Source organism: Lithobates pipiens, unplaced genomic scaffold (genome assembly GCF_037356315.1).
Source record: "Lithobates pipiens isolate NorthernLeopardFrog02 unplaced genomic scaffold, aLitPip1_a1.2 Scaffold_18, whole genome shotgun sequence".
Taxonomy (NCBI): Eukaryota; Metazoa; Chordata; class Amphibia; order Anura; family Ranidae; genus Lithobates; species Lithobates pipiens.
Window position 1 is genome coordinate 618,774,329 of NW_027507758.1, and position 261,864 is coordinate 619,036,192.

At 46.3% G+C, this 261,864-nt stretch overlaps 5 protein-coding genes across 6 annotated transcripts in view; all 5 read right to left on the reverse strand.

The window, feature by feature from the left end:
* The window catches only part of LOC143986846 (uncharacterized), a 124,695-nt gene extending 81,004 nt beyond the window's left edge, over positions 1-43,691 (reverse strand). The window contains exons 1-9 of the mRNA XM_077485255.1: positions 43,606-43,691; positions 42,303-42,431; positions 40,634-40,768; positions 40,424-40,547; positions 29,992-30,089; positions 29,717-29,911; positions 29,478-29,619; positions 24,815-25,636; positions 19,774-19,955 (exon numbers count right to left, since the gene is read on the reverse strand). Coding sequence (XP_077341381.1) covers positions 19,774-19,955; positions 24,815-25,636; positions 29,478-29,619; positions 29,717-29,911; positions 29,992-30,089; positions 40,424-40,547; positions 40,634-40,768; positions 42,303-42,398 — 1,794 coding nt within the window. The 5' untranslated portion in view covers positions 42,399-42,431; positions 43,606-43,691. The remainder of the gene's footprint in view (positions 1-19,773; positions 19,956-24,814; positions 25,637-29,477; positions 29,620-29,716; positions 29,912-29,991; positions 30,090-40,423; positions 40,548-40,633; positions 40,769-42,302; positions 42,432-43,605) is intronic.
* A 23,679-nt stretch (positions 43,692-67,370) lies between these two features.
* Positions 67,371-75,114, reverse strand: LOC143989432 (uncharacterized). 2 transcript variants are annotated; one of them, XM_077489558.1, is made up of 7 exons: positions 74,961-75,114; positions 73,675-73,798; positions 73,461-73,558; positions 73,143-73,370; positions 72,851-73,057; positions 72,577-72,721; positions 67,371-68,831 (listed from the first exon to the last, which is right to left on the reverse strand). In XM_077489558.1, exons 1-7 carry the CDS (start codon positions 75,087-75,089, stop codon positions 67,669-67,671), a joined length of 2,094 nt encoding a protein of 697 aa, XP_077345684.1. In that variant the 5' UTR covers positions 75,090-75,114; the 3' UTR covers positions 67,371-67,668. The 2 variants fall into 2 exon arrangements, with proteins under 2 accessions (XP_077345684.1, XP_077345685.1); XM_077489559.1 differs by lacking the exon at positions 74,961-75,114 and adding an exon at positions 73,887-74,954.
* A 9,780-nt stretch (positions 75,115-84,894) lies between these two features.
* Positions 84,895-132,633, reverse strand: LOC143989521 (uncharacterized). The gene is made up of 8 exons (XM_077489656.1): positions 132,561-132,633; positions 131,847-131,960; positions 131,593-131,727; positions 131,039-131,245; positions 130,731-130,949; positions 130,466-130,607; positions 114,688-115,613; positions 84,895-86,833 (listed from the first exon to the last, which is right to left on the reverse strand). The coding sequence occupies exons 2-8, from the start codon at positions 131,940-131,942 to the stop codon at positions 85,670-85,672; spliced, it is 2,889 nt and encodes a 962-aa protein (XP_077345782.1). The 5' UTR covers positions 131,943-131,960; positions 132,561-132,633; the 3' UTR covers positions 84,895-85,669.
* A 7,625-nt stretch (positions 132,634-140,258) lies between these two features.
* On the reverse strand, positions 140,259-157,328 carry LOC143989431 (uncharacterized). The gene is made up of 6 exons (XM_077489557.1): positions 157,119-157,328; positions 146,185-146,317; positions 145,778-145,912; positions 143,427-143,648; positions 143,170-143,311; positions 140,259-142,055 (listed from the first exon to the last, which is right to left on the reverse strand). Exons 2-6 carry the CDS (start codon positions 146,278-146,280, stop codon positions 140,554-140,556), a joined length of 2,097 nt encoding a protein of 698 aa, XP_077345683.1. The 5' UTR covers positions 146,281-146,317; positions 157,119-157,328; the 3' UTR covers positions 140,259-140,553.
* Positions 157,329-160,309: 2,981 nt separating this feature from the next.
* On the reverse strand, positions 160,310-220,356 carry LOC143986847 (uncharacterized). Its single transcript, XM_077485256.1, is given in 15 exon segments — positions 160,310-168,621; positions 180,316-180,454; positions 180,544-180,641; positions 180,758-180,881; positions 180,970-181,104; positions 181,232-181,345; positions 194,078-194,116; positions 207,381-207,425; positions 207,427-209,063; positions 218,409-218,562; positions 218,652-218,749; positions 218,864-218,987; positions 219,074-219,208; positions 219,332-219,445; positions 219,978-220,356. Coding segments are annotated over 15 exon segments (4,836 nt in total). The 5' UTR covers positions 220,191-220,356; the 3' UTR covers positions 160,310-166,954.
* Between the last annotated feature and the right edge of the window lie 41,508 nt (positions 220,357-261,864).

The window sequence follows — 261,864 nt, forward strand, 5'->3', positions numbered from 1 at the left end:
AAAACTAACATTTACCTCCAGCAGGGCTTTTAGTTAGTTTTGCATGTATGCGCTGTAATATTTTTGTACTGATGTAAGGGGGAGGCTCTCTGAGGACCCTGATGCAAGGGGGAGGCTCTCTGGGGACCCTGATCCAAGGGGGAGGCTCTCTGGGGACCCTGATCCAAGGGGGAGGCTCTCTGGGGACCCTGATCCAAGGGGGAGGCTCTCTGAGGACCCTGATGTAAGGGGGAGGCTCTCTGGGGACCCTGATGCAAGGGGGAGGCTCTCTGGGGACCCTGATGCAAGGGGGAGGCTCTCTGGGGACACTGATGCATGGGGGAGGCTCTCTGTGGACCCTGATGCAAGGGGGAGGCTCTCTCTGGACCCTGATGCAAGGGGGAGGCTCTCTCTGGACCCTGATGCAAGGGGGAGGCTCTCTCTGGACCCTGATGCAAGGGGGAGGCTCTCTCTGGACCCTGATGCAAGGGGGAGGCTCTCTCTGGACCCTGATGCAAGGGGGAGGTTCTCTGGGGACCCTGATGTAAGGGGGGGCTCTCTGGGGACCCTGATGTAAGGGGGAGGCTCTCTCTGGACCCTGATGCAAGGGGGAGGTTCTCTGGGGACTCTGATGTAAGGGGGGGCCTTGATGTAAGTGGGGGGCTCTCTGGGGACCCTGATGTAAGTGGGGGCCTCTCTGGGGATATATACACACACACACACACATGTATATTACTGTATATACATGTATATGCCCGCCCAAGCGCATGCCTTTCTTTACTATGCTGCTATGGGCTCTAGCCCCAGATCTTTCTGAAGACCTAGCAACGCCCCTGCTCCTGACCCCTGCGCTCCATCATTGTGTTGGCTGCATATTGTCATAATTGCCCATTGTAAGCCAAGTGTGGTCAGGATGGTCATTGTCTTGTCTATTTATTGTCAGTGCTGTTTGTCTAGAGGAATATATTACTAGAATTTAACTCCAAAATGAAGAAAATATTACAGCCTCATAAGTGGGGAAATGTTCTGACCCTGAAGGGGTTAATACATGAAAAATAACTGTTTGGGCAGGGCTTGCACTATGGACAAAATATCTGAATTCACAACATGATAATTCCAATAAAACTTTCTCCTAACAGTGTCAGACAACTCCTGGCAGCGCTAAACTTAGAAAAACACAGACTGTAAATGACTAGATGTGCTGGGCCCTATAGTTCCACAGAGCTCATGGTGCCTGTGAAGCAATAGATGCCTCTACAGCAGTAAATGGGGAACACTGGCAGAAGGAGCCGGGATGCTAATCCACCGCCAGAGTCCTGGCCGCAGATACTCCGGTGGAATGCAGGCTGGACATCGCTTAGATGTAAACAGTGTTTCGATTGGAAAACACTAATATACTGTATGTCCAGGAGGGCTATTGGCAGATGAAGAAGTCCTAAAAAATGCCCCTATTCCTGCTCAGAATTCCTTACCCATTTACAGCGCAGAATAACAGGTACGTCGGTTCACACAGGAGAGCAGACCTGCCACAGTATATCTACGTGAGCTGGTCGGCTCTCCTGCACGAACCGAGGTACCTGTATGTCCTACAGGTGGGGCGCGGGAGCGTGGCCGGTGACCGGCGGGGCGCGGGAGCGTGGCCGCGGACTTTATGTCCACCGGCGACCCACGATTATGGTGAGGAGAGGCAGAACGAGGAACTGCCCATGTAAACAAGGCGATTCCCCGTTCTGCCTAGTGACATGACAGAGCTACTGTTTTCAGTGATCGGGAGCTGTGATCTCTCATGTCCCAGTGAGCCTATCCCCTCTACAGTTAGAACACACCCAGGGAACACAGTTAATCCCTTGATCACCACCTAGTGTTAACCCCTTCCTTGCCAGTGTCATTTTTACATTGATCAGTGCATTTTTATAGCACTGATCAATGTAATAATTTCACTGGTCCCCAAAAAGTGTTATTTGGGGTCAGATTTGTGCGCTGCAATGTCACAGTCCTACAAAAAAATAAATACACATAAATACAAATACCACTAAAAGAAAGCTCTATTTGTGGGGGAAAAAAAAGACATCAATTTTGTTTGGGTAGAACGTTGCACGACCGCATAATTGTCAGTTAAAGCGACGCAGTGCCGTACCGCAAAAAATGGCCTGGTCATTAAAGCAGAGTTCCAGGCTTTTTTCCGTTTATTAAAAGTCAGGAGCTACAAAAAGTGTAGCTCCTGACTTCTAATAAACAGACGCTCACCCATCCCATGGTCCAGCTGCACGGAGCCTCGCTCCTCTCCCCCTCCTCTCCGCGTCGCCTCCTTTGAAACAGTGGGCATCCTGCCGTGACAGCTTGCGGCTTCACGGCCGGGTGCGCACTGCCCATGCACGAGTTGCGATGCGTTCTCAGAGTGGACAGGCAATCTTCTGGGACATGTGAGGTGTCCCAGAAGATTGCAGAGAGGGATGGGCCACCTAGGCAGCCCGTAGTCAGAAGCGGGACAGGAAGCCCCACTCACAACTACCCCCCCCCCCCCCGAAAAAAAATGACATGCCAAATGTGGCACGTAAGGGGGTGAAGAGTGCTTAAAGCGGAAGTTCCACTTTTGGGTGCAAGGGGGCAAATCCTTCTGGGGCTGAAGTGGTTAAAAAATAGGATTTTTATAACAGCTTACCTGTAAAATCCTTTTCCTGGAGTATATCATGGGACACAGAGCCTTAAGTAATAACTTAATGGGTTATAGGCCACCTTCAGGTGATGGACACTGGTATACCCAATCCAGGAAGTTCACTCTCTATATATCCCCTCCTTTTTCCAGGAGCACATCAGTTTTTGTAGCAAAGCAATATACGTAAACCCCAAAAAGAGGGGAGGGACCTCTGTGTCCATGATGTACTTCAAGAAAAGGATTTTACAGGTAAGCTGTTATCAAAATCCTATTTTCTTTATTGTACATCATGGGACTCAGAGCCTTAAGTAATAACTTAATGTGACGTCCCAAAGCAATGCCACTTGAGGGGAGGGAGACACAACCCAGGGGGGTACCCCCAGACCTGAGGACCTAATACTGCTGCCTGCAGCACACTGCCCCCAAAGGCAATATCCTCATACCTCCTTATATCCACTTGCTAAAACCTAGTGAATGTATGCACTGAAGACCAAGTTGCGGCCTTACAGATCTGAGCCATGGAGGCCTGGTGACGCACTGCCCAAGAAGCACTAACCGCCCTGGTAGAGTGTGCCTTAACTTGAATAGGTGGAATCTTACCCCTTAAATTATAAGTTTGAATTATAACTTGCCGAATCCACTTCTCAACAGTGGATTTTGACGCTGCCTGTCCTTTCTTAGGACCCTCTGGCAGAATAAATAAGACATCAGTCTTACGAATCTGAGCAGTTGTCTTTAAATAGATTTTCACTGCTCTCACCACATCAAGACAATGTAGTCACTTTTCTTCCCTGGAACATGGTTTTGGAAAAAACTATGGCAGGACAATATCTTGGTTCAGGTGAAAACCAGAAATCACTTTTCGCAAAAAGTCTGGACGAGGGCGTAACACCACTCTGTCCTCATGAATAATCAAATATGGCTCTTTACAAGAAAGAGCAGCCAATTCTGAAACCCTCCTTGCTGAGGATATAGCAACCAAAAATACCAAATTCCTTGTCAGAAGGACTAAGGGAATATGTTGTATCGGTTCAAATGACTGTTTTTGTAACACGGACAAAACTAAGTTCAAATCTCCAGGGTTCAAAGGAGGTGTGACTGGTAGATTAAGCCGCATCACCCCTTGCATAAAACCACGGACTAAACAAAGTGAGGCAAGCGGTCTTTGAAATAAGACCGATAAAGCTGAGACTTGACCTTTAATAGTACTCAAGGCCAATTTCATCTCTACCCCTAATTGTAGAAAGGCAAGAATTCTGCCTATGATATATCTCCGAGGGTGTCAACACTTGGATTCACACCAGGAAACATAAGCCCTCCAGACTCTATAATATATAGTTCTGGAAGCTGGCTTCCTTGCATTAATCAGGGTAGAGATAACTGACCCGGAAAGCCCACGTTTCTTCAGAACGTGGGTTACAATAGCCAAGCCATTAAATGTAGAGACCGTAAGGTAGGATGGAATATCGGTCCCCGTGATCTGGCCATAGTGGGAGGGACCACGGAACCTCCACTGCCATCTTTATGATTTCTGCATACCATGATCTTCTGGGCCATGTTGGTGCTACCAAAATTACCAGCTTTCTTTCCAGATTGATCCTGCAAAGAAGTCGAGGCAGCAACTGAATAGGGGGAAATGCATAGATCAGTGAGACCGGATCCCATGGGGTCACCAACGCATCCGTTCTGCATGCGAGTGGATGCCTTATTCTGGCCACAAAGTTGACTAACTTCATGTTGAACTTGGACGATAGAAGATCTACATCCGGAGTCCCCCATCTTTGGCAAATAGTCCAAAAAATGGCAGGATGAAGACTAGACCATTCCCCCTGGAATAACTGCTGGTGACTCAAGTAGTCCGCCTGCCAATTCTCTACTCCCGGGAATGAAGACTGCCCATTGGCACGGAACATTCCTTTCTGCCCACGTTTAATATGGTTCCCCTCTCTCTGCGCTAAGAGACTCTTGGTGATGGAAATAGAACACAGCTGTGGCACTGTCGGTTTAGATCCTGACAGGACAATCCCATAACCTGAAAGTCCAGGCCTTCAGAGTCAAACACACTGCCCGAATCTCTAGGATATCGATGGGCAAGGTTCTTTCAGCTCTTGACCACTGTCCCTGGACAGTTGACTTTTCTAGTACTGCTCCCCAGCCTGAAAGGCTGGCATCTGTCGTTACCACTTTCCAGATAACTGGTCTGAAGGATTTTCCTTTCAGCAGATTCTGGGTTAGTAACCACCAACTGAGTCTTTGGGACAGACTTGGGGACAGCTGCATTGGCAAGTCTAAAGCTTGAATTGTTTTGTTCCAAGTAGACAGTATACTGTTTTGCAACAGTCTTGAATGGAATTGGGCATAGGGAACGGCTTCAAATGAAGCCACCATGTTTCCTAGCAACCTCATTCAAAGGCGAATGGAGGGATCGCCTTTTGACCTGACCATCCGCACCAGCTCTCTTATGGAGTTGATCTTTGCCTGAGGCAAGAACACCTTTTCCTGGACTGTGTCTATGATCAGACCCAAGTACTCCAGCCTTTTTAGCAGTACCAAGGAAGATTTCTCTAGGTTGAGAATCCAACCCAACTTTCCAGGTAACTGGTTGTAATGCGTACGCTTTGCTCCAAACGAGCCTCCAACTGGTCTATTAGCAATAGATCGTCTAGGTACGCCAAGACTATTATGCCCTGTGCCCTTAACCACGCTAGAGGTGTGGCCAGCACTTTTGTGAACACCCGGGGTGCTGTGGCTAGCCCGAAGGGCAGGGCTACAAACTGGAAATGCTGCTGTTCTAACTTGAACCACAGAAACCTTTGGTGAGCAGGAAATATAGGAACATGCAGATATGTATCCCTGATGTCGATAAATGCCAGAAGTTCTCCTCCTAGAAGGATAGAAACTACTAACCTCATTGTCTCCATGTGAAAGGAGTGGATCTTCAGGAATTGATTTAGATTTTTTAGATCTACCATGGGTCTCACATCTCCATTTGGTTTTGGTACCATAAAAAGATTTGAATAAAATCCCAAACCTTGCTCTTTTGTGGGGATCTGTATGATCACCCCCTGAGCCAGTAATCTGTCTAGTGCCTGAAACAGAGATTGTCTTTTCTGGATCTTTGGGTTGCCTCTTCATGATGAGGCTTTAGGATTCTGCTTTGCAGATTTCTGGCCCCAGGACTTCTTTTGAGCCTGGGTCTGACCCTGGGGTTTTCCTCTAGAGTCTGACGGTGGAGGCAGAAGCCCCTGGCGCAGGGGAAATAGCTCGTTTAAATGAAGGGCATTTATTCTTTCTTTTGACTGGCAAAAGAGTACTTTTCCCACTAGAAATTGTTTGGATATATTTATCCAAATCTTCCCCAAACAGCCGCTCCCCATGAAAAGGGAACCCAGTTAGGAGGTTTTTACATGGTGCGTTGGCTGACCAATTTTTTAACCACAGGATTCTATGCAAATGTACTAGCATAAGCATGGTGAATAGAATCTTTAATGGCATCTATGGCAAAGCATAATGCTTTTGCTCGTTCGGCCAATTCCTGGGCTTGTTGTGCAGGAACCTCTTTAAGGGTAGTGATGGACGAACTTCCGACGGGACGTTTCGCGAACGCGAAACGCGAACGGACACAAACGTTCGCGAAAACGACCGTTCGCCGCGGGCTCCATTGACTTCAATGGGAGGCGAATTTCGCAAACCTTTAGGTCGAATTTGCGGCCACGGGGTAATTATTAGGGGGTAGCACGTAGTCCCACCACCTGGACAATAGCATAATACATGTATGAGGTGAATTTGGGATCGATAACTACAAGCATTTTTTTTTTATTTGGGAAATTGTTCTGACAATTCAGGACTATGGAGCTAATGAAGGCAATGGAGGAGAGGGAAGGTCAGGGACCAGGGTAGGCAAACAAGAGGGTGCAGGAGATACAGAGCACTGACAGCAGCACCGTAATACAGAGCACTGACATCAGCACCGTGACATACAGCGCTGACAGCAGCTCCGTGACATACAGCGCTGACAGCAGCTCCGTGACATACAGCGCTGACAGCAGCTCCGTGACATACAGCGCTGACAGCAGCTCCGTGACATACAGCGCTGACAGCAGCTCCGTGACATACAGCGCTGACAGCAGCACCGTGACATACAGCGCTGACAGCAGCTCCGTGACATACAGCGCTGACAGCAGCTCCGTGACATACAGCGCTGACAGCAGCTCCGTGACATACAGCACTGACAGCAGCTCCGTGACATACAGCGCTGACAGCAGCTCCGTGACATACAGCGCTGACAGCAGCACCGTGACATACAGCGCTGACAGCAGCTCCGTGACATACAGCGCTGACAGCAGCTCCGTGACATACAGCGCTGACAGCAGCTCCGTGACATACAGCGCTGACAGCAGCTCCGTGACATACAGCGCTGACAGCAGCTCCGTGACATACAGCGCTGACAGCAGCACCGTGACATACAGCGCTGACAGCAGCTCCGTGACATACAGCGCTGACAGCAGCTCCGTGACATACAGCGCTGACAGCAGCTCCGTGACATACAGCACTGACAGCAGCTCCGTGACATACAGCGCTGACAGCAGCTCCGTGACATACAGCGCTGACAGCAGCACCGTGACATACAGCGCTGACAGCAGCTCCGTGACATACAGCGCTGACAGCAGCTCCGTGACATACAGCGCTGACAGCAGCTCCGTGACATACAGCGCTGACAGCAGCTCCGTGACATACAGCGCTGACAGCAGCTCCGTGACATACAGCGCTGACAGCAGCTCCGTGACATACAGCGCTGACAGCAGCTCCGTGACATACAGCGCTGACAGCAGCACCGTGACATACAGCGCTGACAGCAGCTCCGTGACATACAGCGCTGACAGCAGCTCCGTGACATACAGCGCTGACAGCAGCTCCGTGACATACAGCGCTGACAGCAGCTCCGTGACATACAGCGCTGACAGCAGCTCCGTGACATACAGCGCTGACAGCAGCTCCGTGACATACAGCGCTGACAGCAGCTCCGTGACATACAGCGCTGACAGCAGCTCCGTGACATACAGCGCTGACAGCAGCACCGTGACATACAGCGCTGACAGCAGCTCCGTGACATACAGCGCTGACAGCAGCTCCGTGACATACAGCGCTGACAGCAGCTCCGTGACATACAGCGCTGACAGCAGCTCCGTGACATACAGCGCTGACAGCAGCTCCGTGACATACAGCGCTGACAGCAGCTCCGTGACATACAGCGCTGACAGCAGCTCCGTGACATACAGCGCTGACATCAGCACCGTGACATACAGCGCTGACAGCAGCTCCGTGACATACAGCGCTGACAGCAGCTCCGTGACATACAGCGCTGACAGCAGCTCCGTGACATACAGCGCTGACAGCAGCTCCGTGACATACAGCGCTGACAGCAGCTCCGTGACATACAGCGCTGACAGCAGCACCGTAAGCAGCCCCAGGAGGAAGTCAGCACAGCACAGGGATGGTGTGATCCCCTCATAATAAGAACCCCCAGGAGGAAGTCAGCACAGCACAGGGATGGTGGGAGCCCCTCATAATAAGAACACCCAGGAGGAAGTCAGCACAGCACAGGGATGGTGGGAACCCCTCATAATAAGCAGCCCCAGTAGAAATATGACACCGCTCAACCTCTTCAAAGAGGAGGGTAGGGGCATATAGTACGGTGTGCTTTTTTGGGTCAGGGAAGTGAGCCAAATGAATTAAGAAGGTCTGTGTGCTTGATTCCAAAAATTGTTTATAGACATATACATGGTCTACTGATCACATGTGTTGAATTCCTCCGAGATCCATGCCTCATTCATTTTTAGAAATGTGAGGTAGTTAACACTGTGGTGAGCTAGGCGAGTACGCTTATCGGTCACAATCCCCCCTGCTGCGCTGAACGTCCTTTCGGACAGGACACTGGATGAGGGGCAAGCCAACAGTTCGATTGCAAATTGGGCAAGCTCTGGCCAGAGGTCAAGCCTGCCCACCCAGTAGTCTAGGGGTTCATCACTCCTCAGAGCGTCCACATCGGCCGTTAACCCAATGTAGTCGGACACCTGACGGTCTAGGCGTTCCCTGATGCTGGATCCGGATGACACCTGTCGATGGGTCGGCTGAAAGAATGACCTCATATCCGAAGTCACCAACACATCTTCAAACCGGCCTCTTCTTGCAGGCGCTGTTGGATTGGTACCCGCAAATCCTTCTCTGGGAGTGGGAATTGCTCCTCTGCCAGCGCACGCAAAAGCAGAATGCAGCATTTCTCGAAGCAAGGCCTGGAAGTGCTGCATTCTGACAGCCCTCTGCGACGGCGGTAACATTTCCGCCATTTTGTGTTTGTACCGGGGGTCTAAGTACGTTGCCACCCAGTACTGGTCCTTGACCCTCATGCTTTTTATACGGGGGTCCCTATTAAAACACTGGAGCATGAAGGCCCCCATTTGCACTAAAGTGGAAGCGGTGTGGTGGCCTGGCTCCTGCTCATCATCCAGGATAATGTCGTCCTCTTCATTCTCCTCTCCCCATCCTCGCACAACAGGGATCCCAGAAAGGTTTAAAGCATGCTCTTCTTGCTCCTGCTCATCCGCCCCGGCACCATCCTCCTCTGACTCCTCATCAGACTCCTGTTGTTGACTTGTCTCAGATAGAGTAGCCCCCCCTGGGAATTCATCCAGCATTGCGACTTCCTCATCTTCCCGCTCCTGCTCCTCCACAGCCTGATCAATGACACGACGCAATGCACGCTCCAGAAAGAAGGCATAAGGTACCATGTCACTGATGGCGCCATGGCTGCGACTGACCAGTTTGGTGATCTCCTCAAATGGCCGCAGAAGTCTGCATGTGTCGCGCATGAGCAGCCACTGGCGCGGTGAAAAAAAACCCAGCTCCCCAGAACCGTTTCTTTCGCAGAGTTCATACAGGTAGACGTTAACTGCACGTTTCTGCTGGAGCAGCCTATCAAGCATATAGAAGGTTGAGTTCCATCGCGTCGGGCAATCGCAAATAAGACGTCTGACCGGCAGATGGTGTCGCCGCTGAATGTCAGCAAGGCGAGCCATGGCCGTGTAAGATCTTCTGAAATGGGCCGAGATTTTCCTTGCCTGCCGCAAGATGTCCTGGACCCCAGGGTATTTGACAAGGAATCGCTGCACGACCAAGTTTAAGACGTGTGCCATGCACGGCACGTGCGTGATTTTGCCCTGTTTCAATGCGCTAAGCAGATTGGCACCGTTGTCACACACCACTTTACCAACTGTCAAATTGAGCGGTGTTAGCCACTCATCTGCCTGTGAACGCAAAGCTGAAAGGAGTGCCGGGCCAGTGTGGCTCTTTGCTTCCAGGCACAACAGACGCAGCACGGCATGGCAACGTCTCACCTGGCATGTGGAATAGGTTCTGGGGAGCTTGGGCGGTGCAGTGGAAGAGACGCTAGCAGCGGAAAAGGAGGAGGCAGCTGAGGAGGAGAGGGAGGAGGATGGAGTAGGAGGAGGAGAAGAAGAGTCAGGCCTGCATGCAATCCGTGGCGGTAAAACCAAATCTACACGGGTGCCACGGGTTACATGCTTGACGGCCGTCAGAAGGTTCACCCAGTGGGCAGTAAAACTGATATACCTTCCCTGCCCGTGTTTGCTAGACCACGTGTCTGTGGTCAGATGTATCTTGGCACCGACACTGTGTGCCAGAGATACATTCACTTGCCGCTGAACATGGCCATATAGCTCTGGGATGCCCTTCTCTGAGAAATACTTCCTTCCTGGGACCTTCCATTGTGGTGTTCCAATGGCCACAAATTTGCGAAAGGCCTCCGAGTCCACCAGTTTATATGGCAGTAGTTGGCGGGCTATGAGTTCTGACAAGCCAGCCGCCAACCGTTGGGCAAGAGGGTTATCCGGCGTCATCATTTTTTTACGCTCAAACATTAGGCCCACGGAAGCCTGCCTTTTTGCAGAAAAATGTGAGCTTGGCGTGATGGAAGGTGGAGTGGAGGACAATTGTGAGGAGAGAGGAGAAGGAGAAGTAGAAGACGAGGCTGGACGGTGAGAGCCTGCAGTGTGGCTTTGTGTGTTCCGTTGCTCCCACTGGGCTCGGTGATGGCTGCTCATGTGCCTTCTTAAGGCGGTCGTCCCTAGGTGAGTATTGGGCTTACCGCGACTAACGCGTTGACTGCAAAGATTGCAGATGGCAACGCTATTGTCAGCAGCGGACACGTTAAAAAAAGCCCACACTGCGGAGCCATGTGCCGGTGTCCTGGGAGCGCCAGATGTGACCGTACATGGTCGATGACTCGCTCCTGATACATTTGCAGTCTGCTTTGTCCCTGCTGTGCAATGTAAGTCATTGCTGCTTCTCCTCCCTATCTGCTGGTCCATATCTCCCTCTGAACTCCCCTCCTCTTCCTCTCTTGTGGGCACCCACGTGACATCACTAGACACGTCATCATCAACGTCACCTTCCCCACCGCTATAAGTAGAGTAGGCAGCAACACCGGGGACCAACCTCCTCCTTGGGCTGATCTGGGTACTGGCGTCAGACTGCTGAGTAGCGCTTGTTGCTACCTCCTCTTCCTGATCCAATACCAAGAGTGGCTGCGCATCAGAAATGTCCTCTTGATATGGATCGGAAAATAATTCCAGTGACTCAAGCGGAAGGTATGTGGTGGTGGTGGTGGTGGTCGTGTTGTTGGTGGTAGTGTCTTTGGGGGTGCACATAGCAGAGAGTGAAGAAGAGGGTGCAGATCGAGAGGATGAGGAGGGTGCAGAAGAGTAAGGCTGAGCGAGCCACTCAACCAAGTCTGGTGCATCCTTTAAAGTAATTGAACGCACCTTCTGCAACTTCCCACTTTGGCTCAAGCCTGTTGCTCCTGCCCTACCCCTACCACCCCTGCGGAAGGGCCTGCCTCTTCCTCTGCATGTCATTTTTTAAATGACCCTGTGACAAAACTCTTAGTCCCTATACCGCTGAAGGACTGCTGCAGTATAGGTGAGCGGTCAGCAGTGGTGCACGTCAACCCTATCTATTGTGGACCTATAGCGGTCCTTACAGAACAGCAGACTGTACCGCACTCAAGCCTATGTACCGTAGCACCCTATACCAAGTTACCAGTCCTTATAAGAACTTTTGTGGACCAAGCAGGTTGTGTATTAGTGTTTAGCAGACTGTACGTCAGTCCCTATACCGCTGAAGGACTGCTGCAGTATAGGGCAGCGGTCAGCAGTGGTGCACGTCAACCCTATCTATTGTGGACCGATAGCGGTCCTTACAGAACAGCAGACTGTACCGCACTCAAGCCTATGTACCGTAGCACCCTATACCAAGTTACCAGTCCTTATAAGAACTTTTGTGGACCAAGCAGGTTGTGTATTAGTGTTTAGCAGACTGTACGTCAGTCCCTATACCGCTGAAGGACTGCTGCAGTATAGGGCAGCGGTCAGCAGTGGTGCACGTCAACCCTATCTATTGTGGACCGATAGCGGTCCTTACAGAACAGCAGACTGTACCGCACTCAAGCCTATGTACCGTAGCACCCTATACCAAGTTACCAGTCCTTATAAGAACTTTTGTGGAACAAGCAGGTTGTGTGTTAGTGATTAGCAGACTGTACGTCAGTCCCTATACCAATGAAGGACTGCTGCAGTATAGGGCAGCGGTCAGCAGTAGTGCACGGCAACCCTATGTATTGTGGACCGATAGCGGTCCTTACAGAACAGCAGACTGTACTGCACTCAGGCCTATGTACCGTAGCACCCTATACCAAGTTACCAGTCCTTATAAGAACTTTTGTGGACCAAGCAGGTTGTGTGTTAGTGTTTAGCAGACTGTGCGTCAGTCCCTATACCGCTGAAGGACTGCTGCAGTATAGGGCAGCGGTCAGCAGTAGTGCACGGCAACCCTATGTATTGTGGACCGATAGCGGTCCTTACAGAACAGCAGACTGTAACGCACTCAGGCCTATGTACCGTAGCACCCTATACCAAGTTACCAGTCCTTATAAGAACTTTTGTGGACCAAGCAGGTTGTGTGTTAGTGATTAGCAGACTGTACGTCAGTCCCTATACCAATGAAGGACTGCTGCAGTATAGGGCAGCGGTCAGCAGTGGTGCACGTCAACCCTATGTATTGTGGACCGATAGCGGTCCTTACAGAACAGCAGACTGTAACGCACTCAGGCCTATGTACCGTAGCACCCTATACCAAGTTACCAGTCCTTATAAGAACTTTTGTGGACCAAGCAGGTTGTGTGTTAGTGATTAGCAGACTGTACGTCAGTCCCTATACCAATGAAGGACTGCTGCAGTATAGGGCAGCGGTCAGCAGTAGTGCACGGCAACCCTATGTATTGTGGACCGATAGCGGTCCTTACAGAACAGCAGACTGTACTGCACTCAGGCCTATGTACCGTAGCACCCTATACCAAGTTACCAGTCCTTATAAAAACTTTTGTGGACCAAGCAGGTTGTGTGTTAGTGTTTAGCAGACTGTGCGTCAGTCCCTATACCGCTGAAGGACTGCTGCAGTATAGGGCAGCGGTCAGCAGTAGTGCACGGCAACCCTATGTATTGTGGACCGATAGCGGTCCTTACAGAACAGCAGACTGTAACGCACTCAGGCCTATGTACCGTAGCACCCTATACCAAGTTACCAGTCCTTATAAGAACTTTTGTGGACCAAGCAGGTTGTGTGTTAGTGATTAGCAGACTGTACGTCAGTCCCTATACCAATGAAGGACTGCTGCAGTATAGGGCAGCGGTCAGCAGTAGTGCACGGCAACCCTATGTATTGTGGACCGATAGCGGTCCTTACAGAACAGCAGACTGTACCGCACCCAAGCCTATGTACCGTAGCACCCTAGACAGACCAAGTTACCAGTCCTGATAAAGAGCTTTGTGGAACAAGTGAGTTGTGAATGATTAGCAGACTGCAGCAGAAGGGCAGCAGTCAAGTATAATATTCTTTCTATATTTGGAAGAAAGAATATTATACGTGTACAAGCCTATTACCGTACCACTGATACCAGTCCTGAAAAGAACCTTTGTGGAACTAATAGTAACAGCAAGTCTTTAAAATTATCCTCACTGCCTGACACACTGCTTCCTGCCTGTCCCTATACAAATTGGCAAAAAAGAGTAGGCTGGAACGATTAGCTGGAACAGCTCTTTTGTGGACCTGATAGTAACAGCTAATGATGATGATGATGATGATGATGAAGAAAGACTAATCTGGCTGAGCTGTCCCTAAAATAGCAGCATACAGCGCTCTGTCCCTTTATCTAAACTGACAAAAGAAACTCAGGCTGCTGACCTAACACCTATACCAGTCCTGAAAAGAACTTTTGTGTACCAAATAGCTAGCGTTTTCTCTGTCCCTACTCCACACAGGATCCTTTCCCTACAGTGACAGAAGAAAGAATGTAAAATGGCCACCGGATCGGGTGTATTTATAGGTTAGGGGGAATGTCCAAGTGTCCATGAGCTGTCATGTCTCAATTGGTTGTCCTGTAACACATGATAAACGTGTCACGAAAGGTTAAAGTTCTTGTATACATTAAACACGTAAGTCCGCCGGGGCGAACGACGGAAAAAGGCGTTCGAACCCGCGGACGGCGAAAGTCGGAAATTCGCCGCGAAACGACCGCCGGGCGAACCGTTCGGCCATCACTATTTAAGGGCCTGTCCAAATTGGTCCTTTAGGGATTGACAGGCACTTATTGCGACTGCAGGCTGAGTAACGGCACCTGCCAAGGAAAAAGCTGATTTTAATATGAATTCTAACCTTATATCTGTTGGATCCTTAAGCATTTGTGCATTGTTTGCTCTACAATTTAGGCTTTTATTCACACTGGAAATCGCAGCGTCAACTGCTGGTACTTTCCATTCTTTGGTGAATTTCTCCTCTAAGGGATAGAGAACTGAAAATCTCTTTGGAGGGAGAAAATGCTTATCTGGGTAATCCCATTCAGCAAAAATAAGCTGTTCTAGTAATGTATGCACAGGAAAAGCATGCAAAGGCTGTGAAGGTTTTAAGGAACCCAAGGAAGAAACCAAGCTTTCAGGAGACTCCATTAGGGGTACCATGAAGGTAGAACGAACCATCTCCGTAAGAGATTGTATCAGCAATTTCTCAGATTGTGAGGCTGAAAAAAGTTCATCTACCGTTGTTTCCTCCGCCGAGGAATCATTGGTTTGTTTTTCCTCCTGATCGCCTGAGAGTAATACCTCATCCTATGCTCACTGTTCCCCTTGCAAAGGGTCTGAAGTGGGGAAGGGGGATCTAGCACGCTTCCTATCCATTTGAATGGAGGATGCGATTAAAGCCGCTAATCTTCCTTCCAGACCCTGCAGGGTGGAGGAAAAGACATCTTCAGTCACGTATATGGGGGCTGAGATGTGATGCCGCGTACACACGGGCGGACTGTATGGCGTACTTAGTCCGTCGAAACACATTTCAGCGGACAATCCGCTCGTGTGTGGGCTTCAGCTGACTTTTTCAGCGTGCAGTCCAGCGTACTAAGAATTTTGGATTTTTCGAAATTCTGTCCGTCGTACTTTGGTTTCAGCGGACAATCCGCTCGTCAGTATGCTAGTTCGACGGACTAAGAATGGCCCAGAAAGGATTTACACGGCGGAAGGGTGCTTTGCTGTGTCTTGGACTTCCTATTTCTAGTCCCGTCGTACGTGCTGTACACGTCATCGCGCAAGCTTTCGACGGACTGTTTGTGCATCCGTGTGTGGTCAAGTCCGTTCAGTCGAAAGTATGACGGACTGTCCGTCGGATTGTATAACGAACTAAGTACGCCATACAGTCCGCTCGTGTGTACGCGGCATGAGAAACAGTTGCACCATACATTTTTACCAATGGCTCACCCTGGATTGCCATAAATGTGACTGGAGATCTTAGCGCCTGGGGGGGAAACCTTTGATACCTTTTTGGTGTTTTTTGGTGTCTTTTTTGGTAGGCATAGTCCTAAGCACAAAAACAGAGGCACTATTAAATTGCACTTAATCGCTGAACAGTCATGACAGTAAAGCCGCTAATAATTTCAGCCTAGTGCTGGGAAAAAAGTCCTTCCTGTATAAGGAATGCCAGTTGCAAACCTCATGTGCCCCACAGCTCCTGTGTCCCTGTGTGCAGACTGCTTGCTTCCTTGTCAGCTGAAAAGAGACTGTTCCAGCTGTATTTTTATTATCCTGCTTGCCTGGCATGCGTCCTCGTGGACGTTGCACGGCACTGCGTCTAGTCCCCACCCCCTCTGTAAACCCACCCTCCGTTTCGTTTTTGAAAATATTCCCGTGCTCCTGCGGCTTTCAGAGCCCCTGGCACCAGCCAGCCTAAGGAACAACAGATGGAAAGGATTCTGGGACCGCCAAATCCCCCCCCCCCCACAGCCAGGGCTGGACTTACCATTGGGCTTGACTGGGCTCAAGCCCATGGGCCCCGCAAACCCTGCCGAGATACATAGCCGAGCGTACTCAGCTCGGCTCCGCTCCCAGTCATGCCCAGTCCCACCCTATAATGGACATAACACAGGGACTGAGTGTGACTGTGAGCCGAGCCAAGTACACTCGGCTACTCTTGGCTCCACTCTGGACTGCAAGAGGACCCTTAGCCAGCGAGAGGACCCGAGAGCTGCCAAGAGGAACCGAGAGCCGCCGAGATGACCCGAGAGCCGCCGAGATACACAGGACTCTGTATCTCGGCGGCGCCATTTTTAAACTTCAAGAATGCAATGACAAGGCTGCAAATGACACTGGGGCAAGGCTGCAAATGACAAGGCTACACTGACAAGGCTGCAAATGGATGGGCAAGGCTGCAGATGTACACTGATAAGGCTGCATTGATGGGCATTTAAATGTAAGTTTTTTCCTTAAACTTCCCTCCTAAAAGTTTTTACCTTAAAATTCCCTCCTAAACTTGGGGTGCGCGTTATACGCCGGGTCGTGTTATACACCGATAAATAAGGTAATGTATAGAAGGTAGGGTCCGAAAGTGACTCAAGCCTAGGGGCCCCCACCACCCTAAGTTCTGCCCTGCCCGCGGCGGGGGGGGGGGGGGGGTGGCACACCGCTGGTTTTTCCCTAACCCTCTGTCCCTTCAGGGGGGGAGAAAAAAAGCATTTTGGCAGATCTCTTACCCAAGACAATCCCCCTGTGCAAGCTGCTGCCGCCACACACAGACACTAAGCTTTACAGTGAAGACAACAGATTAAAGCGGGGTTCGACCCTAAAGTGGAACTTCCGCTCATCGGAACCCTCCTCCCCTCTGGTGTCACAGTTGGCATCTTTCAAGGGGGAGGGGGGTGCGGATACCTGTCTAAGACAGGTATTTGTACCCACTTCCAGGCATAGACTTCCACGGGAGTCTATGCTGTTTCCCGTCCCAGCGTGCTGTCTGCTGGGACACACACGGGTCCCAGAGACAGAGCGGACCATTCCTATTGCGCTGCATGACTCGCGCATGCGCAGTAGGGAACCGGGAAGTGAAGCCGCAATGCTTCACTTCCTGATTCCCTCACCGAGAATGGTGGCGGCAGCAGCTGAGAGACCGATCGGCCTCAGCTGCCGACATTGCTGGACCCTGGGACAGGTGAGTGTCCATTTATTAAAAGTCAGCAGCTGTAGTATTTATAGCTGCTGGCTTTTAATATTTTTGTTTCCAGTGGAATCTCTCTTTAACCACTTGCTTACTGGGCACTTAAACCCCCCTCAGTCCCAGACCAATTTTCAGCTTTCAGCGCTGATGCACTTTGAATGACAATTGCGCGGGCATACAACACTGTACCCAAATGAAATTTTTATCATTTTTTTCCCACAAATAGAGCTTTCTTTTGGTGGTATTTAGTTACAGCTCGGAGTTTTATTTTTTGCTAAACAAACAAAAAAAGATGCAAAAAAATAAAAATAAATAAATCATGTTTTAATAGTTTGTTATAAAATTTTGCAAACGGGTCATTTTTCTCCTTCATTGAAGTGCGCTGATTAGGCGGCACTGATGGCTGCATTGGTGGGCACTGATGGGCTGCATTGGTGGGCACTGATGGGCTGCATTGGTGGGCACTGATAGGCTGCACTGGTGGGCACTGATAGGCATAGTTAAGGCGGCACTAATAGGCACAGATAAGGCGGCACCGATGGGCACAGATAAGGCGGCACTGATGGGCAAAGATGGGCACAGATAAGATGGCATGGATGGGTGGCACGGATAAGTGGCACGGATGGGCACTGATAGATGGGACTGATGGGCACTGATAGGTGGCACTGATAGGTGGCTCTGATAGGTGGCACTGCTGGGCACTGATGGGCGGCACTGCTGGGCACTGATGGGCGGCACTGCTGGGCACTGATGGGCGGCACTGGGTCGCAGCACCTTTGAGGCAGATTGTGGGCACTGTGGGTGGCACTGTTGGTGGCACTGCTGGATGGCACTGTGGGTGGCATTGTGGGCACTGATGGGGGGCACTTACTTTTATTCAGGATGGCACGGCGGTGGGCAGGTGGGCACTGGCAGGGGGCAGGTGGTCAGCTGTATTGCTGGCCGTGATCGGGACTGATGTCCCGATCACGGCCGCCGGTGATCGGCTTTTTTTTTCTCTCCTCGCGCTGTCAGCGCGAGGAGGAATAATAGCCGATTACCGGCTCCGTTCTATCACATGATCAGCTGTCATTGGCTGACAGCTGATCACGTGATAAGGGGTCGGGATCGACCCCTTGCACGGATCGGTGATCAGGCGAGTCTCACGGACTCGCCGATCACAGAGCGCGCCGCGCGCGCCCCTCGGGGGCGCGCAGGCCGCTCGTATCCGGGACGACGTCAATAGACGTAGTCCCGGAAATGTAGGTCCGCGCTAATGCCGTCATTTGGCAATAGCGCGGATCTGTAGTGGTTAAGGTATGTGCATATACTCCCTCTAGTGGAGAATTAAGGCATGACAACATTTTTTCCCTTAAAGCAGAAAGCATAGGTAGACTTTTTAGTTCCTAAGTTTCTTCCCTTACCTTATCCCCGCCACAGGATTTGCTGAATTAACAGACAATCCAACCTTTACCCATCACGGCGGGCTTCATTTAGCAAACCTTCAAGGACCAGGTCCCTTTATATCGGGGTTCCACTCCCTTAGACCTGCAAAAAGCACCCCACCAGGAAAGCTTTAGGTAATGTAGCATGACCAAAGCCCTGGGTCCTGGGATCCAGCCCCTACAAAGAGAGGCGTTACAGGCAAAACCTCGTGCTTCTGATACAAGGGCCGGGTACCATCCACTTTGGCCTCAGTGGCACTTTGGATGGATCTGGTCTATGAAGGCTATTTAAATCCAGCATGGATCCCTCCTGGAGCTCCTCAGAGCACATCTTCACTCGTGACCAACTTAGACACTGGCGAAAAAACTGATGTGCTCCTGGAAGGAGGAGGGATTATATAGGGAGTGAACTTCCTGGATTGGGAATACCAGTGTCCATCACCTGAAGGTAACCCATTAAGTTATTACTTAGGCTCTGTGTCTCATGATGTACAATAAAGAAAACTATTTTTAGATCATCATATATCCCTAAGTTCATGCATAACTTTATTTATAATCAATAACTGGTAAAACAATACAAAAATACAATACAACTTTTATAAAACAGATTAAGTAAAACAACTCAATATTAATATTCAGTCCAGCCTGAGCAATTGCATTGAGATGAAAAATCTATGTTTAATTAAATCTTAATTTTTACTTCATAAAATTGCTGCCCCCCCCCCCCCCGTTCACCATCTCATCCCCCAAAATCAAGTCTCTTTTAGACTTCTATCGTAGGACTTGTCATAGTGTCTCTGGAGGGGGCGCCAATATCTCACGTGTAAAATCTTACAGGAATCGTCCCTAATCCCGACCTTTAATTATCATTTCATTCCCCCCAACATACAATGTCTGGAATGAGCATTTAATGACACAAATAATTCCCCATATGTCATAGGCGGTACATTCCTCATTGAAATATATACGGGGCTAATCTAGGTCTCCACATTATATATGTGTGTATCATCATCTGCTGGAGATAAAAGACATCACAGTGACTATGGAGGAAGAGGACGGACATGACGGGGGGGGTTACTGGGTGTAAAATAGAAAATAAGATCTCATTACCTCCACTGCTGCCACTTCCAGCAATGTCTTCTCTCTACTTCCTCCCGACTCACCGCTCACCCAGAACTTCATATTTATACCTGACATCACTTCCTGTCTGTATTCCATAGAGACTTCCTGTCCGGGATGAGGCAAGATCACCATCTTGTGGAGCTCAGAGGAATTGCAGCCACGAGAAACATCTCATAGTGGGAACACGGCCTTGTGCTGTGTGTTTATGTTCTATGTATCCTTATAGATGTTTTGGATTTTGCAAGACAGGAACTCTTTTTTTAGCTATTTGTCCCACAATCTCTGTTTCCAGAGAATCACAGCTTAAACTTTAAATGTGTTTGGGACCAGACAATGCATTAGCATCTACTAATGTGGGTCTGTAAGCCGCCAGTGAACATGTAGTGATCAGCAGTGGGGTTAGAGTTGCCATCTCATCCCTTTAAACCCAAACACATAGGAATTACACAGGTTTGAGTTTAAACACAGATAAGGCACCAAGAGAGTTTAATTACCACCTTAAAAGGGGTTTTTAAAGGGATGAGGTGGCAACCTTAAGTGGGGTGGGTATCAGAGAATGCTCCTTTGACACTAGACAGATGTTTTCCCGCTCTCTGGATCCATCAGGACGCTGTGTGTGGTGTGTAGAATGGGCTCGGCTCTGGATCCTCCCGCCCAGTGATGAGTGCTTGGCTTCTTTGAGCCTGCCAGGTATGTAGAAGTCATTGCTTCTCACTGTGTATTCTGGTCCTCTGAAACAGTGTTTGTGTCTGGAGAAGGGGATTGGAGGGCACTGTGTGCGGGGGGGGGGGGGGGTTGTATCAGAGATCAGAGTCATCAGGGGTCATGTGTGTGGTGGAAGAAGTGGGCATTGAGGGTGCTGTGTGGGGTTCTGGTGAAAGGGTGATCTCCCACTACCTATCTGAACTGAGCATGCGGTATCACTACCAGTTGTCCACTTCTAGGAAAAAATACCCCCATGTCCTTCTTCCGCATCCTCTTTTGCCATTTTCCATACCCATTCATTACCCTGTACTCCTCTTCATCCCTCCCCCCCCCCCTTCACAACCCCATCCCTCTTTTTACTGCCTTTGCTCCCTCTTTTTTTTGTTTTTTTTATTCTTTTTATTGATTTTAAAGAATTAAGTGGTACAAAAACAGAGCCTCTGGGCATTCCCTGGCTCGAGGTAAACAACAAAAACAAACATCTTTATTTATCTCCATTCAGCTCAGTTAGAAGGAGTACACAGTTAAGAAATACGTTTTTGAAAAAAAAAGAAAAAAAGAAAAACAAAAAGGGCCTCTGCATTATCCCCAATACCCACGGTGCAGCACATTACAAACTAGGGATGCACCGATACCATTTTGTTTTTGCAACGAGTACCGATACTTTTTTTTTTTCTTTAGTACTCGCCGATACCAATTACCGATATCTACCGCAACTGTTTTGTTTACACGTCAGCTGTCAGCAATGGTACAAAGCATTGAAAGGTCATTTACAATTGAAATAAATTGATTTTGTTTTTTGATTTTGTACTTTTTTTTTAATGTGAAATGTGTAAATATACGTCAATATATATGTGTGAAAATATTCACTAATAAAGCAAACAAAAAAAAAAAAAAGTTTTCATTGTTTATCGTTTATAAAATAGATATTAACAAAAAAAAGCATATAAAATAATTAAATGGAGAAGAATAGGGAGTTAATTAAGGCTGATTAGAGTAAATTAAGGGTTTATAAGGGGTTAAACAGAGGAACATTTGTCCATCCCCACTGACAGCTCAAAGAACCGAGCCTGAAAGTATCGGTTTCAGGTATCGGTGCATTTGCAATAGTACCGATACTTGTGCAAATACTTGGTATCGGCACTGATACCGGTACTAGTATCGGTGCAACCCTATTACAAACATTAATGATACATCACATTTGTTTCCCCAGATAACCACTGAGACTTCTCAGATCACCTTTTGTCCTGAAATCATAGAGGATGCAATCACCCAATAACTATAATATCAGATGCCATGTGGCTATGGATGGAAAAATCTAGCCATAAATCCCATTTTCCAAAATTGTAAGCTAGGGGCCCCCTTAGACTTCCACTTCAAGGTAATGGCCGTACGGGCATAAAAAAAAAAGCAACAGACTGACAAGGGTCCTAGGAGCCCAACGGGGATCAATGCGCCCACCAGCCCAAGCAAACATACATAAACACTCAAGGGGGATCTCGACAATGGTGAGCTGTTTAAATATTTGGGCAGGTCCAGAAAATGTGGGGAAAATCTGCATGGTCACCTACACATATCTCCAACACCGAGAGGAGACACCAGGGTATATCCTATGCAATTTATATGGTGTCAAATATATTCAATTCCCTATTTTGAATTGAATCAGTTTATCCTGACAGGCCACCAGTTGGGAAAAGGGGCAATCCCACACATCCTCCCAATCTTCATTATCAATGTCAGGAGCAACTGACTGCCATGCAGACGAGAGAGGTTCCATGCCAACATGTACAGAAGGCTGGAGAGCCCCGTACAAGGTACACAATGGCTTTGATAAGGTATCATCTCTGTGTATACATTCAAGGTCTGGTGTCTCCACTACAAGCCCTGTCCCCTTTTTACCCCTTTCACTGCACTGTCCCCCATCCTCCTCTTCACCCCTTACCCAGGCCTGTTACTCACGATTACCTCGAAACAAAAAATCCGTAAAAGGATTTTAAAGCATCACCTATGAGCCATTTTTGGGCATTATTGCACAGGCACATGCAGTTTTAAGGCTGGACATGTTGGGTATCTATTTACACAGCACTTCTTCCCTTTTATATTTAACCAAATAATTGGGTATTACATTGTGTTTGTATGCACTAAAGTTAAATTAGGTGTATTTTAGACATTTGCACGATGAAAAAATTTGTATAGTTTCGATTCGTTAATCTAGTTATTTTGTTTCATTAAATTTGGTTGATTTGTTCAATTCGTATTCAGGATTTGTATTTGGAATTTGTTTTAGGTCTTTTTTTCTTTGAATTTACCGGATTTTTTTTTTTTTTCCCCGATTCGAAACGTTCAAATTCATAAATTTTGAATTGGCCGAAATGGAAAACTTTCGATTTTTGAGGCAAAGTGAACAAACAAAACAAAAAGATTCATCAAACTCTTTAAATCACCTATGGCTTACCAAAAACAGCATTGTTTTGAAAATGGTACTCTAATAACACGCACAGTCTTTGATTTCAGCAATATATGTACAGTTAGAATTCGACTGGCGTTCAATGTAAAATTTGATTCGAATTTCATTTCGTAGCATTCGATAAAATCTGTTTATATTGTAGTTTGGGTATTCGGATATATCCCAATCTCCAAACGAACAATTTGTCCAAAAAATTAATTCGGAACAAAACGAACCCCACACATCTAGTGTATTTTCCACTGTAAATTTACCCTTGATATATATTGCATTAAATATAGGCGCCACGTTGGCCTTATGCCAATCCAGTGGTACTATTCCAATCATTAAAGAGTCCCTAAAAGTTAGAAACAATGGCTTTGAAATGACAGAGCTCAATTTTTTTAGGATCTGTGGGTGGATGCCATCTCATCCAGGTGCTTTATCCCCCTTTATTCTGTCTAAATATTTCTGGACCAGATCACTTTTGAGCCATTGTGGATCATTTGGCGCTGTGTCACTACCACCCCCATTATGGACATGAGCTCCTCCCATGCTCCTTTGTATACACAGAGCTGAAGAACGTATTTAATAAATTTGCCTTCTCTTTGTCCCCAGTCACCCACTCTAGATTATTTTGTTATAGACCTACATGCTCAGACCTGACCTTTTTAGTATTACTATATTTTAATAATTTTTTGGGGTTTGCAATATGCCATTTGTTTTGAATTTTTGCAGTGGCCTTGATTTCCTTTTTACATATTCTGTTATATTCTTTGGAACATTTAAACGATGATAGTGTTCCTTCTCATTATTTATAGCCATTTTAACTTCAGCCGTGAGCCACATAGGCTTTATTTTTAGCCTTTTAAACGTATTGCCCATGGGAATATACTTTGCAGTGAGTTTACATGCAGTCACTTTGAAGAATTCCCATTTCTGGTTTCTGTCCATTGATGCCAATATTCCCTTCCTGCCTAAATCTTGGAGAGCAGCCCTCATCCTTGGAAAATTTTCTCTCTTAAAGTTGTGTTTTTATATTTTCCATATGTGTTTCTTGCTTCTTGCAGCTAACATTAAATAAAATCATGTTATGGTCACTGCTACCCAGATGTTTCTTTATTTGAACATTAGAAATAAGCTGTGCCTGGTTTGAGATTATCAAGTCCAACAGAGCATCATTCCTAGTTGGGGCCTCAATAAACTGGACCATAAAATTGTTTTGTAACAGGTTTATACATTTTTGCCCTTTAACTGTTCCAGCAGTGCAATCACTCCAGTCAATTTCCGAGTAGTTAAAATCCACGATTGTTATCACTGTCTCAGCCCTTGTAGCCCTTTCCATCTGTGCAAGGAGGAGTCTTCACTTCCTCATTAACACTGGGTGGCCTAGAACAAACGCCAATTTTATCTGCATAAAATGTACATTGATTTATCAAACCTTTAATATCATGAGATAAAACAAAGAATTGGAGTTACCACCATTTTATTCTCCAGGTGGCGTTTTCATTATAGCTCAGCTACTGCACTTGCAGAGTTCTAATCAGGAAAGTGGCAGGGTCTGGATGCTTTCGATGCGATTAAACCTTTTGGAAGTATCTCAGAGGTGCGATGATACTCAAAATATGACTTGTATCTTAGTACGGATTTCTGGGAAAATAAGCGAGCCCATCACACAAGCAGGAACTAACATTTCTGGGGGGGGGGGGGGGGGGGGGCATCATCTGTGTACAAAATGTCTCTGGGTTGCTATATTGCATTTTACAGACAGTTACAGCACTGCAGACTGAAAAGGAAAGGTCATTTTTAATTATATTACAATATAACTTGTGTTGTAACTATACATGCTATATTGTTTTGTTTTTTATTATTTGTGGTATTATTTTTCCCATAGAGTGGAAAGTGAATTTTCCTCCATATGTACTCTCTGATGTTTGACAAGAGTGGACATCTTTGAAAAACATTTCCCGCACTCAGGACAGCAATATAGCTTCTCCCCCATGTGCAGTCTCTGATGCGTGGAAAGATTGGACTTCATTGAAAAACATTTCCCGCACTCGGCACAGGAATACGGCTTTTCCCCCGTGTGAGATCTCTGATGCGTGACAAGTTCCGATTTTTTTACAAAGCATTTCCCACACTCAGAACAGGAATACGGCTTCTCCCCGGTGTGCAATCTCTGATGACTATAAAGAGAGGACTTGTGTGAAAAACATTTTCCGCACAAAGGACAGGAATACGGCTTCTCACCCGTGTGAGATCTCTGATGCAAGTTAAGATTGGACCTTCTTGAAAAACATTTTCCGCACAAAGGACAGGAATGTGGTTTTTCCCCTGTGTGAGATCTCTGATGCTTATAAAGATTGGACTTCTGTGAAAAACATTTCCCGCACAAAGGACAGGGATATGGCTTCTCACCTGTATGGGTTCTTTTATGCAAATTAAGACCGGATTTAAAATGGAAACACTTCCCGCACTCATTACAAGAAAATCTCTTATCTGCTGGAAGGATGGTACCATCTCCCACACTCTGAGGTTCCTCGGGATTAGAGGAATACGATGGTCCATCTACACTGTGTGTTGCATTTGAGGCACCTGGGCTTTCTCCTGGACTATACTGTGTGATGTCCTCATCTTCTACTTTACAGTCTGGAGACAAAGTGAGACAATCCTCTGAGGTTTTCCTCATCTCCCGTCCATCTACTAAAATAGAAATACAAAGATTATTACTAGACATGAGCTGATTGGTTCCCCTAAACCAGGACTCCGCCCACATTAGGCAGCTTTGTCTCTGAGGATCTTACAATTCCCCCCTCAAGGTAACTAGTAAATGGGTCCTCTGATCTCCTACCAGATCATTTCTTTATTCATGGACCTTAGTCAGAGAGTGAGGAAACAATGAGAACTGTCTTTTATAGGAGTGACAGTGATGAGGAGATTATAGAACGACCCTCTTATTATTTCCTTATTAAAGTTGTCTTGCAAGCGCGGCGGAGCTAGCGGCTGGTACATGAGCAGTGGAGATCCGGAGCTCCGGCCAGGACGATTAATCCTGTAAAGATCCTGGGAGTCAGACACCAATTCTTCACATCAGTGGGTGTCTGATGGTGTACAGAGGCGAAAATGACACTGCCAGTGTCATTTACACAGTAATCGGTGCATTTTTATAGCACTGATCGCTGTATAAATGACAATGGTCCCAAAATAGTGTCAAAAGTGTCCAATGTGTCCTCCATAATGTCGCAGTCCTGATAAAAATCGCAGATCGCTGCCATTACTAATAAAGAAAAAATTAATAATAAAAATGCCATAAATCTATCCCTTATTTTGTAGAAACTTTAACTTTTGCACAAACCAATCAATATACGCTTATTGCGATTCTTTTTTTTACCAAAAATATGTAGAAGAATACGTATCGGCCTAAACTGAGGAAAAAAATTGTTTTCTTTGTATATTTTTGGGGGATATTTATTATAGCAAAAAGTAAAAATTATTGCGTTTTTTTTCAAAATTGTCTGTCTTTTTTTGTTTATAGCGCAAAAAATAAAAACCGCAGAGGTGATCAAATACCACCAAAAGAAAGCTCTATTTGTGGGGGAAAAAGGACGTCAATTTTGTTTGGGTGTGCTATAATGTTGCAGTCATGATAAAAATCGCAAATCGCCGCCATTACTAATAAAAAAATATTAATAATAAAAATGCCATAAAATGATCCCCGATTTTGTAGACACTATAACTTTTGCGCAAACCAAGCAATATACACTTATTGTGATTTTATTTTTAACAAAAATATGTAGAAGAATACGTATCGGCCTAAACTGAGGAAAAAAATATTTTTTTTCATATATTTTTGGGGGATATTTATTATAGCAAAAAGTAAAAAATATTGCTTTTTTTTTTTCAAAATTGACGCTCTTTTTTTAGTTTATAGCACAAAAAATAAAAACCGCAGAGGTGATCAAATACCACCAAATGAAAGCTCTATTTGTGGGGGAAAAAAAAGGACGTCAATTTTGTTTTGGTGTAACGTCGCACTGCTGCGCGATTGTCAGTTAAAGCGACACAGTGCCGAATCGCAAGAAGTGCTCTGGTCAGGAAGGGGGTAAAATCTTCCGGGCTGAAGCGGTTAATAATGGGTGTGATTGTCTCAAGACTCTACTCAACATCCACAAAAGCTGGCTTGTCGGTGCTTACATAGTCTTCTCAGTAAACCTAAGTATACGCATCCATATTTTTTGTTGTTTACTTTTATCCAATTCTTTTTCTCTTCATAAAACGGACATGTACTTGGCACTTTCATGCTTCTTTCTAAGGGGACTTTATGTGCTAGGTAAACGAAACATCTCTTTCTACTGAAGACCTTTGACCCCCTGAGGTCGTTCCATTGTTTGGTTATGGGATCTAAGCACGCAACAAGCTGCGGTTGTGTGCAGGGTGGGTGGGGGTTGGGTTTTTAGTTGTTTGTAGTTTCATGGAGTGTGCTGCTGTTTCTTCTGAATACAGGAATATACAGGTTGGAAAAACTGATAAGGTTCTTTGGGGCCAGCTGAGAGACGTGCGGCCCTATAACATTGATGGTACCCTGTTACGACTGTTATTTTTCTATGTTCAAAAACTGATTGCAATCCACTGGTTTAGGAAGGAGTACCTTCATTATCAGCCTGGAAAGCCCTAGTCAATGCTAATGTCACACTATACAAAATTACTTCTATAATATAATAAAATCTGGGCCAAATGGGTAGATTCTATGGATACAGTGACAGATAACTAATAGCTAGCTTGCAGCCCCGCATGAGCCAAGTATTTGTATTCAGAAGACCACATCCAACTGAAGTCTAATATAAGCAGACAGGTAATAGCACACTCCACGATGGTTCTGCGGTAATTACCCTCTTATGTTTTTTTATGTTATTGTTTTTTTCGTGTGTTTGTTCCTTAAAAATAAAATGCTATATGTACTTATAGGACTATAAATGTAAGATATATGGACGGATTGTCCTGTGCTAGAAAAGCAATGTTTATACTGGATTTTTTTGTATAACAATATCTGTAATTTGCCCCTCTATTTTTTTTTGTACACGTGGCAATAAAAACTCTTTAAAAAAAAAAAAAAAAGTTGTCTTGCAATATCTAAGAAATCCTCCGATATCCTGGTTGCCTTAGCTGACTTCATATCAAAAGGAATGTCATTACAAACTGACCAAGTCTTTAACCGCTTACTGACCAGCCACCGTCATTTTACTGTGGCAGGTCGGCACGATCCCCATGAACCGTAGCAGCTATACGTGGGCTCGCAGGATCGGGATAGCAGGCGCATGCACGCCCGATGCACTGTAGGGGTGCCGATGCTTGTAGCTGGTCGGCCGCTTAAGAAAAAAAAAAAAAAGAAAGAATTAAAGGTCAGCAGCTACAAATACTGCAGCTGCTGACCTTTAATAATCTGACACATACCTGTCCCTCCCCCTCCTCTCTGCAGTGCCAGCATTGTCACTGTGGGCGCCTGGCTGTGACCTCACAGCCGGGCACGCACTGTGCATGCACTGTGCCCCGCTCGTCTCCCACTGTGCAGTGCGCCGTGACTGGCCGGGCAATCATCTGGGACCTGTGACGTGTCCCAGATGATTGCCGAGAGGGAGGGGGGAGGTGATCACCCTTCCGGTGCCGTGGTGCACTGGGAGGAAGTAGGAGCTGGAACCCTCAAAAAAGAGGTAATCAGCCCCCCCCCCCCAAAATGACATGCCAAGGGGTCACCTTCCCATTTTTGTGTGGAACTCCACTTTATGGTGAAAAAACACAAAAGGTCCCGTGGGTTTTGATCTCAGTGCCGCTAGGAGAGGAAATCACTTCCACAGCATCCTGTCAATGGATAGACTGTGTAATGGCACTCAGAGCATGCCATGAAAAAAGGGAGAGATGCGCATGCACCAGTGACGTCACTACACAGAACGGGACGGATTACAAGAAAAATTAGCAAGTAAGGAGACATCTACAAGCAGCAACCATTAGGGTTTTTTAAGCAGATTGAAATGTGATAAGGTTGTGTGGGGAGAGTTTACATTACAACCACTTTAAAAGGTCACATTGCTCCAATTGGGGTGGGTTGACCATTTCTTTACATTAGAGTCCAACATATACTACAGCCACTGAGACTATACAGACATGTCTGCTGACTGTGCCAGGTGCAGGGATAACACAGCATGTAACCCTGGGAGAATTGCTCTGTCAGAGATCTTACTAGGCCCGGGCAGGGAGCAGAAGACCCTAGAAACATGCCCCAGGTGCCTAGATCAAGCAACACCTATGGTGAAAATCAAGATTTTGCTGCCAGCTGAACCCCAGAATCTACATGCAGTAAACCTTGAGATACATACATTTTTTCTACAGCACAGAGAAGGAAGATTATCCAAGAGAAATACAGGACGAGGAACACAGCTTAAGAAAGTGACCAGGGTATTACAGGCTGATATCACCCAGTCCTTGCCCTACTCTGGATCAATCAGTGAGCAGTATGGTTGGAGGAGTGTATTCAGTTTTAATGACCCACCTGTGCTGATCTCTGTAGGAGTGTCCTCCTCTATAAATGTCCCCGTTATTCCATCCTCCTCCATAGACTGCTGATCATCGCTCACAAACGTTTCTTCTTCTTCTTCTTTAACCACAACTTTTAGATCTATCAGATCCTCATCCTAAACCAAGAAAATTAGAGAAAATACCGCCTGTAAAATAAAAGCTTACACACTTTGTCTCCACAAGTCCATGTTGTAGATGCTCTGTCCCACCAACCTTGTAACAGTGAGGAATGGTGTGACCTTCCTGTGTGGAATCCCTGGAATACAGAAGACCGGGACATCTCTCTGGTGGGTTCCTGGTATTAAGTGGCTCCACAATATCTTTGTGTCCTTCTGAAAACTCCTCCATCTCTCCATACTCTTCATCTTCTTCTTTAATAACAATATTATATGCCTCAAAGTTTTCACTCTGAATATTTAATAAAACATTAATTGTAACAAACATACTTCTATATAAACCATAATTACCAATGATTGTTACTCATCTACCTGATCATGGTAAGGGATGGTGTGACCTTCCTGTGTGGAATCCCGGGAATACAGAGGACGGGGACATCTCTCTGGTGGGTTCCTATTAGTGCAGCCATCTGTAGGAAACACACACACCGTCTGAATACATTGTTTCTGTGCATTTACCAGATTATGAGGGATCTAGGTGGACCCTCCATACTTCTCTCTCCTCCATGTACAGTGTAGGAAAATGTGTTGGGCTCCTCTGTAGGCAGAAGAGCCACTGTTAATTTGTTTAACGTTTGCAGGCAGAGCTCCAAAGATGGAGTCTCTGTTGCCTCCTCCTGGCTTCTAGAACTTAGAGGGTGGATGGGCAAAGGAGAGAGAAGAGAGGAGAGAGGAGAGAGGAGAGAGGAGAGAGGAGAGAGGAGAGAGGAGAGAGGAGAGAGGAGAGAGAGAGATTTTTTTCCTACGGGAGGACAGCCTAGTGATTGTTGGTAGCCAGAGACAGTTTCAAGTACTCAAGTTGCATTCAAACTACAGTTCTTGGCATCCCATATACCTTCCCATCCCTATCCAAGTTCATCCGCTAATAAACCATGGACAAAACAAAGCACACTGGACTGGTTTTTAACTACTGAGTAAATGCAAGAAAATTCCTGTTGCTTGGCTGTGCATGTAAAGGGAGAACCCAAAAATTCAGTGGCCCCTAAAAGGGGGTAGCGCTACATGTGGGGGCCCGTACTCTGGATTTCCCTTTAATTTACACAGCCATTGCCCATAGCAACCAGGAGCAAGCAAGTGTTTTGAGGACTGTTACTCTGCCAGATCGAGAGGAGGCATACCAGTATTGTCCCCCACTTTAGTAAAACCTAGGGAACTGTATGTCAAGTCCAAACAGCCGTTGTCAATAGCAACCAAGTATCAAACAGCTGGCTGAAAACAGAATGTGTTTCAGGTAATCTGGATCAAAGAGCAAGTTCATGTTGCCACTGCCCATAGCAACCAGTGATCAGCGACTGTGCCGATTCAAAGTTTATGCTAAGCTACTGTGGATTACAAATGTGTCCTGACCATCAGGGGGTGGCTGAAGATTGTGTCTGCATTGTTTCTGAGGGACTGCTCATTCTTTCAGACACGGAAACAGTGCTCTGTGTTCCTGCATTACAGTAAGTACAATTTGGTCAGGCATGCAGGGAGTTAACTGCAACGCGGGAAAAAAACCTACTATACAGAGGAGTTGGTGCCAGTGTGTCTCATGGCGGGGTGGAGCTGTGAGCCCCGGAGGAGGTGTAAACCCTATACGTGTGAGAGGAGGAAGATGGGGGATTATGTGCGGGTGTACAGCTGGATTGCTAACATGGCTGAATCACAGGATCAATGAGTATGCTGGTGGATACGGGAGTTGGAACACCAAGGAGGGTTTTCTCTGGGAATGATAGATGGGGTGTTCTCGGGCTGCAGGAGACCCACAGCGATGGTGATCAAGTGCGGGCATTGTGGGGAGTCGCTGGTCAGACTCACACCCAGCGACTTCCCACCTAGTGTGTGGACCTGCAGTCAGGTTTCTGTACACGGATGCCAGAGACATCCCAGTTGGCCAAAGAGCCCAAGGAGGAGTGCAGCCAGGCTGAAGTCTTAGCGTCCAACCTCAGAGGGATGCGGAGTTCCACTCTCAGCCGAGGCAGGAGGCCTGCCACAGTTTGGAGCCCAGGAGAAATTGCGGAGGTGCTGACAGCAGCCAAGGGTGTTGCTGCGCCCAGTAGAAAGAAGACCCCAGAGAGACCAGCTGTTGGTGTTTGTCCTTACACAGAAGGAGCCAGATTCAGATGATTCCTCGTCATCAGGTGAGCCGGTGAGGATTAAGTGTCCCCCAGATTGCAAGCCATTTTTGGGTCCCTGGAGGCAGGTTTTAATGAGTGGGTCTTGGCCAGCAGGTCTGATGCTGAATGGGACTGGGGGGACACTCCAGAAGAAGAGACGCTGCCTGGAGGACTTTCTGGGCAGTCAAGTCCCTCTAACCAGGCAGAACGTGAGGCTGCAGCCGAGCAGCTATTACACAATGCTGAAGGGCTACAGCTAGACAAGGTCTACATCCAGCACAGGGTTTGCATGGAGGCACCCACTTCATGGGCCAGTTCCCAAGCACAGAACCAGGCCTATAGAGAGTGGCTTGTCAGGTCACCTGAGTCATGTGTTCCACCGGGAACAGGAAACTTAAAGACTGCCCTATTTTACCTGATTCCAGAGGAAAGTACAGAAAAAGACTGCCCTAGAGTGGGGATTCGATTCTCCCTACGTGGATACCATGTTTCTTTTCTGATTATTTCTTTAACAAGTGTTGTAGCAGTTTCAACACAGCAGTTTAACTAAAGCAGGATAACTAAAGCTGTATGAAGACAGAACAAGAACTCTGCACAACTCTGGAATCACGACACGTAAGTCAAGATTTGATATTTAATTTCCCTGTGAAGTCAGATTCCCACGAATATGCTCCCTTTACTCTTCCCTTCTCACATTAGTTGTTCTCTATCCTCAAACTGTCCTTACTTTATCCCTCCTCTCTACCCCACAGCTTATACATAACACCCTCACTCCCACCCTCTCCCTATTGTTGAACCCACATGCTGACTTAAACTCTAGGGCAGTGAAATATGAGCATTCATGTAAATCCCACTTCCATCTTACTTTCCTAACCCTACTTCTCCTAATCTCTGGGGACATTCCCCCATCCTGGCCCTCCATTTTCTAACTGCACCCTTCCTACTCTGGCAACAGCCACAATCCATTTAGTTTCATTTCTATCTCCCTGCTTCCAAAAAACAGCCCCTCAATCTCATGTGCCCTCTGGAATGCCTGCTCCATCTGTAACAAGCTCACATCTGTGCATGATTATTTTATCTCCCATTGCTTTAACATACTTGCCATTACTGAAACCTGGCTTCAGGATTCTGACTCTGCTTCTCCTGCTTCCCTCTCCCATGGAGGCCTCCACTGGATTCAATCACCCAGACTCAATGGACGGAAAGGAGGGGGGGAGTTGGGTTCCTTCTATCCCCACAGAGCACCTTCCAAGTCCTTTCTACACCTCCCAATCTATCCCTCTCTCCTTTCGAGATGCACTGTATTCATCCGTTTTCTTCAACAGTTACTGCAGTAAATTATCAGCCTCCTGGACCACTTTTTTGGACCACAATTTAAGGCCCATCTCATTGCTCCCATTCACCTCCAAACCTTTAGAATGCTTAGTCTACAACCGTCTTAGCTCCTACCCGACTGAGAACAACCTTCTTGACCCCTTACAGGCTGGCTTTTGCTTGCAGCACTCCACAGAATACGCCCTACTAAAACTTACTAACGATTTACTAACTGCTAAAACTAATGGGCACTAGTCCATACATTTACTACTCAATCTCTCTGTGGCCTTTGATACTTTTGACCACCCGCTCCTTCTCAATAAACTCCATTGCCTTGGCCTCCAAGATTCTGCTCTCTCCTGGTTCTCCTACCTATCACAGCACTCCTTCGTTACCTATAACGCTGTCTCCTCCTTTTAACTTCCTCTTTCTGTAGGGTTCCCCCAAGGTTCTGTTATTTGACCCCTTCTTTTCTCTATTTACACCTCCTCTCTTGGTCACTTGATAACCTCCCATGGCTTCCAATACCGCCTCTTTGCTGATGACACCCAAATCTATGTCAGGAACCATGAACCAGACAGACAGAAAAGCACACCTTTTAATGTAATGGTAAAAATGGTGCAGATCAGTAAACGTAGTCAAAACATAAGCCAGTGATCAGATGCCAAAGCGGGTAGTCAGACAAGCCAGTAATCAGGAAACCAGAGATCAGTTTAGTCAAAAGGCAGAAGAACAGGATCAGGAACCAGAAGGGACGTCAGCCAGGCAAAGTCTTTCACAGGAACACAGCAGAGAAACTCCAGATATGTTTACCAGGCGAAGGCAGGGAAGGAATGAGCAAGGCAGTTTAAACAGCCAGAAGGGGCTGGCTGTAGGCAGGACAGATGAGCAGATAATAAACCAGGTGAGCCACTGAAGAATCAGTGAGTGCTGACAATTATCCGACACCTGAGCACAGACAAGAGAGCTGCTAAAAGCAACATTAAAACTGCTCCAAGGCTTGGTTGGTGCGTTCTGCGGCCCCATTAGATGACAGGTAATACGCAGAGAAAACGGAAAGCTGAATTCCCCAACTGTGCCACAAAAGGCTCGCCAAAACCTGGACACAAACTGGCTACCCCTGTCCGAGATGATAACCTTGGGTAGCCCATGTAACCAAAAGATCTACCGAGACATCTTCGAGAACCATTCAACCACCATAATAACTGTATTGCCCTGGGAGTTGGGTAACTCCACAATAAAATCCATATACAAGTGGGTCCAAGGCCTCTTTCCAATGGGTATGGGTTGGTTGTAGGAGGCCCACTGGACGGTGTTGTGGTGTTTTACTCTGAGCACACACCGAACAAGCGGCTATGAAAGCGGCTACATCAGCGCGAAGACTAGGCCACCAACATTGTTGAGAAATAGACCAGATGAGCCGATTCTTCCCTGGGTGACCAACTGCCTTGGGAGAATGGTATGTCTGGAGCAAAGCAGTGTGCAGATTCTCGGGGACAAAACAGCGTTCACAAGGTTTTTCAGGAGGAGAATGGATCTGGGCAGCAAGAATTCTGTCAGCCAAAAGTGAAGTGAGACTAGTGCGAATAGAGCCTAGAATGCAATCTGAAAGTATCACAGGAGTAGGAACCGACTCCATCTTGGAGGAGGAGGAAAACGGTTGTGATAATGCATTGGCCCTTACATTCTTAGTACCGGGTAAGAATGAGGACTATATAATTAAAGCTGGACGGAAAAGAGCTCATCATGCCCTTCTGGGAGATAAGCGTTTAGCCTCAGACAAGAATGTGAGATTCTTATGGTCAGTCAAAAAAGACTGGCACAGTGGTACCTTCAAGGAGATGCCTCCATTATTTAAGAGCTAAAATGACAGCTAGCAATTCTCTGTCCCAAATCTCCTAATTCCATTCTGCAGGAGACATTTTCTTAGAAAAGTAGCCACAAAGATGCATAGCGCTCTCAGAGGTAGGACGTTTAGGCAGGACACCTACAACAGTCTCAGGCACATCAACCTCAAGAATGAAGGGCAACGTAGGATCAGGATGTGCCAGCACAGGAGCTGAAACAAGGGCAGCCTTGAGAGACTCAAAGGCTTTAATGGAATCCGAAGACCAAGTATGTGGGTTGCCGTCCTTCCTGGTTATATCAGTCAGGGGTCTGACCAGAGAAGAGAAGTTATGAACAAATTTCTGATCATAATTGGCAAAGACAAGAAAACGTTGTAGCGGATGTAGACCTACGGGTCAAAGCCAATGTAGATAGTTTCTCTGGCTCCATCGAAAAACTGGCAGTAGAAATTACATAACCCAAAAATATAACCTGTTCAAGATGGGACTTGCACTTTTCCAACTTACAATACAGGTTATTATCTCTCAACCTCTGTGTGGTGGCTCTCTATTGATTTTGAATATTTTAGAATATCGTCGAGATAAACCACCACACATTGCTGCAACATATCTCGGAGGACATCGTTGATGAATTCCTGAAAAACTGCAGAAGCGTTGCAGAGACCAAATGGCATAACGAGGTATTCCTAATATTCAGTCCTGGTATTAAACGCAGTTTTCCATTCATCACGCTCCTTGATCCTCACAAGATTGTTTGCCCCTCTCAAACCAGGCTTAGTGAAAACCATTACTCCCTTGAGGCAGTTAAATAATTCTGTAATCAATGGAATCAGATAAGCGCTCTTAATCGTGATGCGATTGAGACCCCTATAATCGATACAAGGTCTCAGGTCACCACTCTTCTTTTTCACAAAGAAGAATCCAGCACCAGCAGGAGACTAGGTTTTGCAGATGAACCCTCGAGAAAGGTAATCGGCAACATAGTCCTCCATGGCCTTATCCTCTGAGACAGACACAGGGTAGACCCGACCAAGAGGGGGCGCGGCAACAGGTTGAAGGTCAATTACTCAATCACACGACCGGCGTGGAGGCAAACTACTGGCTTGACCTTTGTCAAGGACATCGCTAAATTTGCGATATTCCTCTTGCAAGGAGGAGAGTGAAAAGGTGCACAAGACCTTAACCACTTTCTAAAAACATGTTTTACTGCATTGTGGCAACCAGGAAAGAACCTCAGCAAGATGCCAATCAAAAAAGGGGTTGAGTCTCTGTAACCAAGGATAACCAATGACTACCAGGTAATGAGGTGAGGAAATGACTTGAAATTGGATTATCTCATGATGAAGAGCCCCTACAGCCATGGTCAACCAAGTAGCCTCATGAGTGACATGGGCAGGCTGCAAAAGGTCTCCCATCAATGGCCTCAATGGCAAGTGGAGTGGCACAAAGCTGCAGCGGAATCGAGTGTTTAGACACAAAGGCACTATCTATGAACAGGTGATTAGAGCATGTGTATCGATGGACAACTCCAACCAAGAAAGGTTAACTGGCTTAATAGAGGCTTATCCTTCAGGACAACTGGGGACGCAACAACGCCACCTAAGGTCTGTCCCCTACAGGACCTCAGGTGCAAGCGTTTTCCTGGATGGGTAGGACAAGACTTCAAAAGTGACCTGCCTGGCCACAATAAAGACTCGATCTCTCCCTCCTCATAAAGGCTCTCTTCTCCGCAGAGAGATGTGTGAATCCCAACTGCACGGGTTCTACTTCACTGGCAGACTCGTGAATATGAGGCATGGGAGGTGAGGGAGCCAAGGGTGGGAATGCAAAGCTCGGAGCCAAACATACAGGAGGCTTCCGCAAGTGCTCCTTAAAGGAAAGTCTTTCTCGGAGTCTGAAGTCAATGAGAATAGCAAACATGATTAACTTCTCCAGATCTGTAGGTATGTCTCAGGCTGCTATCTCATCTTTAAAATGAATGTAAACCCACTCTCATCCTTTCTAAACTAATGCCATAGTGGTTATCTACTGCATAAGGATATACATGCCTCCTGCATGTATCCTTACCTGTCAAACGTCTCCCCTCTGTCTGTTATGAGATACGAAAAACTGCAGATTCTGTGGGCAAATTTGTTGTCTGGAGCTTGGTGGGTGGAGTCATGATGTCAGTAGACTCCCCACCCACCTCTACACTCCTCTTGGCTAGATATCGATATTTCTTACACTGAACTTTTGCTGGTCTTGGGGATTATGCCCCATGATCACTAACATCCAGTGAAAACCCAGAAAAGTCACCACATGACTTCAGCATGCCTGATCACGCTGAGGTGTGGAGCAGCCAATCCTGGGAGAGCTGGAGAAGAAAGGAGGGGGGATGGGAAGTACACATAATGCCTCTCTCACACTCATGCATGAGATATGTAAATTACCTGTCACTCTCAGCAAGAGGGAGAAGGTCATCTATTTCTCTGTCTGACCATTTTTATCTCATTGAAAAAAGATAAGAGGACTGCTCAGAGCTGCATTAACTAGGTTGGACTTAATGGACTTGTGTCTTTTTTTTCAACCTCACCTACTATGTAACTTTTCATGGCAAGACTGGGCACAGATGACATGAAATCCTATACTGTACAAGGCACAAGCCTTAATTAAAATTTGGGGTTTACATCCACTTTAATGTTATCCGAGAGACCATGAGAAAACGAAACCATGAGGGCCTCATTGTTCCAACAACCTCTTCTGCCAGAGTACGTAATTCAATGGCATAAAATCGGCAACATTTCTCGTACTCTGTTTGATAGACATGAGACTCTTGGCAGCAGAAGTGGAGCAAGCGGGAACATCAAATATTCTTTTAAAGGAGGCCACAAACTCAGGGTAACTTAGGACAATGGGTTTTTGCATCTCCCATTTGCCCAGGCCAAGGCACTATCAGAAAGCAAAGAAATAATGAAGCCTACTTTGCTTCTGTCCGTAGGGAATGCCTGGGGCAGCATCTCAAAGTACAGTATATCCCAACCTGGTTAAGAAACCCTCTGCATTGAACAGGATCACCCCCCAAATTGCTAGGGAAGCAGAGCAGAATCAGACATACCTCTTGCAGAGGTAATATTTAAGGCAGGTGCCCGTACAGAGACCGGAGCAGCAGCAGGCATGGCCTGCAACACCAATTGTACCGGAACAACCACAATGGGAGGATCCAGGTGAGCAGTGCGAATCAGGAGTGTCTGTAAGGCTATGGCAAACTGATCCATATGGTGGTCCTGCTCATTCAATCTGGAAAAAATATTAGTGGGTAGTCAGACAAGCCAGTAATCAGGAAATCAAAGATCAGCATAGTCAGAGGCAGAACAGGATCAGGAACCAGAAGGGACGTCAGCGGGGCAAAGTCTTTCACAAGCACGCAGCAGAGAAACTCCAAATATGTTGACCAAGTGAAGGCAGCAAAGGAATGAACAAGGCAGTTTAACGGAGGCTGCTGTGTAAACAAGAAATACTCCTCCTGTGGGCACGGCACTCGTCCCGCCTCCTCCCTCCGAGGCAACCAGACTATATATCTTTTGTGGCCCCGGTGCTGGGAGATCGTCAGGGGCCACAAAAGATATATATGTTTAGATAACCAGGAGGGCCGTTCAAAACCGGGCTGCGGGCCGGACTTTGGACATGCCTGCTTTAAGCGATCCCTCAAAACTCATCTCTTCAGGGAAGCCTATCATTCCTCCCACTAACTGAACTTTTATCACTTCCATCAGCTCATCAATCCCTCCCGAGTTTTACCCTTTTGTACCACTTGCCCCACCCTATTAGATTGTTTAAACTCTTATGAGCAGGGCCCTCTTAACCCTCTTATATTGTATTATAACTGTACTGTCTCCCTTTATATTGTAAAGCGCTTCTCAAACTGTTGGCGCTATTTAAATCCTGTATAATAATAATGTTCCTAAGTCTGCGATGGAGGAAATCAAGACCACCAGATCTCAAGACCACCAGATCTCAATGGGAGGACAACCTCGTGTGGGACTTCCTCCATATATCCAAGCACCAAGGAGGGCCACACTACCATAACACATGGACCCGCTTCAAGGATATTAAACAGGAGTGAAGCCTGGGGTGGGCCATTCACAAGAACTAGAGTAAGTTAGCAACAGGGATCAGTTAGGATGTAAATGCATTACTGTACATCATTTTTTTTAAAGCTTGCTATATTTATATTTTTTATTCATATATATTTACTGTACATGTTTTGCCCCTTGTCCCAGTTATTTCCCTTTCCCCCCCCCTCTTTTTTATGGGGTGCCCTTGCTCCAGGAGCCATGAAAACAGGGCCTCTTTTTTTTTTTGGGGGGGGGGTTGTGTATGTAGTACTCTCCATTTACAGTGTAGGGAAATGTAGTTGGGCTCCTCTGTAGGCAGAGGAGCCACGGTTAGTTTGTTTAGAGCTAGCTGGCAGAGTTCTAAGGGTTGAGTCTTGGTTGCCTCCCACTAGCTACTAGAACTGCTGAAGAATTCTAGAAATTAGAGGGCAGAGGAGCAGAGATGAGGTCTGAATATTTATGGAATCTCCTCCAACCCCCTAGGTGGGGACAATGCAGAAGGTGGTATGATAGCCCAAAAATATTCTGGAGTCTGGCAATGTGGAAACAAAGTCCAGGGTCCAGTTGCCTAGAGGGGACCCTTGTACTGGTGGGCTCTCCCCCTGGGCAGAAGGAAGGAGCCAGAAAAGAGATTAACCACAGGAGCCCTTTTCAGCCTCACTTAGATTTGCCTGAAGCCATCCTGAAAGCCATTGGGACCTGTTCAGCTGGAGGCCTGTTCAGCAGTCACATGTGCCACAGGATTCACCTAAGGGACTGAGTGAGTAGCTTCAACCACTACACACCAGAGCCTATATAGAGGAGAAGCAGCGAGGTGCAATACCTAGTTAGCTTTCTAACAAAGGACAGCTTAGAGCAGGGGTCTAAAACTGAAAGCCTTCCAGCTGTTGCGAAACTACTATTCCCATCATGCCATTGCCTGTGGGAGTCATGCTTGTAACTGTCAGCCTTGCAATTCCTCTTGGGATTTGTAGTTGCACAACAGCTGCCACCAGTTTGAGACCCCTGGCTTGAGTTATTAAAGCCAGTACAGCTACCCTACAGCTCTTGCTTGGGGAACCTAAACAGCAGCCAGATGACACAGCATTTTCTACCTTTCTTTACCAGTTGAGCTGATGCATTTATTTCCTACAGCCTTGTGATTGTAGGTAGCCACAGACAGTTTCAAGTCCTCAAGTTGCATTCAAACTACCGTGCTGGGCATCCCATACATTCCCTATCCAAGTTCATCCGCTAATAAGCCAAAAACAAAACAAAGCAGCCTGGACTGATTTTTGACTGCTGAGTAAATGTCAGAAAATTCCTGTTGCCTGGCTATACATGTGAGGGAGAACCCAAAAATTCATTGGCCCTTAAGGGGTATCGCTACATTTACAATAAAGTCTCCTCTTACCCGGTGATGTGAGGGGCGGCTGATTGTCCATCATGACGTCCTTGTAGAGATCCTTGTGTCCTTCTAAATACTCCCACTCCTCCATGGAGAAATAGACAGTGACATCCTGACACCTTATAGGAACCTGACACACACAATGATACAGTCACCATCCAGACACATCCCTTGTCTGTTACTGGATAATGCCCCAGAATTCCCAGCACCGCTCACCTCTCCTGTCAGCAGCTCCATCATCTTCTTGGTGACTTCTAGAATCTTCTCCATGTTGTGTCTCTCAGGTTTTAGGGAGTCACATGGAGGCACTGTGATGGTCATATGATCACCTGACTTCACAGGAGGAAATCTCTGTATTGGAAAACCAATAGAAATATCATGTTAGCATCCCAGAATCTTCCTCACCAGTAAGGATGGGCTCCGGCGTGTTCTCAACTCCATGTGCCTGCGTCCATCAGGAAGCCGACACCGCGCAGCTCTAATCATAGGCAGCGGGACATTTCTCGATCCGCAGCTGCACAGATTGGGAAATGTCTCACTGTGATTAGTGGTGCACAGTGTCGGCTTCCTGGTTGGGTGCCGGCACATGGAGTTGAAAACACGCCTGAGCCCTGTAAGGATAGGGAGAGTCACCCTTTAAGTTTATACTCTTCTTATCATACTAGAAACTGCTTGCATAGAGATTATATATATATATATATATATATATATATATATATATATATATATATATATATATATATATATATATATATATATATATATATATATATATATATATATATCTGATATACATATATCTGAAAAAGGTTATTGTAAACAGCTTCACATGCAAGAAGGGCCACATAACCAAGTTTCTTCTGAGGTGCACATTTGCGAAAAACAGGACGCGCTTGCAGCTGACATTTGAGTTTTGCATACTTAGAACATTTTAGGGCATAGCGGAACATTGGCCTGCGTTTTTTTGTTCCAAAAATGATAATGATAACAGCTTAAGGTCATGAAAACACACACATACATACACACATTATATATATATATATATAGACTTTTTATTATCAGAAATCCCCTAAAAATTCCGCTTATTGTATGAATAACATAAATGTGGATGTATACTATTGGTTGCTCAAGAGGCCTACCCCATTGTGTCTTGTGTAATTTGATTGGTTGACTAAGGGGCCTGTCCTTTGTCCTTGTGTAATGTCTGAAGTGCATAAATTCTGTATACAGGAAATAAAAAATCGTATTCTTGATAATCCATTCATTGTGCATGGTTGTCTTGACTATCCAACCGGTTGAAAGGGCTTTCCGGTGACCACTAAAGTCCAGCCCGAGCAGAACAAGAGGGGCGCACCTTACTCTCTGGTCAGGTCTATGTTTTATTAATAGAGATAAGAGTGATGTCATGTGACCTCCTAGAATCCTCCTCACCTTTCCGGTCAGGTTTGTGTTTTATTAATAGAGATAAGAGTAATGTCATGTGACCTCCCAGAATCCTCCTTACCTCTCCGGTCAGGTCTGTGTTTTATTAATAGAGATAAGAGCGATGTCATGTGACCTCCCAGAATCCTCCTCACCTCTCTGGTCAGGTCTGTGTTTTATTAATAGAAATAAGAGTGATGTCATGTGACCTCCCAGAATCCTCCTCACCTCTCCAGTCAGGTCTGTGTTTTATTAACTAATTCCCACCCGGCCAATGTATATATACGGCCGGGTGGGAGCTCTCTACTTCTGACTGGACGTTCCTGAACGTCCTTCAGAAGTGCGAGAGCGCTGAAAACTGAAAATTGGACTGGGAAGGAAGGGGGCGAAAGTGCCCGGTATTGTAGTGGTTAATAGAGATAAGAGTGAGTGATGTCATGTGACCTCCCAGAATCTTCCTCACCTCTCCGGTCAGCAGGTAGATGATCTCCAGGGTGAGGTTTAGTATCTTCTCAGTCATGTGACTCTGGTCTTCCTCCATCCTCGTTCGCGCCATCATTTGATCTATACAGGTCTCCTTGTAGATGGATAACTACGGCAAATGAAATGAATAATGATTTGAATGGTAACACAATAATAGAACGTAGATGTGAGGGGGTTAATATGAGAATTGCTGTACATTTAAGAACTACTACCCTCATGGGAACACATTTAGTTTGCACAATCTTGTGTTTGTTACACTGTGGGAGCTGAAAATGTAAGTACAACCTGAATCCGTATCTCATCCCTCGTTACAAGATCCTGCTAAAGTGAAAAGGTAACACAGACATCTCCAAAATGAAGAGAATGTTCCGGCCCGTAGGTGGGGAAATGTTCTGACCCTGAAGGGGTCAATCTAGGTTTTCACCCTATATTAGAGTTGCCACCTCTGAGGGATCTCGGTCAGGGAAAGGACAGATGCAGACGACATCATCCTCACTCTGACCCAACCTAGGATTTCCCTACCCAACCTCCATGCTGAATTAGATTGTTATGGGGCGCTCTCGGGTTATAAAACAAACACGTCAAAGTCTATGGCCCTTCCAATTAAAGCAGAAGTCCCGCAAATGTTTCACGCAGCGCAATCCGAATGGTCCGCGCTGTCTCTGGGACCCGTGTGTGTCCCAGCAGACAGCGTGGTGGGACAGGAAGAGACATAGACTGCTGTGGGAGTCTATTCCCGAAAGTGGGTGCAAATACCTGTCTTAGATCCGGTGCCCTCCACCAGAGCCGACGGCTCCGGTAAGCGGCGGAGGGCCACCGGATTGCAGGGGGGGGGGGGCCTCTCCCACCACCAATAAAAGTGATCTTGCAGCAAATCCGCCGCAGAGACCACTTTTATCTTGTAGCCGACCGAACACGGGATACCAGGGTTATGGGAGCTAGCTGCTGCAATAACAACGATATCCCTCCCCAAAGTAGGGACGTACAGCGGCGTGCGGCGGTCAGCAAGCGGTTAAAGGGATGAGGTGGCAACCCTACCCTATATATGTGTCCTCATCTGCTGGAGATAAAAGACATCACAGTGACTATGGAGGAAGAGGGGGGGGGGGGGGGTTACTGGGTGTAAATAGAAAATAAGATCTTATTTCTTAGATTGTAAGCTCTAACAAACAGGGCCCTCTGATTCCTCCTGTATTGAAACTGTACTGTCTGTCCTCATGATGTAAAGCGCTGCGCAAACTGTTGGTACCTTATAAATCCTGTATAATAATAATAACAATTACCTTCTCTGCTGCCACTTCCAGCAATGTCTCCTTTCCACTTCCTTCCAACTGACCTCTCACCTGCAACTACCTGACATCACTTCCTGTCTGTAACATGTCATCACTTCCTGTCTTCCATAAATACTTCCTGTCTGGGGAAAAAAAAAAGCCAGATCACCACCTTGTGGAGCTCAGAGAAACTGCAAGCTCCAAGAAACTCCAAGAAACTTGTCATTGTAGATGGGGGTCACCTCTACTCCCTCCAAGGGGGATAGAAATATATATATAAAATAAATAAATAAAAAAAGATTGCCGATCAAATAACTTGTGAACAATATAATAACTAAATAATAGGGATTAATCCATAAAGTGTCCAAACACGAAGAAAATCTTGAAATGGTGTCTCTTGGGGTGAAAGATGACAGAAACACCCAAAGTTATAGCTCCCAACTGTCCTCGAATTCGAGGGACTGTCCCTGATTTGGAGCAATGTCCCCCCCCCTCATTTTGGTCTGATCTATATAGTTGTACAATTCCCCGTACGAGGATTGCTTCTGCGCATGCGCACTTTTAGAAAGGTCGTTTTCATTAAACGACATGCTGTGGTTGGGGGCTCCTGCGCGCGCGCGCACGGGAGTGACATCACGCAACTCCGGCCAGTCACAGAGCCGGAGTCCATGACACCGAAAGGAAGATGGACGCTTCCAGCCGGCGAGGAAATCAGTGACATCGCTGGTTCCTGTGCCAGGTAAGTGACACATAATGTGCTACTATGCGATCCATAGTTGCCCATTATGCTTTGCCTTTGCAGGGAAACAGCAGGGTTTACTTCCTCTTTAAGGTAGGGTGACCAGACATCCCCGGTTTCCGGGGACAGTCCCCGGAATGAGGACACTGTCCCTGGACCAAGTCTGTCCCCAGTTTTGTCCCCGGATTGGATTTGAACAGGGACTGGGGCAATTTCAAAGACAGTCAGTTAGGGTTGCCACCTTTTCTTCAAGTCAAACCCGAACACTTTTGCGGCGCACAGCAATTTTTTTTTTTTATAGTATAAACTATACATATATTTTGCTACTAAATAACATTTCTAATCATATGAAGTTCATAACAAGAGTCCCCCTTTACATCAGAGTCCACAGAGTTCCCCTTTTACATCTGAACTCAGAGTTCCCTTTCACTGTAAGGGGGGACTCTGCAGACTCTGATGTAAGGGAGAACTCTGGGGACTCTAACATAAAGGATGCTCTGGGAATACTGAGGGTGTACACTGAGAACTCTGATGTACAGAGAAGATTCTAATGTAAGGGGAAACACTGTGGCCTCTGGTCTAAAGGGAAACTCTGATGTAAGGGGTGCTCTGAGAACCCTGTTTTGCCTTAGTGTACTTTTTCAGAGGCAAGAGAGAGAAGGGGAAGACTTCAGTCACAGACGGATGGATGGATGGATGGTGAGCTCACTCACCCCTTGGCAGTCAACACCTCTCATCCAGATGGATCTGAGGCTGCTGGACTTAAAATTTCCGGCCCCCACTTTCCTTTTCCGAGGCACAGTGCCAGGGGTTGGAGTGTGGGCAGACAAAGAAAGGTGGGGGGGGGAAGAGGTGCAGTTCGAGCCCTCTCTCCTCTGCCCTCTGTATGTGTTTGGGGGGGGGGGGTTGTTAGCGTTGGCTTTGGGCAGTGTGAAAGAATGTAACAGACACTCTCAGCTGAGACCACTGCAGTCGGTAACCCTAGCCATAGTCCAGTCTAAATAATGTGTCCGGGTTTCAGACAGTCCAAAGCCTGGACACATGATTCCAAACCCGAACTGTCCGGGTGAATCCTGGACAGGTGGCAACCCTACAGTCAGTGCAGAATAAAAAAAAAATCATAATTACACACCTCCGCTCCGCCACTCCTACTAGCTTGGGGGGGGGGGGGGGGGGGTGTATTTTTTTCCATTATCTGTGCCCCTTTCTGATCATGCGCTGATCAGAGTGGTGGGAATATTTCTTCAGTTTCGGGCGCAGGCCCATTCAGCTCTGCTTGTATGTTCTTCTGCCTTGGCTCAAGTCCCAGCCAGCTGTCTGCCTGCTTTTCTCCTTGCCTTCCCTGGCAGAGTGATCTTCCTCTCCTCGCCATCCAGTAGCCCGGGCCTGAAGAGTGAGACTTGACACGTTGTGAGGCGGGCGGCGATGGGCAGAGAGTCGCTGATTGGCGCCATTACCAGTAAAAAAAATTTCATTTTAAAAATCTGGTCACCTTACTTTAAAGCGGGAGTCCGCCGTTTTTTTTTTTTTAAAAGCCAGCAGCTACAAATACTGCAGCTGCTGACTTTTAAAATAATGACACTTACTCGCCCAGTGCGCCCGCGATGTCGTCACCCGAAGCCGATCTCTCGATCGTCTCTAGGGTGCTGCCGCCCCCATCTTGGGTATGGGAATCAGGAAGTGGAGCCTTGCGGCTTCATTTCCCGGTTCCCTACTGCGCATGCGCGAGTCGCGCTGCGCAATAAGGATGGTCCCTGCTGTCTCTGGGATCTGTGTGTTTCCCAGCAGGCAGTGGGGAACCATCGGAAAGGGGCATAGATTCTGCGGAAAGGGGCGTAGCTTCTGCAGAATCTACGCCGGAAGTGGGTGCAGATACCTGTACTGTACAGGTACCTGCACCCCCCTCCCCCCTGAAAGGTGCCAATTGTGGCGCCAGAGGGGGGGAGGGTTCCAATGAGCGGAAGCTCCACTTTAGGGTGGACCTCCGCTTTAAAGGTCCTTTTGTCCAGATGGACAGCTATCATTGTGTATGGGGATGAATGTAAATGGGATTGAACCCATGTTCTCCAAAGTAGCTATGATGTCCCGGACATCATATAATCTAGAACAGGGATCTCAAACTTGTGGCCCTCCAGCTGTTGCGAAACTACAAGTTCCATGAGGCATTGCAAGGCTGACCATTACAAGCATGACTCTCACAGGCAGAGGCATGATGGGACTTGTAGTTTCACAACAGCTGGAGGGCCGCCAGTTTGAGACCCCTGATCTAGAAGCATCTATAAACTGAGAGGGCAGAGCGTGCCGTGTAGTGATAAACCTCAGCAGGCCAATCCCTAGCCCGCTCACCCCTAAAGGGAACTGTCTGTGAACGGGTGGGGGCCAAAGAAATGCATAAAGTATTCAGCTCATATGTGGTTAGTCTATGATCAGGTAATGGCCCTTTTGCATTGGGTTACTTCCCAGGTCTGGGGAGTTACTGATAAGACTTTTGCAGGCTTTGGTGGTGTGATATCACGTGTGGGCCGGTTGGTGAGGAACCCACACTGGGTATTCCAGTGTGGTATATCTGGTTGGCAAACGGTGGTGGGCAGGTTAATTGTGCTGGGGGGGGGGGGGGGGGGAGAAAGGGATACAGAGGTGACGGAATTCTTATGTGACATAGTATTCTGATTATCCTTCCGTATCTGAGAGTTCAAGCAGTAGTATGGGGGTTTGAAGCGCCTGAGGAGTGTCTATAATGTAACCAACAGGCCCAAGTGTTGTGACATTTAGTGGGGTTTTCTTTGGCTTGGTGAATAAGTTTCTCCATGTCAGCTATTTTGTCTACTTGGTTGATCAATTCGGAGACTGTAGGTGCGCCAGTAGTTCTCCAGTGAACTGGTATACACTGGATTGCCGCGTTGATAAGGTGTAAGGTGAGGGATTTTCTGTATGATGACCTCGATAAGGCAGTAAGGTGGAGTATGGTGGAGTAAGTATTGTGCTGGGGTAATGTCTGGGGTGTAGGTTGTGATTTTTATGATCAATTCATGGATTTCCTTCCAGAAAGGTTGTACTAGTGGGCACTCCCACCAAATATGGAGTAGTGAGCCATGGGTGGTGTTGCATCTCCAGCAGAGCGGGGGGGATGTTAGGAAAATATTTATGTATCTTATCAGGTGTCCTATTCCATCTGGATTATAGTTTGTACCTGTTTTCCTGTGCAGATATATTGATGTACCCTTTGTGTGTATGTTCGTATATGCGTTCCCAATCTTCTCTGGTAAGATCAGTGGCTAGTTCAAAACACCCATTGTCTGTTTATTTTGGTGTTTGGGTTGTTGTCAGAAAACAGTAACGCATATATCACTGAGATCAGGTGTCTCTGGGGTTCCGAGCTGTTGCATATATGTTCGAATGGGGTGAGTTCCCTGCACCATTGGTTGAGTGGTTGTGTAGTTTGGAAGAATTGTCTGATCTGAAAAGTGGTATGTTCAGCTCTGGTAGAGCTGAAGAAATCACCAAGTATGGGAGGAGCGCCCCGTTTTGAAAGAAATGCTGTGCTCTAATCTGTGGGTTGGGGGGGGGGGGGGTATAAAAAGCATTTTTTTATCCATCAAAAAGTGTTTCCCAGTGCTAAATCCTTCATCCAGTTTTTAAATTGCAGCGTTTGTAAATTCCAAAAGCCAATATAAAGGAATAGTAGTTCTAAAAAAAGCACTTGTGGGTTTAAACAATCTTATTATTTTGTACAATTCTCCTTTAAGGGGGTGTAGCAAGGATTGTGTCCTATTCCTGTTTACTTTTGTGATAGATGTCCCTCATTCCCATCTCAAAAAGTTGGGGAGGTATGCCCAAAGTGCACCTTAAAATAAAAGATGTGCTCTTACCGGAAAGCTAGACTCCACATTATAGGAACCTAGTGGGACATAGATTCACACATCATTGAAGATCCATCCATTGGAAACAAACAAAAATGGTGTTGAAGTCAGGCTTGCTGGTTTCTCCCTTTCCTTCTCTTGTGACTCAGAGGAGCAGAGGGGTCATTTTAGCCACTTCCTCCTCCTAGAAATATATTACTGCCTAGTCCAGGGATTCTCAAACGACGGCCCTACAGCTGTTGCAAAACTACACGTCCCATGAGGCATTGTAAAACTCTGACATTCACAGACATGACTAGGCATGATGGGAATTGTAGTTCCTGAACAACTGGAGGGCCATAGTTTGACGACCCATGGCCTAGTCCAACCTTTCTCAGCCAGGGTTCATCCAAAGGTTTCTACGGGTCCCTACATAGATTTCTAGACGTTCCTTCAGGAATGAGAAATTTCTGTCTTTCGGTAACAATGCTTTCATGACGATGTAAGAATGTTCTCCCACTGACTACTGATATAAGAAGTTCCTTCTCCCATTGATCACCAATGTAAGGGGCTAAGAAATAAACCACTTGGAATAAGGTTCAGGTTTAGACTTGAACCCATGTTTGAACAGAATTTGGCTTGCTTCCTTACCACAATCCTTACCAGACCCTGATACCAGCATGCAGCCCAGGGTGCCAGCCTTTTCTTCAAGCCTAACCCAAACACTTTAGGCCCCTTTCACACCAGCAAACTGATCAGGTACGCCTGTCCATTTTTCAGGTGGACCTAATCGGACCACCTATTGGATGTGTCCTGACACCTGACGGGGATCCGATCCGGTCCCCTAAAAACAGATGTATGGGGATACAAGCCAAAGGTATTCTACTGAGTTGAGGTCAGGACTCTGTGCAGGCCAGTCAAGTTTCTCAACTCCAAACTCGCTCATCCATGTCTTTATAGACCTTGGAACCTTATATCAGTGACCCCTTTTAGAAACCAACTGTTAGTCTCCAAAGGGGTGCTGATATAGGGGGAGTCTGATTTAATAGGTGCCTCTAGGGGGGGGGGGAACTGATGTAAGGAGGCTCTGATCTAATGGGGGTCACTAAAGGGGGTGCTGATATAAGGGGGTTTTCCTGATCTAATAGAGTTCTCTAAGGGTGTTGCCGATAAAAGGGGGGTTTCCCTGATCTAATAGAGGTCTCTAATGGGTGGGGGTCTCTAAGGAGAGCACTGACTGCTGATCTAATGTTTGGTCACCAGCAGTCAGCAACCCCCTCAGAGATCCCCCCATTAGCTCAGAGTCCCCTTATATCCTTACAAATCTCCCCCTTAGAGACCTCTATTAGGTCAGGAAAACCCCCTCATATCAGTGCCCTCCACCCTTAAAGACCCCTATTACAATGCCTTAGCGGGAGCTGCTGTGAGTCAGGAAGTGAGGGAGCTAAAAACCAGACACGTGTCAAAATCGGGACTGTCCAGGTCAAAACCGAACAGGTGACAACCCTAATGCAGCCTGGTTGGCCAGGAAAGATGGGGAGTGGGGACTAGTGTGCACCTCTGTCCTGAACCACACCAGGCCACATGTCCTCAACGTATGGAGTTTAGGCAAAGTTCATTGACTCCTGGTTGGAAAGCTGAACAAGTACTATGTATGAGCTTGTATCGGGGGAACATGAGGAATCTATACAACATAAAGCATCGGGAAATTATTGGAACTCATGTTAACCTGGAATAATCAAAAGGAGAAAGTCCATCAAACCATGAGATTGGTCAGAGACTAATTGGTATCATTATTTGCATTGCCAGACTAGGTCTTGGTTACAGAGTGAAGGTTGATGCTGCCCATTAGGGATGAACCGAACACCCCCCCCGGTTCGGTTCGCAGCAGAACTTTAGAACGGACCGAAAATTTGTGCAAACTTTAGAACCCCATTGAAGTCTATGGGACTCGAACGTTTGAAATAAAAAGTGCTAATTTTAATGGCTAATATGCAAGATATTGTCCTAAAAAGGGTTTGGGGACCTGACTCCTGCCCCAGGGGACATGGGTCAATGCAAAAATTTTTTTTTAAATGGCAGTTTTTTTCGGGAGCACTGATTTTACATTTTTGATTAAAGTGAAAAAAAGGTGAAATATTCCTTTAAATATCGTGCCTAGGGGGTGTCTATAGTATGCCTGTGAAGTGCCATGTGTTTCCCGTGTTTAGAACAGTCCCTGCACAAAATTACATTTAATGGAAAAAAAGTCATTTAAAACTGCTTGCGGTTTTAATGTAATATCTGGTTCTAGCAATACGGATGAAAATCATTGAGAAAAATGGCATAGGTAGCCCCCCTGCCCATTACCAGCCCCTTTGGGTCTTGTACAGATATTAAGGGGAACCCCGTACCCATATTAAAAAAAGGAAAGGCGTGGGGCCCCCAGGCCCTATATACTCTGAACAGCAGTATACAGGTGGTGCAAACAAGACAGGGACTGTGTAGGTTTGTTGTGTTAAGTAGAATCTGTTTGTAATTTTGAACTGGTACATTTTTAAAGTGTAACTCCAGTCAAAAAATCTATTTTTAAGCTTTTATGAAAACATAGGGAAGGGTTATCACCCCTGTATAATTTGTTTTGCCGTCCGTCTTTTTTCATCTCACTTCCTGTTGTCTCCTTCCATTTGCAAGTAGGAGACGTTTGTAAGTTGGATGTTTGAAAGTAGGGGCCTGCCCTATATGTTCTGCAGAAATGGGGGCCTAAGGTGTTGGTGTTGCCACAACACTGTAAGCCCTCAAAGTGACTCTTGGTGGGTGCTGAAGCGCCCTGCTGTGAACGATTATATCAAGAATTGTAATTACATGCCATTGTTGAACAGTGGTAGAAAAATTGGGCCTTTGGTGGTTGTGGTGGTGGTGCTGGTGCCACAACACTATACGTCCTCACAGTTACTCTCAGTGGGCACAGGAACAGGCCCTGCTGTGAAATATTATATCAAGAATTGTAATTACATGCCCCTGTTAAACAGGGGCTGAAAAATTGGGCCTATACACTGCAACCTCTACCATATACTCTAGTTGGATTGCAGGAGCTGAAAAATTGGGCCTTAGGCACTGCTTGCTGGTGCCACAACACTGCAACCTCTCCCAGATACTCTATTTGGAGTGCAGGGATGAGCCCTGCTGCAAAGCATTGCATCAAAAATTGTATTACGTGCCCCTGTTAAACAGGGGCTGAAAAATTGGGCCTATACACTGCAACCTCTACCATATACTCTAGTTGGATTGCAGGAATGAACCTTGCTGCAAAGCATTGCATAACAAAATTGTAATTACATGCCCCTGTTAAACATCAGCATAGGCAGTCTTGAAGGGATGTGATATTTCAAAAAAAATTATTCGGGTACATCAGATTCAGGTGCTTGGTAGCTGGTGGTGATTCAAGACTGATTCATCTTTATGAAGGTCAGTCGATCAACTGAGTCGGTGGACAGGCACACCCTGTGATCGGTTACAAAGCCACCAGCAGCACTGAAGGTGCGTTCCGAAAGAACGCTGGATGCAGGACAGGCCAGTAGCTCAATTGCATACTGTGCAAGCTCTGGCCAGTGATCCATCCTCAAGACCCAGTAAGCCAGAGGATTTTCGGTGGGAAAGGTGTCCAAGTCTGACCTTCCCCCTAGGTATTCCTGCACCATGTAAATCAGACGCTGACGATGGTTGCTGGAACCGATCATTCCTTGGGGCTGCGGACTAAAAAATTGTCTGAACGCATCGGTCAGACGACCACCTTCTCCACCACTCCTTCTGACCGAAGCCTCAGCAACACATTGTCCAGGACCAGGAGTTTGTAACCTCCCAGTTTCTGGGAACGCGTTGCACAGACCTTTCTGCAAGGCCTCCCGGAGATGTCTCATCCTTTGCTCCCTCTGCAAAGGCAAGATAAGGTCCGCAACCTTACCCTTACCCGTACCGTGGATCAAGGAGAGTGGCCAGCCAGTAATGGTCCCTCTCCTTGATCCGAAGAATACGAGGACCCTTCGGCAGGCTTTTCAGGATCAGGGAGGCCATGCAGCGTAGGTTATCTGAGGCATTCAGTCCAGAGTCCTCTGGGTCACTAAGGACAACATGATCTGCAGCCACCTCCTCCCAGCCACGTAGAAGTCCACGGGTTTCTTAGGACTGTAAATCATCCCTAAAAGACTGCTGATGCTGAGTGCCAGGCTCCACCTCCATGCTGACACAATCATCCTCCTCCTTGTCCTCTTCCTGTGTGATACAGCAGGAACATTGTCTGGATAAAGGGGGCCTTGAGAGGCAAGGAAGTCCTCCTCTTCCTGCCTCTGTTCTGCCTCAAGTGCCCTGTCCATTATTCCATGCAGCGTATGCACCAACAGGTGGACAAGAGGTACAGTGTCACTGATGCATGCACTGTCACTGCTCACCATCCTTGTGGCCTCCTCAAATGGTGACAGGACAGTGCATGCATCCCTGATCATGCCCCACTGGCATGGTGAGAAAAAAACCGAGCTCCCCTGACCCTGTCCTGGTGCCGTAGTCGCACAGGTACTTATTAAAGGCCCTCTGCTGCGTGTGCAGCCGCTGCAGCATGGCCAACGTTGAGTTCCACCTGATAGGCATGTCACATATAAGGCGGTTCTTGGGCAGGTTCAACTCCTTTTGGAGCTCAGCCAGCCGAGCACTGGCATTAAATGATCGGCGGAAATGCACACAGACTTTCCTGGCCTGCTTCAGGACATCCTGTAAGCCCGGGTACCTGCCCAAGATCCGCTGCACCACCAGGTTAAAGAGGAAGTAAACCCTGATGGGTTTACTTCCTCTTTGATTCCCTGCAAAGGTAAAGCATAATGGACTACTATGCATCGCATAGTAGTCCATTATGTGTCACTTACCTGACACAGGAGCCAGCAAAGTCACCGCTGTCCCCTGTAGTTCCGAGCGTCCATCTTCTTGGTGGGTCTCGCTGCTCCGGCGCTGTGATTCACCGGAGCAGCGATGATGTCACTCCCGCGCATGCGCACAGGAGCCGACACTCGCGGGATATCGCCGCGATCTGCGACTTACCCAGTGCGCCTGCGCGCTGCTGTCTGCGGCGCATGCGCCGTAGACAGCGGTGGCTGTCTTCAGGTAAATATCTCCTAAACCGTATAGGTTTAGGAGATATTTTTTGGACCTACAGGTAAGCCTTAACCACTTTCAGACCGGACCATTTTGCTGGTCAATGACCAGAGGTCTTTTTACAATTTGGCACTGCGCTGCTTTAACTGGTAATTGCGCGGTCATGCAATGTTGTACCCAAACAAAATTTGCGTCCTTTTTTTCCCACAAATAGAGCTTTCTTTTAAAGGCATTTGACTGACTCTGCGATTTTTATTTTTTGCGATATAAATGTAAAAAGACCGCAAATTTTGAAAAAAAATGATATTTTCTACTTTTTATTAGAAAAATCCAATAAACTCAATTTTAGTCATACATTTAGGCCAAAATGTATTCAGCCACATGTCTTTGGTGAAAAAAAAGTCAATAACTGTATATTTATTGGTTTGCGCAAAAGTTGTCAAATCTACAAACTAAGGTACGTTTTCTGGAATTTACGCAGCTTTTAGTTTATGACTGCCTATCTCATTTCTTGAGGTGCTAAAATGGCAGGGCAGTACAAAACCCCCCCAAATGACCCCATTTTGGAAAGTAGATACCCTAAGGAAATTGATAAGAGGCATGCTGAGCCCATTGAATATTTTATTTTTTTGCCTCAAGCGATTGAATAATGACAAAAAAAAAAAATTTTTTTTTTTTTACACAAAGTTGTCACTAAATGATATATTGCTCACACATGCCATGGTTATATGTGGAATTGTACCCCAAAATACACTCTGCTGCTTCTCCTGAGTACGGGGATACCACATGTGGTCGACTTTTTGGAAGCCTAGCCGCGTATGGGGCCCCGAAAGCCAAGCACCACCTTCAGGATTTCTAAGGGCATACATTTGTAATTTCACTCCTCACTACCTATCACAGTTTTGAAGGCCATAAAATGCCAATATGGCACAAAACCCCCACAAATGACCCCATTTTAGAAAGTAGACACCCCAAGCTATTTGCTGAGAGGCATGTTGAGTCCATGGAATATTTTATATTTGGCACAAGTTGTGGGAAATTTACAAACTTTTATTTTTTTTTATTTTTTTTTCACAAAGTTGTCACTAAATGATATATTGCTCACACATGCTATGGGCATATGTGAAATGACACCCCAAAATAAGTTCTGCTGCTTCTCCTGAGTACGGGGATACCACATACGTGGGACTTTTTGGGAGCCTAGCCGCGTACGGGGCCCCGAAAACCAAGCACCGCCTTCAGGCTTTCTAAGGGCGTAAATTTTTGACTTCACTCCTCACTACCTATTACAGTTTTGAAGGCCATAAAATGCCAAGATGGCACAAAACCCCCCCAAATTACCCCATTTTAGAAAGTAGACACCCCAAGCTATTTGCTGAGAGGCATGTTGAGTCCATGGAATATTTTATATTTTGCCACAAGTTGCGGGAAAATTACAAACTTTTTTTTTTTATTAATTTTTTTCATAAAGTTGTCACTAAATGATATATTGCTCACGCATGCCATGGGCATATGTGAAATGACACCCCAAAATAAATTCTGCTGCTTCTCCTGAGTACGGGGATACCACATATGTGGGACTTTTTGGGAGCCTAGCCGCGTACGGGGGCCCCGAAAACCAAGCACCGCCTTCAGGCTTTCTAAGGGCGTTACAGTTTTGAAGGCCATAAAATACCAAGATGGCACAAACCCCCCCAAATGACCCCATTTTGGAAAGTAGACACCCCTAAATTTAGGGGTACACTAGTGAGACTAGGTAATAAATGGCGGGTGCCCTGAAACTATAAAAAAATAACTAACCAACCAGCGTCACCTGTAACAGTTATATGGTGATCACTGGTGAAAGGGTTAACTAGGGGGCAATCAGGGGGCTTTATGCGGTAGTATATGGGGGTCCATGGCGCTATAAAAAGCTGCGGCGAACCTAAATACCTACCTGCCTAACTAGCGTCACCTGTGACACTAATACAGCGATCAGAAAAACGATCGCTTATTAGGCTGGGTTCACACTGGAGCGATGCGGGAACGCCACAGATCCGCGGCGGGTTCCCGCATCGCATGCCTCCCGGCGGCAGTTCACATTGCCCTATGCGAACTGCTGGGAGTGTCAGTGAAATGTTAATGACACCCCCAGATCAGTTCGCATATCGCAGTGCGATCTGCAAACTCGGATCGCATGGTGTGAACACCCATGCGATCCGATTCTGCTGCGGACCAAAAAAAGGGTCCCGTGTGAGTTTGCGACGCGAATTCAGCCATACTATCTGTATGGCTGAACTCAAATCGCACAGAGATCGGATGTGATTTGCACTGCAGTGCGGTGCGAATCACATCCGTTCTCATAAACCGCTGCAATGTGAACCCAGCCTTAGTGACACTGGCGACGGGGGGTGATCACGGGGTTAAACCTTTATTGGGGGGGTTAGGGGGGTACCTTAGAACTAAAGGGGGCTAACCCTAACTGCCCTAACAGTTATTACAGTCACAAATGACACCCGCCGGGTGATCAGGGGGTTAAACCTTTATTAGGTAATAAATGGCGGGTGCCCTGAAACTATAAAAAAATAACTAACCAACCAGCGTCACCTGTAACAGTTATATGGTGATCACTGGTGAAAGGGTTAACTAGGGGGCAATCAGGGGGCTTTATGCGGTAGTATATGGGGGTCCCTGGCGCTATAAAAAGCTGCGGCGAACCTAAATACCTACCTGCCTAACTAGCGTCACCTGTGACACTAATACAGCGATCAGAAAAACGATCGCTTATTAGGCTGGGTTCACACTGGAGCGATGCGGGAACGCCACAAATGCGCGGCGGGTTCCCGCATCGCATTGCCTCCCGGCGGCAGTTCACATTGCCCTATGCGAACTGCTGGGAGTGTCAGTGAAATGTTAATGACACCCCCAGATCAGTTCGCATATCGCAGTGCGATCTGCAAACTCGGATCGCATGGTGTGAACACCCATGCGATCCGATTCTGCTGCGGACCAAAAAAAGGGTCCCGTGTGAGTTTGCGACGCGAATTCAGCCATACTATCTGTATGGCTGAACTCAAATCGCACAGAGATCGGATGTGATTTGCACTGCAGTGCGGTGCGAATCACATCCGTTCTCATAAACCGCTGCAATGTGAACCCAGCCTTAGTGACACTGGCGACGGGGGGTGATCACGGGGTTAAACCTTTATTGGGGGGGTTAGGGGGGTACCTTAGAACTAAAGGGGGCTAACCCTAACTGCCCTAACAGTTATTACAGTCACAAATGACACCCGCCGGGTGATCAGGGGGTTAAACCTTTATTAGGTAATAAATGGCGGGTGCCCTGAAACTATAAAAAAATAACTAACCAACCAGCGTCACCTGTAACAGTTATATGGTGATCACTGGTGAAAGGGTTAACTAGGGGGCAATCAGGGGGCTTTATGCGGTAGTATATGGGGGTCCCTGGCGCTATAAAAAGCTGCGGCGAACCTAAATACCTACCTGCCTAACTAGCGTCACCTGTGACACGAATACAGCGATCAGAAAAACGATCGCTTATTAGGCTGGGTTCACACTGGAGCGATGCGGGAATGCCACGAATCCGTGGCGGGTTCCCGCATCGCATGCCTCCCGGCGGCAGTTCACACTGCCCTATGCGAACTGCTGGGAGTGTCAGTGAAATGTTAATGACACCCCCAGATCAGTTCGCATATCGCAGTGCGATCTGAAAACTCGGATCGCATGGTGTGAACACCCATGCGATCCGATTCTGCTGCGGACCAAAAAAAGGGTCCCGTGCGAGTTTGCAGAGGGTGCGGCGCGAATTCAGCCATACTATCTGTATGGCTGAACTCGAATCGCACAGAGATCGGATGTGATTTGCACTGCAGTGCGGTGCGAATCACATCCGTTCTCATAAACCGCTGCAATGTGAACCCAGCCTTAGTGACACTGGCGACGGGGGGTGATCACGGGGTTAAACCTTTATTGGGGGGGTTAGGGGGGTACATTAGAACTAAAGGGGGCTAACCCTAACTGCCCTAACAGTTATTACAGTCACAAATGACACCAATGCAAAAAAAAAAAAATTAAAAAAAAAAATGCAATTGGTGTCACTGTGACTGGGGCGGCAGGGGTAATTGGGGGGGTGATCAGGGGGTGAAGGGGGGGTGTGAGTGTGCCTGGCACGTTCTACTGTGTAGTGTCGTGTTGGTGCAACTCACCGATCCTCTCTCCTCGGTGCCGGAACGAAAAATACCGACACGGAGGAGAGATTACATCACTTCCTCTGCCTGTGTTTACATTACAGGAGAGGAAGTGATGCAATGCTTCACTTCCATTCGTCAGGAGCGATCGCGAGGGGGTGGCCATGAATGAATGGCCGCCCCCTCATCCCGGATCGCTCTTGCACGGATACCGACCGCCGCTGGCACCGGGGGGGGCCCGATCGGGCCCCCCACCCGCGGGAAGGCAGGGACGTACAGGTACGCCCATATGCCTGCCCGTGCCATTCTGTCGACGTATATCGTCGTGCGGCGGTCGGCAAGTGGTTAATCTAGGCTTACCTGTAGGTCAAAGTGGTTTGTAAGGGTTTACAACCACTTTAAGGACGTGAGCCACACAGGGCACATGGGACAGTTGTCCCTGACGGAGGGCCGAGAGGAGGTTGGTGCCATTGTCGCAAACCACCAATCCTGGCTTAAGCTGGCATGGCGTCAACCACCTCTCGGCCTGCCCCTGCAGAGCTGATAAAATATCCGCCCCAGTGTGGCTCCTGTCCCCCAAACAAACCAGCGCAAGCACGGCATGGCATCGTTTTGCCTGTGTATTTGCGTAGCCCCTTGAATGCCTATGGAGCACCACTGGTTCCGAGGACAGAGCACTGGAAGAGGCCATGGAGGAAGAAGCAGAGGAGGGAGTGGAGAGAGGTGTGTCACAACCAGTAGTAGCATTTTGGAGCCGTGGTGGCTGAACAACCTCCAACACTACTGCCCCTTGTCCTGCATCCTTCCCAGCTGCCAGAAGAGTGATCCAATGGGCCGTGAAACACAGGTAATGTCCCTGTCCATGCCTGCTAGACCATGAGTCAGCGGTAATATGCACCTTTCCGCTGACCGCCTTGTCCAGCGAGGCAAGGACATTGCCTTCCACATGCCGGTAGAGAGCCGGAATCTCCTTCCATGAGAAAAAGTGGCGTTTAGGGACCTGCCACTGAGGAACCGCACATTGCACAAACTCACAGAAGGGGGCCGAGTCTACCAACTGAAAAGGCAGCAGTTGAAGTGCTAGCAATTTAGCCAAGCTAGCATTCAACCGCTGGGCATGTGGATGGCCGGGAGTGAACTTCTTTCTATGGTCCAGCAGCTGGGGCAGGGAAATTTGCCTGCTACAATCGGACGTGGGTGTACTGCTAGCAGAGTGCCCGCAAGCACTTGGCTGTGACACACCTAATTCTACACCTTCATTCCTCCAAATGCAGCTTTCAGAAAGGACTGAAGGTCTTGAGGGTTGGAGATCCCAGCTGATGAGGAGCAAGCAGAGGTCCGCTTTGTTCTTTGGTGTGGGTCTTGAGGTACGCTTGTCAACGAGCTGCATGGCAGGTCAACATATGTCTGGTCAAGCATGTGGTGCCCAAGCGGCTGATGTTTTGGCCACGCGAGATACACTTCAGACATATGTTGCAAATAGTTGCGGTGCGATCTGATGCACTCGTCTCAAAAAAGTCCCACACCAAAGAATAACGCAGAGGCAGCGCCCTACACAGGCGGAGCTCTGCGGTGTGATTCAGTCGGTGTGCTGCCCCTAAGCTAGCCCCCGGAGGGCATCCTGCCTCGTTGGAGATGTGCCTCCTCCTCCTCCTCTCTCCTACCAGGTACCCACGTGGAATCAGTGACCTCATGATCCCCTCCCTCTTCATCACTGGAGCAAACCTGGCAGTATGCTGCAGCTTGTGGAACATGACTGCCAGATTGCTGTCCTTCTTGAGCATCCCCTATGTCTGCGCTTACTCTACTGCCTTCCTCTAGCTGAGTATCATCATCAGAGCCTACAAAACACTGGGCATCCTCCTGGAGCATGTACCCAACACTGTGCTCAAACAGTTCGGGGGACTCCTTAGGAGGACATGGTGGGTCTATGGAAGGAGTGACTGATGATGACATTGAGACGAGGGAAGAGGATGCATTGGCAGCTGCTTTGCTAGTACCCTGAGCCTGGGTGAGAGAGGATGAGGAGGATGAAGAGGGCTTGGTCATCGACTCTACTAAGTCTTCGGCATGATGCGGCTCAACGCGTCCAGCTGCCAAAAATAAGGACAAGCGTGCCCCATGGCCACGTGCTGATGGCGATGCACCGTGTCCACGACCAGCACTGTTGTCTCTAGACACAGAGCCTGCTTGCCCTCTGTTATTGGCTCGTGCCTGTCTGCCTCTCCTTGTTGGAATGTTAATGGCCTGCAGGGAGATGGGCAAACCAGCAATTTGGTAGTGTATATTGTGCTGGAGGCAGACAACACCCACTAACTCCTGCAGATGCCTGTATGATAGAACACCAACAATAAAGGGTAGATACAAGTGAATACTGTGCTGAAGGCACACACCACCCACTATCTACTGCAGATGCCTGTATGAGAGAATACCAGCAATAAAGGGTAGATACAGGTGTATAGTGTGCTGGAGGCACACAACACGCACTACCTCCTGCAGATGGCTCTATTTGAGAACAGCAATAAAGGGTAGATAACTAGATACAGGTGTATACTGCGCTGGAGGCACACAACACCCACTAACTCCTGCAGATGCCTTTATTATAGAACACCAGCAATTAAAGGGTAGATACAGGTGTATACTGTGCTGGAGGCACAGAACACCCACTAACTCCTGCAGATGCCTTTAGTATAGAACACCAGCAATAAAGGGTAGATACAGGTGTATACTGCGCTGTAGGCACACAACACCCACTAACTCTTGCAGATGGCTGTATTAGAGAACACCAGCAATTAAAGGGTAGATACAGGTGTATACTGCGCTGGAGGCACACAACACCCACTAACTCCTGCAGATGCCTTTATTATAGAACACCAGCAATAAAGGGTAGATACAGGTGTATACTGTGCTGTGCTGGAGGCACACAACACCCACTAACTCCTACAGATGGCTCTATTAGAGAACAGCAATAAAGGTAGATACAGGTGTATACTACGCTGGAAGCACCCACTAACTCCTGCAGATGGCTCTATTAGAGAACAGCAATAAAGGTAGATACAGGTGTATACTGCACTGGAAGCACACAGCACCCACTAACTCCTGCAGATGGCTCTATTAGAGAACAGCAATAAAGGTAGATACAGGTGTATACTGCGCTGGAGGCACACAACACCCACTAACTCCTGCAGATGGCTCTATTAGAGAACAGCAATAAAGGTAGATACAGGTGTATACTGTGCTGGAAGCACACAACACCCACTATCTCCTGCAGATGGCTCTATTAGAGAACAGCAATAAAGCTAGATACAGGTGTATACTGCGCTGAAAGCACACAACACCCACTAACTGCTGCAGGTGGCTCTATTAGAGAACAGCAATAAAGGTAGATACAGGTGTATACTGCACTGAAGGCACACAACCCCCACTAACCCCTGCAGACGCCGGAACACTACACAAGGCCGCCGCGCTGGCGGCCTTATATATTGTGGGGCCTGTACTAAACAGCCTGAGCTACAATTGGCCACAGGCATCCTGCCTGTGGCCAATTATGGCTCTCCTCGCTGCCGGCACTGTGATTGGCCAAGCATGCGGGGTCACAGTGCATGCTTGGCCAATCATGAGCCAGCAATGCACTGCGATGGCGCAGTGCATTGTGGGCCGAGAGCGCCACACGAATGTGGCACGAACGGCCCACAGAGTTCATGCATTCGACTCGAACACCAAGCTCATCCCTACTGCCCATATTATATGTAACCCACATCATGGACATTTTCTTCAGCTTTTTTTTGCTTCTCTGTAATAATAATAGAAAATATTCACAAGCATATAGAAGAGGCTGGGGCTTTGAGTAGTCATAGAAAGGCCCAGCACCCCAATAATAGAATAAGAGGTGGTCTGGTGATATTGTCAGAAAATAAGAAATAATTAAACTCAGTTGGTATCTCTCCCTCAGAGCTCATGGAAAGTTGTTACTTAAAATAACAAAAGCAGCTGCTATAATAATAAAATGCTAAAGCAGAAATATGTCATAGCAACAAATACCATAACATTAGCAGCGCTAAAATAATCCAAACATTTTAGGATTTGTTAAAAGCTCACTAAAATAGTTAAATAAGCATGAAGTCCACTTTATTAATAAAATGAGGCAGATGTAAATGTAGGACTGTCCATCACAGACAAAAACGTTGCAGATAATAATTCAAAACAATCGCCTCCTCCACACTGCACGTGTCACAATCCCCCTGGGAAATACACTTACCAGATAATACTGTGTTATACGGCTATCAAAGTCAATGGATGATGTCTTCTCACTGCATACACTCCGTCAGATGATCCTGGGTTATACACTTGACTTGCAATGGGTGTTGTCAGCTCTCTGCATGTAATCCATCTGCTCATCACAAGCAGAGAACAAAGATACACATAGCGTAATCCAGTACCAAAAGGTATTTATTATAGGTTTCCTTAAGATTGCACACTCACAATGTAATTCAAAATAAAATAGCATGTAACAACAATGTATCACAAGTCGATATCTCCTGAATATCTCTCACCGCTCCTACGGTGTTCCGGGGTAAGGCAAGCAGGAAAGCCGATGATGTAGGTTGCTGCGTGGTCAAGCCCTGGTCTGGTGACATTGATAAGGAAACATGGAGACACAACAAATACAGCAGAATGTTGGTGGAGCTCTTGATGTCAGTATGGAAATGGACAGAATACGGGATGATGACACTGAAAGAACAATACGGCTTCATTCTACTATAGGTCAAGAAGAGAAAGGTACAGAAGAGACTTTTCTCTCAAATTAATGTAGGTAGAATATCCGGAGTTTATGCTAGTTAGATTAGTGTGGCTGCTCAGGATGGGAAGAAGAAGGGTTAAATCTGTTATGTTCTACTACTAACATTTTGCAGGCTTTTGGGGTCCATCCTCCTGTCCTGGGATACATGAGAGTTTCGGATCTCAGGGGTCGGGTCAGCAAGATCAGGACTGTGCTGTGACTTGCAGATCTTCTATGGAGCACTGGTTTTCGGTGTTCATCCAAGCTTGAACTTCTCCCATCGAGACACGCCAGCTATGGACTTCAAGTGGATTTAAACCCTTATGCCGCGTACACACCACTGGACTTTTTTCGACAGACTAGGTCCAACGGAATGAATCCGTCGGATATTACGATCGTGTATGGGCTCCGGCGGACTTTTTTTTCCCAAAAGTCCGACGGACCTAGAAATAAAACATGTTTCAAATCTTTCTGATGGACTCGAGTCTGATCAAAAAATCCGTTCGTCTGTATGCTAGTCGGATGAAAACCGATGCTAGGGCAGCTACTGGCTATGAACTTCCTTATTCCAGTCCGGTCGTACGTCATTACGTTCAAATCTGTTGGACTTTGGTGTGCTTGTGTGTGGCCAAGTCTGTTTGTTTGGAAAGTCCATTGGAACTCCATTGAAAGTCCGTCGGGATGACCATCGGACCTAGTCCGTCGAAAAGTCCAGTCGTGTGTATGCGGCATTACAATGCACTTTTGACTACAGGTAAGCCTATAATAAGGCTTGTAGCTACCCCAGATATCTCCTAAACCAGCACTGTTTAGGAGATATCCCCTGTATCAGCATGTGCCAACATCATCGTCACATGCGCACTGAAGCAATGGCATGTTTACGCTGTGTGCCGTTACCGGCTGCTCCAGCCAATCACAGTGCCAGAGCCTGCGGTATCCGAAAGTAACTCTGGGAGCGATGTGGCGGCCGGAGCTCTGTACTGGGACCACTGCGGGGGAATCGATCTAAGGTGAGTATTTCATAATGAGCTATGCATACTGGCTCATTATGCCTTTGTCTTGCAGGTTTTTTAAGTGGGTTTACAACCACTTTCATGCACAAGGACTTTACCTGCACAGGTACTATGGGGCAGCCACTAGGGAGTTAGATAGGGGAAAGAAATTCTACCATGTCATGATTATCATGCTGTACTTTTAGTAAAAGTTATTAACCGCAATAAGCCTGGTCGGAAGTTATTCAAGGGGTGCACATAGGGTTCAGGTGCACACACACAAGGGCCTGAGTCCGCAACAGCCTGTGACATCACACAAAAGGTTCTGGTCACATTTTAGCAACAAAAGGTTAACCGTAACCAGTCGTTGGCGTGGTACCTGCATAGTAGGGTGATAGGTTCTCCAGTAGTGAGGGAGTCTGGTGCTAAAGCTCCCTGCCTAGCTGTCAGTCTCTGTCGGTCCCTGGGAGTGGACTAGCATCATGGAGAATCACAGCCTGGTCACTTGGTATGGAACGCGAAGAGTTAAATGAGCACGTATGAGGTCCATGCTATGTGCTTGGCAGGACTCCATTCTCTTACTAGGAGTGAGGTGGCAGAGTATGCTGACAGGTGGAATGGGCAGACCCACAGACTGTCCCTCCTAATGCAACACATACACCTGTGTAGTATACGGGACCACGTCCTCAGAAGGGATCCCGCATAACACTGCACCCAAGTGGCTTCTCTTTGAGTGGGATGATTGCCCTAATGTTTCATTCTTCACATGACTGCAGCCCTTGCCGGGTCCTGTCGATGATGAGTGTGCCCTCGGGCAAGGTGTAGAGCCAATACAATGTTACAACACAAGATCCTTCTGGTTGCCTGGGGTAGGCCTCCTGTGTTACCCTGGATGAAAGAGAGGTCACCTGCCCAAGACATACACCCTAATAGTACAAGTCTGTTCTGTATTCTGAAAGAGCAGTTGGAACAGTTGTCCTTGTGTTTTGTTAACAGTATTATTATTACTCTTTACCTACTGACTAGTTATGAGCAGAGCTGAACTGCCCTAGGTTAAGGTTGAGCAAGGTTTGGTGTACATCAAAGAAGTACAGATGCTGAACCCAAACCCTATTATAAACAATGGGAGACAAACAGGCCCAGACTTGGACAAAAGATAGGCCTGGGCATTTTAGACTGAGCAGTCCATGACACACAGTATTTACCGGCCCCCTCCCTGCTTTTCATCCTGATAGATCCCCACAGCAGTCTGCTGAAGAGGGGAGGAGAGAACCCGGCAGAGCTGCGGGGGACTGGAAAAGGACACAGGGAGGCTGAAGAGCACCGGGGGGGCCAGAGGGCATTGGGGGGGTGGACAGCACTGGGGGGTGCAAGAGAGCACTGGAGTGGGGGGTGAAGAGCACTAAGGGGGCCGGAGAGCAATAGAGGGGCCAGAAAGCACAGGGGGTCCGAAAAGCACTGGGGGTGGAGAGCACAGAAGGGGTCTGGATCATGGGGGAGGGCATAAAGCACAGGGGGGCTAGACATAGCACTGGGGTGTGCGGAGAAGCTTTGAGAGGCCAAGGAGAACTGGGGGGGTTCCCAAGAGCATGGGGCTGGATATGGGCCAGAGAGCATTGGGGGGGAGCCCTGAGGGCAGCTGCATATAGAGGAACTGATCTCTCTATTTTCCTCCAACAGCCTCTGAAGGCCTGCTTCTCCTCCTCTCCTTCCCACAGCAGTTCAGAGGTTGCAGGAGAATGATGGAGAGATTGATTCCTCTACATGAAGCTGCCCCCGCCACTCCTATAATTTCTCTTTTAATAGTAAGTGAACATGCCACCATTGCCTAGAACCCCATTACCTGGTGGGGGAAGGGGGTTATCTGTCATTGCCTGGTGGGGGGAAGGTCACCTGTCATTACCTGGTGGGTGAAGGGGGTCATTTGTCATTACCTGGTGAGGGGAAGTGGTTCACTGACTGTGGAAACTTCACACTGGACCTCATGCAACCTGGATTCTGTGCCTCTCCACTCTTCCTCCAGACTCAGGGACCTTCATTTCCAAATGGAATGCAAAATTTTCCACAGTCTGTAATGATTTAGGGAGCCATGTCTTCTGCTGGTGTTTTATCAATTCTAAAGTCAATTAGGACATTTTAGAGCACTCCATGCTTTCCTCTGCTGACCAGCTTTATGGAGATGCTGATTTCATTTTCCAGCAGCACATGGCACCTGCCCACACTGCCAAAAGTACCAATACCTGGTTTATTGATGATGTATCACTGTGCTTGATTGTCCAGCAAACTCGCCTGACCTAAACCCCATAGAGAATCTGTGGGGTATTGTCAAGAGGAAGATGAGAGACACCAGACCCAACAATGGAGATGAGCTGAAGGCCACTATCAAAGCAACCTGGGCTTCCATAACACGTCAAAAGTGCCACAGGCTGATCACCTCCATGCCACGCCGCATTGATGCAGTAATTCATACAAAAGGAGCCCTGACCAAGTACTGAGTGCATACTATACTGTACATGAGTATGAAACGTGGGTTGCGCTAACTTTACTTTTTGTTTAACAAAAAGTGCCGTGCTCAAAAAAACGTATTTAACTATAAAGAGTAACTCCCTTTAACATATTAATCCAATAGTGCTAAATGTGAACTAAAAGGTATATTGGTACCACTGCAGAGCACACCCATCACCCGGGTCACTAGCCCCTGCACTGATATTAAATGATTAAAGTGCCTTACAGTGCCCATAAATTGTAAAGTCAAAATATACTATGGGTGTTCCAAGTGAGCACCTACCCCGAGATACCCCTACCATCCAATAGCTAAAATGCCTTATGGTGCCCTAATTCACCAAACTATACAAAGATACTGTGGGTGTCCCAAGAGAGTGATCACCTGGGAACAACCCCAGCAAAATATCAGGTAAAGTGCCATCATATGACGTCCACGCAGAACGAGAGCCGTGCCGCCCAGCTGTCATTTGACGGCCGGCCAGTGGGTAGTGGTAAATAAAACATGATGACACCACAGGATGGTAGCAGGTAGATGCGATTTCACACAGTTACATTGTGCTTATTTATTAAAGTGGGGTACCCCTTAAAAAAAAAATTAAAAGTCAGCAGCTACAAATACAGGGTCCAGCGATGCGGGGGAACGAAGACCCCCCCTCGTTCCCTGCTCTGCTCGCGGCGCCGTCATGCATACTGTGGGCACCCGGCTGTGGCTTCACAGCCGGGCACCCACTGCGCATGCGCGAGCGGCGCAGGGCGCCGTGATACGCCGTACAGTCACCTGGGACACGTGACAGGTCCCAGGTGAATGTGCGGCGCAAGGGGAAGTGATGTCACCAGCCCGGGCAATGAAGAAGGCAGACTATGAGGGACCCCCTAGCAACCGGTTTTTAGAGGTGAGTAAAAAATTTTTTTTTTGCCAATAATTTTATTTTTATTTTTTTTATTAATTTTAAGCAGCTTTTTATTTTTTGGTGGCAACACCACTTTAACAAATTAAATAAACACAATGTAACTGTGTGAAACGCGTCTACCTGCTACCATCCTGTGGTGTCATATCATGTTTTATTGAAGAGAAATAAATGTACTTTTTGCTACTTCGGTGTGCAGCCACCATATCCTTTGCACGGCAGGCAAGCCGCGGCTTGCACCCGTGGGAGAAGACCTCTCCTTAGCTCACCCGGAGCTGTGCTTTTCTTTCCTATTGTTCAAATCGGACACCTGACACTTTTTTGGGGACTAGTGACATTACAGTGATCAGTGCTAAAAAATATGCACTGTCACTGTACTAATGACACTGGCAGGGAAGGCGTGAACACCAGAGGGTGATCAAAGGGTTATGTGTGTCTCTAGAGGAAGCTTTCTTACTGTGTGGGGGAAGGATTGACTGGGGAACACAGAGATCCGTGTTCCTGCTTAGCAGGAACAGAAGATCTCTGTGGCCTCCCCTGTCATATTGCCGTTTTGCCTCTCTGGGGGAACGATCCCGGGTAGACGGCAGACATCGGATCTGCCGGACCTGCTGATTGGCTCCCCCTCTGTCCAATGGGTGCACTCGCCCCCCAGTATTTATTGCATGAAATTACGTACAGGTACACCACAAAATTTACTTAGTCATTGAAAATTAAAATTTTTATTTTTCTACTGCTATCAATGGCCAAGACGGTACAACACTTCATCCATGTCTTTGGTGATCTCTGATCTCCTTATGAACTGTTTCTTACATGATGAAGATCAGCCATGGAGTATATCTGAGGTGTATATCAGGGTGTGCTTCTTCCCCACATGAGAGCTGTGATGTCCAGCAACATTCATATAGAAGACATTTCCCACACTCAAGACACTAATACACCTCGAGGGTTGTGTGGGATCCCTGATGTACAGGAAGACAGGACTTCAGTGAGGAACAATTCCTTCACTCAGACCAGGAAAGTTCATTATCCTGGGTGTCCAATTTCAGATGTTTATAAAGACAGGACTTCAACGAGTGACATTTCCCACACTCAGAACAGGAAGGTGGCTTGTCCTCTGTGTGAGAGCTCTGATGTATAGAAAGATGGGACTTTAATGAAAAACATTTCCCACACTCAGGACACGAGTACGACTTCTTCCTCGTGTGCAATCTTTTATGTCTGTAAAGATGCGACTTATCTGAAAAACATTTCCCGCACTCAGGACAGGAATACGGTATTTTCCCCGCGTGAGACGTCTGATGTGTGACAAGTTCTGATTTTTGTACAAAACATTTCCCGCACTCAGAACAAGAACACGGCTTCTCACCCACATGCAACGTCCGATGCTTTTGAAGATTAGATTTAACTGAAAAGCATTTCCCACACTCAGGGCAGGGATACGGCTTTTCCCCCGTGTGAGACCTCTGATGTGTGACAAGTGCTAATTTTTGTACAAAACATTTCCCACACTCCAAACAGGAATACAGCTTCTCTCCCGTGTGCAATCTTTGATGTTTGTAAAGATTGGACTTCTCTGAAAAACATTTCCCGCACTCGGAACAAGAATACGGCATCTCTCCTGTGTGAAATCTCTGATGTCTGTAGAGGCTGGACATCTTTAAAAAATATTTTCCGCACTCAAGACAGGAATAAGCCTTCTCCCCTGTGTGCAATCTCTGGTGTCTGTTAAGACTGGACTTTTGGGAAAAACATTTCCCGCAATCAGAACAGGAATACGGCTTCTCCCCCGTGTGAGATCTCTGATGCTGGAAAAGATGAGACTTTACTGAAAAACATTTCCCACACTCAGGGCAGGAATGTGGCTTCTCACCTGTATGAGATCTTATATGCATATTGAGATTGGATTTAAAATGGAAACACTTTCCGCACTCGGGACAGGACAACCTCTTATCTATTGGAAAGACAGCACAGTCCCTCACAGTCTGAGGTTCCTCAGGATAAGAGGAATACGATGGTCCATCTACACTGTGTGGTGCCGGATGGACATTTGAGGTAGTCGGGTTTTCTCCTGGACTATACTGTGTGATGTCCTCATCTTCTACTTTACAGTCTGGAGACAAAGTGAGACAATCCTCTGAGGTTTTCCTCATCTCCCGTCCATCTACTAAAATACAAATACAAAGATTATTACTAGACATGAGCTGATTGGTTCCCCTAAACCAGGACTCCGCCCACATCAGGCAGCTTTGTCTCTGAGGATCTTACAATTCCCCCCTCAAGGTAACTAGTAAATGGGTCCTCTGATCTCCTACCAGATCATTTCTTTATTCATGGACCTTAGTCAGAGAGTGAGAAAACAACGAGAACTGTCTTTTATAGGAGTGACAGTGATGAGGGGATTATAGGACGAGTGTCCCCTCCCCCTCTATCACTCATTGCCATCTTCCCAACACAAGAAGTCCTGCACTTCCTTATTTAGTCCATGATTTAGTCATGAATAACAGCGGGGCTGAGCCCCACCAGAGGTCAGAGAGTGAGGATGGGGGGAGAACCACCAAGATGAAGACTGGACTGATCCTGAAGACCTCCATCATTGGGTTATTGACTGCTCCCTTATTATTACTACTTTCTGTTTAAAGTGGTTGTAAAGGCTGAATAAATTCTATGCATTAAGGTAAAAACCTTCAAGGTGCAGCTCCCCCAATACTTAGCTGAGCCCCCTCTCGATCCAGCAATGTGCCCGGCCCGGGAACCTCTGTTGTCCTGGGTCTCCTTTCCTCACTGGCCGGGTTTGAGACTATACAGACATATCCCTCCACCCGTCACAGCCCGCAAAAAAAACTGGGTAAGTACCCAAGGGAGAATTGCTCTGTCAGAAATCTTGCTAGAACCGGGTATGGGGCAGAAGATCCAAGTCACATACACCAGATGCCTAGATTGAGCAACATGTGAATAAAAATATTACTGCTCTAACTCTAAAACAAAGTGAAAAAGCTGCTACATAAAAAAAAAGGTGGCAAGAATGCTGAGAAGTGAATGGTAAAAAATAATGTAGCACTGAAGGATAAAGATATATCGATATGTAAGTGAGTAATACAGAAATAAATCATAAAAAATAATGGAAATGTGTGGGAAAGTCCAACACATGTGGAGGTCCTAAAAAGGACCAATATAAGTCCACCACCAAATGGTGACTAGTGAAGGAATACACTGGCACTGTCTGGCAGTGAGGGCATCAAGGGTAGTGCATCTTCAACCAAAAAACAGGGTATATCTACTCTTACCGAAACAGGTGAACTCGAATGTCAGCAATAACGAGTCATAAAGGCATGCCCCAGTTGAAGTCCTTTGAGACGAAACGCGTCAGTTTTGGTTTTCTGCTTCTCACATTGCCCCTCATTTTTTTTCTCTATGATCACAGTTTTTATTCTTATTTATGAATGCTGGTTTTTAGAAATAAAAAACCCACTCTTTTTACCTACACCATACAGAGGCATTTTTTCTTTGCATAAACTTCCGGATGAGAGTTCCTTCGTGGTCCAGTTCGACCTTCTGTACCTAAGTTCCGGCCCTGGTGTTCTCAACATCTGGTCTGGTGGCAAAAAATGGGGGAAAGACAAGCTTGGGACTTTAAATGGGACGTGAGGAGCGGTTCACGCCCCCATCCATAATACATGTATTACCAGGGGGAAGGTCAGGACTTTAAATGAGGTGTGCATGGTGGGATAAATCAAATTCGCAAATTCCAAACATATATATGTTTATTGAGACCAATGATCAACATAGCTGTCAGGGACTTACCAGCGATGCGCACGCGTGCTTCTTCTCAAACTGAGCCTCAGCATGTTCACACTGGCAGGCGTCAGTGCGTGCTTCCGGGGCGCGCGTGTGCGTTAGACGTGTGCGCGATAGCGCTGTTTGCCGCCACTGAACGCTTAAAGGTTCTCCTAGTGCGCTGGTGCGGCGCTGTTTCGTCTCAGCTCCTGTGTATCTGACTACCTGAACCTGATCATCTGCTACTGTTACCGACCCGGCTTCGTCTGACTTCTCTGCCTTCTCCAAACCCGACCCGGCCCGCCTGACCTTGCTACCACTTCTGCCTGTGATTCTGTTGCTGACCTCTGCCTGTTTTACCGACGCTGCCTTGCCTGCTGCTATCACCTGTCTGCTCGCCTACTGACCCGGACCGTCCGACCCTGCACCAACCTGCTGCCTGTTCAGTGTTCTGCTGTGCCTGTGGTTCCTCTCATCGGCTCCTGTAGCTGCTGCTTGCATTTCTCAGCTCTTCTATCAACTTCCAGCCCTGGTCCGCCAGCCGTCCAGAGGGATCTCTTCTCTGCTATCATTCCCAGCGGCCCTATTCCAGCAGGCACTCCTACCCACTGTGCTCTCGAGACCGCTGTTCCCATTCCAGTGGCTCCTGAACCAGCGTTGTAAGGGAGGTCTCCTTCTACAAGTCGGGCTTCAACACCAGGTACATAACGATAGCATAGAAAACCTTACAGCACACATAACATTGTAAACAATTATCGCTTCAGATCTATACTGAACAGCGTATAGCAAAATGGCATGAGAAGATAAAATAAAAATAATAAGTCCTAATCCTCCATATATCAGAGTATATCATTACAAATTAAAAAATACAAAATGGAGTCATCTAAAAACAGTAACTGTGTCTTGGATGCAATGAGGTAGGCTCTACGCGTTTCATGGACTTCCATCCATTCGTCAGGAGCCAAATGTATCCAAGTTATGAAGCCATAGCTGAAACCGTACAAGACCACATGCTGGGGGTCAAACACTGAGCCCTGCCCAGAAGCTGAGAAGGAGAGGCAGCTGAAAATCAGGGAACCACACTCCATCCCCCCTTATATAACTGGGACTTCTTGGGTGATCCAAATTGGGTAAAGAGCCACATGGAAAAAAAGGACAGGAATCTCCAAATTCGACCATTATACTGACACGGTGGTAAAAGGATAGTAGAAGGGAGAGATGTGGACCCATCAAAAACCGGACTGTCCCCCCTTCAGCGTCACGCAATTGCGGCACAAAGAGGAGAGGCATCTCGGCAGGACGCCGGAGTGATATTTTATCTGCTCATGCCATTTTGCTATACGCTGTTCAGTATAGATCTGAAGCGATAATTGTTTACAATGTTATGTGTGCTGTAAGGTTTTCTATGCTATGTTGATCATTGGTCTCAATAAACATATATATGTCCCGACCTCCCCGCTGGTAATATCTGGTCTGGTGGCTGTCTACAACACACCTTGGAGTCGTGTTTGGAGGTCCTGGGTTCATTGGAGTTTTGTTGATCTGCCGATCTTCGGCATCCTTGCCTTTATGATTCGTTGTCGCTGATATTCGAGTCCACCTGTTCCGGTAAGAGTAGATATACTACTTCCCCTGTTTTCTGGTTGAAGATGCACCACCCTTGACGCCCTCACTGCCGGACAGTACCAGTGTATTCCATCCTTCGTTAGTCACCATTTGGTGGCAGACTTATAGTGGTCCTTTTTAGGACTTCCACATGTATTGGACTTTCCCAAATTTCCATTATTTTTTATTTCTGTATCATTCACTTACATATTGATATATGTTTATCCTTCAGCGCTCCATTTTTTACCATTCACTAGATTGAGCAACGCCTTGGTGAAAATCAACATTTTGCTGCCAGCTGAACCCACCGGAATCTTCAAAAGTCCAGTCTAGATACAGACAGTAAATGGTGTCTGCAGCACAGAAAAGGAAGATGATCTGAGAGAAATACAGGAATACAGGACGGGGAACACAGCTCAGGAAAGTGACCAGGAGGGGATTACAGGCTGATATCACCCAGTCCTTGCCCTACTCTGGACCAATTAGTGAGCAGTATGGGTGGAGGAATGTATTTAGTGTTAATGACCCACCTGTGCTGATCTCTGTAGGAGTGTCCTCCTCTATAAATGTCCCCGTTATTCCATCCTCCTCCATAGACTGCTGATCATTCCTCACATACCTCTCTTCTTCTTCTTCTTCTTTAGCCTCAACATTAGAATTTATTAGATCTTCACACTAAACCAAAAGAAAGTGAAAGAAAATCTCATCTTTAAGATATAAGCTTTCTAATATTGTGACATCATATAAATGAAATCTACACATCATCTCCTTGAGTCTATGTTGTAGATGCTCCATCCCACCAACCTTGTAATGGTGAGGGATGGTGTGATCTTCCTGTGTGGAATTCAGGGAATAGAGAGGACGGGGACATCTCTCTGGTGGGTTTCTGGCACTAGGTGGTAATACCATGACGTCCTTGTGTCCTGACAATTCCTCCATCAAGCCATACTCCTCATCCTCCTCTTTATACTCTTCTTTAACAACAATATTATCATCCCTGAGGCTTCCACTCTGAAAGATATAATACAAGATTAATTATAAAAAAATATGCTGTGTATAAATCACAACTACCAATAATCAATAGTCAATCATCTACCTGATGATGATGAGGGATGGTGTGAACTTCCTGTGTGGAATCCCGGGAATACAGAGGACGGGGACATCTCTCTGGTGGATTTCTGTAGCTGGATGACTCCACCATGGTGTCCTGGTACAGATCTTTGTGTACTTTTAGAGACTCTGACTCCTCCATCGCCCCATCCTCATCATCCTCCTCTTTTATCTCTTCTTTAACTTCTGCTTTAGAATCTCTAAGGTTTCCACTCTGAAGATATAATAAAAAATGACATCAATTGTAACAATGCAGATAATGTACAGATCCTATTGATACTATCAGTGATTGTTCCTCATCTACCTGATGATGGTGGGGGATGGTGTGATCTTCCTGTGTGGAATCCCGGGAATACAGAGGACGGGGACATCTCTGTGGTGGGTTCCCATTACTGGATCCATCTGTAGGAAACACACACACTGACTGAATACATTGTTTCTATGTGTTTATCAGATGATGGGGGATCTAGGTGGACCCTCCGTACTGCTCTCTCCTTTACAATAAAGTCTCCTCTTACCCGGTGATGTGAGGGGCGGCTGATTGTCCATCATGACGTCCTTGTAGAGATCCTTGTGTCCTTCTAAATACTCCCACTCCTCCATGGAGAAATAGACAGTGACATCCTGACACCTTATAGGAACCTGACACACACAATGATACAGTCACCATCCAGACACATCCCTTGTCTGTTACTGGATAACGTCCCAGAATTCCCAGAATCCTCCTCACCTCTCCTGTCAGCAGCTCCATCATCTTCTTGGTGATTTCTAAAAATGTATTTTTATTTCTCTACTCTATCTGGGAAAGAGGTGGAGGCAATATGATGGTCATATGATCTCCAGACTTCACAGGAGGAAAAATCTAGATTTGAACATGACTATTAAAATCAAATGACATCCAAGAATCCTCCTCACCTCTCCGATTAGGTCTTATTCTTTTTGTTTTAAAGCCCCACTTCAAGCTCAGGTATAATTTTCTCACAGGGCCCCAGGAAGAAGAGCTGTGAGGTCATTGTGACCTCATAGGATTCTCTAACTCTGGATGGAGGGGCACTGGGAGGAGGAGCTATGAGGGCAGTGTGATGTCATGGGATTCTCTCACTCTGGATGAAGGGACATTGGGAGGTAGAGCTGTGGGGTCACTGTGATGTCATAATATTCTCTAACTCTGGTTGGAGGGGCATTGTTAGGAGTTGTGCGGTCAGTGTGATGTCATAGGATTCTCTAACTCTGATTGGAGGGACATTGGGAGGAGGAGCTGTGAGGTCATTTCTCCCGGGTGCATGCCCACCTCTCCTAAACTGAAAGATTAACTTTGTCTTTGGACTTTGGCAGGAGACATCATATGCCTGTGACCTCCGGAGACTTTACTGATCACATTTTAGCATGAATATCTGAGACTGGGATCATTATGGAGAAATTTATTTTCAGAACATTTACTACAAATTAAAGTTTTCCTTCTTTATTCCTATTCGAATCTTATAAAATAAAGACAAACATATTCCAATCCCCCCTAAATAACCCCCCATTCCCCGTCACTAATAAAAGTAGTATAACCCGTTAGTATACTGATGAGGTGAAAGGTGATTGGTGAGAAGGAGACACATCTCCAACATGAAGAGAATGTTCTGGCCCCGTAAGTGGGGGAAGTGTTTTGTCCCTGAAGGGGTTAATCTAGGTTTCCACGCTATATATGTGTGTATCATCATCTACTGGAGATAAAAGACATCACAGTGACTATGGAGGAAGAGGACGGACATGACGGGGGGTTACTGGGTGTAAATAGAAAATAAGATCTTATTACCTCCTCTACTGCCACTTCTAGCAATGTCTCCTCTCTACTTCCTCCCGACTCACCTCTCACCCGGAACTTCCTGTCTGTACCTGACATCACTTCCTGTCTTCCATAGAGACTTCTTATCTGGGTAGACATGAGATCACCACCTTGTGGAGCTCAGGGGATCTGCAGCCCTTAGAACTACATGTATATACTTATAGATGGGGTCATTATAGATGAGGTCATCTCCACTCCAACCAAGATAGGATAGGATAGAAATAGATTACTATTTGGGATGAGCAGAAAGGATTTGGCACCTTTGATTTAAAAAAAAAAACTAATAACAGATTTACTCCTAACTCACCTTTTTGTGGCACTGCTTATAATAAATTTGCTTTCTGCTTGTTGAAAACCTTCCCATGTTGCCTTGCAAGCTGTCTAATACACCCCCCCCCCCATCATTTATTCAATGACATTGTTCATTGTGGTTGATCCTGGATTTACTTCGGGGACTTGTGGGGAGGAGGCCCTTGTCCTCATCAACATAGGGAAGTGGTGTCTTGCTGGGGGTGCTCCCTGGCAAAGCAACCCCCATATTGAGGGCATGTGGCCTGGTATGCTTCCAGGGGGGCTGTTGCACTTTCTCTTGTTTCCTGCATACCCATTTTTAACCGCTCGCCGACCGCCTTACGCTGATATACATTGGCAGAAGGGCTCGTACAGGCAAACTAACGTACCTGTACGTGGCCCTTCAAGAGGTGGCCAGCGGGCGCCCACGGCAAGCTCCGTGAATCAGGTCAGAGGTCCCGTGGACTCGATTGCCGCGGGGATACCCACGAATGCCTCACGGGGAGGAAGAACAGGGAGATGCTAATGTAAACAAGCATCTCCCCTTTCTGCCTAGTGACAGTGTCACTGATCTCTGCTCCCTGTCATCTGGACAATATGGGTAATTAGAAGACTGTGGGTGGCCGCACTCCAAAACAAAATCAGTGCCTTTATTCAAAAAATCACAGAAGCACTACAAGTGACATCACAGCAAGAAGCGACAACAGCTGACGCGTTTCACACTACAGTGAGTGCTTATGCTAAGCACTCTCTGTAGTGTGAAATGCGTCAACTGTTGTCACTTCTTGCTGTGATGTCACTTGTAGTGCTTCTGTGATTTTTTGAATAAAGGCACTGATTTTGTTTTGGAGTGCGGCCACCCAGAGTCTTCTAATTACCCATATTGTCTGCATGCTGTGGCTCGCACCCAGATCTCTCTGCCTGGAGAAGTTATTTTTGTGCTTTCTGGATCTGCCTAGAGCGGTGGTATTTCTTTTCCCTGTGATTGGGAGCAAAGATCAATGACGTATTACACATAGCCACGCCCCCCCCCCCCCCCCCCCACAGTTAGAAATACTCCCCAGGGCACACTTAACCCATACACTGCCCTCACTATAGTGGGTAACCTCTTCACTGTCAGTGTCATTTACACAGGAATCAGTGCATTTGTATAGCACTGATTGCTGTATAAATGACAATGATCCCAAAAATGTGTCAAAAATGTCTGATCTGTCCGCCATAATGTCGCAGTCAGGATAAAAATCGCTGATCGCTGCCATTACTAGTAAAAAAAAAAAAATTATTAATAAAATGAATAAAGATGCCATAAAACCATCCCCTATTTTGTAAACGCTATAACTTTTGTGCAAATCAATCAATAAACACTTATTGCAATTTTTTTTACCAAAAATATGTAGAAAAATATGTATCGGCCTAAACTGAGGAAAAAAAACGAGTCTACAATTTGTTTAGACATTTTTGGGGATATTTATTATAGCAAAATGGAAAAAAGAATGTGTTTTTTTTCAAAATTGTTGCTCTTTTTTTGTTTATAGTGCAAAAAATAAAAACCGCAGGGGTGATCAAATACCACCAAAAGAAAGCTCTATTTGTGGGAAAAAAAGGACGTCAATTTTGTTTGGGAGCCACGTCGCACGACCAAGCAAATGGCAGGTAAAGCGACGCAGTGCTGAATCGCAAAAATTGCTCTGGTCAAGAAGGGGGTAAATTCTTCAAGGGCTGAAGTGGTTAAAAAAAAATTGGGCATTGGGTCCCCCTCAAAATCTACACCAGACCCAAAAGGGCCCCATATTGTTTTTGTTTGTTTTTTACTTATTATTGCCAGCTCTTCTTTTGTTTACATTCTGCTGTCAGTGGGGAATCCAGCTAACAGAAGATGAGTCAATGGCTGTTAAGGACACAATGGGAGCCGGTGTCCTATCATACAGTGTCCCCCATCGGATAGTGTCCACTGTGTACTGCGCATGCGCAGTACACAGCACACACAGATTCCGAAAATAGCCGAAGATGAACGGCACCTGCACCGTGAGTCCAGGTTCTAGCCCCACCATCCAAGTGGACATAGAGTTAGAATATAAAAGAGCTGAGCGCAGCGAGTCCGAGCCCGAAGCATGGCGAGCGAAGCGAGCCCACGAGGGGCCCTCTAATATCGGCAGCCCTATGTCCGCTTGGATGGTGGGGCTACCACCTCGACTCAAAGCGCAGGCACCGTTCATCTTCTGAGATTTTCCAAAGCTTCTTCTGCTCCGTATTGCCCAAAAGCTGCGCATGCGCAGTACGGGGCGGACAGTATCCGATGACAGGACACTATATGCCAGAACACCAGCTCCTTAAAGCGGGAGTCCGTCAGGAGTCCGCCGTTTTTTTTTTTTAAAAGCCAGCAGCTACAAATACTGCAGCTGCTGACTTTTAAAATAATGACACTTACCCGCCCAGCGCGCCCACGATGTCGGCACCCGAAGCCGATCTCTCGATCGTCTCTCGGGTGCTGCCGCCGCCATCTTGGGTATGGGAATCAGGAAGTGGAGCCTTTCGGCTTCATTTCCCGGTTCCCTACTGCGCATGCGCGAGTCGCCCTGCGCAATAAGCATGGTCCCCACTGTCTCTGGGATCCATGTGTTTCCCAGCAGGCAGCGGGGGACCTTCGGAAAGGGGCGTAGATTCTGCGGAAAGGGGCGTACCTTCTGCAGAATCTATGCCGGAAGTGGGTGCAGATACCTGTACTGTACAGGTACCTGCAACCCCCTCCCCCCTGAAAGGTGCCAATTGTGGCGCCGGAGGGGGGGAGGGTTCCAATGAGCGGAAGCTCCACTTTAGGGTGGACCTCTGCTTTAACAACTAGCTATTTACTGGTTGTAGAAGACATCGGTAGCTGCTGGTGTTAAAATTTGGCACGTCTTCACTACTAAAATACTGCATCACTTCAAAAAATAGTGCATGTGGTATTTTAGTAGCCTTTTTACTGAATTGCAAAAAAAAGTTTGAAAAACACTATGAGCTGTTTTACCCCAAATTTTAAAATGGTAGTTAAAATTTTATGAATTGAGCCCAGTAACCCTTAACTGCTTCCCACCCAGCCACTGTAAACATACGGGTGGCCGGAACAGGCGTCATTCCTCCCAGAACTGTGCCTTGTGTGCTCCAATGGGGGTGCAAACCGGCATGATCCTGTTACCGCTATGTCCCCCCTGAGTACAGGGCAGCTGTGCTCCTCCCTGGTACCATGTGATCACTGGGACCAATCACAGTGATCACATTTCCAGTAGTAAACAATGGCTGTCATTTACTGATTGGGCATGGTGATCACATGGTACAGGACAAATCACAGTGACCTTGTAGCATGTGATAGTTGTAACCAAAGACATTAGTTCCCAGAGAACTATCAGAAATTATTGCTTATGTAGCACTCTCTAGCTTAGTGTGCTAAATGAAGAAAGTTTTATTTTGTAAGCTGTAGTGTAGGTAGATTTTGCCTGGCTGAAAGCCAGGCCTAGGCTAAATCTGGGTGATCAGGGATGAGTGACTCGGGGAGGCTGGTTGACTCATCGAGCAGCACCTCTAGCAACTCCCCCTGCTCTCTGGAGCCCTGGAGAAGCTTCCAGAAGTAGAGGATGGAGTCTAGGAGAAGGTGCTTGGAGTAGCTCGAGACAATGCCCAGCAAGTGGGCTGGCATGGGGTGGGCACCTCTTAAATACTCTTGGGTCATGCCAGCAGGGGGGAAGCAGTCGGTTGGAAGTTAGAGAAGGAATGCTGAGGAGGCTGTTAGTGAAGGTGCCCTTTAGTCTGGAGCAGGGGTGCTGGAGGGAACCTTTACAACACCCAAAGGAATCCTGTCCTGAAAGCACGGGAGCAGGAGTGAGAACAGCGGGTGAGAGTCAGCACCTCTTGGAGTTCTTCAAGAGAAGACAACTGGGTGGGCTGGTGAGTGTGCAGTCTGGGAGGACTGTGGTGTCAGTCTGCATGGACTGAGGAGAGTAGCCAGGAGGGCTATAGAAAGGGGCAGCTGCAGCCAGGCGGGCTGGCAGTGCCTGAAGAGGTGGTGCTGGGGTCAGTAGCCACATAGATGTAAACTCGACAGACTTTGCTCACACATTTAAAGGGGCCTCGGGTTCTTGCCTATAACAGGCTGTTGCTTCAAGATCTGACTGACTGAGTGCTGTGTCAGGATCATTTTTGTCAAGTATGGCAGTGAGGTTCTGCAAGCAAGTGTGCCGGAGGAAGTAGAGGAGTGCATATAGACTGCATATAGTAAAGTTGTCCCTGAAGTTTTGCTGAAAGTTCTCTAAAGTTAAGTGGGCCTCCCATAACACCCCTACTCCCTATCCAAGTTTAATTCCCTCAAGAAAAGTAAAAAAAGTACTGTTTTCTGACTCTAGAGTGACTGTGAAAATCCAGTGTGCCTGGCTGGACAGGGCGGGGGGATCCAAGTTTACCAGCGGTTTCTGCACAGGATGTGCTACATTTGGAGGGCGTCATCCGGGATGTAGTCCATGGTAACCTGTACAGCTGTTGCTCCAAACAACCGAAGATTAATCAAGCCGGGGAACTGTGCTTTGTTCTAAGGTCATGGGGAGTTAAAGACAGGGAGAAGGACATACAGAATGTGCTCTGCCTATTGGTGACTGTGTGCTTAAAGTCGAGTACCATTGCTCATTGCAAACAGTGGTAGTTGTTGCCAAATCTGCTGCCCTGCATACCCAGTTGCCCCAACCATGACTGGAATGGACACTTGTACCAATAACCTGCTATTCAGAAAGAACTGTGTAATGTGCAGTCACCCGTGGCAATCATGGCAGGCGATCATGCCCACAGATTACAAAATATCCAGTGGTCTGCTTGAATATGAATAAAGTGACTGTATGCTGCTGAAATGTCCAACTGAGAACAGTAAAATGTACCGTATATACTCGAGTATAGGCCGACCCGAATATAAGCCGAGGCCCCCAATTTACCCCCAAAAAAACTGGCAAACTTATTGACTCGTGTATAAGCCGAGGGTGAGACATGCCTGTCCATCCCTGTGTGTGTGTCCGTCCATCCCTGTGTGTCCGTCCATCCCTGTGTGTCCGTCCATCCCTGTGTGTCCGTCCATCCATCCCTGTGTGTGTGTGTGTCCATCCATCCATCCATCCCTGTGTGTGTGTGTCTCCATCCATCCATCCATCCATCCCTGTGTGTGTGTGTCTCCATCCATCCATCCATCCATCCCTGTGTGTGTGTGTCTCCATCCATCCATCCATCCATCCCTGTGTGTGTCTCCATCCGTGTGTGTGTGTGTGTGTGTGTGTGTGTGTGTGTGTGTGTGTGTGTGTGTGTGTGTGTGTGTGTGTGTGTCCAGCCTACCTTTGTCCCGAGCCTCCGTCCCGTGCCTTGCCTCCTTGCCTCCGTCCCGTGCCTTGCCTCCTTGCCTCCGTCCCGTGCCTTGCCTCCTTGCATCCGTCCCGTGTCGTGCCTTGCCTTGCCCCCGTCCCGTCCCGTCCCGTGCCGTGCCGTCCCGTGCCCTCTTCGTCGGCGGCCATTGTAAAGTTCAAAAGCTGCGCCACCGCCTTCGCCTGTGATAGGCGGAACACTGAATTTCCCAGCAGCCTGTGTTCCGCCTATCACAGACGTCGTATCATCCTCGTCCGTAGTACGAGGATGATACGACGTCCGTGATAGGCGGAACACAGGCTGCTGGGAAATTCAGTGTTCCGCCTATCACAGGCGAAGGCGGAGCCGGAGGCGCGGCTTTTGAATAGAATGGCCGCTGTCTGTCTGCTCGACACGCTGATCGAGCGGGCAGACAGCGATGACTCGAGTATAAGCCGAGGGGGGCACTTTCAGCCTCAAAAAAGAGGCTGAAAATCTCGGCTTATACTCGAGTATATACGGTACACCAAAATGTTGGCCGGGGTGCTTGGGGTAAGCCAGTGGGTGCCTTCAAGAGGGGGTCTATCAGTTACCCAGCCACGGCAGATGCTAAAGACTGTCCTAACCCTAACTACAGTGTGACATGTGTTACAAACTTTGCTGTTGCTCCTGGCAACCACAGTAAATGCTTGCTGCAACCTGCTCTCAGTTGCTCGGGCACAATCGGTGCCATGCGGCATGTCCTGACAAGTTCTGCAAGTGCCAGTATCAGCAGTGCGCCTACAAACTTCAGTAAAGTTAACAAGAGGTTACAGCAGAGCACGCTGGAAGTTTGGGGGTAGAGCCATGCCTCGGAGGAGTCCCAACATGCCCTGCTAACAGTCTTGGGTCTTGGGCTTAGAGAAGAGGGGAGAGGACTTTGGCTCTGTCATCAATTCTACCCTTTGGTTGGGTTTTACCTTCTGGTCCTTACATACAATCGAAGTTGCTTGAAGATCCATAATTGTATTCGAAGTATACTTTCCTGCCTGTAAGTATGATTAGATAAAGAATTATAAAAAAACTATCCTTTTTTTTTTTTCTTCCTCTTATATGTCAAGAAGGTATACATGTATATATGTGTTTGTGTTTACTATTATAGATTAAATCTTTGAATAACACAGAGCTGCATAAATGATGGATCCCTGAAGAAGGAGAAAATCTCCGTAACACGTAGGACATATCATGTGCAGAGTATTGTTTTAGTTATTTGTGATTAGGTCATAGATGGGTCACATCTGTACATGAAAATAACCATTTCCATTTTTTGGAATAATTTACATTTTTGTATCTTGTTTTATTATGTGTATACTTTTTGATGCATTGTCATAATAAAGTGATTGCAGAATTTTTTACATGTGTGTTGTAAGTTTTACAGTCTATGCCTAAAAAGTCCTGCCATTTTGAGGGGATTTGCTTCTTGGTAGATTTTCCACACTAGTGGGATGTTGGCTATAAAAAAAGAGTGAAATACCTATAATGCCTCCAATTTTTTGATTTTTGCTAACAGTGGGAGAGAGGAGCAATATGGTGGAAACCACTACTGCACAGCAGAAGTCCATATGCTGTCTCTGAGATGCCGGCTGTGCCCGTGCGCCCCACCAGCCCCACCTGGAAGGAGCCAGAGTTTGAAGACAGTCCATCTTCAGGTGAGCCAGTGGTGAGTGGTAACGATAGGTGTATACAGGGGGTCCCCTACTTACAAACATCCGACTTACAAACAGAGGGCGATAACAGGAAGTGAGAGGAAATCTACCCCTAGGAAGGGAAATTCTCTACTGTAAGAGTTAATATGGGAAAAACGTGTCTCCACGGAAGCTTTATCACCAATCCTTGTTTCCCTAACAGCCCAACATTTTCAAAATCCAATTGTCATTGGGGCAGAAAGTGAAGTGAAATCTTCTGTACAGGGCACAGACAGCTAAACAAATGTTACAGGGGTGATAACCCTTCCCTATGTTATCCAAAAAGCTTAAAAATAGATTTTTTGGCTGGGGCTACACTTAAAGCGGAGGTCCACCCTAAAGTGGACCTTCCGCTCATTGGAATCCCCCCCCCCTCCGGCGCCACAATTGGCACTTTTCAGGGGGGAGGGGGGTGCAGGTACCTGTACAGTACAGGTATCTGCACCCACTTCCGGGATAGCTCTCTGCGGTAGATCTACGCCCCTTTCCGAAAGTCCCCCGCTGCCTGCTGGGAAACACACAGATCCCAGAGGCAGCAGGTCCATCCTTATTGCGCAGAGCGACTCGCGCATGCACAGTAGGGAACCGGGAAATTAAGTCGAAAGGCTCCACTTCCTGATTCCCATACCCAAGATGGCGGTGGCAGCACTCGAGAGATCGGCTTCGGGTGCCGACATCGCAGGCACGCTGGGTGGGTAAGTGTCCTTATTTTAAAAGTCAGCAGCTGCTGTATTTGTAGCTGCTAGCTTTAAAAAAAAAAAAAAAAAAAAAAAAACACGGCGGAACTCCAGGCGGACTCCCGCTTTAAAAAAATGTACCTGTTCCGACTTACAAACATATTCAACTTAAGAACAAACCTACAGTCCCTATCTTGTTTGTAACCCAGGGACCCCCTGTATGTATGTGTGTATATATATATTGTGGCAGCACACAGGTAAAGTCACCTGGTTGTATCCAGGATGGGAAATATGTGTGCCCTAGATTCAGGCTTTATGCAGACTTTTACAATTAGAGGGGAAGAGTTAATGAGCCCAGCTGAAGTAAGTGGGCTCATTAAGACCTCTACAAAAAACCCCAGCATGCTTAGGGAGATGCTCCATCCTGGAACCAGTTTTGTGTTGTATAGACTGGGGAGTGTGACACTTGTTCTGTGCGGTGAGTTAACGCCTGTGTGGCAAACCTCTACAACAGAGACAGGGACTGGTGCAGCACAAGGCTGCACTCAGTTGTTAGACAGGGAATCAAAGTGTGTAATTAGAGGTCAAGCTGACCAGGATTTATTTTCATGTTTTATTTTTGTTTGGCGTTTATATGTTTCACTGCATGTAGCATAAATAAACCGCATCTTTTGTTTTTTGCACCTACAACGCTGTCTGCTGTGCCTGATTTTGTGTTGTGAACCCATCCAGGGGGTCACACACACCCGCTGCCGAGCTAACCCCTCACAATATATACACACACACACACGTGTGTGTATGTATATATATATATATATATATATATATATATATATATATACATATATATACATACACACACACATACACATACACACACACACACTATATATATATATATATATATATATATATATATATATATATATATATATATATATATATATATATATATACACACATACACATATACATATATATATACACACACACACACACACACACACACACACACACATATATACATATACACACACATAGGTCAATACCATGTTTGCGTGTTTATACATATTAAACATTTCCTACTATGTGCATTATTGTTATGTATTGTCAGACTCCATATGCCAACTAAATATACTTTCTAATTATCTCACCCCCACAAATCAATAGCCTCATTTAAAGTCCCATCTTCCTTTTTTTTTTGTATATTGAAATCTGCCACCTTCATTACAAGCCCATTCACAGCAGTGTGGGGGCGGGGCAGACATAGCAGGGATAGGATGGGAGGCAGAGCAGATTCTGCCTCCTCCGCCATGTTTATAGAGCACACTGTACTGGGCACTGCCAATTGGATAGGCACAGTGCAGTGCTCCTACCCCAAGCTCACAGACACCCCCGCCCACTCCGGCTGGCAAGGGAGGGGGGAGGAGATGATGCAGCGGATCCAGTGCTGCTGGTAAAATATAAAAATTGATTACTTGCGGTGTGCAGTGCATGACGGAGCACAGTTATAGTGGGTCCCCCTGCCATCGGGGTCATGTGTCTCTGTACACTGGCACCTGGGGTGATTGGGGTGTGTCCAGACACATCCGGCACACACCCTGCGCACGCCTATGTAAACTCCTGAGCACTGCAATTTTTAAGATGCGCTATACCAGGGGTCTCAAACTGGCGGCCCTCCAGCTGTTGCGAAACTACAAGTCCCATCATGCCTCTGCTTGTGGGAGTCATGCTTGTAACTGTCAGCCTTGCAATGCCTCATGGGACTTGTAGTTTTGCAATAGCTGGAGGGCTACCAGTTTGAGACCCCTGCGCTATACAGTATATGACATGTAGAGGGGAAGGAGAAAAGGCACCAAGCAATAGTGTAAAACAGTTTATTAGGTGTTCATAAAAAAAGAAAATAAAAACACAGTGACAGGTTCAACTCACAGGATGTATTCAGGGAGACAGTCTGTGCCTGGATGGGCTGTGTGAAGGATGCTGCACGGGATTGTGACCTTGTGTTGTCCTTGCCACAGCGGCGGCCCAGTGGAGACAGAAGGGTGAGCGCTGGAACCACTGTTATTTTTATGAAGCCATGCCCGACAAAGGAAACTAAAAGGTGTCCATTTACAATAAAAAAAAAAAAAAATGAATGGATGCCAAGCATTTGCCAGCCATGACACATTCTGACCATATTTATGTTAGCACAATGATTACCTTTGATCATCAGCTCCATCTAGAACCTATACTGTGGTATAAATATAACAGTGCCACCTTATTGCCACTAGATGGAGCTGATGATCATGGGAAATCAACATATGAAAAAAAATATATATAAAAGTCAAATATTTGTCATGGCTGGGCGAATGCATATCATATCCATTCAACGAGACCGCTAAACAATTTCAAAAGCTTACACCACAAAATTTACCAAAGGTAAGGACTCCATTTTTATTTTTATACTGCTATGAATGGCCAACACGGTACAACACTTCATCCATGTCTTTGGTGATCTCTGATCTCCTTATGAACTGTTTCTTAAATGATGAAGATCAGCCATGGAGTATATCTGAGGTGTATATCAGGGTGTGCTTCTTCCCCACATGAGAGCTGTGATGTCCAGCAACATTCATATAGAAGACATTTCCCGCACTCAAGGCATTAATACACCTTGAGGGTTGTGTGGGATCCCTGATGTACAGGAAGACAGGACTTCAGTGAGGAACAATTCCTCACTCAGGACAGGAAAGTGGCTTCTCCCCGTGTGCAATCTCTGATGTCTGTAAAGATTGGATGTCTTCGAAAAACATTTCCCGCACTCAGGACAGGAATATGGCTTTTCCCCCGTGTGAGATCGCTGATGTGTGACAAGTAGCGATTTTTGAATAAAAGATTTCTCGCACTCAGAACAGGAATACGGCTTCTCACCTGTGTGAGACCTCTGATGTGTGACAAGTTCAGATTTTTGTACAAAACATTTCCCGCACTCAGGACAAGAATATGGCTTTTCGCCCGCGTGCCATCTCTGATGTCTGTAATGAGAGGACTTGTCTGAAAAACATTTCCCGCACTCAGAACAAGAATACGGTTTTTCCCCCGTGTGAGTCCTTTGATGTGTGACAAGGTTTGATTTTTGTACAAAACATTTCCCACACTCTGAACATAAATAGGGCTTCTCTCCTGTGTGCAGTCTCTGATGATTATGAAGATTGGACAGCTCTGAAAAACATTTTCCACACTCAGGACATAAATATGGCTTTTCCCCCGTATGAGATCTCTGATGTTTGACAAGTCCTGATTTTTTTAAAAAGCATTTTCCGCACTCAGGACAGGAATACGGCTTTTCACCTGTGTGAGATCTTTGATGTTTGGAAAGAGAGGACTTATCTGAAAAACATTTCCCACACTCAGGACAAGCATAGGCCTTCTCTCTCCTATGAGATCTCTGATGTGAGACAAGTTGTGATTTTTGTCCAAAACATTTTCCACACTCAGGACAGGAATACGGCTTCGCACTTTCATGCAATCTCTGATGTTTGGAAAGATAAAACTTAGCTGAAAAACATTTTGCGCACTCAGGACAGGAAAAAGGCTTCTCCCCTGTGTGAGATCTCTGATGTGTGACAAGCTGCGATTTATGTAAAAAACATTTCCTACACTCGGGACAGGAATATGGCTTCTCCCCAGTGTGAGATTTCCGATGTCTGTAAAGACTGGACTGATCTGAGAAACATTTCCCGCACTCAGTACAGGAATGTGGCTTCTCACCTGTGTGAGTTCTTTTATGCACATCAAGATTGCATTTAAAATTGAAACTCTTCCCGCACTCAGTACAGGAAAACCTCTTCTCTGTTGGAAGGACGGCACCGTCCCTCACAGTCTGAGGTTCCTCAGGATAAGAGGAATACGATGGTCCATCTACACTGTGTGGTGCCGGATGGACATTTGAGGTAGTCGGGTTTTCTCCTGGACTATACTGTGTGATGTCCTCATCTTCTACTTTACAGTCTGGAGACAAAGTGAGACAATCCTCTGAGGTTTTCCTCATCTCCCGTCCATCTACTAAAATAGAAATACAAAGATTACTACTAGACATGAGCTGATTGGTTCCCCTAAACCAGGACTCCGCCCACATCAGGCAGCTTTGTCTCTGAGGATCTTACAATTCCCCCCTCAAGGTAACTAGTAAATGGGTCCTCTGATCTCCTACCAGATCATTTCTTTATTCATGGACCTTAGTCAGAGAGTGAGGAAACAACGAGAACTGTCTTTTATAGGAGTGACAGTGATGAGGGGATTATAGGACGAGTGTCCCCTCCCCCTCTATCACTCATTGCCATCTTCCCAACACAAGAAGTCCTGCACTTCCTTATTTAGTCCATGATTTAGTCATGAATAACAGCGGGGCTGAGCCCCACCAGAGGTCAGAGAGTGAGGATGGGGGGAGAACAACCAAGATGAAGACTGGACTCATCCTGAAGACCCCCATCATTGGGTTATTGACTCCTCCCTCATTATCAATTCCTGTTTAAGGTTCCAAAGTTTAAGGATGCCAACACATTATTATTATTATCAACAAGTGACTTGGGTCTGAGACTATACAGACATGTCCCTCCACCCGGCACTGCCAGAAGACATCAGAGTAAGTAACCCTGGGAGAATTCGTCTCTCAGAGATATTCATAGACCCTGGATATGGTACAGAAGACCAAATGCACATGCCTAGGTAGAGAAATGGCCATGATGAAAATCAATATTTTGCTGCCACCTCAACTACAGAATCGACATAAATCCGGTCTAGATACATTGCTCTACCTAGGCAAAGAGAAGTAAGATTATCCGAGAGGAATACAGGGCGGGGTACACAGCTCAGGGAAGTGACCAGGGGATTACAGGCTGATATCAGCCACGAGGAAGAAGGCTGCCTGTTATATATATATATATATATATATATTATTTTATTTTTTTTGTCTGACTATAGATCTAGGTTTGTCCCAAGCATGTTTGAAGCCACTTACTTGATTAACTCTCTACCTCTGCTGGAGGTCTATTCCAAGCATCAACTACTCTTTCAGTAAAATAATACTTATCTTACATTTTCTTAAAGGCCCCACCCTACTCTGGAGCAGGATGGGTGGAGGAATGTATTTCGTGTTAATGACCCACCTGTGCTGATCTCTGTAGGAGTGTCCTTGTAATGGTGAGGGATGGTGTGATCTTCCTGTGTGGAATCCCAGGAATACAGAGGACGGGGACATCTCTCTGGTGGGTTCATCAAATCCTTGTGTCCTTCTGAAAACTCCATCACTCCATATTCCTCTTTATACCTTTCTTTAACATCAATATTATCATCCCTAAGGTTTCCATTCTGTGTGTGGATATAGATATATTTATTAACACATTCATTCATTCTAACAAACATGCTGTGTATAAATAAACTACCAATAATTGTCAGTCATCTACCTGATGATGGTGAGGGATGGTCTGATCTTCCTGTGTGGAATCCCGGGAATACAGAGGACGGGGACATCTCTCTGGTGGGTTTCTATAGCTGGATGACTCCACCATGGTGTCCTGGTACAGATCTTTGTGTCCTTTTAGAAACTCTGACATCATCATCACCCAATCCTCATCATCCTCCTCCTCCTCCTCTTTCATCTCTTCAACATCAACTTTAGAATCTCTCAGGTTTCCACTCTGAATAGAAAATAAAAATGTTAACAATGCAGATAATGTAGAGATCCTAATGATACTATCAGCCGGTGTCCCCACCTCCACAGCAGGTGTCACCGTCAGAGCCCCCCTCCACAGCAGGTGTCACCGTCAGAGCCCCCCTCCACAGCAGGTGTCACCGTCAGAGCCCCCCTCCACAGCAGGTGTCACCGTCAGAGCCCCCCTCCACAGCAGGTGTCACCGTCAGAGCCCCCCTCCACAGCAGGTGTCACCGTCAGAGCCCCCTCCACAGCAGGTGTCACCGTCAGCGTCACACTACTGACTACTAAGGATGAGCTCTGGCGTGTTCTCAACCTGCATGTGCAGAGCGCACCAGGAAGTCGGCACTGCACAGCCTTAATCACAGGCAGTGAGACATTTCTCAATCTCGGCAGTCACTTATAGGGAAATGTCTTACTGTTTGCGATTAGCGCTGTGCATTTCCGACTTTCTGGCGGGCTCCACACATGTGGGTTGTGAACACGCCTGAGCTCATCCTTACCGAGTACACCCCCACACACAAGGCAGATCGGTAATTTTTCTCACCACTCCAGGCCAGGCCTCCATGATTATCATCCTCCAGCTCAAATGAGTGCTCTCCCCAGGCTGAAAGCTCTGCCAGCAGCTGCCGTATGCTTGTCTGCACAGAGCACCGTCCCTCACACACACACACACACACACACACACACACACACACACACACACGTCACCCGTGACCCGCACCTGATGAATAATGGGGGACAGGGCACACTGGACCAATGGTGTAGGGTTGCCACCTGTCCATGATTCACCTGGACAGTGCGGGTTTTGAATCATGTGTCTGGGTTTCAGGGGGACTGAAACCCAGACACATTATTCAGACTGGACTGTGGCTCCCCAAGTAACCAAGATGGTCACACACCAATTTATTTCCCTCTAGGAGCTGTGGGCTGCTATCTGAGGGCAGGTTAGTCATCAGGGGGGGGGGGGGGGGGGGCAGGGCAATGATGCCAGCAAGAGCGATTTGGCCACACTGTTCACTGCGGCATGCAATGCACACCGCATTACTACGCTCGTTGGGGGCACCCAAAGGGGTCCCAGGTCCATAAGTGTTCAGACTTGGCTTGAAGAAAAGGTGGCAACCCTACACTGGAGTCCCTGGGTGGGGGATGCTGCAGAGTCTGCCTTATCGAAGTTGTAGGTGAAAGGGCTGGGGGGGAAGCACTTGGGTAACTCTTCTTGGGACAGCAACCAATGGCAGTCAGGGCAGCACAGGAGAGAGCACCAGCTGCCTCCCCACTGGGCTGGCCTGGCCAGAAAACATCCTAGACATTCAGCAGTTGATGCAAAATCACAAACGGCTGATCAGGTTCATTCCGGGACACTGTATTGTCCTGGAATGAAGGTGCCCAGGACAGAACTGCCAATTGCAGGACTTTCCTGGGCAATCCGGGACGGTTGGCAGGTATGCATGACAGGAATTGGAGCTCCTGAACAACTGGAGGGCCATAGTTTGGAGACCATTTGAATAGACTGATGAGCTGAGATCATTGGTAGGAAAGGTGACACATCTCCAAAATGAAGAGAATGTTCCGGCCCCGTAAGTGGAGAAATGTCCTGACCCTGAAGGGGTTAATCTAAGTTTCCACACTATATATCTGTGTATCATCATCTACTGGAGATAAAAGACATCACAGTGACTATGGAGGAAGAGGACGGACATGACAGGGGTTGGGTTACTGGGTGTAAATAGAAAATAAGATCTTATTACCTCCTCTACTGCCACTTCCAGCAATGTCTCCACTCTACTTTCGCCTGACCCACCTCTCACCTGGAACTTCCTATTTATACCTGACATCACTTCCTGTTTTCCATAGAGACCATCTGTCTGGATAGAAGTGAGATCACCATCTTGTGGAGCTTAGAGGAACTGCAGCTCCAAGAAACATCTTAGACTTACAGTGTGAACACAGCTTTGTGCTGTGTGTGTATGTACTGTATATTATTATTATTATACAGGATTTATATAGCGCCGACAGTTTACGCAGCACATTACAACATGAGGCCAGATAATAATACGATTACAATACAGTTTAATACAGTAGGAAACAGACAGCACTGATCGCTAGAGCCTAAAATCTAAGAGGGAGGGTCAAGACTAGGGTTGCCACCTGTCTGGGATTCACCTGGACAGTCTGGGTTTTAAATCATGTGTCCAGGTTTCAGTCCACCTGACGGGGGGGTGAGGAGGCATGATGTGTGCCGCATTACTTTTCTCTTTGTAGTTCCCAAAGGTGTCCCTGGTCAGTTACAATCCTATAGTGTATACTAAAAAAAAATAAAAAAAAATACTGTGTGCCTCTAAAGTGTTGGGGTTTGGCTTGAAGAAAATGTAGCAACCTTGGTCAAGACATAAAAAAGGTAGGAACTGTGGGGGATGAGCTGATAGAGAAAATAAATGTACTGTTGTTAGGTGGGGGCTGGATAGACCTCTCTGAAAAGAGGAGTTTGAGTTTTCAGGGATTGTATGAAAGTGGACAGAGTAGGAGATAGTCGGTCAGATTGGGTTAGGTAATTCCAGAGGATGGGAGAGGCTCTGGAGATGTCCTGGAGGGGAGCATGGGGGAAGGTGACAGGGGAGCTAGAGAGCAGGACGTTTTGGAAGGAACCGATAGACTGATTTGGTTTGTATCTTAAAACTAGGTTAGTGATGTAGGTGGGGGGCCAAGTTGTAGATGGCTTTGTAAGTTATTAGTATTTTGAATTTTATTTGTTGGGTGAGTGAAAGCCAGTAAAGGGATTGGGAGAGAGGAGTGGCAGACACTGATCAGTTGGTAAGGATGGATGAGTCTGGCAGCAGCATTCTGAAGGGGGGTAGCCTATGTAAAGGTAAGCCAATGAGAAGGGAGTTGCAGTAGTTGAGGCAAGAGATGACCAAAAGTGAACTAGGAGCTTTGTGGTGTCATTGGTTAGGAAGGGGCATTTTTTGGAGTTGTTGTGGAGGTTGAGGTGGCAAGCTTTGGGCAGTGAATGGATGAGAGGCCGAATGGAAAGTTCAGAGTCCAGGATTACACCTAGAACCTTGGCGTGTGGGGACAGGTTGATAGTTGAACTGTTTATTTTGACAGAGAAATCAGGGGAAGAAGCATGTGGAGGACGTGATATTATGAGTTTGGTTTTGGACAGATTGAGTTTGAGGAAAGGATGTGATATCCAGGTTAATATGTCTGTTAGTAAGTTAGTGATGCGTGAGGAGACTGAAGGAGTGAGCTGAGGAGTAGAGAGATAGATTTGGGTGTCATTGGTGTAGAAATGGTATTGAAAGCCATGGGAGGCAATCAAATGAACCAGGGAGGAGGTGTAGATTGAGAGTAGGAGAGGTCCAAGAACAGAACCTTGGGGAACCCCAATGGAAAAAGGAAGAGGAGAGAAGGAATTGTAAGTTGGGCATTTAGATACCCATTTGCTCTCCCACCCTGATATATCTAATGTAATTCCTCCCCTATTGGAGGGTTATTGGCTTATGCCGTGTGCACACGGCCAGACTTTTCGACATCAAAGGTCCGACGGAACAAATCGGTCAGACAATTCGACCATGTGTGGGCTTTAGATTTAGAACATGTTTCAAATCTTTCCGATGGACTCGAGTCTGGTCGAAAAACCCGTTTGTCTGTATGCTAGTCCGACGGAGGAAAACCGACACTAGGGCAACTATTGACTACTGGCTATGAACTTCCTTATTCTAGTCCAGTCTTACATCATCACGTTCGAATCCATCAGAATTTGGTGTGATTGTGTGTGGCCAAGTCCGTTCATTGGAAGTCCACCGAAAGTCTGTTGGGAAGACCGTCTGACCTAGTCTGCCGGAAAGTCCAGTCGCGTGTACACTGCATTTAGAAATGAGGGTTCCACCACCCCTGTTATCACTTGGGAAGCCTTCAAGGCATGTGCTAAGGGATATTTCATCACAACCATTACAGCAGTTCTTAAATACCAGGCTGCTGACACCAAAGCCCTTCAAGATCATATTACTGCTTAAGTTTAGGCGTATGCTACAGACCATACACCCGCCAGTTGTGATGAACTTATGGCTGCTAGAAGGGAGCTCCATTCACACGTCAGAGGTCACAAGACTGGATATGCATAAATGTAGCACCCTCCCAGGTAGGTGCTAGAAGAGAGAGTATAGTTTTTGGTCTTTCTGTTTAACAGGAATATGGTCAGGTAACACTAATGCCATGTACACATGACCGGACTTTCCGGCAGACTAGGTCTGAAGGGATTAGTTTGTTGGACAATCTGATCGTGTGTGGGCTAGTCCAATCGTTTTAAAAAAAAAATCTGACTTACCTAGAAATAGAACATGTTTCAAGTCTATCCGACGGACTCAATTCCAACGGACTAAAATCGGGAAAACCGTTCGTCTTTGTGCTGGTCCAACGGACAAAATAGCAAGGGAAGCTATTGGCTACTGGCTATTGAACTTCCTTGTTTAGACCCGTTTACGTCATCATGTTCAAAACGAATGGACTTACAAACAGACTTTGTCCGTTCGTGTGTCGCCAAGTCCGTTCATTCGAAAAGTCCATTGGAACTCCGCTGAAAGTCCGTTGGGAAGACCGTCGGACCTAGTCTGCCGGAAAGTCCGGTCGTGTGTATGCGGCATTAAAGTGCTCCCTGCCTACCATGGAGCAGGATCTATTGGTTAGGTCTGCTCATTGTACTCAGGTGCAGCTCAACTTGTTCTGACTGTCCCCACACTGGTCCAATAGGGAGGCATAATGGACAGTGGGAGGGGACATGACAAGTGAGTGCACAGTCTTTGTTACAGCCCTGGCAATTGGCAGAAAGTGCTGCATTGCATGTTGGGATAGTATAAAAAGCCAGAGTACATATGCTCAGGGTAAGTTGAGCCAGGGAACAGAATTCGGGGGAGGGGGCTGCTGTCATCTCCTCCACAGAGGAGGTCGTGGGACCCAGGGTGGTCGCCCCAGGGGCCGAAAGAGAGAGAGAAGCTGAACCCAGAGGTCCTGCAGAGCTGACTAGAAGGGAGACATAAGGAAGGAACTGATTCTGCCTACCGTGAGTACAGATCTGTGTCTTTGGGGCCTGTCGAGTGAGGGCCGCAAGAAGATTCAGAGGATGGGTTTCAGTAAAGGGGATGCGATGCTAGAGAGTGTCTTGAAGATAATTTAGTGCATCAAGTTTGCTGCTAGTGAGAGCAAGAAGACTTATGCCCTGTACACATGGTCAGACTTTCCAACGGAAAAAGAGCGACTGGATCTTGTCGGAAAATCCGATCGTGTTCCGTCAGAATTTCCAACACACAAAGTTTAAGAGCAGGATTTAAAATTTTCCGACAACAAAATCCGATTGTTTAAATTCTGATCGGGTGTAGACAATTCCGACGGACAAAGCGCCACACATGCTCAGAATAAATTACGAGACGAAAGCTATTGGCTACTGCCCTCTTTATCGTCCCGTCGTACGTGTTCTACATCACCGCGTTCTGAACGATCAGATTTTCCGACAACTCTGTGCGACCGTGTGTATGCAAGACAAGTTTGGGCCAAAATCCGTTGGAAAAAATCCGACAGATTTTGTAGTCGGAATGTCTGACCGTGTGTACAGAGCATTATGCCCTGTACACACGACCGGACTTTTCAACGGACTGAATTCCGTCTGACTTTTCGACAGACTTTCGTCAGACTTCCGTCAAATCGGATTTGTCTACGCACAATCACACCAAAGTCCGACAGATTCGATTGTGATGACGTACGACCGGAGTAGAATAAGGAAGTTCATAGCCAGTAGCCAATAGCTACCCTAGCGTCGGTTTTCGTCCATTGGACTAGCATACAGACGAACGGATTTTTCGAACGGACTTGAGTCCGTCGGAAAGATTTGAAACATGTTCTAAATCTAAAGTCTGTCTGATTTTTTGACAGCAAAAGTCCGATGAAGCCCACACACGGTCGAATTGTCCAACGGAGTCCTGCCGTGTGTACACGGCATTAACCCTTCCAAACATGTGGCTGTATGGTGAAAGCAATGTGGTTGCTTCTACTACCAATCCGGTGAGGCCAAGCAAGAGCTGTCCTTATACTTTGTGATTCACGACTTGACTACGCAAACTCACTTTACATAGGATTACCCCAATATCAACTTGCGCGATTACAACTTATCCAAAATACGGCGACAAGGCTGATAACAGGAAAAAAAACCTGGGAATCAATCTCCCCTTCCCTGAGGAACCTACATTGGCTAACCATAAAGAATCGGATCACATTCAAGACCTCTGCCTCACCCACAAATGCGTGCATAGAGCCGCTCCTCAATACCTAATTGAGAAAATAAATCACTACACACCAAACCGCAGTCTTCGATCATCTAACAAAAACCTACTCCTCGTTCCCAAATCCTGGGACAAATCAAAGGGAGATCGGAGATTCGCTGTCCAAGGAATACGGCTATGAAACGCTCTACCAACCAACATACGTCTTGAAGAAAACCACCAGGCCTTTAGGAAAAAACTCAAGACCTTCCTCTTCTAGAAGATGGACAACTAAGCTCTTCGCAGCGCCTTGAGGTGATTCAGTTCGCGTTGTGCGCTATACAAATATTTCACTCACTCATTCATCCCTTCTCCCATCCAAGTTTTAAAATAAAATAAAAAAAAACACAAATAACCTGGACTGGTTATTGAGTAACGAGCAAACGGATGTAAGGGTGGGACAAGCAGGAACTCCTACCAACCAAGTGGGACCCTCAGCAACCAAGTGGGACCCCCTAGCAACCAAGTGGGAAACCCTCAGCAATCAAGTGGGAACCCTCAGCAACTAAGTTGGAACTAATAGCAACCAGCTGCAGGTGACCAGTGACAGTCCTATGAAGTCAACACTCAGCAAGCCCTAAGGGAATAGTGCTACATAAAATTAACAAACTTTTTTTGAGCAGGGGAATCATAATGGGAGGTTCCTGCCTTGTTAGCTCAGCACAACACTCCACTCACCATTGTCCTAGAGACTAAAACAGCGGCCAGTTTGGGAATCTCCTCCACCAATGGTATACTTACTGAATTCAGGAATTATTATAGCTATACTTATGCCCTGTACACACAATAGGATTTTCCAACAACAAAACCGTGGATTTTTGGCTCAAACTTGTCTTGCATACACACACAGTCGGTCACACAATTGTCAGAAAATTTGAGAATATGCTCTCAAACATTTGTTGGCAGAAATGCCGACAACAAATGTTCTATGGAGCATACACACAGTCAGACTTTCTGACAACAAGCTCACATCCAACATTTGTTGTTGGAAAATCCTATCATGTGTACAGGGCATTATTCTTCTTCCTTGCCTCCCAAATATAACCCTGTTGCTATGTATCCCCTTTCGGACTCATTAGCGCTGGGCTGGCACTCTTATACAGAGAGGGGATTTTTAGTAAGACCCATTATATCGAAGGAGGTTCTTCTGAGCGTCTACTCTTTTCCAAGTGGGAAGGCTCCTGGCCCAGATGGCCTCTCCATAGAATTCTGAAGGCTACATAGTGAAAAATCTCAGTGGTTGGCTGCGCTTTTTACGAGTTGTCTGGCTGATAATGTCCTCCACAAATGAGTGAAGCCCATATTGTTTTGATCTATAAAAGCCCTAAAGACCCATCCCTCTGTGCCTCTTACAGACTGATAGCAATATTAAATTTGGTTTTCAAAATCCCTACTAAACTTTTTACGTGTAGACTCAATGATATTCTTCCCTCAGTCATAGGCTCTGACCAAACAGGTTTCATGGTTCATAAGTCCACTAACATAAATATCTGTAGACTATACATCAATAGTCACACCCCTCATACCAACCAGGGCACCAGGGTTATAGCTTCCCTAGAAATCGAAAAATCTTTTGATACCATACAATGTTTGTATCTGTGGGAGGTTCCAAGATGTAAGGGATTTCGGTTCATCTTCATTCAATGGATACGAATCTTGTACAAACACCCTACTGCCTGCATTAAACTGGGTGGCCGATTATCTGACCCTTTTTCACTGCACAGAGGCACATGTCATGGCTGCCCTCTCTCCCTGGCTCTCTTTGCTATTGCCATGGAACCGATTGCAGAGGCTCTTCACATTTTCCTGGAGACCAAAGGTCTTCACATTGGCTGGCTGGAGGAGAGGGTGGCCCTGTACGCTGATGATGTACTTCTTCTCTTTCTTAACGATCCTGGTTATTCCCTACAAGGTGCCCTCCATATCCTTAGCAACTTCTCGGAAATCATGGACCTGCGGGTGAACTGGACACAGTCTCAGCTTTTTCCTATTGAGCCTGGGGCCAAGGCACTAGCTGCATCTGATGTTCCGTTACAGTGGGTGGACATGTTTAGGTATTTGGATGTTTTAATTTCCTAGTCTGCTGCAGATTATATGGATCTAAACTTGTTACCAACTCTTATGCTCTGTACCCATGGTTGGACAACCACAAAATCCGTCTGATTTTTTCCAACGGATTTTGGCCAAAACTTGTGTTGCATACACACGGTCGGACAAAGTTGTCAGAAAATCTGATCATTTGGAATGAGGTGACGTTCGTTACATATGACGGGACTACGTAGAGGCCAGTAGCCAATAGCTTTCATCTTGTAATTTATTCTGAGCATGCGTGCCACTTTGTCCGTCGGAATTCTCTACACACGATCGTAAAAAGTTCGATCGGATTTTGTTGCTGGAAAATTTTAGATCCAGCTCTCAAACTTCGATAGAGCCCGCACATGATCGGATTTTCCGACAACATAATCCGATCGGACCTTTTCCGTTTGAATTTCTGACCGGGTGTACAGGGCATAACTGCTGTAAAGGCAAAGCTCAAGGCATGGGAGAACTTGCCATTATCACTTTTTAGGTCGTATAAACCTAATAAAAATGACAATTTTGCCCAAATTCACTTACTTGTTCTGAAACTTCTCCCAATGGACACCTAAAAAGTATTTTTACCACACTTAATCGCCTATTGGTCTCCTTTTTTTGAGGCCCCCATCAGTGGCGTAACTAGAACAAGAAACCATGAAGGGCCCTCCACTGACCCCCAGATAGGGCCCTTTCCTCCAAGCCCAGTGGCGGAACAACAGGGCCCGGTTTCATGTGGGTGGCTGCATATAAAGGAACTGATTTCTCCATTTCCCCCCCGCTTCTCATCCTCTCCCTCCCGTAGGCTTTCAGCAGCTGCAGGAGGAAAATGGAGAGATGGGTTCCTCTATGTCGGTGTTTCTCAATCTTTTTTCAGTCAGGGCACCCACTCTGCAACTGTGTACATTGCAACATAGTGATGATGCATTTAAGGGGTTAAAACACGCAACATTTTGCCTCTTTACCAGATGTCAAATGCCTCTGAAAAGTGATCTAAGCATGGATCGTTTTTCAGAAGAACATAATTTTTTTGCTGGTACTATAAACAAGCAAGAAAAAAAAATCAGTTCTGACTGTACACATATAGGGGGTCAGGATTAAACGCTTGTACATAAAATGTGCATACATACATCTAAACACATGCAGCATGGGGCCCGTACGCCATGGCAACCTCAGCAACCCCTATACTTCCGCCACAGGGCCCCCATCCTGCCCAATACTTTAATGCTGCCCTCCTGGCAAGGGGATCTGGCCATGCCAGATGGTTTAAATATGTTTTAGCCTCTGAATTAGTTACTGCTTCCTAGTCACTCTGCCCTGATACATCTAAGGCCGCGTACACACGGGCGGATTGTCTGCCCAACTAAGTTCGGCAGACAATCCGACAGACAGTCCGTTCAAAATTTTAATGAACGGACTTGACCACACACGATGAGCAGACAGTCCGCTGAAAACGTGCGCGATGACGTGTACAGCACGTACGACGGGACTAGAAAAACGACGTCCTATACACTGCAATGCAACCTTCGGCCGTGTAAACCCTTTCTGAGCATGCACCATACTTAGTCTGTCCAACTTGCCTACACACGAGCGGACTGTCCGCTGAAACCAAGTTTGGACGGACAAAACCAAGTTTGAACGGACTGTCTTACGGAAATTCCGTAAGACTTTGTTCGTCAGATTGTCCGCTGAAAAAGTCCGCTGAAGCCCACACATGAGCGGATTGTCCGCTGAAACACGGTTCAGCGGACTAAGTTGGGCAGACAATCCGCCCGTGTGTACGCGGCCTAACACAGTGACGATCCTAGAAGAGGCTGTCCATTTCTCTACGGAAGACCTCCAATTATTACTTTACCGTAAAAATAAAGCCCCATATCCTTTAACGCCTTCTATGCTCACTTCAAGGCTTGGAAAGTGGGGTTGAGTTTAGAACGAGGTAATCCACAGCCGTATTCCCCAAACACCCCTTTATGGATTAATCCCACTTTGCCACATCTGTATTCCATTCCAGACTCTCAAGCCTGGACCAAATTTTCATATTAAATCACTCTCACACATAGTGGATCAAGGTAAATTGATTCCACTTCCTGCTATCTGTTCAGGGTTCAATGTCCACACCTTCTATTTTTTCAGATACTGGCATTCATCCCATGCTTTCAACAGCCAGTTCTCAGATTTTCCAGTGCTCCTATCCATGTCAGTCCTCGAGAAGACCGTGCCAATTGACTGCTCGCCCAAACCTATATCGGTTCTTTATATCCTCCTCAATCTACCCGCTCACTGGCATAAATGGTTAGAAGATATTCCAGATCTCGGTAGGGATGACTGGTCAGATATCTTGGTCCTCCCTTTCAAACATCTTGTCTCCCTCAGGAACAGACTTATCCAATCTAAAATAGTGCACAGAGCCTATTATATGTCATACAGAGTACACACGATTGACCTGAACACCTTACCAGACTGCTAGAGATGCTCCAGCCCTAGGGGAGATTTTATCCACATTCTTCTGGTCGTGCCCTGCAATCACCCAATACTGGGACTCAGTGGTTCATATAATACACAAGGTCTTCGGACGGGTCTTTTCCCCATCAATAAGGGTCTGCCTGCTGGGTTTGGTCAAGGAATTGACCCCTTTGGTGTCAGAAAGACGTTGCTGGGGCTCCTCTTTTTTTACACCAGAAAGGCAATAAAGCTTGGGTGGAAAAAATCCACTCCCCCTGACCATCACAGCCTGGAAGCAACTGGTTAATACCGCTCTGTCCTTTTATAAGGACACTTATAATAACAAAGAGGGCCCAAAGAAATTCATTAAAGTTTGGGCTCAATGGCTTAAAGAAGACTCCATGGCACTTTTGCCTGATGTTTCCCGATAAGAGGTAACGCCCTCTACCTCCGACATTTTGGACTGGTGGGGGGGCTAGTAACTTCCCTTGCTGGCCAAATGGGGATGATTTTTTACATTTGATTTATTTCTTGATACAAGGGTGAGCCACACACACTTGAGCTGTTTTTCTCATGTGTTTTGGTGTTCACAGCATCTTGGCAGTTGCTGGCGGTTTGTCAATTCTTGACCCCTGCACCTGTATTGTTTTTGTACTTTTCTAAATTTCAATAAAAACATTTAAAAAAAATAAAAAATTGTAAGGGACACTGACGGTGCGGTGGGATAGGTAGGATGAGAACCAACAAAGAGTACACTCACAGAGACCAAAGGAGTGGAGTTTTTTGAGGAGGGGATGGTCCACTGTGTCAAAGGCAGCAGTGAGGTCTAGGAGTAGGAGTACTGAAGAGTGTCCATTGGTTTTAGTGTTTAATAGCTTGTTTGTGAGTTTAGGTAGAGCAGTTTCAGTGGAGTGTTGAGTGCGAAATCCGGACTGAATGGGATCAAGAAGTTTATTTCTCAGTTAGATGGTCAGCCAGTCAGTTGCAGACCAGACGTTCAAGGCGTTTGGAGGAAAAGGAGAGTAAGTTGATGGGGCATAGTTTGTTATGACGGCCTCCCAGAAGGACAGATCTTGCGTGCCCCCTGGGGGCACGCAGTGTGGTGTTTGCACCATGTTGCTAGGACACGGCGTGATCCCGATCTGTGTAAAGATCACAAACACGGAGATGCTGGTTCTCGACGTTCCTCATCTCACACTGACATATTGTGAGGAGAGGAGAGCCGATCAGTGGAATCTAGTCCCAGGGGACAGCTAGGAATGTAATCAGGGCACTGATCATCAGTGCCCCGATTACAATTAGTGCCCACCAGTGGCAGCAATGATTGCCCACCACTGTCAGCAATCCAAGTGCCAACCACTGCCCACAAGTGCCAAGAGGGAACCACCGGTTGCAGCCAGGAGGGCTGGTGAGTGACAGGCACAGTCAGGAGGACTGGGAGAGATCAGTCTGGGATGGGTTCAGAGCCAGCAGTCAGGACTGTAATGTCATGGACAGTGGAGTCAGGGAGGAGCAGCCAGGAAGGCTGGCAGGGCCTGAAGAGCGCTGACTGGGAGCAGGAGTCCACCATAGGTCAGCCAGCAATAAAGACTTGCTATTTTTTTGTGGTCTCTGTCTGCAAATGGCAACTGCTAAGGCCTAACTGGGTTTCGTGTTGGGCCTAACCATGTACTAGCTGTACCTGGAAGCGAAGTGTTGTGCAGGAGAGAGAGAGAGAAACAGTCTGCAAGCAAGTGTTGTGCTGGAGGAGACTGGAGCTGTAAAGTTTAAATAGAAGTTCCTATTGATCATTTATGAAACCAACCACTAATCTCTGGGAAGCCCATAAACCCCTTACCCATCTAGGTTCAAATCCCCTCAATAAACCAACTAAAACAAAGCACAGGACTGTTCATTGTCTCATGAGTGACTGAGGAGTGAATAACGGGCTGGACCACAACTTTCAGCAGCCCCTACGGGGGTACCGGTACACTTAAATTGGTGGTCAGTGGGATGAATGCCCCTCTTACAGATAATTAAGCAGACCATTATTTTAAGTGGTTTCTTGTCTACGAGGCAAAAATTGGTGACTGCTGAAGACACCTCTAGAGCACAGGTGTCAAACTGGTGGCCCTCCAGCTGAGGCGGACTACAAGTCCCATAAGGCATTGCACAGCTGACAGTTACAAGCATGACTCCCACAGGAAGAGGCATGGTGGGACTTGTGGTTTCACAACAGCTGGAGGGCCGTCAGTTTGACAAAACTGCTCTAGAGGAACCTGCAGATTCCAAGGAACAGTGATGGTTATCTGGTTGAGAAAGGCTGGACATGCAGCTTGACAGACTTGTTAACCATTTACTGTCATCCTAAATGCTCTTGAGCAATAGACAGTTAGTAGGATCAGATTTAAAGGGGTAGTAATCCACAGCCTTTTTTTTCTAACCCTGCAAGACAATGGCATATTGTACTAGTATGCAGCTGATACTAGCACATTATGAAATGCTTACCTTAGAACGAAGCCCTCCAGCAGTATGCTGTCAGGGCTTCCATCTTCACCCGTTCTTCCTTCCGGATTCGCATGCCCCGGCCATCTGATTGGCCGAGCCGCAGCATCATACGCATACGCATTACAGAGCTCTGAAGTGACGGCGCGATTATGCCCTCAGTCACTTGTTCATATTTTTGAAGGGGGATCACTGACTTGGTCTTCAGCGCTGGTGAGGATAAAGTTCTAGATCAACCTGCAGCCTATGGGCCACATTGTGTCCTGCTTATTGTGCAGCCCAAAGCATTATCAGCATGTAGGCAGTGTTTTCCCTGTCTGGGGACTTCCTCATACCAGTGAAGGAAAGTCTTCATCAGATTCATCAAACCGTTTAGTTTTCTTTTAATGTTTGCCTTGTGGTCATTTACCATTGCTCTTCTTATGGATCTTATGGATCTTTTATAATGGATATTGCTGCTGGGAATATCCAATGTGATGATAGTACCATTTGTTAGCAGGCTGTAGGGAGGACAAACATGTCAGCACTGATATGTGAATGGAATTAATGATCTCCAACAGTCCTATATACAGTAATATGTCTCAGGACACTGGTATGGTGTATGGAGGTGATCAGGACTTTAGTATGGAGGTGATTTGGACGCTGGTATGATGTATGAAGGACATTTGTATAGTGTATGGAGGTGATCACGATGCTGGTATGGTGTATGGAGGTAATCAGGATGCTGGTATGGTGTATGTGGGTGATCAGGACACTGGTATGGTGTATGGAGTTGATCAAGACACAGCTATGGTTTATGGGCGTGATCAGGATGCTTGTATGACAATGATCAGTACGCTGGTATGGTGTATGGACGTGATCAGTATGCTGGTATGGTGTATGACGGTGATCAGGATGTTGTTATGGTGTATGGAGGTAAACAGGACACTGGTATGGGGTATGAAGGTGATCAGGACTTTGGTATGGGAAATGGAGATGTTCAGGATGCTGGTATGGTGTATGGAAGTGATCAGGATGCTGGTATGGTGTATGGAGATGATCAGGACTTTGGTATGGAGGCGATTTGGACACTGGTATGATGTATGAAGGTGGTCAGGACATTTGTATGGGGTACGGAGGTGATCAGGATGCTAGAATGGTGTATGGAACGTGATCAGTATGCTGGTTTGGTGTATGGAGGTAAACAGGTCGCTGGTATGGTGTATGGAAGTGATTAGGACGCTAGTATGGTGTATGGAGATAATCTGGATATTGGTATGGTGTATGGAAGTGATCAGGACGCTGGTATGATGTATAGAGGTGATCAGGACGCTTGTATGGGGTATGGACGTGATCAGTATGCTGGTATGGTGTATGACGGTGATCAGGATGTTGTTATGGTGTATGGAGGTAAACACAGGGCTCAAGTCCTGCGGGAACTCATGGGAACAGAGTTCCTGTACTTTTTCCACAACAGGAACTCAGTTCCCATTAGCAGCCGTGTCCTGTAAGTATGTTTGAAGTATGCAAGCTATGTGGCAGGTGCTACACCAGCAGCCGCCGACACAGCTCACAATAGTAAGTGCCGCACATCTGACCATTCAGTCATTGCCAGTAGGGGGCCCCATGACAGCTTCCGCTTTGATCTACCTGTCAATCACAGCTAGCTGATGGGTAGATCAGGTCCCTACTGCCAAGAGATTGTATTTAGTCAGACCTCTCGTGATGCGCTCCTCCCCGCCGGCCCCTCCTGATTTTCTGTCTCCTCATCCTCCCCCCCTTGTCCCCTGCATACTTGCTCTGTGTGTCCCGCTGAATCTCCCCCTCCTCTATCTTCAGTGCCCCATATGATTAGAGAACCCAGAGGAGGAGCACAGCTATTCTGCTCACAGGACATGCAGGGAGAGAGGTGAGCTGAGGGAGGAACATCAGTTTGGGGTGGTAAGCTGAGCACAATACCTGGCAAAGTTTAATGCCAGGAGGGAAGTTTATGTGAAAATAGCTTAGGTTGGAATAGCAGCGAGTGTGTGTTGGAGCCCTGCAGAGTTTGCAGCCCCCCCCAAGCTAACATATATCTCCTAAGCAGGAACACATCACTATCTCTCCAAGCATTCTGTCCAGATAATGTGCAGTTCATTTATGACCTTTCCGTTTAACCCTGTGTTATCCAAACTCTGTTCAATGAAAAGTGTAAACTCACCACATAAACACTCTATATACAAAACAACATTCCCCAATAAAGATCAGAACATGATGTTCACATTTGCATGGAAGCACAATTGACTGAATGCCAATTATTCAGAGAATGACCGTATTTATGTTTATTGAGAATTGTTTTTTTTTATATATACTAACAGTTAAGCTTCATACACACAATACGGAAATTGGATAAAAAAATACCACTTTTGAAGCGTTTGTGCATATGAGCGTATCATTTATTTATTTATTTTGGTGGGGGGAGTGGATTTTGGGTGAGAGTTCCCACACTTTTTTCCCCAGGACTTGACCCCTGGGTAAACAGGACGCTGGTATGGGGTATGAAGGTGATCAGGACTTTGGTATGGGAAATGGAGGTGTTCAGGATGCTGGTATGGTGTATGGAAGTGATCAGGATGCTGGTATGGTGTATGGAGATGATCAGGACTTTGGTATGGAGACAATTTGGACACTGGTATGATGTATGAAGGTGGTCAGGACATTTTTATGGGGTATGGAGGTGATCAGGATGCTGGAATGGTGTATGGACGTGATCAGTACGCTGGTTTGGTGTATGGAGGTAAACAGGTCACTGGTATGGTGTATGGAAGTGATCAGGACGCTAGTATGGTGTATGGAGATAATCTGGATATTGGTATGGTGTATGGAAGTGATCAGGATGCTGGTATGATGTATAGAGGTGATCAGGACGCTTGTATGGTGTATGTCTTTTCTCATTTATATACTTGTATGGTGTATGGAGTTGATCAGGACGCTGGTATGGTGTATGAAGTTGATCAGGATATTGGTATGGTGTATGGAGGTGATCAGGATGCTGGTATGGTGTATGGAGTTGATCAGGATGCTTGTATGGTGGTGATCGGGAGGCTTGTATGGTGTATGGCTGTGATCAGGATGCTGGTATGATGTATGGAGGTGATTAGGACGCTTGTATGGGGTATGAAGGTGATCAGGACGCTTGTATGGGGTATGGAGGTGATCAGGATGCTGGTATGATGTATGGAATTGATTAGGATATTGGTATGGTGTATGGAGGTGATCAGGATGATGGTATGGTGTATGGAGTTGATCAGGACGCTTGTATGGTGTATGGAGGTGATCAGGACACTTGTGTGGTGTATGGAGTTGATCATGACACTGGTATGGTGTATGGAGGTGATCAGGATGCTTGTATGGTGGCACAACCCCTCTTTTGATTGGCTCCGTGCTGAGGTTCTCTCCTGGTCACCACAATGCAGTGAGACATGCTTCCTGAAGGTATCCAAGGTCCTGTCACCGCTTCACTCCCCTCCTTGCCAGAGGAGTACCGTGATTTCGGCGATGTCTTTGATAAAGGTCAAGGTGGTAGTTTGCCTCCACACCAGTCTTATGATTGCGCAATTGACCTTCAACCTGGTGCCAAACCTCCTCGTGGCCGGGTTTACCCTTTGTCGGTCTTGGAGGATAAGGCCCATGGAGGAGTATGTTGCTGACGCACTTTCTCAAGGTTTCATCCGCAAGTCCTCGTCTCCTGCTGGTGCTGGTTTCTTCTTTGTGAAAAAGAAGAGCGGTGAACTGAGACCTTGTATAGATTATAGGGGTCTCAATCGTGTCACGATTAAGAATGCCTACCCGATTCCATTGAGTACGGAGTTATTTGACCGCCTCAAGGGAGCAATGGTTTTCACAAAGCTTGACCTGAGAGGGGCATACAATCTCGTGCGCATTAAGGAGGGCGACGAGTGGAAAACTGCGTTTAATACCAGAACAGGCCATTATGAATACCTGGTAATGCCTTTTTGCCTTTGTAATGCCCCAGCAGTTTTCCAGGAATTTATTAACGATGTCCTCCGAGATTTGTCGCAATTGTGTGTGGTGGTTTATCTCGATGATATCCTCATATTTTCCAAGTCCCTTGAGAGCCACCACACAGATGTTTCTCGTGTACTTCAGAAACTAAGAGAGAACAATCTCTATTGTAAACTGGAGAAGTTCGAGTTCCATCGTGAACAGGTTACATTCCTGGGTTATGTAATTTCAACTGCTGGTTTTTCGATGGACCCAGAAAAACTTTCGGCAGTCCTAAGGTGGCCTCGACCCGTGGGTTTACGTCCTTTGCAGCGTTTCCTGGGCTTTCTCCTCTCTGGTCAAGCCTCTGACTGATATGACCAGCAAGGACGGTAACCCACAGAGTTGGTCTCCGGAGTCCATTAACGCCTTTGAGACTCTCAAGGCTGCCTTTGTTTCTGCTTCTGTGTTGGCACATCCTGATCCTACGTTGCCTTTTATCCTAGAAATTGATGCTTCTGAGACTGGAGTTGGCGCCCTCCGTCCTTACTCGGAGAGCGCTGTGCATCCGTGTGGCTACTTTTCCAAGAAATTGTCAATTGGTGAGTGCAATTATGAGACTAGCGACAGAGAGCTTTTAGCGATCATTTTAGCCCTGAAAGAATGGAGACATCTCCTTGAAGGTACCACTGTGCCCGTTCTTATTCTTACTGACCGTAAGACTTTCACATTCTTGTCTGAGGCTAAGCGACTCTCTCCCAGAAGGGCGCGATGGGATCTTTTCTTGTCGAGCTTTAATTACATTGTCTCATTCTTACCCGGTACTAAGAACGTAAGGGCTGATGCCTTGTCACAACAATTTTCCTCCACTTCCAAGTCGAAGTCGGTTCCGGTTCCTATGATTCCTCCTGATCGTATCTTAGCTACCGTTCGCACCAGTCTTACTTCTCTTTTGGGTGACAAAATTCTTGCTGCTCAGGTCCATGCTCCTCCTGATAAACCTTGTGACCGCTGCTTTGTCCCAGAGAGTCTCCGTACTGCATTTCTCCAGACTTATCATTCTCCCAAGGCAGCTGGCCATCCTGGGAAGAATCAACTCATTTGGGCCATCTCCCAACAATTCTGGTGGCCTAGTCTACGGGCTGATGTTGGTGTTACTGGTTTCGTAGCTGCCTGTCCCGTGTGTGCTCAGAGTAAGACTCCACGACACCTTCCAGTGGGCCTCCTACAACCCATACCCAATTGAGAGAGGTATGATTGGACTCACCTGTCTATGGATTTCATTGTGGAATTGCCCAACTCCCAAGGCAACACTGTTATCCTTATGGTGGTTGACCAGTTCTCAAAGATATGTCATTGTATTCCACTTAAGAAGTTGCCCACCTCTAAGGAACTGGCTTCCATTTTTGCTTGGGAGATCTTTCGCTTACATGGGCTACCCAAGGTGATAGGGGGTCTCGGATAGGGGAAGTCAGTTTGTCTCCCGGTTCTGGCGAGCCTTTTGTGCACAGTTGGAAGTCCAGCTTGCGTTCTCTTCTGCGTATCACCCGCAGTCTATTGGGGCTGCAGAACGAGCCAATCAGTCCTTGGGGCAATTCCTACATTGCTATATTTCTGACCATCATAACAACTGGTCTGACCTATTACCTTGGGCAGAGTTTGCTCACAACAGTGCCTTGAATTCTGCCTCCCGATTGTCTCCATTTATGGCGAATTATGGTTTCCAACCTTCCATGTTGCCTGAGTCATTTGTTCTGCAGAGTATTCCTGCATTAGAGGAGCATCTCCGTGGTCTTCGTTCCACTTGGGAGGAGGCTTTGTGTCATGCTAATGATAGATACAGACTCCATGCTGACCGCAGACGTCTGCCTGTGCCTTCCTACAAGGTTGGGGACAGGGTCTGGCTGTCATCTCGCAACCTCCAGCTTCGTGTTCCCTCACTGAAGTTTGCACCTTGGTTTATTGGGCCTTTCCGTATCCTTCGCAGGATTAACCCAGTAGCTTTCGCGTTGGAACTTCCTCCTTGTATGCGCATCTCAAATGTGTTTCATGTCTCCTTATTGAAACCGTTGGTCTGTAACCGATTTACCACCTCGGTGCCACGTCCTCACCCTATTCTGGTTGAGAACCATGAGGAGTATGAGGTACAATCCATTGTTGACTCCCGTAGGTTCCGTGGGCACACACAGTACCTGGTGCATTGGAAGGGGTACGGTCCGGAGGAACGCTCCTGGGTTTCATCTTCTGACGTACATGTCCCTGTCCTCCTCCGCGAGTTCCATAGATGGTTCCCCCTTAAGCCCGGTGGCCCTCCGAGGGAGAGGGGTCATGGGGGGGGGGGGTACTGTCAGGGCTGGCTTAGCCCCTCCTCCTCTGAGCTGGCCGCTCAGCTGTCGGCTAATTGCCAGCTCTCTTCTCTCGCCACAGTTACCAGCTGTTCCCGATGATGCTCGTCTGACCTGCCTATTTAAAGCCTTCCAGCTCATTTTTCCATTGCCTTCATGTTTGTCACATCACAAGGAATCATCTCCTGCTGTTTGTTTCAACACTGGCTTACTGACATCCCTCCTGGCTTCTTATCCTGCTTGCAGTTGCTCTCCTTGGATCCCTGACTTCTGGACTGGCTGATTACCCGATCTGGTTTATGAACTTTGGACTGGCTGACTACCCGATCTGGCTACTGGACTCTGGCTATGCTTGACTACGCTTTTTTCTATTTACCTTTTTATTTTTATTAATAAACAAGTGTGATTTGATTGTACTTCTGTCTCAGTCTGTTTCATTGTTCCTGACGGGTATATGGAGTTGATCAGAATGCTGGTATGGTGTATGGAGTTGATCAGGATGCTGGTATGGTGTATGGAGGTGATCGGGATGCTTGTATGGTGTATGGAGGTGATCAGGACGCTTGTATGGTGTATGGAGTTGATCAAGATACTGGTATGGTGTATAGAGGTGATCAGGACGCTGGTATGGTGTATGGAGTTGATCAGGATGCTTGTATGGTGTATGGAGGTGATCAAGACGTTGGTATGGTTCCCCTCCCCCCTCTTTGGCGGCAGACCGCCTTGGTATTGTATTGATAATGTTGTGGTGTTCGCGGTTCCTCCTCCTGAGTCCCCATGGCTACTGTGAACATTGTATCTTTTAATGTAAGGGGCCTTTACGCCCCAGGGAAGAGACACAATTTATATAGGGAACTGGACCGTTTGCGGGGGGACGTGGTCTTCCTTCAGGAGACCCACCTCACACAGACGACTCGAGTTAGGTTGCACTCACCACAGTACCCTACGTGGTACTACAGCCTCTCCGACATCTCTAAAGCCAAAGGTGTGGCCATCGGGATTCGCAGGGGAACCGCGTTCACGTTTGAGGAAATGTTGTGTGATCCTGCGGGACGTTTTCTGTTTCTGCGGGGCACCTTGGGCAGCATGCAGTGTACTTTGGCCACCTTATACTCCCCTAACAAAAACCAGGTGCGTTTTTTGGCTTCCACACTTAGCTCCCGGCGGAACTTTGCACGTGGATGCATTCTCCTAGCGGGCGATTTTAATGTTCCCTTGGAACCTACTCTGGACACCTCTAGGGGTGGTTCCTCGCTTTCCGGCAGGGGAATAAGGTATATACGTTCTCGACTCCATGACCTACAATTGATGGATGTCTGGAGAATTGCTCACCCGCGGGAAAGGGACTTTACCTACTTTTCCCCGGTGCACCAAACCTACTCTAGAATAGATTTATGCTTCATTGATCACCAACACCTTCCGCTCATAGTGAAGTCAAGCATTGACTCATCCCCCATTTCGGACCATGCTCCGATTTCCTTAACCATTAGCGTGGCGTCCATACCCCTGAAGGCCACTAACTGGAAGTTGAACGAGGACCTCATAGCCGAAGAGGCGGATAAAAAGGTGATGGGTGACAGTTTGGAGTTTTATTTTAAGACTAATGCCAGTCCTGAAGTTTCACCGGGAGTGCTCTGGGAGGCCCACAAGGTGTATATTAGGGGAAAGTTCATAGAATTGGGTTCTAGGAAAAAGAGGGAGCGCTTAACTCAACAGTCCAACTTGTTGCGTGACATTACTGACTTAGAACGCCGACATAAGTTGAACCAGACTCCGGCCCTTTTCCATGCCTTAACGGAAAAACGGGAGACCTTGAAGTCTCTCCTTCATTTAGATCACAAACGTCGCGCGCGGTTGGTAGCTCACCGTTTTTATGAGTAGGGCGATAGGCCCAGTAGACTGCTGGCTAATTCGGTGCGACAGCGGAAGAATGCGGTGTTTATTGCCAAAGTTAAGACCCCCTCGGGAGACTTGGTGTTCGAGACACCCCGTATAGCCAAGACATTCAGGGACTTTTACCAGCGCCTGTATCGGGTGCACCAGGGGGACCATGATAGAGAGGCTCGGGGACGCCTTATTGGGGACTACCTGGCCCGTGCCGCCCTCCCGAAACTCTCCGGGGAGGTTTTGGCTTCCTTGGAGGGGGAGTTGACGACTGCAGAGCTGCTGGGCGCCATGAAAGCTATGGCGCGCGGTAAGGCACCGGGTCCAGACGGCCTCACGGTATCGTATTATAGAGCGTACGCTGACATACTGTTGCCGTACTTGACCAGATATGCTAACGTGACCTCGGACGGCGGGGACCTTCGCCCGGAGACCACTCATGCACACATCACGGTATTACCCAAGGAGGGCAAGGACCCTAGTGACTGCGCGAGCTACCGTCCTATTTCGCTCTTGAATATAGATGCGAAGATTTATGCTAAAGCCATAGCGAATAGGCTGCTCCCCCTGGTGCCACAGTGGATTTCACGGGATCAGACAGGATTCATCCCCGGGAGGGAAGCGCGGGATAATTCCCTCCGCACACTCTCCTTAATGGCTTATGTGCGGCGGACTGCCCAGCCCACCCTGTTACTCTCCACGGATGCTGAGAAGGCGTTTGACAGGGTGGACTGGGACTTCCTTATGGCTACGCTGGCGCACCTGGGCATAGGTCCCACTTTGCGCTCCCAAATAGCGGCGTTGTACCACTGCCCCACAGCTCAGATACGGATTAACGGAACCCTTAGTGACCCCTTCACCCTATACAACGGCACTCGCCAGGGGTGCCCGCTCTCGCCGATTTTATTCGCGATATCCCTAGAACCATTTCTATCCCTTATTAGACAAAATCCGAATATACGTGGCGTCACCATAGGTACGACGGAACACAAATACGCGGCTTACGCGGACGATATTTTGTTCTACGTGCAACAGCCTCTGATCACCCTTCCAAATCTTATGTCCGAGTTTTCGGCCTACGGCGCGGTGTCAAACTTTAAAATCAATATGTCCAAATCGGAAATGTTAAACATCTCTGTACCCGCCAAACAGGTAGCCCATCTGAAAAAGAACTATCCCTTTAACTGGCAGCTGAGTTCCATGAAATATTTGGGCATTCACCTAACGCCCTCACTATCGTCCCTTTTCCGCGCTAACTTTCTGCCGTTGCTCAACACTCTTAGGTCCGATATCCAAAAGTGGTCCCAGCTACGACATTCTTGGCTGGGCAGAATTGGTCTGGTTAAGATGAACTTGCTGCCCAGGGTGCTCTTCATGTTGCAGATGGTCCCGTTTGGGATACCGGTGGGGTTTTTTACAATTTTGACATCTATGGTATACCGGTACATATGGAATAGGAGAAGGCCCAGGCTGAATAGAACACTCCTTATCCGCCCTAAGTGTAGCGGGGGTTTGGCTGTGCCGGACTTCAAGCTCTACTATAGGGCCGTTGTGTTGACCAGGCTCTCTGACTTGAAGTATTGCAAGGGCACGAAACTCTGGGTAAATGTGGAAACAGATCTTTGTGGAGCTGAACCTTCCACGCTGATGTGGATACGGAGGAAGTTCCGGACCCTTTTGCCTACCACGTCCCCACTTACACACTCCTCCTTGATGGTATGGGACTCTATCTGTAAGAGGTATGGCTGGCTGTATAACTCCCCCCTGATGCCCTTGGTGGGTCACAATTTTTTCCCACCGGGTAACATGGACCCTCAGATTCACCCGTGGCGGCTGGGCACTAATACCTATCTACATCAGTTCACCGGCCCATCCGGGGTGCTACCTCTTTCTTCCATCATGGGTGACTCATCCATTTCCTACATGGATCGCTGGAAACATCATCAACTGTTGAACTTTGTTCGCATGCTCCCAAAGCCACTGCGCACCCCGGCGGAGCTTACACCTGTGGAAACCGCATTTGCTGAACCTGACCCGATTGAGCGGCCGGTTTCGTACTTCTATCAGGCCTTGCTGTCCCTCACTTCTACGGGTACCCCCTCCTTCCTACGGTACTGGGAAAGGGAACTACAAATGGCGCTGTCTCCGTCCCAGCAGTCACAAATCCTAACACTGGCTCATGCCTCCTCTGGATCCTCTAAGACATCAGAAATGGCGTATAAACTTTTGACCAGATGGCACTACACACCGGTTGTTTTACATAGGTTCTCTCCCCAGTCCTCCCCACTCTGTTGGCGGGAGTGCGGGGAGGTAGCCACTCATGCCCATATTTGGTGGTACTGCCCGAGGATCCGCCCATTCTGGCTGGCGATCTTATACACAATTAAAGAAATCCAGGGGTGGGAGGTACCCAATGACCCGTGGTATGTTCTGTTCCATTGCACGGGGAGGCCGACAGGCTCCTACAAGAGGTCGATTACACCACATCTCTTAAACGCTGCTAAAACCCTTATTCCTCAGTTTTGGAAGCTGAAGACGATCCCCACCCTCCGGCGTTGGTTGCTCAACGTGGATACCACATATTACATGGAGGATATGACTCTTTCCCTCCGGGGTAAATCTGAGTTGTCAACAAAGATCTGGGCCTGTTGGGTTGCCTTTAAATATTCCTCGAGTTATGCAGCCATAATGTCTCAACCAGAGTGAGGTGAACATGACGCTTGTTCTTACTATGTTTACTGTTATTTTGCAATAGGTTGTCTGACGGTGGTCTGCCCCCTCCCCCCCCCCCCCCCCTTCTCCCCTCCCCGCCCCCCCTCCCTTCTTTCTCTTTCTCTCTCTCTTTCTGCTTATTTTCCCTTTCCTTTACTCCCCTTCTAATTCTGTCTACTATATTTCCTCTTTTATAATGGAAGAGGTGGGTGTATATTTCTGTGCCCATGTAACTAAAGTTATAATGTTGATGATCTTGCTATTGGTTTCTACATTGATCGTTAGGCTCTGTACACGCTTCTCTTCTTTAATAAACATTAATAAAAAAAATAAATAAAAAAAAGACGTTGGTATGGAGTATGGCAGTGTTACTATGAGCACTGGGACAGGTGACAGGGGGCGGGTTGCACTGTTTATTTATATTATACTGGGGACAGTGATCAGGGGCACTGGGGCATGCTGACACTACCGTCTGTGAGTGTACATTGAGGGTGATGGGCAGGGTACACTCACAGGCTGCAGCATTGGTTCTCTCTGTTCTCACAGCTGATCTGTGCAAGAACTGAGAGAATCGATGTTTACATTCGGTTTCCATTGAGTATTTTATGACTGGACATTTACGTCTCCTGACATTTAGAGGGTCCATTAAAAAAAAACTTCATAGCAATTCATCTGATAAAAGTGCAGGTTTCTTCTGTGTGACTGGAGGTAAAAAAAAAACAAAAAAAAAAAATCATGCCTGAAATAGTAAACTAAAACCTCGTACACACGGTACAATTGTTGGCAGGGGATTGTCTGTTAACGGACTGTTGTCCTAAAATCTTACCGTTAGTACCCTCCTTTTGATAATTGTTGTCCAATTTTTGGCCAACAAATGTTGGATGGCAGGCTAATAAATTTTCAGCGGACAACGGTTTGACAATCGTATGGTCAGTACACAAATCCGTCACACAAAAGTCGAAAGTACAAACACACATGCTCGGAATCAGTGCTCACCAAACACGAAAATTAGCAGACGGGGCCCAAAGAGTGGAGCTCAAGAGCTGAAATTCCTTGTACTACGTCACTACATTTGTGTTTGTTGGCCGACAATTGTGTACCGTTAGTATGCAAGACAAGATCCTGGGACACCCTGAAGAAAAAAATCAGACGCTCGGTTGGCCAACAATCGTACCGTGTGTAGAGAGGCTTAAGGGGTCGATAAGTAGAACATTTTTTAGACATGTGGGACAAGCCTTTGCCCAGCTGTAATCAATTCAGGTCATAGTATAATTAACACAGTGCTTTCCTATAATAGTCAGCTCCTTCTAAAGGCCATAATGGTGTATTTTTCCTGAAATACCTCCATCAGGAAAAATAGAGCAATACCGCATCATGGCTACAGATGGAGCCAACGGTCATAGGAAATCACCGCATGAAATAAAAGGAATCCAATGTTACCAAATGGATGAGTGAATGCTGCTCACATTTGTTTAACTCATATTTAAAAAAAAAAAAAATAAGCGTTTGTGAAAGCTTACACCACAAAAAGTACTCAGCCAACAACAGGCAATGACTCCATTTTTATTTTTTTACTGCTATCAATGGAAAACACAGTACAATACTTCATCCAGGTCTTTGGTGAGCTCCTTATGAACTGTTTCTTACATGATGAAGATCAGCCATGGAGTATATCTGAGGAGTATATCAGGGTGTGTTTCTCCCCCGTGTGAGATCTCTGATGTTGGTAAAGACTGTACTTCACTGAAAAACATTTCCCACACTCAGGACAGGAATACGGCTTCTCCCCCGTGTGAGATCTCAGATGTATGTTAAGATTGTACTTCTCTGCAAAACGTTTACCACACTCAGGACAGGCATACGGCTTCTCCCCCGTGTGAGATCTCTGATGTCTGTAAAGATGAGACTGGTTTAAGAAACATTTCCCGCACTCAGAACAAGGAAACGGCTTCTCGCCTTTGTGCAATCTCTGATGAATAAAAAAATTGGACTTCTGTGAAAAACATTTTCCGCACTCAGGACAGGAATACGGCTTCTCACCTTTGTGCAACCTTTGATGCATATAAAAATTGGCCTTCTGTGCAAAACATTTTCCGCACTCGGGACAGGAATACGGCTTCTCACCTTTGTGCAATCTCTGATGAATATAAAGATTGGACTTATGTGAAAAACATTTTCCGCACTCAGGACAGGAATACGGCTTCTCACCTGTGTGAACTCTCTGATGTTTGTTAAATTCAGACTTGTCTGAAAAACATTTTCCACACTCAGGACAGGAATATGGTTTCTCCCCCGTGTGAGATTTCTGATGTCTGTAAAGACCGGACTTTTGTGAAAAACATTTCCCGCACTCAAGGCAGGAATGTGGCTTCTCTCCTGTGTGAGATATTTTATGTTCATTAAGTCTGGATTTAGAAGGAAAACACTTCCCACACTCAGCACAGGAAAACCTCTTCTCTGTTGGAAGGACGGCACCGTCCCTCACAGTCTGAGGTTCCTCAGGATAAGAGGAATACGATGGTCCATCTACACTGTGTGGTGCCGGATGGACATTTGAGGTAGTCGGGTTTTCTCCTGGACTATACTGTGTGATGTCCTCATCTTCTACTTTACAGTCTGGAGACAAAGTGAGACAATCCTCTGAGGTTTTCCTCATCTCCCGTCCATCTACTAAAATAGAAATAAAAAGATTATTAATAGACATGAGCTGATTGGTTCCCCTAAACCAGGACTCCGCCCACATCAGGCAGCTTTGTCTCTGAGGATCTTACAATTCCCCCCTCAAGGTAACTAGTAAATGGGTCCTCTGATCTCCTACCAGATCATTTCTTTATTCATGGACCTTAGTCAGAGAGTGAGGAAACAACGAGAACTGTCTTTTATAGGAGTGACAGTGATGAGGGGATTATAGGACGAGTGTCCCCTCCCCCTCTATCACTCATTGCCATCTTCCCAACACAAGAAGTCCTGCACTTCCTTTTTTAGTCCATGATTTAGTCATGAATAACAGCGGGGCTGAGCCCCACCAGAGGTCAGAGAGTGAGGATGGGGGGAGAACAACCAAGATGAAGACTGGACTCATCCTGAAGACCCCCATCATTGGGTTATCGACTCCTCCCTCATTATCACTTTTTCTGTTTAAAATCATAAAGCTTGAGGATGTTATCACATTATTATCACCATGTAAAAGCCTGTGCTCCAATCAAGTCATCGGATATAAAATTTTCAGCTGGTAGAAAATGGGTGTAACAAAAGAGAATACGTATTATGTTTATATATAGCAGTGGGTAGAGAGCAGAAGTCAGGACTACAACATATTGTATAGAATACAGAAGTTAGGACTACAGTATGTAGTATCAGACCTTACGTAATGTACAATGTAGAGTATAAAGTGCAGGGGGTCAGAAGTATGTAACATATTCTACAAGACACAGACTATATAGTATCAGAAATAGGCAATGTACATGTATCGACCTGCCCTAGGCTGGATACATTTCGTTTGCTGCTCCACTGAGTACAGCAGAGTCCAATCTATTTTCTATGTCTGGTCAGATCTCCCCAAGTCTGGTGGTTGATTGTGCCTGCCTGCCACTGGAAGAAGCTTACAGAAATAGAATAGAAGGGTCAGCCACTGTATTAAGAATACTTACCTGGATTTAGCCAATCCCTGGGAGGGAGTTCCCACAAGGTGGCTGGGGGGAAAATAAAATGTTTGTGAGGAGGACTGTTCAGAACTCTCTCAGTCCTAAGACCTCTATCCATGGGAGTCGGCCTGTGTTACTCAAGAGCTGTTGAGGTCAGGCCTCAGCATCATTGCAATCCAGTACAGGACACCATACAGCACCAGATGGCATCAGGTCAGGGAGACCACAGAGATAGCCATGTAACAATTCTGGCATCCAGCCATAGACCACAGGCTGTAACATCCAAACCAGCAATTGGGTCTTGAAGACCAACAGTAATTACCAATAGACGACATCATCCGTGTGTGTATTATATATATCTCCCCTTACGGTGCTGAAAGTGATGCGATGTGGAAGGAAACATTAATACAATAAATGAGAATCTGCCTATAAGAATGTACCATCCATCGTGCAATATACCTCCCATCCAGTCGTTTCTCTCTATATAGACATATTACAACCTACAGACCAGTTTTTGCTGTTTAAGGCCCCGATGAAGGGGAAACGCGTTAGCCCTTTATTCATTTATCCCTTGTATGGGCATCAATTCATACTATTTTATCAAAATGAGAACACTGCCATATATTTATTCATGAACGCGTTGTATTTTCCCTGGAATTTGTTTGGAATAAACTTTTTTATCTTGATTAATGCATCCGGCCACTTGCCTTCCTTCTTCCTTTTTCGTACATAGCCTCTTGGACTTCCCCTAGTCAGACTAGGCAGCGGGCATGCATGATCACTCTGTCAGTGCTGGGCTCAGCCCTTCCTTCTCTGAGCTGGCCACTCAGCTGTCGGCTAATTGCCAGCTCCCATCTCTCCACAGTTACTGAGCTGTTGTTGATACTGCTCTTCAGTCCTGCCTACTTAAGCCGTCCAGTCCAGAGGAGCTCTGCCTTCACCTTGGTCACATCACAAGAAACTCCTGTGTTCATGTTTAAAGACTAGCTTTGCTGACATTACTTCTGGCTCCAGATCCTGCTTGCTGTTCCACTACTTTGATCCCTGACTTCTGGCTTGGCTAACTATCCATTCCGGTTACTGAACTTTGGCTATGTTTTGACTACGTTTGTTCTTTTTACTTTATTAGAGTATTTAACCCCTTCCCGCCGAGCGTACGCAGATCTGCGTACTCGGCTTCCGGGGGGTATACCGGGATGATGCCCGCACCTGCAGGCATCATCCCGGTGCCGTTTTGTTCAGCGGGCGATTGGCTTTCCAGCCATAACAACCGATGCGGCTAAAAGCCGCTCGGCTGTTATGCCGGAGGAGCGGGAGGGGACGTCCCCCCCTCCCGCCGCCTCTCGCCGCTGTTACCGGTGCTCCCGCTCGATCGGGAGCACCGATCAGTGGTCCGACGCCTCCGGCTGCTGCGGAGGAACTGGAACGAAGCCATAATCGGCTTAGTTCCAGTCTCCTCATCGTAAACACGGAAGCGACGTCATGACGTCACTTCCCGTTTACTCGGCTGCCAATGGCGCCGGTTTTAAAAAAATATCCGGTATTCAGAATCGCCGTTTTCGGCGATCTGAATACATTGAAGTGTAAAGGAGGGGTGGGGGGTCTTTTAGACCCCCGATCCCTCCATAAAGAGGACCTGTCACCACCTATTACTGTCACAAGGGATGTTTACATTCCTTGTGACAGCAATAAAAGTGATAAAATTTTTATTTTATTTTTTAAAACAATTTAGTCGTTTTAAAATAAATAAAATAAATAAAAAAATAAAAAAAAAAATTTCAAAGCGCCCGCCGTCCCCGCGAGCTCGCGAAGCAAAGAAAACGCATACGGAAGTCGCGCCCGCGTATGTAAACGGTGTTCAAATCACACATGTAAGGTATCGCCGCGATCGTCAGAGCGAGAGCAATAATTCTAGCAGTAGACCTCCTCTGTAACGCTAACCTGGTAACCGTAAAAAATTTTTAAAGCGTCGCCTATTGAGATTTTTAGGTACCGTACTTTGTCGTCAATCTACAAGTGCGCACAATTATAAAGTGTGACATGTTTGGTATCTATTTACTCGGCGTAACATTATCTTTCACATTACGCAAAAAAATTGGGCTAATTTTACTGTTTTGTTTTTTTTTTATTCATAAAAGTGTCCCTTTTCCCAAAAAGTTGCGTTTAAAACACCACTGCGCAAATACCGTGTGACATAAAATATTGCAACAATCGCCGTTTTATTCTCTAGAGCCTCTGCTAAAAAAAATATATATATAATGTTTGGGGGTTCCAAGTAATTTTCTAGCAAAAAATATGGATTTTAACTTGTAAACACCAAATTCCAAAAATAGGCTTAGTCATGAAACGGTTAAACAAGTGTTAGAAAAGTTTTAAATGTTTATTCTGTGACTATTAGAAAAACAATAGTCCTGAGACTGATTTGTTAAAAAACTTACTTCTGAGCACATTATTGTACTAACTCATTGTATTGTTTTGTCCTAATTAACTCCATAGTAAGTTGTAGAATCATTAGATTTAACTAAATATGATAGCCTAAGAATGTACGGGAATATGGATAGCTAATAAAGGTACTAGTTCGTACCATGACAAACGTTATTTATGTTCCCTCAGCCAATAGAAGCACAGAGATGTTATTCTTATGGGGTATGTGAGGGCGGGACACGGTCTTTTGGGAGACATTTTTCTTCAGCTTTCGTCCTGTAAGCATGTCTCTCTGTTGTGGGCCACATCAGAAATAAATTTTCCTGCTTCTCAGACTACCCGGAGTTTTTACTGATCACAAGGGAAATTCCTAACATTTTTGGTCTTTCGAGCCAGGAGCAACACGCTGGTTTTCAGATCAGACTGCCCCTACAACACTTCGGTGAGTATTGGACTTTGAAGCTCACCGACCGATTTATAAGTCCCCCCAATCAAAGTTATTGGTGAAAAAGGGGCAGGGGCAAGAAAGATCTGGATTCCACTGTCTGTTTCCGAACCTTGTGTGATCCAGTCCAGGTGTTTGAGAGGTAAGATAATTTAAATTATTCTTAATTCTTTCTAAGAGTCTTTTCTTCTCTCTTTGCTTCTGGTTTAATGTGTTGTAATTGCCGACATTGGTATTGATCGTATAATATCTAGATGATCCAGTGCTCGTAGACAGAGACACTTGGGGACGTTGTCTAAGGTAAAAAATTACGTCGCCCGCTGTCCGGACAGATAACAAAAAGATTTGTGGTATACCGAATGTCAGAGGTTGAATGCCTGACTATTTATTTTAAGCGCTGTTTAGTTAAGTGATCTAAAAAGATCGCAAGGCTAATATTTTTTTTTCTCCTTTCTCAGTGTGTTAACTTTCTCTTTTCTCATGTTTAACTTTTCTGTTGATGTTGCAAGCTCATTGAATAACGGTACTGCTGAGATACGTTTTAATTATTTTCTAATTCTCCCTATAGTGTGGGGAGTGTTGATGTTTATATTCTTCTTATATTCCTTTTGTTACCGTGAACCGAGAGTCACTATTCCAGTGTTTTATAGGTTAATGAGAGACCAGACAGACACTGACAATGGGGAGTAACCTTTGTAAGAGAATATCTTGTGCTTGTTTATGCTGTTGTGTCCCTGAGGTGCCGTTAGAAGGTGATAAGAAATTTATGCATAGCAATGACCCAAAGTCTGTTCAATACTGTGCTAAGTGGGAGAGGAAGTTTGGATTTAATGGTAAATTAACTGTGAAAGGGTGTCAGGAGTTGGTGGATAAGCTGAAGTTGTTAGGACCTAAAGATCGAAAAAAGTATGGGTTAAAAATGGCTGAGTATTGGCTTCAGCATGCTAAAATTAGGGTAGAAGGGAAAAGAACAAAGGAAAAATGCCAAGCCCAATTGCCCCTAGTGGACAAAGAGGATGATCTCATCTGTTATACCCAGAGACCACCTCCCTATAATGGTCCTCCCCCTCAGGTGCAAGTAACTGCCCAGAGTAACACCTTCCCTGTGACATCCACCCCTGTCAAAGGAACCACCTCTGAACAAAACCCCAACTCCACTTCCTCAATCTCTCCAGACAGTAGTTCAGTCCTGGAGATGAACAGATCGATCCTTGAAACATTAACTGACGCCATAACTCATGCACTAGGTGCCCCAGCAGGAGCCAAGAGACTAAGTAAACCTCCTATTAGGTATGGTGTGGAGGACGGTGAGGAATACCCCTTGATAGAGGTCCCAAACCCAAGGGGAGGACAGAATGATGCACTGGGCCAGCCATATCCCTTGACTATGACTGTTTTTCGACCATGGACTGACAGTGATATACAAAAGGCTACAGAACACATAAAACATCCAAAATTAGGTCCAGCTGAATTCATTGAAAACATAGAGGGATTACGGAACAGTTATAAATTGAATGGGGTGGAAGTAGAGAGAGCCCTGAGGAGAGTATTAGGATCAGATTGGGCTTCGGTAAAGGGGGATTGGGACCCCTGCGCCCCAGCAAATGCACATGGACGGGGGGATCCATTGCCTCCAGAAAGCCCAGACTTAGGAAACAGGTTGACTGCCCTACTGAACAGATGCCAGCTTAGATAGGTACAACGGACTGATTGGCAAAAAATAAATATGACAGTACAAGAAGATAAAGAAAGTGTCAGTGACTACCTAAATAAATTACGAGAGATTTTTAGAGTGTTCTCCGGGCTCCCCGAAGCTGAAGATGTGAATAGTGCATATCAGCAACAGCTAAAGATTGCTTTTTTAAATGGATTGAAACAGGATCATAAGGATTACATTGTTAAAAACATGGTTACTTACCGAACTGCATCAGTTTTAGATGTTTTACAATATGCTAAGCATTCTGAGAAGTATTTGAAAGCAAAAGCAAAAAAGAATGTGAAAGTAAAGGTTTTTATGCAAGGTGATGAAGGAGAGGAGGATGCAGAAGAGTACACTGCTGAGGCAGAACAAGAGGGGTCTCATAGAGGGAGAGGCACAGGTAGTTTTAGAGGAAGGAACAGTTTTAGAGGAAGAGGAAGGGGTAGAGGACAATGGAGGAATAAAGAATGGGTGGAAAGAAGGGAATGTTGGGATTGTGGAAAAAAGGGACATTTGGCTAGGGACTGCCCTGAGGGGCCAGGCCCTCACAAATCGGATTGACTAGAAACAGTATGTGTGAGCCACCTGGAAAAGATAGGGTATGTTGAAAGCTTACCACAGGTCGAGTTAATGGTGGAGAGACAATGTGTACAGTTTTTAGTGGATTCTGGCGCCTCTAGGACCTTAATTCACCCTGCAGATGCGCCCCATATTGATAAATCTACAAAATCTATTTTGGTACAAGGAGTAAGTGGAAAATTGGTGAGGGAATTACTGTCTGAGTATGTCACCATTGAGGAACCAGAGACAGGGGTTAAAATCACAACCAGAGTGATCTTATCTACTGTCTGCCCTGTGAATCTCTTGGGTAGAGACCTAATGTCAGCCATGTGCATGTCAGTCAGTGCACAAAATAATGGGTTTGCAGTCCAGGTAGGACAGGGACCCATTAACCCAATAGAAGATACACACTACTATTACTCCTTAGATGTGTATATGAAAGACAAGGAGACAGTTGATACTGTTGACAAAATGATTAATTACGCTGAAACTGTGATGGAAGGGAGGACAGTGGATTTACAGACACCAAATAGAGTTCACTGCACAATGTATTTTAAGAGAACACCAGGGCCTGATAGGTATTATGCCTCCAGATTTTTCTTAAAGAATGAAGTTACCCTGCAATTAACCAATGTTTACTGGAGTGTTGAGGGATTCTGTGTATCAGCATGTTGTATACCCCCCGAAGAACAGGTTCTGTTTAGGGAAATTGCCCCACATCTATCCTTAGCTAAACCTAAAAGCCGAGATTGGAAAGATGTAGGAGAGTTTGTGAAGGAATGTCAAGACCTAAGAGATTGGGCTCCTGTGGGCCTACCTGATTTATACAAAAGTAAGTCGACAGGTTATTTCTGTCACAAACCCTTGGGACACGAAATCATTACAACACCCTCAGCACACATGTGGGCTGCAGGAACTGAATGATACTTGGCACAAGAGGATCATCTGTTAGATGGGCTTCCAGAGACACTGTGGACTAGAGGTCCAGCAGATGTAGGACTCATAAAAGGAGTCCAACCAGTAACCATCACTCCAAAATCACACTACAGACCCCACCTTAGACAATACCCCCTTAAGAAGGAAGCAGAGGAGGGTATAGCCCCTGTAGTAGATGAACTTTTAAAAACTGGGGTGATTATTCCATGTCCTGACAGGCCTTGCAATACTCCTCTTTTCCCTGTTAAGAAGGCTCCGCCTTCTACAGGCTGGAGAATGACACAAGATCTCCAAGCTGTTAACCAGGCAGTTATACCAAGAGCTCCTGTGGTACCAGATCCACACACATTACTGAATGATTTAGATCCAGGGAATGAATTCTTTTCTGTGATTGATATAAGTAATGCCTTCTTTAGTATTCCGGTGCACCCCGACCATCAATTTTGGTTTGCCTTCACCTACAGGGGAAAAAGGTACACCTTCACCAGACTGCCCCAGGGCTATTGTGAGTCCCCTACCATCTTTTCACAAGCAATGTCCTCAAACTTGGCTCAGTTTATACCCCCAGGGGGAAGCCAGCTCCTCCTCTATGTAGACGATATCTTAGTGGCGTCTTCCACAGAGGAGGTTTGTAGGGCTGATACAATGGCTCTGTTATATTTTCTCCATGATCAAGGGCATAAGGTAAATAGAGCTAAACTTCAGTTGTGGCAACAGCAGGTCAAATACTTGGGGTACAACATCTCAAAAGAAGGTCGGCACCTGGATGAGGAGAGAATACGAGCACTCCTCCAGCTGCCAAAACCAAAGACAAAGAAACAAATGATGTCCTTTCTGGGTATGACAAATTTCTGTAGAGCCTGGATTCCTGGGTATTCAATACTGACGGCCCCATTGCTACAGGCAATATATGGGAGCCCGATGGCCCCCCAGGATGCTATAAAATGGAGTGAGGAAACAGAGACTGCTTTTACTGACATAAAACAAGTCCTTTCTAGCTCATCAGTGTTAGCCTTACCAAATTATGACAAACCTTTTGAACAAACAGTGGACTCAAGGGAAGGTCACATGACATCAGTACTTACACAGTCACATGGTGGCCACCAGAGGCCGATTGCCTACTACTCTACAAAGTTAGACAGTGTAACTAGAGCACTTCCACCCTGTGTACAGGCAGTGGTCGCTGCAGCTGAAGCAGTCAAGGCCTCAGCATCTATAGTGCTGTATCACACACTGACTCTCAAGGTACCACATGCAGTGTCTGTTATCCTGTTACAGCAAAAGATATCACATTTGAGCCCAGCACGACACCTTTCCTGTATGACAATACTCTTGACACAACCTCACTTAACAATACAGAGGTATACTACATTAAACCCATCCACGCTACTACCACTTCCTACTGACGGGTATAAACATGACTGCACTGTTGCCATCGCTGAAAAGGTACTGCCACGAAGTGATCTGAAAGATGTACCATTATCTAACCCTGACATGATACTTTTTGTTGATGGTTCTAGTAAGAAAAATCCAGATGGCACAAATGCAACAGGATATGCAGTAGTGACACAGGATGAGATTTTGGAAGCGGGGCCACTACCAAAACATTATTCAGCACAAGTTGCAGAACTTGTAGCATTGACAAGAGCATGTATACTGTCAGAAGGAAATCTGTAACCACATACACTGACAGTCAATATGCCTTTTCAACAGTGCATGTTTTCGCACAACAATGGAAAAACAGGGGGATGGTCACCTCCAGTGGTAAACCAATTTCACATACGGACTTCATTTTAGAACTCCTAGATGCAATACAGTTACCAAAAAAGCTTGCAATCTGTAAATGTCAAGCACATACAAAATATACGGACCCCATCTCAAAGGGAAATAAAAGGGCAGATGAAGCTGCCAAAATAGCGGCACAAGAAACACATAAAATAATGACAGAACAGGAAATCATAGTGATAGATCATACAGTCCTTACTGATATGCAGCAAAATGCCCCCCCTGGGGAAAAACAATATTGGAAAACAAAGGGTTGCACAATAATTGATGACATTTACACATCACCTGAAGGGAAACCGGTATTACCAAAATCTTTATTTAGGTATGCAGCAGTATTGACACATGGAGTAACGCATGTGTCAAACAGGGGGATGACTGAGATGTTAAATAAAGTATGTACAGCCTATGGATTCACAAACTACTCAAAAACTTTTTGCTCTCAATGTCTTATATGTGCAAGACACAATGCTCAGGGAGGTATAAGACCACAGAAAGGGAAGTTCCCTACACCGCAATATCCATTCCAACACATTTGCATGGATTTTATTGAATTAGACAAATGTGAAGGGAAGAAATATTGTTTGGTAATTATAGACGCCCTGACAAAATGGGTGGAGATATTCCCGACAGGAAGTGCAGATGCACAGACTGTAGCCAAAGCATTACTAAGAGATATTATTCCTAGATTTGGAATCCCTGAAAGGATTTACAGTGATAATGGACCCCATTTTGTAAATAAAACTATACAACATTTGACAGAAGTGATGGGTATCCAAATAAAAAACCATTGCGCCTACCACCCCCAATCAGCTGGATTGGTGGAGAGACACAATGGAATTTTAAAAAATAAGCTGAGAAAAGCTATGGAAGAAATTGGTAAAAATTGGATGTACTGCTTACCATTGGCGGTAACTAGTATGCATATTACACCCACAAAAGAAGGTTTGAGCCCATTTGAAATAATATATGGAAGGCCATATAAAATACCCTTATTGCCAAATGAAACACCAGCTGAAGAATCTGAATGTACTCTATCAGAATATATGTCTAATCTGTTGAAACAGAAGCAAATTAATGAAGTCTGTTCTATTCCAGAAGGTCCAATCCAAGGAGAAGAGAAAATCCATATTGGAGACTGGGTCCTGGTAAAAATAATAAAGAGAAAGCATTGGCACTCACCTAAGTGGGAGGGACCGTATCAAGTTCTTCTCATCACTCCCACGGCTATAAGGATAGCAGAGAGGTCTACCTGGATTCACCAGTCCCATTGTAAGAAGGTTTTACAGGCAGAGTAGGGCCAGTTGGCTACAAGAGGTCCAGAAAGTCCGGCTACAAAGGGAGGTCTCACACAAGGTGGGACTTGTCTCAAACCGGTGAAGTCTCCCTCCCCTTCCAACTCCCCTATCCTATCCGCTGGAACTCTGTAGCTGGTTAGGATGAAAGGGACAGTAATTATCCTTGGGTTACTGGTGACTCTAGGAGAGGCATCCATAAGAGGGGGTAGGCGCTATGGAAGAGTAGAGGAACCTTTGGATTGGGAAAGAACAGGAAAAGCATTAAATCTAACCTTTATAGAGGGAATAACTAGCACTATACTGGTAGACTTCTGTCAGATTGCAGATTGTGGGGATACAACTGGGGCTAGAGGACTTCTATGGGCAGATAAATATATCTGCTGGCTCTGGAATAAGGCAGGATGTCAAGCATGGGATCAGGCCCTGTGGACTACAGCGCATCAAGATTGGGGGTATAATCAACCAGGGGCTAAAAAGAGTGGTATAAAGGAGAGACTCGTAATCACAAAAGCGGCCAACTCCCCCTGCACAAATAGTAAGAACTGTAACCAACTATTAATAACATTAACGGAGCCGAGGAAGGAAGATTAGCGGTTGTATTCCATGGGAGCATGGGTGTCAGGAACTGACCCCTCAGGAACATTTTTCCTTGAGGTATTACCACCTAATAAAATTAAACAACAGGAAAAAGTAGACTCAGAAGGGAAAGAAGAAGGCCATACTAAAATAGAAGTTCTGAGTAAAACTATAAGATTCACTAACCTAACAATAGAAGATGCCATAGCCTTGGAGACAGGCTACCAAGAAAAAAATGAGTGGTTAGAATGGTTGAGGTACACGGTTAGAACTCTGAAAAGGGAAAACTGTTTAGTTTGTGCCGGAGCCAGACCACATTTAGCAACAGTTCCTTTTCCTCTAGATCACAATACAGATCCAGAAGGTTTAAAATGTATGTTGCAATTGTATAATAAGAGCTATAAACCTGAAGCAAATTCTACTTGTCACACATTGAGTTTGTTGTTTCCCCCAGTACAGAGACCTCAGATACCTCCAGCGGTTGCCGCTTATCCGGGCAACTTTACTTGTTTTGCACTCCCAGGGAACCGTAGCGGGGTGGATCTTGGGTCATTACCTGATGACTACTGTGTGGAGAGGATTAACACGGACAACGGTGACTGGGTTGAACATGACATTCAGAGAGCTGATGTCTGGTGGATGTGTGGGGATAAGAAACTGCGAGCTAGACTACCAGCCAATGCCCAAGGGGATTGCGCTATGGTCCAGCTGGCTATGCCCCTGAGAATCCTGTCAGAATACCCGTGGACTAAGAGTCACCGACAGTATCGTAGGGACACCTCTCCCTTGGGGTCATTTGACTCTCAGATCTACATAGATGAGATTGGGGTTCCTCGCGGGGTGCCGGACGAGTTTAAAGCCAGGAATCAGGTGACAGCTGGGTTTGAGTCTCTTCTCTGGTGGGTGACTATAAATAAAAATGTTGACTGGATTAATTATATATATTATAACCAACAACGATTTGTAAACTATACTAGGGATGCTGTGAAGGGCCTAGCAGAACAGTTGGCCCCCACATCTCTAATGGCCTGGCAGAACCGAATGGCTTTAGATATGGTCTTAGCTGAAAGAGGAGGGGTATGCAAAATGTTTGGTAGCATGTGTTGTACATTTATCCCCAACAATACAGCTCCTGGAGGGACCGTGACCAGAGCCTTGGAAGGACTGACTGCGCTATCGAATGAATTGGCGGAAAACTCAGGTATTAATGATCCATTCACAACTTGGCTTGAAGGATGGTTCGGTAAATGGACTGGATTTATCACATCATGTTTGATCTCAATCGCTGTGGCTTTGGCCGTTTTGGTCACTTGCGGATGCTGCTGCATTCCCTGTATTCGAGGACTTTCACAAAAACTCATTGAAACTGCAGTCTCAAGAACAATGTATCAAACCCTCTCTACCTCTGAGGATACCTATGTGGACATTGAAGCTCAACTTAATGACATACAGTCCGAAAGTGTATAACACAGGGACTATCATCGAAATGTGTTGAGATAAAATAGTCACACAGAGGAGGGAATGTTAGAAAAGTTTTAAATGTTTATTGTGTGACTATTAGAAAAACAATAGTCCTGAGACTGATTTGTTAAAAAACTTACTTCTGAGCACATTATTGTACTAACTCATTGTATTGTTTTGTCCTAATTAACTCCATAGTAAGTTGTAGAATCATTAGATTTAACTAAATATGATAGCCTAAGAATGTACGGGAATATGGATAGCTAATAAAGGTACTAGTTCGTACCATGACAAACATTATTTATGTTCCCTCAGCTAATAGAAGCACAGAGATGTTATTCTTATGGGGTATGTGAGGGCGGGACACAGTCTTTTGGGAGACATTTTTCTTCAGCTTTCGTCCTGTAAGCATGTCTCTCTGTTGTGGGCCACATCAGAAATAAATTTTCCTGCTTCTCAGACTACCCGGAGTTTTTACTGATCACAAGGGAAATTCCTAACACAAGTGTGATTTAACTCTACTTCTGTCTCAGTCTGATTTAATGGTTTATGACACTCTATATTTACATAATCAGGAAATACTACCACTTTTCACTAAGGCCCTCCGCACCAGCTCAGAAGAATATATTTACTGGCTCCTGTCATAGACGGCACAATTTCCCGGCATTGGATTGGTGTGCCATATATCACAGGAGCTGGTCTAGGAGGCAGGACATTGTTACAGTGGTCACCCAGGCATTTCAGATCCAATCCCCATTCTGTGTGACAACATATAGGTGGAGAGGAGGAGGGAGGGGAGGACTCTGACAGGGGTATGCCGGGATGATGTCAATGATGCAATTGCAATTCAGCGATTCTCTGCATTGATGCAAAATCACTTAAGGCTGAATCCTCATCCATCAATAATACAATTATTTTCAATCACCCCTAATATATAATCTATTAAACGTCTATCACTGTGATACTACACTATGGAGTGCTTTAATTTCTTCCTATGAACCGCCCACTATCCTTGGGGCTGAGATTGAATGTTGGAGGTACTACAGCAGGAGGAGATAGGAAGCAGTGTAACGGTAACACAGAGGGACGTGGATCGAAGTAGCCGGGAATCAACATTAATAAGGCTGTTACTTGCCTGATATAAGGTGAGAGTTTGGGGGAACCACTTTGTATGAACACTACAGATCGGTTCACACAAGAGCACGGAAGCTATTTGTGGAATTCCGAATAACATTGGAAAATATAACAATTGAAATTGCACGATTTGAATTGCACTGTGTATGGGACTTTTTTTTTTTTGCACAAACTTTTGTTTTAGCTGTTTGCACGATGGAATGATTTATATTCATATTTATTGGTTTTTCTGCATAATTGCACTTTATGGAGAGTGCACATCTTTTTGCTTATTTGCACATTTTTGCTGGCTTGCACGCTATTTAATTGTTATTTGCACTAATTCATATTTGTTTACATTATATCAATTTAAGAACGTTACCATTGAGTCAGCTTTTTGCTGATTGTGCACTTTGTTTTTTTTTGGACATAAGGGCTTTTTTTGCACATTTATATTGGATGAATATTGGTTTTAGGTATATATATATATATATATTTTTTAATTAGTGTTTTTTTTCGCAATTGTTATTTATCTTTATTCATTTTTAGTTGCATGATTATTTTTGAGGATTAATATATTTTTATGAGAACACTTCCTTTATTATGAGAGTCTATTTATACGGATCACTGAGGTTCTATTGATTATTGAGGTTTATTTTTTACTGAGCACTATTGAGTCAATTTACCGTATTTATCGGCGTATAACACGCGCCGGCGTATAACACGCACCCCAAGTATAGGAGAGAATTATGTGGAAAAAACTTTTAGGAGGGAAATTTAAGGAAAAAAAACTTACATTTAAATGCCCATCAATGCAGCCTTATCAGTGTCCATCTAAAGCCTGTGTCCTGTGTATCTCGGCGGCGCCTGGAAGTTCTTGGCAGCTTTCGGCCACTCTCGGACCTTCTCGGCGGCTTTCGGCCGCTCTCGGCCCTTCTCGGCGGCTTTCGGCCGCTCTCGGCCCTTCTCGGCGGCTTTCGGCCGCTCTCGGACCTCAGCTGCCGTGAAGGGCCGAAAGCCGCGAAAAGGGCTCTGGGCGGCTGAAAGCTGCCCAGAGCCCAAAAAATAGTTCGGAAATTGCGGAGTATCGGCGTATAACACGCACCCGCGATTTTCCCCTGATTTTAAGGGGAAAAAAGTGCGTGTTATACGCCAATAAATATGGTAGCTATTTAGAGTCGACTGACAGCGAGTTTGAGGTCTGTAGGAGTGTGTATTGTCGGTTTTCTCCTTGCTTCCTCACAACTGTGTGACTGAAGGGGAAGAAGAGTATTGTTCATTGATTAGTGGAGGCTGTTACTATTTGATTGCCGTCTCCATTATCTATGAGATATCAAGCCCCAGACGCTTTTTTATTCCTGTGGAGCTACTTTTCTCATAGTACCTTCAGAGGACCATTTGTATAGTTATATTTATATGTATTGTCAGACTAGAGATTGGTAAGCGCCACATTCATACCCATAAATAGTAGCTTGTTGTTTTGGTGTGGGAACACCCTGATGTTGGCAGCTGCCTGTTGATTTTTTCTCCTATTGGTTTGCGCATTGATCTCCCCTTATTTACATTTAATGTGAATGACCCACCTGTGCGGATTTCTGTAGGAGTGTCCTCTTCTATAAATGTCCCCGTTATTCCATCCTCCTCCATAGACTGCTGATCATCCCTCACATACCTCTCTTCTTCTTCTGCTTTAACCACAACTTTTATATCTATCAGATCTTCACCCTAAATCAAAAAATTATCAAAAACATCATCTGTAAAAAAAAGAGTTAATCTTGTGATACCACATAAACAAAATCCAAACATCATCTCTACTGGTATATGTTCTAGATGTTCCACTCCACCAACCTTGTAATGGTGAGGGATGGTGTGATCTTCCTGTGTGGAATCCCGGGAATACAGAGGATGGGGACATCTCTCTGGTGGGTTTCTGTCACTGGATGACTCCACCATGTTGTCCTGGTACAGATCTTTGTGTTCTTTTAGAAACTCTGACTCCTCCACCACCCCATTCTCATTTTTCATCTCCTCTTTAACCTCAACTTTAGAATCTCTCAGGTTTCCACTCTGAATATATAATAAAAATTACATCAATTGTAATAATGCAGATAATGTACAGATCCTAATGATATTATTAGTGATTGTTCCTCATCTACCTGATGATGGTGAGGCATGGTATATCCTTCCTGTGTGGAATCCCGGGGATACAGAGGACGGGGACATCTCTCTGGTGGGTTCCTGGTATTAGGTGGCTCCATCGTACCCTTGTGTCCTTCCAATAACGCCTCCATCACTCCATACTCCTCATCCTCCTCTTTATACTCTTCTTTAACAACAATATTATCATCCCTGTGACTTCCACTCTGAAAATATATAATAAAAACATTGTAATAAACATACGTCTCCTCTTCTGTTTTAACCTCAACTTTGCAATATCTCAGGATTTCACTCTGAATATATAAAAAAATACCATCAATTATAATAATATAGATAATGTACATGTTCTAATCATACTATCAGAACTAGTCCATCATGACATCCTTGTAGAAATCCTTGTATCCTTCTAAATACTCCCACTCCTCCATGGAGAAATAGACAGTGACATCCTGACACCTTATAGGAACCTGACACACACAATGATACAGTCACCATCCAGACACATCCCTTGTCTGTTACTGGATAATGTCCCAGAATTCCCAGCACCGCTCACCTCTCCTGTCAGCAGCTCCATCATCTTCTTGGTGACTTCTAGAATCTTCTGCATGTTGTGTCTCTCAGGTTTTAGGGAGTCACATGGAGGCACTGTGATGGTCATATGATCACCTGACTTCGGAATCGGAAACCTCTGTTTTGGAAAACCAATAGGAATGTCACATTAGAATCCTCCTCACCTCTCTAGTTGGGTCTGTGTTTTATTAATGGAGATAAGTGTGATGTCATGTGACCTCCCAGAATCCTCCTTACCTCTCCAGTTAGCAGGTAAATGATCTCCAGGGTGAGCTTTAGTATCCTCTTAGTTATGTGACTCCGGTCCTCCTCCATCCTCATTGATGCGGTCATGTGATCTATACAGGTTTTCTGTGGACAGAGAATTATCTGGTCATGTGATCTATACAGGTTTTCTGTGGACAGAGAATTATCTGGACTGTATTGGTTGTATAATATTAGGATGGGGATGCAAGGGGTTAATAGTCGGGCTGCCCCCAGTAGGAATCGGCACGTGTGTAGGGAGCGGCTTCCCTCTAGTGTTTGCATTTTTAAAAGCTGTTGCTTGCAGAGTTACCAAAGCTACTTGTATAACATACGCTAAGATTGAAGTCACACTACAATGTATAAGGTCCCAAAATAGTCCGAATAATGTTGACCAACTCTCATGTTTTTCGTACTGTATGTTGTCATCTCTAGGGGCTTCCCCTCAATGGTCGGCATGAGTATCAAAGAATGTCCAAATCTTGTATAATAGGACTATAGTATAAAGGAGGATAATAAACAGTAATTCCAGGACTGAAGGCTCAGCCTCTCTGGATGGTGTCTGCCCCTGTAGTGTCCTGTGATTACATATATAAAAAGGTGACTAATAAGGTGGATAAAAGACATCACAGTGACTATGGAGGAAGAGGACGGACATGACGGGGGGGGGGGGTTACTGGGTGTAAATAGAAAATAAGATCTTATTACCTCCTCTGCTACCACTTCCAGCAACGTCTTCTCTCTACTTTCTCGCCCGACTCACCTCTACCCTGGAAATTACTATTTATACCTGACATCACTTCCTGTCTATCTTCCATAGAGACTTCCATTCTCAGTAGACATGTGATCACCATCTTGTGGAGCTCAGAGGAATTGCAGCCCCGAGAAACATCTCATAGTGTGAACACGGCCTTGTGCTGTGTGAGTATGCACTGTATATCCTTATAGATGGGTCATCTCCACTCCCACACACGGATTAGCTGCACACCAGGAGAACACACTGATTAGACTGCTTGAAGACTCTGCAGCTGGCAATATATGTGAATGTTGGACAGATTGTTACTGATGATCTTCTGCTGTTTATATTGAGCTATTTGTGTAGAGCCCTGTGTGAGTCCTCCATGATTTGTTTAATGTTTCCTTTGGAAGGATATCTTCTGGTTTTAGGCTAGCACAGCCTTTGTCAACCTTTTCAAGCTGGTGGAACTCTTGAAATAACTTTCAATTTCTTGGGGAGACCCTGCTTATAATTACTATAGTCACAGCTCACAGTACATAAGGGTGGTGGCCATTGGGATGAATGCCCCTTACATTGGTGGTCACTGGGATGAATGTCCTTACATTGGTGGTCACTGGGATGAATGTCCTTACATTGGTGGTCACTAGGATGAACATCCCTTATGTTGGTGGTAAATGGGAAGAATGCCCCCTTACAGAAAGTTAAGAAGGCCATTGTTGTTAGTGTTTTTTTTTTCTATGAAGCAAAAATTACCCATTGCTGAAGAAACCTCTGAAGGAACCCTTGGATTCTATGGAACCCTAGTTGAGAAAAGCTAGGTTGCAGCTTCACAGACTTCTTAGTAGGGATGAGCTTTCTGTTCGAGTCGAATATGAGTTTGACTCGAACATCGGCTGTTTGACGAAGATCGAACATTATGGGGCGTTCATGCCAAATTCCAGCGGCGCGTCACGCTCCATAATGCACTGCGTCATCGCAGTGCATTGCTGGTTGATGATTGGCCAAGAATGCACTATGACCTGCATGCTTTGGCCAATCACCACACCATCAGCAAAGAGAGCCATAATTGGCCAAAGGCAGGGTGCCTTTGGCCAATTATGGCTCAGGGGGTTAAGTCCATGCCTCATACTATATAAGGCCACCTGCACGTCAGCCTTGTGTAGGGTATTCTTGGCAAAGAGAGAGATAGAGAAAGTGTCATTTTATTTACTTTGAGCAGGCAGTTTATTCAGTTAGCTGCAGTGTATTTAGTATACATACATCCCAGCTTTATATATATATATATATATATATATATATATATATATATATATACATACTGTTTAGCTATATCTGACTGCAGGCCATTCCTGGTGTACGTATTCAAATACGCTTTCAGGCAGGCAGGTTATTCAGTGTTTTGCAGTGCATAAGATATATACAGTCTCCAACATATATATATCCACTGCATTCCAGTCTAGCCAAGCCTATATCTGACTGCAGGCCATTGCTGGTGTACGTTTTCAAATACACTTTCAGGCAGGCAGGCAAGTGATTCAGTGTTCTGCAGTGCATTAAATATATATACAGTCTCCAACATATATATATATATATCCACTGCATTCTAGTCTAGCCAAGCCTATATCTGACTGCAGGCCATTGATGGTGCATGTTTTCAAATAAACTTTCAGGCAGGCAGGGAAGTGATTCAGTGTTCTGCAGTGCATTAAATATATATACAATCTCCAACATATATATATATCCACTGCATTCTAGTCTAGCCAAGCCTATATCTGACTGCAGGCCATTGATGGTGTATGTTTTCAAATACACTTTCAGGCAGGCAGGCAAGTGATTCAGTGATCTGCAGTGCATTAAATATATATATACAGTCTCCAACATATATATATTATATATATCCACTGCATTCCAGTTCAGCCAAGCCTATATCTGACTGCAGGCCATTGCTGGTGTACGTTTTCAAAGACACTTTTAGGCAGGCAGGTGATTCCGTGATCTGTAGTGCATAAAGATATATACAGTCTCCTACATATATATCCACTGCATTCTAGTCTAGCCAAGCCTAAACCTGACTGCAGGCCATTCCTGGTGTAATTTTTCTAGTAAACTTCAGGTGGTGTTTTACTAATCCAATTTTACAGCATGTCTGGAAGGCCACCAAGGAAAGGCAGACACTCACAGGTCACTAAAAGAGGGCAAGCAGGCTCTATGTCTACTTTGGAACACGGTGTATCCTCACAGCACGTGGCCGTGGGGCACGCGTGTCCTTTTTTTCGACAGCTGGCCATGTTGATCCACAACATGCAGAATAGTTGGTGGTGTGGATCACAAAGCCATCCTCATCCTCCTCTTCCTCTGTCGCCCAGGCTAAGAGAAGTTTGGCTGCCAAAGCGGCCTATTACATCAGCTTAATGGCATCAGTCACTCCTTCCCTAGTCCCACCATCATGTCCTGAGGAGTCCCCCAAACTGTTCAACCACAGTGTCAATGCCCCAGTAGAAAACTTAGCAGTCGAAACGTATAGGACTAGCACTTTCTGCTTCCCGTATTGCTTTTTAATATCACATGATTTTTTAAGCTTTACTATTTTTTCTGTATGGTATTTTAACCTCAATAAACCTTCATTGGTTGATCTATACTATGTGGAGCGTCTCCATATCTTTTTCCTCTTTATGCTCGGCATCTGACGGAGACCCCTGGATCAACTTTTGAGGGATCGATTTTTGGCCGACCATTCATTTTGGAGCTGCCTGCCTGGAATCGTGGACTCCAATTGACGTGGATCCGAGCCCCAGTCTGGGTGACACCATCAAGCCCGGCACCGACCACCATTGGCTATTTAGCCCCTCAAGCTCGCATGATGGATTGCCTTATGGTGTATGTGTCCACCTGTTTTGGTAAGAGTATCCATTCTCTTATCTGTGTATATTAGCCCTTGAAGTAGAGGTTATTTGGATTGCAAGCTGGTGCTAGAAGAAACAGTCCCTTCCTTGGACATTCATCCCTTGATCAATGGTCATTGCTGTTGTCCTTTTGACTTATTACTAAGGACTTATCACGTTGTTGTTATTTTATTTTTAGCTGTACACTCTCATTTTGATGATTGTTTGGTTTGGACTTTGAGTGTTAGCAGCTTTATTGTGTTATTTCACACATTTCTATTTATTCACACATTTGTTGTTATATTTTTATGGTTTAGCACAGTATTTTCCTCACTTTCACACATAATACAGTGCAGAGTATATAGTGCAGTCCATGTAGTATATATATATATATATATATATATATATATATATAAAATACAGTGCAGAGTATATATTGCAGTCCGTGTAGTATAAATAATACAGAGCATAGTATATATATATATATATATATATATATATAATACAGTGCAGAGTATATAGTGCAGTCAGTGTAGTATATACTGTATAATACAGTTCAGAGTATATAGTGCAGTCAGTGTAGTATATAATACAGTACAGAGTAAATTGCCTGTCACCAGCACTTAAAGCGAAAGTTCAATTTTTGGGTGGAACTCCACTTTAAGTTGAATTTGTTTGTAAGTCGGAACAGGTACCTTTTTTAAGAGTAGCTCCAGGCAAAAATAAACTTTTTTAATGTTTTTTTGGATAGCATAAGGAAGGGTTATCACCCCTGTAACATTTGTTTTGTTGTCTGTGCCCCTGTTCAGAAGATTTCACCTCACTTTCTGTCCCTGTGACAATTGGATTTTGAAAATTTTGGATTGTTGTGGAAACAAGGATTGGTGATAAAGCTTCCATGTAGACACCCTTTTCCCATTATAACTCTAAGCCCTTCTACACGCGGTCGGACATTCCGACGTAAAATGTCCGATCGGACCGTGTTGTCGGAAAATCCGACTGTGTGTGGGCTCCATCGGACTGTTTCCATCGGAATATCCAATGGACAAAGTTTTAGAGCTGGGCTATAAAACTTTCCGACAACGTGATCCGATCGGACTTTGTCCGATTGTGTGTAGAGAATTCCGATCGGACAAAGTGCCCCGCATGCTCAGATCAAATTCCTAGATCAAAGCTTATGGCTACTAGCCTTAACGTAGACCTGTCGTTACTAAATATCGTCACGTTACGTACGATCGGATTTTCCGACAACTTTGTCCGACCGTGTGTATGCAACACAAGTTTCGGACAAAATCCGATGGATTTTGTTGTCGGAATGTCCGACCGTGTGTACAAGGGCTTACAGGAGTGAATTTCCCTTCCTAGGGGTAGACTTCCTCTTGTATCCCTCCATTTGTAAGTGGAAGTCCTTTGTAAGTCAGATGATTGTAACCCAGGGACCGCCTGTATATACCCAACCTACCCTCTGCATTGCTGGAGAAACTGTGGTCAAATAGGCTCACTTTTGCATATTTAGTGGTTCTGCCCACATATCACCGACTTCTGGGAAGATGCAACAAATGGTATATTTAATTAAAATCAGCCAAATGGCTACTCACACTAATATAAAGATCAATAGGCATATAACAGTATAATACTGTGGTCACTCAGCGGGTAGCCATTTAGATCTGATGAAGAAGTGGATGCTTTGAAATGTTATCTCCATGTTCTGATGTCACTTCCGATGCAAATCCGCGTGTGTTCCATGCTGGTTCCGAGACAACAAGACGGATATCTCGCCGGTTGTTCCTCTCCTCTCGTGTTAACATGTACACACCACCATCCACTGGGGACCCACTGAGTGACCACAGTATTATAGTGTTATATGCCTATTGATCTTTATATTAGTGTGAGTAGCCATTTGGCCAATTTTAATTAAATATACCATTTGTTGCATCTTCTGCTACACTTAGTTTTTGGTGCACCTTGTTTTACTCCCATTGTTCTTCTACATACAGCTTCTCTCTCAAGGGAGCTGCCACTAATGCTGCATATATATACTTCCTGGACTTTATAGACTTTTAGGTAACCTCACGTGCACCATTCTGTTTTTGTCTTGTTTATCACCAACTTCTGGACTTTTTGGTTTTCTCCTTAGCCTCCTCTATCACATCGATCGTACTGGACCCAAAATTGCCATTACTGTATGTAGGCCCTCTAAATTCCATGTTTTGTCATATCTTTATTGTAGCTAGACTTACCATGGCAAGAAACTGGAAACAAGCAACCCTCCCCCGCTCTTACAGACACCATTATTCTAAACGACCGCACTCTGCTAAAACTCATGTTCGCTGAAGTCCATCTCCATCTTGACAAGTTCCTCCAGAATTGGTCCCCTTGGATTTCTCACCCCTCATGGAACCTTCCTCTTACTTGATGACACAACTATTTCTACAGTTTTATTCCACCCTCTGCCAGCGAGTCCTTCCTCTCCTTCCACACAGCCACAACAATAAGAGAGTACCGGCTACCTCCACATCGCAGTAGCCTGTATTCTCATATATTAACTATCTACAGTTAACAAGTAATGTTTATTGTGTTAGTATTATTGCTTTTTCCTACTTCAAACGTCTCCATGGCTGTCATACCTATCTGCCTACCTCTGCCTACCTCGCTACTGGCCCTCTGCTTTGTATACCCACCTCCCCAATTTTCACACCTCCCCTTATTCTACTGCCCCAGCACCCGGTCTTTACTGCACTCTGCAGACAACACTGCACCTACTACCAACATTTTTTGTTGTTAAACTGCACAACAGTATTGGTTTCATTTTCCAATTTCAACCACAATATTGTAATCTTTTGATTAAGGTACACCTTTCCTTGTACAATTTCTTTTCATCACAATAAAGAAATGTTGAAAGTAAATAAAAATCGGGAGTGTCGAGTACACATTAGGCCCCTTTCACACTTGTGCGACCTGAAAGTTGTGCAATTTTACCGCAATTTGTATGCGACTTTAAGCAAGGCTTGCGTAATCTTGAAGGTCTATGGACCTCAAACGGCATCAAAGTCGGACCAAAGTAGGGCAGGGACTACTTTGAAGTCGCACAGATATGAATGGTTCTCATTGGAAAACATGGAGACTGACTTGTCATACGACTTCGCAAAAGTGTGAAAGGGGTCTAAAAGGGGGTGGGGGTTTGATCAATACTTCAAACAAAAAACAAACACCCCCCCCCCCCATTGGAATCCATGGTCTGGCATCCCTGTATGTAGATCAAGGGGTCGGACAAATGGATAGGGGGGCGGCGCCCATTTGCCCTCTATGGATGGACCGCCATTGGGCACCCTGCAAGCCTGAAGCATTGTTCATGATTATATTAAACAGCTAGTTTCTTCAAACATAACTCTTCACCCACAGCACCCCCTGTCTCATTGTTTGTGGGTGTAATATTTTATTGTTTTTTATTATTAAATCCTTTTCACGGTACTGCACTATGGGATGTGTGCTCTTTTTTTCCTTTGTCTTGTTCCACAAAAATTACATTGCAATTTATCCGATGAAAGTGCATGTACATTTCTTCTGTGTGAATGGAGGTAAAATAAAAGCAAACGAAATCAAGCCTGACAGTCAACCAGAAAAATAGAAAATATGTGTTAGCCCTTGTACACATGGTCGGACATTCCAACAACAAAATCCGTCAGATTTTGTCCGAAACACGCATACACACAGTCGGACAAAGTTGTCAGAAAATCCGATCGTACTTAACGTGATGACGTTATTTCGTTAGGACGGGACTACGTTCAGGCTGGTAGCCAATAGCTTTGGTTTAGGAATTTGATCTGAGCATGCGTGGCACTTTGTCCGGCTGGAATTCTCTACACATGATCGGACAAAGTCCGATCGGATCCTGTGGTTCCAGCTGGAAAACTTGGTCCGTCGGATATTCTGACGGAAACAGTCCGATGGAGCCCACACACTGTCGGATTATCCAACAACACGGTCCTATCGGACATTGTCCATCGGAATGTCCGACCGTGAGTACAAGGGCTAAGTCGAGTATGATAAATACGGCCATCAATTTGATTCATAAGTTAATCAACATAGTGATTTCTAATAAGTCAGCTCCATCTAGTGGCCATAACAGAGTATTTTTCCTTAAAGCGGTCCTCCAACCTGAAGTGGAAGTTCCTCTCATCTGATCCCTCCCCCTCTCCGATGCCACAATCAGCACCTTTTAGGGGGGAGGGGGGTGCAGTTACCTGGATAATCCAGGTATCTGCACCCACTTCCGGGACCAGACCCCTGCAGATGCCCCCCCCCCCCCCCCCCCGGTGTGTTCTGGGAAACACACAGTTCCCAGGACACAGCAGGGACCAGCAGAGACTCGCGCATGCGCAGTAGGGAACCGGGCAGTGAAGCCGCAATGCTTCACTTCCCGATTCCCTGACAGAGGATGATGGCAGGGGCAGCAGAGAGACGAGCGATCGCTCGTCATCTGCCGCCGTCATCGCTGGACCCTGGGACAGGTAAGTGTGAATTTATTAAAACTCAGCAGCTGCAATATTTGTAGCTGATGGCTTTTAATATTTTTTTTTAAAGGTGCAGAACCACTTTAAATACCTCCATCACGAAAAAGATTAATACGGCATTACGGCTACAGAGGGAGCCAATGATCATAGGAAATGACTGTATGAAATAACAAACAACTAACACAGTCATGGGTGAATGCTGGCCACATCTCTAACTACTAGAAAAAAAAAGTGTTTCTGAAGCTTACACTACAAAATATACTCAGCCAGCAAAAGGTAACGACTCCATTTTTATTTTTCTACTGCTAACAATGGCCAACAACACTTCATCCATGTCTTTGGTGATCTCTGATCTCCTTATGAACTGTTTCTTACATGATGAAGATCAGCCATGGAGTATATCTGAGGTGTATATCAGGGTGTGCTTCTTCCCCACATGAGAGCTGTGATGTCCAGCAACATTCATATAGAAGACATTTCCCACACTCAAGGCACTAATACACCTCGAGGGTTGTGTGGGATCCCTGATGTACAGGAAGACAGGACTTCAGCGAGGAATAATTCCCTCACTCAGGACAGGAACGGGACTTCTCCCCCGCTGGGAGATCTCCAATGTCTGTAAAGATCGGACTAATTTCAAAAACATTCCCGACACTCAGGACAGCAATACTGCTTTTATCCTCCGCGTGAGACCTCTGATGTGTGACAAGTTCTGATTTTTGTTTAAAACCTTTCCCGCACTCAGAACAGAAATATGGCTTCTCCCCTGTGTGCACTCTCTGATGTTTGTTAAAATCAGACTTGTCTGAAAAGCATTTCCTGCACTTAAGACAGGAATAGGGTTTTTCCCCTGTGTGCAATCTATGATGCGTGTAAAGATTGGTTTTCCGTGAAAAACATTTCCCGCACTCAGGGCAGGAATACGACTTCTCACCTGTCTTAGACCTTTGGTGCGAGACAAGTTCTGATTGTTGTTGAAGAGCTTTCTCGCCCTCAGAACAGGCAAATGGCTTCTCCCCTGTGTGAGACCACTGATGCGTGACAAGTTCTGATTTATGTTTAAATCTTTTATCGCAATCAGAACAGAAATACGGTTTCTCCCCTGTGTGCACTCTCTGATGTTTGTTAAAATCAGACTTGTCTGAAAAGCATTTCCTGCACTCAAGACAGGAATACGGCTTTTCCCCCGTGTGCAATCTCTGATGTGTGTAAAGATTGGTTTTACGTGCAAAACATTTCCGGCACTCAGGACAGGAATACGGCTTCTCCCCAGTGTGAGATCTCTGATGCGAGACAAGATCTGATTTTTGTTTAAAATATTTTCCGCAAATAGAACAGGAATACAACTTCTCACCTGTGTGTAATCTATGATGTTTGTTAAGTACAGACCTGTCTGAAAAACGTTTCCCGCACTCAGGACAGGAATACGGTTTTTCCCCCGTGTGAGATCTCTGATGTAGGACAAATGCAGATTTTCGTACAAAGCATTTGCCGCACTCAGGGCAGGAAAACGGCATCTCCCCCGTGTGAAATTTCTGATGTGTTCTAAGATTGTTCTTCTGTGAAAAACATTTACCGCAGTCAGGACAGGAATATGGCTTTTCCCCCGTGTGAAACCTCTGATGTACGACAAGTTGTGATTTATGTACAAAAGATTTCTTACACTCAGGACAGGGATACGGCTTTTCCCCTGCATGAGAACTCTGATGTTTATGAAGATTGGATTTGAGTGAAAAACATTTCCCGCACTCAGGGCAGGAATGTGGCTTCTCACCTGTGTGAGTTCTTTTATGCACATTAAGATAGCATTGAAATTTGAAACTCTTCCCGCACTCAGTACAGGAAAACCTCTTATCTGTTGGAAGGACGGCCCCGTCCCTCACAGCCTGAGGTTCCTCAGGATAAGAGGAATACGATGGTCCATCTACACTGTGTGGTGCCGGATGGACATTTGAGGTAGTCGGGTTTTCTCCTGGACTATACTGTGTGATGTCCTCATCTTCTACTTTACAGTCTGGAGACAAAGTGAGACAATCCTCTGAGGTTTTCCTCATCTCCCGTCCATCTACTAAAATAGAAATACAAAGATTATTACTAGACATGAGCTGATTGGTTCCCCTAAACCAGGACTCCGCCCACAACATGTCTCTGGGGATCTTACAATTCCACCCTCAAGGTAACTAGTAAATGGGTCCTCTGATCTCCTACCAGATCATTTCTTTATTCATGAACCTTAGTCAGAGAGTGAGGAAACAACGAGAACTGTCTTTTATAGGAGTGACAGTGATGAGGGGATTATAGGACGAGTGTCCCCTCCCCCTCTATCACTCATTGCCATCTTCCCAACACAAGAAGTCCTGCACTTCCTTATTTAGTCCATGATTTAGTCATGAATAACAGCGGGGCTGAGCCCCACCAGAGGTCAGAGAGTGAGGATGGGCGGAGAACAACCAAGATGAAGACTGGACTGATCCTGAAGACCTCCATCATTGGGTTATTGACTCCTCCCTCATTATCACTTTCTGTTTAAGGTTTCAAAGTTGAAGGATGTTATCACATTATTATTAACATGTAAAAGTCTGTGCTCCAATCAAATCATCAGATTTAAAATGTCCATCTGGTAGGAAATGGGTATGACAAAAAAGAACACATATTATGTTTATAAATAGCAGTGTGTAGAGAGCAGAAGTCAGGACTATGTAATGTCCCACTTACTGTATAGAATACAACAAACAGAACTACAGTATATAGTATCAAAATCCTGTAATGTACAATATAGAGTATAGAGAGCAGGGGTCAGAAGTATGCAATGTACAATATATAGTGTAGGGGTCAGGAGTATCTAATGTAAAATATAGAGTATATATTGCAGGGGTCATAAGTATGTAATGTATAATATAGAGTATATAGTGTATATATGCCGAGCAATGAACAAATCAACATTTTCCGAAACCCAGAGCCGAAACCCAGAATCTCCATAAATCCAGTCTAGATACATAAATTGTGTCTGCAGCACAGATAAGGAAAAATAATTTAAGGGAAATACAGGAATACAGGACGGGGAACACAGCTCAGGAAAGTGACCAGGGAATTACAGGCTGATATCACCCAGTCCTTGCCCTACTCTGGACCAATCAGTGAGCAGTATGGGTGAAGGAATGTATTTAGTGTTAATGACCCACCTGCGCTGATCTCTGTAGGAGTGTCCTCTTCTATAAATGTCCTTGTTATTCCATCCTCCTCCATAGACTGCTGATCATCCCTCACATACGTCTCTTCTTCTTCTGCTTTAATGTCAACTTTTATATCTATCAGATCTTCACCCTAAACCAAGAGAATGCTAGAAAAATAATAACTGTAAACTATAACCTTTAAAATTATGCTATCACATAAAAAAAAAATATCCACATCCATGTTCTAGATGATCAGTCCCACCAACCTTGTCATGGTGAAGGATGGTGTGATCTTCCTGTGTGGAATCCTGGGAATACAGAGGACGGGGAAACCTCTCTTGTGGATTCCTGTTATTCGGGAAATCCTTCATAATGTCCTTGTAGGAATCCTTGTGTCCTTCTGAAAGCTCCTCCATCACTCCATATTCCTCATCCTCCTCTTTATACTCTTTTTTAACAACTAGATTATCATCCCCAAGGTTTCCACTCTGAAATATATAATAAAACATTCATTGTAACAAACATACATCTCTTCATCTTCTGCTGTTTTAACCTCAAATTTTGGAATCTCTCAGGTTTTACTTTGAATATATTATAACTATATTCAAAATAGATTATAAAAATGACATAAATTGTAATACAGATACATAGTAAGTTTTGAATAAAGACACCAGTCCATCCAGTTCAACCTGAGTGAGTGTGGGTGCGCGTCTACAATTATCCCTATTTAAGGAACTCATATAGCACCGTCAATTTACGCAGTGCTCCAAACATACATTGCACACTCGTATCGGTCCCTACCCTCAAGGAGCCCACAATCCAAGGTCCCCAACTCACATTCATATACTAGGGCCAATTTTGGACAGAAGCCAATTAACCTACCAGCATGTCATTGGAGTGTGGGAGGAAATCGGAGTACCCAGAGGCAACCCACGCAGGCACAGGGAGAACATGCAAATTCCAGGCAGGTAGTGTCGTGGTTGGGATTCAAACCAGCGACCCTTTTTACTGCTAGGTGAGAGTGCTACCTACTACACCACTGTGCTGCCTAATGTATAGATCCTAATAATACTATCAGCGATTGTCCATTGTCCTTGTGTCCTTCTAAATACTCCCACTCCTCCATGGAGAAATAGACAGTGACATCCTGACACCTTATAGCAGGCTTTCTCAACCTTTTCAACACAGAGGAACCCTTATGCCGCGTACACACGTATCAGACTATCCGGCAGACTTAGTCTGGCGGACAAACTGCCGGACTTTCTGAACGAGCTACCGGTCCACACACGGTACTTTTGCGGCGGACTTAGTCCGCCGGATTATCCACCGCACTTTTGAAATGAACGGACTTGCCCACACACACACGGAGGAAAGTCCGTTCATTTTGAACGTGTCTCTAGGTAGCCAGGACCAGCGAAGGAGGCGTCGCTGGCCCCGTCACCTGGTATGGAGTTAAAGGGGAAGCCCTACGCCGAAAAAAACACCTGGGGGTCCCCCTCTAGGTCTATGTGTTGTGTTTTTTTTTACTTTTTTTTCACAGGTGAATGGGTAGGGGTACATTGTACCCCATACTCATTCACATAGGGTGGGGGGCCGGGATCCGGGGGCCCCCTTATTAAAGGGGGCTCATGGATTCCGATAAGCCCCCCCGCCCGCAGACCCCGACAACCAACGGCCAGGGTTGTCGGGAAGAGGCCCTTGTCCTCATCAACATGGGGACAAGGTGCTTTGGGGTAGGGGGGCCGCGCGGCCCCCCCTTCCCCAAAGCACCCCCCATGTTGAGGGCTCGTCCCCATCCCCTTTCCTGACCGGCCGGGTAGCGTGCTCGGATAAGGGTCTGATATAGACCTAGAGGGGGACCCCCAGGTGTTTTTTTCGACATAGGGCTTCCCCTTTAACTCCATACCAGGTGACGGGGCCAGTGACGCCTCTTTCGCTGGTCCCGGCTACCTGGAGCCGAGTTCAAAATGACCGGACTTTTCTCCGGGTGGGAAAAGTCCGTTCATTTCAAAAGTACGGTGGACTAGCACATACACGGCCTTATTGTCCGCCGACATGCGAGTCCAGCGGACATATTTAGGTGCAAAACTACTTTCTTAGTCCGCCGGACTTTTGGGTAAAAAAAAGTCCACCGGAGCCCACACACGGGCGGATTGTTTGATCGTGTGTATGCGGCTTTCAATTAACTTTTTTCGGTCTCAGGGAACCCCTGATAAAAATGACTATATCTGCAACTCGTGATAAATTACTATGATGGTCAGTGGGAAGAATGCTGCTTACACTTGTGGTCATTGGTGTTCGTTGGTAAGAGTTACCCCCTTAAAGATGGCTAAAAAAGATCAATGATGTCAGTGGGAACTTATCGAAGAGGCAGAAATTGCTCATTGCTCAAGGAACCCCTAGCAACTTCTGAAGGAACCCTGGTTGATTGTCCATCATGAGCTCCTTGTAGAGGTCCTTGTGTCCTTTTAAATACTCCCACTCCTCCATGGAGAAATAGACAGTGATATCCTGACACCTTATAGGAACCTGACACACACAATGATACAGTCACCATCCAGACACATCCCTTGTCTGTTACTGGATAATGTCCCAGAATTCCCAGAATCCTCCTCACCTCTCCTATCAGCAGCTCCATCATCTTCTTGGTGACTTCTAGAATCTTCTTTTTGCTGTTTATCTCAGGTGCCAGGGAGTGAGGCGGAGGCACTGTGATGGCGATACGATCTCCAGACTTCACAGTATGAAATCTCTGTATTTGAGCAAAACAGTAATATCATGTCAAATTCCCAGAATCCTCCCCACCTCGCCGGTCAGGTCTGTGTTTTATTAATAGAGATTAGAATGATGTCATGTGACCTCCCAGAACCCTCCTCACCTCTCTGGTCAGGTCTGTGTTTTATTAATAGAGATAAGAGTGATGTCATGTGACCTCCCAGAATTCTCCTCACCTCTCCAGTCAGGTCTGCGTTTTAGTAATAGAGATAAGAGTGATGTCATGTGACCTCCCAGAATCCTCCTCACCTCTCTGGTCAGCAGGCAGATGATCTCCAGGGTGAGGTTTAGTATCTTCTCAGCCATGTGACTCCAGTCCTCCTCCATCCTCATTGGTTTGGTCATATAACCATTGCAGGTTTCTCTGTAGACAGCGAGTTACCTGGACGGTATCAGTTGTACAATATTAGGATGGGGATGTAAGGGGTTAATAGGTGGGTTGCCCCCCAGTAGGAATTGGCACATGTGTAGGGAGCGGCTTCTCTCTAGTGTTTGTATTTTTAAAAGCTTTTGCTTTTAGAGTTACCAAAGCTATTGAAGTCACACTACAATGTATAAGGTCCCAAAACACCCCCCAAAAAAAGTTGAGCAGCTCTCATGTTCTTAGTGATGTTTGTTGTCATCTATAAGGGCTTCCCCTCAATGGTGGGCATGAGTATCAAAGAATGTCCATATCTTGTATAATAGAACTGTCACAGGAACTCCCCCCCCCCCCCCCCCGAATACTCCTCCTTTCCCGAGCACAGACCCTGCCATATTGCCCCTACTGCCATTCTGTGCTCAGCACTCTGACCATCTAGTCTCCATGCCAAGGTAAGTCTGCTTGCCCGCTGTGCCTGCATGTGGATTCACCACATGGTGGCAACAAGCCCATCGCCGCATGCTCCCCTTCTCCTGCCTCAATGGGTACAGTGCGTTCCTGTTGTTCCCACGCTCTGAACCTGCTGATGACAAAGGCCACGCTCTCTGGGTGAGACTTGGAGCAGAGGGGGTGGCAGAGTTTATTGCCTGGGTAACCCAGCGCCAAGCCTCGCGTTTCCTGGAGACAGGAGCGCGCTTCACTCTGGCAAATAATCCCGGAGTGGGGCACAGGCAAAAGTCTCTCCTGGCTTGCTCTCCCCGACTGCTGCTGTGCGAGGTCCATGCTGCGGCCAGACCCCACAACCCCCCGTTCCAGGACGTGGAAGACTCCTGCCTGGCCCTGCCTTAGTTACAGGCTCTGGGCTCTTTTTCGCTTTGCCCCTATGCCAGGGATATGCAATTAGCGGATCTCCAGCTATTGCAGAACTACAAGTCCCATGAGGCATAGCAAGACACTTGATAGCCTCAAGCATGACGCCCAGAGGCATTATGGGACTTGTAGTTTTGCAAACAGCTGGAGGTCCGCTAATTGCATAGCCCTGCCCTATGCTCTCCCCTGCTGGCTGGTAAGTCTTTTAACCCCTGCTGTACCAACACGCTCTATTGTGTGCACAAGGACTCAAACCCCTTCTGTACCAGACACTGCTCTACCCTTGTGCCAAGGACTTTAACCCATGCTGTACCAAACGCTGCTCTACCCGTGTGCTAATGAGTTAAAGGCCTGTTGTGCCAACTCTGCTCACCAATGATTTAAACACCGTTGTGCCCTATGGACTATCTACCATTTGCTGTCCCATATTGCCATCCTGAGGATCTCTCTTTCTTGCTTTGCCTTCTGTTTGCCCTGTCGACTTTCTCCCCTTTGCTGTCCCATATTGGTGCCATGAGCTTCATGGTAATGTACGGCCGCAGTGGCTAGCTAAGGGCCGTAATGCACTTCCACAGCCTGCACTACCTCTGGTCACCACTAGAGGGACCCACCATGTGGTAGTGTTGCTGGACTGAGGGACCACTGAGGCCTATCGAATGATGATCCCCTAAAGAAGCTCAGCAGTGAGGATATAAAAAAAGGACAGTACTGGGCTTTTTTTTTTCGCAGTATCACCAGAGTATTATTGGGCCCAGTTCTGGACTACCCCCTCCTCCCAGAGTCCTCCTTCAAAATGTTTGCACACAGGCTGTCCATTGGTGTGTTGCTGATGGCTGGAAGGGGAGAAAGCGACCTACACTGAGGAGATCATACAGGTGATCCTGAAAGGGCAGTTGTTCCTCCAATTCCTCCCCCTCCAGCTCTGATAATAGGTGCGTGAATGGTAACCAGCCACCCTTAGCAGATGAGGCCCTCATGATTAAACCACAGTGGAAGAAGCCAGCCACTGATTCCCCAAAGTGGCCAGCGTCCAGTCCTGCATCTAGGCCCTATTTGCCTCCCCACTGCCAGATAAGCCCTCCAAGGCAGCACCGCGCCCCTCGGCCCATGCTTCCACACAACCCAGCACCTCTGCAGCGGGCCCCAAGATGCTGTTTTGGCTGTGGGCAGCCTGGTCGCCATCAGGCCAGCTACCCTGCTAAGAAAAAGACTCTTGGGTCCAAATCTCCCAAGCCAGTACACTATGTGGATCTGTGCAGGGCCCCGAGGACCTGCCTTTACACCCTCCAGACTGGAGCCCCCCTCCTGCTGACAAAGACACCCCCTAGGGGTCTTTGGTCTGCAACCTGTCATGGCTCCTACCTAAATCCTCCAAGGAAAGCACATATAAGAGGTTACTGTGGATGGACAGAAGGCTGTCAGACTTTGGGATTCAGGGTTGTTCCTCACTACTGTGGACCTCCGTGTTGTGTGCCCCGGTACTCTCCAGCCTGGGCATAGTGATATAATTAGCTGGGGGCACCAAGCTCTTCATCCCTCTGGCTACTGTCAACTTAGACTATGAACTGGGTCCTAAACACTGCAACGTGCGAAAGATGGGAGGCCTACCTGTGGAGGTACTTCTCGGGAATGATGTTGGTGACCTCCAGTGTCACTTTGTTGGATCTGTCATGTGAAGTCAAGCCCACCAGGGAGCCACCAAGGGGGGAAAGGAACCCACAGCACGTGGAGGGACTCCTTGAATTTTGCCACTACTGGAGCAACCTGAGATCAGGACAAGTTTAAAGGGGACATAGCCACTGACCCTACTCTGACAAGCTTCTGGGCAGGGTAGGGCTGGCCAGTCCTGGAGCAGATGAAAAGATAGTGCCAGAAGATGGGTTGCTGTATCAAATTGTAGAGACAGTTACCCAAGGGGGACTCCAGACTGTTGCCAAACATCTCAAAGTGCCCCAGAAATTCCGGACCCAACTGTTGATTCCCCGCCATGGGAATGACGTGGGCAAGGTGCAAGGGAAGCTACGGACAAAAAAAAGGTTAGCACAGACCTTCTATTGGCCTGGGGTATCCCAATTGATAGCGCTACTGACACACCTGTGATACCTGTCACCGCCACGGGAGGACCAGTGGCCTTCGGTCCCCACTGCAGCCCTTGTCTATTAACGAGGAACCATTCCAGTGGGTAGTTATCGACATCCTAAGACCCTTATATGGCCCCAGCAAAACTGAGAAGCAGTATATCCTGACCTTTGTAGACAATGCTACCTATTATTCCAAAGCAGTGGCCCTGTCCAGCATCATTTTTGTACTCACCGTAAAATCCTTTTCTCTGTAATTCACAGACCGACACAGCTCCTCTCTGTAACAAATGGGTTGTTAGCCTTATCTCTAGGAGAATACTAGGCATAGTTGTAATACAACATTCAGAACACTTAGTTCTGCCCAGGGGGGCGGTCCCTTGGTTAACAACCCTCCCATCTGAAGACAGACCTCAGTACATCAACAAGCAGTATAACAAAGATAAAAAGGAGGGGCGGGTGCTGTGTCGGTCGGTGAATTACAGAGAAAAGGATTTTACGGGGAGTACAAAAAAATCCTATTTTCTCTTATATTCACCGACCAACACAGCTCCTCTCTGTAACAAATGGGACGTCCCCAAGCAGTGCCAAACGAGGGGTGGCAAAACAGCAATAAAAAATTCATCCATCATGGCAAGTGGGAACTAGTGAAACTTTACCCACAAAAAACAGCAGTGTGTGGAAAACCACCACAAAAAAAACAGGGTATCCTCAACAGGAGTGATCACCCTAGACCGCACCAAACTGCAGAAGTAATGCAACAGCACATTAACATAACAGTACTGCGTTTTTAATCGAAAAACCAGGAAAAACAGAATATATATTGCATATTCAATTGCAACTACACGGCCGCCTGCAAAACTCTGTGGCCAAAACAGGCTACCTTGTAGAACTTGGTAAACGTATGGAAAGACGACCAGGTCGCTGCTTTACACACCTGAGCGACAGGCGCTTGGTGTCGAAAGGCCCAAGATGTTCCGATTGCCCTTGTGGAGTGGGCCGTGACCGGAAAGGGGGGCACCTGCCCCTTCAAGGCGTAGGCTTGTACTACAATCTGTCTGATCCATCTGGAAAATGGTGGCCGACGAGACCGCCATGCCTTGCCTTGCTTTGGACCAGCCACCGAAACAAACAGAGAGTCTGACTTCTGAAAGGGAGCCGTGGCAGACAGACAAATACACCTTAAGAGCCCAAACCATATCCAGAGCGTGAAGGGCCACCTCCTTAGGGTGCTTCAGCTAAGGACACAGATGGCAATACAATGTCCTCATTTATATGAAAAGCCGAGACCACTTTTGGTAGAAAAGACGGTTGTGGACGCAACACCACCTTATCCTTGTGGATAACCAGATAGGGCGACTTGCACGACAAGGCCACCAGTTCCAAAACCCTCCTGGCCGATGTGATGGCCACTAGGAAGACCACTCTCTGGGAAAGAGTCAACAGGGGAATCTCCCTGATGTTTTCAAATTGCGGTTTTTGAAGAGCTGCCAACACCAGGTTCAGATCCCATGGGGGTAACGGTGGACGCACCGGAGGGACTACATGTCGTACCCCCTGAACGAAGGCACTCAATAAAGGAGTGAGATGCCAGGGGTTGCTGAAAAAACACAACTAAGGCTGAAATTTGCCCTTTAATGGTGCTTAATGCCAATTTCTGGTCTACTCCTTGCTGAAGAAACAGCAGGATCCTGGATATGGAAAAGGAGCGCGGATGCCATCCTTTCTCCTCACACATGGAGATGTAGGCCTTCCAGTTACAATGGTATATCTTCCGAGAAGAAGATTTCCATACGATCAACATAGTTGGGATCACAGAGTCCGACAGACCCCGGTTCCTCAACACCTGGCTCTCAATAGCCATGCCGTTAAAGCCAGCGATGGTAAAGCAGGATGGAGAATTGGACCTTGAGATAGGAGGTCCTCTCGTAACGGCAGTCGCCAGGGAGCGTCCGCCACGAGACGCACCAAGTCCAGGGACGCTGAGGCCAATCTGGGGCAACCAGTATCACTGCGAAGCAGACATGGTAACAGTTTCAGTGGAGGAAAGGCGTAGATCAGCTAGTCCTAATCCCACGGAGCCACCAACGCGTCGGCCCATGGATCTCTTGTCCTGGACACGAATCTTGGCACCTTGCGATTGATACGGGAGGCCAGCAGATCCACGTCTGGTGTGCACCACCTCAGGCACAGCAACCTGAATGTCTCTGGATGCAATGCCCATTCTCCTGGGTCCAGCATCTGTCAACTCAAATAGTCCGACTGCCAGTTCTCCACCATGGGATGTAAATGGCCGACAGGACCGGTATGTGTCACTCTGCCCACGAAGTATGCGAGTGACCTTCTGTGCAGCGGCTGAACTTCTAGTTCCCCCTTGGTGATTGATGTATGCCACAGCCGTGGCGTTGTCTGACTGGATCCTGATCAGACGCCCTTGCAGTCTCATCGACCATGTGGATAGGCACAGCCTGATCGCTCTCAATTCGAGCAGATTGATCGGCAACTTGGATTCTTCTGTCGACCAGAGGCTGAGCCGACTGAACCCCCATCACTCCACCCCAGCCAGATAGACTGGCGTCCGTTGTGATCACCTTCCATTTCAGAGGAAGGAACGATTTCCCGGACTGAATCAGCGGTGACCTCAACCACCAGATCAGTGAGTCTCTGACTGACTGGCTCACCTGGATCTGTCGATCCAGGGACAACCGAGATTTGTCCCATTTTGTCAAAATCTCCTTCTGCAGGACTCTGGTGTGGAACTGGGCATAAGGTACTGCCTGGAAGGAGGCTACCATGAGTCCCAGTACTCGCATGCAAAAGCGGAGCGAAGACCACTTGCGGTTCATCAGCAGTTTTACTGTGGATCTGAGAGTCTGCAATTTGTCTGAAGGGAGAAACACTCTCACTTCCCTGGAGTCCAGCAGCAAGCCTAGGTACTCCAGATGCTGGGTCAGCACAAGCACCGACTTCTTTAGGTTCAACAGCCACCCAAATTCTTGCAGGGTCTGCATGGTGATCGCCACATCCTCCTCTAATTCTGAGGTGGAAGATGCCCTCAGGAGGAGATTGTCTAGGTATCCTACGGTCGCGATCCCACGTTGCTGTAGCAATGCCAAAACTGGAGCCAATACCTTGGTAAAGACTCGGGGGGCTGAAGCCAGACCAAAAGTAAGAGCCACAAACTGGTAGTGGGCTTCCCCAACTGCAAAAACTTTTGATGCCGGAGGCATATGGGTATGTGCAAGTACGCATCCTGGATGTCTAAGGACGCCAAGGAGTCCCCTTGATGGAGTGCAGCGACAACTGAGCGAACTGATTCCATTCTGAATCTCTGCACTTTTACAAAGTGATTGAGGGCCTTTAGGTCCAAGATCGGACGTACCCCTTCCTTCTTGGGAACCACAAAACAGATTTGAGTAGAATCCTTGGAAGCGTTCCGATTCTGCAACCGGTACAATCACCTCATGATTCAGCAACTCCCTTACCGCCCCCAAGAGGGCCTCCCAGCGAGCCGGGGATACGGGTATGCTGGAGGGGAAGAATCTGTTTTGCAGCCAAGAGAGAAACTATCTTGTAGCCGGAGGAAATCAGATCGCAGACCCATTGGTCGGATAACCGGGAGGACCACCGGGCTGCAAACTCCCGAAGGCGACACCCCACCCAAACCTTCATGCGGTAGCACTTTTATTCGCAGGCTTGTTAGGCTTGCGGTTCCAGGGACGTTTTTGACCGTCTGTGGGTGTCCTGTTGGGCTGGGGACGTTTTGTCGAAGCTCAGAGCAGACGAAAAAGCTGCTTGTGAGTGGAAAAAGAGGGCCCTTGCCTACAGCGTGGCTCCTTAGCCTTCCTGGCCTGTGGGAGTAGAGTACTCTTACCACCGGTGCCATTTTTAATATCATCCAAAGAGGCTCCAAAGAGTCGGTCGCCAAGGAAGGGAAGATCTCTCAGGGCTTTTTTGGATGCCTGGTCAGCAGACCAGCATTTCAGCCCAATTAGGCGCCTCAGCACCGCAGCTGACACTGAGGCCCTGGATAGCAGAGGGAGAGTATCCAGGGCCGCCTCACAGACATACTTAAGGCCTTGCACTAGTTGGTCTGCTAGTTCCACGCAGACAGGGGAGGCATTCTGCTCTCCCAATTTGCGGTGCAAAAGTTTTGCCCATTCAGTCAGTATCTGCGACACAAGTGCGGATGCCAGTACTGGTAGCACGGCTGACCCCACAACTGTAAACAAGGAACGAGCCACTGCCTTGGCCTTCCTGTCCGTGGGATCCTTGAATGCAGGAGTCCCCTCAACCGGGATTGCGATTACATTGTTTAACCTGGATACTGGGGGGTCCACGACCGGAGGAGCCGTCCACTTTTTGAGAAGGCTCTCCTCAAAAGGGTAACGCACCGCCATGTATTCGGGGACCGAAAAGGTCCGTTGCAGGTGACCCCATTCCTTGTCAAAATAAGTCAGATATGGGAACACCTTAGGTGAACGTGCTGGCTTGCGGGACCCAAAAGGGACCGGTACATCAGCAGAGGGATCCGCTGGCTCCTGAATCTTCAGGGTATCATGCACAGCTGTGATAAGTGCTCCAACAAGCACTTTGTCATGCCAGGACTCGGACGGGGACGGGGACTCATCCTCACTGTTCGAACGGACAGAGCAGGGGTCACCAGCCTCAGCAGGACCCGAGTCTGCGTTAGAGCTCTCCCCAGAGGACGGCCTCCATCTTGGCAACGAACGAATTGAGGACCGCCGTCAGGGTGTCCATGGGCACTGCGCAGTCCGCAGGTGACCCGGGTTGCAATTGCCTGGATTTCGGGGGAAGAAACACCAGTTTCTGAAGCCATACTGACCCTACCCTGTCTGCCACTTGAAGGGGACTTAGGACAGTGACAGTCCCACCCTCCTTGCTGCCACTGACTGAGGGGCTCTTTCCCGGTGGACTCACCACCCTGAGGAGTTCTGCGCTGTTCACAAGCAGTGCCTGTAGACCCTGAGTGCTCCCAAGTGCAGAGGAAACAAACGCTGTGTCGGTGGTAGCCGCCGGAGTGAGCGCTAAACGTTCTAAAAAACGTGCTCATGCTTCAAGCAAAAATGGCCGCCCAGCGTCCAGTGCACAGACAGGAAACAGGGAAAATGGCTGTGAGAGCACCTAAGCCATGCTGCTGCTAGAGAACACTGAGGAAACGTGTTCAGGCTTCCAAAAAATGTCCGCCAGTGTACTGAATAGAAGATCACTTGGAAAATGGCCGCTAAAGCCCAGGAGGGCATGCTCCATGAGGTAAGAAAGCGATGTGACAGAGACAGAGCGCCACACTCGACCACAGCAGACCCTCACAAGCACCTTCCGGGAGCTTAACACAGAGAACCCAGAACACCACTAGCCAGCCAGCCCCCCCCCCATCTCAGGTGAGAGCCCACAGAGAACACACATACACCGCTCAGCAGCCACATGCAGCATCCCCCCAGTAGGGGAGTGGAGGGAAGATTAGGACAGGGGAGAGAAGAGAGGGAGGTGGGGGACCCCCGAATAGACCTCCCAGGGAATGCCCAGCTGCTCAGCCCCGCCAAGGAAGGGAGAGATGTACTTACCAGTCCTGAAGAGCTGGGAGACATTCCATTGCAGAACTACTCACTGATCAGTACAGGGTAGCTGCTGGCCTTGGCATACTGCGACGCAGACATCAGTAGCCCGGTCATATGTATGCCACCTCTGGAGCTGAGGTTTCATCGTGGCCTGCCGAGCTGGAGCTGCGACATGCACACGCTCGATGGCCAGACTGGGGAGACTACAAGGATAAGGGTATCCAGCCTGTCACCCAGCCGGCTGTTGATAGCTGATCACAGGATCATTCATCTTGCGCAAAAATCCAAGCTTCTGCATAAAAAAGCATGGACCGATGGGCCCGCAGGGTTCCTAGGTCTTTCTCCTTCACTAGGCAAAATAAAACTGAGGTCTGTCTGCCAAGGGACCGCCCCCCTGGGCAGAACTAAGAGTTCTGAGTGTTGTATTACAACTATGCCTAGTATTCTCCTAGTGATAAGGCTAACAACCCATTTGTTACAGAGAGGAGCTTTGTCGGTCGGTGAATATAAGAGAAAAAGTTTTTACCCGGAGTTCTGCTTTAAGGAAGGGCTATTGGCAAATCCCCTAAACCACAGAGGGTAAGGATCGAACCACTGACAGACCTCACCAAGAAGGCCACGCCCCAGATTTTAACTTGGACCCCAGCCTACAGATCCCCTTGACCAGCCCTCTCCTGCAACCCAGTTCTGGCAGCTCCAAACTACAAGCAAGATGGGTGCCTTTACGTATGGGCTGGGGGCTGTCCTCAGCCAGGTAAATGAGGAGGAGGAGGAACACCCTGTGGCTTTCTTAAGCAGGAAGCTACTGGACTGGGTGGTAGCCTATGCCACCATCGAAAATTAGTGCCTGGCTATAGTATGGGCATTGAAAAATCTACAATCCTATTTGTATGGCCAGGAGTTTACCATCCTCATTGACCACAACCCCTTCACCTGGCTAAATTGGATCACTGGGTATAATGGCCGCCTGCTAAGGCAAAGCCTGGCCATACAACCTTTCAACTTCGCTATTCAGAACCGGGGGGGGGGGGGCGGCACCAAAATGCTGGATGGGGTATCCTGTCAACAAGACCCCTAGTAAAGCAAAGCAATCCAAAAGTGCCTCTAGAGCAGTGATGGCGAAACTTGGCACCCCAGATGTTTTGGAACTACATTTCCCATGATGCTCCTGCACTCTGCAGTGTAGTTGAGCATCATGGGAAATGTATTTCTAAAACATCTGGGGTGCCAAGGTTCGCCATCACTGCTCTAGGGCAACCTGTTGAGGTTCCCCTGTTTGCACTTATAAAATAAAGGGGGGGAGGTTGTCGCAGGAAATCTGCTCCTCTCGATTACTCCTCTGCTTTCCCCAGCACAGACATCTTCTTATTGTCCCTACCGCCATCTTGTGCCCAGCACTCTGCATGCAGGCCTCTGCCAGGGAGCTCTCCGCCTGACTGCTGCTGTGGGAGGTCCATGCTGCGGCCAGACCCCACAGCTCCCCCCCATTCCTATACCCCGTGGAAGACTCCTGCTTGGCCTGCCTCTGTTAGAGTCTCCGAACTCTCTCTCTCTCTGCCCCAATGCTCTCATCTGCTGGTTGGTGTGTCCTTTAATCCCTGCTGTACCAACTCTGCCCTGCCCGTATGCCAGGGACTTTAACCCCTGCTGTACCAAACACTTCTTTTGCCTGTGTGCCAAGAACTTTAAAGCCTACTGTTCCAAACACTGCTCTACCCCTGTGCCAAGGACTTTAACCTCTGCTTTGCCAACTCTACTCTGCCCTGTGTACCAAGGACTTAAACCCCACTGTGCCCTCTGTTTGTCCTGTGGACTATCTCTCCTTTGCTGCCCCATAGTGCCACCTTAAGGAACACTCTTCGTTGCTGTGCCTTCTGTTTGCCCTGTAGACGATCTCCTCTTTGCTGTCCCATATTGCCACCCTGAAGGTCACTCTTCATTGCAGTGCCGTCTGGACTATTTCTCCTACTGCTAGCCTTCCTGTACCCGGTATTCCCCAATTAATGGCCGCGTGTCGTGACCCTTGTGAGACGCCCTTTGTTTGATTTCTCTCAGCACTCCTAATACGTCAAAAGGACTATAGTATAAAGGAGGATAATAAGAAGTAATTTCACTACTGAAAGCTCAGCCTCTCTGGATGGTGTCTGCCCCTGTAGTGTCCAGTAACTCTATACAAAAAAAGATGAATAATAATGTGGATAAAAAACACGTCACCGTGACTATGGAGGAAGAGGACGGACATGACGGGGGGGGGGGGGGGTTACTGGGTGTAAATAGAAAATAAGATCTTATTACCTCCTCTACTGCCACTTCCAGCAATGTCTTCTCTCTACTTCCACCCAACTCACCTCTCGCCCGGAACTTCTTATTTATACCTGACATCACTTCCTGTCGGTTTTCCATAGAGTCTTCCTGTCTGGAGTATAAGTGAGGTCACCACCATGTGGACTTCAGAGGAACTGTAACCCCAAGAAACATCTCGTAGTGTGAACACGGCCTTGTGCTGTGTTTATATATACCGTATATCCTTAAACACACTGATTAGCTGTACACTGCATACCAGGAGAACACCCTGATTAGACTTCTTGAAGACTTTGCAGTTGACATTTCATGTGAATGTTGGACGAATTGTTACTGATGATTTCATGCTGTCTATATTGAGCTATTTTTGTAGAGTCCTGTGCGAGTCCTCCATTATTTGTTTGATAGTCTCCTTTATGCCCCATACACACTATCAGTTTTTCTGCTGAGTTTTTCCTTCAGATTTTCCAAAACCATATAATATGAGGTCAAACCTTAGGAGTTTCAATTTGTATGCAATCAGACAGGCACTTCCACTACATGGTTTTGGTAAACCTGAAGGAAAAACTCAGCAGAAAAACTGATAGTGTGTATGGGGCATTAATGTTGCCTTTAGAGGATTTATGCCAGTTTCAGGTTAATACAGCCTTTGTCAACCTTTTCAACATGGAGGAACTCTTGATATAAATTTCCAGGTCTCAGGGAACACTTCTAAAAATGACTATAGCCACAGCTCACAGTACGTAAGGGTGATGGTCGCTGTGAAGAATGTCCCTAACGTTTCTGGTCACTGGGATGAATGTGTCTCTACATTGGTGATCACAGGGATGAACGTTCCTTACATTGGTGGTCACTGGGATGAACATCCCTCACATTGGTGGTCACTGTGGTGATTGTCCCTTATATTGGTGGTCAGTGCGAAGAATGCCTCCCTCACAGATAGCTAAAAAGATCATTGTTGGCAGTGGTTTCTTGTCTATGAGGCAGGAATTGCTTAAGGAACCCCTAGCAATCTCTGAAGGAACCCTAGGAGTCCACGGAACCCCCGTTGAGAAAGGCTGGACTCACAGCTTCCCAGACTTGTTAACCATTTACAGTCCTCCTAATTGCTCTTGAGCAATTGACAATAGTAGTAATGGTTGAACGGTTTGGTCCAAGCATGAGTTTGGACCCAACATTGACTGTTCGCTCCTTTGGCAAACCCCTGAATTGTCAGGACATTGAACCGTCTGTTCAGCCCGCTGAATGACCACAATGCACTGTGCCACAACACAGTACACTGGAAATGCTGATTGGCTGAAGCAATGAACGTTTTGCCCAATCAGGGCAAATAGCACTGTTAGAGCCATTATTGGACACCGTTATGATGACTCTATTCAATCATGGCTCATTGCCCTTAGCCCCACACCACACTATAAAAATATTCCTCCCATAGTGGCCATTTTCAGTGTGATATTGGAGTGGAGAGAGATAGAACAGGGCTCTGTCTAGTGCTACTAGCGAGTTAGTGGGCTATTGTGAGTTTAAAGTATCAGTTTAGTGTGAATCTAGTGATAGTGCAGTGTGATTGGTAGTGCGACCATTGATTTTTACTTCAATGTCCTTATTTTGTAAAGGCAGGTCTCTTGCAGTATATTTCAGTGCATTATTGCATGTTTAACGCAGTATATTTCAGTGTGTTGGTGCACGTTTACCGCAGTATATTTCAGTGCGTTGGTGCACATTTAATGCAGTCAGCTGGAGCAGGAATGGTGGTGTGCGATAATGGTACAAACCTCCTGTCCGCCCTTAGACAGGGAAAATTGACACACGTGCCATGCCTGACACATGTGCTCATTTTGGTGGTGCAGCGTTTCTTAAATACCTGTAGGTATCCAGGGTTGGAAGATCTGCTAAAGCAGGCCAGAGACGTCTGTAGCAATTTCAGGTGGTCATACACAGCCAGTGCTCAGTTAGCTGAAATTCAGCTGGAAATTCCAACTGCCCGTAAACCGGCTGATTTGTGACATGCCCACCAGGTGGAAATCGACTTTGGCAATGCTGCAGCGGCTGCACATGCAGCAGAGGGCCTATGTGAGTATGGCACAACGACAGGCCCAGGCCGGCTCGCCTTTTTTTACTCATGCCAATGGCTGGTGATAAAGGATGCATGTACTGTACTGTCACCATTTGAGAAGACAACAGGGATGGTGAGCCGTGACAGTGCATGCCTCAGTGACAGAATCCCTGTTGTGTTCCTGCTGGAGCAGACTCTGCGTGGCATTATGGACAGGGCACTCGAGGTTGAACAGTGGGAGGAAGAGGACTTCCTTTCCTCTCAAGGCACCACTTTATGCAGACACCATTCTTGCGATGCCCCACACCACACAAGATGAGAGGAAGGAGGAGGATTCTGGCAGTTTGAGTGATAGTGATGTCAGCACAAGGAACTGTCATTAAGCTTGTGGCACCTATGTACCCCATACTTATTTATATAGGGGGGGGGAAGTATCTGGGGGCCTCATTATTAAATAAGGCCTCTGCTCTTAGAACCCTGCAAACACCTGCCACCTTTGTGGAAAAGAAGCCCTTGTACTGATCAACACGGGGACAAAGTGTTTTGCAGAGGGGGTCTACCCTGGAAAGGCACCAGGGTAGACCCAGGAAAGGAGGGGACGAGGATGTGGACCCTTCCGCCTGAACAATACTAGGCAACATGTCTTCAACATGGGGGGTGCCCCTTGACAAAGCACCATTTCACATGTGGATGAGAAAATGGTAAAAAAAGTAGAAAAAAAGTAGAAAGCAAACGCAGGAGTTAAGGTGAAATTTGTGTACTAGGAACACCTTAAAAATTACCTCCATTTTATTCTCCAGGGCCTCTGCTGTCAGAAAATATATGTTTAGGGGTTATAGCAAATCTTCAGGTCCAAAATGTGCATTTTAAAGTCTGTGGAAAAAATTGCACAGCTTTAGCAATGAAAGAGTTAGTGTGAACTAGAAGGAATGACTCGCCTGCAGTCACGCTGTAAACATTAGAGCTCCCCCTAGCTGCAGCCTGGTAATAATATTGCTGGGAGATCTATTTATTTAGCTGTTATGTAGCACTTACTTCCAAAGGGGCCACTGGACTTCCTATTCAGTGCAGAGGCAGCCAGGCACACAGCAAACAGGTCACTCACACCAGCTCAGAAAACAGTCTAGGGGATGTCTAATTGAGGTTTATTGCTGTAGAACTTGAACAGAAGGAGTATCCCACTTACAAGGCACAACAAGGGAGAAATCAACAGCTTAAGAGTAATTACATGTTACATTCCATATGGTAAAGCTTCCACTGATAATAGAGCTTGTGCATGCAATTGAACATATACACATGGGCAATTCACTTACATTCTATAAAACCTATTCTTTTTTTTGTAAATTCTTTTTTATTAGAATATAAAGGTAAAGTTGCAAAACAGAGCTTCAGGGCATACCCAAGCTCAGCAAAATACAATTCTATAATTACAGTTGCAATACAACTTAACTAAAACAGAGCAACTAGTGCTCAGTACCATCTACAGCAGCCTTTCGCAACCTTTTCAACACAGAAGAACCCTTGAAATAGTTCTCCGGTCTCGGGGGAACCCCTACTAAAAATTAGAAATCTATAACTCACGATACATTAATTAGTGTGATGGTCAGTGGGAAGAATGGTCCTTACACTTGTGGTCATTGGGAAGAATTACCGCCTTACAGATAGCTAAAAAGATCAATGATGTCAGTGGGCAGAAATTGCCCAATGCTGAAGGAACCCCAAGCAACCTTTGGGGGAACCCTGGTTGAGAAGCACTGATCTACAGGGTCTACAGTTATAATTATGTCCCTCAGGCGGTAAGAAGTGGTTGTAAACCTTGCCCCACAACGTTGTCCCATGTAAATCAGCATTTAAACCCATAATGAACACTGCTTGTAGATATCTCCTTACTTGCTTAGTATTGTTGTAATCCTTTTTGTTCTTTAGAATGACGTCACTGAGCATGCCCAGATCTCTCCTGATTTACGACACACTGTGTACTTTGTCTATCTATTATCAGGACTTCCTACGGCACACAACACTGAAATCCCCGGAGACTGCAGAATCATTCAGAGCTTCCTCCTACACCCCCATGTGACATCACATGCAGTGTAAACCAGGGCATCGGACAGCATTACTGCAGTCTTATCAGCTGAAGCTGATAAGACTGACAAAGGCAAACACTAGATAATCGGCACAAGTAAATGCTATGAAATAAAACAAGTCAGCTATGAACAGGAAAGCAGGGTTGCCATAGAAATGTTGGATTGAGAAGGAGGCCTGGTTAACAGTACAGGAAGTCCTCAATGTAAGGGTGGAAATACACTTCACTGTGGACTCAGAAAACAATATTTAAGATGGCGCTGCCTAACCCCTGGAAACACGTTTTTTAAAGTTTCTTTAAACAGTAAGTAATATGCGATTTAGGCTGGGTTACAGTGGCTATAGTTTGCTAATTACTTCTTATAATGGACTAAATGAAAAGAAGCATCAGAGTGGGAGAGTTTACTTCCTCTTTAAAGGAGTATAATAGTGTCCTAGCCACAGGAGGGAGACAAAACTGTCTCAACACCACATAGAAAAAGAGCAGGTCATTTTAGGGAGCCAAGGGGGGTCACGTAGGAACCTGTGGTGGTATCTGAGTCAACCCAAAAGTATCAAACCTTATTGAATTAACGGGGACAGTCACAAGACTTATAGGTGGCTTTATAAAGTGGATTAACAGAGTTGATCAGGGCCTTTGAGAAATCTAGGGTAGGAGCATGGTCAGACTTCAACCTCAGTACTATGACAAAGAAAAGCAAAAGTGGTCAGCGGGACTTTAAATGAGGCCAATCACTGTATAAAGTAAACATGTAGGATATAAAACAGTGTTGCTTTTATGGGTTCCAACAAAAAAGGGGGAATTTGAGTGAGAGATGTATACCAAAAGCAGTCTTGGCAAAGAACATTTTATTATACCATGTGAAATCATGTATAGCATATTAAATACCACAAAAATGCATTTACAGAATCGCATACACGCAGGGCATGGTGAAAACGGCAAATAAATATTGACACCATAGTAATAGGCATATCATAAAGTAAAAACAAGTCATGCACAACAAGGGCCACTGGAAGGGCTAAATGATGTTAAAAAGTCTAGAGGAAAACAAAATAAGACATAAAATCATCTGTATGGACATCATGCATTTATGTAAGTCCAACGCGTTTCGTTGGGGTATACCAACTCTTCAGGGACGAATGCAATGGTGATCTATAAAGAAACATAACCATATGGTATAATATTGTAACTGAGTAAAAGGAATAAATAATGTGTAAGGGACAGGATGGACATCCTAAAGCCGCGTACACACGGGCGGACTGTCTGGCCAACTAAGTCCGTCAGACAATCCGACGGACAGTCCGTCCTACTTTTGAATGAACGGACTTGACCACACACGATGAACAGACAGTCCGCTGAAAGCTTGCACGATGACGTGTACAGCACGTACGACGGGACTAGAAATACGACGTCCAATACACTGCAATGCAACCTTCGGCCGTGTAAATCCTTTCTGAGCATGCGCCATACTTAGTCCGTCCAACTTGCCTACACACGAGCGGACTGTCCGCTGAAACCAAAGTTGGACGGACTGTATTACTGAAATTCTGAAAGACTTAGTCCGCCAGACTGTCCGCTGAAAAAGTCAGCTGAAGCCCACACACGAGCGGACTGTCCACTGAAATGTGTTTCAGCGGACTAAGTTGGACAGACAGTCCGCCCGTGTGTACGCGGCCTTATAGATACTCACGTCAGCTGCATAGATGTGAACAGAGAATCAGAGCCGTCAAACAGGTCTGGCATGATTTCACATAGTATAATATAATGTTCTTTGCCAAGACTGCTTTTGGTATACATCTCTCACTCAAATTCTCCCTTTTTTTTGTTGGAACCCATAAAAGCAACACTGTTTTATATCCTACATGTTTACTTTATTCAGTGATTGGCCTCATTTAAAGTCCCGCTGACCACTTTCCCCTTTCTTCGTCTAAAAATTTGGGATGGAGGCCAATTACTTTTGGTGCCTTGGACCACATCATTCTTTATCAACCTCAGTACTATAGCCTTCCTAGCATAAAAAAGCATTAACCCAAGGAAAGTTCTGGTGGGCCGTTTACGAGCCAGCGAGTTTACCAGGCCGAACAGAATAGAAATTGTGGTAAAGAGTATTAAAAATTTTTGTCACCTCAGATCAGAAATCAGATATAACAGGGAATTTGCCAGTTTACTAATATCTCCAGCACCAAGCTGAGACCCCCAGGGAATATTTCATGCAAACGTTGTGGCGTCGGATAGACTCTATGCAGAATTTTGAACTATATCAGCCAGTCACTGAATGAGATCAATTGGAGGAAGGGATATTCCTGTACATTCTCCCAGTCCTCACTGTCCAGGCTTGGCACCTCCACACATCATCAGTCTTGGCGTGTCTCTAGCCCCTCACGCACCAAGGGAAGAAGAGGAGATAATGGTTTTGTCAAAGGAGTCGTGTTGCATAAGCGATATCATCGCTAGAGAAGTAACAAACTGAGACCAGTAAAAGCAGGACAAAGCTGCAAGAACCTGAAGAAAAAGGAGTAAGGAAGGACCAAACTTTGTTTTAGCCCCTCAAACATCATGGGGGAGCCTCCAACACAAAGTTGCTCATCTTGAATCACCTAAAACAGTGGTCATCAACCCTGTCCTCAGGGCCCGCTAACAGGCCAGGTTTGCAAGATAACTGAAATACATCACAGGTGATATAATTTACTACTCATTGATTGCAGTATTCTAGTTTGCACCTCTCCCAGGGTAATACATAAACCCTGGCCTGTTAGTGTGCCCTGAGGACAGGGTTGATGACCACTGCCCTAAAAGACCAAAAAGGAAGGGTCAGGAGTGGAATAGAACTCAGGCAGACTGGGGTTAAACCATAGGGAGGTGTGTGGACACTAAATATTATATGAAGGAGAGTGACTGAAAACTATTACCTGCCTGGCATTAAGCACCGCCTTCATAGAAGGCAGCAAGTCAGGGAAGGGGGCATATATACCTCTACATAAGAGGTTATGCAGGATGTAACAGACTCACCCGGGACAGAGGCTTTTGGGGGGGACTGAATGATAGCCTCTTGCCTTTGGACCATGGGTCCTAGCATTTGTGGGAGCTACAAGCATTTAGGAAGACGTTCTGTTATATAATGCTAAAGGACAATATTACATTTAACAATCAAGAAAGCCATGATGGTCTCTGCCAACCTGAAACTCAGTAAACAGATATATGTGAAATGAAAGCTGATTAATAAGATCTGGAAAGCCCGTCTCCTGTTGCCTACTAGTCTGAGGTGGGGGGAGATCACTGTTTGTATTGATAATTAATTCAGCTATTGTTTGTCTATCTGCTAGCACACTATTTTGTGTAATGTACTTTGTGAGCTCGGTGCCACCAGTCTGACCTGGAGTGAGATCTCTGATTATTCAAAACATTGTGCAGGCGGCTAGTTGTTTAATTAATGTAATTTTTATAGTATATGTTGGTTGTTGTAATTATATTCCTGTGTACAGTTTGTATTATTCGGGTAATATGATCAGGAGGGGGGATATCCTCCTGTAGGCTATAAAATAAAAGTAATTTTTTTTAGAGAGTTTACCTCACATCTTGTCTGTGTACGATGCTTGGGGTAAAAATGGCTCGCATTAGCTCTCGATTTGCTTGAAGCGGTTTGGAGGGCAGGGAGCGCTGGTTGGTGGATGGAATCACCTAGTTGGGGTGCCCAAGCGGTTTCATCACACAGGGTTTCGTAGGAACCGGAGTATGCTGCTTTAAAAACCCTATTCTTTCTTAAATACATAAACATGGTTAGTGCCGTGAATCTTGATTGTAAGTATTCCCGGTGAAGTTACCCTATTGAATAAAGAGTTAAACAAGCGCTCAACAAAACACAGTGGTCTTAGATGAAGCATCATTCCTGCAAGGATGATCTTCCATGTCAATATCAGTAATCCTACATAACTAGTACCATGAGACCTGTGAAGCAAGCCCTGTGCTCTCACTAAAGATGCATGTCATTCTACACAAATAATGATCTTGCCCCATACTCAATCTTACAGGTCCCTGGAACGAAGCAAAGAGAGATACATTCTATCTAACGCTATCTAAACACTAATATACCCAAGTCCAAAGGGCTTGAAGTTAGAATAAGTAAAAATGCTCAGCCTGACTGTGGATAGGTGAGGGAGATACTCCTCCTCTAAATCCAAGTAATAGCACCATGTGGCTCAAAATTAACTGAAAGCCAAGTAGTCTCCTGCCTTAGGCAACTGTTCAGTCTCTTTCTTTTTCAGGATGACCAGCTTGCTGTGGGGGTGACTACAGCCAATGGTGTTATACCCAGTTTCATGTGTAAAATTTGAGGTCGATATTTACAACATATTAAACAATACGCTATTATGGCCGTGATGAATTCTAGCCATTATTTAATTAACACAGTGCTTTTCTTTAACCACTTGCTGACCAGCTGCCGTCATTATACTGCGGCAGGTCGGCACATTCGTAGCTATACGTCAGCTCGCAGGATCGATATAGCAGGCGCATGCACGCTGCCGATGCTTGTGGCCGACAGTCGCGATTACCGCCGGCCACGATCGATCGCGAGGCACGAGGAACAAAACACAGAAGTGTGTGTGTAAACATACATATCCGTGTTTTATTCTGAGAGGAATGACAGATCGTGTGTTTCTATTAGCTAGGAACCATGATCTGTCACTTCCTAGTCCATTCCCTCTTCAGTTAGAATCACTTCCCAGGGAAAACAGTTAACCCCTTGATTGCCCCCTAGTGTTAACCCCTTCACTACCAGTGACATTTTTACAGTAATCAATGCATTTTTATAGCACTGATCTCTTCATTAATGCCAATGGTCCCAAAAATATGTCCGCCATAATGTCGCAGTCATAAAAATCGATGATCACCGGCTATAAATCTATCCCCTATTTTGTAGACACTTTAACTTTTGCGCAAACCAATGAATATACGCATATTGTGATTTTTTTTTTTACCAAAAATATGTAGAAGAATACATATCGGCCTAAACTGGGAAAAAAAAAATTAGCTTTTTTTAAAAAAAATGGGGATATTTATTACAGCAAAAAGTACAAAATATTGTGTTTTTTTCAAAATTGTCGCTCTTTTTTTGTTTATAGCGCAAAAAAGAAAAACTGCAGAAGCGATCAAATACCACCAAAAGAAAGCTCTATTTGTGGGAAAAAAAGGACATCAATTTTGTTGGGTGCCACGTCGCACGACTGCGCAATTGTCAGTTAAAGTGATGCAGTGCCGAATCACAAAAAGTGCTCTGGTCAGGAAGGGGGTAAATTCTTCTGGGGCTGAAGTGGTTAATGGGCCGCTCCATCTCGTAGTCATAATGGAGTTATTTTTCCTGAAAAACCTCCATCAGGAAAAATAAAGCAATACCGCATTATGGCCACAGATGGAGTCAAAGATCATAGGAAATCACTGTATGCAATAAAAAACTACTAACATTTGTCACAGCTGGGAGAATTCTGGTCACATTCCTTTAACTTTTAACTTAACTTAACTTTTTTTTTAAATAGACCTCTAAGCGTTTGTGAAAGCCTACACTACTGAGAGCTGTGATGTCCAGCAACATTCATATAGAAGACATTTCCCACACTCATGGTACTAATACACCTCGAGGGTTGTGTGGGATCCCTGATGTACAGGAAGACAGGACTTCAGTGAGGAACAATTCCCTCACTCAGGACAGGAAAGTGGCTTCTTCCTCGCGTGAGATCTCTGATGTTTGGAAAGATTGGACTTCTGTGAAAAACATTTCCCGCACTCCGGACAGGGATAAGGCTTTTCCCCAGTGTGAGACCTCTGATGCGAGACAAGTGTTGATTTTTGTAAAAAACATTTCCCGCACTCAGAACAGGAATACGGCTTCTCCCCGGTGTGCAATCTCTGATGATTAAGAAGATGGCACTTTTCTGCAAAACATTTCCTGCACTCAGGACAGGAATATGGCTTTTCCCCCTTGTGAGATCTCTGATGTCTGTAAAGATGGGGCTTTTGTGAAAAACATTTCCCGCACTCAGGACAGGAATGCGGCTTTTCCTTTGTGTGAGACCTCAGATGTATGACAAGTTCTGCTTTTCGTGTAAAATATTTGCCGCACTCAGAACAGGAAAACAGATTTTCACCTGTGTGCAATCTCTGATGATTACGAAGATGGCACATTTCTGGAAAACGTTTTCCGCACTCTGAACAAGAATAGGGCTTTTCCCCCTTGTGAGATCTCTGATGTCTGTAAAGGTTGGACGTCTGTGAAAAACATTTCCCACACTCAGGACAGGAATGCGGCTTTTCCTCTGTGTGAGACCTCTGATGTGAGACAAGTACTGATTTTAGTGCAAAACATTTCCCGCACTCAGAACAGGAATATGGCTTCTCACCTGTGTGTGATCTCTGATGATTACGAAAACTGGATTTCTGTGTAAAGCATTTCCCGCACTCATTACAAGAATAAAGTTTCTCAGGTGTGTGCAATCTCCGATGATGAGAAAGATTGGACTTATCTGAAAAACATTTTCCACACTCAGGACAGGAAAATGGCTTCTCCCCCGTGTGAGACCTCAGATGTCTGACAAGTTCAGATTTTTGTACAAAAGATTTCCAGCACTCAGAACAGGAATACGGCTTCTCCCCTGTGTGTGATCTCTGATGATTATGAAAATGGGACTTCTGATTAAAACATTTCCCGCACTCATTACAGGAATAACGTTTCTCATCTGTGTGCAATTTCCGATGGTGATTAAGACTGGACTTATCTGAAAAACATTTTCCACACTCAGGGCAGGGAAATGGCTTCTCCCCTGTGTGAGTTCTCTGATGTAGGACAAGTGCAGATTTTTGTAAAAAAGATTTCCAGCACTCAGAACAGGAATACGGCTTCTTCCCCATGTGAGACTTCTGATGTGTGAAAAGATCTGATTTATTTACAAAACATTTCCTGCAATCAGGACAGGAAAACGGCTTCTCCTCCATATGAGTTCTCTGATGTCTGTAAAGATGGGACTTATGTGAAAAACATTTCCCGCACTCCAGGCAGGAATACGGCTTCTCCCCTGTGTGAGACCTTTCATGCAAATTAAGTTGAGATTTAAATTGGAATCCCCTCCCGCACTCAGTACAGGGAAACCTTTTACCTTTTGGAAGGACGGCCCCGTCCCTCACAGTCTGAGGTTCCTCAGGATAAGAGGAATACGATGGTCCATCTACACTGTGTGGTGCCGGATGGACATTTGAGGTAGTCGGGTTTTCTCCTGGACTATACTGTGTGATGTCCTCATCTTCTACTTTACAGTCTGGAGACAAAGTGAGACAATCCTCTGAGGTTTTCCTCATCTCCCGTCCATCTACTAAAATAGAAATAAAAGGATTATTACTACTGAGAAATTAGAAACTGCAATGCTGCAAGTGAAAAGCGATTATTTTGCTAACCCCGAAACATGAGGCATGTATAAAACACAGAGAATATGAGCTCTGGTTATTGGATCTTACTAAAAAGATGCTTTATGCTACACATGGTAACAAAGCGGGCCATCTACTTGCTTACTTAGCTAGGCCTGAATCCGTCCCCACTTCTGTTTTTCGTACTCAATTATTATATAATTGAATAATTATAATTATTATTATAATTATGAGTGGATTGGCACTGCCCCTCAGGAGGTTCTGGATGATTTACTGTCTTTTTATACCAACCTTTATGTTACCGCGGCTCAATACACTAATAAACATTTATATGAGTATTTGGCTCAGGTATCCCTCTCCCTAAGGTTCTGGATGCTTTCTTTTTATTTGGCTCTTCTTGTAGACGTGGGGAATTGGATGCACCGATTTCCATTGAGGACAGGGGCGGACTGACAACTCATGGGGCCCCCGGGCAATAGGAGATTATGGGGCCCCCAGGCAATCAGAGATTATGGGGCCACACAGTATACACAAACACACATACACGGTATACAATCACACAGTATACACAGACATGTTTCTATTGGCTGAGAAGGTACTGGAGAGGTGGGACAGCTATAATCTCGGGATTTTTAGACCAAAAGGATGTCAGTAAGGGACATTTCAGAGACAGATGTAAAAAATAAATAAATAAATAAATACATTTTTACATACTGTCCCTGGTTTTACTGAGGCTGGCAACCCTGATGGGGATCCCTAGTGGCATGGGGCCCTCGGGCAATGCCCGAGTGGCCCAATGGTCAGTCCGCCCCTGATTAAGGAGATTGTCCTTGCCATTTTCCAACTACCTGCTCACAAATCTCTGGGCCTCTATGGCTTCCCGGGTGAATGGAGTGCTCCATTTAAACAATTACCGAGTTACCGAGTCCCCATGGAATGAATGAATGAATGAAATACTTGTATAGCGCACAATGCGAACTGAATCGCCTCTGTTCTCCCTTCCTCTGTGTAAGAAGTGTTGATTGCTCTTCTTTTGAAACCTCACAAAGATCCTCTTAAAGAGGAAGTAAACCCTGATGAGTTTACTTTGATGGGTTTACTTCCTCTCTGATTCCCTGCAAAGGTAAAGCATAATGGACTACTATGCATCACATAGTAGCCCATTATGTGTCACTTACCTGACACAGGAGCCAGCGATGTCACCGCTGTCCCCTGTAGTCCGGTGCATCCATCTTCTCGGTGGGTCTCGCTGCTCCGCCGCTGTCATTCGGCGAAGCCGTGGTGACGTCACTCCCACGCGTGCGCATGGGAGCCGCCACTCGCGGCATATCGCCGTTGACAGCGGCGCGCCATAGACAGCGGTGCCTGTCTTTCAGCAAATATCTCCTAAACCGTGTAGGTTTAGGAGATATTTCTTGGACCTACAGGTAAGCCTTAATCTAGGCTTACCTGTAGGTCAAAGTGGTTTGTAAGGGTTTACAACCACTTTAAATGTGACTCTTTTAGGCCAATTTCCCTAATTAATGTGGATGTAAAGATTCTAGCACAAGTATTGGCAAATCGATTGAGCAAGGTGGTTGTAAACTTGGTGAAAGGTTATCAAGATGGTTTCATACCTGGTCGTTTCACTAGAATGAACATTATTTCAAATTTTTTATTATTTTATTAATAATTACATTATTTTCAATACCCTCATGATTGGCATCCTACTCGTGTTATTGTTTCTTTGGACACCTGCAAGGCCTTTAATAGTGTTTAATGGCCCCATCTTTTTCGTACACTGCAACTTTATCACTTTGGCCCCCCGTACGATATCTTGGATACGTCTCCTCTATACTAACCCTGTAGCCAGAATTAGAGTAAACTCCCATATTATTAATGCCTTCCCGATAAACCAAGGCAAATCGACATGGGTGCCCCCTGTCCCCCTTTTAATTTTTTCTGACGATAAAGCCTCTTGGTGTTCATAACCATAATTCCTCCACTATTAGAGGTCTTCCCCTTGGTACGATAGAGGAGCATATTTCCTTCCATGCAGATGACACCTTGGTTTACTTAGCTGATCCCCATGACTCCTTATACTATTTACTAGAAGAAATTACCACATTTGGGGATTTCTCTGGCTTTTGAGTGAACTGGGACAAATCTAGCTTATTCCTCTTAGACCAGGTGGCTATGTCTACGATTCACCTGGAGTCCAGATTGCAAGTTGTAACCCTATTCAGGTACTTGGATGTCAAGGTTCAATTACCCTTATCTACAGTATTACCAAAAATGTGTGTCCTTTGATCCCTGTTGCAGCTTCAAACCAGGCAGTGGATGGACTTACCAGTAGACCCAATGGGCAGGGTCAATATTCATAACAACTTCCCTCCTGCATGATGTCATATGACATTGTGGACTTAAAGGGACGATATCTGGCTGAAAGCATCATCCAGATATCATTTTCAGCCAGCGATTGCCTCTTGTATAAAAGCCATCATAGCAACCCCCCCCCCCCCCCACTGGCCATTGGTGTCTCTCCAGGCACTCCGAGGTGATTGGAGTGCCTAAGATCTCATATGGCAGTGGCGCCAGGCTACCACAGAGCTGGCCAAGGACTGGATGGTCCTGAGTTATCAGTTTTAAATGACTTTTTTTTTCCGTTAAATGTCATTTTGTGCAGGGACTGTTCTAAACACGGAAAACACGTGCCACTTCACAGGCATACTACAGACACCCCCCAGGCACCATATTTAAAGGAATATTTCACTTTTTTTGTTCACTTTAAGCATCATTAAAATCACTGCTCCCGACAAAACTGGCATTTAAAAAAAAAAAAAAAAAATTTGCATTGAACTGCAAGCAGTTTTAAATGACAATTTTGCCTTTAGAAATGTCATTTTGCTGCGGTACTGTTCTAAACACGGGAAAAATTTTGCCACTTTACAGGCATACTATAGACACCCCCCCAGGCACAATATTTAAAGGAATATTACATTTTTATTGCTTAACTTTAACTATAAAAAAAAAATAAAAAATCAATGCTCCCGCAAAAACGTCCGTTTAAAAAAAAAAAAAATTTGCATTGATACATGTCCCCTGGGGCAGGACCTGGGTCCCCAAACCCTTTTTAGGACAATAACTTGCATATTAGCCTTTAAAATTAGTGCTATTGATTTTGAACATTCGAGTCCCATAGACTTTAATGGGGTTTCAAAGTTCGTACGAATTATTGGTCCCTTCGAAGGTTCTGGTGCGAACCGAACCGGGGGGGTGTTCGGCTCATCCGTACTAACCGTTAGTTCAAAGAGTTTAGGAGGAAGGAGGTTCTGCTGGGCTTACCTAACATTTTACATCCAGAACCTGTCTTCTGGGAATCTTTGGAGACCTGGCACTTTCTCAATATCCCAAAAGATTATTACACATGTTATACTTTTTTGCTAAGAAAATATTTTTACTGTCCTGAAAAGAGTCGTTTTTACCTACACTGGCTTATACTTATTCATAACTCCCTCCCCTTGTATAAACTCAGGAACTTAGGGAAAAAAACAAAAATGTTTAATAAAATACAGGGTAGGTGGCTTTCTAATCCCATTACTTTGACCTCTCTACATCCAAAATATTAATGTTGTCTTTTTATGGTCATGGATAATGTATAAATTGTTATGGAGTACGGAACTTCTGTTCATTATGTGCTTTCCCTGTGATTTCTATATTTGTTATTTAACCACTTCCCGACCAGCGCACGCCGATGTACGTCGACAGAATGGCACGGGCAGGCATATTGGCGAACAGGTACGTCCAATATTCAATGCCGCCGTGCCATCGGGAGCGCGCCGCCGGCGGCGCGCTCCCGCGCTGGTCGGGACCCCCGTGAGTCCGGTCGTGGGACCCGCGGACTCGATCGCCGCGGGCATCCCCGCGATCGTCTCACGGAGCGGCCGAATGGAGGAAATGCAGAGTAAACAACATTTCTCCATTCTGCCTAGCAACTAGTGACGCTGATCTCTGCTCCATGTGATTGGAGCAGAGATCAGTGTTCACTAAATGAAAGCCCAACCCCCCCACAGTTAGTAACACACCCCTAGGAACACTTAACCCCTACACTGCCACCCACTGGTTAACCCCTTCACTGCCAGTGTCATTTACACAGGAATCACTGCATTTATATAGCACTGATTACTGTATAAATGACAATGGTCCCAAAAATGTGTCAAAAATGTCCGATGGGTCCCCCACAATGTCGCAGTCACAATAAAAATCGCTGATCGCCGCCATTACTAGTAAAAAAAAAAAAAATTATAAAAAATTATCAATAAAAATGCTATAAAACTATCCCTATTTTGTAAATGCTATAACTTTTGCGCAAACCAATCAATAATCGCTTATTGCGATTTTTTTTACCAAAAATATGTAGAAGAATACGTATCGGCCTAAACTGAGGGAAAAAAATGTTTTTTTATATATTTTTGGGGGATATTTATTATAACAAAAAGTAAAAAATAATGCGTTTTTTTCAAAATTGACGCTCTTTTTTTGTTTATAGCGCAAAAAATAAAAACCGCAGGGGTGATCAAATACCACCAAAAGAAAGCTCTATTTGTGGGAAAAAAAGGACGTCAATTTTGTTTGGGAGCCACGTCGCACGACCGCGCAATTGTCAGTTAAAGCGACACAGTGCCGAATCGCAAAAAGTGGTCTGGTCTTTGACCAGCAAATTGGTCCGGTCTGAAAGTGGTTAATGAGACATGTAAGACATTGAAGTGGCTTAGTTGTTCATTGTTTAATGTTTTTTTTTTGGGGGGGGGGGTGTATTGGGTTTCTCTTTGTATACCTTTTTGATACAACTCAATAAAACAGAAGCAGTCACCACATGCTGATAAAGGAGTGCGTAGACTTTGTGAGCTCCCTGTAAAAGGCGCCAATAATAATTTGTAGGTGGGGGGGGGGGGGGGGGGTGACATGTCTTCCATTATGACATGTCTTCCATTACGACTGTTCTGACTCATTGCGTATCTAGCTTCCCTACACTGTTGATATCTTTCCATAGGGCTTCTGTTGGCTAAGTGCTATGATTGAAGCACTACTTTTTCGACATTCCACCCTAGTTTTTTTGGCCTAGTTAGTTCCAAAACACATGTTGCCATGGAAGTCTGTCAGGAAAACAAAAAATTTCATATCAAATACTTACCGTCATTTTCCTTTCCTGGTGGACTCCATGGCAGCATACCTTTGAGTAGCCCCATCCTCGCTCCTACCCCATAGGACCCCACTTCCATCAATTTTCAGGCTGAGCCAGAGGCCTCGTTGCATAACTAGCCTACTCACGACTCTGGGAGGGAACTTCTGCTGTCATGGAGAACATTAGGAAAGGCAAATTATGGTAGGTATTTGTTAGGAAATTTTCAGTTTTCCTGACAGACTTCCATGGCAGCATACGTTTTGGAACTAACCAGCACAAAAAACAAGGGAGGATGTTGAAAAAGTAGGGCTTCAGTCATAGCACTTAGCCAACAGAAACCCTATGGATAGATATTAACAGTATAAGGAAGCTAGCTACACCCCACAATGAGTCAGAACAGCCTTAATGGAAGACGTGTCATCCCCCCTACAGCTTTGACTGGCGTTTTAGAGAGCTTTAACAAAGCGTGTCCAAAGCCATGTTAGGCCATGTTAGGCCAAGTGTAAACTAGCCCTAAAAGAGCTGGCCAGAAAACCAGACTGTTCAAAACAACGGACCGACAGGGGTGTTCCACTGGCAAAACAACTTGCCCTTTTAGGACAGGAAGCCTTCTCAATTGAGCCCACCACAATATAGGGATGGGAGAGACCATGGTCCTGATCATTAGGCATTGAGACACTAACAGGGGAAGAGAAGAAAGCCAGGATTACCCAGCATCCTACCACCAGTATGCTCTAGTGGCAAAAACAATGCATCTTGAAACCGTGATGAATTAAGCTCTCAGATACAGAAGGATTTGCATAGGAGTGAGATGACCCTTTTTGAAAGGCTAGCCTGCCAATCTATTGTAGGGATCTGAGAACTCCCTCTGTATCCTGACAGGGATCCCTGTCTAGCCACTTTGCATCCAGGCCAATTCTGACATTTCTCTCCTACATGTAAAATTCCTAATTTTTTTGCTAGAAAATTACATAGAACCCCCAAACATTATATATGTTTTTTTTTACAAAGACCCTAGAGAATACAATGGCGCTCGTTGCAACTTTTTATCTCGCACGGTATTTGCGCAGCAATTTTTGGAACACGTTTTTTTCAGAAAAAAAACAGTTTCATGTTTTAAAAAAAAAAAAAAAAAAAACAGTAAAGTTAGCTGAATTTTTTTGCATAATGTGAAAGAGGAGGATACACCGAGTAAATAGATACCCAACATGTCACGCTTCAAAATTGCACGCGCTCGTGGAATGGTGCCAAACTTTGGTATTTAAAAATCCCCATAGGCGACGCTTTAAATTTTTTTACTGGTTACATATTTTGGGTTACAGAGGAGAGGTCTAGGGCTAGAATTATTGCTCTTGCTCTAACGTTTGCGGCGATACCCCACATGTGTGGTTTGAACACCGTTTTCATATGTGGGCGGGACTTACGCATGCGTTCACTTCGGTGTGCGAGCTCACAGGGACAGGGGCGCTTTACATTTTTTTTTTTTTTTTTTTTTTTTTTTTTTTTAGTTTTACACTTAAAAAAATAAATAAAAATTGATGACTTTTATTCCTATTACAAGGAATGTAAACATCCCTTGTAATAGGAATATGGCATGATCGGACATATTTACAGTGAGATATGGGGTCAATAAGACCCCATATCTCACCTCTAGGCTGGGAAGAATAAAAAAAAAAAAAAAAAAACGATCCTGGCTTCCCAGCCAGATCGGCGCCGTTAATTTGAATACCGAGGCCGGGCGTGACGTCATAACACCGCGCCCGGCCTCCGAACGATCATAGAGACTCCGGGGACAATCTAGTCCGCCGGAAATCTCTATGGTTACTTGCTGGGGCCGGCGGATCCTGTGACCGACTCACCGATGGAAACGGTGAGTCGGTAGAAGCACCGGAGGGCGGAGGGAGGGGGGTGTCCCCTCCCGCCGCCCGTAAGAACGATCAAGCGGCGGAACAGCCGCTATGATCATTCTTATGGTGCAGGGAATCGCCGGCTGAAAACGGCAATATCTGAATGAGGTCTGTGGCCTCAGGCATCATTTAGATATAACCACTGAAAGGCCATGACGTCAATAGACGTAGTGTGGGAACCAAGTGGTTAAAGAATGAGTGGATCAAGATTCCAACCAGCATTTATATACTGGATGAGTTCCGGCAAAGACTCTCCACCTTATACTCTGCCCAAGACTCTAGGACAGAACGGGATAGGACAGAATTTCTCCAGCAAATTTCTTTGCCCACCATAACTGAGGCCCAGATGGACCTCATGGATCGTGATATCCAAGAGTCTGAGGTCAGACAATGTATTAAGGACCTAAAAATAGGGAAGAGGCCGGGCCCACATGGCTTCACGGCACTTTACTATAGAAAGTTGGTAGATGTTGTAGCCGCCCCCCTGACGGCTATGTATAATTCCGTTAAGAATGGGCAGAACCTTTCATCTGACTTGCTGGCAGCCAATATAGTGATGCTGCCGAAGCCTGACCGTGACCATACCTCCTGGGCTAACTTCCGACCCATATCCCTAATTAATATTGATATGAAAATTCTTACAAAAATACTGGCTAACCGCTTGAATTCCTTCTTCCCCCAACTAATCAAAAAGGACCAAGTAGGTTTCGTTCCGATGAGGCAGGCTGGGGATGCCATCCGGAAAATTATTCAAGTGCAACTCGTTGCCCATAGCAACGAGTTCCCTAGAAACAATGCTTTTGTCGCTGGGTGTGAACAAAGCTTTTGATACATTATCCTGGCCATATCTTATGACCATACTCCGCCGTTACGGCTTCGGAGCTTCATTCTTGCGCTGGTTGGCAGCACTGTACGATGCCCCTCAAGCTAAAGTTAAATATTATGGGTTTGAACCCCCTATGTTCCCCATCCGAAGGGGCACTCGTCAGGGCTGCCCACTCTCCTCACTTTTATTTGTCCTGGCCATGGAGCCTCTAGCAGAGTCGATCCGTTCGCAACCAGATATAAAAAAGGTATTGAAGTGGCAGGCTTCCCGCATAAAATTTCGCTATTCGTGGATGATATTCTATTGACTATGACATCACCTAGAATTTCACTGCCTAACCTGTTCTCTCTCTTGGAGACTTTCGCGTCCCTTTTGGGCTTACGGTTTAACCTTACCAAGTCTAAAGCAATGTCAGTAAATCTCTCTTCTTTAGAATTATCCTTTATAAAAGAAAACTTCCCATTTCAGTGGCTCCCCTCCCTGCCCTACTTGGGAATCCACATCAACCCTAGGTACGATGGCTTGTACCAGGCTAATTTTCCCTTCTCTCTTTCGTAAACTTGATGTGATGTTAACCTCTTGGTCCCATTGCCCGATTTCCTGGTTTGGCAGGATTACAGCGGTTGCCTCTTACGTACTACGAACCCATCAACGCAAACTTTTAAAATTTATATGGGGCTCTACCCGTCCTCGAATCAACAAACAGACATTGTATGTCAGGTGGATTGGGGGGGGGGGGGAGGGGGGGTCTTTCGGTCCCCAACCTTCAGGCGTATTATACAGCGGCAAACATTGCCCCAATAACCCGCCTTGACGACAACTACCAAATGCCATTAAGGGCTACTATCGACCTGGTCAACTCCCACCCTATACCCATATCGTCCGTACCATGGCTCCCTCCCTTGAAATGTCCGAAAAGACTTGGGCCATGTATGGTCCACTCGCTACGCCTCTGGGACTCGATAAAATACTCAGCGGGTCTTATATCTCCTCACTTGCCTTTACTGTGCCTCGCACACTGCCCATTATTCCCCCCTAGTAGTGAAAATCCTGGACAATTCTCTTGGTGGGCGGATAGTGGATTCACAGATGTCCATTCTCTGCTCACCCCTGCAAGAATAGTCACATTTGAAATGCTTTGTGCCTCCCACGACATTTCCCTGCGGGAACATTATAGCCATCTTTAAATTAAACATTTTCTCCAACAAGTCATTCGGGCCCATCCAACTCCTTACACTTTGTCTCCCTTCGAAAGAATATGTAGGGCTACTCCCCGGGAACAATATCCCTACTATATTCCTCTATCATCTCTATTAGTAAACCCCCGGTGAGCAAATATCATCTTCAATGGGAAAAAGATCTAAGGACACAGTTGGACCCAGAGGACTGGCAGACTATGACAATATCCCTCACAAAAAGCTCAAGGAATGTTCTTATTATAGAAAATGCATACAAGGTCTTTTATAGGTGGTATTATACGCCCGACAGGCTAGCGCGATTCATTCCCTCTTACTCTCCTTATTGCTTTAGGGGTTGCCCATCAACGGGGTCCATGGCTCATATTTGGTGGACATGCCCAAAGGTCTGCAGACTATGGGTCAGGGTCTATGCCCTGTTACGAAATATGTTCTACACCAACCTGAAAAGAGACCCATATGAAGCCCTACTATGCAAACCCATCCATGAACTCCAGAACGTCAATTAGCCCAACACCTTTTTAATGCAACAAAACGTATCATTGCGTGGTCCTGGAAAACTCCTGTACTCTGCTTTGAGGCAGTTAAAAGCCGCATGAATGGCATAATGATTAATGAGAAATTAACGTCCCTGGCTCCTGACACGCATGGTAAATTCCTCAGAATCTGGCGACCTTGGATATCTTGTAATCAACCTCCCAGATTCAACAGTCCGCTTCTGTCAATTTAAAGGCTTGGTGTGCACCCCCTTCCCCTAGTGGGACGGACTCTCTCCCCCCTCTCCTTCTTCCTCTCTTTCCTATCTTCTCTGCTCTCTTTCTATCCTTTGCTACCAACTCACTCTCTTCTTCTCCGTCTTTTTGTGTACTTCTCCTTATGACCTCGGTTGTGAAGGAGTCAACTCAGTCCTGATGGTTATGGCGTTTAGGATCAGCCAAACCCGACAGACCGTACTATACTTTTCTTATATCTACCTTTTTTTTTTTTTTTTTATCCACAAGTTTTTGCTTCTTTTGGTCGTTTTTCAGAGGTGGATGTATGACTACGTGTACTCTTTTATGCTGCACTTTTTGCTACTCACCCTACAGATACACATAAGACACAATATATTCTGGCATAAGGTATGAATGGTATCAAGAAAATGTATAACCGATTGTGCCTTTTTATATTTACCTAGTCTTTAAACTTCTCAAGCATTTGCATTATTGTATACGGTACTACATATGTAACATTCCGCTGTCGGGATTTCTCTTTTGTTTTACATTCACTGTAACCAGCTATTACTTGTATTTTCTTGTTATTTTAAATTTTTCAATAAAATTCTTGTAAAGAAGATTCCAACCAGCAGACATGTATGCCGCATAATGACTTGACCCATGTAGAAACAGAGAAGACAGCTCTGGGAATTGGAAATAGACATCTCTCTGAGCAACCATAGTACTCAGTTTAAAATCACATCTGCTGGAATTAGAATTGCTGTCCCTACTATTAGAGACGGTAAGGCTGATGTTGGCTAGCAGAATTTGTCTATTGTTGGTGGAGCAAAGAATTCCTCCTGACAGTCAGAAGCTTAAAAGGTGATTATTACTAGACATGAGCAGATTGTTTCCCCTAAACCAGGACTCTGCCCACATCAGGCAGCTTTGTCTCTGAGGGTCTTACAATTCCCCCCTCAAGGTAACTAGTAAATGGGTCCTCTGACCTCCTACCAGATCATTTCTTTATTCATGGACCTTAGTCAGAGAGGGAGGAAACAACGAGAACTGTCTTTTATAGGAGTGATGAGGGGATTATAGGACGAGTGTCCCCTCCCCCTCTATCACTCATTGCCATCTTCCCAACACAAGAAGTCCTGCACTTCCTTATTTAGTCCATGATTTAGTCATGAATAACAGCGGGGCTGAGCCCCACCAGAGGTCAGAGAGTGAGGATGGGGGGAGAACAACCAAGATGAAGACTGGACTGATCCTGAAGACCCCCATCATTGGGTTATTGACGCCTCCCCCATTATCACTTTCTGTTTAAAGTTCCACGGTTTGTGAATGTTATCACATTATTATCAACATGTAAAAGTCTGTGCTCCAATCAAATCATCAGATATAAAATGTCCAGCTGGTAGAAAATGGGTGTAAAAAAAGAGAATACATATTATGTGTATATAGCAGTTGGTAGAGGGGAGAAATCATGACCATGTAATGTATCAGAATAATGTAACGTACAACCTAAAGTATATAATGCAGGAGTCAGGAGTATGTAATATAAATTATATAGTGTAATGGTCAAGACTCATAATATTGGTATTCAGTAATCAGTGGTGGCTTAAATGTTTTCTGGAAGTTGCAGAGGTCCCACACTGCTAGATACATAAATTGTGTCTGCAGCACAGAGAAGGAAGATTATCTAAGAGAAATACAGGAATACAGCACGGGGAACACAGCTCAGGAAAGTGACCAGGGGATTACTGGCTGATATCACCCAGTCCTTGCCCTACTCTGGACCAATCAGTAAGCAGTATGGGTGGAGGAATGTATTTAGTGTTAATGACCCACCTGTGCTGATCTCTGTAGGAGTGTCCTCCTCTGTAAATGTCCCCGCTATTCCATCCTCCTCCATAGACTGCTCATCATCCCTCACATACATCTCTTCTTCTTCGTTACCCTCAACTTTAGAATCTCTCAGGTCTCCACTCTGAATATAGAATAAAAATTACATCAATTGTAACAATGCAGATAATGTACAGATCCCAATGACACTATCAGTGATTGTTCCTCATCTACCTGATGATGGTGAGGGATGGTGTGATCTTCCTGTGTGGAATCCCGGGAATACAGAGGACGGGGACATCTCTCTGGTGGGTTCCCATTACTGGATCCATCTGTAGGAAACACACACACTGACTGAATACATTGTTTATATGTGTTTATCAGATGATGGGGGATCTAGGTGGAGCCTCCGTACTGCCCTCTCCTTTACAATAAAGTCTCCTCTTACCCGGTGATGTGAGGGGCGGCTGATTGTCCATCATGACGTCCTTGTAGAGATCCTTGTGTCCTTCTAAATACTCCCACTCCTCCATGGAGAAATAGACAGTGACATCCTGACACCTTATAGGAACCTGACACACACAATGATACAGTCACCATCCAGACACATCCCTTGTCTGTTACTGGATAATGTCCCAGAATTCCCAGAATCCTCCTCACCTCTCCTGTCAGCAGCTCCATCATCTTCTTGGTGACTTCTAGAATCTTCTCCATGTTGTGTCTCTCAGGTTTTAGGGAGTCACATGGAGGCACTGTGATGGTCATATGATCACCTGACTTCACAAGAGGAAATCTCTGTATTGGAAAACCAATAGAAATATCATGTTAGAATACCAGAATCCTCCTCACCTCTCCGGTCAGGTCTGTGTTTTATTAATAGAGATAAGAGTGATGTCATGTGACCTCCCAGAATCCTCCTCACCTCTCCGGTCAGCAGGTAGATGATCTCCAGGGTGAGGTTTAGTATCTTCTCAGTCATGTGACTCCGGTCCTCCTCCATCCTCATTGGTGTGGTCATGTGATCTCTGCAGGTTTTCTGTAGACAGAGAATTATCTGAACTGTATTGGTTGTACAATATTAGGATGGGGATGTAAGGGGTCAATAGTTGGGCTGCCTCCAGTAGGAATTGGCTTAGCCAATCCGTAGCTGTTGTAAGTGGTTAAACTTTTTTCCCCTTACACACAACGTCTATACCATTGACAAATTGTTACAATGTTTATACTTAAGTTCAACTAATAAAGAATGTTTTGATTCTTGGCAGACTGCCCAGTTTTTCTTTTCCTTTCTTTTGAAGAGCAGAGAGAATTCTTATCATAGAAAGAATTGTAAAACACTTTAGTCAAGATCGTGATAACGGTTCTTGACGATTAATTGTGCAGCTCTACTTGCAGAATTACCAAAGCTATAATACACGCGAAGACTGAAGCCACATTACAATGTATAAGCTTCCAAAATACCCCTCCCCCCGAAAAAAATTTACCAACTCACCTTTTTAGTGCTGTTTATTGCCATCTATAGGGGCTTCCCCTTAATGGTGGGCATGAGTATCAAAGAATGTCCAAATCTTGTATAATAGGACTATTAAGACTCCGTTCACATATATGTGAATCAGATGCGATTTGAACCACATCTGATTCACATAACATGTGAACCAGCAGCCTTCTCAATGCTGTTGGTTCACACATGTGCGGGTGGTTACGGTACAGTTCTAAGCCCTTTCACACACGGTCGGACATTCCGATGGAAAATGTCCGATCGGACCGTGTTGTCGGATAATCCGACCGTGTGTGGGCTCCATCAGACTGTTTCTGTCGGAATATCCGACGGACAAAGTTTTAGAGCTGGTCTATAAAATTTTCAGACAACATTATCTGATCTGACTTGGTCCAATCGTTTGTAGAGAATTCCGATCGGACAAAGTGCCAGGCATGCTCAGATCAAATTATTAGACCAAAGCTATTGGCTACTAGCCTGAACGTAGTCCCGTCGTAACTAAATAACGTCATCACCTTACGAACGATCGGATTTTCCAACAACTTTGTCCGACCGTGTGTATGCAACACCAGTTTTGGACAAAATCCGACGGATTTTGTTGTCGGAATGTCCAACCGTGTGTACAAGGGCTAAGAAGGGTGCTGTGTGATTTTCAGTTTGGTTCAGGTGCGATTTCAGGTAAAAATTTGCACCTGGGTTAGTGTACCAAGATAAGTCTTTATGGTCGATGGTGACTGAATTTATAGCCGACAAATTTGATCTCCCTAATATATGCTCCCCCTTGTGTTGCCTCTTGGGAATTTTTGACCAAGAGGAAATGGAGGTGTATACCAAATTATTCCTTAGGGTTACTTTTCTACTTTGGGGTTCGGAAGCTCATAGCAAGGAGGTGGATCCATAGGGAACAACTGACATTACCGATGTGATTTGAAGGTAGCGAATGCTGACATTCTTCTATATCGTATGATGTATGAGGCCCGGGGGTCTCCCAAGGGGTTAAGGAAGGTGTGAATTTGGTGCGTGGACTCGAAGGATACGTTTGAGGAGGATGTGGATCACTGAATAGTTCAGGGGTGGGGGAAACGCTGCAAGATCAATGTTTTTTTTTTTATAAGCCCCAACTGAAGTTTGGGGGGTACAAGTACAGCAAGCTGTTATAAAAGATGGGATTTTAAAGCGATATATTCCATCTGCAATGGCCCATGGTTTCATGTATATAGTTAGGTCACATGAGGGGGAGGTGGTTAGTAAGTGCCCTGGTCTTTCTGGGGTTTCGGGGGTCTTTGTGAGAGGGAAATGGCATTCTGCTAATTTCCTACTGTTGGAATTGTTGGGGTAAATTGTCTTGTTGGTTCATAATTTTTAAAAAAAGCAAAAAACACAATAGCAGATTTTCTGGGTAATAGATTTGGATTTGGGACTCTGGTGGGAGTCTTCTAGGACTGGTAGCGCTGGCCTTATTGACCGGTTTACTGTGAAATATGTATATTATTCCCATGCCTGTTTTTCACTTACCTGCCATTTTGTATGTGAATTATTTTCTTATGCTAAATAAAAATCTTAAAAAAAAATAAAATTGCACCTGAACCAGTGGACAGAAATGCACTGGGCTGTAGAGCTGTAGGGCATATGTAAATAGAGCCTAAAGGAGCATAATAAACAGGAATTCCAGGACTGCAGGACTGAAGTCTCAGCCCCTCTGGATGGTGTCTGCCCCTGTATTGTCCTGTGACTACACAGTTGTGCTCATAAGTTTACACACCCTGTCAGAATTTATGATTTCTTGTCCATTTTTCAGAGAATATGAAGGATAACACAAAAACTTTTCTTTCACTCATGGTTAGTGTTTGGCTGAAGCCATTTATTATCAATCAACTGTGTTTACTCTTTTTAAATCATAATTTACAACAAAAACTACCCAAATGACCCTGATCAAAAGTTTGCATACCCTGGTGATTTTGGCCTGATAATATGCACACAAGTTGACACAAAGGGGTTTGAATGCACATTAAAAAGGTAACCATCCTCACCTGTGATCTGTTTGCTTGTAATTAGTGTGTGTTTATAAAAGGTCAACAAGTTTCTGGACTCCTGACAGACCCTTGCAACTTTCATCCAGTGCTGCACTCAATTTTCTGGATTCTGAGTCATGGGGAAAGCAAAAGAATTGTCAAAGGATCTGCAGGAAAAGTATAGTTGAACTGTATAAAACAAGAAAGGGATATAAAAAAATATCCAAGGAATTGAGAATGCCAATCAGCAGTGTTCAAACTCTTATCAAGAAGTGGAAAACGAGGAGTTCTGTTATAACCAATCCATGGTCAGGTAGACCAACTAAAATTTCAGCCACAACTGCCAGGAAAATAGTTTGGGATGCAAACAAAAACCCACAAATAACTTCAGGTGAAATAGAGGACTCTCTGAAAACATGTGGTGCGGCTGTTTCAAGAATCACAATAAGCCCTTGTACACACGGTCGGAGAATCCATCGGAATGTGTCCTATCGGACCGTGTTGTCGGATAATCCGACTGTGTGTGGTATGCATCAGACTTTTTCCGTCGGAATATCCGTCGGACCAAATTTTCAAACTTGCTGGAAATATTTTCCGACAAACTGGTCCGATAGGACATACTCCGATCATGTGTAGAGAATTTCGATCGGACAAAGTGCCACACATGCTCAGATCAAATTCCTGCATCAAAGCTATTGGCTACTAGCCTGAACGTAGTCCCATCGTAACGAAATTACGTCATCACGTTCTGAAAGATCGGATTTTTCGACAACTTTGTCCGACCGTGTGTATGCAACAGTTTCGGACAAGATCCGACGGACAAAATCTGACAGATTTGGTTGTCGAAATGTCCGACCGTGTGTACAAGGGCTTAGAAGGCATTTGAAGAAAGATGTGCTGCATGGTCGAGTCACCAGAAGAAAGCTATTACTACGCAAATGCCACAAAGTATCCCGCTTACAATATGCCAAACAGCACAGAGACAAGCCTCAAACCTTCTGGCACAAAGTCATTTGGAGTGATGAGACCAAAATTTAGCTTTTTGGACATAAACACTACATTTGGGGAGAAGTCAACAAGGCCTATAATGGAAGGTCCACCATTCCTACTGTGAAACACGGAGGTGGATCGCTGATGTTTTGGGGATGTGTGACCTACAAAACCACAGGAAATTTGGTCAAAATTGTTGGCAAGATGAATGCAGAATGATATAAAAAAATACTGCAGGAACATTTGTATTCATCAGCCAGGAAGCTGCGCATGGGACGTTTGGACATTCCAACATGACAATGATCCAAAACACAAGGCCAAGTTGACCTGTCATTGGCTACAGCAGAATAAAGTGAAGGTTCTGGAGTGGCCATCTCAGTCTCCTGACCTCAATATCATTGAGCCACTCTGGGGAGATCTCAAACGTTCATACAAGACAGCCCACAAATTTACAGGAACTGGAGGCTTTTTGCCAAGAGGAATGGGCAGCTTTACCATCTGAGAAGATAAAGAGCCTCATCCACAAATACCACAAAAGACTTCAACATGTCATTGATGTTAAAGGGGGCAATACATGGTATTAAAGTGGTTGTAAACCCTTACAAACCACTTTGACCTACAGGTAAGCCTAGATTAAGGCTTACCTGTAAGTCCAAGAAATATCTCCTAAACCTATACGGTCTAGGAGATATTTCCCCCGAAGACGGGCACCGCTGTCTACGGCGCATGCGCCGTAGACAGCGGAGTGCAGGCGCACTGAGCGCGCCATTTCCAACAACGGAGCTGCCGCGCGTGTCGGCTCCCGTGCGCATGCGCGGGAGTGACGTCATCGCGGCTCCGCCAAATGACAGCGGTGGAGCTGCGAGACCCCACCAAAAAGATGGATGCGCCGGACTACAGGGGACAGCGGTGACATCGCTGGCTCCTGTGTCAGGTAAGTGACACATAATGGACTACTATGCGATGCATAGTAGTCCATTATGCTTTGCCTTTGCAGGGAATGAAAGAGGAAGTAAACCCATCAGGGTTTACTTCCTCTTTAAGAACTGGGGTATGTAAACTTTTGAACAGGGACATTTAGGTAGTTTCTGTTGCCATTATGATTTAAAAAGAGGAAACACAGCTGATTGATAATAAATGACTTCAACCAAACACTAACCAAGAGTGAAAGAAAAAAGTTTTGTGTTATCATTCATATTCTCTGAAAAATGGCCAAGAAATCATAAATTCTGCCAGGGTATGTAAACTTATGAACACAACGGTATAAAAAGCAGAGCTGCACGATTTTCAATAAAATGAAAATCCCAATGGTTTTGCGTAGAATAAATATCACAATAGTCTCACGATTATGAAGAACATTTTTATTTTAAAGATTTACAACCCCTGAACATTAGGTTATCAAACAAGATGGCAATAAAATTAGACATAATACTCTTTGCTTCAATCAAAATCAAATTTAACCACTTAAGGACGCCTCCTGCACATATATGTCGGCAGAATGGCACGGCTGGGCACAATCACGTACCTGTACGTGGCTCTTTAAGTGCCCAGTTGTGGGTCGGGAGCACCCACCGGTGGTGCACTCCCGACCCGGTCCTGAGCTCCGTGACCATGCCCACGGGACCAGCGGACCCAATCGCCGCTGGTGTCCCGCGATCGGGCCACAGAGCTGAAGAAGGAGGAGAGGTCTGTGAAAACAAACCTCTTCCCGTGCTTCCCTGTGTGGCTGTCACTGATCGTCTGTTCCCTTTTATAGGGAAAGACGATCAGTGATGTCACATGCCAGGCCACGCCCCTACAATAAAAAAAACACATAACGTCACACATAACCCCTACACGGCCCCCTAATGGTTAACTCCTTCACTGCCAGGGTCATTTACCCAGGAATCAGTGCATTTAAATAGCACTGATTGCTGTATAAATGACAATGGTCCCAAAAATGTGTCAAAAACGTCCAATGTGTCCGCCATAATGTTGCAGTCACAATAAAAATCGCTGATCGCCGCCATTACTAGTAAAAAAAAAAAATATTAATAAAAATGCTATAAAACTATCCCCTATTTTGTAAACGCTATAACTTTTGCGGAAACCAATCAATAAATGCTTATTGCGATTTTTTTTACCAAAAAAAATGTAGAAGAATACGTATCGGCCTAAACTGGAAAATGTTTTTTTTATGTATTTTTGAGGATACAGTATCTATTATAGCAAAAAATATTAAATTTTTTTCAAAATCATCGCTCTATTTTTGTTTATAGGGCAAAAAATAAAAACCACAGAGGTGATCAAATACCACCAAAAGAAAGCTCTATTTGTGGGAAAAAAAGGACGCCAATTTATGTTTTGGAGCCACGTCGCACGACCGCGCAATTGTCAGTTAAAGCGACGCAGTGCCGAATCGCAAAAAAGGGGCCTGGTCCTTTGGCTGCAAATTGGTCCGGGGCTTAAGTGGTTAAAGAAATATAATGAAAAATAATGGAATGTGAAATTAAAAAAATGACCATTACATTCAAAAAAAAAAAAAAAAAAAAAGGTATTATGTCAGAGTAAACCGATTTAAAGATTTTTAGCTAGAAACACTAGCCTGTCAACATTTTGTGGCTTCAGTGCAAAACAGCGACAAGAGACAATGTTGACCCCTGTGCTAAAAACCCTTTCAGAAGGCACGCTGGTTGCAGGAATGCAAAGGCATCTCCTGGCCAGTGCAGACAATCTTGGATACTACTCCTTATGAACCTTCCACCAGACTAATGAACCATCTTCACTGTCAGCGTTCCCTAAGAACAGGTAATGCTGCGTACACGCGGTCAGACTTTCCAGCAGAAAAAGTCAGACGGAAACTTTTCATTGGATATTCCGATCGCGTGTGGGACTCATCTGACTTTTTTTTTTTTAGAAAAATTCTGACAGACCTAGAAATAGAACGTTTTAAATATTTCCGACGGAATCAATTCCTATCGAGAAAACCGCTAGTCTGTATGCTGTTACGACGCACCAAAAACGACGCATGCTCTGAAGCGGTCTGCTTTCATCGGGCGCATGGGCAGTAGAGCGGGAACGCCAGAGCTGTGTCCTGGTCGGGTCTCCCCCTCGGCTCATAGATTTCCCTTGCATCTTACAGAGATGGCCCAGGAGAGGAGGATTCACTTATAAACACGCTGTTTCATTGCATTTTAAATGTGATTGCATTAGCTGTAAGTGTTTTTATTCCTGTTTGAATAAACGGTATTACATTAGGGAGGATTACAGTGTGGGCTCTCTTGTTTTATGAAGAATCGTAAAAAACGGAGTTACGTACCGGTAACATCCTTTTCCGGGAGTCTTTCAGGACAGCCACCTTAGAGAGACCCTGGCTCCTCCCCTCTCAGGAAACACCGCCTTCAATTTCAAGATTTAAGCCTCGTCCTCCCTCTGCTCCTCAGTTCTTCCAGAGTACCTCCGGCCAACTGGGGAGACACAAGAACACGTCAAACAAACAAACTTTCCATCTTACCTGACGGTCTCGTGTGACGAGTTCCCGACGATCTCCAAAAACCTGGGTGGGAACCGGGGCTGTCCTGAAAGACTCCCGGAAAAGGATGTTACCGGTACGTAACTCCGTTTTTCCCAAGTTCGTCTTTCAGGACAGCCACCTTAGAGAGGATAAGCGAGCACATTACCTTAGGGTGGGACCACTGCTTGCAGCACTTTACGACCAAAGGCCTGGTCTTTGGCTGACAGGAGATCCAGTCTATAGTGTTTCACGAACGTAGCAAAACTGGACCATGTTGCAGCTCTACAGATCTGTTCAGGAGATGCACCAGCCCACTCTGCCTGAGAAGTTGCCACTGCCCTGGTTGAGTGTGCTCTAATCCCAACTGGGGGTTCTAACCCCCCTGCCACATAAGCCTGCCCAATGGCTAACCTTAACCATCTGGCTATCGTACGTCTAGAGGCTCTGGAACCCTTCCTAGCCCCTGAAAACAACACAAAAAGTGAATCAGACTTCCTGAACTGACTTGTACAATCTAAATAATGAAGGACACATCTTCTAACATCCAATCTATGAAAGATGTGTTCCTGTTCTCTTACTGGATTTGAACAGAAAGTAGGTAGCACAATCTCCTGGGCTCTATGAAAACTAGAGGCTACCTTAGGCAAAAATGCCGGATCCGTTTTAAAAACCAAACGGTCCGGAAAAACCTGAAAAAAAGGTGCCCTAACAGAAAGGGCTTCGAGTTCACTCACTCTCCTTGCTGTAGTGATCGCCACCAAAAACACAGTTTTGAGAGTGATCAGTTTTAATGAGCAACATTCCAATGGCTCAAAAGGTTCTCCTGTGAGAAATTGTAAAACTAAAGAAAGATCCCAAACTGGGAAGGGGGACCTTGAAACAGGTCTCTGCCTACTTAGGGCTTTGAAAAATCTCATTATCCAAGGGTCTGAAGCTAGCTGCCTTTCTAGAAACACGCTTAAAGCGGATACCTGACCCTTCAGAGTTCCAAGGGCTAAACCTTTATCTGCCCCAGCCTGTAGGAACTCTAGAACGGCTACAGAGCTGTGCACATTGAAGGAGCTCTCTGAGCACCAGCTATTGAACCGCTTCCATACTTTTAAGTAAATGGTCCTGGTTTCCTTTTTCCTGCAGTTTAGGAGCGTGGCTACTAAGCGATCAGAGAAGCCCTTGCCCTTCAACAGTTCTTCCTCAGAAGCCAAGCTGCAAGGTTCCACCGCTCTACCTGAGGACAGCAGATTGGACCCTGAGAAAGAAGATCCTCCTGGACTGGGAGAATCCAGGGGGGTTCTACAGACAGGCCCTTCAGAATGGAGAACCAAGGCCTCCTGGGCCAGTGAGGTGCGATTAGAATAAGGATAGTGTTCTCCACCTGAAACTTCCTTAACACTGCCGGAATCAGTACGGGAGGGGGGAAAAGCATAGCACCTGGAGAAATCCCAATTCTGTGCTAGTGCGTCCACCGCCAACGCCCCGTCCCGCTTGTTTATAGAAAAGAAGCTGGCTACTTTCGCGTTTTCCCTCGAGGCAAAGAGGTCTATCGAAGGAATCCCCCACCTCTGGGTGATCATTTCGAAAACCTCCTGTTTGAGAACCCAGTTGCCTTCTCTCAATGTTCTCCTGCTGAGGAAATCTGCCACCTGATTTTGCTCCCCCTTCAAGTGGACTGCTGACAGGGACAGGACATTTGCTTCGGCCCACCCGAGGATGGCTTTTGTTAGGGCCCATAAGGATTCGCTCCTGGTGCCCCCCTGTCTGTTGATGTAGGCTACCACTGAGGAATTGTCCGACCTGACTTTTACGTGATGCCCCCTGAGTTCTCTCTGAAAGGTCCTGAGAGCCAGATCTACTGCCCTCAGCTCCCTCCAATTCGAGGATCTCTTCGACTCCCTCCTCTCCCAGGTACCCTGTATCAGGCGGGAGTCTAGGTGTGCACCCCAACCTGAGCTGCTTGCATCGGTTGTGACCACCCTGGATATTGGTAAAACCCACTCTAGGCCCTGGGACAAATTTGCTCCCTTTCTCCACCACCAGAGGGACCTCTTTACCTGGTCCGGAACCGACACCAAAGAATCCAGGGACCCCTGGCTGTGATCCCAAACCTTCAGCATAAATAATTGCAGGGGACGGTAATGTAATCCCGCCCACTGGACCGCCGGGAGCGTGGACGTCAGCAAACCCAATGCCGACATGACCCTCCTTACTGAGATCTGGTGGCTGCCCTGGAGAAACAACAGTGCCTTGTCTACCTTTTGAATTTTTTCTGAAGGGAGGAAGACTTTCTGTACTGTTGAGTCCAACACATATCCCAGGAAGGTGACCCTCTGGGAAGGATCTAAGTTGGACTTCTCCAGGTTCAGAAGCCAACCCAAGTTTACTAACAGGTCTCTTGTTGTCTGTAAATCTCGAGTCAACTGTGTCGGAGAAGGGGCAAACAGGAGAAGATCGTCGAGATACGCGATCACTGAGATTCCCCTGAGACGCAAATAAGCCAGAACTTCTGCCATTACTTTGGTGAAGATCCGGGGGGAAGAGGATAGCCCAAAGGGAAGTGCTTTGAACTGTAGGTGTAGCACCCCTACCGAGGTTCTTACTGCCAGTCTGAGGAAACGCTGGTGGGCCTCTGCGATGGGAATATGCAGGTATGCATCTTTTAAATCTATCGATGCCATGAAACAGTTTGGTGGAAAAAGTGCTTTCACCGAGTAAACTGAATCCATCCGAAACCTTTTGTAAGTGACTGAGACATTCAGAGGCTTCAGGTTCAGGATAAGCCTGAACTTTCCCGAAGGCTTGCGAACCACAAACACGTGGGAATAGAAGCCCCTGCCTGTCTCTCCTGCTGGGACCCGTACTACCACTTCTTGCTCCTCTAACTCCTGCAGAGAGGAAAGAAGGGCAGACGATTTTTCTGCACATTTTGGCAGCTCGGTGACAAGGAGTCTCAGAGGGGGGAGTTCTGAAAACTCCAAACGGTAACCCCTTCTGATGACCCCCAACACGAACTGATTGGAGGTGATCATCTCCCACTGTGGGAGGAAGGCCCCCAACCTTCCTCCCACTGTGACCCTGTCACTGGGACTTTTTGGGCTGTTCAGGAGGGCGAAAAATTGCTCCCCCGCGCCCTTTGCCCTTGAGCCCCCAACCTTTCTTCTGCCGATTAGTTCTAGGGGCTTCAAACTTCTTCTGGGGATGAGTCTTTTTCTTTGACTGTTCCCCAAATTTCCTCTTAACGGGAAAGGCCTTTTTCTTATCCGCCGTGCGATCAAGCACTGCTTCAAGACCTGGCCCAAACAGCAAGTCTCCTGTAAAGGGGATCCCACAAAGCTTTGCTTTGGACACATTGTCTCCCTGCCAGGTCTTCAGCCATAAAGCCCTCCTAGCTGAGTTGGTCAGAGCCGAGGACCTTGCAGACATTCGCACGGATTCAGCTGAAGCATCCGCAATGTATGCTATCCCTTTAAGCAGCATGGGAAAGGAGGATAGAATGGTCTCCTTTGCCGTCCCTGCTTCAATGTGCGCATTAATTTGGGTAAGCCAATACTCCATATTACGAGCCACCACCGTGGCTGCCATGGCCGGTTTAAGATTCCCCTGTGATGAATCCCAGGCTTTCTTTAGGAGTGAATCCATCCTTCGATCCATAGGGTTTGAAAGTACCCCCATGTCCTCGAAGGCCAGATCAGTGTGTCTGGACACCTGGGAAAAAGCAGCATCTAATCTGGGAGATTTATTCCAGACGAGAGCCTCCTCTTCTGAAAAAGGAAACCTTCGTTTTAATGCCCCAGAAAAGAAAGGTTTCCTCTCAGGATCCTGCCATTCCTTCTTGATGGCATCGATCAAGATGTCATGCACCGGGAACACCCGTTTTTTCTGTTCCCCCATGCCCTTGTACATCTGATCATGGAGTGACAGTGCCTTCTTTTCCTCTTGTATGCCTAAAGTGGTATGAATAGCTCCTAAGAGCTCATCCACTTCCTCCAGGGAAAGCTTATACCGTGAGGTTCTACTGGATTCCCCATCCAACCCCTCATCATCAGATTCCCCTTGGGAGTCTGAGCCGACACTGTCAACCTCTTCCTCAGCTTCCTCTCTGGGACCCCCTGGATTCTCTCCACCTGCAGGAGGAACATCCAAAGGGCTGGATGGTACACTCTGCTGCGCTGGTGTAGGAGTGCTCTGGGGCTGAGGCCACTGTAAACTAGAAAAAAGTGTCTGGAAGGACTGGAAAGTATTAGAAAGTTCCTTCACAGAAGCCGCCAGATCTGCCCCCTGTTCTGCTGCCTGCTCTCTAACCAATCCTTCAATACACTCTCTGCAAAGTGCCTTGGACCAGGAATCCCCCATAGAGGCTCTACATGAAGGACACTTCTTCCTAGAACCATGGGGGGACTTGCTTGTGGCTTTCTGAAAGACAGAAATAAAAGAGAGAGCAGCATAAAATTAAAAAAGAAAAAGAAACACCAGCGCTACATAGAGGACCACCGGGAGTGCCCCCCCCAGGATCAACCACCACCAGGATCCCAGACGCACTGCCCTTCCCCCCGACCACCAAGGGGGAAAAAACACCAGTGGAGCTACTGGTTATAAATGTAAGGGAACACCTCCCCAGGGTTCCCCTTACCTTTGAGTGGCTGGTGCTGTTATCTCCAGGAGCTCTTGGAGCCTCTGCTTCAGACATTCTCCTGTTGAGGAAGAGTGGTGCGAACGTGCCTCCTACAGCTGCCTGTACAACTTCAGAAAGAGAGGCCGCACCAGCCGAACGCTCGGTCCCCTTTCACGTGCCGCGTCCGGAACCGGAAGACGCGGATACAACGAAGAAGTCCGCCCCCACCGGAACTGACGTCGCCCGTCATCCGGTCCGGCCTCCAGCTCCAAGCCGACTGCTAACACAGGGGGACCTTGGACGTCTCGTTGCAGCGCCCCCCTGGGCGAACGAAGGGATGGACCGCCCCAAACTTCCTGCTTTCCCCAAGCGAAGTTTAGAGTGCGTGTAAAAAAGGTCAGTACGAGGGTCCAGCTCCCCAGCCGACCGGACTGCCTACCCTGTTGCAGCACCCTCCTGGGCGAACGAACAGGAGAACCTCTAAAACTTCCTGCTTTCCCCAAGCGAAGATTAGGGTACATGTAAAAGACGGTCAGTCAAAAAGCCAGCTCTCTGGCCGCCCAGACTGCCGAACCCGTCGTAACACCCGCCTGGGTGAACGAACGGGTGAACCTCTAAAACTTCCTGCTTTCACCAAGCGAAGATAGAGTACATGTAAGACGGTCAGTACGACAGAGTCGGACTGCCGAACGGAGTCAGAGCTCCGTTTCAAATACGTAGCCTCAGTTTCGCCAACTGATTTAGCTAAGGTTCCTTAGCGGTGTCTCCCCACCGGAGGAAACACCATAACTGAGGAGCAGAGGGAGGACGAGGCTTAAATCTTGAAATTGAAGGCGGTGTTTCCTGAGAGGGGAGGAGCCAGGGTCTCTCTAAGGTGGCTGTCCTGAAAGACGAACTTGGGAAAATGCTGGATTAAGATTGTGTGTGTGTGTGTGTGTGTGTGTGTGTGTGTGTGTGTGTGTGTGTGTGTGTGTGTGTGTGTGTGTGTGTGTGTGTGTGTGTGTGTGGGGGGGGGTGTCGAATCGAGATTGCGATCTTTTAACAATCAATCGTGCAGCTCTAATAAAAAGGTGACTAATGATGCGGCTAAAAGACATCACAGTGACTACGGAGGAAGAGGACGGACATGATGGGGGGTTACTGGGTGTAAATAGAAAATAAGATCTTATTACCTCCTCTGCTGCCATCTCCAGCACCGTCTCCTCTCTACTTCATCCCGACTCACCTCTCACTCAAACTTCCTATTTATACCTGATGTCACTTCCTGTATTTCATAGAAACTTCCTGTCTGGGTATAAATGAGCTCACCACCTTGTGGAGCTCAAAGGAATTGCAGCTCCGAAAAACATCTCATAGCATGAACACGGCTGTGTGTGTATGTACTGTATATCCTTATAGATGGGTCATCTCCACTCCTACTAATAAAATGTTGATTAGCTGCACACTGCACACCAGGAGAACACACTGATTAAACTTTGAAGACTCTGCAGTTGGTGCTCTGTTAGCCCTTGTACACACGGTCGGAGAATCCGTCGGAATGTGTCCTATCAGACCGTGTTGTCGGATAATCCGACTGTGTGTGGTATGCATCGGACTGATTCCGTCGGAATATCCGTCGGACCCAATTTTCCAACTTGTTGGAAATATTTTCTGACCAACTGGTTCGATCGGACATACTCCGATCATGTGTAGAGAATTTTGATCGGACCAAGGGCCACGCATGCTCAGATCAAATTCCTACATCAAAGCTATTGGCTACTAGCCTGAACGTAGTCCCATCGTAACGAAATTACGTCATTACGTTCTGAATGATCGGATTTTTCGACAACTTAGTCCGACCGTGTGTATGCAACAGTTTCGGACAAGATCCGACGGACAAAATCCGACGGATTTGGTTGTCGAAATCTCCGACCGTGTGTACAGGGGCTTAGATTAGGCGTCCCGTCAGATTTCATAACGGGAGTGATGTTACGTCACGGCCATCTTGGTACACCCCGCACTTAGCTTATATAATCAAATATAGTATTTGTAAGTGTGTGACACTGTTTTGATGTAGAATTTTAAAAGCAGAGCCTGCTGATTGCACATTTGATAATCTAACAGTTGGCCACTGCTTTTAAAATGAAACATCAAAACAGTGTCACAGACTTGTAAATACTGTATTTCATGATATAAGCTCAGTTTAGTGGTAAAAATAAGTGTGATATGCATGACTTCAGTGGGTGTAAAAAGATGTCCACTTGGCGACTTCAGACTGCAGGCTTACTGCGGCTGAGTGCGGGGTGTACAAAGATGGTGGCGACGGAACCCCATTTCCAATCCAAGTTTTGACGGGTCGCCTAATCTGACAGAAAACCGGCATTGCATGTAAATGTTGGACAGATTGTTACTGACGATCTTCTGATATTTATATTGAGCTATTTGTGTAGAGTCCTGTGTGAGGCCTCCATGATTGATTTAATGTTCTCCTTTTATGTTGCCTTTGGAGTATTTTGGCTGTATAAGGCTATTACAGCCTTTGTTAACCTTTTCAACCTATAGGAACTTTTGAAATAACTTTCCGGGTCTCAGGGAACCCCTGCTAATAATTACTATAGCCACAGCTCACAGTACATAAGGGCAGAGCTCCCAATGGTCCCTGATTTTGAGGGACTGTCCCTGATTTGGAACAAAGTCCCTCTTTCCTCCCAGTGCTAAACCTTTTATACAAAAGTAAATGGCTGCATTTGTAAATTCCAAAAGCCAGTATAAAGGAATAGTAATGGTTAAAAAAGCACTTGTGGGTTTAACTAATAATTTTTTGTATAATTTGTTCTTTAAGGGGGTGTGGCACGAGGGGGGGGGGGCACGGTTGGCCTATGCCTACATACTTTTGCTAATAAGCGTCTCTTGTTCCCATCTCAAAATGTTGTTGGGAGGTATGCATAAGGGTGATGGTTAATGGGATGGGTGTCCCTGACATTGGTAGTGACTGAGATAAACGTCCTTGACATTGGTGGTCACTGGGATGAACGTCCCTTACATTAGAGATCAGTGGGAAGAATGCCCCTCTTATAGGTAACCAAAAAGCCTATTATTGTCAGAGGTTCCTTGAAGAGATGCACCGATACTGTTTTTGATTGGCAAGTACTGATACTTTTGGTCAAGTTCTCGCCGATACCGAGTACCGATACTTTGCGGTTTGATTTGCGTCCATATAAAATGAATGGGCGCAAATCACACTGCAAGGAATCACATGCAATTTGAAGAGAAACGTGCTGAGATTCCTGTCCGAATGACATGCTGTTTCCCCACTGTTCAAATGTGAACACATAGTGATTTCAGCCTGGGTTTACACAGGAGTGGTGGGGAGACCACATGTGATTCGGGCAGGAAACACACCGAATTCCTGTTCAAATTGCATGTGCAGCCACAGCATGCAGAGGAGGTGGGGAACTTGCTTATTAAACCATCCTCCATCACCCAAGCAGAAACAAGTACGGAGTCCACTGCAGCTGCCAGAGTGGCTTATTCTGCCTCCTTGTCCACAGCTACTCCTGCCATAGCCCCAGCATTAGGCTTGGAAGGGTCAGCTTAGTTATTTGAACACAGTGCCAGCCACTTGCACTTTGACAATGTGATTACTTGATTCAGATCTTGGTTCTGAGGTTGAGGAAGGGAATAACACGAGCTTACAGAGAGGGGAGAACACTGGTATACAAACTGGCGGTCATGTTCCCCCAGCTACAGTTTATTGCAAGTTGGCACCAGTGATGAGGAGTATGGAGGGGATGATGAGGTCATTGACATGACTTGGGTGCCGGATAGAGCAAAAGAGGAATGTGGGGGTGAGGCACAACCCCAATAAGGCAGCCATGATGGAAGAGAAGAGAGCAGCCACCCTATTCCACCAGATTGTGGAGCGGTTATCTCCCGGCCCACTTCCCCCAGCTCAGCTTTTTGGGCCTTTTTTAGCCTATGTGTAACCAATCACACTGGCAATTTGCAAACTTTGTCTCAAGCAGGTCAAGTGTGGCAAAAACACCAACCATTTGGGTACCACATGCTTGACAAGGCATTTATCCTCCCAACACTCAGCCCGTTGGCAAAAGCACCTGAAAGCCAGACAAAAGGGATGCAAATCTGCTACTCCTCACCCATTTCGGTCTACCCCGCTATACCTTATGACCTCTCAGCAGCCTCCACTGACAGCAAAAGGTGTCACAGGTCCTTGCAGCACATATGCCAGTAGCACACCACCAGCTGTAGACTATAGCAGGCAAAAAATACAGCCAATGCCACCCACAAGCCCATAATTTAAATTCAAGCTTGTCAAAGCTGCTGGCTTTACAACTCCTGCCTTTCCATCTGCTGGACTCTGCCCCCTTCCGAGATTTTGCAGAATTTGCTGTACCACAATGGCAGGCTCCCAGTCGATTTTGTTTTCGCATAAGGCCATTCCAGCTCTGTACCAACCCGTGGAAGGCAATGTTGTGGCATTGTTGGGCAAGGCAGTCAGCTGCAAGGTCCACGTTACTGCTGACACATGGTCCAGGAATACAAAGAAAAGGAGCTGCGCTAAGTAGTGACCACACAATATTTGTAGCCAAAAACTGGCTATATGTGTTACTCGTAAAGTTATCTAATGATAAAAAAAAAACCTATATAATCAATCAAATGAGCAAAACCACAGTGTTATCAAATAAATACAGTGACGTAATATAAAATAACTACAATAGTTATTGATAATAGTGATATATAATCAAAAAATTATTCATAAGCTCAAAAATGAAAATAAAAATAATATATATGCAAGTCTTTCAATGTCTGTGATTCAATATAAAGGTGACTTCCATACACACTGATATGTGAGAGACCTCCACCACATGAACACACTGCAGCTTACCAGAACTCAGTGGTCCCTTATTACAGGGGACCACACAGCGTAACTAGCTATGAACCCAGCCCAAGGTAGTAATGGCGACACCCGGAACTCCTCAGCCACAGAATGGACAGCGTCACAGCTTATACAGACTGGTACCAAAAGGTATTTCCAACTCAGGAGTGATCCACGATAATCAGATATATTGCAGGTAACCCAAAAGGCAAGTAAAACTCACACAGCATAAAAACCTTTTTAAATGTATTATATCCAAAAAACGGACAAATGGACACTTACAATAAGACGTTCAAATTACAGCATATAGCGAGCCGGTTGATCTCGCAAACAGCCCGTAGGTTCCGGGACTAAGCGTGTAGCGGTGACTATTATCAATAACTATAGTAGTTACTTTATATTACGTCACTGTATTTATTTGATAACACTGTGGTTTTGCTCATTTGATTTATTATTATCGTTTTTTTTATCATTAAATAATTTTACGAATAACACATATAGCCAGTTTTTGGCTACAAATATTGTGTGGTCACTACTTAGCACAGCTCCTTTTCTTTGTATTTATGTTGGTGTAGTATAACATCTTGAGCAGCAGCTATATTTTTCTATTTTTAGATTTTTTCTATACAACTGGTCCAGGAAGCATGGTCAGGGACGCTATATTTGGTTCACAGCACACTAGGTAACTTTGCTTGCAACTCAGAAGTAGGAATGGGTGAACGGTTCGGCCCAGCCTATTTGGCCGTTCACCAAACACCCAAATTTGCAGGGTCACCCTGCAATGCACTGTGTGCTGCAGAGTGTGTTCTACACCCTGATTGGGCAAAGCTTTGCCCAATAAGGGCTCAGTGTAAGCTAGTTGATAAGGAGCAGGGCCAGGAAGCTGGCCATGGCATCCATAATAACTGGTAATTCATTAGCTGTCAATGGGTTTCCCCAATGACAGCTGAACAATAAAAAATTGCCAGTTAAAAAATAAATAAAAAAACGACATGGGTGGTCCCTCCCAGTCCAAACCAGGCTTCTTGAACCTGGTACAGATCTGGAGGGGAATCCCATGCCAAAATTAAAAAAAAAGGCCTGGGGTGCCCCCCAAAATCCGTATCAGACCCTTATCCCAGCATTCAGCCTGGCAGGCCAGGAAAGGGAGGGGGACAAGCGAGCCCCCCTCTGAACCATACCAGGCCACATGACCTCAACATGGGCAGGTGGGTGCTTGTCCCCATGTTGATGGGGCTTCCAGGTTCCGATGAGCCCCCTGCCCGCAGACCCCCACAACCACTGTTGACAAGGTGCTTTGGAGTGGGGCGGCCGAGCCGCTCCAAAAAAAAAACATCCATGTTTAGGACATGTGGTCTGGTATGGTTCTGGGGGACACTCGCTTGCCCCCCTTTCCTGTCCAGGGGACTCCATGCCATATTTTTTTTTACAAGGATGGTAAGCCGTGACAATGCATGCATCAGTGACACGATCCCTGTTGTGTTCCTGCTGGAGCAGACTCTGCGTGGCATTATGTACTGGGCACTGGAGGCAGAGCAGTGGGAGGAAGAGGAGGACTTCCTTTCCTCTCAAGGCCTGCTTTATGCAGACACCATTCTTGCCACGCCACAGAACACACAAGAGGAGAGGGAGGAGGAGGAGGGTTCTGGCAGTTTTGGAGGCATTGAAGCAGAGGAAGACATACGTCAAACCTTACCAGATGGTTTTCCATCCCCAGAAATCTTGGGAGTAGTACGTGGCTGGGAGGAGGCAGTTGCAGATACTGTAAGCCCCAAGGAGTCTGCTTCTTATGCCTCTGCATTCTTCAAAGCCTTCGAAAGGACCCGAATATACGTGACATCAAGGAGAAGCTTGATCACTGTTACAAGGGGAATGTCACAGAACTCACCCTGTCCCCACAGAGGGAGCGAAAGATGAAATCTCAGGAGGACAACTTAAATAGGAGTTTATGTAATGCCTTTCCACACTCTGGTAGGTTACAGTCTTATGAAAAACAGTTTTGAGGCTTCTGTTAGAGAGGAGCAGTGGAGAAGGGGGCCACCTCAGTAATGCATTTCAAATTTTTTTTAGTCCTCGGTGCCCAGGGCAGCTTCCACATCCCATTGGCAGCATCTGCATCATATGGTGGGTGAAAGGTTATGCTAAGCATCCATCTTGTTTCTGTCAGCCATCTTAATATTCACAAACTTCCATTTCACAATATGTACAGTTTGAACACCCCTTTAACTTCTCAGATAACTGTCTCAACATGAGATTCTTCTAACCCGTGTGTTCTCACACACTTATCTATAACCTTCACACTGTTTCTCAGCATCTTTTTAGCTACAGAAGGAATTATGTATCTTTTCTTATATTAATTCAGCTAGCTTAGAACAAAGAACAATAGCGTTTTTGTCTTGACCAGCTGTAATCGTCTTGATGTCTACTGCGCATGTCTTATTCTGTATGACGTAAAATACCCTATATTATTTGCTTTGTAATATCCCAATACAATTAGTTCTCGAAGGACGCCATGGTGTGTGTGTGAATTTATTTGTCCTTTGAGAATTGATTCCAGAGCGCTCTGAATTTATACAATACATTGGATCTAAGGTCTGAGAGGTTGAAGGGACCCCCCTAGACACAGAATTAACCCTAACAGTGGGAGCTTATCTAGGGGCAAAAAACATACATGGGGAGCTTTCCAGGTGATGATCCACTGGGTTACTGGGTCATGATGCAGGCCCAGGATGCAATTGAGCTGCTGGGTTGCCATGCATCCAATGTACTTTCTGAATGGGTAGTCAGTGCTGCCAGAGGTTTTGTGACAAATAAGAGAGCGCGTCTGTCCACAGACTCCATGGACCAGCTAATATTTATAAAAATTAATTGGATTGGATTCAGTGGCGTAACTAGAACCTTCAGGGCCCCGATGCAAGAAACCATGAAGGGCCCCCCTGAACCCAAGCTAGGGCCCTTCCCTCCGAGTCCCGCGGTGGAACTCCAGGGCGTGGTCACAGGTATGACCTTTGTGAGCCCTGTAGTTCCACCACTGGCATCAGCAGTTTTTTTTTATTATTTATTTTTTATTTTTAGGTGCCCCATTGGGGGACTGTCCCTAGGCAGGATGGGGTCCCCGTCACCAGAAGAGATGAGGTCCTTTTCTCCAGGGCAGATGAAGTTACTGCCCCCAGGTGAGAAGGGGCCCCTGTCCCCAGGAGAGATGGGGGTCCCTGTCCCCAGGGGGAGATGGAGGGGGTATGTAATGGTGTGTGGGGGATGGGGTCCTCTCACTCACCATGACCAAGCTGCAGGCTGCGCACTCATCCATGTTGGCCTGGGATCCATCCAGTGTGCTGGACGGGTGATCAGCATATCTCCCAGAAAGACTTTTCATCATCTGTGTATGACGGGGGAGGAGGGGGGCTGGCAGACAAGCCTGCAGTGTCCTCCGGGGGGCTCTCATAGGGCTGCACTGCATCTGGGTGCTTAAAGTTTATTTACCCGGGAGAAGTATGCAGTGCAGTGTGGACCGGACTTGGTGGGGGGCGGGACTCTGGCTGGGGAGAACAGACATCGGACTGAGCGGCAGTGCATGGAGCAGGAGAGGGGTACTCTGAGGAGCCGGCTGAGGACACAGGTCATGCGGGGAATGCACAACTAAAGAGCAGCCAGTGCGAAAGTTGAGCATGGAGCTCTGCTAGTCACCCTCCACCTCCAGCCACCCGTGTGCATGGTGCACTGGTACTCCTAGCTGCCTATGCTGCTGCTGGCCATATGTAGAGGGGGCTGCATCGGCCCCCTGCAGCACAGGGCCCAGTTGCGGTCGCGACTGGTGCACCCCCTATAGTTACGCCCCTGATTGGATTAGCAGCAGCTATGAAGCCCCTGGTGCTGGTGTCACTGATTAAGTGCTTTCTGTATCTGGAATCACCTGAAAGAATGAAAGGCTGCCTAGGCTTTGTGGGTTTTGATTTAATCTGGAAGAAATGTTTGGTGTTGGTTTCATGGGCACAATTAACACCCAAGGACCAATTTTTCTGGACGAGTTTGACAGGTGCATATCATCTAAATTTTTGACAGCAAGGCCAATTCTTGCTTTCATCAAGAGTACCTCCATAGCAATACGGTGTGCAGGCACCACCGACACCCACAGGTCAATTTTTCAGCACTTGTTACTTCTGTCCAAAGTCTGCGAAAGAGACACCAGAATGTATCCAAAAATCTCTATCTTGTTCCCAATGCACTACATTGTGGCCTTGTCATACAGACTGGCTCCCCATGCCAGTTTTTACAAAATAAAAAAAGCTTGCAGGGAAATTTTTTTTTTTTTTTAGCTTTACAAATGTCATTTTTGTTGCAGCAGGTTTATATACATGGTACAGATGTGCCACTAAGATTAATTCAGACCCCCCCCCCCCCCCGCTATATTTAAATTAATTTTCTTTTTTATGGTTTCACATTGAGCATCAGTAAATCACTGCTTATTTGAAAGTGATGTTTTCTACAAACTTTGTTTTCATTGATAAATGTCCCCCAGTGCAGTACACGGACCACCATACCCTTTATATGCTAAATTACTTGCATATAAGCCTTCAAAATGGGCACTTTTGATTTTTCCAATTCAGGTCCCATAGACTTCAATGGGCTTCGTTATTCAGTTCTGAACTTTTGCGATGTATGAAAGTTATGCCGCGGATGGAGCTGGGGGTCACTCGGCTCATGTCTATTCATCACCAATGTAAGGGACCACTACACTGATCACTAGAAATAAGCTCCGTGTTAAATTTTTACAGTTTAGGAAAAGGTTGATTGTTCGAACCAAACATTATCTGTGCCACCCTTCTGTTTGCACAATCAGACATAAAAGCTATATTTCTATCACTTATATATATATAACAGGTTCTAGCGGTCACTCGTTTCTAATGAAGCAGTGGGTGCTTTCCCAGTCATGTCCCTAGGGGCCACTGATGTCACCAGGAATTTTTGCCACATAAGCAATGGGGAGAAGATAGCATTAAAATCAATTCCAAAATATGGTTACTGAACATATTTGGGCAATGATGTCACCACTATCCCAGCTCTTTCATTGTTTATCGGATGATAGCTCAGGGAGCCGTTATTCAGCTAGTGATACGTTTGGGTACTATGTACCTCCTACTTATTTACGTAGGGGGCAGCATCTGGGGGCCTCATAATTAAAAGGAGCTTCCAGGTTCCAATAAGACCCCTGCCCTCAGAACCACACAACCACCTGTCAGCTTTGTGGAAAATAATCCCTACTCATCAACATGGGAACAAGGTGTTTTGCAGAGGGGATTCACCCTGGAAAGGCACCCTGGTAGACCAAATGAAGGGGGAGACCAGCATGTAGTCCCTTCCTCCTGAACGATATCAGGAAACATGCCTTAAACATGCAGATTGCCCCCGGGCAAAACATCTTGTCCCCATGTTGATGAGAAAATGGTGAAAAAGTAGAAAGTAAATGAGGATGTTAAAGCGGTCTTGTACTCAATTTTTCAAGTTGATATAATTTAATTCCCTTGGGACCATAGATGCTCAAATGACCTTTAAAAAAAATAATAATGCCGTAATTACCTTTTAGTAGTAATTAGTTTCCTGACTTCCGGGCTCTCCTCCTGTGGGAGTAGGTGTGTTTATCGCCTTTCCCCCGGCCTCGCAAAGCCCCCTGGGAGCTTTGTTAGTCTTCCCAGGAATCAGTGGGGAACGGCGTCATGCCGAAATCTCGTGAGATTTCGGAAACCAAGACGCCGGTCACGTGACGAGGGCGTGTCCGAAAAAGCCATTTTAGAAGTGGGCAGGCAAGTATTTATTTGGTTGCCATCACAATAGGGCGGGAACTTCCGACGCCGCCGCCGCCGCCCGTTGTGATGGCAACCCGAAATTTTACGGCGCTGCTCGCTGGTGTCAATGAGCATGCGCAGGATCGAGCGGTGAATGCTGGGAGCACAGCATTCACCGCATCCCGGGAACTAAATGCTTGTGGGCTTCAAATGACCAAAAGCAAAATGGAAACAGCCGGGAGGAAGTTTTATAACTTACATTTGCGCAAGAAATCGGCAAGCCGGGGAGAATAAAACTACAAGTAGTGAGTACTAGAATTACATGAGAAACGAATTACAATGACACAGGAAAAAACAAAAAAACGATAGGTCAGCGGAATCCCGCTTTAAGGTGAAATTTGTGTACAAGTAACACCTTAAAAATTACCGCCATTTTATACTCCAGGGCCTCTGCAGTCATAAAATATTTTTTTGGGGGTTTTTAACGAATCCTCAGGCCCAAAATGTGCATTTTAACGTGTGTGGGAAAAGTTGCAAAAACAGCTCTGGCAGTGAGTTAGTGTGAATTGGATGGATACACTCTCCTGCAGTCACACTGTAAACATTAGAGCTCCTCCTAACTATAGCTCGGTAATATTGCTAGGAGAGCTATATATTTATCTGCCATGTAGCACTTACCCCAAAAGGGGCCACTTGATTTCCTATTCAGTGCAGGGGCACACCATTTTAGAAAACAGTCTAGGGGATGTCTTTTTGAGGTTTATTGCTGTAGAACTTGACCAGGAGTATCCCAATTACAAGGGCAAAATGGTAAAATCAACAGCTTAACAGTAATTAATTTGACCATTTTGCCCCTTGTAAGTGGGATGCACCTTCCATATGAATAAATTGCATTACATTACATTCCTTAATGAATAAAGAATTTCACAAGTGCTCAACAAAAGACAGGGTCAGTGGATGAAGCATCATCCCTGGTAGGATGACCCTCCATCTCTATATCAGTAATCCTACTTAACTAGTACCATAAGACCAGTGAAACAAGCCCTGCACGCTCACTAAAAATGCATGTCAATAAAGTAATTTTACACAAACCATGATCTTGCCCAGTAGTCAAACGTCCAGGTCTCTGGAATAAAGCAATGAGATGCATCCTATCTAACTAACCCTAACTAAACATGATTATATTTTGCATTCTGCAGCAAGAATTCCTTAACCAGGGAGTTATCCAGGTCACAACAATAATTACATGGAGTCTCTCTGTACATGCGGGTTCTGGTTTTATGAGACTCAAAGTCCAAAATTCAGCACACTGAAGTCACTGAAAAGAATACAAATTTTATGCAACTGTTGGAAAAGGTACAAATGTTCATCATGACCGTGAATAGCTGAGGGAGATACTCCTCTTCGAAATCCAAGCTATAGCACCATGTGGCTCATCCTTAACTGGAAGCCAAGTTGCACCCTGCCTTGGGCATATGTTATACCCAGCTTCATGTGTGAAATTCATGGTCAGGTACTTGAACCATGCATCTATCAGCACCCCAGGTATTAATTGCCCTCATCAGGGCTTTCTGGTAAACCTTCTGGATAACCACCCTGTCCTTGTGAATAAATCTCCCTAGGCTCCAGCTATTCTTTATATCTAGAAATCTTTGCCAGGACTTGGTGGAGCTAGAATTGCTGTAAGGCTTGAGAACACTCAAATTTTTTTAGATTTGCTTGTTACATCAGCCCTTTTCCTCAGTCTTGTACATCTTCACTGGCATGTTGGGGTAGTCATATTCGTACTCCAGGCCTACCCATTTTTGCATGATTTTCTGGAGCCTAGAGAACCTTGGTAGCTTGTCTCACTTTCCCAGAGGGATATAAAGATTTTCAGCCTTCCTTAGGCACTCTGAGAAAGCCTCATCCTCAGTGAAGGCCTGTACGAGAGTGCAGGTTGGGATTGCTTCATCCTTCCATTCAGAATACAGTTGCTCTAAATGCAGCCCCTCTGCGTCAAGTACTTGCGGGCTGTCTGCTCGCTGTCCTGCTTCCTCAAGGTTATTACCCAGGATAGGCCCTGTAGCTTTTACCTTCTTGTCCCCCCCAGGAACCCCCGGGACTCCTTGGGCAAATCCTAGTCACATCATCATCACTCACTTACTTGGTGAACTTTGGGGACCCAGGGTCTGACTCCTCCTCCTCCTCCCCAGAAGACTCACCTGGGCCCCTGACATATTCTGGCTGCTCTGCTGTACAGGACACTGGAACCACAGCTGTTTCTGGCTTCTCCATTGTGTGCTCCACCTTGTTGAAATAGCTCTGCCACTTACATGCAGTAACTGGTAAGCCAGTCCACAACATAAGAAGTAGGCACCAAGGTGTTTGGCAGCAAGTCCCCTAGAGGTTCACTACAGTGACACAGCACCATTGGTCTTTTACAATTGGCACATACTAAGTACATCCACTCAGCTCCATCCACATTCACCAGAGCAAAGCAACCTCTGTGGACGAGCCATAAATCTTGTGTCCACCATCAGCTCCAGCTGCTCAGTTTACAGATCCACATGAACCACCAACATATCTTTCTGGGGGAGCATCTCCATCCAAAAGTCAAAAAACCAAATGTATGCTTCCAGAAGAGTTTACAGTGGAACAAAGCATACTAACACCCTTGCATCAGAGAACCACAATCTTAAACAAGTTCAGGGCTAACCGTAACAGCCACTATCCACAGCTGGGGGAGTAAAGTGAGGGTTCTGTCCATATGAATATGATCTCAGTTATTAGTATAAAACCATGCCTGACATAGTGAACTAATGGGGCGATAAATAGAATTTTTTTTTCGATGATTTGAAAAGCATTGTCCAGCCGTGATGAATTCTAGCGCTTAAAGCGGAGGTCCACCCTAAAGTGGACCTTCCACTCATTGTAATCCCCCCCCCCCCCCCTCCGGCGCCACAATTGGCACCTTTCAGGGGGGAGGGGCGTGCAGGTACCTGTACAGTACAGGTATCTGCACCCACTTCCGGGATAGCTCTCTGCGGAAAGGGGCGTAGATTACACCCCTTTCCGAAAGTCCCCCGCTGCCTGCTGGGAAACACACAGATCCCAGAGGCAGCGGGTCCATCCTTATTGCGCAGCGCGACTCGCGCAATAGGGAACCGGGAAATGAAGCCGAAAGGCTCCACTTCCTGATTCCCATACCCAAGATGGCGGCGGCAGCACCCGAGAGACGATCGAGAGATCGGCTTCGGGTGCCGACATCGCGGGCGCGCTGGACAGGTAAGTGTCACTATTTTAAAAGTGAGCAGCTGCAGTATTTGTAGCTGCTGGCTTTTAAAAAAAAAAAAAAACGCGGACTCCCGGCGGACTTCCTCTTTAATTAACACAGTGCTTTTCTATGATGGTCAGCTCCATCTCGTAGTCATAATGAGATATTTTTCCTGAAAAACCTCCATCAGGAAAAATAAAGAAATACCACATTATAGCCACAGATAGAGCCAAAGATCATAGGAAATCACTGTATGAAATAAAAAATGACAAAATTTGTCAAAGCTGAGCGAATACTGCTTACATTTGTTTAACTCAATATGACTTCATTTTTATTTTGCTACTGCTAACACGTTATCCATGTCTTTGGTGATCTCTGATCTCCTTATGAACTGTTTCTTACATGATGAAGATCAGCCATGGAGTATATCTGAGGTGTATATCAGGGTGTGCTTCTTCCCCACATGAGAGCTGTGATGTCCAGCAACATTCATATAGAAGACATTTCCCGCACTCAAGTCACTAATACACCTCAAGGGTTGTGCGGGATCCCTGATTTACAGAAGTAACATTTTCCTCATTTAGGACAGGAAAGTAACTTCTTCCTCATGTGAGATCTCTGATGTTTGGAAAGATGGGACTTCTGTGAAAAACATTTTCCGCACTCAGGACAGGGATAAGGCTTTTCCCCCGTGTGACACCTCTCATGTGAGATAAGTACTGATTGTTGCGCAAAACATTTCCCGCATTCAAAACAGGAATACGGCTTCTCCCCGGTGTGCAATCTCTGATGATTACGAAGATGGCACCTTTCTGCAAAACATTTTCTGCACTCAGGACAAGAGTAGGGTTTTTCCCCCGTGTGAGATTTCTTATGTCTGGAAAGATGGCACAACTGTGAAAAACATTTTCCGCACTCAGGACAGGAATACGGCTTTTCCTTCGTGTGAGACCTCTGATGTATGACGAGTTCTGGTTTTCGTATAAAACATTTCCCACACTCAGAACAGGGATATAGATTTTTACCTGTGTGCAATCTCTGATGATGATTAAGTCTAGACTTATCTGAAAAACATTTTCCGCACTCAGGACAGGAATACGGTTTTTCCCCCTTGTGAGATCTCTGATGTCTGTAAAGATTGGTCTTCCGTGAAAAACATTTCCCGCACTCAGGACAGGAATATGGCTTTTCATTTGTGTGCATCATCTGATGTGAGACAAGTACGGATTTTAGTGCAAAACATTTCCCACACTCAGAACAGGAATACGGTTTCTCACCTGTGTGTGATCTCTGATGATTATGAAAATTGGACTTCTGTGTAAAGCATTTCCCACACTCATTACAAGAATAAAGTTTCTCAGGTGTGTGCAATCTCCGATGATGAGAAAGATTGGACTTATCTGAAAAACATTTTCCACACTCAGGGCAGGAATACGGCTTCTCCCCCGTGTGAGATCTCTGGTGTTTGACAAGTTCAAATTTGTGTGCAAAAGATTTCCAGCACTCAGAACAGGAATACGGCTTCTCACCTGTGTGTGATCTCTGATGATTACGCAAATGGTACTTCTTTGTAAAACATTTCCCACACTCATTACAGGAATAACGTTTCTCGCCTGTGTGCAATTTCCGATGATGATTAAGACTGGACTTATCTGAAAAACACTTTCCACACTCAGGACAGGAAAATGGCTTCTCCCCTGTGTGAGTTCTCTGATGTAGGACAAGTGCAGATTTTTGTAAAAAAGATTTCCAGCACTCAGAACAGGAATACGGCTTCTGCCCCATGTGAGACTTCTGATGTGTGACAAGATCTGATTTATTTACAAAACATTTCCTGCACTCAGGGCAGGAAAATGGCTTCTCCTCTATATGAGTTCTCTGATGTCTGTAAAGATGGGACTTATGTGAAAAACATTTCCCGCACTCAGGACAGGAATATGGCTTTTCCCCTGTGTGAGATCTTTCATGCAAATTAAGTTGGGATTTAAATTGGAATCCCCTCCCGCACTCAGTACAGGGAAACCTCATATCTGTTGGAAGGACTGCAACATCCCTCACAGTCTGAGGTTCCTCAGGATAAGAGGAATACGATGGTCCATCTACACTGTGTGGTGCCGGATGGACATTTGAGGTAGTCGGGTTTTCTCCTGGACTATACTGTGTGATGTCCTCATCTTCTACTTTACAGTCTGGAGACAAAGTGAGACAATCCTCCGAGGTTTTCCTCATCTCCCGTCCATCTACTAAAATAGAAATACAAAGATTATTACTACCGATTAATTAGAAACTGCTATGCTACAACCGGAAAGTGATTATGTTGCTAACGCTGACTTGCAAACATGAGGCATGGCTGTATAAAATGCAGAGAAGTATGAGCTCTTGTTATTGGACCATCTAAAAAGATTTTTTATGCTATCCAAAAAAACTTTTGCACATAGTAACAAAGTTGTCCGTTTACATGCTCACTTAGCTAGGCCTGAATTCGTCCCTGTGACAGACCTAGCCGGAACAGAGGCTTTTGGAGAGGACTGAATGCTAGCCTATTGCCTTGCCATTATGGGCCCTGGCATTTGGGGGAATGGTGCTTTTTGTGAGCTGTATGCCTGGGTACCCTTGAGGTGGTGTTATTTTAGATTCAGGTCCATGTGCCCCAAGACACACAGACTCTGGGAACCCTGTATATGCCCAAAGACTATTCTTGGTTGTTGATTCTGAACTCAACATGTTAATGGAGGGAGCTGATCACATTGTCCTCTGTACAATGTAGGAGATGGGCCGACTCCTAGAGGAGCTCCTGCTATTGTGAGAAAATGTCCTGTAGTTGTACTTATGATAACGTATAATCTATTGCGTGAAGCTCGGTGACAACAAGTCTGACCTGTAGTGAAATCCTGATGGGCACAGAGTCACATCGGCTGCTTAAAGAGATTAGTTAATTAGCTCATGTTAATTTGTTACAGGTGTATTGTTAGTGTAATATGAGCAGGAGGAGGGGACTTCCTCTTCTACTGTATAAAAAGACTGTATTCTGGTTCTAATAAAGAGTCCATGTCAGCAGCTAAACAAGTCTAGTCTTGTTTTGTGCTTGGGAGTGGTTGAAATATCTGATATCTATATTCAGACTGTGAGGAAGTGGTATATGACGAAAGCACTCAAGCGGAGTGTAGGGACGTTTCGTCACAGTTCCCACTTATATTCCCTGTATTTAGCTACCTACTAGGTGGATTGGCACTGCCCTTCACAAGGTTCTTGATGCTTTCTTGTCTTTTTATACTGAACTTTATGCTACCACGATTCAATACTCTGATAAACATTTATATGAGTGAGTATTTAGCTCAGGTATCCCTCTCTTCTTGTAGACGTGGGGAATTGGATGCTCCTCTTTCTGTTGAGACTGACCTTACTTTTTTGCAACTACCTGCTCACAAAACTCCAGGCCTCTATGGCTTTCCGGCTGAATGGTGTGCTCCATTTAAACAATTATATATAATTAAAACTTCACTGTGTTTGGGTTTTAGAGAAAAAGGACAGTAGCTAGCATATATTGCGGGTAACAATCACAAAGGATTTCAAAAGAAAATGCAGCCCAAATGAGTCCATTAATAGGGTGGGGGGCCGGGATCTGGGGGTCCCCTCATTAAAGGGGGCTCCCGGATTCTGATAAGCCCCCCGCCCGCAGACCCCGACAACCAACAGCCAGGGTTGTCGGGAAGAGGTCCTTGTCCTCATCAACATGGGGACAGGTGCTTTGGGGTGGGGGGGGGCTGCAGGGCTCCCCTTCCCCAAAGCACCCCCCCATGTTGAGGGCACGCGGCCTGGTACGGCTCAGGAGGGGGGAGCTCGCTCGTCCCCACCCCCTTTCCTGACTGGCCAGGCTACGTGCTCGTATAAGGGTCTGATATGGACTTTGGGGGGGGGGGGCCCACACCATTTTTTCGGTGTAGGGCTTCCTCTTTAAGTCCATACCAGGTGATGGGGCCAGCGAGGTGTCAATCTCGCAGATGAAGGCGGCGACATTGACTTCCTTCGCTAGTCTCAGCCACCTGGAATCACGTTCAAAATGAACAGACTTTTCTCCGTGTGTGGGCAAGTCCGTTCATTTCAAAAGTCCGGTTGTGTGTGGGCAGGCCCGTTCGTTCAGAAAGTCCGGCGGACCTCCGCTACAAAGTCTGGCGGTTTGTCCGCTGGACTAAGTCCGCCGTATAGTCTGATCGTGTGTACACGGCATAAGTGACACCAATACTTTGATCAGTGCTAAAAAAAATGCACTGACCACAGTATAAATAACACTGGCAGGGAAGAAGTAACACCAGGGGCAATCAAGTGTGTGCCTAGGAGGTGTTTTCTAACTATGGGGGGAGTGGATACACTGGAGGAAATGTGAGATTGTGTGTTAGCTTAGCTGAAACACAAGATCTCTCCTTTGCTCACTGACAAATCAGCGGTTTGCCTTGTTTACATAGGCACACTACTGCTCCATCTCTCCACAGAACAATGCAATCACAGCAGGAGTGGCACTTTGGCGTGCCCCCTACGCAGCGTGCACAAAATCACGTACCTGTATATATGCGGTGGGTGGTCTGTAAGTGGTTAACAATTTATCAGTAATACTAACATATTAGCAGTGTTAAACAAGCATATCATATAAAAACTCTAGTGGCTTCCAACCAGCAAGATGGCAACGGTCCACACATGCATAAAGGACGACATCAGAGGCATGACTAATGGCCATTGCCGCACGTATATATATGGTAAGGGCTAGAAGTGACCGCCCCAACCCTAATTGTGTTCTAAGCCTCGTATTGACTGCCGGAAGTCCAATGGCTCCGTCCGGTCTTTAGCTTCAATATTATGTCAGTTCCGGGTCCGGTGTCATTGGAGCCGTTGGACTTCTGGGAACGGCGACATTTTCATTCCCAGTGGACAGTCAATACGAGGCTTGGAACACAATTAGGGATGAATGGTGTTCTCCATTAGCCACACCCCTGATGGCATCTTGTATGACGAAATTCATCAAATGGAGCCTGTATACATGATGACGTACACCTGGACACCACTCTGTCTTGTTCTGGCACATAAACCTGAGGAGAGACGCTCTCAGAGGGGACAACAGGATTTCATTCATGCTTGTGTGGTCCATGGTGAACAAGATTACTGCTGATGATCTTTTGAGCACTTTAGACCACCTATAATCTAGTGGTCCACCTCCGAGGGTAAGAGGCTTGGTTTGCTGTGGTGTTGGATCATTATTTTATCTACAAGTCATTTGCTTTGCACACCTTTAGGTACACCCTGGGAATTCTGCCCTTTACGAGTGTTATTGTTTCTTTGGACACCCGTAAGGCCTTTGATTGTGTTGAATGGCCCTATCTTTTCGTATACTGCAAATTTATGGCTTTGGCCTCTGTATTGGACATGTTTCCTCTATACTAACCCTGTAGAAAGAATTACAGTAAACTCCCATATTACTAATGCCTTCCCGATACATTGAGGCTCCTGGAGACCAGTCATAGATCTGACCCACTTGAATTATTTAATCAAGAAAGAGAAATTCAAAATGGAGACACTATTCACAATCTGTCAGGCAGCTCAGCCAGGTGTCTGGCTCGTGTCCATAGATCTGAAGGACGCCTACTTCCATGTCCAGATAGCAGAAGAGTTCTAGAGATTTCTTCGCTTTGCTGTAGATCAAGTCCACCTTCAGTTTACCTGTCTCCCGTTTGGGCTTGCGAAATCACCTTGTCTCTTTTCAAAACTCTTATTGGCTGTCGTGGCTCTGATCAGGGTCAGAGGTATTCATCTGCATCATTATTTGGACGACCTGCTGTTACTATCTCGGGACAGGGAGCAGCTGTTAGTTCACAGAACTCAGGTTATCTCCACTCTTCTCGAGTTCGGCTGGCTATTGAACAGGGAGAAGAGCCACCTAGAACCTGCACAGTCCCCGATATTCCTTAGAAGCACAATCTCCTTGCCCCTGGAGAAAATACCGGTGATCCAGGACAAAGTACGTCTAGCAATATTCTCCTCTCACCTCCAGGCCTCACTGTGCTTGAAGCAGATTGGCACCATGGTAGCCACAACGCCTATGGTTAAATGGGCACAGTGGAAAATGCGGCACTTCCAGAAGGGCTTCCTCCAGCAATGGAACCCAGGGTTCCAAGATGATTTAATATGGGTAACCTCATCCATGCAGGAGAGCCAGAAACAGGGGCTGGGGCGCTAATTGCCTAATGGAAGTAGGCCACGGCAAATTGAGTTTTCTGTCCCACAGGATAGTCTCGGATGTTCTGGAACTCCCGGCAGCGTTCTGCCCTTTGCAAGCCTTTCACCACTTAACGGCGGGAGCCTCAGTTCTCATAATATTAGACAACACCACAGCAGTCTCATACGTAAAAGAGACAGGGAGGTACCCACAGTCTCTCCCTGTTGAAGGAAGTAGAGCCTATCATGACCCAGGCTCAGGTGAACCTATCCAACTTAACAGCTGTCTATATCCCCTGAGTGCAGAATGTTTAGGAAGACTTTCTTTCAAGAGTATGTCTATACAACAATGAATAGGCTCTCCACACCAAAATCTTCATGTGGGTCCTGTCCTTGGGAGTCTACTTGGCCAACACTCATCAGAGCCTGGTACAATACACACCATAGAGAGATAATCTATATATGTACCATGCACTAAATGCACAAAATATTGGTTCATTATCCATTTTCCCTTTTCTGTTCTCGGAATTAATACATGGGGACACGGGCTATGTTCACACCCCCTTTGTGCTCCGTCCTGGTTTACGTAGGTGTGTCATACACACTGCGCCTGAATAGACATGGGGGACGTATGTCACGCCCCCTTTCCGTACAGGCTTCCTGTTGTTGCGGTGACGTGCACGCTGCGCCGGCTCCCATATTTCCATAATGGGAGGAGCTGGCGCTGGCGTGTCACATGACCCGCAGCGCAGCATGTCCGCTCCGCCTGCTCCCCCATCCTTGTGATGGGAAGGGCTGGCGTCGGCGTGCCGCGTGCACGCCGCGAGTGTCCTGGCGTACAACGGGACGCCTTTTGTGTATCACCTAGACCATGCGGGACATGGTATAGGTTGATACAATACGGACGTAATGACGTCATGACGTCAGTGTGTCAGGTGACCCGATGCTGACCACGGGATCAGCCTGACTCACGGGCGGTCACCATGGCAACCCATCAACAATGTACCGGCGTTACTTACCGGGCAGGATGGAGACAAGTACCTGCGCTGTGCATGCAGATCCCCCTATGTGGACAGGTGCCCGTCGTCTGACGGGGGTGGCCATCTGGATGGATTGACTGTTTTCCCCCTACTTTGTACGAGGAGCTATACACCATCCCTTGTCCACATTAGATGGGGCTCCCTGCCTACTTTATTCAATGCGCAGGTAAAATGTAACAAGTAATTAACTATACATTTTCAATAAGAATGATGTAAGTCTAATGAATTCATAGTAAAAATTATTTCACTGGCATAGATATATATATTTTTTGATACTAGCGCCTATATGAGATTCATTAATATAAAGGTCCTCTCCAAAGATGTGTATTTGTATGCATAATTTCACTAAATGGTCTATATGGATTGTTTACAAACGTGTATAATTTTGTGATGTTTTGACAGACATATGTGCGGTTGATTGGCTTAGCAGACTGACGGCTGTTTTTGTGCTTGTCCGCCCACAGGCTCGTTACCATTTGCTCGCCACTCCCCCACACATCTTGTCTTTGATTACAGACCCCGCCCCTTTACAGGCGGGTCTGGCTTGGAAAACTTTATATAAATTTGATAGCAATGTGGTGGGTTCTACTATGCCCCTGTTGAAGACACTCTTTGTCGAAACGCGTCGGGCTTGCATCTAGCACCCCACATTGCTCTTATCGATGCTTCCGTTTTGTGATCACTTGTCATAATTTATGTCCTTTTTTATGACTTTTTAATAAATACCTCATGGTTAACTTTTTTTGACCTGCACCATTTGGAGCTTTCTTTTTTCTTTTGTTCCTACCATCCTTGTCAACCCCCTTTACATTTTGGGTCTGGAATGTAAATGGGCCACACTTGATCCAGACAACTTGAGGGATCCCCCTGAAGAGACGCTGGTCACGGTTGTTTCATCACTCGGAGCCTTCTGGGAATCCCGTTGGACTGCTTCCAATCTACCATCTGGTCGCATGTGCAGACCCTAAGCGTTCCTGACTCTACTGTCTTAAGACTGGGGAGTCCACCGCATCTGGTAAGAGTATTCCATCTATTTTCTTGATTACTCCAGACAAGTTGACACATCTTGCCACACCTGATTAGTGAAACGTCTATTTCACCTGAAGAAGACCTCTCATCTCACTTCACGTGTATCAGTCACATGATAGAGGACTTTATTCTTTGTTGTTTATATATGATTGTTTTCACTCAGATATCCCATTTCAAGTATATTATCCTCTTATATACGGTTTAATCACATGATAGAAGGCTACATTTCTAGTTTTCTTAGCATTTGAAGATTGTTTACACACGAATTTTCGTTCTTGTGTTTATATCACTATATAATTAGCGCTACACTATTATTTTGTTTGTAATTTTGGACTTTGTTTGTTTGAAGTGTCAGCAGCTGTTTTTTTCACCTGTATTCCAATTTAGCGCGGTGTTTTCCCCCCTACCTATTCCTACAATCAGGCCTGGATTTTTCCTTATCAGTCAGCTCCCTGCGGGTTCAAGTTTCCGCAATTTCTGCCCTCACTGGCATATCCTGGGCTAGACACCCTCTTGCTCGTCAGTTTTTCAGGGGAGCAATAAGGTTATGACCCCAAAGAAAACCAAGATTCCCCAAATGGGATCTTCTGCTTGTCCTTGATTCTCTCTCAGGAAGAGGGATAGAACACGCAGAATGTTTCTCTATCAAGGAGCTTTCCCTAAAAGTTGCCCTTTTGGTGGCCATCACATTGGCCAAAAGTGTCTCCAAAATTAGCTCGCTGGGATGCAAGGAGACATTTTTAATATTCTTCCCTGATTGGGTAGTATTGATTCCAATGATGGCTTCAAACCCCAAGGTATCATCTGTTTTTCATGAGAACCAGGAGATTATTCTTCTGATGTTCAGGTCCACTGAAAGTTCCAGCGTTCATCCTTTAGATGTGGGAGAAGCTCTGAGACAGTATCTGGAAGCCACAGCTCCTTTTCGTCAGTCTGACCATCTGTTCATTCTTTTCCATGGGAAAAAACAAAGGTTTGCGTGCCTCTTCCAGATCCAGATCTTCCAGATACGCATGGACCATAGGGTGAGTACATGGATTGAAAACTGGCTACAAGGGCAAGTTCAGAGGGTGGTGATAAATGGGAAATACTTGGAATGGTCAGAGGTGGGTAGTGGGGTCCCCCAGGGTTCTGTGCTGGGACCAATCCTATTTAATTTGTTCATAAACGACCTGGAGGATGGGGTAAACTGTTCAATCTCTGTATTTGCGGATGATGCTAAGCTAAGCAGGGCAATAACTTCTCCGCAGGATGTGGAAACCTTGCAAAAAGATCTGAACAAATGAATGGGGTGGGCAACTACATGGCAAATGAGGTTTAATGTAGAAAAATATAAAATAATGCATTTGGGCGGCAAAAATATGAATGCAATCTATACACTGGGGGGAGAACCTCTGGGGGAATCTAGGATGGAAAAGGACCTGGGGGTCCTAGTAGATGATAGGCTCAGCAATAGCATGCAGTGCCAAGCTGCTGCTAACAAAGCAAACAAATATTGGCATGCATTAAAAAGGGGATTAATTCCAGAGATAAAACGATAATTCTCCCGCTCTATAAGACTCTGGTCCGGCCGCACCTGGTGTATGCTGTCCAGTTCTGGGCACCAGTCCTCAGGAAGGATGTACTGGAGCGAGTACAAAGAAGGGCAATAAAGCTGATAAAGGGTCTGGAGGATGTTAGTTATGAGGAAAGGTTGTGAGCACTGAACTTATTCTCTCTGGAGAAGAGACGCTTGAGAGGGGATATAATTTCAATATACAAATACCGTACTGGTGACCCCACAATAGGGATAAAACTTTTTCGCTGAAGGAAGTTTAACAAGAATCGTGGCCACTCATTAAAATTAGAAGAAAAGAGGTTTAACCTTAAACTACGTAGAGGGTTCTTTACTGTAAGAACGGCAAGGATGTGGAATTCCCTTCCACAGGTGGTGGTCTCAGCGTGGGGAGCATCGATAGTTTCAAGAAACTATTAGATAAGCATCTGAACGACCGCAACATACAGGGATATACAATGTAATACTGACATACAATCACACACATAGGTTGGACTTGCGTCTTTTTTCAACATCACCTACTATGTAACTATGAGTGTAGGGCTGCACACCTGGCTGTGCGGTGAATTGTAACTGACCCTGAGCTGGAAGGCAGCCATAATGGGTTTGCAAGGGCATCAGGAAGATAGCTTTCGGTCCTGACTCTTTGGGTTTGGTGCATTATTTCAGTGTTGGTACTGAGCCTTCCTTCCTGGGGTCTACCACCCTTGTTGTAGGTGCCGCTGGGGTGTATGGCACTGCTGGTGGTTGCTTGGTCTGCTGAGCTTCTTATTCTTTTGGGAGGGCCTTTTTCCTCAACCAATTTGGTCCCTGATCCACTACTTTCTACTGGCTTGTATTCCGAATCAGAATCAGATGATGAGAGCTCCCGGCTGCTCTCAATATTCAACATACTAAGGATTTTATATGCCTCCTCACAAGTATAATATTTTTTGGACATGACGACTGCAATGGCTGCACTGCTAATGGGCGGAAGTGATGTTGGCTCTGTGATGGGTGACACTGATTAGGCTGCACTGACAGGTCCACTGGCATTAAGCAGTTGTCCTGACAGATCCACTGGCGGGCTGTGTGACAGGTTCTCTTTATTAGGGGACACAGCCAATCACAGGGTAAAAAGACAATTTCATTGGCTCTTTACCCTGATCAGGGATGGGCTGTGTCCTGGGGATACAGCTCATCATAGATCGCCACGCATCCTGAAGGACAGCATATGACTTCCATTCAGGATGGGAAAGCCACCACCCAGCTGTCAATCGGCTATTGGCCAGTAGGGAACTGGTTAACTAAGACAATTTGCAGAGATCCCACACTTCTGTCTGCCATCTCCTGAGACTGCACTCAGTGACTTGGGTCTGAGACGATACAGACATATCCCTCCACCCGGCACAGCCAGCTAATAACAGAGCAAGTAATGCTGGGAGAATTGTTCTGTCAGAGATCTTACTAGACCCAGGCATGGTGAAGGCCGCCTAAGACTCATGCCCCAGACGCCTAGGTTGAGCAATGAACGTGAAGAAAATCAACATTTCCATTTTACTGAAACCCAGAATCAACATAAATCCAGTATAGATACATACATTTTGTCTGCAGCACAGAGAGAAAAAAAGATTATCCGAGAGGAATACAGGAAAGAAAACACTTAGCTCACTTAGGAGAGTGACCAGGGTAATGTAGGCTGATATCACCCAGTCCTTGCTTTACTCTGGACCAATGTGACCAGTATGGGTGGAGGAATGTATTTAGTGTTAATGACCCACCTGTGCTGATCTCTGTAGGAGTGTCCTCCTCTATAAATGTCCCCGTTATTCCATCCTCCTCCATAGACTGCTGATCATCCCTCACATATGTCTCTTCTTCTTCTTCTTCTTCTTCTGATTTATCCTCAACTTTAGAATCTCTCAGGTTTCCACTCTGAATATATAATAAAAATGACATTAGTTATAACAATGCAGATAATGTACAGATCCTAATGATAATATCAGTGATTGTTCCTCATCTACCTGATGATGGTGGGGAATGGTGTGATCTTCCTGTGTGGAATCCCGGGAATACAGAGGACGGGGACATCTCTCTGGTGGGTTCCCATTACTGGATCCATCTGTAGGAAACACACACTGACTGAATACATTGTTTCTATGTGTTTATCAGATGATGGGGGATCTAGGTGGAGCCTCCGTACTGCTCTCTCCTTTACAATAAAGTCTCCTCTTACCTGGTGATGTGAGGGGCGGCTGATTGTCCATCATGACGTCCTTGTAGAGATCCTTGTGTCCTTCTAAATACTCCCACTCCTCCATGGAGAAATAGACAGTGACATCCTGACACCTTATAGGAACCTGACACACACAATGATACAGTCACCATCCAGACACATCCCTTGTCTGTTACTGGATAATGTCCCAGAATTCCCGGCACCGCTCACCTCTCCTGTCAGCAGCTCCATCATCTTCTTGGTGACTTCTAGAATCTTCTGCCTGTTGTGTCTCTGAGGTTTTATGGAGTCACATGGAGGCACTGTGATGGTCATATGATCTCCAGACTTCACAGGAGGAAAACACTGGATTCAACAAAAACAGTAATATGTCACATTCCTGAATCCTCCTCACCTCTCCGGTCAGGTCAACAATGTTCTATTAATAGAAATGAGTGATGTCATGTGACCTCCCAGAATCCACCTCACCTCTCCGGTCAGCAGGTAGATGATCTCCAGGGTGAGGTTTAGTACCCTCTCAGTCATGTGACTTTGGTCCTCCTCCATCTTCATTGATGTGGTCATGTGATCGATACAGGTTTTCTGCAGACAGAGAATTATCTGGACTGTATTGGTTGTACAATATTAGGCTGGGGATGTAAGGGGTTAATAGTCGAGCTGCCCCCAGTAGGAATTGGCACATGTGTAGGGAGAGGCTTCCCTCTAATGTTTGTATTTTAAAAAGTTGTAGCTTGCAAAGTTACCAAAGCTATAATAAGCACTAAGATTGAAGTCACACTACAATGTATAAGGTCTCAAAAGGTTGACCAACACTCGTGTTTTTAGTGCTGTATGTTGTCATCTCTAGGGGCTTCCCCCAATGGTGGACATGAGTATCAAAGAACGTCCAAATCTTGTATAATAGGACTATAGTATAAAGGAGGATAATAAACAGTAATTCCAGGACTGAAGGCTCAGCCTCTCTGGATGGTATCGGCCCCTGTAGTGCCCTGTGATTACATATATAAAAAATATGACTAATAATGTGGATAAAAGACATCACAGTGACTATGGAGAAAGAGGACGGACATGACGGGGGGTTACTGGGTGTAAATAGAAAATAAGATCTTATTACCTCCTCTACTGCCACTTCCAACAATATCTTCTCTCTACTTCCTCCCGACTCACCTCTCACCCGGAAATTCCTGTCTGCACCTGACATCACTTCCTGTCTTCCATAGAGACTTCCTATCTGAGTAGGAGTGAGATCACCACTTTGTGGAGCTCCTAGGAACTGCAGCCCTGAGAAACATCCCATAGCGTGAACATGGCCTTGTGCTGTGTGCATATATGCAGGGCTTTTTTTCAGCAGGAACGCAGCACTGAATGTACTGTGTGCAATGGCAAGGGGTGCTAGGGTGGGCTGAAGGGCCTATTAATGCTGGCTGCTGAGCGATCTATTGTTGTTGGAGCGGATCTATTTTTGAGTGGCGGTCCAGTGCTGCTGGGAAGTCTATTGTTGCTGGAGCAGATCTATTTTTGAGTGGCGGTCCAGTGCTGCTTGGAGGTCTATTGTTGCCGGTGGGGGATCTATTGTTGCGGGGGGTCAATTATTGCTGGAAGAGATCTACTATTGACAAGGGGGGGGGGGGTGGGGTCTGTTGTTCTTGGCTGCTGGAGAGTCTATTGATGCTGATGACATCTGTTGTTGCTGCTGGGGTGGTATTTTATTGTGGGAGTCAATTGTTGCTGGGGGGTCTATTGTTTTTGATTAAATCTATTGTTGCTAGGGGGGGGTGGTCTATTGCTGCTGGCTGTGGGGGATCTATTTTACTACTTTTCTTGCTATCATTAACAAATTCCATACAAATTACTTAGCACCACAAAATGATACTTGGCTCTGTATTTTCTAAAAGGGGCAGTACTGGGAGGTGGGTGGGGGATGAAACCAAGGAATGTTGCTCAGGGGTGGGTAGGGGGTGGAGACGAGAAGTGACTCAGAAAGGGGGGGGGGTGTTCCTACACCTATTCTCTGAGGAAAAAGCCCTGTATATGTACTGTAAGATTGAGCTCAGGCATGTTCGCAAACAGCACGTGCAGAGCCCGCCAGGAAGTCGGCACTACGCAACGCTGATCACAGGCAGTGAGTCATTGTCCCGATGCTCGGCAGCAGAGATCAGGAAATGTCTCACTGCCTGCGATTAGCGCAGTGCAGTGCCGACTTCCTGGCAGGCTCTGCACATGCTATTTGCGAACACGTCTGACCTCATCCTTTTTTTCACGGTGAATAAAGTTCGCTTTATTGATATTAAAGACACAAGTTGCAATTCAGAAATCAGAAGAATACAAATTAAAACAAAATACAGGTGGTGTAGAACACACAACAAAGAAAAAGGAGAATCAGGAGATAGTACAACCCACATAAAATACACATATGTTGTACCACAACCGTCCCCGACATTACCCTGCGAAGGCCGTGGCTAACCCGAGATCATATAAGAGATAATGCAGTATGATAGCCATCATGCCTACATCAAATCCCACAGAGGGAGGGGGGGGGGGGGGTGCATGTAGAGACAAGTAAGACCACGGAAAAAAGAAAAAAGAAAAGGGCGGAGGAGGAAAGGGCAAGAGCACGGGGGGGGGGGGGAGGGACAAGAGAAGGAAACAGAAAAAGAAGAAAAGAAGGGGGGGGGGGAGAAGGAGGAGGGGAGGGGGAGGAGAAGGCCGACCTACAGACCCGACGATGAGAATTCCTATATCTATATCCCTGCCCTGTCTCCACCCGTCCATGGCAGCCATATGCCATCAAACTTTCTAGGGCACTTCCTACTAATATATGTCATTTTGTACAACGGGAGGGCCTTATTAATAATGTCCTCCCACAGAGTCAGCGTCGGGGGGGAAGCAGAGGTCCAGCGAAGGAGAATGGCCTTCTTGGCATAATAAAGCAAGAAGGCAATCAGGAGCCTGGAATAGCGCGGCCTCTGTTCCTCGTCCTGAATGCCAAGAAGAGCCAGCTCCGGAGACCGGGGCAAAGAGAAGCCCAACCGGTCATCAATGGTGTCAAACACATCGGCCCAAAAGGCGGCCACCATCGGGCAGCACCAGAACATGTGGAAGAACGTTCCCTCTGCTGCTCCACATCTGGTACAGGCAGGGTCCCGCTGTCGATACAGTCTGTGCAACCGCTGCGGAGTGTAATAAACCCTATGTAAAAACTTAGTCTGTATCACCTTATCTCTAGAAGAGATCACCAGACCAAGACTATCTTGGAAACAGTCATCCCAATCCTCCCTCTCCAAGGAGGGAATATCCCTCCGCCAGGCTGTCCACAGTTTCTCCATCTTGGGAGAATCCACACTGAGTAGCAAAATGTACAGGGACGAGAGAGGCTTGGAGAGCTGGTCCAGAGACAGTAGGTCCTCCACCGGATCCATAGATAGGGTCGCATTTGCTGGCAGCTGCGCCCTGGCCGCGTGCCTCAGTTGGTGGTAACGGAAATACATCCACCCGGGCAAATTATACTTAGTGGCAAGTTCCCCATACGTCCGCAGAGCACCCCCCGTGATGATATCACCCAACGTCCGCACCCCATATCTCACCCATACCCTCGAGTCAGGGACCGTCCGAAAGTGTGGGAGGCCAGGGTTCTCCCATATTGGCTGCCTGGGGGACCAGACCCCCGGCCTAATAAACCGTTTCCTGGCCAACCCCCACACCCTGAGCGTCGTTCTAGTTGGAAGTGGAAGCCCCCGGCGAACCCCCGGGCCCTTGTAGACTAAATCGGCGAGATCCTCCAAGGAACCTACCCCAGCCGCTTCAACGCAGTTCGCAGCGTTCGCCCTAGATCGGGCAAACCATCACCGAACCGACACAAGGACCGCCGCCCAATAATAGACCCTGAAGTCGGGCAAAGCCAACCCCCCACAACGCACAGGTAGACACAGAGTGGACCGTGCAATCCTCGGATTAGACCCTCCCCAAATAAAGGAGCCCACACAACCCTCCAGTTCCGCAAAAAAGGCTCGTGGGAGCAAAACGGGGGAGTTCCTAAAAAAATAGAGGAACCTAGGGAGGAAGACCATTTTTAACAGGTTAATGCGACCCAGCAGATTCAGGGGAAGCTTCCCCCAGTAGGCACATCTAGCCTTCAGCTGAAGGAGAGCCGGTTTCAAGTTAAGATCAAAGTACTGTGTCGGGTCCCTGCCCACCACTACCTCCAGATACTTGAATTCGGTGACCCACTGTAGGGGAGTGTCCGCCGCAGCCGCCCTCGACCCCGGGTCCAGAGGAAACAGGACGGATTTGGTCCAGTTTATCCTGACCCCAGAGAACCGTCCAAATACATTAAAAATTTCCAATGCCGCCCGTAAGGAGGAATCTGCATCTCTCAAATAGAGCAGAGCATCATCCGCGTAGAGCGACACCTTCTCCTCAAGAGGGCCTACTTTAAGTCCCACCACCCCCGAGGAGGCCCTCAGGGCCACCGCCAGAGGTTCCAACGCCAGCGCAAATAACGACGGGGAGAGGGGGCAGCCTTGCCGGGTGCCCCTCTCCAACCGAAACGCCTCCGACAGCCTACCATTAATACGTAACCGTGCCCTCGGGCCGCTATAGAGCAACTGCAGCCAACTCAGGAAATGGGGACCGAACCCATATCTACGGAGCACCTCCCACAAATATCCCCATTCCACTGAGTCAAATGCCTTTTCGGCATCCAGGGAGGCAACAACCCTGGTCCCAGCGTTGTCATGAGGGATAGTTAAATTAAGGAAAAGGCGCCTCAGGTTGATGTCGGTACCCTTACCGGGCATAAACCCTGTTTGGTCTACATGAACAAGGCTCTCCAGAACCTGTGCCAGCCGATTCGCTAGGACCTTTGCCAACAATTTGGCATCGACATTTATCAAGGAGATCGGGCGATAGGACGCACAATCCTCTGGGTCCTTACCCGGCTTGGGCACCAACACCACAATCGCCTCCGACATGGAGTCGGGGAGCGACCCCCCCTCCAAGGACTGGGCGAATAAAGAAACCAATTTAGGGGCCACCAAATCCTGATAAGTAGCGTAGAATTCAACAGGGATTCCATCCGCCCCAGGGGACTTCCCCACCTGCATTTGAGCCATAGCCATCTGAACCTCCTCCAACGAAATGGTCTTCTCCAATTGGTCCATCGCCTCTCGGGATAGAGCGGGAAGTTCCACCCCATCCAGAAAGGCCCGGAGAGTCGGGTCCCCATAATCCACCCTAGTGGAATACAGGGCGCTATAATATTGCACAAACCGGTTCAGGATCCCCTCCGGGTCCGTGATAAGGGTCCCGCCCTCATCCCTGACCCCACCTATATGCGCGCTGGTAGAGTGCCCCCGGGCCAACCACGAGAGCAGCTTCCCATTTTTATCCCCATATTCAAAAATCCTTTGAGCAGTGTCCAGCATAGACTTCTTAGTCAATTCTATCCTATGGAGCTCGACCGCCCTAAGTGCCATCTGCCATTCCTGATATCTGAGGGGGGTAGGGTCCGCCACATGAGAACTCTCCTTCTCCCTTAACACCCCCTCCAACCCCTCCAGCAGCTGCACAGACCGCCTGCGACACCGGACAATTCTAGAGGTATATTCTCCCCTCAGCCAGCATTTAAACGCATCCCAGACCACCCGGGGCTCCGCAGAGTCTGCATTCTCCAACCAGTAACGACATAGGGCCTCTGGCATATCCTCCTGAACCCCCACATCCGCTATCCAATACCCCGACAGCCTCCACAGTCCCCTCCGCAAAGGGAGCCCAAGAGAGACCCCAAGGAGGAGGGGAGCGTGGTCAGACACCCCCCTGGGCAGAATCCGCACACTCCCCACCCGACTCAACATAGCCCGTGAGACATACCCCAGGTCTATGCGAGAGAAGGTACGAAATGTGGCTGAATGACAAGTGTACTCCCTGCCCGAAGGGTGAAAATGGCGCCAGACATCCACCAGCCCAAAAGTATCGGCCCATCGTGTCAGACCCGGAGTCCCACGAGATGGCCTCTGGAGTCTATCTAGCTCCGGGGACGGAGCCATATTATAATCCCCTAATAACATGACATTTTCCACTCCATACTTTATAACTATATTCATAATGGCAAACAAGAGGTCAGTATCCGCGGGGGGAGGCAGGTAGATACCCACCAGAACATACTCCACATTCGCAATAGTGACATGCAAAACTATAAACCTGCCCCCCGGATCTGTTTTCAACTCATGGAGCTGGAACGCAAGGGATCTGTGAACAAGCACACTGACCCCCCTGGAGTAACTCGAGTAGGTGGCATGGTAGTGTTGGCCAACCCACGCTCTCCGAAGGCCAAGCACCCGGGAGCCCATCAAATGTGTCTCCTGAAGGATACAAATATGAGGTGAGTATCTTTGTAAAAAGGTAAACACCAACGAGCGCTTGACCGCAGAGTTCAGACCCCTCACGTTCCAGGAAAGAATAGAGAATTCAGCCATAACTGAAAACCATCAAAAATAAATGCCCGGATCTAGTCACATAGCCCCTTCCCCAAAGAAAAAACCATCCCACCCCCAAGGGTGCCCCAGGTCCGGAGTACCTGTAGGCGGCAAAGCCCTCCTGAGCAAAAACTGTGACCCCCGGGACCAGAAGCCACCCCCCATAGTAGAATTGTACATGTGTCAACATACCGTGAAAAAAAACAACAAACACAACACCCAAACTTAAACTAAACAAAAACTGATCAGCAACGGCCGATCGCCCCCGCCCCCCACCCCGCAAAACCCCAACAGTGGAGTCCCGCATAGATCCCCAAACTTAACTGCAAAAGACCCTTAAGGCTTCGTGAGCAACTTACTCAGGTAGGCGTGCACCAGACCGCCAGGAGGACGCAGCCCCCCCCTCACCTGATACACACAGAGGGGGAGACCACAAGTCCTACCTGTCACCAGCGCTATAACCTCCCCGTAAGAGTTGCTAGAGCACAAAAAACATATCAAAAGGTTCACCCAGCCATTTCCCACAGCATAGTCCTGAGCAGAGGAGTCCCACAGTCCTGTAGGATGGACCAAGCATGACAGGCACACTCCAACAGTCCATCGGATCCCAGCCGGACTGAGACGAGGGCGGGGGACACCACAACCGTACCCCCCCCTCAATTCAGGGAGCATGGAGAAAAAAGTAAAAAACATAAAACGAAAAAAGTGGGAAACCACAAAGGAGGAAGAAAGTTCAAAGTACAAAGCCACCGCAGCAGGCACATCAGCCAGGAGTAAATCTTCAGGATAGTCAGCCAGGTAGTGTCTCCAGCCAAGATGCAGCATCCCTGGGATTAGTGAAGAATCGGACAGTCTCTCCATCCACCACCCGCAGTTTCGCCGGGAAGAGGATGCTATACTTGATCCCTTTAGCCCTCATGGAAGCCTTGACCGAATCGAAGGATCTACGCTGCTTCTGAGTCTCCATGGTATAATCGGGAAAAAACAGTAGCCTAGAGTTCTGGTACTTGACCTCCTTCAGCAGCCTCGCCGCTCTAAGCACCTCATCCCGGTCCCTGAAGTTCAACAAGCGCAGGATCAGGGTACGCGGGGGGCTCCCCGCCGGTCCCCTCTGCGGAGGGACCCGGTGAGCTCTTTCCACCGTGAAGTAGGGGGACAACTGCGCCTCCGGGAACAGGGATCGGATAAGTTCTTCCACAAACACTGTAGGGTTCTGTCCCTCCACCCCCTCCGCCAGGCCGACGATTCTCAAATTATTCCGCCTACTGCGGTTCTTGGCGTCCTCTGCACGAAATTCCAGGGTCTTCACCTTAGCCTGCAAGGTCCGGAGCGCCACCGAGTGTTCCGCCAGCACATCCTCCGCCTGACCCACTCGTTGCTCCGCCACTCCCAGCCTCGAGCGGATCTTATCTAGGTCCTGCCTGATCAGGCCGACTTCCGTCTGGACCACCTCCATCTTCCCCGTCAGCGCCGTCTGGCAGGCCGCTATAGGGGCCATCACTTCAGGTATGCCCGGGAGGGAAGAAGCATCAGCCTCCGCTGGCGCGGTCTGCGTCGCCATGTTGGAATGGGCACGTGGTCCTCCCGCTCCACTGGAGTCCGGAGCGTCTAACGGCAAAGCCCCTGGGGGAAACCGATTCCTCCTACCGCCCTTGTGTCCCGCAGATGAACGGGACGGCATAGGGTGAGCCAGACAACCTGCCAACAGGCAATAGCACGGGTAAAAGGATGCAGAAGGATCAGTCTCTAGCAGAGCTCAGGGAAGCACGTCTGCTCACGCCGACATCTTGGCCACGCCCCCCTGACCTCAATGTATGTATACATAGCTGCCAGCAGTCACAGATTTCCCAGGACATTCCTGGGAAACAGAGTGATGTCCTGTGGAGAATCCCGAAAAATTAACTATTTCACGGGGCAGTAGCCAGCCTAGACTCTGCATTGGAAAACCCGGCTGCAGCACCGGCACAACACACAGGTTAGATCCCCCCCCCCCCCCCCGCCTCCTCCTCTACAACAAATTAGCATGTGGGGAGGATTTCTTGCCTCTCGGTAATTGTCCAGGACTCAGAGAGGGGGCGTGACTAAGCTGTGAAGAGGCGAAGAAGCATATGGCAGGCCAACCTGAGCTTAACTGTGCATCCAAGCTGAGGTATGTGTGTACCCTGCAATTTGGGCTCTCTGCAGTTAAAAGTCTGTGGAAAATCATAATAGGTTGTTTGTCTCTGGGGTTTTTTGTGAGAGAGGGGGCAAGCAGCAGGTATTCAGGGACTCTCTCTCTCTTCTGTATCATATGTGAGGTTTCCACCTTGAAGCAGAAGCTCTCAACCAAAAAGCCATTTCAGACCAAGTTATCGATAAAAAATAAGCTCTCTTCCTACAAAAAAACTTTTACAGCACGCCCAACTTTTATCACCTGCCGAAGGTACATAAAGATGTGTATACATACGAGACTCCATACATCTTTTAGACCTCTTATCTCCCTACACTTGGAATGAATTAAAAAAACAAGACGAGTATGGGACTTTAAATGAGGCAGGCTCAAAGAACAATGTAAGAGTAGAAATTTTATTATCAATTATATACAAATGTCGGGGAGATTTGTTATGTGACCAAAAAGTGTTCAATACATGTACAGGCGTAACATCCAAGCCAATATGATATAGAGCGTTGATAATCATAACAGGGAAAAAGATTTATAAAAATTTCCAAAGAAGTAATACAGTAATAATATACAATAGAATTCATAAAAATGTTGTAAAAAATGATGGAAATGTGAGGGGTTGTATCCTCAATAGCTCGACACGTTTCGTCGGTTGACAGACTCATCAGGAGCGAATATACAATGTCTGTAAATAAATAATAACAGAAATTCTAAATTAAAAAGCCTATGATATAGGAAATATTCTAAGTAAATACATTTTACATAGAAAAGAAATGGTCAAGTCCACAGAACTTACACCCCGTAGGAATGCCGAGCATAAGTTGTCCCGGTGTGCACGGGTCGCCACATCAAGCCTCCCCCTCTCTGTGGTGCAGAGAGCCCGCCCAAAGCACCCGGCCGACAGAGAGGAGCCCCCAGCCAACAGGTAAATAAAGTAATTGGAGTATTATGCCAATAACGGCAAGTAGAATCTATAAGATAGGTAAAAGATATTTTTTATGTGATGAACCTGGTAGCACTGCCAAGTACCAAAGAAATAAAATGCCTAGAGAAAGAAAAGTGAAAAGAGTGAAGCGAGAGTGCACAGATGGAGCCATTAAAACAGCCGCCACCTAGAAAATGTGCAAAAGAGTTTGCAGAGGAGTAAAACAATACAAAGTGAGGAAAGTATGTGAACCAAGAAAAATAAGGGATAGACTATCAACGCTCTATATCATGTTTGCTTGGATGTTACGCCTGTACATGTATTGAACACTTTTTGGTCACATAACAACTCTCCCCGACATTTGTATATAATTGATAATAACATTTCTACTCTTACATTGTTCTTTGAGCCTGTCTCATTTAAAGGCCCATACTCAATTTGTTTTTTGAATTTTGAATAGGGATGGAGACACACTGCCCCCCCTTTCCTTGTGCGTTTCATTTAAAGTCCCAGTATATGGAGATATACATTCCCCCCCTTTTTTTACACTTGGAATGAGAACTATTTTTGGTTATCCCTGGATGTCAATTCTCTTTATACTTCTATCCCACATGATGTAGGTTTACTAGCTGTGCATTATTTTTTAATGCTTGATTCTAGTCTCAATATTAGACAAGCCTCATTTATTCTGGAAGCCACAGCCTATTGTTTGACCCACAATTATTTTCAATTTGAGTCCCAATTCTACCTACAGACCCATGGCACAGCGATGGGCGCTAATTTTGCGCCCTCCTATGCCAATCTCACCATGGGCCTGTGGGAGAATCAGTACATCTTTAACAATAATCCCTTTACACTGCAAGTAGTATTTTTTGGCCGATACATTGACGATATCGTCATTATTTGGGATGGCACCCCATCCCAGATAGACGAGTTCATCACCCACTGTAATGATATTGAACTGGGCCTATCTTTCTCTGCATTATGGGACAAAGAGAGTTCGGCTTTCCTCGATCTAGAGCTGAACCACGAAGGGAATACTATGTTTGCTCGCAACTACATCAAACCCACTGCAGGTAACTCATACCTCCATTATGATAGTTGCCATCACCCCTTGTGGGTGAAGAATATCCCTAAGGGTCAGTTCTGTAGACTCAGACAGAATTGTACTAGAGATTGTGACTACATAACACAGAGCTCCCTACTAAAAGAAAAATTTGCTGAGAAGGATTATCCCCCAGACTTGGTTGAACAAGCCTACAATGCCTATCTTCCCGGAAAAAAACCAAGGATTGCCAACCCTTCGGAAGAAACGACTGTACGCTTTGTTACTGGGTTTCATAGACAGTATAAGAAAATGGAATACATTTTGGGAAAACATTGGAGTATTCTAAAACAGGACCCAAATTTGAGTTCCTCCTTGAGTGACAGACCTACTTATAGGAGGGCACCCACTCTCAAAAATAAGATGGCACCCAGTAAGTTAAAGCATAAACAGGACTCAGGTCTGCTTTGTCTCATCCCACTTGTAGGTATGTATAGGTACAACAAATCCCTATGCAAGACTTGTGATTTTGTTAATCATGGCTAGAAGAGTTTTATTCATAAAGGAGTTACGTATCCAGCTACTCAGTTTCACAATTGTTCTAGTAATTATGTCGTTTATGGCCTTACTTGTCCATGCAGAATGTTGTATGTAGGCCGTACTATATGCCCACTCAGACAGCGCTTTGGAAAGCACCGTCGATTGATTGAATATGGCTCGGAACAAGCACAGTGCGCCACGGCACTTTTTGGAATTTCATGACCAGTCCACTGTAGGCCTTCGGGTCTGGGTTATTGAGTCCATACCGGCAGGAGTGTCTGAGGCAGAACGTTTTTCCAAATTATGCGAGCGTGAAACTTTTTGGATTTTTTCGTTGGACACTCTTGCTCCAATTGGCCTCAACGAAGAAATTGAGATTCATACTATCCTTTACATTTTTGAGAATAAAGCTGTGTCCTCTTGTCTAGCCTTTCTCCTCTCTTCTTTCAGTTCCTTCTCCCCTGCTTTTTTTGGGAAATGTATCTCTTTAAGAAGTCCTTGGTGTCTACTTAAGTGTAAGTTGGACTCATACGTATTCATATTAGAGTACACCATCATACTTCACTATTGTCCCATATTAATATATTTTAAATCTTGTATTATTTACTTTTTATTTTTCCTCTAGATTTATTTTCATTTATTTACCCAATTGTTTATGGACTTATTTATTCATTACTACTATTATCTTCTTATTTATATATGTATTGCCAATTATTCCACTCTATCATTAATCTATTTTCATCATTATTTTTTCATTTTTATTATTATTTTTTCATTTTTCTTTTTATTATTTTTCTTTTTCATTTTTATCTTTATTTTTATTTTATTTTTTATTATTAATTTCACCTTTTTAAAACAATTCTTTTATATAAATATATTTGTTTTGCCATTATTATCAATGGAGCTGCTATTTTATCCTGTTAGCATACATTAATGGGTTAATCTCATTGTCCGTTCATTTCTTTATTTAAGTGCTGCTCACCACTGTTCCCTGTACACCCACACTTGATAAAGGAGCACGCATGTCTGTTCTAGACTTGGCGCATGCTCAGAAACGCATTGTGTTTGCTGGTGTTTCCCCTTGAGGTCACACGCTGTTACACACTGTCCTGACAAGCCGGCTTGAGTTCCCGGGGATTGCAGAGCACAGCTGATCTTCCTCCCAACGCTCTGCGGGGATATTGTCATTCTTCTCACTCTGAGACACTGCCTGTCGAGGGAACAGCTGATTAGTGATGGCCGAACGGTTCGCCCGGCGGTCGTTTCGCGGCGAATTTCCGACTTTCGCCGTCCGCGGGTTCGAACGCCTTTTTCCGTCGTTCGCCCCGGCGGACTTACGTGTTTAATGTATACAAGAACTTTAACCTTTCGTGACACGTTTATCATGTGTTACAGGACAACCAATTGAGACATGACAGCTCATGGACACTTGGACATTCCCCCTAACCTATAAATACACCCGATCCGGTGGCCATTTTACATTCTTTCTTCTGTCACTGTAGGGAAAGGATCCTGTGTGGAGTAGGGACAGAGAAAACGCTAGCTATTTGGTACACAAAAGTTCTTTTCAGGACTGGTATAGGTGTTAGGTCAGCAGCCTGAGTTTCTTTTGTCAGTTTAGATAAAGGGACAGAGCGCTGTATGCTGCTATTTTAGGGACAGCTCAGCCAGATTAGTCTTTCTTCATCATCATCATCATCATCATCATTAGCTGTTACTATCAGGTCCACAAAAGAGCTGTTCCAGCTAATCGTTCCAGCCTACTCTTTTTTGCCAATTTGTATAGGGACAGGCAGGAAGCAGTGTGTCAGGCAGTGAGGATAATTTTAAAGACTTGCTGTTACTATTAGTTCCACAAAGGTTCTTTTCAGGACTGGTATCAGTGGTACGGTAATAGGCTTGTACACGTATAATATTCTTTCTTCCAAATATAGAAAGAATATTATACTTGACTGCTGCCCTTCTGCTGCAGTCTGCTAATCATTCACAACTCACTTGTTCCACAAAGCTCTTTATCAGGACTGGTAACTTGGTCTGTCTAGGGTGCTACGGTACATAGGCTTGGGTGCGGTACAGTCTGCTGTTCTGTAAGGACCGCTATCGGTCCACAATACATAGGGTTGCCGTGCACTACTGCTGACCGCTGCCCTATACTGCAGCAGTCCTTCATTGGTATAGGGACTGACGTACAGTCTGCTAATCACTAACACACAACCTGCTTGGTCCACAAAAGTTCTTATAAGGACTGGTAACTTGGTATAGGGTGCTACGGTACATAGGCCTGAGTGCGTTACAGTCTGCTGTTCTGTAAGGACCGCTATCGGTCCACAATACATAGGGTTGCCGTGCACTACTGCTGACCGCTGCCCTATACTGCAGCAGTCCTTCAGCGGTATAGGGACTGACGCACAGTCTGCTAAACACTAACACACAACCTGCTTGGTCCACAAAAGTTTTTATAAGGACTGGTAACTTGGTATAGGGTGCTACGGTACATAGGCCTGAGTGCAGTACAGTCTGCTGTTCTGTAAGGACCGCTATCGGTCCACAATACATAGGGTTGCCGTGCACTACTGCTGACCGCTGCCCTATACTGCAGCAGTCCTTCATTGGTATAGGGACTGACGTACAGTCTGCTAATCACTAACACACAACCTGCTTGGTCCACAAAAGTTCTTATAAGGACTGGTAACTTGGTATAGGGTGCTACGGTACATAGGCCTGAGTGCGTTACAGTCTGCTGTTCTGTAAGGACCGCTATCGGTCCACAATACATAGGGTTGCCGTGCACTACTGCTGACCGCTGCCCTATACTGCAGCAGTCCTTCATTGGTATAGGGACTGACGTACAGTCTGCTAATCACTAACACACAACCTGCTTGTTCCACAAAAGTTCTTATAAGGACTGGTAACTTGGTATAGGGTGCTACGGTACATAGGCCTGAGTGCGTTACAGTCTGCTGTTCTGTAAGGACCGCTATCGGTCCACAATACATAGGGTTGCCGTGCACTACTGCTGACCGCTGCCCTATACTGCAGCAGTCCTTCATTGGTATAGGGACTGACGTACAGTCTGCTAATCACTAACACACAACCTGCTTGGTCCACAAAAGTTCTTATAAGGACTGGTAACTTGGTATAGGGTGCTACGGTACATAGGCCTGAGTGCGTTACAGTCTGCTGTTCTGTAAGGACCGCTATCGGTCCACAATACATAGGGTTGCCGTGCACTACTGCTGACCGCTGCCCTATACTGCAGCAGTCCTTCAGCGGTATAGGGACTGACGCACAGTCTGCTAAACACTAACACACAACCTGCTTGGTCCACAAAAGTTTTTATAAGGACTGGTAACTTGGTATAGGGTGCTACGGTACATAGGCCTGAGTGCGTTACAGTCTGCTGTTCTGTAAGGACCGCTATCGGTCCACAATACATAGGGTTGCCGTGCACTACTGCTGACCGCTGCCCTATACTGCAGCAGTCCTTCATTGGTATAGGGACTGACGTACAGTCTGCTAATCACTAACACACAACCTGCTTGGTCCACAAAAGTTCTTATAAGGACTGGTAACTTGGTATAGGGTGCTACGGTACATAGGCCTGAGTGCGTTACAGTCTGCTGTTCTGTAAGGACCGCTATCGGTCCACAATACATAGGGTTGCCGTGCACTACTGCTGACCGCTGCCCTATACTGCAGCAGTCCTTCAGCGGTATAGGGACTGACGCACAGTCTGCTAAACACTAACACACAACCTGCTTGGTCCACAAAAGTTTTTATAAGGACTGGTAACTTGGTATAGGGTGCTACGGTACATAGGCCTGAGTGCAGTACAGTCTGCTGTTCTGTAAGGACCGCTATCGGTCCACAATACATAGGGTTGCCGTGCACTACTGCTGACCGCTGCCCTATACTGCAGCAGTCCTTCATTGGTATAGGGACTGACGTACAGTCTGCTAATCACTAACACACAACCTGCTTGGTCCACAAAAGTTCTTATAAGGACTGGTAACTTGGTATAGGGTGCTACGGTACATAGGCCTGAGTGCGTTACAGTCTGCTGTTCTGTAAGGACCGCTATCGGTCCACAATACATAGGGTTGCCGTGCACTACTGCTGACCGCTGCCCTATACTGCAGCAGTCCTTCATTGGTATAGGGACTGACGTACAGTCTGCTAATCACTAACACACAACCTGCTTGTTCCACAAAAGTTCTTATAAGGACTGGTAACTTGGTATAGGGTGCTACGGTACATAGGCTTGAGTGCGGTACAGTCTGCTGTTCTGTAAGGACCGCTATCGGTCCACAATAGATAGGGTTGACGTGCACCACTGCTGACCGCTGCCCTATACTGCAGCAGTCCTTCAGCGGTATAGGGACTGACGTACAGTCTGCTAAACACTAATACACAACCTGCTTGGTCCACAAAAGTTCTTATAAGGACTGGTAACTTGGTATAGGGTGCTACGGTACATAGGCTTGAGTGCGGTACAGTCTGCTGTTCTGTAAGGACCGCTATCGGTCCACAATAGATAGGGTTGACGTGCACCACTGCTGACCGCTGCCCTATACTGCAGCAGTCCTTCAGCGGTATAGGGACTGACGCACAGTCTGCTAAACACTAACACACAACCTGCTTGGTCCACAAAAGTTTTTATAAGGACTGGTAACTTGGTATAGGGTGCTACGGTACATAGGCCTGAGTGCGTTACAGTCTGCTGTTCTGTAAGGACCGCTATCGGTCCACAATACATAGGGTTGCCGTGCACTACTGCTGACCGCTGCCCTATACTGCAGCAGTCCTTCATTGGTATAGGGACTGACGTACAGTCTGCTAATCACTAACACACAACCTGCTTGGTCCACAAAAGTTCTTATAAGGACTGGTAACTTGGTATAGGGTGCTACGGTACATAGGCCTGAGTGCGTTACAGTCTGCTGTTCTGTAAGGACCGCTATCGGTCCACAATACATAGGGTTGCCGTGCACTACTGCTGACCGCTGCCCTATACTGCAGCAGTCCTTCAGCGGTATAGGGACTGACGCACAGTCTGCTAAACACTAACACACAACCTGCTTGGTCCACAAAAGTTTTTATAAGGACTGGTAACTTGGTATAGGGTGCTACGGTACATAGGCCTGAGTGCAGTACAGTCTGCTGTTCTGTAAGGACCGCTATCGGTCCACAATACATAGGGTTGCCGTGCACTACTGCTGACCGCTGCCCTATACTGCAGCAGTCCTTCATTGGTATAGGGACTGACGTACAGTCTGCTAATCACTAACACACAACCTGCTTGTTCCACAAAAGTTCTTATAAGGACTGGTAACTTGGTATAGGGTGCTACGGTACATAGGCTTGAGTGCGGTACAGTCTGCTGTTCTGTAAGGACCGCTATCGGTCCACAATAGATAGGGTTGACGTGCACCACTGCTGACCGCTGCCCTATACTGCAGCAGTCCTTCAGCGGTATAGGGACTGACGTACAGTCTGCTAAACACTAATACACAACCTGCTTGGTCCACAAAAGTTCTTATAAGGACTGGTAACTTGGTATAGGGTGCTACGGTACATAGGCTTGAGTGCGGTACAGTCTGCTGTTCTGTAAGGACCGCTATCGGTCCACAATAGATAGGGTTGACGTGCACCACTGCTGACCGCTGCCCTATACTGCAGCAGTCCTTCAGCGGTATAGGGACTGACGTACAGTCTGCTAAACACTAATACACAACCTGCTTGGTCCACAAAAGTTCTTATAAGGACTGGTAACTTGGTATAGGGTGCTACGGTACATAGGCTTGAGTGCGGTACAGTCTGCTGTTCTGTAAGGACCGCTATCGGTCCACAATAGATAGGGTTGACGTGCACCACTGCTGACCGCTGCCCTATACTGCAGCAGTCCTTCAGCGGTATAGGGACTGACGTACAGTCTGCTAAACACTAATACACAACCTGCTTGGTCCACAAAAGTTCTTATAAGGACTGGTAACTTGGTATAGGGTGCTACGGTACATAGGCTTGAGTGCGGTACAGTCTGCTGTTCTGTAAGGACCGCTATCGGTCCACAATAGATAGGGTTGACGTGCACCACTGCTGACCGCTCACCTATACTGCAGCAGTCCTTCAGCGGTATAGGGACTGACGTACAGTCTGCTAATCACTAACACACAACCTGCTTGTTCCACAAAAGTTCTTATAAGGACTGGTAACTTGGTATAGGGTGCTACGGTACATAGGCTTGAGTGCGGTACAGTCTGCTGTTCTGTAAGGACCGCTATCGGTCCACAATAGATAGGGTTGACGTGCACCACTGCTGACCGCTGCCCTATACTGCAGCAGTCCTTCAGCGGTATAGGGACTGACGTACAGTCTGCTAAACACTAATACACAACCTGCTTGGTCCACAAAAGTTCTTATAAGGACTGGTAACTTGGTATAGGGTGCTACGGTACATAGGCTTGAGTGCGGTACAGTCTGCTGTTCTGTAAGGACCGCTATCGGTCCACAATAGATAGGGTTGACGTGCACCACTGCTGACCGCTGCCCTATACTGCAGCAGTCCTTCAGCGGTATAGGGACTGACGTACAGTCTGCTAAACACTAATACACAACCTGCTTGGTCCACAAAAGTTCTTATAAGGACTGGTAACTTGGTATAGGGTGCTACGGTACATAGGCTTGAGTGCGGTACAGTCTGCTGTTCTGTAAGGACCGCTATCGGTCCACAATAGATAGGGTTGACGTGCACCACTGCTGACCGCTGCCCTATACTGCAGCAGTCCTTCAGCGGTATAGGGACTGACGTACAGTCTGCTAAACACTAATACACAACCTGCTTGGTCCACAAAAGTTCTTATAAGGACTGGTAACTTGGTATAGGGTGCTACGGTACATAGGCTTGAGTGCGGTACAGTCTGCTGTTCTGTAAGGACCGCTATCGGTCCACAATAGATAGGGTTGACGTGCACCACTGCTGACCGCTCACCTATACTGCAGCAGTCCTTCAGCGGTATAGGGACTGACGTACAGTCTGCTAATCACTAACACACAACCTGCTTGTTCCACAAAAGTTCTTATAAGGACTGGTAACTTGGTATAGGGTGCTACGGTACATAGGCTTGAGTGCGGTACAGTCTGCTGTTCTGTAAGGACCGCTATCGGTCCACAATAGATAGGGTTGACGTGCACCACTGCTGACCGCTGCCCTATACTGCAGCAGTCCTTCAGCGGTATAGGGACTGACGTACAGTCTGCTAATCACTAACACACAACCTGCTTGTTCCACAAAAGTTCTTATAAGGACTGGTAACTTGGTATAGGGTGCTACGGTACATAGGCTTGAGTGCGGTACAGTCTGCTGTTCTGTAAGGACCGCTATCGGTCCACAATAGATAGGGTTGACGTGCACCACTGCTGACCGCTGCCCTATACTGCAGCAGTCCTTCAGCGGTATAGGGACTGACGTACAGTCTGCTAAACACTAATACACAACCTGCTTGGTCCACAAAAGTTCTTATAAGGACTGGTAACTTGGTATAGGGTGCTACGGTACATAGGCTTGAGTGCGGTACAGTCTGCTGTTCTGTAAGGACCGCTATCGGTCCACAATAGATAGGGTTGACGTGCACCACTGCTGACCGCTGCCCTATACTGCAGCAGTCCTTCAGCGGTATAGGGACTGACGTACAGTCTGCTAAACACTAATACACAACCTGCTTGGTCCACAAAAGTTCTTATAAGGACTGGTAACTTGGTATAGGGTGCTACGGTACATAGGCTTGAGTGCGGTACAGTCTGCTGTTCTGTAAGGACCGCTATCGGTCCACAATAGATAGGGTTGACGTGCACCACTGCTGACCGCTCACCTATACTGCAGCAGTCCTTCAGCGGTATAGGGACTGACGTACAGTCTGCTAATCACTAACACACAACCTGCTTGTTCCACAAAAGTTCTTATAAGGACTGGTAACTTGGTATAGGGTGCTACGGTACATAGGCTTGAGTGCGGTACAGTCTGCTGTTCTGTAAGGACCGCTATCGGTCCACAATAGATAGGGTTGACGTGCACCACTGCTGACCGCTGCCCTATACTGCAGCAGTCCTTCAGCGGTATAGGGACTGACGTACAGTCTGCTAAACACTAATACACAACCTGCTTGGTCCACAAAAGTTCTTATAAGGACTGGTAACTTGGTATAGGGTGCTACGGTACATAGGCTTGAGTGCGGTACAGTCTGCTGTTCTGTAAGGACCGCTATCGGTCCACAATAGATAGGGTTGACGTGCACCACTGCTGACCGCTGCCCTATACTGCAGCAGTCCTTCAGCGGTATAGGGACTGACGTACAGTCTGCTAAACACTAATACACAACCTGCTTGGTCCACAAAAGTTCTTATAAGGACTGGTAACTTGGTATAGGGTGCTACGGTACATAGGCTTGAGTGCGGTACAGTCTGCTGTTCTGTAAGGACCGCTATCGGTCCACAATAGATAGGGTTGACGTGCACCACTGCTGACCGCTCACCTATACTGCAGCAGTCCTTCAGCGGTATAGGGACTAAGAGTTTTGTCACAGGGTCATTTAAAAAATGACATGCAGAGGAAGAGGCAGGCCCTTCCGCAGGGGTGGTAGGGGTAGGGCAGGAGCAACAGGCTTGAGCCAAAGTGGGAAGTTGCAGAAGGTGCGTTCAATTACTTTAAAGGATGCACCAGACTTGGTTGAGTGGCTCGCTCAGCCTTACTCTTCTGCACCCTCCTCATCCTCTCGATCTGCACCCTCTTCTTCACTCTCTGCTATGTGCACCCCCAAAGACACTACCACCAACAACACGACCACCACCACCACCACCACATACCTTCCGCTTGAGTCACTGGAATTATTTTCCGATCCATATCAAGAGGACATTTCTGATGCGCAGCCACTCTTGGTATTGGATCAGGAAGAGGAGGTAGCAACAAGCGCTACTCAGCAGTCTGACGCCAGTACCCAGATCAGCCCAAGGAGGAGGTTGGTCCCCGGTGTTGCTGCCTACTCTACTTATAGCGGTGGGGAAGGTGACGTTGATGATGACGTGTCTAGTGATGTCACGTGGGTGCCCACAAGAGAGGAAGAGGAGGGGAGTTCAGAGGGAGATATGGACCAGCAGATAGGGAGGAGAAGCAGCAATGACTTACATTGCACAGCAGGGACAAAGCAGACTGCAAATGTATCAGGAGCGAGTCATCGACCATGTACGGTCACATCTGGCGCTCCCAGGACACCGGCACATGGCTCCGCAGTGTGGGCTTTTTTTAACGTGTCCGCTGCTGACAATAGCGTTGCCATCTGCAATCTTTGCAGTCAACGCGTTAGTCGCGGTAAGCCCAATACTCACCTAGGGACGACCGCCTTAAGAAGGCACATGAGCAGCCATCACCGAGCCCAGTGGGAGCAACGGAACACACAAAGCCACACTGCAGGCTCTCACCGTCCAGCCTCGTCTTCTACTTCTCCTTCTCCTCTCTCCTCACAATTGTCCTCCACTCCACCTTCCATCACGCCAAGCTCACATTTTTCTGCAAAAAGGCAGGCTTCCGTGGGCCTAATGTTTGAGCGTAAAAAAATGATGACGCCGGATAACCCTCTTGCCCAACGGTTGGCGGCTGGCTTGTCAGAACTCATAGCCCGCCAACTACTGCCATATAAACTGGTGGACTCGGAGGCCTTTCGCAAATTTGTGGCCATTGGAACACCACAATGGAAGGTCCCAGGAAGGAAGTATTTCTCAGAGAAGGGCATCCCAGAGCTATATGGCCATGTTCAGCGGCAAGTGAATGTATCTCTGGCACACAGTGTCGGTGCCAAGATACATCTGACCACAGACACGTGGTCTAGCAAACACGGGCAGGGAAGGTATATCAGTTTTACTGCCCACTGGGTGAACCTTCTGACGGCCGTCAAGCATGTAACCCGTGGCACCCGTGTAGATTTGGTTTTACCGCCACGGATTGCATGCAGGCCTGACTCTTCTTCTCCTCCTCCTACTCCATCCTCCTCCCTCTCCTCCTCAGCTGCCTCCTCCTTTTCCGCTGCTAGCGTCTCTTCCACTGCACCGCCCAAGCTCCCCAGAACCTATTCCACATGCCAGGTGAGACGTTGCCATGCCGTGCTGCGTCTGTTGTGCCTGGAAGCAAAGAGCCACACTGGCCCGGCACTCCTTTCAGCTTTGCGTTCACAGGCAGATGAGTGGCTAACACCGCTCAATTTGACAGTTGGTAAAGTGGTGTGTGACAACGGTGCCAATCTGCTTAGCGCATTGAAACAGGGCAAAATCACGCACGTGCCGTGCATGGCACACGTCTTAAACTTGGTCGTGCAGCGATTCCTTGTCAAATACCCTGGGGTCCAGGACATCTTGCGGCAGGCAAGGAAAATCTCGGCCCATTTCAGAAGATCTTACACGGCCATGGCTCGCCTTGCTGACATTCAGCGGCGACACCATCTGCCGGTCAGACGTCTTATTTGCGATTGCCCGACGCGATGGAACTCAACCTTCTATATGCTTGATAGGCTGCTCCAGCAGAAACGTGCAGTTAACGTCTACCTGTATGAACTCTGCGAAAGAAACGGTTCTGGGGAGCTGGGTTTTTTTTCACCGCGCCAGTGGCTGCTCATGCGCGACACATGCAGACTTCTGCGGCCATTTGAGGAGATCACCAAACTGGTCAGTCGCAGCCATGGCGCCATCAGTGACATGGTACCTTATGCCTTCTTTCTGGAGCGTGCATTGCGTCGTGTCATTGATCAGGCTGTGGAGGAGCAGGAGCGGGAAGATGAGGAAGTCGCAATGCTGGATGAATTCCCAGGGGGGGCTACTCTATCTGAGACAAGTCAACAACAGGAGTCTGATGAGGAGTCAGAGGAGGATGGTGCCGGGGCGGATGAGCAGGAGCAAGAAGAGCATGCTTTAAACCTTTCTGGGATCCCTGTTGTGCGAGGATGGGGAGAGGAGAATGAAGAGGACGACATTATCCTGGATGATGAGCAGGAGCCAGGCCACCACACCGCTTCCACTTTAGTGCAAATGGGGGCCTTCATGCTCCAGTGTTTTAATAGGGACCCCCGTATAAAAAGCATGAGGGTCAAGGACCAGTACTGGGTGGCAACGTACTTAGACCCCCGGTACAAACACAAAATGGCGGAAATGTTACCGCCGTCGCAGAGGGCTGTCAGAATGCAGCACTTCCAGGCCTTGCTTCGAGAAATGCTGCATTCTGCTTTTGCGTGCGCTGGCAGAGGAGCAATTCCCACTCCCAGAGAAGGATTTGCGGGTACCAATCCAACAGCGCCTGCAAGAAGAGGCCGGTTTGAAGATGTGTTGGTGACTTCGGATATGAGGTCATTCTTTCAGCCGACCCATCGACAGGTGTCATCCGGATCCAGCATCAGGGAACGCCTAGACCGTCAGGTGTCCGACTACATTGGGTTAACGGCCGATGTGGACGCTCTGAGGAGTGATGAACCCCTAGACTACTGGGTGGGCAGGCTTGACCTCTGGCCAGAGCTTGCCCAATTTGCAATCGAACTGTTGGCTTGCCCCTCATCCAGTGTCCTGTCCGAAAGGACGTTCAGCGCAGCAGGGGGGATTGTGACCGATAAGCGTACTCGCCTAGCTCACCACAGTGTTAACTACCTCACATTTCTAAAAATGAATGAGGCATGGATCTCGGAGGAATTCAACACATGTGATCAGTAGACCATGTATATGTCTATAAACAATTTTTGGAATCAAGCACACAGACCTTCTTAATTCATTTGGCTCACTTCCCTGACCCAAAAAAGCACACCGTACTATATGCCCCTACCCTCCTCTTTGAAGAGGTTGAGCGGTGTCATATTTCTACTGGGGCTGCTTATTATGAGGGGTTCCCACCATCCCTGTGCTGTGCTGACTTCCTCCTGGGTGTTCTTATTATGAGGGGCTCCCACCATCCCTGTGCTGTGCTGACTTCCTCCTGGGGGTTCTTATTATGAGGGGATCACACCATCCCTGTGCTGTGCTGACTTCCTCCTGGGGCTGCTTACGGTGCTGCTGTCAGCGCTGTATGTCACGGAGCTGCTGTCAGCGCTGTATGTCACGGAGCTGCTGTCAGCGCTGTATGTCACGGAGCTGCTGTCAGCGCTGTATGTCACGGAGCTGCTGTCAGCGCTGTATGTCACGGAGCTGCTGTCAGCGCTGTATGTCACGGAGCTGCTGTCAGCGCTGTATGTCACGGAGCTGCTGTCAGCGCTGTATGTCACGGAGCTGCTGTCAGCGCTGTATGTCACGGAGCTGCTGTCAGCGCTGTATGTCACGGTGCTGCTGTCAGCGCTGTATGTCACGGAGCTGCTGTCAGCGCTGTATGTCACGGAGCTGCTGTCAGTGCTGTATGTCACGGAGCTGCTGTCAGCGCTGTATGTCACGGAGCTGCTGTCAGCGCTGTATGTCACGGAGCTGCTGTCAGCGCTGTATGTCACGGTGCTGCTGTCAGCGCTGTATGTCACGGAGCTGCTGTCAGCGCTGTATGTCACGGAGCTGCTGTCAGCGCTGTATGTCACGGAGCTGCTGTCAGCGCTGTATGTCACGGAGCTGCTGTCAGCGCTGTATGTCACGGAGCTGCTGTCAGCGCTGTATGTCACGGTGCTGATGTCAGTGCTCTGTATTACGGTGCTGCTGTCAGTGCTCTGTATCTCCTGCACCCTCTTGTTTGCCTACCCTGGTCCCTGACCTTCCCTCTCCTCCATTGCCTTCATTAGCTCCATAGTCCTGAATTGTCAGAACAATTTCCCAAATAAAAAAAAAATGCTTGTAGTTATCGATCCCAAATTCACCTCATACATGTATTATGCTATTGTCCAGGTGGTGGGACTACGTGCTACCCCCTAATAATTACCCCGTGGCCGCAAATTCGACCTAAAGGTTTGCGAAATTCGCCTCCCATTGAAGTCAATGGAGCCCGCGGCGAACGGTCGTTTTCGCGAACGTTTGTGTCCGTTCGCGTTTCGCGTTCGCGAAACGTCCCGTCGGAAGTTCGTCCATCACTACAGCTGATCGTCTAACCGCACAGCATTTACCTTTTATGTAAGTGAGACATTTGCTTGTTTTGTATAAATAAAGGCAATTTTACTGAACTGGCGCTCCTCTACATGTTTTTTTTCTATTTTATGAGCTGACTTCACTCTAAGAAGAGCTGCCGCCTGTGATATTGCAGATATACCATTGGTTCCCCATTTGTTGCAGCCAGCAAGTGACTCCACCTGGATCTGCCATGTGTTCAAGTACTTTTATAATTCTGAAGGAATTCTTAATACTGGACTAATTTCAATTAGACATTTGGGTCCTAAGCGCCAGCACTCTGTGTTGTTTCTATTAATGTCTGAGGTCTCTGGCCATGCCTTGTATCATGTCTGCGGTCTCTGGCCATCTCCTGTATCATGTCTGCGGTCTCTGGCCATCTCTTGTATCATGTCTGCGGTCTCTGGTCATCTCTTGTATCATGTCTGCGGTCTCTGGCCATCTCCTGTATCATGTCTGCGGTCTCTGGCCATCTCCTGTATCATGTCTGCGGTCTCTGGCCATCTCCTGTATCATGTCTGCGGTCTCTGGCCATGCCTTGTATTATGTCTGCGGTCTCTGGCCATGCCTTGTATTATGTCTGCGGTCTCTGGCCATGCCTTGTATCATGTCTGCGGTCTCTGGCCATGCCTTGTATCATGTCTGCAGTCTCTGGCCATGCCTTGTATCATGTCTGCATTCTCAGGCCATGCCTTGTATCATGTCTGCAGTCTCTGGCCATGCCTTGTATCAAGTCTGCACTCTCTGGCCATGCCTTGTATCAAGTCTGCACTCTCTGGCCATGCCTTGTATCACGTCTGCACTCTCTGGCCATGCCTTGTATCACGTCTGCACTCTCTGGCCATGCCTTGTATCACGTCGGCACTCTCTGGCCATGCCTTGTATCATGCCTGCACTCTCTGGCCATGCCTTGTATCACGTCTGCACTCTCTGGCCATGCCTTGTATTATGTCTGCGATCTCTGGCCATGCCTTGTATTATGTCTGCGATCTCTGGCCCTGTCTTGTATCATCTGCACTCTCTGGCCATGCCTTGTATCATGTCTGCGCACTCTGGCCATCTACTGTATCATGTCTGCACTCTCTGGCCATGCCTTGTATCATGTCTGCTACGAGGATCAGATCTTCTGTGCCTTTGCCTTGCTCAACATATCCGGATTCTCTCTGCCGTGTTTTCCTGTGAAAGACTTTTGCTTGGTTGACTTCCCTTCTGGTTCCTGATCCTGTTTGCTGCACCCGACTTCGCTGATCTCTGGACTCCTGTTTCTCTGGCTTGTTCTGACTACCTGTCCTGGTTACCAAACTCTGGCTATGTTTTGACTACGATTGCTCTGTTTATACCATTTTATTAAATAGTGTTATTTTTACTGCACTTCTGTCTCAGTCTGATTCATGGCTCCTGACACTCCCTCCTCTGTTACTAATACCCCCCCCCCCCCAAGCTCTCCCACCAATTCCCCCCTCCTCTATTACCAATGCCCCCCCCCCCCAGCTCTCCCACCAATTCCCCCTTCTCTCTTTCTAATGCACCCCCCTCCATATTCCTGTTGCCCCTAGCCCAGCACCCCCACCCGCGCAGTATGTAACCAAACCAAGGTAACGCAGATTTACAGCAAAACCTGAACAGGTTAAAGTTTTAAGTCAATGCTTAAAGAACAGACTGGCCTGGAAAATGGTTAAGATAACAGGAGAGGGTCATAAATAATTGAAGCTGAAGGAGAACCTAGAGACTATTCAAGCCCAGCGCTCATGCTTTTAAATGAAAGTTTTCTGAAGTAGTGGAGAAGTGCTGGAGATCTGGGAAGAGACTGACAAGAGGTCTATTTGAAGCGCAGCCACTAAAAGCCAAGGAAGAGAGAGACAGAAAATAAAAAGAGAAATAGAGCCCAAGTGCACATGCTGACAGCACACCCAGAAGTAGCAAAGCCTTCTCTAATACCAAGCCTAATTAAAGAAAATAAAAAAAGTCTAGTTTAGGGAAGGGGGGGGGGATCTCCAGATAGGGTTGCCACCTGTTCGGGATTCACCCGGACAGTTCGGGTTTGCAATCATGCGCCCAGGTTTCAGACTGTCTGAGACCCGGACACATTATTCAGGCTGGACTAAGTCTCCCCCCTTTTCTCTTTTGCCTCTAAGTGAGTACGCTAAGGTAAATCAGGGTTCTCAGAGCACTCATTACATCAGAGCTCCTCCTTACATCAGAGTCCTCTTTGTATACCAGAGCATCCCTTATGTTAGAGTCTGCAGAGTCCCCCTTACAGTGAAAGAGAACTCTGTGAGTTCAGATGTAAAAGGGGGAACTCTGTGGACTCTGGTGTAAAGGGGGAACTCTGTGAACTCTGATGTAAAGGGGGAACTCTGTGGACTCTGATGTAAAAGGGGGACTCTTGTGATTAACTTCATATGATTAGAAATGTTATTTAATAGCAACATCTATGCATACTATGAAAAAAAAGTTGCTGTGTGACGCTGAAGTGTTCGGGTTTGACTTGAAGAAAAGGTGGCAACCCTATCTCCAGAATACTTGGCTGATCTGTGAAGGAGAACCCCCTTGTATTGTCACACCTCCCTCCTTCTAGGAACATGAAGGGGGTCTGAGGTCATTGCGACGACAAGCAACGACGAAAGCAGTGACTAAAGCTGGCTGGCAGGACTTGCTGAGCTTTGGATGGGGCACAGCTTGGGGGGGCTGCAACTTGGCTTTCCAGCTCGCTAACCCCACATGCATGCAGCTGCGGGTGGGTGACTTGGGCTGCTCACTGTTGTACTTGCCTGTAAACGGAGTCTGCAGAAGTTGAATGAGGAGGAGAGGAGGGTAGAAATAGAAGCCTAAGCGTCTGTGTTGCCACTCCTTGCCTGCAGCAATGTGAAGGTGCACAAAAGTTTTGAGCAAGCCTGCCGGCAAACGTAGGGGGTCTCCAGGAAGGCTGCGACCCTCCCCGACTCACCCATGGAGAGAGAGCAGAATAGCTGGAAGTTGATGTGTACAGATAAGCATGTGCACACCCAAACCCAATACAAAAGAGATGATGACACAGCCATGACAGCACAGGAAGGAGAGAAGTCTCTTACCCGCTATCACGGAGGCCTGTGCAGGATAATTACCTGTTGGTAGAAGGGATATGCCCACGAGAAGATGCCATGCACAGGGACCACTGTGCCACTGCGCTTACCTTCCACAAGCTGCTGAGAGGTGGCATGGAGGCAGTCGGAGGCATGCAGGCAGTTGGCACACAGCATCCTGGCTGTTGGCACATGGGATCGAGGCCGCTGAGAGCCAGCATAGGTGCTGCTGATAGGTGGGATCCGGAGCCCTAAACGGGGGCGAAGCTGAGAGGCTTGTAAATTATGTCATTGGTTGCTAGGACGTCGTCGGTCCTAACAACTGATGACTGCATTGAGGATGGGGAGCAGAGATTGAGGGCAGATTTTCTTCCAGGAATCCTCAATTAGTGCTGTGCGTGAGAGCACACATTGCACCCATTGAGGATACCACTACAAGTTCCAGCCCTGGGCTGAAACCTAGATCTACAGGACCCCGGGACTTACTTTAAATTGCAAGACGGTTGTGATATATGCTTGTATCATGTCTGTGGTCTCTGGCCATGCCTTGTAGCATGTCTGCACACTCTCTGACCATCTCTTGTATCTGTTTGATGGGATCTGCCTGGTGGGATGGTGTTTGGAGTATCTTTATCTGCTGATTGTTAAACTTTCTGGAATACACATATTGCTATTGTGGTATAGGATCTGGGCCTGCTGTCCCTCCATCCCTCTTTCTTTCCTTCTTTATCTCTCCTTCCCTCCCCATCGCTTTTATTTCTTTATTTCTCACTTTAATTTCAGAATGTTGGCAACTATGCATATATCCTTATAGATGGGGTCATCTCCACCTTTACCAGAGAACACACTAATTTAGATGCACACTGCCCACCAGGAGAGCACACAGATTCGACATCTTGAAGACTCTGCATCTGACATTACATGTGAATGTTGGACAGACTGTTACTGCTGATAATCTGCTGTTTATATTGAGCTATTGGTGTAGAGTCCTGAGTGCGTCCCCCATAATTTATTTGATGTTCTTCTTTTATGTTTCCTTTGGAGGATTTCGGCTGGTTTTATGTAGGGATGCACCGAAATTTCGGTCGCCGAACATATCGGCCGAAAATGCCCTTTTCGGCAATTTGACGAAAGGAAGAAACGATAATTGAGCCGAAAATGGGGCGGGCCTGGGGGCGGAAATCTGCCCCTGGTGCCGCCCATGATGGGGGTGTATAGCGCAGGAGAGCCACCGCCGTCTAGTTGAATAGAGCGCCGGGAACATCACAGCTTTAATTTCAATAGCTGTGTGTTCCCCGTCGCGCGCCGTCACACACAGCCCCTCCCCCTTGTCCGGGGAACTTTGATAGACAGATCACCTGTCCAGATTGGACGGGTGATCTGTCTATCAAAGTGCCTGGACAAGGGGGGGGGGCTGTGTGTGACGGCGCGCGACGGGGAACACACAGCTATTGAAATTAAAGCTGTGACGTTCCCGGCGCTCTATTCAACCAGACGGCTCTCTTTGCTGCACAGGGGCATCGCTGGCTGCATCACTGGGGGGGCATAGCTGGCTGCATCACCTGGGGGGGCATAGCTGGCTGCATCACCTGGGGGGGGCATAGCTGGCTGCATCACCTGGGGGGGGCATAGCTGGCTGCATCACCTGGGGGGGGCATAGCTGGCTGCATCACCTGGGGGGGGGCATCGCTGGCTGCATCACCTGGGGGGCATCGCTGGCTGCACTTATCTCTTTTATCATGTCGCCAGTCTCTGACCACCTCCTGTACCATGTCACCAGTCTCTGACCACCTCCTGTACCATGTCGCAAGTCTCTGACCACCTCCTGTACCATGTCCCCAGTCTCTGACCACCTCCTGTACCATGTCCCCAGTCTCTGACCACCTCCTGTACCATGTCCCCAGTCTCTGACCATCTCCTGTACCATGTCCCCAGTCTCTGACCATCTCCTGTACCATGTCCCCAGTCTCTGACCACCTCCTGTACCATGTCCCCAGTCTCTGACCATCTCCTGTACCATGTCCCCAGTCTCTGACCATCTCCTGTACCATGTCCCCAGTCTCTGACCATCTCCTGTATAAAAATATTTTTTAAAAACAGTCATTTTCGGTATCGGTGCTGTTTCGGTTTTCGGCCTAGTGTATTTTTCATTTTCGGTATCGGTTTCGGCACCAAAAAAAACATTCGGTGCATCCCTAGTTTTATGCAAATACAGCCTTTGTCAACCTTTTCATCCCGGAGGAACTCTTACCTGCTAATAATCACTATATCCACAGCTCACACTATGTAAGGGTGATGGTCACTGGGATGAATGTCCCTTACATTGGTGATCACTGGGATGAATGTGATTTACACACATGTACTGGGATGAATGTCCCTTACATTGGTTACTGGGATGACTGACGTGCTCTGTGACAGAACCACTGATAGGCTGTGCGATAGATCCACTGTGGTCCCTGGGGTGAATGTGCCTTACAATGGTGGACACTGGTAAAGACCATCCCTTACATTAGTGGTAACTGGGATGAACATTGCTTATGTAGAACCCTCTACTTTAAGTAGGTGCCAGTAGTAGGATTTTTGTCAGTATAGGTAAATGTAATCAGGCCTAACTGTAAGCTGGGTCTGTTTGTTTTGATCTGTGTGGGCTGGGAGTGGCTTAGAGTAGGCTAGTGACTCACAGATAACATCATCTTTTGGTTACCTCCCTTCTGCTTCTAGAGGTTTCTAGAAGGAAGGAGGGGAAGAGAATTGGGGCTGTCTGGGGTATCTCAGGGGGCCCCGATCAATCCCCACCTAGAATTGTCAGGGGGCAAGCTCCCTTGAAATACCCAGGGTCAGCCCAGCTGGAGAGGAGTTGTTGGGTGGAAGAACTGGGAGATGGAGAACTTGTGGTGGCCTTTGAGGAAGCTCCCCATTCTGGGGGGGAGGGTGACCTTGGTCCTGGAGCTCGGAAGTGAAAGGGACCCTTGTACAAACCACAGGGGTGTCCTAACCAGGAGCAGGAGAGGACAGTGGAGAGAGTACTGCCAGGAGGGATCCGCCAGGTGTTAGTGAGTGACACACAGCCAGGAAAGCTGGGGAGGCATGCCGCAGAGGATTGGGAAAATGGAATGCGAGATGGATATAGAGCCAATGAGGATGGTGGTGTCATGGGCAGTGGAGAGAGGCAGCTGCAGGCAGGAGGGCTGGCAGGGCCTGAAGAGGGCTGAATGGGATCAGTAGTACGCCTAGGGCAGCTAGCACCAGAACTTGCATTCTTTTTGCTACACCAGAGGGACCCTGCCTGCAAAGGGCTGTTGCGAGGGCCTGGCTGAAACCAGTGTCAGGCCTAAACAACTGCTAGCTGTGCCTGAGAAGTTGTACTGGAGGAAGAGGAATGAATATTCTGCAGCATGGGTTGTGCTGGAGGAAGAGGAGAGTGTATAATTGGTCCCAAGCTATACAAAAAAAAAATCTTTCTGGGCATCCCATGAATTCCTTAAACCCATCCAAGTTATAATCCCCCACTAAAAACACAAAAACAAAGCTAACAGACTGTTCATTGTCTTGGAGTGTCTGGAAAGTAAATGCAGGGCTGGGTAGAGTGACGGGTGGACCACAATACCCAGCAGCCCCTACGGAGGTACCGCTAAAGTTACATTGGTGGTCACTGGGATGAACATCCCTTACATTGGTGGTCACTGGGATGAACTTCCCTTACATTGGAGGTCAGTGGGAAAAATGCCCCCCTTACAGACACTGTAACTAAGAAGACCATTGTTGTCAGTGGTTTCTTGTAGGGATGCACCAATACTGTTTTTTTATCACAAATTGCGAGCACTGATACCTTCAGTCAAGTACTCACCTATACAGAGTACCGATACTTTGCAGCGCGATATGCGTTTAACAAAATAAATGGACGCAAATCGTACTGCAAAGAATCGCACACAATTTTAACAGGAACGTGGTGAGATTCTGTGCTCCAAGGGGCCCGTGCTGCACACCTGTACAACTGGATAGGACAGTGGTGGGAGTGGGGGCAAGAAGAGCAACCAATCCCTCCATGTAGCCGCTGAATGCCCGCTTCTCCTCCTCTCCATCCTGCAGACATTCAGCGGCTGCAGAAGGGAAATGGAAGCATTGGTTCCTCAACATGCCGCTCCCCCTGTCTTCCATACCCTGGCCTGCTGACCCGGGGCCCTGTGTGCTTGCCCCCCTCCAAAGTGCTGCTAGGTTTGCACCTCCCACCAGGTGCTGTGGGGCAACTGTTAGATTAGAGAGCAGGGAAGGAGCCGGCGTATGTGTTATTTTGGTCCCCATCACTGACTGTATTTTTTTTTTCATTCATAGCTGAGGCATGGTAAACTGTTTACTATGCTTCTATTTATGGTTGAATTGGGTCTGTACAGAGCTACTCCTGTTTATTCATTCTGTGCAGCTGAACCTGCAGAGAAACAGACTGATAAATCTGTCCTCAGTCCCTTTCTCTGTCTCAAAAGTGAGACAAGGGTCTAGTTATACTCCTGATATGTCTCCAAAACGGGGGTATGTAAAAAATAAACAAAAATAAAATTGTAAAAACATACTTACACCAGTGGCGGAACTACCAGGGACACAAAGGTCACATTTGCGACTGGTCTCTGATGTTCTGCCACTGTGGGGGGACCCCAAGACAGCAGGAAGGTGGGGCTAGAATAAAGAGTTCCATGATGGTAGTAAAGGGCCCCTGGATCAGTGGGAAGGGCCCCGGCCCAGGGACCCTTCATGGTTTCTTGCACCGGGGCCCTGAAGGTTCTAGTTACACCTCTGCCATGGAATCCTGTTTGAGAAAAGTTGGACTCTCAGCTTCCCAGATTTGTTAACCATTTACAGTTCTCCTAACTGCTCTTGAGCAATTAAAAGTTAGTAGGATCAGATTTAATTTGGAAAATGGAACTGCTGCTGCCTTCTGTCACTTGGCCATATTTTGGATGGAGGATCACTGGCTTGGTCTTCAGAACTGGTGAGGAGATGGTTTGAGTGGAGAAACCCTGCATTAGACCACAGTTTTACGCTAGGTTCAGGCTCAACCTGCAGTCCAAGGGCCACATGGTACCCCACTTATTGTGCAGAACAAGGCATCATCCGCATGTAGGCAGTGCCATCTTTTCTCATTGCTTTTCTCATGGATGTTTTCACAGATCTTTTAGAATTGATCTTGCTGCTGGGAATATCCAATGTGATGATGGTACAGTTTGTATCAATAGAAAAAAAGTAAGCTGCGTTCTTAAAGTGACATGTTAACCGCTACGTAGTTTTACGGTTAAACATCTTTTCTTCTAACTTTAATGAGTGGCCACAAGTCTCAATAAACTCCCTTCCGCAAAAAAGTTTTATCCCTATTGTGGGGTCACCAGTACTGTATTTGTACATTGAAATCATATCCCCTCTCAAGCGTCTCTTCTCCAGAGAGAATAAGTTCAGTGCTCGCAACCTTTCCTCATAACTAATATCCTCCAGACCCTTTATCAGCTTTGTTGCCCTTCTTTGTACTCGCTTCATTTCCAGTACATCCTTCCTGAGGACTGGTGCCCAGAACTGGACAGCATACTCCAGGTGCGGCCGGACCAGAGTCTTGTAGAGCGGGAGAATTATCGTTTTATCTCTGGAGTTGATCCCCTTTTTAATGCATGCCAGTATTTTGTTTGCTTTGTTGGCAGCAGCTTGGCATTGCATGTCATTGCTGAGCCTATCATCTACTAGGACCCCCAGGTCCTTTTCCATCCTAGATTCCCCCAGAGGTTCTCCCCCCAGTGTATGGATTGCATTCATATTTTTGCCACCCAAATGCATTATTTTAAATTTTTCTACATTAAACCTCATTTGCCATGTAGTTGCCCACCCCATTCATTTGTTCAGATCTTTTTGCAAGGTTTCCACATCCTGCGGAGAAATCGTCCGCAAATACAGAGATTGAACGGTTTACCCCATCCTCAAGGTCGTTTATTAACAAATTATACAGGATTGATCCCAGCACAGAACCCTGGGGGACCCCACTGCCCACCCCTGACCATTCCGAGTACTCCCCATTTATTACCATCCTCTGAACTTGAAGCCAGTTTTCAATCTATGTACTCACCCTATGGTCTATGCCAAAGGACCTTATTCTGTACAGTAAAGGTTTATGGGGAACTGTGTCAAATGCTTTTGCTGGAGGGGATGCTCAGAAATAGGCTCTGTGGTCCACATTCGGTGGTCATGCCCTAAAATTAAAGCTTTCTGGACAGTTTTGTTAATAATTAAAGAAATTACGGGTCTAGATATCGCAGAAGACCCTAGGGTATGCCTGCTTCATGGGACCACCTTGCCTATTAAACAATACAGGCTATCATTGATTCCGCGTTTACTAAATGCTGCAAAGAGCTTAATCCCCTGCCAGTGGAAAAATCCAGAGACTTACTCTTTGAAAAGTTGGTTTAGTAAAATCAATAAAATATATAATCTGCAGTATTTAAAGCATAGTGGAGAACCAGGAGAAACTGGATTTGTAAAGAGATGGAAAGCCTGAGAAAAATACCAACAAAGACCAAGATATGTTGTTAGGATGGCAGAAGTATTATAGAATGTATACGGGCGGAATGTGTTGGTTATTTGATACAGAGGAGAAACCACTGGGGAGGGGGGTCGGTGGTAGGGTGGGAGAATATTTTGCAAAGATATGTTTAAAGAAGGTAGATTAAAAAAAAATATATATATATATGTATATATATGCTTTTGCAAAATCCAGATACACCACGTTAACGGACCTTCGTTTATCTAGATGGCAACTCACCTCCTCATAGGAGGTTAATAGATTGGTTTGGTAGGAATGATTCTTCATGAATCCATGCTGATTACTGCTAAGGATACAGTTCTCATTGCTAAAATCTTGTATATAGCCCCTTATCATCCCCTTCAAGAGCTTGCATACTATTGATGTTAGGCTAACTGGTCTGTAATTCCCAGGGATGTATTTTGGGCCCTTTTTAAATATTGGTGCTACATTGGCTTTTCTCCAATCAGCTGTTACCATTCCAGTCAGTAGACTGTCAGTAAAAATTAGGAACAAAGGTCTGGCATTTACTTGACCGAGTTCCCCAAGTACCCTCGGGTGCAAGCTATCTGGTCCCGGTGACTTATTAATGTTAAGTTTCCCAAGTCTAATTTTAATTCTATTCACTGTTAACCATGGAGGTGCTTCCTGTGATGTGTCATGAGGATAAACACTGCAGTTTTGGTTACTGAAGCCACCCCCCCCCCTAATTTCCTCATGAAAACGGAGGAGAAGAATAAATTCAATACCTTCGCCATCTCCCCAGCCTTTATAACCAGATGTCCTTGCTCAATTCTTTATGGGGCCAATATGGTCTGTCCTCCCTTTTTTACTGTTTACATACTTAAAGAATTTCTTGGGATTTTTTTTGCTCTCCTCCACTATGTGTCTTTCATGTTCTATCTCAGCCACCCTAATTGCACCCTTGCATTTTTTGTTGCATTCTTTATAAAGTCTGAATGAATGTAAGGGAAGCACTGCACTGACCACTAATATAAGGGGACCCTTCCCCTGTTGGTTACCAATTTAAGGGACCCCTACATTCTCCACTGATATAAGGGGGTATTTCTCCCATTGGTCACCAATGTAAGAGACCCCTACACTGACCACTAGGGATAAGCTCCAGGTTTGGTTTTTACAGATAAGGAATAAGTTGATCATTTGAACCAAACTTTAGCTGTGCCACCCTCCTGTTTGCATGATTCAAGCATCATACATAAAAGCTATATTTCTGCCACTTCTATATATAACAGGTTCTAGCTGTCACTGGTTTCTAATGAAGCAGCAGGTGCTTGGCCAGCTACATCCCTAGGGATCACTGATGTCACCAGGAATGCCTGCCACATAAGCAATGGGGAGAAGATAGCATTGAAATCAATCCCCAAATATGGTCACTGATCATATTTGGGCAATGATGTCACCACTATCCCATCTCTTTCTTTGTTTAGCTGATGCCAGCTCTGGAGGCATCATCCAGCTAGAGGCACCAGGCAACATGCCTTCAACATGCGGGTTGCCCTCAGTCAAAGAACCTTGTCCCCATGTTAATGAGAAAATAAATGAAATGAAAAAATAGAAAGTAAATACGGATGTTAAGATGAAACTTGTGTACAAGGAACACCTTAAAATGACCGTCATTTTATTCTCCAGGGCCTCTGCTGTCAGAAAATATATGTGCATTTTAACATGTGTGGAAAAAGTTGCAAAAACAGCTCTGGCAGTGAAAGAGTTAGTGTGAGCTAGATGGAATGATTCTTCTGCAGTCACACTGTAAACATTAGAGCCCCCCTAGCTACAGCTTGGTAATATTGCCAGGAGATCTCTATATTCAGCTGCTATGTAGCACTTACCCCAAAAGGTACCACTAGATTTCCTTTTTCAGTGCAGAGGCAGCCAGGCACACAGCAAACAGCTCACTCACACCAGCTCAGAAAGCAGTCTATGGGATGTCTTTGAAGTTTATTGCTGTAAAACTTGAACAGGAGGAATATCCCACTTATAAGGGACAAAGGGGGGAAAATCTAAATCTTAACAGTAATTACACGTTCCATATGAAGAGTTATAAAAGTGCTCAACAAAACACAGAGGGTTATTTACTAAAGGGAAATCTACTTTGTAGATGTAGAGTTGGCAGGTCATCCCTGCAGGGATGATGCTTCATCCATGGACACTGTGGGGTTGATTTACTAAAGGCAAATCCACTCTGCACTACAAGTGCACTTGGAAGTGCAGTTGCCATAGATCTGAGGGGGATATGCAAGGAAAATAAAAAAAAAACACATTTTTGCTTGTACATGATTGGATGATAAAAATCAGCAGAGCTTTCCCTGATTTCAGATCTTCCCCTCAGATTTACAGCGACTGCACTTTCAAGTGCACTTGTAGTGCAGAGTGGATTTGCCTTTAGTAAATCAACCCCACAGTGTCCGTGGATGAAGCATCATCCCTGCAGGGATGACCTGCCAACTCTACATCAGTAATCCTACTTAACTAGTACCATAAGATCTATGAAACAAGCCCTGCACGCTCTCTAAAGATGCATATCAATAAAGTCATTCTACACAAACAATGCTCTTGCCCCGTAGTCAATCTTCCAAGTCTCTGGAATGAAACAAAGATACAGAGATACATCCTATCTAACTAACCCCAACTACACTCTAATATACTTTGCATTCTGCCGAACAGCAATAATTCCCTAACCAGAGAGTTAGCCAGGTCACAACATTAACGACAGAGTCTCTATGTACATGCTGGTCCTGGTATTGTGTGAAAAACCACCATCAGGAAAAATAGAATATCACATTATGGCTACAGATGGAGCCAAAGATCATAGAAAATCACTGTATGAAATTAAAAACAACCAACATTTGTCACAGCTAGGAGAATGCTGGGCACTATCATTTTTTTTTTTTTTAAATAGACCTCTAAGCATTTGTGAAAGCTTACACCCCAAACTTTACCAAGAAAAGATATTGACTCCATTTTTATTTTGCTACTGCCAACACGGTAGAACACTTCATCCATGTCTTTGGTGAACTCTGATCAGTGGCTTCTTACATGATGAAGATCAGCCATGGAGTATATCTGAGGTGTATATCAGGGTGTGCTTCTTCCCCACATGAGACCTGTGATGTCCAAAAATATTAATATAAAAGATATTTCCCGCACTCATGGCACTAAAACACCTTGAGGGTTGTCCCTGATGTACAGGAAGACAGGACTTCAGTAACAATTCCCTCACTCAGGACAGGAACGTGGTTCCCCCCATGCAAGCTCTCTGATGTGTGTAAAGACTAGACTTCTGTGAAAAACATTACAGAACAGGAATATGTTTTCACCTGTGTGCAGTCTTTGATTACAAAGATAGGACATTACTGAAAAACATTTTCCGCACTCAGGACAGGAATACAGCTTTTCCCCGTGTGAGATCTCTGATGTCTGTAAAGATTGGTCTTCTGTGAAAAACATTTCCCACACTCAGGACAGGAATACGGCTTCTCACCTGTGTGAGACCTCTGATGTGACACAAGTGCCGATTTTAGTGCAAAACATTTCCCGCACTCAGAACAGGAATATGGCTTCTCACCTGTGTGTGATCTCTGATGATTATGAAGTTTGTACTTCATTAGAAAACATTTCCCGCACTCATTACAGGAATAACGTTTCTCAGCTGTGTGCAATCTCCGATGATGGTAAAGATTGGACTTATCTGAAAAACATTTTCCACACTCAGGACAGGAAACTTGATTCTCCTCCACGTGAGATCTCTGATGTCTGTAAAGATGGGTCTTATGTGAAAAACATTTCCCACACTCAGGACAGGAATGCGGCTTTTCTCCTGTGTGAGATTTCTGATGTGTAACCAGAATCGATTTCTTTGAAAAACATTTCTCACACTCTGGGCAGGAATACGGCTTCTCGCCTGTGTGAGATCTTTTATGCACATTAAGTTGGGATTTAAACTGGAATCCCTTCCCGCACTCAGTACAGGGAAACCTCTTCTCTGTTGGAAGGACGGCACCGTCCCTCACAGTCTGAGGTTCCTCAGGATAAGAGGAATACGATGGTCCATCTACACTGTGTGGTGCCGGATGGACATTTGAGGTAGTCGGGTTTTCTCCTGGACTATACTGTGTGATGTCCTCATCTTCTACTTTACAGTCTGGAGACAAAGTGAGACAATCCTCTGAGGTTTTCCTCATCTCCCGTCCATCTACTAAAACAGAAATACAAAGATTATTACTACTGAGGAATTATAAACGGCAATGCTGCAAGCAGAAAGTGATTATGATGCTAACTCTGACTTGCACACACGAGAGACATGGCTGTATAAATGCAAACGCAGAGTATGAGCTCCAGTTATTGGACCTTTCTAAAAAAAAAAAAAAAAAAACTGTTGAACATGGTAACAAAGTTGGCCATTTACTTGCTTACTTAGCTAGGCCTGAATATGTCCCCACTTCTATTCCCTGTATTCAACTATCTACTGGGTGGATTGGCACTGCCCCCAACGAGGTTCTGGATGCTTTCCTGTCTTTTAATACCAACCTTTAGGTTATTGGTTTACTTAGCTGATCCCCATGACTCCTTATAATCTTTACTAGAAGAAATGACCACATTTGGTGATTACTTTAGCGGGTGAATTGGGACAAATCTAGCGTATTCCCCTTAGACCAGGCGGCTACGTCTATGATTCCCCCGGAGTCCAGATTGCAAATTGTAACCCTATTTAGGCACTTGGGTGTTAAGCTTCAATTACCTTTATGTTTATATATTACCGATAATGTGTGCAGCTTTAAACCAGGCTGTGGATTAACCCACCATTAGACCTAAAGAGCAGGGTCAATATTCTTAACTCTTTTATTCCCAAGGCTTTTTCTGACATTTGTTGTTTACAAGATAAAATCTGTATTTTTTGCTAGAAAATTACTTAGAACCCCAAACATTATGTATATATTTTTAGCAGAGACCTTAGAGAATAAAATGGTGGTTGTTGCAACTGTATTTGCACAGTAGTTTTTCAAATGCAATTTTTTTTTTGAAAAAATAAATTTTCATGAATTAAAAACAAAAAACCCAGTAAACTAGCCCAATTTTTTTTTTTTGTATAAATGTGAAAGATGATGTTAAGCCAAGTAAATAGATACCTAACATGTCATGCTTTAAAATTGCGCACACTTGTGGAATGGCGACAAACTACGGTGCTTAAAGCCCTCCATAAAAATTTCTACAGGGTACCAGTTTAACCACTTCAATACTGGGCACTTTCGCCCCTTTCCTTCCCAGGCCAATTTTTAGCTTTCAGCGCTCTTGCACTTTGAATAAGAATTGCGCGGTCATGTAACACTCTACCCCAAATTAAATTTTTATCATTTTGTTCACACAAATAGCGCTTTCTTTAGGTGGTATTTATTCACAAATCTGTTTTTTTCTTTTTGCGATACAAGCGAAAAAAAGATCAGACATAATAATAATAATAAAAAAAAAATTATATATATATATATATATATATATATATATATATATATATATATATATTCTACTTTCTGTTATAAAAGAAATCCATTAAAATCGAATTTTGTCACAAAGCCAAAATGTATTCTGCTACATGTCTTTAGTAAAAAAAAAAAATCCCGTTCAGTGTATAATAATTGTTTGTGTGATCACGGACATATGTACGCAGATGATCATGTACAGATGTGCGCAGATGATCACAGACATGTGTGCAGATGATTGTTGGGACATATGATTTTACTGTTACATATGAGGGGAACAGGTGGTTTTACTGTGTGGGGACACGTGAGGGGACAGTGTTTTGGGGACACTATTTTTGCGACACTGGGCCAGTGATCAGTGTGTAAAAAGCTGTAAAAAAAACAGCTCATACTCACTGATCACCGGTTGGCTTCAGCGATCCGCTCTCCTCTCCTCAATGACAACTTCCATGAGGAGAGGAAAGCTGATCGCCTAGCAACTGGCTCTCTATTTACATCACATGACGACTGTGATTGGACACAGCCATCATATGATCAGGAAAGCCCTCCAACCAATCGGAGATGTGCCGTATCCAGGTGACACGAGCGCATCAGTATGGCAGCGTCGCGCAGGCACGTGCACGATCCCCCCCTCCTTCTGAAGGACGTGAACAGTGGCCAGGTGAGAGTTGGTTAAAATGACAGAGGAGGGTCTAGTGGTAGAATTATTGCTCTCACTAATGATCCCAGCGATACCTCACATGTGTGGTTTGAACACTGTTTACATTTGTGGTCGCGACTTACGTATGCATTCGCTTCTGTGCCCGAGAGCAGAGGGATGGGGCTCTATAAATTTTATATATTTTTTTCTTATTTATTTTATTTTTACACTGTCCCTTTGAAAGAAAATTTTCTGATCACTTTTATTGCTGTCAAAAGGAATGTAAATGTCTCTTGTGACAGTAATAGGCAGTGACAGGTACTCTCTATGGAGAGATCTGGGGTGTAAAAGACCCCAAAGTCCTCCTTTGCACTTAGAAGTATTCAAAACGCCCAGGTTTAGCAGTTTTGAATACAGTATTTATCTATTTTTTTAAAATTTGTCACCTTTAAGTCTTCTGTAAACCAAAGTGATTTCATGACATCGCTTCCGGGTTACTAGATTCGACTTCGAACCAGTGTCTCTCCAGCTGGCGGACGTGCTGGCTGGTCCCTCGGGCCTCCCGGTGGGGCGGGAGAGCCACTCCCTCCCGCTGCTTGGAAAAACAGCCAGGTGGCTTTTTAGCCGCATCGGTTGTTATCCCAAGAAAGCCAACCGCCAGCCCTAAAAAACTGTACCGGGGTGAAGCGTGCAGCTGCAAGCATTGCCCCGGTGTACAACCCCCTTCAAGCCGAGGCCACATATTTGCATACAGTCGGCGTAAAGGGTTTAACCACTTCCTGACCACATGATGTCATATGACATTGTGGACTTGAAGGGATGATATCTGGATGATGCCCACAACTACAGGCTCTTGTGCAAAAGCCATCCTAGCAGCTGATAAGCCGGTGGATGGCTTTTACAGAAAGTGGGAGGGGATGTCCCACCCTCCCGCTGCCATTGGCACCTCTCCGGGCTCTTCCGTGTGATTGGAGAGCCCGAGATTCCATCCGATGGTGGTTGCGGGTTACTGAGAGATAATGTACTATTGTTACCAGTAAAGTGTCCCCTTTAAGAGCAATAAACTAGAATGTCCTAAAAGCAAGGCCTTGCACTGTCTTAACCCGGCAAAGTTGGAGCTCATAGAACAAAGATTTCTGACTGTAGCAAAGTGATGATAAGCAAGAGAGAATAGCTGATCCTGGGTTATAGCAATACTCTTTGTAATCCAAGTAAGTGTTGCCTGTGCAGTGTTCAGAGTGTGGTACTTAACAAGGCAGTGGGATCTGTTGGCATAAGCCCCCTCACCAATCCTGATAGACCTTGGCTACCTCCCGGAGGGACAATCAGACGATTCTCCTTACTGCAGATGGGCAGAGATGTCTGCTAACTCAGCGAACTGTCCGGTTCTGCAATGTTCAACACTACTACAGGGCATCCTCCTGCAAGCGGGCAATGGCTGGACTCACGGGGGCTGGAGCTGTAGGCTATGTGTCACGTGATAGGCCGCGATCTCCTCTCACAGTGGCAGGGTGGTGCTCACGCGATGGGATCCAGGAAGCAAGAGAGCGTTGGCCTGGTCAGCAGATCCCTTTATCGTCTCTACCACAATTCTCCTGTGGAGCAGATGGTCTGCTGGGAGATGTAGTCCATAGTCAGTTCTGCAATCCAGAAATGTCTATCCAGAAGCCTACAGCTCCCACAATGCTTTTCTCTGTGCTCAGAACGAGATGTTGGCGATTCGAGTACAGTACTAGGGGGGCATAGGAGCAGGCTAGAATAAAAGGAAGCAAGTCTGCAAAATCATATTACCCGTAGTCCACTCCTGGCTACACATAAAAAACTGAAGACCAATCCTCCTCATAAGTAATAAGATGTAGATAAAGTGCATCCAATCACGAATAGGGTCTCCAGACCATGACACCACCACCTTAATCAAGATGTAGGTTTACCAGATCAAGTGGACCTTCTAATTAAAGAAAGGTCAGATGAGCATATGGCCAAAACACCCTGGCCAGGGTATTCCTAGGACTCTCCCACAGGATCTCCTAAAAGGATATGGCTATACACTGAAGTTCTTATCCTGATAAAATCCAGATGTTGCCGCAATCACCATAAATAATCTCCATCCATCCATGTCTTTGTGGACCTTGGTTTGTGCACTGACCAAATCATTTAATGGAGGGGGGGATTATGGTGTGGGGTTGTTTTTGGTCCCTTAGTCCGAGAGAAGGGAACTCTTAAGACATCAGCATAGCAAGACACTTTGGACAATCTCATGCTCCCAACTTTGTGGGAACAGTTTGGGGATGTCCCCTTCCTGTTCCAACATGACTGCGCACCAGTGCACAAAGTAAGGTCCATAAAGAGAGAGAGAGAATATCCTACGTAAATCGGCAAACACAACATCCTTACCAATTCATCCAATGAAAGTGCATGTACATTCCTTCTGTGTGAATGGAGGTAAAAAACAAAGAAACCATTCCTGACCTAGCAAACGAAGGGGCCCATAAATACAAAATTTGTTGATTAAGCGTGCCCAGCTGTGATAAATTTGATTCATAAATTAACAGTGATTTCCTATAATCTGTGCTGCAACTCCCCTGCAGAGCCCCCCTTTTACTTACCCAAACCCGATCGTTCCAGCGATGAGGACGAGCAGAGCAGCTCCAGCCGCTGTCTCGGGTCCTCATTGGATAGATTGTTAGTAGCAGTAGCCATTGGCTCCCGCTGTTGTCAATCAAATCCAGTGACATGGGAGTTGGGGGGGCGAGGCCGAGTCCTGCTGTCTGTCAATGGTCGCAGCAGCAGAACTCAGGAGAGTGCCCGCAATGGGTGCCCCCATGGAAAGTGTCTCTCTCCGTGGGCGCACTCGATGAGGAGGAGCCAGGAGCGTCACCGGGGGACCCCAGAAAAGGAAGATCAGGGCCACTCTGTGCAAAACCCTTGCACAGAGCAGGCAAGTATGACGTTTTATTTTTACATTTTTTTTTTTTTTAGATAACAGAGCCTTTGGAATCACTTTAATAT

What these genes read in the sequence shown, in the direction of transcription:
- LOC143989432 (XM_077489558.1), bottom strand. Translation starts at nt 75,089, where the DNA reads ATGTCTACCCAGATAAGAAGTCTCTATGGAAGACAGGAAGTGATGTCA. An exon ending in GCCGCCCCTCACATCACCGG is followed by an intron (nt 73,559 to 73,674) that starts GTAAGAGGAGAC and finishes TGTTTCCTACAG; the next exon opens with ATGGATCCAGTAATGGGAAC. An exon ending in TCCTACAGAGATCAGCACAG is followed by an intron (nt 68,832 to 72,576) that starts GTGGGTCATTAA and finishes TTTGTATTTTAG; the next exon opens with TAGATGGACGGGAGATGAGG.
- LOC143989521 (XM_077489656.1), bottom strand. Translation starts at nt 131,942, where the DNA reads ATGACCGCATCAATGAGGATGGAGGAGGACCGGAGTCACATAACTAAG. An exon ending in TGGAGCTGCTGACAGGAGAG is followed by an intron (nt 131,246 to 131,592) that starts GTGAGCGGTGCT and finishes ATATATTTTCAG; the next exon opens with AGTGGAAGTCACAGGGATGA. An exon ending in TCCTACAGAAATCCGCACAG is followed by an intron (nt 115,614 to 130,465) that starts GTGGGTCATTCA and finishes TTTCTATTTTAG; the next exon opens with TAGATGGACGGGAGATGAGG.
- LOC143989431 (XM_077489557.1), bottom strand. Translation starts at nt 146,280, where the DNA reads ATGACCAAACCAATGAGGATGGAGGAGGACTGGAGTCACATGGCTGAG. An exon ending in CCATCCTTCACCATGACAAG is followed by an intron (nt 143,312 to 143,426) that starts GTTGGTGGGACT and finishes CTCTTGGTTTAG; the next exon opens with GGTGAAGATCTGATAGATAT. An exon ending in TCCTACAGAGATCAGCGCAG is followed by an intron (nt 142,056 to 143,169) that starts GTGGGTCATTAA and finishes TTTCTATTTTAG; the next exon opens with TAGATGGACGGGAGATGAGG.